The 274280-nt window shown below is 47.9% G+C and overlaps 9 protein-coding genes across 14 annotated transcripts; 6 read left to right on the top strand and 3 right to left on the bottom strand.

The window, feature by feature from the left end:
• Positions 1-8581: 8581 nt before the first annotated feature.
• Positions 8582-10510, top strand: LOC128910629 (homeobox protein not2-like). The gene is made up of 3 exons (XM_054204077.1): positions 8582-8816; positions 9615-9799; positions 10274-10510. The coding sequence occupies exons 1-3, from the start codon at positions 8582-8584 to the stop codon at positions 10508-10510; spliced, it is 657 nt and encodes a 218-aa protein (XP_054060052.1).
• A 10539-nt stretch (positions 10511-21049) lies between these two features.
• Positions 21050-25678, top strand: LOC128910183 (homeobox protein not2-like). Its single transcript, XM_054203133.1, has 3 exons — positions 21050-21296; positions 24422-24630; positions 25520-25678. Exons 1-3 carry the CDS (start codon positions 21050-21052, stop codon positions 25676-25678), a joined length of 615 nt encoding a protein of 204 aa, XP_054059108.1.
• Positions 25679-29174: 3496 nt separating this feature from the next.
• On the top strand, positions 29175-37390 carry SMYD5 (SMYD family member 5). Its single transcript, XM_054202887.1, has 13 exons — positions 29175-29292; positions 29463-29571; positions 30234-30373; positions 30606-30727; positions 31428-31497; positions 31923-32027; positions 32507-32569; positions 32758-32828; positions 33128-33234; positions 33798-33854; positions 34719-34813; positions 35096-35166; positions 35784-37390. The coding sequence occupies exons 1-13, from the start codon at positions 29191-29193 to the stop codon at positions 35920-35922; spliced, it is 1251 nt and encodes a 416-aa protein (XP_054058862.1). The 5' UTR covers positions 29175-29190; the 3' UTR covers positions 35923-37390.
• A 253-nt stretch (positions 37391-37643) lies between these two features.
• PRADC1 (protease associated domain containing 1) lies at positions 37644-41503 on the bottom strand. The gene is made up of 5 exons (XM_054202888.1): positions 41115-41503; positions 39930-40030; positions 39093-39202; positions 38508-38675; positions 37644-38236 (listed from the first exon to the last, which is right to left on the bottom strand). Exons 1-5 carry the CDS (start codon positions 41269-41271, stop codon positions 38116-38118), a joined length of 657 nt encoding a protein of 218 aa, XP_054058863.1. The 5' UTR covers positions 41272-41503; the 3' UTR covers positions 37644-38115.
• Positions 41504-41543: 40 nt separating this feature from the next.
• Positions 41544-54712, top strand: CCT7 (chaperonin containing TCP1 subunit 7). The gene is made up of 12 exons (XM_054202885.1): positions 41544-41698; positions 43080-43233; positions 44663-44769; positions 45221-45346; positions 46006-46058; positions 47087-47258; positions 48829-48993; positions 50118-50306; positions 50921-51018; positions 51733-51865; positions 52989-53195; positions 54066-54712. Exons 1-12 carry the CDS (start codon positions 41693-41695, stop codon positions 54288-54290), a joined length of 1635 nt encoding a protein of 544 aa, XP_054058860.1. The 5' UTR covers positions 41544-41692; the 3' UTR covers positions 54291-54712.
• A 6535-nt stretch (positions 54713-61247) lies between these two features.
• FBXO41 (F-box protein 41) lies at positions 61248-73122 on the bottom strand. Its single transcript, XM_054203585.1, has 12 exons — positions 72401-73122; positions 69093-69303; positions 68666-68745; positions 68234-68538; positions 67842-68083; positions 67295-67410; positions 66896-67048; positions 64753-64848; positions 63601-63719; positions 63215-63373; positions 62389-62504; positions 61248-61310 (listed from the first exon to the last, which is right to left on the bottom strand). The coding sequence occupies exons 1-12, from the start codon at positions 73120-73122 to the stop codon at positions 61248-61250; spliced, it is 2382 nt and encodes a 793-aa protein (XP_054059560.1).
• Positions 73123-79543: 6421 nt separating this feature from the next.
• EGR4 (early growth response 4) lies at positions 79544-81347 on the bottom strand. The gene is made up of 2 exons (XM_054204105.1): positions 81209-81347; positions 79544-80871 (listed from the first exon to the last, which is right to left on the bottom strand). Exons 1-2 carry the CDS (start codon positions 81345-81347, stop codon positions 79544-79546), a joined length of 1467 nt encoding a protein of 488 aa, XP_054060080.1.
• Positions 81348-109765: 28418 nt separating this feature from the next.
• Positions 109766-186995, top strand: ALMS1 (ALMS1 centrosome and basal body associated protein). Of its 6 annotated transcripts, none has more exons than XM_054202653.1 (20): positions 109766-109880; positions 126582-126716; positions 128282-128477; positions 139260-139377; positions 140710-142945; positions 146159-146318; positions 147171-147239; positions 147967-148572; positions 149989-150119; positions 158251-160000; positions 161128-161253; positions 163000-163170; positions 166959-168154; positions 170746-170860; positions 172086-172340; positions 173483-173727; positions 174852-175035; positions 175239-175302; positions 179537-179636; positions 186513-186995. In XM_054202653.1, exons 1-20 carry the CDS (start codon positions 109830-109832, stop codon positions 186555-186557), a joined length of 7953 nt encoding a protein of 2650 aa, XP_054058628.1. In that variant the 5' UTR covers positions 109766-109829; the 3' UTR covers positions 186558-186995. The 6 variants fall into 6 exon arrangements, with proteins under 6 accessions (XP_054058628.1, XP_054058624.1, XP_054058625.1 ...); XM_054202649.1 differs by having other exon boundaries at positions 147967-149364; positions 170749-170860; XM_054202650.1 differs by having other exon boundaries at positions 147967-149364; positions 170746-170848.
• A 6995-nt stretch (positions 186996-193990) lies between these two features.
• ADAM33 (ADAM metallopeptidase domain 33) lies at positions 193991-225292 on the top strand. Its single transcript, XM_054203511.1, has 24 exons — positions 193991-194212; positions 197112-197194; positions 204190-204266; positions 207745-207820; positions 208307-208383; positions 208933-209119; positions 209542-209607; positions 209725-209796; positions 210266-210432; positions 210546-210630; positions 211350-211492; positions 213807-213984; positions 214357-214446; positions 214799-214994; positions 216204-216312; positions 216848-217052; positions 217988-218065; positions 218883-218991; positions 219332-219482; positions 220116-220206; positions 221106-221351; positions 221643-221806; positions 222383-222400; positions 223711-225292. The coding sequence occupies exons 1-24, from the start codon at positions 194086-194088 to the stop codon at positions 223760-223762; spliced, it is 2847 nt and encodes a 948-aa protein (XP_054059486.1). The 5' UTR covers positions 193991-194085; the 3' UTR covers positions 223763-225292.
• The last annotated feature ends 48988 nt before the right edge of the window (positions 225293-274280 follow it).

Here is a 274280-nt window from a genome sequence, read left to right as displayed (position 1 = left end):
GACCTTGAAAACTTCCAAGGATGGGGCATTCACAGCTTCCCTGGGCAGCCTGTTCCAGTGCCTCACCTCCCTGAGAGTGAAGAATTTCTTCCCAATATCTAATCTAAATTGACCTTTTTCCAGTTTGAAGCTGTTAGCCCTCGTCCTATCACTACCTGCCCTTGTAAAAAGTCCCTCTCCAGCTTTCTTGGAGGTATCTTCAGGTATTGGTGCCAGCATGTGCATCCACATGCACGCATGTGCAAGCGTGAGCATGTACGTGTGCAAGCATGAGCATGAGCATCCACGTGTGTCCAAGCATGCTCCTGTGTCCATGCATGAGCCTGTGCATGCACTGTTTGCTGCCGGAGCGCCCCCTGCGCCCCGGGAGCACCCCCCTGCCAGGGGCTCTGAAGAGTCCCCACACCACCAGAAGGTTTGCAGGCTGCTTTGCCCTTGAACACGTGCATCCAGGAGCAGATTTCTGGATACCCCCCCACCAGGATTATTCCCAGGGATGATGGTGGCATGGAGCCATGCACAACTTTTCCCCTTCCTGAGCTTTGCTTCAAATATTCAGCAGCGTTTCCCACGCAGCAGCTGGGTGGGGGGACCGCAGCGTCCCCGATGGGGCCCCAGTCCTAATAAGCAATTAAAAACCTCTCCACTGACCCTAATAACTCAATTGCACGACCAAACCCAACGTTCCCCAGCCCCTCAAGCAAGGTCACGCCAAAAAGCCGTACCGGGGTGCGCAGTGCTCAGTACCAGCATTTTGGGTGCTCACGGCTGGGCTATGATGGGGTGACCTGGGCCCCAGGGCTTTGATGCCATCAAGATAAGGGGCGTTCAGGGCCACCTCGGTTAATAGGAGCTGAGCTGCTCTGCTCTATCGCTCCCATCTCCAGCATCAAATCAGTGGCAATTTTTTTTTTTTGCCTCCTTCTGCTTCATGTCCCCTCCCTGGGGGCTGGGGCCGTCCGTTCCGCTTGGCTGCGGGGACATAGGGTGCCCCGATGGGGATGCGGAGCGTTGCATGGGTGCAACAGCCCCTTTGGGATTTGCTATGCCCCCTTGGGGTTTCTGTGTCCTCTTTGGGTTTGATATGTCCCCTTTGGGGTTGCTGTGTCCCTCTTGGATGTGCAACATCCCTTTTAAGGTTCTATGGCCCCTTTGGGGTTTCTGTGTCCCCTTTGGGGTTTGCTGTGTCCCCTTTGGGGGTGCAACATCCCCTTTAGGATTTGCTGTGTCCACTTTGGGGTTGCTGCACCCCCTTTGGGATTTACTCCATCCCCTCTGGGGTTCTTGTGTCCCCTTTGAGATTGCTATCTCCCCTTTGTGGGTGCAACATTCCCTTTGGGATTGCTGCATCCCCTTTGGGGTTGCTGCGTCCCCTCTGGGATCCCTGTGTCCCCTTTGAGGTTGCTACATCTCCTGTGGTGGTGCAACATCCCCATTGGAATTGCTACATCCCCTTTGGAATTGCTGTGTCCTCTCTGGGATCCCTGCATCCCTTTTGGGGTTGCTGTGTTCCCTCTCCTTACTTTTGGGGGTTTGCACCACTCCTGTTCGTCCCAAACAGCTGCTAATGAGACCAAAGCTGCTGAGTGCAGGAATAGCCATGTTCTGCCCCAAAAAGCCTCCAAATGAGAGCATAAACTAGCGGAAATGGGGGAAAAACCCCTCAGCAACCCGTATTTTTTCCAGCAGGAGGCACTGCCCCAGCTTTATTCAAATCTCGCATTAAAATATGCTGCAAATAGGGGAAAAAAACTACACGGGGAATTTCTTATCGCCCCCGAGATGAACCGAAATCCAATTATCCCTCCAGTCCGGTGCCCAGCCCCGCTCTGCCGGGCGCCTCTTATCCCTCCTCAGCATCTGCTTTTTATTTTGCCTTCTTTTGATTGTTTTTCCCCTTTTTTTTGCCTTCTGATTATCTCTCTTCTCGCTGTATCTCCTCCTCTCCAACGCTTTCCATCCTTGCCCCCGTAATTGGGATTTTTTTTTTCTGTCTCCCTTCACCTTCCCTGCCCTGCTCTGCTTCCCACCTCTTATTTATTCATCTCTGATTTTTACCTCCACCTTTGCATTTGAGGCATAAAAAGTTTTTATAATTACCCCTGAAATCAATGATTTTTTTTTAATTCTTCTCTTGGATCACAGAGAAAACAGGGGTTACAGCAGTGCAATGGACATTTCACTGCCTTACAGGTACTCTTCACACCATTCTCAGTGAGCCCGAGCTGGGTTAAATTTTGCTTTAACTTTTGCTTTAACTTTAACTTTTGCTGTAACCTGAATTTCTGCTTTAATTTTTGCTTAACTTTAATTCTTGTGTAACTTTAATTTTTGCTTAATTTTTGCTTCCTCCTCCTCCATGGCAGCCGTGCATCTCCCCCAGCCCGCTCCTAAGTATCATAGCAATGGCATCCTCAATGGGGGTCTTGCCTAACCCAGCTACCTTGCTGACAAGGAGCTGGAAAACAGTGCCAATTACATAATTTTGCTTTTTTTCCCTATTTTTGGTGCAAAATGCCACTCTCCATTGGGGTGACCCCGGCAGCACTTGGTGCTGCGCACCCCCAGGAGCTCCCCAGCCTGGAGCTGACCCTTCCCTCCCTGGGTGATGGGAAATGCACCTCCTTGGGGTTGCAAATAAATGGCATTTCCACGAGAATGAAGAAAAATGCTGCTGGAAGGTTGCGGGGGCTGCACGATGGGATGCTGAGCTGGGTGGGATGCTGAGTTGGGCTTTGCTTTGGGGTGACAGCGGTTGCTGGGGTCATCTTCCACAGGGCTCATTTGCTGTTTGTGTTCATTTTACAATGGGTGCTGAGACCCAGGGTGGGAGCAACTGCACCATCACCTGCACAAACAGCCCTGGGATTAAAGGCAAGGGATGAAGGATGAGCCAGAGTTGAGGACGCATCACCCCAAATCTCTGTGCTGATGATGCACATCTCTGCAAAAATTCACGCCACCATCAAAACATCACCCAAACGAACATCCCCCAATTTGGGGGACACACACATGGACCAGGTCTGACAGCAGCACCAAAACGTCCCTGGGGCTCCTATTTTTTAGGGACAAGCTGCAAAATGCTCCCTGAAAATGGGTTGCAAACGGGATGGCGGGTCCATGACGGTGATTTCCCACTGCAAAATCCCGGCTGGCAGCGCAGGGATGCCCGGGAAGAGAGGGAGGGAGGGGGGGGCTGGAGCCAAGACAAATAAAGAGTTCAAATGGGAAACGATTAAAACTAAACTAAACTAAAATAAATCGAAAGCTGGGGAGATAAGACGCGGGCGCCCTCACTGCCTATTTAACATTCATTGGATTGAATAATCAGGCCTCATTATCTCAAATTGTCTGCATATTTGCCCTCAAAATGCTAATTTGAAAGTTGGCTGCGAGCACCGTCTGCCTATTTTGACTAAAATATTATTTTGCTTTATTGTGCGCTGTTTGTAGCTCCGGGGGCATTTCCCCTTGCAAACCGAACGGGAAATAGAAAAAAAAAAGGCAAAAAAGAGAAAAAAAACAACATTTATCAAAGGCTGGCTGGGGAGGAGAGCAGCACCCTGTTTTGCGTAGAAATGGCATTTTTAGGCCTTCCAGTAAAATTAGAGGCGTTATCAGTTTCTTTTCGTGGATGGACAGTTTATCGCTCATCTTGGGAAGGAAAATAGGAGAAATAATTTGCTTTTATTCTGATTGTTTGGTGGAGCAGGGAGGGACGGAGGCTGCCGCTCACTGCAGGTCTTTCTCCCCCTCCCCTTGCCCCATCTCCTTGCTCCCCATCACCCCTTCGCCCCCATCTCCGCTTCAGGGGCCAAAATAAAGCTCTGGGCTTTATCCCCTGGATCCCACATGGAAAATCAACCATTGGCTCCATTTGATCTCCGCATGGGATTCAGAGCATCAATCTATTTAGGTTATTACCCTTTCTAAAAGTCAATCAATAGATAATAAGGTGGGAATAATGGCCAGGAGTTAAAAACCCCCATTCACAGCCGAGGATTAGGGTTATTGAAGGGCAATTGCTTCAAAATCATTTCAATCCGGCGTTAGTGATGCCACGATTCACTTGCTGGCTTACCCACAAGGCTGCCGGCCGCCCCCAAATGACACATTTCTCATGCAAGCCCCACGCTGCCCCCACCCAAGCTGTTTGCACAGCAAACTGCAATTGTATCGGAGATTAACAGGGCTTTGCAGGGTTGGGGGGGAGGCCAGCAAGGCTTGTTGACAAATAAGGGTGGAAATCCGTCGCCATCAATTCTGCAGGTGCCTCTGGATTTGGCAATGACACTGCTTTTGACTTTCCCAGCCAGGCAGATGGACAGGGGGTTCGACTCATTCCCAGATTTTGGGGGTAAATGGTACTGCAAAAGTGGGGACGTGCAGAGATGCTGGTGGCCCTGGAGATGCTGTAAACCCCCTGCACCACATTCCAGCCTGGTGGAAATTGGAGGAGAGACACATGTTTGGCCCCGCTGCCCCATAACCAGCACATGGAGAAGCACAAACATCAACCTTCCCATAGTCCCTGGTTGATGCTGCCCCATGGGGGATGGGCATGGCCTTACAGTTCTGCCCCAGGATGTGCCCTTTTAGGGCTGATTAATGGGGTTTTGAGGCTGGTTGCAACTCACGTGTCTTCTCTAAGTTAGTGATGGGCTGAATTTGGCCAGCTTGCCATGGGGTCAGACAACAAGTGGGATGCAGCCACCCCCACAGAGTTCATGCAGCTCGGATGAAGTTACACAACTTGTATTGAGCTCCCGGGCAGATTTCAGTTCCTAGAAACACCCGTGGTCTGGGGCACAGAGGGCAGTGATGCTGTCCTTGTTCTGACCTTGGTTTGCATGCACACATGGTAGGACTGTGCTGGGCTTTCTCCTGGAGGTGGTCCTCATCATCTCTGTACCACTCGAAAGTTCAGCTAGAGCTTCCATGGCCAACGGTGGTCCCTTGGCATGGAGAGGAGACAGGCTGTCACCCTCCACTTGGAGCCCCTTTATCCACACAGCATTTCGGGAGAAACCTCCTCGCCCTGGAGTTTGCCAGCCTTCTGTGTCCCAGTCTCAGGATGTCCCACCCTGGCATGTCTCAGCTTGGTGTGTCCCATCCCTTTGTGTTCCATCGCATTGTGTCCCATCACAGTGTATCCCATCCCGGTGCGTCCCAGCTTTGGTGTTGCAGCCCTGGTGTGTCCCACCCCCGGTGTGTCCTAGCCTGGGGTGTCCCACCCGGTGTGTCCTTTCCCAGCGTGCCCCAGCCCCGGTGTCGCAGCCCTGTGTGTCCCATCCCGGAGTGTCCCATCCCGGGGCGTCCCAGCCTGCTGTGTCCCATCCCTGGTGTGTCCCAGCCTGCTGTGTCCTTCCCCGGTGTCCCCCAACCCGGTGTCCCCGCTCCCGCGGTCCCAGCTGGTGCCGCCGCCGGCGGGGCCGAGCGCGGTCGGGCAGTGGCCTCTGGCGGTCAACGGGGGAACGGCCCAGCCGGGAACCGCTCGCCGGGACCCTGCTGGGACCCTGCCCACCCGGGATCCTCGTTAACTGGAAGCCAGCTAAGTGGGATGCTTGCTAACTGGGACTCCCACTAACTAACACGCTTGCTAACCGGGACCCTGCTAACTGGGATCCCCGCTAACTGGGATATTCACTGCCTGTGATGCTCACTAACTGGGATGCCTGCAACTGGGGATACTCACTGACTCGCTTAGAGCCATGGCTCTAAAAAGCCATGAAACAGAAGCTAAGGAAGATTATGTAAAAAAAAAAGAAAAAAAAATCACCAGTTTTCCTTCAGGTGCATGGAAAGGTGCAAAACCTTTAAAGAAGACATAGACCTCCTGCTTCAATTTTATATCCCATGTGTCTGCTGGAGGGGGGACTCGTCCCAGCCCTGGTGGCACCTGTCCCAGCCCTGAGCCACCTAGCTCTGCTGCAGGATTCGCCTGGTTTGGGGCATGGTGTATTTTAGCCTGTATCATACAGCTACAGATGTTATTATTTCCTCTGTTGAAGCTCTCAACCTCCAAGAGCTCCTGGGCAAGGAGTTCCCCAGGTCAACCACCTGCAGGGTTTAAAAAAGATAATTTTTTTTTTCTTTGCATCCACAAACAGCCGCTGGTGGTGGTGGTGACCTGTGCATGTATGAGTCCTGCTTGAGAAAACCTCCCTAGAGCTGGGTCAAGTCTATCCAGAGAAGAAGCGGAGCTGCATATCTTATGATGCTTAAGGGAGGGCTTCGCTCTGCGTCCCAAATCCGGGTGGTGAAACCTTTAATGACACCAAAGGAAGAGTGGATATAATTGGGACGGAGATCTGAGATTGAGAAAAAATTATCGGGGCGAATGCAGGGTGACAGACAGGATGGGACATGACACCGAGGGTCAGGCCTGGATCCTCTGCAGCCACTTGATGGCAGTGGGTGTCCAAACACTTAGTTTTTTTCCAATAATTTCAGATGAGTTGGTAGAAAATACTCTTTTTCCTTGCAAACTGTGCATGTCTCCACGCCAGTGCCCAGCACAGGACTGGTATGGCATATCGGCAATCGGATGCAGGGGGATTTTGTGGGCAAAAAGCTCCAAGAGCTGGGCTGGACGGACAATGGCCAGACAGTGGGATGCTGCAGGACAGGGGATGGTCACAAGACCAAGGCAGGGGTGGCGGGGGTGGTGTTCCTGGGACAAGGGGGTGAACCTGGAAGCCCCACTCCTCAGACAGACAATCCACACCCTGCCCAGACAGCCCAGCCAAGGGCTAATGAGCAGCATTGTTATTAATTAGCTCAGGAGTCGGAGCCTTGGGGCAATTTTGCCTCAAAATTAGGCAGGAGCCACACCTGGGTTGACATCCCTGTTCTGGATCTGGACCTGGTGGGCAACGACCCCCCACATTCCAGCCTGCCCCTGCTCCTTGCTTGCACGGCATCACGCCCCCCCCTCCCCCAGATTACTAAACCCCTCCCTCCCCATCTCTACAGGGCAGGATTTTCCCACCTGGCTGTCCCAAAGAACCACTGGGTACTAGTATCCCCATTTTGGCCCCACATCACCTGGATCCCAACCCCACAGACGCCATTAGCGTCCCATCCAGCACAGGGGTGCTGGGCACCCTCTGGTCCTGGGGCCACCCTGCTGCATAGCGTGTGTGTGTGTGTGTGTGCGTGTTTGCTGAGCTCCATCAAACAGAGAGAGAGGAAAAAGGGAATAAAAAAAGGGAAAGCACCTCCTAACCAAACATGCCCAAGTCCACCAAGCCCCGGCAGGAGCCTCCTGCTTTTTTATCTTGGTCTTTTCAAGACTGTAATTAAGACCTAATAACACCAAATCTGCTGCCCTTTCATGTCTGTCCCCCCTGGGGTCTTTATTTGCCCCCACCGCAGTGGCTGTGGAGCAATGCCCCTGTGATGATGCCCCTGTGATGGGCCAGGCAGCATGGCATCGCCGCTGGCATGGTGCCCATCGTGGGCTTTTTATGGCTTTTTAATGTAGACACCCCTGGGGAGCCTTCACTTGCCAGTACAGGGCTCCGGTGTGCCCTGGTACCGTGGAGCCAGGAGGGTCCTTTTTCCCATCCCCATCACGGAGGTGGCCACGCAGCTGCAGAATGGAGGATCCTCACCACCAGGGCAGAGTTCCGTAATGACTTTCTCAGCGCTGGAGCAATCCTAGGGTTTTTTTTCCCCAGCTTGGGGTGCTGTGCACGCGTGTGCTGGGTCCCAGGGACCTTGTGAAAGCCGAGCGAGGGGGGCTGCTGCTGTGCAGATGTGGACCCTGGTCCCCCGACTCCCCCGTGCCCTATTTCCTCCCCAATAAACCCCCCAGACCTGGTGGAGTCCTTTGACCGGGGCTCGCTCCCCCACCGCGCCGGGCCCGAGGTGTGACTTTTCCCAGCTCATTAGGAAAAGCTGCATGATTTTAAGAATCTCAAACCCTAATGACCATCTGAATCCCATCAGCCGAGAGGGGTGAGCTGGGGGGGTGCAGGCACAGCCCCCCACTTCTGCCACTGCTTCTCAGAGCATCCCTGGTCCCGTCCCTTTGCCTTGCTGGCCTGGGGTACAGCTGTGCCCTCCAAAAAGCAGCTGTGCAGTGGGGTGCATGCCAGCATGATGGGCTGGGATGGACTCAAGGGGGACCCCCCCTTGGGAGTTTTGTTGGCCTTGGGGTGACACTGTCTGTCCTGTGGTGTCCCCTGGGTGCCTGGATCCTCCTGCCTGAGTATTTCAGGGCCAAAGCCACCCCGGGGGAGGACATGGGGGTCTCCACTCCAGGGGCAGGGGAAGCAGGGGGCTACCTCCATGGTCGAAGGCAGGGAAACATGGTGGGGGATACCCCTGTCGAGGGCAGTGGGACATGGGGAGACACATCCCCATCGAGGGCAGGGGGGACAGGGAGGGGACACAGGACCTCCGCCCCACCACCCCACCGGGCAGGGCCCAGGGCGATGCCATCGATCCCCGCCCGCCCCATCCCGCCCCATCCCCTCCGCCCCCCGCGATCTCCTGGGGACGGACAAGAGTCCCGCGGGGGCCGGTCGGGGCGGCCGTATAAAGGCGGGCGACACGGCTCCGAGCAGACCCCGCCATGCCGGCCCCGGCCCCGCTGCCCCCCGCCCGGCCCGGCCAGGCCTTCACCATCGCGGCGCTGCTGGGACGCGACTCCCCCCCGCCGCCGCCGCTCCGGGGTCCTCCCCCGGCTCCCGGCCCTGCCGCCGCCCGGGTCCTGCTGTCGCCGCTGCCGCCGCCCGCCGCCCCCCGGCCGCTCTGCACCGCCTGCTGCGGGGTCCCGCCCGCCTGGGCCGCCCGCCTGGGGACCACAGGTACCGACACCCCCCCGACACCCCGCAGGGGGACCCCCCCCCAAATGGGAACCTCCTTCCACCTCCCAAAGGGTGGGAGCCCTCTCAAGGAGACCTCTTCCAGGGGCACCCACATCCACCTCTCTCATAGAAACACCTCCAAATGGGGGACCTATTTCCATCACGCCAAGGGGGGGACCTTTCACTAGCTCTCTAAATGGAGGACCCCGCTCAAGGGGACCTCTTCTACAGTGGGCCTGTCCACCTCTCCCATGGGGACATCTCCAAATGGGGACCTCCTTTCATCTCTCCAAGGGGAGCCCTTGGCCACCTTTCCAAAGGGGACATATCTCACAAAGGGACCTTTTCCAGGGGCACGACCCCCATCCACATCTCCCATTCGGATGACTCCAAGTGGGGGGACCACCTCTGCCTACTCCCAAGCGGATTTCTCCAACAAGGACCCTCTTCTGCCCCTCCAAATGGGACCCTCTGGCCTCTCTCAGGGGGACATCTCCAAATGGTGGAGCTCCTTCTACCTCTTCATGGGGACCCCCTTCCAAAGGGATTTTCTACAAGAGGGACCTGTATTCACTTCTCCAAGGAGATCCTCTCTAAATGGAGGATCGTCTCCCACCTCTTCAAATAGGGGACCCCCACCTAAGAGACCCCTTCTGCCTCCCCAAAAGGGGCCCCTCCAAATGGGAAGGTCCTTTCTGCCTCTACAAGAAAGGATCTTTCAAGGGGGACCCTACTCTAAAGGGGACCCCTCCAAGGGCTTTTCTCCACCCTGACCTCCCCTCTTTTGTTTGCCTCCAGGCTTCCTGATCTCCAAGTGCTGCTTCCCCATCCTCAAAGCCAAGACTGGCAAAGCCAAGCGAGTCCGGACCATCTTCACCAGTGACCAGCTGGCCCGACTGGAGAAGGAGTTTGCACGGCAGCAGTACATGGTGGGCACAGAGAGGTGCCTGCTTGCCTCCTCCCTGCACCTCACTGAAGAGCAGGTAAGCCCCACTGTGCTCCATCTCCACCTGCCCCCACCAGCAGGTCCAGGGAGGCTCCCAAACCCGTGTGCCAATGGGTGGGACCTGGGCCATGTCCCTCAGCCTGGGGCAGGACCCGTGTGGGGTAGTAATTGCAGATGGTTTACATGAAAAGGGTGGAGGATCACAGATGGGGAAACTGAGTCGCAAAGCAGCTGTCCTAGGGCCACATGGAGGAGTTGAACTTATGTCCATCTGAGGGTTAGACCTACTCCACCACTGGCAGGTCCCAGCTCACCAATGTAGTCTCAGCTTCTGGGTTGCAGGAGACAGTTTTCCATCTTGCTAGGAACAGAGGTGTGGCAGGGGACCTGTGGGCACCTAAGGGTTTGTGGAGTGTCGTGGCACTGCCTGAACCACAGAAGTTTAGCGGACCATGGCCCCATGGTCCATGGAGAAACCGGGTTTGAAAACTAAGCTTTACCTCTTCCTAAGGTGAAAGTCTGGTTCCAAAACCGGAGGATCAAGTGGAGGAAACAAAGCCTGGAACAGCAACAAGCCAAACTGGCCAAAATGGGTTTGTCCACCCCACAGAGGAGCCCCGACTCGCAAAGCCACCATGGCGAAGAGGACAAGGACTTCCCAGCAGAGCCAGATGACGGCCAGGGGAACATAGCCTCCTCCCCGGGCTCAGGGACAGCACCTGCACAGACTGTGGCAAAGAGCTGCTGAATCGCCCCTTCGGGCTGCTTTTCCGTGTGTATTATATGAATGTATCATAGCTGGCAATAAGTGTATCTAATATATACAGGGCACCCATAATTTTTGCAGTGCGAAAATAAATTATTTATGCAACTCTTGGGCTCATCTTTGCAGGAGGAGGAAGAGGCACAACACATGCCTGCAGTGGCAGCAAGGGTTCAGTGGGTGCTTGTTCATGGGAGTAAGCCCTGGAGGACCATAGGAGTAGGGGCCACCTGCACATTCCACCCACAATCAGCCCCATAGCCAGGCTCATCCCAAAGGCACTGGGTGCTCAGAGACCTCCTCGTGCTCTAAAATAGCTCAGGACCTTCACAGAGCCCACGTCATTGCAGAATACCTCCATCTCATGGTCTATCCATTCCCACCTTCCTTCCTGCCAGCAGCATCTTCTCCATAACATCCTGCTCTTGCCCACAGCTCACACATTCCAACCCAGTGATGGCATCCTGCTTTCCAGGGCTTTTGGAGACAGGAAAATAGGGAAAATGCACCTGGAGAGCAGAGCTGGTGGTGGCTTAGTGAGCTGGGCACCTGGGGTGCCATCTCGGCTTGGACAGGATTAGCCAGGTTTTAATTTAAATTGTTTGGCCCTGCTTAGGCAGATGTAGAGGTTTCAAATCCAGCAGGTGGGACAGACACTGGCCTGGGGAATAGCCAGGGATGGCCTCTGTGCGGATCTCCTTGCAAGGACGCAAAGCAATCAAGTACCAGCGGCCCTGGACCTCCTAGATAAGAGCAGCAATGGGGACATCTGTGTGCTTGCCTGGGCAGCACCAGCTTTTACTAAACTTATTTTCTTGTTGACTGCCCTGGGCTTGGGGCTGACGGAAGATGGGAACCAGGTAGAGGGTTTGTTTGAGCAGGTGTGAAACATGATGCAAGAAGGAGGGAGAGGGGATGAGCCAAAGAGAAGGGGGACAAGGCAAGGAGAGGGGGGACAATTAAGGGGACAGTGCAAGGAAACAGTGCAAAGAGAGGGGGACAATGGAAGGAGAAGGAGATGATGCCAGGAGAGGGGTAGATGCCAGGAGATGGGGATGGTGCATGGAGAGTGGCGACAGTGCAAGGAGACGGGAATGATGCCAGGAGATGGGGATGGTGGAAGGAGAAGGGGACAATATAAGAAGGGGGCAATTCAAGGAGAAGGAGAATGTGCATGGAGAGGGGGGACAGTGCAATTAGAAGGGGATAGTGCAAGGAGAGGGGGAATGATGCCAGGAGAGGGGGACAGTACAAAGTGAAAGGGACAATATAAGAAGGGGATGATGCAGGGAGAAGGGGATGGTGCAAGGAGAGGGGGACAATGCAAGGAAGAGGGGACAATGCAAGGAGAACGGGATGGTGCAAGGAGAGGGGGGCAATGCAAGAAGGGGACAGTGCAAGAAGAAGGGGAAGGTGCCGGGAGAAGGACGATGTGACGGAAGCTGCCCTTTGTTCCAGCTGTTTTCAGAGCCAGGATTAGCCTGCGAGTCTCAAAGAGCCCAAACTGTGCTAATGTCTTCACATGTCTGCTGAGAGCCCAGGCTGCGCCAGCGGGTTTAACCCGCTAATCTCGCCTGCCGGTGGGTTTATTGCAATCATCCCCGAGACAACAGGGTTTATGGGGGATGTTTTAATATCGCCCAGCCAGGGGCCAAGCTGATTGCAAGAGTTAAGTTGTTCTCAGGACACCTTTAATCCCCCAGGAGCTGGCAGCGCTCAGCCTTGGGCAGGATTGAGGCTTTCGGCCGTGCCAGGCTCCTCGGGGCCAGGCAGCGGGGGACCCGTCCCCGCTCCAGGGGATGCTCCTGAAGAGGTCTGCCCAGCTCGGACCCCTCTGTGGGCAGTGTCTGGCCAGGGAAATGACTATTATTAAAACTGCTGGGCTTGATAGAGTTTTTTAAAAAGTGACTTTTATATGTGGTGAATTAAACCACGTCCATCCCTCTGGCACTTTGGGCTTTGACCAGGAGGCTTTTCTCATGGTGAGTGATAATCCTTGAGCGGGTTGGCTGTCCCCAGGGGGTGCAGGGGGCTCAGGATGGTCTGCGTCCCCTTTCCCACCTGCCAGGAGACAGCCGGGTGCCAGGGAAGGCCATCCCTTTTCTTCCTCTCACCCAGGGATTAACCTGTTTGCAGGTTCCTTAGGGTGGGGAAGGGACTGTATCTGCAGGGCAAAGCAGCCAATTACTGCTCCAGTGGGGATGAGAAGAGCCAAATTCCAGGTCTGACCCTGATAATGGGACAGAGTTGATGGTTTTCAGAAAAGTTGGATTCAGCTGGATCATTTTGTGCCCTGCCAAACCTCCACCAGCCCTGGCATCCCGGAAAGGGGGTGGAAATGCAGTTTTCTTCCCCTGTCGGAGACATCTCCTTCCCCAGTCCAGGGAGCAGGTCTTGCAGCTCAGCCCAACTCCTGGCAGCTTGACTGGGGCACATGGATTGGGATCAAACCCAGGCACAGCGATTTGGCACCTTGGGAAATAAGGGAGAGAGATGCTCTGAGAACTTGGCAAGGTCTTGTCTGGATCAGACCACCTGGGACAGAGCCTTGGCTCCTCTCACCCACCTTGAAAGCCTGCGCAGAATAAGAACATTTTGGCTGTGTGTCCTTACCTAAACCCCACATGAATCACAAAAACCTCGCTAGTCCCTTCCCAATCCTGCGTATCACATTGCTTTCTTAAAGACACTGTTTCTTTCACCTGTCTGCAGAAAAAACGAGTGGGCTTTCAGTGTCAGATAATTATAAGGAAGTGAGAATTAAGCAGCCTTATTAAGAGGATAAAGGTTATCTGCTAAAGATGCAGTGCTGAGCCTTCCCCAGCAAATCTCCGCTCTGTAGCTAAGTAGGCAGCTTGTAGGAGGACAGGTAGGTTGTGAGATAGGTGGATAGATGTATTAGGGTGGACTATTTGCCCAGAGGAACCGCCTGGTCTGCATGTGGGTGGGTGGGTGGGTGGATGGATGGATGGATGGATGGATGGATGGATGGATGGATGGATGGATGATTGAGGATGAATGCAAGACCCTGGTGAATAGGTGCAAATGGGTGGCTGGGTAAATGGGATGGGAGATGGAGGGAGAGATAGGAGAAGGGATAACGTGTGGAGCTGTAGCATGCAGCTCCTCCATGTCCCCCTCCCCGCTCTCCTTCCTGCCAGGATTATTCCTGCTGAGCACATGGCGACGGACACGATTTGTTTGCATGAGTCGCATTTACTCAGGATAGTAGAAGTTTGCATGGTGGGGTGTTTGGACGCTGGAGCAGCAGGACCCCTCCAGCCCCTGAATCCCCGTGACCCAGCTGCTTTCCCAGGTGCCTTTTGCATCCCCTCTCCGAGTTGGCAGCCCCATTCTCCTTGGCTGATTATCCCCTCATGCTCTCTTTTTGGGGGGGGTTTGCTAAAAGGGATTACTGTGTGCTGAGGACGGGCCAGGATGCCGGGGAGAGCAACCTGCTGGCGATGGAGGTTCAAGGCAATGTCCGACCTGAGCCAGGACATGGGGCGCCGAGGTCGGCTGTGCATGTTTCCAAGCTCCGTCTCATCGTGTAATCTCGTTAAATGGTCAGGGAGCATTTCCCCCTGCTTCTCCCTCCCCTTTAATTCCTGATTGAAACGTCAAGCAAAGCTTCCTGAGGCTGCTGGGCAGCTCTGCCAGCAATGTGCTGCCCAATTTCAGTGGAAATAAAAAGAGACATCACAAGCCATGGGAGGAAACATCATGGCATCCCATCTTTTGCAGTCTTTTTAGGATGAACTTGTGCAAAGCTGTCTTGCTCAGCCAAAGAGCAAAGGTGTCGATACTTTGCATTAAAATCTCAGCTGGAAGTAGCTCCTGGATGCATGAAAATAAAGGTTAAATGGGGTGACCTACCTGGAAATGCAGTGGGGAAACTGGGAGACTAAGGAGACCCTTCATATGGGGTGAGCATTGCAGCATCCAAAATCTCTGGGTTTAAAAGGTATTTATCCTGCAACAAAAAACACAGGGCTGTGGACCAGTCCTATGCACTGGGCGCTGTTGGAGCAAGAGCAAGCAGTGCCGTGCCTAAATCCTGTGTAGGGCTGTGCGGGGAGATTAGGGGTCTGGTAAGGCAACACCATCAGCCCTGGTCTGGGTTTGCCACAGGGCACATCACCTCCTAAATAGCTGCTACTGCTCACTCTACTGGCTCTCCTGCTCACATCCCAGTCTCAGAAATGGAAAGACTGGGAGGAAATCCCTTCCCCAGCTCTGGTCCCAGCCACACACATGTCAGGGCCTGTCAGAAACCAGTTTGCTTTGTTTCAGTGAGATCAACTGTTAGGAAAAAGAGAAAAAAAAATAATGATGAAAATTGCACCATTCCCCCTTTGCAAAAGATCTGTCGTGTAAAATCCTGGTGGCACTGCCACCCTGGCATGGTTGGTCTGGGCTTCTGCTGGGGATGTACTGGGGCCCTGGCACCAGACAACCTCTGCGATGGTGTGATTTTATTTTAAAAAGTTGATTAAATCATTAAATCAAGAAAGTCCTGATGGTGTAATGAATAAGGGGATCTTATCGGGTGGTACAGGACTGGCAGTCAGACAAAGTGCTCCCAGCTCTGCTAAAACCTCCTCCTGGGACTTAGGTTGCGATGCTTTTGTGCCTCAGTTTCCCCAGCTGTAGGAACTGGGTAAATACTGCCTTGGACAAGCATGGTATCAGCTCGACTCATGCTTATCTGTGCCAGGTCTGATCCCGCTCCCACTCAGGACCCCTGCCGAGAGCCGAGCCGGATCCAAACCTTGCTCTGCCCCATCCTTCCCCCACTCCATCTCTATTGATTTAATAAGATGGAGAGGAATTAACGGGGCCGGAGCATTGGAATAATGAAAGATGAACAAAGGGGCAGCGCTAGCAAAGATGCTGCCAGCTTTTAATGATGAGGCCGGGCAGATCCCCTGCTAGCTGTCTCTTTGGAGTGGCGATTAAGAACATACTGTTATTGTTAAGGCAGAGAGATAAATCCCTGCACCGTTTCTGATGTGATCAGCCGGGGCTTCTCCCTACAATTTGTGATCCTATTGTGGACGGTGTTTGCCCTGGGCAAGGAGAGTCTGGGAACCACTTATGAACCATCCTTTGGTCATTAGCCTCCTCATTAGGGGAGAACAATGTAGGAGAAAAAAAGATAATTGAAGGGAGCAGCAGGCTGATCGTGCACTCAGGACTGTATCAGGGCTGCCTCAATGCTTAGTTTGTTTATAATTCCCAATTAATTTTAAATGCGTGGTTTCGGGATGCTCCTAATACCCGCAATTGCAACCCCTGTGAACACGGTGTTCAGGTCTGTGCTTGACGGGAGGACCACGGAGCATCCTCCGAGGCCTTGCCGGAGGGTATTAGCTTTTCTGGGGGGGGGTCACCCAGACTTTGCTGTCAGCTGGGTGAGCCCCATCGCAGACTCAACCCGTGAATTCCACCCACGCACTATTTGGAGGGACCCCAGGCAGGCGGGACAGGCTCCCAACAGCCGGGGAGGGGGAGGGTGACGGCTTGAAGCAGGTCCCGCTCCCTCATTTCACATCTGGCTGAGATATGAGGACAGATGTGACACCGAGGCGTGCGACACCAAGGAACAGCCCCGCTTGGATCAGGGACAAGGTCTCCCCACCGAAAGGCCGGGGCAGGATCCAGCCCTGCGGAGCCACATTGCAGAGTGGGCTTAATTCAGATCTTGCTTGGAAATACCAGCCTGGGTGATGAATCGCAGGAAAGCCCTGAGGCTATGGGGGGAGAGGTGCGTTGCCCCACAAGCTTGGCGATGGAGTAAGAAAAGGAGCAGGTCCTGGGACGCCCTGCCCTGTCTGGGTGCAGGGCTCCGTGCCCTGGGGAGGAGGGGGAAGAGCCGCAATTCTTCAGGATGCTTGATATTATCAAGTGCTAATGAGACCTGTGTGGGGCTGAGGTGCTTTGCAGGCCATTATCCCAAATTAACCTGACAATGTAGCCGGGGCCGGTGTCTGAAGGGCGGCTGGGGTGTGTATTGGCTGTCTGGGGCTGGAGGGAGAGAAGGATGCTGCCCTCTGCCTTCCCCCCCTGCCCCAGCTTCCCTCTGCCCGCACCCCTGAGCAGAAAAGATGGGCCTGGCATTTTGCAGGGTTAGTCTTCCACTGCACGAACATGTTGACTAGGCTCCCCGAGAGCTTTGGCCAAGCAAGAGGTAGAATAAGGCGATAGGGATGGAGAGGACGGGGGCTGCCTCCGCTGCGGGCTGGTGTTTGGGCACATCATTCTTGGAGGAAACTCCTATGTTCCCGAGTCCTCATGTCCCTCCCATGCTGCTACTTGCACGGGGCTTTCACCAGTGCTTGGGCAGTGGATCAAGCTGGGGAGTGCTCTGCTGAAAAGTAACCATGATCTCAGATGAAGCATTTCCCTGGAGCCGGTGGCTGTCCCTCTTCTGGGCTCTCAGGGGGATGTATGGGGCTGGCCTCTTGCCACCTGCAACCCGGGCTCCCATTGCTGTGCAATGCCATCAAAGCGAAGTGTCTTGCCTGTCCTGCTGTCCTCACACCAGTTTGGGTCTGTTAATGGGACCTTGCAAGGTGCTTGAGGATCTAGAAGACAAAGCGAACCGTGGCTTTACCCTGCTGCAAGCAGGAGAGAGGCCGTTTGCCAAGAGCAATCGAGACCAGCACCTTGTTCTGGAGCTCTCTGCAGCTCCTCAGCACCTGGTTGAAGGTGGCAAAGCCAAGGCAGGGCAGCGGCCCAGCACCTGGCACTGTTAGGTGCTCCTGGAGCCAAGAACATGAACAGTAATGATCGTTAGCCTCAGTAATTTCTCTTTTCTTAGACTTTATGATGAAGGAACAAACACGCATCAGTTATTCTCTGGGGAGAAACACCATGCTCCTCTTTTCTCAGTGAAAATGAGGCCCTGTTCCCCTCTTCCCATGGGATTCAGTGGGATTTGGGTTAGGAAGAGAAAATCACCAGCTCCAGGAGCCACATGATTTGGGGATGTTCCCCATTTCCTTTTAATTATTGGATTATGGATTATTATTTATTATTATTATGGATTATCACAGGAGAAATGGCTGCAAAAATCTGACACAAAGCTAAAAGCTAAAGCTGGTGTTCAGCACCTCATTTTTAAGCCAATTTTGGAGTTTTTTTAAGAGTAAAAGGCATGAGCTCATGATTTCAGACTGCTTAGGTTGGTGGTGCTGGGCTAGTTATCCTAATGAGAGCAAGCACACGCCTGTCTAATCAGCGACAGGAGCCCTGGGATCCATCTTCTCCCTAATACAATGCGACTGAAAGGATGCCGTCGGTCGAGAAGACGTTTTCCCACTTGCAGGAGGACTCAGCCCCGGATTACAGATGCACAGAATCCCCATCACGTTTTCGCGTGTGCTTGCTGTGGGTTTGGGGAAATTTCCGCCACTTCTTTCGCCCGCTGAGATGGTTTTGCGGCTTGGAACGGGATGGAAAAGGAGCCAGGCTCTCCCCACCGATGGAGGCGAGGTGTGAAATTTCTCATGGGCAAACAAGTGAGAGCTGCGGGGTGCCCAGAAGAAGGGGGACAGAAAAGATGAAGGGGGGGGGGGGGGGGAGAGCGGAGGAGGAGAGAAAGCAGCAGCCAGAGAGACAAAAATCCCCAAAGCAGCAACCTGGTTTGAAGAGTGGGGCGTTTTCTATGAGGGGATTGTAAAATGCACTCTCTCTTTCCCCTTTGCAGGGGGGAATAAGGGCCCCCACTCTATCTGATAGTCATTAGCATCAATTAGCCCCGTTTGAAGTAGGCAACATCTTTGTCTCTTTGCAAAAAAAGAAATAAAAAAACCTTTCAGGGAGCCCATAATAACATCTGGAGCAAGGAGAGGCTGAGCTCAAGTTCCCCACTTTCATCTCTTGTCGAGGTACTTGGAATGTTAATGCAGCCTCATTCTTTAATGGAGTTATCAGGAAATGCTTTTCACCCCCTTCCCTTTGCTCAGGGGGGATGTTTACAAAGGGCTGGGGGCTTTTTTTTTGTTGTTTTGTTGTTGGGATTTTTTTTTTTTACCCCCCTAGGGAACTCCCCCTCCCCTTTTATTTTCTGCGCACTCGAAAAACAAAACTGGAATAAAATTTTTAAAAAGCCACCAAAACCTCACTACCAAAAAAAAAAAAAAGAGGATCAGGGTCCATCCTTTCATCTCCCCTGCCCAGCTCCTGCAAAAGCCCCCTTTGCTGGAGCACATGGGGTGGGGATGGAGCCGGTGATTCAACCTCATGTGGGCAGGGGAGAGGCGGGGGGGGGTGTTCCCGGAGCCCCCGCTCTGCCTGGCTGCTGGGTGCTATATTTCCCAAGTCATTACCAGCGAGTGAAAATTTCCAGCTTTCCGACCGAAATGCATTAGCTGAGCACACAGTACTAATGGGAAACAGGACGCGTCATTAGGCAGCGAATTCGGCCAAGTGGGAGAAGCCGAAGGGGAAAAGTCAGTCGGTGCTTTTGCTGGTTGCCCGGCCCTCCGTCCGTCTGTCTATCCTTCCTGCCAGCAGCATCCCACCGTCACCCCCTGCTCTGCTGACGGCTCACCCATCCCAACAACAGCAATGTAAAACCGCTCCCTTAATAACCAGAGCATCTCCAACACCTCTTTCATGGGAATTAGAGTGGCAGTCACAACTTATTATAAAGAAGAAAAATAATTAAGAGATTTATCAGGCTTTTAATAAAACAAATCAAAAACTTGTATAACGACACCCACATATATTTTAATCCACACAACCTCTGGGCAAGCAAAGCCAGAAGCTGAGAATCTCTGCGGCTTTATTTTGTCGGTGGCGGCTTTTTTTTTGCACGGGAGAGGCTTCGGCCACTTGCCCAGCTTTGAACGTGTGATTTCAATTAAGCACATAGTTACACGGCGGCAGGATTGGGGCTGGCTGTTTGGATAAGGAGCAATAAAGCAGCAGCTGTATTTATTCACTTATTTTGAAGCTGCTGTGGAAGACAGGATGCTAAATGGGAGAAAAAAAGTGTTTTAAAGGCAAACTTGAGGGACTCTTTTGTCTCCTGCGGGCATCCTCTTCCCCGAGGTTCCCGTAGCCATCACCAGGGTGCTTCCTTGCAAGCAGGATAATCCTGCCCATGCATTCCCATAATTTCCATTTGCTTTGAAATGCTCAAAAATAGAGAGGTGCTCGTTTATAACGAGGTCCATTTCTGCGGCTTGGGCAGTGAAATGAAACTTTAAATGGCACGAATACCTGATTTAGGGCAGGATTTACTGGATATGGACAGCTAGCCTGTGCACGCAGAGATGTTTAATGCTGGGTTATTAAACCATGGGGGATTTTTACTCCGTGTTTATTAACCCGGAGACTCCAGTCTTGGGATTTCTCTGTGTTTGCATACACTGGAGTGAATTTTCAGTGTGAATTTGGTGCTTGTGGAGATTTGAGCCTGAACATTTGTGCGCGCACAGGGCTGTGAATCCCCCAGCACTGTGTTTGCGGAGTACGCTCACATCTGGGTGAGGTGTCTGTGCCATCCGCAGCTCTCCACCAAACCCTGTCTCTGCACTTGGCTCCGGGGGGTGTCACAAGGGAATGGCACCCAAACCAGACGAACAGTTACATTTCCACTGCACAGTCACCTCTTAGCCTGTGCAAGCTCCTGATGTCTTTTTCCCATATTCCAGATATACATACATCCTCTGACACACCTGGGCAGGTACACATGGACATGTTCCTCTTGGCAGGGCAACAGGACAGGCTCGCACAGCTGGTCCAGGTGTATGTCCATGCCCTCGGGCAGAGGGTAGGGGTGGGCTGGCCTGAGTGTTGCCAGGGGGATGGTGAAGTGCGCCTGTGAGACCTGGGGGGAAATTGTGGGTGTCAGGGGGAGTTTGGGTGTCCGTGGGGAGTTTGGGTGTCAGTGGAGTCTGGGTGGGAGCTGTAGGTGTCCATGTGGATGTCTATGGGATGCCAGCAAGGCTGGTGGGGGGAAGGTGTAGTTGGCCATGAGGAAGGGAGGAGGTGTCTGTGTCAGAAGCAGCAAGTATCCACGTGGGTGTCTGTCTGGAGTGGGTGTTGGTGTGGGTGTCAATGGAGTAGGAGAAGGTGTCCACGGGGAAGGAGTGGGTGCCAGTGTGAGTGTCCGTGGGGAAGTAGTTTTTGAGTGTTGCTTTGAGTGTCCCTGGTGAAGGAGTGATTGTTGGTGTGAGTGTCTGTGGGGAACGAGTGGGTTTCAGCGTCTATGAGGAAGGAGCAAGTGTTGGCATGGGGGTCTGTGGGGAAGGAGAGCGGGTGCCTGTGGTGGGAAGACACAGGTGTGTGGGCGGGTGTCAGTGGAAGAGCTGGTGTGGAAGGAGAGATGTCCGTGGGCTTGTCGGTGGGAAAGAAGGGGTGTCCGTGGGGGTGTCGCTGCAGGCCAGCGGGCGTGGGGGCAGCCCCCCTTGGCCCCCCCGCCGCCGCTTTGCATAGGAGCGCGGCTCATCCCACCCCATCGCGTCCTCCATATAAGCCGGCGGGGCCGGCAGCCGGCACACTGTCCCGGCCATGCTGCACAGCCCGCCGCGACCCCGTCCCGACCCGCCGCCCCCCAAAACCCCCTTCCACATCGAAGCGCTCCTCGCCCGGGAGCCGCCGCGACGTGGTCCCGCCGCCGCTGCCTCCGCCCCGCCGCCCCCGCGCTGGCCCGCGGCGGCACCGGGCCCCGGAGCGGGGCTGGGACCGGGACCGGGACCGCTGCTGGGCGGCTGGGGCTGGGGCTGGGGCTGCGCCGTGGCCGGGAGGGGCGGTGCAGGTGAGCGGGGGTGTGTGTGCGGAGGGCTCCCGTCCGGCACGGGTCGGGGGGGGGTGCGTGGGAGCGTGTCCGGAGGATGGGCAGGGAACGGGGGTGTCGTGGACGGGGCTGGAGTGCAGGCGGGGGGAGCCGGGACCTTCCAGCCGGGCGCTTGGGTGGCATCACCCGCGCTGGAAAATAAGGGGGTTTGGGTTTTTTTCCCCCATCGGCTGTAGTTTCATTTCTCGCAGCCCCTCGACCAACCCCAAGGTAAAGAGTTGGGTTGGGGCTGTGGAAAACGAAGGAGGAAGAGCGAAGAATTTCTTACTAATTATTTTTCCCCACTGTAGTGATTGATAATTGATACTAGCCATTTACCCCAAACATGAAATGACTTCGTCAAGCGGCACCTTAATGACACGATTTACATCCTTCAGGCTTGACTGCAGCAGAAGGTTTCGGGTCAGGGACAGTCCCTCCCATGTCCACGCGTGCCCCCACCTGCATTTTAGGGGTCGCTTTGCACACACTGGCATTTATTTCTCTTTTCATGTACTGGAAAGACACCACAACGCCTGTGTTTTCATCACACCTGCAGAAACCTCCTGTAATTTCCCTCATCCCTGAAAGTAATTTCTGCCCTCTGCTGTCGTGTGGGGTCCCCTTTTCTCCCAAAGGTGCCCCTGTCTGTCTGTAATTTTGCTCTCATTGGGACCTCTCACAGAAATGTAAGTACTGAGTGTTTTGCAGCACCCGGCCCTAAAAACTGTTTGTATTTTTAGTGCAAAAGTCCCAAAGGAAAAAGGTTTTTGTTCTCGATCACTGGGTAAAATTTATACAGTTGGTGATGGACTACATTGGGTAGTCCATCAGGGTCTCCGTATTTTCACTGAGGGGTACTGTAACGTAACCTGAGCAAAAAGACTAATCTGTTTTAATGAAATACCTCTATTCAGAGTATTTTTCTTGAAATCAAGTATCTTCTTAGTATTCAGAGTCTGATCTCATTGCTGCCCAGACAAAACCTGCAGTCAAGCACATATTTTACTTGTAGAGAGAACACTTGATTTGATCCTGATAGCTACACTAGTCAGATACCAAAAGTATTTGCTACTCTTGTTCTTTTTTTTAACTACTTAGCATAACTATTTAATCTATTATTTCTTTTAAAAGACAGCATCTGCATAGTTGTGCGTTAATCTATGTATTATATCAAATATACAGGTATGAAAATATAGTTAAACAATTTGCAAAGCTATTCCCACAAAGTATTTCATGTTTGAAATTACGCTTGCTATTATCCCAGTATTAAAATAGAAAAAAAATGTGACAGGTGAAATTATTTTAATGATGAAAATAGTTTTAAGTGCAATTACGGTTGTTAAGCTGTCAGGTCTCCATCCCACAAATCCTTAAACACGCGCAGAACTTACACCCAATTAACGAAAATGAAGTAGGTCAAGGTGCCCATTTGTGCCTGGAGAGTATGACAACATCAGTCATTACAGGAGAGATAAGTAGCGGGTGTGAATCGGTGTCATTATGTGCAGTATTTCTATAAAAGTTAAAGAAACTTGGCTTTCCATGATCTAGATACATCACACTAGGCCAACGTCCCTCGTGGCTGCTGTTGCTGTACCCTGGTGTTACTGGGCAATGACTCTGGCTGAGGGGGACCTCTGCGAGCTGCTGCATCCAACCTCTGCTCAAAGCATCTCAGACAGATGGCATCGCCCCGGGGCTGAGATTTCAGAACAGCCATGGTGGAGAGCATTAATAGCCTCATCCTGCAAATCCATACTGCTTACAACACTTCCCACACAGAAAAGTCCCCTTGGCTGTACTAGCGTGTTCTTTCTCAAAGTTAAGCGTGTTCCTGGGTGTTGGCAGGACAGAAGCTGTGGTACCATCAAACATATCTTAGCGCTGGCCTTGTCTGATTCCTAATATCTTTACAACTGTACTTTGATTCTTGGCGGTGTTCTCATGGCACCCAGCGGTCTTGTCTGTGCAGGCAGGTCCTGCTGCCTGGAGTCTTTCTGGGTGTCGGGACAGGAGCCAAGTCCCCAGTCCAGCAGTTTTTGGCATTGAGCAAGATGGGCTCGACTGTCCCTCCAGCGCTTCACACTCAGATGTGTAAAGTCTATGCTAATGTTTCTGTGCATGTCATAACTCCAGAACCAGTATCTTGGATGTTGAGGGTTTTTGCCCCCTTTACTCAGCCCTTGACTGTGGTCTCCCTGCCTTGCAGTCCTCCTGGCAGTGAGATCTGGCTTCAGTGAAGGTCCTTCAGGAGGACAGAGCTGGATGGGGATGAGCCCTGTGGCTCCTGGGGGATGGTCGGGGGTAGCAATCACACGCTCCTTATGTACATAGAGATGGATGTGAATCAAAGTCTGTGCTGGCAGGATGAGGGCTTTAGAAAGCAGAGACAGCACTGCTTTTAGGCTGGTGCCGGCTAGTCCTGTGACAGTGCTGGTGTTGTATTGTATGTTAATTAGGTAATTATGGTTATCACCAGGCCACAACTAGATAGGAGACTGAGACCAGATCCACTTCTTAGTCCTGCTTATGCCTCTGCACACGAGGAACTTTATGGATCAGTTAAACCTACTGAGACCAAAGGACTGAGGGCTGGGATGAGGACCTGCAGAAGGGCTGGTGACTCTTGTCTTCATGAGGCCAATCTGCCAGCTTCAGTATCTTCTCCCGAACCCTGGCTGACCATGGGTGCCAAGGGAAGGGTAAAAGCAGGGGCCAGCATGGGGTAAACTGTTACAAAGATCCTGTATAGATGGAGGTCAAACCCTGCTCACCTCATCGAGACTTGACTTCTTTGGGTTTGGCTGCATGTCCAGGACTGTCCTAGGCTGTACCTGTGGGTAAAATCATAGAATATGTTGGAAGGAACCTCAAAAGATCATCTGGTCCAAGCTTTCACGGGAAAGGGAGCCTAGATGTGATGATCTAGGTAGGGACAGGGTAGTGACATCCCTGCTTTTCTTTTTGGTGCCCCCTTTAGCGCATAGAGCAGCTGCATTTGGATTTCAGCTACAGCTGAAGCAAGCTGGGCTTGGCACTTCAACAGGGCTGGAGGAATGGCCTCAAACATGCAGACCCTTTCAATTGCTACTTCTTTCTGGCAGGTCTGGAGTTGTCTCCCTGTGTAGGGGCCAACTCACTGGGCCCTGCTGTGCCTTGGAGGTCCGGGGGGCCCTGCAAGATAAAGAGGGTCCGCACTGTCTTCAAACCAGAGCAGCTGGAGCGGCTGGAGCAAGAGTTCCTCAAGCAGCAGTACATGGTGGGCACAGAGCGAGTTGACCTGGCTGCAACTCTGCATCTCACAGAGACTCAGGTAAGAAACGGGGGAGCTGGGGATGGCGGCATAGATCCTGGGTCTGAGTTTGGTCTGCGGTGATTCCCCTGCTGTGAAGTGCAGCGGGAGGAGGACATGATGCAAAGTGACCTGTGGGACTCCTTGCTGCAAGATGACATTGAAGCCACATGCCTGGAGGGATGTGAGCTAGGTTTAGATGGTTTGTGAATAAGAGCATCCTTTTCTTAATCCACGAAGTGGAACAAAAAGCATTTAGGAGCACAAACCCGCTTGCTTTAGAGTTCAAGCTGGGTTGGACTAATGTATCTACATTGTTATGATCCTCTGGAGACAGTTTATGCTTTAAGTGTCCTTTTATAATACTGGATCTAAATATTTTTTTTCTGCTCTTCCCAGTATGTTTCTGCCCTTCCCACTGCAAGCTGATTATTTAGTGTGGAAAGGAGGAGCCATGTGATCTTCCGTAGTGGGATCCAAATTCAGCTGGGAAAAGGGAGAGTAAAGCAAGGGAGGTTCTGGGGGGTCAGGGAGGGTGCGAACAGCACAGGGAGCAGGGGCAGGGGGTAGGTGGGTGCCTCATCATGCGCTCTGGCAGTCCTGCAGGGATAGGTTCAGTGGCTCATGGGAGCTAGGGGTGGTGCTTCCTTCATTCCCGTGGCCAGAGCCTCCTCTGTGCGGCTGCGTCCCCCTCTCCCCGGGTCCTTTCTCCCAGCACCAATCTGCCCATCGTAGTGTGACCTCCTCCTGCCCGCATGCACTGTGCCCCGAGCAGAGAAGGGGTATGTCCCCCTCTTTAAGGAACTCTGCTTTATGGGGACATTTGCCTCAGAAGCATGTAGCAACGGCCACCATTGGAAAGGGACTCCTGGAGACCTTGGATTAAACTGTTGTGCCATCTTCCTGCTAGGTGAAAGTCTGGTTCCAGAACCGGAGGATCAAATGGAGGAAGCAGAGCATGGAGCAGAAGGCAGCAAAGCTGTCACAGTTTGGGGTGACACAGCCTGCCACTGCAGACTCGACAGACATCAAGGACCACGAGGAGGACACCGTGGATGTTGAGCTTTGAATAGCTGATGATATTCAGCTGCCACTGTTGTTTTTTCAGCCTTGTCTGCTCGATGGAGATACTGGGGATGCAGGCACATTGGGGCTTCTTTGGTCCAAGTGAGATGTTACACTCTCAATCCGAGAGTTGGAGCTCCAGGACAAACTGCAGCTGGCTGGGAGGAACCCCCCAAATATTGTTTGGCTGCTGTTCAGTAGCCATGTGCCGTAATTCCTGGGGCTTCATCACCAGGCTGGTTGTCCTTGATGGTGCCATAGCTGTGGCAAGGCATGTGATCTCCTGTTTGCTCTTCAAGCACCAGGACACACAAAGAGTTCCCAGCAGAGAGGCTGGGGTGACAATCAGACGGTGCCTCTGACAGCTGGGAACATAAGGGCATTTGAACACGGGGTCACTTGCGTTGTGTGTGGCTGTGTGCTCCTAAGAGAGAGACCTGTGCTGGCAGGAGAATCAACCCTACTTGTTTTTCCTGGTCAACTTGACTCCCATGTTTGATGCTTAGATCACAACAACCCAAAAAAAAAAAAAAAGTGAAAATTGAGAAAATTGGCAAGCCCTTTGCTCCCACCCACAGACTATCATTACTCTTGCAATAAGATGAACAGGGTCTGATCCTGCCCCTGGAACATAAGTGCCTCCTCTTGTCTGGTGCCTTGGTGCATTTGTGCCTTTGTTTTGGCTTCCCAAACCTGGGGGGCAGAACCTGGTGTGTCTCTGACTTCTGGCATCACCTTACTTCGCCAAGGTGTGCGTGTGCTGCTGCAGCAGGGAATGAGGCACTTGGTCTGGCTGAGGTGTGGGGATCAGGGCTGTTATAAAAAGGCAGTTTTCCAACACCTCTGGTGCTTCAGACGACCCCCTGCCCCTCATCCAGATGTGCCGATTCTGGCCCAGACGGCAATTGCTCTGTTCTCTCCTCATTATACATCCAGGTGCCATGGGAAACAGCACCTGGAGTGTTCGGCGAGCACATCTGTAACCACCTGATGCAGTTAGCAGTTGCATTTCTGGTGGGTGGGAGGGCTTTGAGGGGTCAGGTCTAAGTACCTGACCCTCCCTGTCTGTGTGTTAGCAGCTAAGTGCTCTTAGGCCAGGCTGTCAGTGCTCAGGCTGTCACCTTGCCTTCCCAGGTCTGCCCAGGGTACCAGGCACCATGTCCTGTCAGCTCAGGATAATTTATTCCGTCTCTTTCTGACGCAGAACACTGTATATCACTTTACTCTTATATTGTTATTTATAGAAATAATCTTTTTTTTCCCCCTCTTAATAAGTGTAACTTATTTATTTGCTTTGCTTCTTAATAAAAACCTAGTGTATTTTAAAAAGAGAGATGGGACTGGCTGGTGGGAGGCAGGGTTGGGCAGCTCCTTGGTTTCTGAGTAGGCAGAGATGCCTTGATGGCATCTTGCCCCCACATCTGTCAGCGATGGTTTACTGATCCTTTTTGCCGTGTTTCTGAGGAAATGGAGAAAAAAAAAAATACAACAAACGCACCTTTTCCTCCTCCTAATAAGACCCCCATTGTCAAAAATAGCTGCTTTCTAACAGCAGAAGTCACAAAAGGATGATTTTTTTCTTGAAAGGGTGATTTCTTCTTGCACGTTTTCATTCCTGACATGGTAATAGAAATATGAAAGCGGGTTTTTTTCCCCACACCTGTGTGTTTGTTGGTAAACCTGTGCGCCCGTCTCAACATTTGGAACATTTGGAATGGAGTAAGAATAGCTTTTAAAGAGATCAGCTGAAAACCTGTAAGCATCAAAACAGAAAGGAAACATATTTCTGAGTACTCTCTTTAATTTTCAACTGAAATTATTAACAAAAAAAAAAACCAAAACCAAAAAACCCAACATATTTTCATCCTTCACACAAGTTTGAGGAGTTTTTCTTGATAACTGTTTTGGACAAAATAAATGCTAAAAAACCAGTTGTTTTTTTTTTAAAGTTGATTGATGGCCTCATATTATGTGTGAAAGTAGATAACATGAGTTATTATCTCAGGACCAGTTCCTGCAGAGATAGAACTACATTTATAGTAAGAAACATAATGCCTGGTAAGCGTGGGGTGCTGGGGGTCGGGCTGCTGCTCCTGGAGACCAAGGACCTCTGTCTGCAGGTGGATGTGGCCAAACCTTCTGTACCGCCGCGGCTCTGCCGGGCTGGTGCTTCAGCAAACTGAAGTCCAGGAGAAGGTTCCCACTGTGCTCTGCAAACACTTGACACAGAAGCAATCCTGGCCCAGCTTCACAAATACTTCAAATCAATGTTGTGAGCACCAGGGCTTGTGCGGTGACATGAAGGACACTTTGAAGTGTTGTTGGCCAGGTGTCCTGGCCAGCCGTGACACCAGGCCATGACTCAAGCTGGTGTTATACGTGTGAAATGCCCTGCCACTTAGCACTGAAACCTTAGACAAACAGGGCACACATAATGCTGTTATTACAATAATGGCTAGTCCTCCTCCTACATACGAAGATGTAATTGAAATAGGAGTCATAAGGTAGCATGGTCCATCAGCGTCTAGAACCTTGTAGGCCCCTGGGATGGGCATTGCGTGGCAAAACAGTGCCCTGCACAGCCTGCTGCTGGCTTCACTGGGGCCATCCCCCCAAAATAAAGATGGGGAAGGTGTCCCTGGCAGTCTGTCTGTCCCTTGTCGCCGGCCGGGTGGCTGGGGAGGCGTCCCGCTCTGCGGCCATGCTTCCCCATGGGCTGCTGGCCCGGGCATGGGGACGGCGGGATCCAGCCAGCCACACAGCGTTATCACTGCAGTAACATACCAAGTCCTGCTGTCCCTGCCACAAGCCGACAGTGACATCTAGTGACTCCAAAACACCCCAAGGCGCCCCGAATGCGAAATCGTCCCATATTCCCCATACCGCTGCAGCCGCCTGGCTGACGAAGAGCAGAACCAACTCCGAACGGGCGCTGGCAGCGCAGCTGTGAATTAGTAAATACAACTAAACCCGCATTTGCGTGGATTTTAGGCGTTTGCAGACAGCCTAGCAGGAGGTAGCGAGGGCGCAGGGAGCACGGTAGCGTGTTTTGAAGGTTTTTTGGGGTAAAGTCGGGCCAGTTTTGGGTGCGCAGGGGCAGCTGGTGATGCCTCCTCGCCCCGTGAAGGGGTACCTTGCGTTCCCGCCTGACAGGGACACGAAGGCTATCCCTCCCCCAGCTCTACGATTAAAAAATAATAACAATTAATAGGGGCAGCAAGCCTCTTATCTGATTTTGAAGTGGCTGTAGAAGCGACACAGACCCGTTTCGGGGCTTTTTGGCGCTGTTTTTGGAGAGTGGCGGTGGGCTGAAGGGAGGGGTAAGATGGCGACCAGCCCCCGTCCGCCCCGGGGCGTGAGGGGGGTGATGGCGGGCGCGTACCCCGCTGTGGGGGGAGCGTGATCGGCAGCCATCTTCGTGCGGGGCGGCTGGTGAGGGGGGCGGAGGAGGAGGAGGAAGAGGAAGAGGCGCCGCCCGCCCCCGGCGGGTCAGAGCGGGGAAGTCGCCGCCCGAAGATGGCCGCCGCGGCGGGGGACGTGTGCGGCGCTGCGCCGGGGAGCCGCGCCGGGGCCGGGGCCGCGGTGGCGGCGGAGGCGCGGTTCATCAGCAGCGCCAAGGTGAGCTCGGCCATCCCGGCCGGTCCCCTCGCCGCGGAGATCCGTCCCTTCCCTCACGCTGCGGCAATTGTTTTTGGGAAAAGAGGGATGAAAACGCGAGGGGATGCCCTCAGCTCCCGGGTGGGTTTCGCCTTCGGGTGCGTCCCTGACCCCCGCCTCTCCCTCGGCAGGGCAAAGGCTTGTTCGCCACCAAGAACATCCGCAAAGGGGAGATCGTCTTCGTGGAGAGGCCGGTGGTGTCGTCCCAGTTCCTCTGGAACGCCCTGTACAACTACCGAGGTGAGCAGCCGGCGGTGGTGGCACGTCCCTGTCGCCCGCCCCGGCGAGGTGACCGCAGGGTCCCGAGGGAGCTGCCCGGTTTTCAAGGAAAGGGTTTGGGTTTGTCTTGGCACCACCAGGAAGGTGGCCCTGCTGCCATTTCTGCTTCGGCACTAAATGAAGGGTTGACAAGTTGAAGGCGCTGGGGTCGTTTGAGGGCTGGTGACTTCCATCAACCATGTGCCACCATCGGGCACCATCTACGTGGGAACCCCCCTTTTTTTAGTCGTATGGATGCTAATCCAAATCACACCGCAGAGCAGCAGCACCCACAAAGGTGCCAGTGTTCTCCAGAGGTGCTAGAACAACAAAATGAGGGTTGTAAGGGCAGGATTTTAAACTTTTTTGTCCTACCTAGACCCTGCTGTCTGCCAAGCTCTGTTGTGGGTCAGCAACATGGAGACACTTGCCATTGTTCAGCCCTTAACCACTTCTCAGTATTACAGAGCAGTAGATGAGGGCTGGGGGTTTAAATTGCATCAGAAATGGTCTTTCCTATGGAGGGAGCAGCGAGAGACCAGTACCTCCAGCTCGGAGATGGTGTTGGTACCAGTCATGCTGTCTTGCCCTGGGTCTTGGCCTCTTTTCTCACTGTGGCGTCTGTCCGTCATGTCTCCCTGCAGCCTGTGATCACTGCCTGCGGGCTTTGGAGACGGCGGAGGAGAATGCCCAGCGGCTGCTGGGGAAGAGCTCACTGGTGCTGCCTCACCCAGAGCAGTGCAGTATCCGGAAAGACCTGCACCAGCAGTGTCCCCGGTGCCAGGTATGGGGCTACTGGGAGGGATTGTGGTCTTGTTGGGGTTTCTGACTCCTTTACAGCATCTAGCCAGGCACTTGCGCTGCCCCGAGGTGGGTGTCTGCCTTTACTTTCTGCATCGCCATCACGATAGATAAAGAGTTGGGGCTCAGATGGTCAGGGAGGGGGCACAGCTAGGCCTAGGACCCCCTTTTCCTGCTGCTGTAGCCAATGCTGGGTGCTGTGCCCCTTGCTCTAGGTGACGTACTGCAGTGCTGAATGCAAGCAGGCCGCTTTGGAGCAGTACCACCAGGTCCTCTGCCTTGGCCCATCCCGTGACGATCCCACGCATCCCCTCAACAAGCTACAGGAGGCATGGAGGTAGGGCACTGACCTGCCTGATGCTCAACGGGCAGAGGAGGTGGCTCTTCTGGCTGGATGACACTGCCTGGAACCAGGGCTGAAGACTGTCCTTGCTTTGCATCCCTGCATGGGGTGGCTGGAGGGTGGTGGTGGCCTTGGGATTCTGCCCAGCTCTACCTGCTGGTTGGGCAGGAGGTGAATTTGTGTCGGCAGCACAAGGGTTTGGACACACAGCTGAGGAGTTCCTATTTTTCTCCCAGTAAAGAGCTAGAAAGCACTGAGCTGCGCATCCCTCGCTCCTGCAATTTTATAGTGCTCCTGCAGATCTCCAGCCTCTAGGAGATTCTCCTTGTAGCACCCCTGTGGATACATAAGTTGCTGTCCCTGCTTGCAGATGGCAAAATGGGCACAGACAAGAGAAATGACATCCCTGACCCAAAGCTCATCACAAACCTTACCTCTCGCTGCAGTCCTGGGCTTTGTGTGGGACTCAGACTCTAGTTTAGCAGGATGGTAGTGATTATTTGTATGCTCAGAGCAGGCAGGTGGGTGCAGGCTTCTCGCCCTGAGTGGTGCTGGATCCCCACTGGCCATTTTTGTGTGACGGATGAGTGCAGGCCTGACCACATGGATGGCAGTTGCCTCTGCCTCCATCCAGCTTTTTATTTCCATACCAGCACTGACCTGCTCATCTCTCTTCTTCGTTCTTATCCCCCAGAAACATGCATTATCCACCGGAGACTTCCAGCATCATGTTGATGGCCCGGATGGTCGCCACCGTCAAACAGGTACATCTGCAGTTTGGAGCCATAGCTGCTGGTCTGTGGTTTCCTCGTTCCATTGTGGCTGTTATTCCCAAGGACTGATCTCTTCTCTGGCAACTGGCAGGGTCTTACTTGAACAGGTTTCAACGTCTAGTGGTCCCTGTTCATGGAGACAGCAGGTGGCAAAGGAGGGTCCTATGACCTGAGCCAAGCAGGTCTTTTTTTCCATATCAAAATAGTTAGTCAGAATGGAAGCTTTCCTTTGTGTCTGTTTCTTTGGCTTGGCTTTCTTGGCACTTAATTTGACAATAAACTGCCACCATGCAGCTGCTTCTGGTGGTTTTTAATAGCAGGGCGCATACCTTTGAGCTCAGTGAGGCTTGTCCTTTCATGGATGGGGAGGAAAGCAGTGTTGGTGCAACACCTCTCCTTGATTATTCCTTTTTCAGGCTAAAGACAAGGAGTGGTGGATCAAGGCCTTCTCCCAGTTCTGCAATAAGACAGCAAATGAAGAAGAGGAGATTGTGCACAAGCTGCTGGGAGACAAATTTAAGGTAAGACCCTGGCAGCTGTTGGATGTATTGAGTCCCCGAGGCTGCCCTCTCCCTGCCTGTGTCTGTGAGCCCACAGGTGCAGAGACCCCATTACAGCTGGGATGAGAGACACTGGAAATCACAAGCTCAAAGTGGGGACATAAAGCCCCCCATTAGGGGCTGACTGACCTGACAAAGAGGAAACAGGTTGCTTTAGAGGTCTTTGGGCTTGTGGTGCTTTAGTGGGACTTGCTGTTTGTTGTTGTGGTGGAGTTGCTTCTGCTGTGGGATGGGACAGGGTAATATTTAGCTGCTGAATAGGTGGCTTTTGCTGCTAAAATGAGTGGCTTTCACTGCTCTGAGGGCAGCAGCCTCCAGCCTTGCAGAGGATGAGGAGCCTGACTTCTGAGCCTTCTAGCCCATCCTGCGCTCGGCTGTCAGCCTGGGTCCGACTCCCAGCAGCATCTCCCTACCCTGATGGTGTTACCATGTCCTGACAGGGCCAGCTGGAGCTGCTGCGGTTGCTCTTCACTGAAGCCCTTTATGACGAATATCTCAGCAGGGTGAGTTTATCTGCCTCCCAAATAGCTCAGGAGTGTGGTGGGACCCTCTGGTTGGCCAGGGCTTCCCCTGGGCCTCCGCCCATTCCTTGCTTCCTCCAAAGCTCCCTGTGGGATTTGAGGTGCTTGTAGAGCCGGGTGCTGCTGCAGACTGGCCTGGGCTCAGCTGCTTTCTCATCTCCCTTCTGCAGTGGTTCACTCCAGAAGGCTTTCGATCCCTCTTTGCCCTCGTTGGGACCAATGGCCAAGGCATAGGAACAAGGTAATGGGGTTTTCTGGGTGCTCCTTGCAGAGCAGCAGAGATGTGGCATGGAGGGGATGTACAGTCTGTAAATCCATGCTGGCCTGTGTAATGGCTAGGTTCAAACGTAAGAGAGGGGGATGGAGAGGCAAACTTAAAGGCAGTCCTTCATCTTGACTGTTTCCAGCCCTTTTGTGTCCTTCTGCCAAACCTTGGCCACTCAGAGCCACTGAGTTTAACCCTTAGATCCCCCATGTGAGGTCCCACCATATGCTGACAGCACTGTGGGACTGTAACGGTGTTCCTCTGCTTTTTAACAGCTCTCTGAGCCAGTGGGTGCATGCTTGCGATGCATTGGATCTTCCCATGCTGCAGCGAGAGGAGCTGGACGCCTTCATTGACCAGCTCTACAAGGACATCGAGAAGGGTGAGGCTCTGGCGTGGCCGCGGTCAGCATCAAGCAGTGCCGTTTGCAGGAGACAGCTGGAGACTCTCGCCAGCATTCAGGGACTAGGAGGGGTTCCCACTGGGGACTGGGAGATCCCACTTCCCCTGGTCTGTACAAGCCATGCCTGCTGCCTTGGCTTGCTATGTGGGTAGGGTAGGTCAAGTTTGTGGGCAGCATGACCTGCGGCAGGTTGGGGTGGGTGGAGGGCTGATCTGGAGGGATCCTGTGCAGAAAAGTGCCATCTAAACTAAATGGTCAAAGACCTGTTTATCACCTTTTTGGCTGATGTAGCTGTGTGAGTACACGGACAGGCCAGGGAGCGCACACTTGACCCGGGGGTGCAATTCTTCATGTCCTCCATGCCCTCCCAGTGGGGAGGGAAGAGTGCTTTGGAAACCACCCTTCAACACCTGTCCCTCAAAGCAGCGTTGGCTGTGTGTGTTCAGCATTGCCAGACATTCCTTTGTGCTTGCACTGAGCTGTGCATGTGGAAGAGCCAGAATGGCCCATGCAAAGCTCTAACCCCTGTGTCTGTGCTGCAGAGTCAGGAGAATTCCTCAACTGCGAGGGATCAGGTCTCTACGTGCTCCAGAGCTGCTGTAAGTAACACAAGGACTAGGAGTAAAACCAATAGTGAGGAGGGGGATGTCCTGGGCTAGACTGGCTCACCTCTTTCTAAAAGCCTCTGGAGAAAGGGGTTAACGCTTCCCATCCATGGGATGTGATGGGACAGGATGTGATGGGTGCTGCCCTGGGCCCTCTCTGCTCTCTTGGGGTCTCCTGACACCTTACCTAGCTATGAAGTGGTCAGTCCTGGTGTGAATGGACTTGGATGTGATACGGGCTCCTGGAGCCATGTATGCAGTTAACAAAGAGACAGCTCCATCCTGTCTGAGTGAAATGGAGGTGAACAAACAATTAAGGGAAGGAGTCTTTCTTGTCTGGGCCATGGGGACATAGGAGAGGATGTCCCAGCACCTGGAGCTGTCTTCTTTCACTCCTAAGTGTTAATGGCAAAACGGGATGAGCAGAGTGGGGACTGGCTGCTGGGAGAGTGGGAACTGGGGCAGAAGTACAGCTCTGTGCATCTTTCCTTCAGCACCTGGAGGTAGGGGATGCTGCTGTTCATCCTGGGGGTTGATCCAGGACAGCTTGCTCTCTCAGTGGTTTCTGGGGTCTGATGGAGAGCCCTGGCCCTGCACCCTGCTCCACTGAAGCCCCTAGTCCCCAGTATGAGAGTGTCACGCTGGCATCCCCAAGGTAGATGGAGTGGGTGCAGCATTGGTGCTGCCTTATCCTTAGCCAGGCTATGGCCCTCCCAGTTGGAGACACTGGATCCCACATGCCTGGGCCACACAGAAGGGCAGGCACAAGCCCACGGGCTGTGTGGGGTCTCTGAGCCTGCCTCTGCCTTCCCGTTTCTCTGGAGACACCCTCACAGCTGCATCCTGGCTTCCCTGCAGGTAACCACAGCTGCATCCCCAATGCGGAGACGTCCTTCCCGGAAAACAACTTCCTACTGCATCTGACAGCTCTGGAGGACATCGAAGCAGGAGAGGTGAGACAGTGGGGCCTGGATGAACTTGGGGTGGCATCGCACCATGGGAGAGGGGCTTCTTGCTGCCAAAGTGCAGATTGCGTTCTGTACATCCCTCACGGACCCCAGCCCCATACCCCCTTCCTCTTGCATTGTCCTGGCAGAGGAATTCATGCCTTGTCCTGTGTTGGGGCTGCCAGACCCCTTGTTTCTGCCTGTCTCTTGGAGGGACCAGTACAAACCGTGCCCCTTTGGGTTCGTGGGAAGCAACTCTCAGCCCGGTTTGTTTCTCTTTGCTCGCAGGAAATCTGCATCAGTTATTTAGACTGCTGTCAGAGGGAGCGGAGCAGACACAGCCGCAACAAGATACTCAGGTAGGGGCTGCTTGGAGGAACCTGGGGGGACATGGCACCCCTTTGCACCCCCAGCCAGTCAGCCTGAGCTGCGTCCCCACCTTGGGGCCCGGTGTGTGGCTGTGCATGAGCTGGTGTGCAAACGGGTGTGCTCGTGGCAAGGTGTGCATGCAGCACATGGTGCTTTTTGGGCTTCGTCCATGCTGCCATCAGACCATGGAGGACTTGTCTCTGAGTGAGGCTGGAGCTCCCTGCTCTCCATTCTTGTGGGTTGTAGCCCCAAGGACCGAGGATTTGCATCCCCCCTGCCTTGCTCCGCTCTGCAGTTGGCTCCCACAAACCCTTGCTGTCCTCACCCACCTTCCTTTTCCTTCTCCACCCTTCAAGGGTAGGGGTTCCTGCTGATGGTCACCGTTGCCACGTCTTGTTACCCCTGCAGGACTGAGAAATCCCCCTGTCCACCCAGACTACCTCCACCTCACCTGAGCCCAGCATGACCGAACCCGCAAACTCCTGCGGGTTTAACATGTTCAGCCCCTTCCTGGCTGCTCTGTCCCCAACGCCCTGCCTCGCAGCAGTGTTGCGGTTGTGCCTGTCTCAATGCCATCACTCTCTCCTCCTTCCTTCCCTCCTTCCAGGGAGAACTACTTGTTTACCTGCTCGTGTCCCAAGTGCCTAGCGCAAGCTGACGATGCTGACGTGACGTCGGATGAAGAGGAGGAGGGCGAAGGGGAGACAGATGATGCTGAGCTGGAGGATGAGATGACTGACGTTTGATCCTGGCCCCGGGCGAGAGGGAAGGGACAGGGGGGTCCTCTGGGAGGCAGCAGCTTTAATACTAGAAACAGGGTTGTGTTGTGGGGTCGGGTGGGAGGCCACGTGCTGGTGGTGGGTGCGGAGGTCTGGTGGAGTGGGGCAGCGGGGGAGCCGGAGGCAGGCCCTGCTCCCACCTGTCCTGATTGTGCACTGTGCGTGTGTGTGTGTGTCAGGCCGTCCCCGTCCTCCCTGTGAGGACAGGCTGTGAGCTGGTGGCCCCCTGCCACATCCTGGTCCCTGGAGGGGCCAGCTGGTGCTTGCAGGGGAGGCTGGATCTGGCCAGCACCTGGGCTGGGGTAGGGGACATCATGGTGGTTGCCTTGTGGCCACCTCCGAGGCTGCTCCACTGTGTCTGTGCCGGCCGTGGGTATGGAGGAGCATGTCCTTTCCTACCCCACAGGGACGAGGGGAACGTGTGTGTGTGTGTACATGTGTGCGTGTGTGTGTACGTGTGTTTGTGCACGAGGGGTACTATTTAATGTCTATATTAGCACTATCTACACGCTAAGGAGCTGGGGTCCTTATATATACTCCATTCCACACCTTGGCTCGGCGCGCAGCAAGGGGCAAAACGATTTTGCAGGTGGGACAGAGACACCTTAGAGGGTGTCTCAGATGCCCGAGTCCAGCAGGGACAGTGGGGCTGACCCTGGCAGACACCTCCCTCCTGCTTCGGCCGCATCCTTTACGTGATGCAAAGCCCTGTGCGGCCATTGCTGGGCTGCTGGGGGAGGGGGGAATGGCCAGGCTGCTGCTGGCCTAGAGCTGACAGGGGCTGTGGTGTTGCGTAAGCAAAATCACCGTCCAAAACCCAAAAGGCGTTTGGGGTTTTGCAGAGAGCGAGCCGTCCCACCTGGCTGTCCAGCTGTGGGCTGCTTCAGGAGCCGCCGTGGCCAGGGATGCAGCATGGTGCTGCATCTTTCCCCGCACTGAGCTTAATGGGCCCACTGTGGAGATGTCACCGGCAGCTGAGCGTTGTCATCCATCCCATGCTGCCAGCCACCAATGAGACCACACCAGTCTGCGGTGTCCCTGTCTGTGGAGCACGCGGCCGGAAGGAGAAGAGGGCTCCAAGCAACTGGCAGGCAGCAGGCTGGGGACATGCCTGGGGTATTTTTCTCCCTTCTTGGATTTTGGGGAGGTGTTTTCCTGCTGCTGCTTCTCCGAGCCTGTGGCAGCTGGATTGCAGGACCGAGGGCAATGCTGTAGATGGGCACTGCTACACTACCACCACCACCAGCCCTGCACCCTGCTGCTCATCCCCAGCCGTCCTGGGGCCACGACCCCTTCAGTGTTTGTAATAAACCGAGACTGGTGAGAAGTCGGACCGTGTCATTTGTACTGGTAAACTGGAGGGTGCCGAGTGCAGAGATGAGGGCTACAATCCAGGGGCTGGTCCCAGTGGGGACATGAAGGTCTGCGGATGAGGGAACAGATGCCCACTGAAGTCTGGGCTTTGTGTCTGTGATCAGCTTGCCCTTGGGGGACAGATGCCAGAGGCAATGCTGTCCTGCGAGGCTGTTTGTGGCCCAGCGCATGGGTGATCCATGCTGCATCAGGGGTCTGATGTAAGCCCTGCCCTGGCTGCAGGAGGCACCTTGGGAAGTTTACTAGGAAAAACATCGTTAGAGGATGAGATTTGTTCCTTCATCCCCTTGCTGATGAAAAAAGAGAAACTCCCCTTTCTCTAAAACTTGTTCAGACTTCATTATCTCAGACAAAAATATACAGATGTCAGGCGAGCGCTGCTGGTACAGACCAAGCCTGTATCTCACTCTCCCTCCCATGCCTGTTGTACCGCGTCCACGTAATCCTGTATCCCTCTAAATCAGCAGCACAAATTACTGGTGCCATCTTTCCCATCGTTAAAACGTTTCCCAGGGAAGTGCTGACCTGTTCTGGACCATCATTTCCCCCCCAGAAAGTCACTACAAAGGGTGCTTGGTGCCAAGCTCAAGGTTCCCACCATGGGCGCTGGTGTTTGCCCTTCAGCCACACGCCGGCAGCAGCAGAAAGATCGCCCTGTTGCTGAATCCGGCAAGGCTGGATGGTGGGATCTCTGGAGCGCGTTGGCACCTTGTCCTCAAACCTGGTCCCTGGGGCAAGCTCCTGGGATCCACTGAGAAGTCCTTGATCTGCCGCAGCCTCTCACTGCTACCAGAAGGTCCAGGGGGGCTGCATCATTTCGTAGGTGGGGATGCTGGTGACGTTGACGGGAATGGAGATGACGGCCCAAGGGAGCCCATGCTGCTCCAAGGAGCGTCTGATCATGTACCTGGAAGGACAAAGAGGTGACAGGTGTGCCTGAGCTGCCCCAGTTGGGAGAGCAGAGCCCAGATGTGAGCATAAACCACAAACCAGCTCAAAGAGAAACCCTGCAGATTAATTATGACTGAATCCACTAAAAATGCGGCCCACCAAGCCCAGGCGGGACATGCTGATTACTGGGACCTCCCTGATTTGTGGGGGCAAGGCTGTTGCTTGGCCCTTCCCATGAGATGTTCCACACTTGGGAAGACGAGATGTCTCTTAGCCAAGGCACCTACCCGTCCCTGCCCAGCAGGAAGAGTGCGGGGATGTCGGCTGTCCGCCTGGTGCTGTCCTGGATCATCTCGATATAGAAGCTGTCGTTATCATAGGCATTATCTGCGATGATCACCGCCCGTCCACCATGCTCCTGGATCACACGCGTCTTTGACAGGAACGAGCAACCCCTGGGGCAGAGAGTGATGAACCTTTGGTGGCCACAGGCAGGTACAAAACCTGCAAGTGCCAGAGCTTGCCTGGAGATGCCAAAACGTCTCCCTAGCCCTGTGCCTCCCCCAAACCCTGCTCCATTTAGAGTCTGTATTTTAGGCACAGACTACCCACGCTCGGCCATTTTCTCCTAAGAAAAAATAAAACAGCTTTTTCCACCTTAGGGGAGGCTGTTTTCCAAGAGACACAATGTGAAACGCTCTGGGGTAGGAGCACCCTCACATTTTCCTCGTATACCCATGTGGGGTAAGTCACAGGAAGAAGCTGGTGGTGATGGTAAAATGCGGCCCTGGCACTGTCACCCTCTGTGCTGTGGGCAGCTCCCCTCCTGCCCGAGGGTCCCCCCCAGAGAGCTCCCGTGACGCCACACATACCCCCTCTCCACCAAGGCAATCTGGTCCTGGATGAAGACGCCATTATTCAGCTCTCCGCAGGCTTCGGGGGGATCTGCCGGGACCAGGTGGATCTGGTCGTACCTTGTGTTCTCCGAGAAGGAGACAGGCAGGGGTGAGCAAGGGGGCGTCGGGGCTGCTTCCCATCCCCTGCCCCACCGCGGCCATCCCTGCTATCCCGTGCCCTGCCCATCCCTGTGTGGGGTGTGCATTTGGGGAAATCTAGGGGTCCCAGGTGTGGGGATGCTGGTTGCCCCTTTCCAGCCCCTGCAGAGCCGTTCCAACCTCACCCAACAGCTTGCCTCGATCTTGCTGTCGCTGCGGGGAGGGGAAACTGAGGCACAGCACTGTTCATACATCCAAGTGATCCCAGGGAACATGTGCAGAGCCAGAAAGTGTTTTTTCCTCCAGTCCTCAATGTCCCATGTGCTTTCTATCAGATCTGCTCCTGCACCCCCATCCTGATTCTGGGTTTATTCAGGGAAAGGTCTTACGTTTGCAGACCAGTTGGTTTAACTCTGCCATTCCCTGTGGGAGCCCGATCAGCCCTCCTGGGACATGGCTGTGCCTGTCTCAGCCCTTGGAGGAGGAAAGAGTGGGGCATGTGCTCCCTGAACACACGTGGGGCCAAAGTCCCCCTCCAAAACCCTGCTGAGGCTGGAGGCAGGGACCAGCATATGCCTCCTCCCTAAGGGAAGGCTTAAGGCCTTTTTATATGGAAAAGCTCCATTTTTATAAAAGGCTTCAAATTACTGGGCCCTGCAATACAGAAATATTAGGATGGGGGGACCTAAACCAAATTAAGTTCTTAATACTTACAAACACACCACCAAAATCCTTGGCCGGAGTGGCGGTGAAGATGTAGCGGATGTCTCCAGGGCTCAGCACTTGGAAATACAAGTATTCATGGATGCGTAAACCTGGGTGTGCATGGAGAGAGGTGAGAGGCAGAGAAAATAAAAGGGAAAATTCCTGAAAAAAAAGGGGAAAATACCCAACTACCGCTCCTGAACACACCCTTTGGCAATGCCAGCTCCCAGCTGTGCCCTGGGGCTGAGGACATAAAATTCTGGGTCCAGCCTGGGGCGCTGCAAGGGGAGATGCACCAGCACCCAGGGGCATAGAGGAGATGGGGGAAAGGCACCGGAACTGGGATGCACGAGGGGAAGGGGAAAATGCGGCCAGACCATAGAGGGGATCGAGGTGACAGGCACCCAGATCGAGCTGTGCAGAGGGGAAGTGCACTTGGACTGAAGCACCCTGGAAAGAAATGTACCTGGGATGGGGTGCTGGGTGGGGAAATGCAATGGAGCTGGGGTGCATGGAGGGGAAATGCACCCAGATTGGGGTGCAGGAGGGAAGCGCAATGCAGCTGTGGTGCAGTGATGGTAAATGCACACAAATTGGGGTGCAGAAGGCAAAACGCACCCGAATCGCAGTGCATGGAGGGGAAATGCACCCAGATTGGGGTGCAGTAGACGAAATGCACCTGGAAGGAGGTGTTGGACGGAGAAATGCAATTGGGTCAGGGTGCACCGAGGGGAAAAGCCCCCGGACTGGGGTGTAGGAGGGGAAATGCACCGGGACTGGGGTACATGGAGGGGAAATGTACCCGGATTTGGGTGCTGGAGGGGGAAATGCAATGGGTCTGGGGTGCACGGAGGGGAAATGCACCCAGTTTGGGGGGCAAGAGGCAAAACACACCCGGATCACGGTGCGCGGAGGAGAAATGCACCCAGATTGAGGTGCAGGAGACTAAATGCACCTGAAACAACGTGCTGGATGGGGAAACGCAATTAGGTCGGAGTGCATCGAGGGGAAAAGCCCCCGGACTGGGGTGCAGGATGGGAAATGCAATGGGGCCCGGGGTGCGCGTAGGTGAAACGCACCCGGATCGCGGGGTGCACCACGGGGAAAGGCCGCCGTGCCGGGGTGCAGGGAAAGGAAAGGCCGGCGCGGGGTGCGGCGCGAGGGGCCGGGTCCGGTAGGGTCGCTCGCACTCACCGCGGGCCGGGCAGGAGCAGAGGCAGAGGCACAGCCACAGCGAGCGGCGGAGCATGGCTGCGCCCGGCGCCGCCAGCCGCTCCGCCCCGCCCGCCAACGGCCCACGCCCATTGGCGGCGCCCACGGGCTGCGCCTTCCTATTGGCCGGCGCCGCCATCAATCTCCTGAGAAACCGGGGGAGGGCAGGCGCGGAGGCCTGCGCAGCACCGGGTTGCGGCTGCGCCTTCCGTCCCGGTCAGCTCGGTGTCCGCTGCCGGGGTGGCGCGGCCTCGGTGTCCCCTCACCGTCCCTGCCAAATAAAGCTCCATCCATCAGACCTGCTCGCTCCAGGCCGTGTGCCTGCTCCCTTCCCTGGCAAACAGTGAGCCAGCCTCCCTGCTTCTCTATGGCTGTTGGGAAAGGAGGGGGCGCCTCACCGGGGCCGCTCTGCCCGCCCGTACCATAGAGCGCATACGGAAGAGGTCGCTTAGCAACGCGCGCTTCCCCCTCCCGCCCCGGGGAAGCTTCTCGGCGGGCGCGGTGCATTGTGGGGGCGGGGCCTGTCTGAGGCTGGGGCAGCGGCAGTGAGAAACGCCGAGATGATGGTGAGTCGCCGGTATCCTCCACCATCCTCCTCACGGTCGCGTCCCGCTGCCTGCCGAGCGGCCCGTTCGGCCTCCGCCGCCCTCCAGGAGCCGTGTGTGGCGGGACCGGTGCGCGTTCGGGCCGACGCGGGGCGGGGATGGCGGAGGCCGCCGTGAGGCCTGGCGTGAGGCGGCAAGTCGGGCCCCGGTTCCCGCCGGGCTCCCGCCGGGAGCGCTGCGTGCTGGGAGTTGCGTGGAGCTCCCGGTGTCCATGCCTGCGTTCTCCGCCCCGGCCCCTTGGCTGCGTCCCCCTCAGCCGCACGGCCCAGCTCCTCCACCCGCCTGCGGGTCCCCTTCGACTCCGGCGCTCCCCGGCTCTGGGGCCCGCTGCCGTTGCTCGGGAGCAGGCGGGATGCAGCAATAAGGGCTGTGTGTCTGCCTCTACCCTGTTTTTTGGGGGGATGCAAGGGTTTCTTTTCCGTTGAGATCTCTGCCCTGGTGGGTGTGGAAGAACTCGGTACACTTTCTTCCACAGGATCTTTCCAGGACTTAGGAAGGCCTGGCTGTGACACTCAGTCTTTCAGCCGCATATCAGAGTCTCAACCACAACCTCGTTCCTCTTTAGCGCAACAGTCATAGTATAATTGTATAATTTTACTCTCTGCCTGCAGGTGGCTGTTTAAAACAGGATGCCTTGGAAACTTTGGCTGTGTTTGGACTTTGTTTGAGCCTTGCCCGTAAGGCACATTTGCTTTCTGAAAAGGGCTGGTGCACACTCAGAGCAATGAGAAGCCCTTCTCTGCTGTGGCCTCTGGTATCCTCTAAGCTGTCTCCAACACAGTTTGCTGTCAGGGAGGTGCAATCAATTAAATTGTGTTCCTCTACCACGTCCTCTGTGTGAAAGCATATTTCAGCAGTTGCCATCCTTGGGGCAGCTTGGACTCCGATTTGAGGTGTGAGGGGCAAAAGGCCGTAGTGCCTGTTCTTCTGACCATCTTGTTGGCACTGTAATAACAAAAATAATCACTGATCCAGTTGCAGCACTTGTGCAGTTCCTTGCTGTCTCAGTAATTACAGCCAGTTTTCTCCAGTCTGGCATCAAAATCAGAACTTTGCTGAGCTCCACTGTACGGAGGAAGCCCACTTATTTTGGGGACAGTTAAAGTATGGTTCTAGAGCGCGTACTGGAGACAGTTGGGTGAATTCCAGTTACACTGGGAGCAGTGGGATGTGGAAAGCAGCTAGATTGTGTGAAGGCAGAGGAGTTTTAGGGAGGCTGTAGGTTTTGGTCTTGGTCTTTTTGTGTGATGGTCGCTTGCTGGGCTGCATGAGGAGTTAGCTCCAGGTTGTCCGCTGGCCGTTGGGATTGGAGTAACGGGTCTATTGTGGGTTCTCTCTTCAGCCAACACCAGTTATCCTGCTGAAGGAGGGGACAGACACCTCGCAGGGGATCCCCCAGCTTGTCAGCAACATCAATGCCTGCCAGGTTATCGCAGAAGCTGTGCGCACTACCCTGGGACCTCGGGGCATGGACAAGCTCATTGTGGATGACCGGGGTAAGCACTGGGCAGTGGCCTTCCACAGCCATGTAGAAAAGTCACTCAGAAATAATCTCCAAGCGCAGTACATGCTGGCAGTGTGTGTATTTACTTATGTCATCATATCAGTTTAAACCAGCATTTGCATATATGCAGACTTCAACTTCCTCACCCCATACTTACCTCAACTCTCACGGTAGAGGTTCATTTTCTGTCTCAGTGTTCAGTTTAACACCTTGACTCTGGCCTCCACTGTTAAAAGAAGGTAATTGTCAGACCTGCCTGAGGAACTACCTGTTTGTTGTCTGCTAGCCCGAGTTAAGGCAGCTGTGGTCTTTGTTGTGAGATTAGGTAGATCCAGGGTTAGTGGGACTAAATATGTGAAGGTCCATACCACAAAGGAGGAACAGTGTGTCTTGAACCGGGTCTTCAGGTATCCTTGACCATCTCTATTAATTTATTTTTTAAATGAGGCTTATAATGTGTGTGGAGCTACTCAACACTTGTTGTGGCTGACCGTGAGGTCAGTGGACATTACTGGGTTGATTTTTGTTTTTTCTGTGTGATTTAGGGACCCCTGTCTGAAAAGACTTGTATGACGTCACCAAACTAATGTACTGTTCGTGTGTGTTTTTTTTTTTAAATTTTATTTTTATTGGTGGTCCTGGGTCTTGGTGGTACTGTTGAAGGGTGGGCTGGAAGGTCTTAGAATTGTCTTTGTTTTTGCAAATGGGAATTATAATAATTTTTATTAAATTGGATTTAAATTTACCTAATAACTAATATGATTGATGTCTGGTCTTTTTCTTCACATGAGTTTCAGACTAGAATGTCTTTTAATCTGTCTGGGGAGGCTATTGAGAAGTAAGAGGAAAATGAATTTAAAGCTCCTGTTAATTGGTGTGAAGAATTGTTCTGCACTCAGACTAACTTCACTTAATCTGCTCCAAAATTGGACTAAAAATACGCTGTTATATGGAATGGAGGCATCTGCTGAGACACCCTCTGTGAAACAGCTGTTCTGGGCTCCCCCTCTCCATGGGGGTGACCCCTTCACTTTTCAGCTAATCTATAGTTGTGTATCTGCCTGTAAGAGTGTATTAATATAATGGTGATCGCATCTCAAATCGCATAGGAGAAGAAAAACAGTTTGGCTGAGGAAAAATGACTTTTAAGTGGAAATTTGGGATGAGAGCCTGCAGTTCTTTAGACATGACAGAATTCATAATGGTGCAGGACCAGGGCTTGATTGGGAAACACTGTAGCATAATACTGGGCTGAGGCCACATTCGACCTGAAAGGCAAGCTGGCTGGTCTGAAGTTGCTGTTGTATTAAAGTCTCTTTGAGGTCTGAAAAGCTCCCTTGGGTGTTGGGGTGCCCTTTCAGAGTGACCACGGCTTTACTCCTGGCAGTCAAGCTTGACTTCCTCTTCTACATCAATCCTAGGTAAAGCCACTATCTCTAATGATGGTGCCACCATTCTGAAGCTCCTCGATGTTGTCCATCCGGCTGCAAAGACCTTAGTGGACATTGCTAAATCTCAAGATGCAGAGGTAGGAGGATAGCCTGGCTGCACCCGGGAGCATAACATGCAGCAGCAGGCTTGTTCCTGTCCATGGTTGTGTGGACTTTGTGTTAACAGGTGGGAATTGCTCATGGAGTGCTGGCATTCACTCTTGTTTCGTTACTGATGCCTTCTTGTTTGTGATAACTTTCAAATCTCTTAACACTGTTTCAGGCAGATCTGATGGGGGGTTTGGAAGTTTCAAAGATATAAAGTTCACATTTCATGAACAAAGGTGACTGGGAAAGGAGACTTCACCCTCAAACGGGATGTAGTCTGAACCCAGCCCTTCTTAATCACTAAAGAATCCAGCTGCAAATCTGTGAGCAGAGAAAATTATGAAATCTGATTTCCTTTGGAAGCCCTTGCGTGGTTTTGAAGCTGCTATCACAGGGGCTCTGCAATGTGTGGATGATACAGAGCATTTCCTCTCTGTGCAGGTTGGTGATGGGACCACGTCTGTAACTCTGCTTGCTGCTGAGTTCCTGAAACAAGTGAAGCCCTATGTGGAGGAAGGCCTCCATCCTCAAATCATCATCCGTGCATTCCGCACAGCAACGCAGCTGGTAAGGGAGTGCCGCTTGTAGCTGAGGGAGCGCTTGGCTGCTGCAGACCTGAGGGGTGTGTTGTATCGATGCTTCACCAGAGCGTCTGGGGAGAGGATTTCTGTGCCAAAGAGGAAAAATAGCACACTTCCAGGCAAAAGTCAGTAATGAATGGGTGTGGGGGTGACAGTAGTGATCTCATGATGTCTTACTGCAAACATCAGCTGCCTTTTCTGGTGTCAGTGAGCTGTTATTACCAGCTAGTACCTCTTGAGCATTAGTGCTTCCTTTGCTTTTGCTCCAAGGAAAAATAAGTGGGAAAATTCATTTCCCATTCTCCTGATCTCTGGTACTCCTTGACAAATATTACGTCTCATGAAGCACATCAGTCCCATTAACCTGAACCTTCTCTGGAGGTTGACTCCCTCAATAGCCTTTTGATTCCCCAGATCTCTGTTGAAAGCAGGGGAGTATCTCCGAGCTTTTTCCTGATCCTCTTACGTTGGTGTGTTTCTTAGAATTACTGTGCTGGAAGGGGTGGAATAGTTTAAATGCTTGAAACTGCAGTGATGCTGAAGTAGGGAATAAAAGGTAACATAAAATACAAAGAGAAATGTTGGAGATCTGATCAGCTTGCGAGCATGAATCATTAATCCAGCTGTTCGGTTGTGTTTTGACAGGCTGTAAACAAGATCAAAGACATTGCTGTTGCAGTGAAGAAAGAAGATAAAGAGTAAGTTTGCCTTACAGATGACCTGGTTGTGTAGCTGGGCTTCAGTTAGCTGGTGTGAGGATGTTTCTGACTTCTGCCGTGGCTCTGGCTGAGTCTCAAGGTCAGGCAGAACAGCTGTGGCCCCACATGGGGGTTATTCTTGAGCTTTTGGAGTTTCCTGCTCCTCTGGGGGAGATGCCATGCTCTCACTTGGGCTGCAGCAAAGTATGTAGGCCAGTGTCTTTCTTCCAGTGCACATGGAGGAAGCTAGATACCAAAATAAGTGGCCTGATTTCTTTTTTTCCAGTGGTGGTGGAGACTTGCAGCTTTTCCTGTAATCAGTGGCAGTGTTAAATGCTCAGTGCTTCTCTGAAAATCAGGTGATCACTTTTTAGCTGTTGAATATATGAAGTTAGATAGCTAACAGCAGAAGGGAAATGATCCCTTCAACTGAGATGAGAACACTAGAGTTCATTTTCTCCATGCATTTTAATCTCTTGTCTGGCTGATCTGACATTACTAATACCTGCAGTAAAAGTTCCAGTTGAACTGTGTAACCATCTTAAATAAAACAGAATGAGTTGTAGCCTTTCTACTGTCCTGTGATGCAAAATACAGTAGTTCTCATAGTCAGCAGTAACTTGGGTGATAGAGCCTGTGAGTTGAATCCATATTTCCCTGGTGTTCATTGTATCATCCACTCTGTTATGGCATACGTTACCTGAGTTAATACTTTAGAGAACATGCCACCTTTAGACGGTTTCAGAAACTTCTTACTGCCTTTGGGTGAAGGAGAAGATGCTCAGCCCTGTGGTGTCTAAAAGACAGCTGACCTGGTCAGTGCTAGTCTGATGCTCGGGCTCTAAAAGGCAGAATCATACTTTGACAGTCTGGGCTTTGGCATGTGTGCCTTGCTTTCCCTATCGACAGAAGGGAACTGATCTTTGCCTCTGTCAGAGTGGATTAATCATACCATGCACAATGTTTAGTGAGCTTGTGAAAAGAATTGGCAAGTGAACAATACTTTGTTTTTTCTTTCTGTCTTGCAGTGAGCAGAGAAGCCTGCTAGAGAAGTGTGCAGCCACAGCCCTGAGCTCTAAGCTCATCTCCCAGAGCAAGGAGTTTTTTTCCAAGATGGTCGTAGATGCTGTCATGATGTTAGATGACTTGTTACAACTGAAAATGATTGGAATAAAGAAGGTGCAAGGAGGTGCTTTGGAAGTAAGTTCTGCCGGAGTCTGTCCTGAAAGGATAGGAGACAGCGATTGCAGCCCCTTTGATGGGTTGACTGTAGGAGAAATACAGCCCAGCTTGATAATGCCTGTTCAAGAATTATCAAAGCTAAGCTGTTGATGTGAGGAAAAAAACTTAGTGAGTAGGGCTGGATTTCTTTTCTGTATGTAGAGGATGGGGTTTTTGAGCCAAATATACTCTTATCTCACTGCCTTCTGCAGCGAATATTGTTACTGATTCAAATTCCATTTATATCTCTGCAAATAGTGAAATGTTCTTTTGTGGGAAGTCTTTGTTACTTCTGGAACCAAAGGCCCTGCAGTCCCGGTTGTATGTGTGAATATTGGTCTGGGAAAAATGCAAAGAAAACATTGCGAAGGAGCTGATCTAGTGGTGGGCAGAGCAGATGGGCTGTGTGATTTATACCACAGTGCTGGAATACCTGTCGTGTATGGGGCTGCACGTGTGTGTGTGGTAGAGGCTGTGGGACAGCTGGTGGTGTCCATGCTCTCTCCTGCCTGTATCCTGTGTAGGTTTGGCCTGTTGCTTGGGACCCTTCTGCTGAAAAGTAAGGCCTGCCACACTCTCTGTGAATTGTTATTCTGTGACTGTTACTATCTGTAAACACTCTGCAGGAGCATTTTCATTGAGAAGAGACGTTATAATTACGCCATTATCTTGCCCAGACAACTAATTTAGCGAATTAGGAACGTTTCAGCATCTGTTTTTGTGGTGTCTGGGCCTGCTAATATTCTGAGGTTTGTAGAAATTGGTCCCCTGGGGAGGATGGTGTCTCCCGTTCTGGTTAAAAGCGTCTCTCCTTACTCTGTATTGTTTGGCCATTGTATTTCGCTGTCAGATCCCTTGGAGACGTGTATGAAGATGGGGCAAATAATTTAGCACGCTGCTTTCCAGGGTTGGCTTGTGAGAGATTCTGGGTCATTTCACCCTGTCAGCTAGAGCACAGAAAACCTGGGCTTGTCCTAGCTTAGGAGGGACAGGGACCCTCTGGGCTGCAGTGGCTGAGCAGAGCCAAGTGTGCAGTGTGTGGTTAGATACTCATGGCAGGAAATTTAGATGCCGATTTCTCTCCCAGCCATGAAGTCAGGAAGTTACCTTCAGGGGGCAGTGTTGGGCAGAGCAGTCCTGCTGCCAAACAGTCCTGGAGGTGGTGGTGGGGCTGGGAAAACCAAACCAGGGCAAAAAAACCCCTGAGTGGGGCTGTGGATGAGAAGTATCTGTCTTCAAAGGGTGGGAATGGGAAAGACATCAGAGAGAGAACAGATTGCTCCATCCCTTGATCTTCAGATTGTGTATAGCATCTTTTGCTGTGGTGTCTTGAGGGGTAGAAAGGAAGTGATAGAAGCTGGTTTTGTGAACAGAGAGAAGAAAATATTTGCTGATTGTTTTCTCTAAAAGTGGGTTAATCAAAGGAGACAGCTGTTGGTGAGTGCTTTGTAAATGAGGACTCTGAAAGCAGGGAGTCTCCTGTGGGAGTTATTAACCCTGTTGAGAGAACCTTAGGAGGCTGAGCCTAACACAAATCCCTGTCTTCAAGGACTCTCAGCTGGTGGCCGGAGTTGCCTTTAAGAAGACATTCTCTTATGCTGGGTTTGAAATGCAGCCCAAGAAGTATCAGTCTCCCAAGATTGCCTTGCTGAATGTGGAGCTGGAGCTCAAAGCCGAGAAGGACAATGCTGAAGTCAGAGTAAACACTGTGGAGGTAAGAGCGAAAAGAGGCGCTTGTCCCACTTCCTCATGCCTGCAAGATGTGGTGGCTGCTTGAGAGCCAGTGGGATAAATGGGATTGCCTTCTGCACATCCTTCACCTGCTGAAAATAGCTGGTGGGTTATGCTGCCTCGTTTGGGAGAAGGGTATGGCAGACTCTGAATTACAGCAGGTTTAGGGCATGTTTCTGCTTGGTCATCATGCCTCAGCTGTGCCATGATAAGTTGTCAGCTGTGTGGTGACTTCTTTATGCCTAACAAGTGTCCTTCCAGGGAAAGGCCACTTATTAAACAATTTATTAAGCAGTGGTCTAAATGCTGGAAAAGCCTCTGCATATTTAAGCAAACAAGATAGCTGTTTGGACAGTAGTTCTCAGTAGTTCTCTTTTCTGTCTTGTTAAAATACCTTTATGAAACATGGTTGTTCTCTGACACCTTCTTGAAAAGTACCGCAATGTTGCATACATTTTGTTCCTGCATAATTGTGGTATCTAAAGATCTCTGGGTGCTTTGTTTTTGGGGTCTTGGCCCCAATGATCTCACTAATTGTTTCCCTAAAGTCACAGTGAACATGATGGTCTTTTCTGTCGTAGTCGGCTGCTATGTGTGGTGTTGCTGTGTGCTGTTGTAACCTTTCCCAGCTGTCTGTGGCTGTATTTCACCGACAGCTAGAGCACAACAGGCTCGTGAAACCTGGGCACCCTGGTAAAGCATGAGGTTTCTCAGGAGCTGTGTTTTTCCTCTGTGATAATCCTGTAAGTCTCTCTACCCCAACATCCATGCACAGTTCTGTAAACACCTCTGACATCAGTATGATCCCTTCTCCTTCTGATATCCCTCTTTTGAGCTGTTGCTGCCTCTCTGTCAGTTCATCCAGCTTCTTTGTCAACTCAGTTCTGCTGCTGGAAGTATTTTAACAGACATGGCTCTTTGTCGTAAAATGGAGTGACCCTAAAATCACCTATGGGTCTTGGAAAGCAGTTGTCTGCTGGGGTTGCACAGAGCAGCGTCACTGCTGCCGTTGTTTTAGATGAGCTCTCCCTTTGCAGGCGCTGTGGGATGGCATTTGCAACCTTTTGTAATGTGAGCGCTTGTCCCTTTCTCTCTCGTCCCTACTAGGATTACCAGGCCATCGTGGATGCTGAGTGGAACATCTTGTATGACAAACTAGACAAAATCCACAAGTCAGGAGCCAAAGTCGTCCTGTCCAAACTTCCTATCGGTGATGTGGCTACTCAATACTTTGCAGATAGAGACATGTTTTGTGCTGGCCGTGTCCCAGAAGAAGATCTCAAGCGAACTATGATGGTGAGCTGCCTTGTTTCAGAATAAAGACTTTTAGTTTTAACAGTGACAGGCTGGTCATTCCCAAAACAGGGCAGCAATCAGTGACTGAACACACTATTCCTGACAAAGATTTAAAGTGAAAATCACGTAATTTTTGCCAATGTGGCTGTTATGTAAAGTTGCCATACACTGACAAAGCTGTTCCTTGATGGAATGAATAATTGCACGCTAATTACATCTGCGCTGCTTTTTTGTTTCTCTGATGTTGTTCTATATTAGGGTCTATAGGGTAGAAGTTTATTTTCCCTATTTTTTGCCTGTTCCATCGTGACTCTTCCCCGCCCCCCCCCCTCCCCAAGCTTCCTTTGTGTGGCTGCTGGACTCTAGAGCCTGTGAGTCAGCACTTAAAAGAAGCATAATCTTATTTTGCTGTCGAGGATTATTTCTGATGTTGGTAGCCTGCCTAGATGTATGAGATGGGAGGAAAGTAGAAGTTTTTTTCCTGAATCTGGCCTGCAGGGTGGTTTTGCATCAGCTAAAAGGTTGAACTATCTCTGAAGAGCAGGAACCTGCTGGGTAAATTTGTCTTGTTTGTCAGTGTTGGTAATGCCGCGCTTTATCTCCTTTCTGTGCAGGCCTGCGGCGGTTCCATTCAGACTAGTGTCAATGCCCTATCGGATGATGTTCTGGGCCGATGCGAGCTCTTTGAGGAGACTCAGATTGGAGGAGAGAGGTAAATACACCAGCTGTGAACCTGTAGTCCTGTGTAAGCACTCTAATGCTAATTTGAAAAGTTAGGGTCTAAGCCTTGGTAGGTTTGAGCATCTCTCAAGGTGATGGTGTGAAACAAGGTAGTGTTATTGCTGCTTTTTCAGAGGCTGAGGGGAAGAGGGCAGGAGTAAGCTGTCATCTAAATCTTACCTCTTTTATATGCTTTTAAAAATATATATTTATTCCCTGATGCCTTGTAGAAAGTATAGTGGTACTCTTTCATTCACAACTTAAAAGCAATGCTTTTTGGTGTTGGTTGTGGCACTCATCTGATATCCCACAGTGCCACTTCACTATCAGTGACAATGAAGCTGTGACCTATATAATGGGGTTCTTCCCATTGCTAGAAGAAAAATCCTCCTTGGGGCTGCCTGCTAACGTCTGCAGTGTTGCTGCCAAGTGAAAATGAGAGCACTGGTTTAGCGCAAAGCCCTAGCAACAGGAAGAGAGTGGATTTTCCTGGGTCAGCTTGAATTTCACTTGTATGTTGCCTGACTCTGCTCCTTCTTAGCCCAAGATCTGATAGGGGCACTGTGTAGGGTAAAACAGCTTCAGTCATGCATCTGGCTTGTAAAGAACTTCTCCGTTCCCATACTGTTGTATCTGTGCAAAGCCTGTTCAGCAGCAGCACTCCTTCGCCATCACCTTAACCATTCTTGCGTTGTGCCATTGGCAGGTATAACTTCTTCACAGGCTGCCCGAAGGCAAAGACTTGCACGATAATCCTTCGAGGGGGTGCAGAGCAGTTCATGGAAGAGACGGAACGGTCCCTGCACGATGCCATCATGATAGTCAGGAGAGCCATCAAGGTAAGGACCAGCGGAGATATCTCCCTGCTGGATTGGCATTGGGGTTGTTGATCAGACCTAGGACAGCTGTAACTCCTCCTAGAAACCTTTTCACACACCAGTATTTGGCTGAGGTCTCTCGGGAGAGACCTGGAGCTCTCAGCCAGTTGAGTGGAGTGTGCAGACAGACAGCATCTGATAGATTAACTCAAGTGCTGTTCCTTGGCCAAAGCAGCGCTGTCTCTACAGTGTTGCCAACTGCTTTTCAGGCGCACCTGGTTTTTGCCTTCTCTTTAATACAGTTGTAACTCGTGCTTGCGGTGTTCTGTAAACACCTCCATCCTAAAGGGAACACAGTCTTCTGGGTGCGTTAGGTAGATCTTCCGTAGATTTGAATAGCAGGATTGATTTCACATGCATGCCAGCGCCTGTTAAAGCCACTTGTTCCCTCTCGGTGACCAGACTGAGGGGGGTGACTGTCCCTTGGCTGTGAAGGTAGGCTGAGAACACCAAGAAGGAAGTGTGAGGCATGTGTGGATCTGTGCTCTGCTTGTGGATTTGTGGTCCTGTGTGGTAGATGCTGCCTAACTGTGGGTGTTTCTGGGTTATGCATAATAAAGTGTTAATGTGGTGTTTTCTGGTTAAAAACAGCTTTGAGGCTGAGTGCCCTGCGGGGATGGGAAGAAGCATGTCAAGATTTTTGGAACTGTTTTGCTTCTAGAAAGAACATCCTGATCTCCCTACTGAAGCATATAGGGAGGGGGAAAAATAGCAGAACTTGGCTGCAAAGTGCTGCTGCAAATATCTTTAATTTTGAATGCTTTACAGAAGTGAGGGAAACTTGCCCAGCAGAAGGGGGCTGTGGTCTGCTATCCCTCCCCTGGTGCAGTGTCGCCAAACCACTCCTTGATCTTGTGCACAGCAGGAAAAAACTGCTGGTATCTGCTACTGGAGGTTCTTGGCCTGTATCTGAAGCTTCCAGCAAAGCTGGCAGGTGCTTCCAGGGGTGGCAGCAGCCTGGGCTGTAGATTCCCCTGGGCCTGGCGTGTCTGCATCACCCTGATGTGCAACACTTGCAGGAAAGGAGGCTTTCCTGCTCTCCGCCTTCCTGGAACAAGAGTGAGAGTTTCCCCTCTTCTTTCAGAACGACTCGGTTGTTGCCGGTGGTGGTGCGATAGAGATGGAGCTTTCCAAATACCTCCGGGACTATTCCAGGACCATTCCAGGCAAGCAGCAGCTGCTGATAGGAGCTTATGCTAAAGCCCTTGAGATCATTCCCCGCCAGCTCTGCGACAACGCTGGCTTTGATGCCACCAACATACTGAACAAGCTCCGGGCCAAGCACGCGCAGGTAGGTGCCCACCTTTGAACCAAGGGCTGTTAGGGAGAACCAGTACTGCGTGTGATTTCTTCCATTTTATTTTTTCTTGAGCCAGACAGATCCGGTGTAATTCAGCTAAGCCCATGTTAGGCTTGCATCCTCTTTGATTAAATGCGGTGTTTTGTTTTCAGATCAAGTGTGGGCTTCATGCAGGTTTCTATAAAAGGAAATAATCTGTTTTCCCTTTGATCACAGCTGTTGAGTGACTTCTAGAGCTGGGAGTTCTGATTTGCTTTTTAAAAATACCTCATTTGTCAGGAGGGAGGCTTCTGTATTAAATATTAAAGTAATTGGAGTATAGAAGTTGGACAAGCTGTTTGTTTTCCGGAGGAGCTGCAGACTGCAGGTCCTGATTGCATGCAATCATTTCAGATCTTGTGGAGCGCATGCACACGACGTCCTTATTCAGGCAACTAGAGGTTGCCCCATGGCTTCTCTTGGAAGCGGCCCCCGCTTTGTGGGGTCACTCCCACCACATTTCATCCTGACGGCGGTTGTGGGGTTAGGAGGAATGCCCCAAAATGAGCGGCTGTATCTTGGATTGCAAAAACTAGGGCTGAGACAGCAGCGGAGTCGAAGTCAGTCCTGTAAGGCTTCTACGGCTTCTTTCTGAAATGGAACGCACTTTCTGTTTTCTGAGGCTTTGTTGGTGCTGTTTGCTGACAACAAAGGATTCCCCTCCCTCCTCGCCTTTGTTTCCCTCAAATATTCTTCCTTCATACAGCAAGATCAGTCGCTGCCTCTCCCTGAACATTTGCATGTGTCCGCTTCCCAGTGTGCTGGCCCTGAAGTCCTGACTAGCCCAATAATGAGTCTCTTCCCTCCTATCTCTCCCACCAGGGAGGTATGTGGTATGGTGTGGATGTGAACAACGAGGACATCGCTGATAACTTTGAGGCCTGCGTGTGGGAGCCAGCCATTGTGCGCATCAACGCGCTGACGGCAGCCTCTGAGGCTGCCTGCCTCATCGTCTCCGTGGACGAAACCATCAAGAACCCCCGTTCCACCGTGGATGCTGCGCCCAGTGGACGAGGCCGGGGGCGAGGCAGACCCCACAACCACTGAGACCCCATTCCCCATGGCCATTGTGACGGGGGCTGGCGCTCTCCTCCAGTGTGCAAAGTGAAGAAGAATTGATTTCTAGCTTAATTAACGGGGTGTTTACCAGATGGTCATTTCGAGGGCTTGCAGGGAACCACTGGCCTTGTTTAATTAGAGTCAAATCTTGGCCTCGGTAGTGGCAGCCTCCTGCGAGATGCCCTGCCCCAACATTTCCTGCACAGCACTGATCCCCTTAGGCTCGCCTCCTCCTTCTGCTTGGAAGCCGCACTGAGCGGAGCCTTCTTCAGTGCTGGCAGGTAGTGCAGCGAGTGTGGGGTTTGTTTGTATTTATACTCTGTCTTTTTTTTTTTTTTTTCGCCCCCCTGCTGGGTCTTTTGAACCCAGGCTCAAACACAATAAAAAGATGACTTTGTTTCAGTGGCAAATTGGGGTGTTACTCTGTTTTCCGCTGCTTGTTTTGTTCCACAGGGTGGTAGCTCCTGGGTAGAGTTAAAAGGTGTAGCTGTTCAGACTGTGTTGTTTGTTTTTTTTGTTTGTTTTTTTTTTTTTTTTTTTTGTTGTTTGTTTTTTTTTTTGTTTTTTTTTTTTTTTTGCCAAGACACTGCTGGGAAGCAGGACCTGCTCTGAGTGCACCCCAGGTCCCTGTGCTTCCAAGAGAGATCGCCTCCATGCGTGTTGCCTGTCTTGGAGCTCTTTGCTATTGCTCAGTGACATTTCGACTTGCTTTTGCTTAGTGGCCCATTTACATCTTGCTTCATGGAAGGTGGCTCAGGGCAGCAGCTGTGTCTGATATCTCTGGCCCTGGCTATGGGGAGGGGATGTGTGGGACTGGTGGCGCTTCAGGGATGGATCCTAGCGCTTGGGGCGTCACTGGCAGGAAATTTGAGGATCGTGGGGAGACTTGGGTTTGGTAGGTTGAACGTGTTAATGGAAGGCAGTGGCAGAAAGTTGGTATCTATCTGGTATAAACCCTTTGAGATGTAATTTATTTAGGCAAGTTGATGCTCCGTTACACCACAAAGTGCATTACTTCTGCCCTGTTCACAAAGCGCTGCCATGCAGTAGCCAGTACGAGCCCTTTTAGAGGTGTAGAGGTATCTGGCGCATCCCTTAATGTGACCCTTGTGGCTGTTCATCTCTGCTGAAGTGTGATGGGCACTGTGTGAGTGATGGTACTGAAAAGTGAGCACAGCTGCAGCTTCCATGTGAAAACCCTCTCAGCATTTGTTAGTGGAAGCATTTAAAGATGAACACGCCCAAGAGACAGCACGCCAGCTCTGCAGCCTGGGAGGGCTAAAAGTGGGCTGATCGTCTGTCCCTTTGCAGGTGCCTGGTGCGTTGCCCATTGCAGATGGCAGATCCTTGGGGCTAAGGGCATTGCCCCTCCAGTGGCAGGGACCTGGAGGCGCGTGTTTCCTCCTGCCTGTGTCATAGCAGCGTGGTACCCTGGCCTGCCTCAGCCTGGCGAGGCTCAGGGAAGATAGGTTTCCAGTTCTTCCTGTGATACTCTCCAACCTGCAAAACTGATTCCGGACTCTGGGGTTGTGATCTGGGAACTGGGAATCTTCCAGCCATCTGGGCTGTCTTCACCAAAAATTAATCCCCCTTTTCCTCCCTCCCCTCCCTGCCTCCAGAATGTTCATAAATCAATTTTTTTTCAGCAGAGGACAGGCACAAAAAGATTCAAACTCTTCCCTCCGCAGTGGTTTAAGATCAGCCCCCTCCCTTACCCAAGGAGATGGGGATGGGTGTCACATCTCTCGGCGAAAACCCCACCTCAATCTGAAGAGTATTTATTCAACACTGAATCATAAAATAGCTCTTTACACACCCTTTTTTTTTTTCTTGTAATTCTTTAAATACACATTGTTTACACTCGGCAAAGTTTCAAAGCAACAACATCAAAGTGCGTCTACAGGTGATAGTACCAACCAAAGTGCTAAAACCAGGGTCTGCTGCGGCTGATGGGCAACAGCTGCCGCTTTGCCCGCTCTCCCCAGCCGCCATTGGACCCTGCTCCCCCCAAAACCACCCGGAGCCACCCCCCACGACCCCCCCATCCCAGGCTGTACCCCCATCCCCGTCTCTCCCCCCTCCTCCAGGGCAGGTTTAGCATCGAGGACCCGGTTTAGCATCAAGGGACCGCAGGGAATGGGGAAGAAGGGACGTTTGGTTCTCCAGACACTGGCACATCGCTGCGAAAAGACTAAAATAGACCTAAATTTATATAGATTTAAAAAAATAACTTAGGAGGCAAACTCGCTACCTTTCGGGGAGGGGGAGGAGGTCACTGTACAGAGCCCCTTGGAAATCGCTCACCAGGGCTCAACTTGCGCTGGAGCAAACGTTGTCATGAAGTGCTTTAGGGAAATAATTGTGATTCCTGTATATATATATATATAAAATTTTTTTTTCCTTCTCTCCCTGTGGGGAGCTCGTCCTCTGATTATCTCTAAGCAAGTGTGCGTTACCGCACTCGCTTCCCAAAAAAGTCCTCCCGCACCATTGCACCCACTTGTCCCCGGCCCCAGCCCGCCTCATCTTCCCCCTCCACGGGGGCTCAATCCCGAGGCTGGATCAGAAAATCCCATTTTTCCTGCTTTCGGGCAGTTTTCCCTCCTCTCCTTGCTGCTGCACAATGGGAAAGGATTTGCAGCAGCTTTTCCTCGAGGCAGGAGGGACAGTTTCACCCACCGTGGGGATTATTTTCCGTCCCACGGATCGGGAAGGTCGTGCACTGCCACCGCTCACCTTGCAACAACACCCTGCAGTGCTTCGGTGGCAACAAACCATCTCCGGTTGCTTAAAAATCTCCCCGTTCCCTGGGTTTGTTTTTTTTTTTTCCAATTTTCTCTCTTTTTTTTTTTTTTTTTTTTTTTTAAAGCGTTTTGTCATTTGGCACTGATTCCCAAATGCTTTCGCTCCACCCGAACCTCCAGGTTTTCAACCCAAAATGATCAGCTGAAGTGATGTGCCAGTTCCTGGGTCAGGCTCCTCTAAGAGCCGAGAGAAGATATTGTCCAACTGCTTTAAGAGCCTTTACCAAAACTTTTCATGGGATTTTTTTTGTTCTGTTTTAGCCAAATTCAGAGCCTTTGGAGGATCCAAACAAGCTCTCCAAGACCTGGCCGTGGCTGTGCCTTAGGTGGCAGCAGGGACTGTGACACACAGCGAGGGGTGGAATATTTTTTTCTTGCTGCCTTTGCTTGATAAAGAGATTTAAAAACCTCCTTGGACAGAGCCAACCTGGGGGGTTTCCCCCTTTTCCTGGAGACCTTACACCCCTGGACCCCCCCAAGCCGGGGGCACAGGGATGAAGGCAGGAGGCAGCCAGTCCCTGGGGCATCCCTGTCTCCTGGGGACTCGCAGTGATGGATGACGAACAAAATCCGACACACCAGGGAAACAGAAAAACATGGATTTGGGATAAATTTGGCCCCCAAGCTAGCTTTGCTGGTGTTGTTCCTCTTGAGATCCCTGACCGGCACCTGAATTTAAGAGAAGAGGAATGTCGGGAGTGTTGGCCACAGGGAAACTTTGGGCAAACTCACTAGAAAAGGAAGAAATTCCCCCCCAGAACTGGTACTGTGGGAACCAAGCCTGGCAGGAACCTTCAGCACTGTCCATCCAGCCCCCACCAGATATGGCCATGACCACGACCCCGGGCGAAAGCCGCTTGCCGCTGATGCTCGACCTGGGTCAGGTAGCTGTGCCCTGGCTTTTGCTGGGGATTGTCATCGCAGAGCCCTTCTGGGGCTTCTCTAGGGTCTAGTATGGGGTTGAGCTCACACTGCAGCTGTTCCTTCCCTATCGGCACCCGAAGACACTGCGTGATTTCAAGGCTTTCCCAGGGGATTTGGTATTTCTGTGCATCTCCACCATTTCCAGAGGAAATGGGGTTGAAAATCCATTGCCAATGCGGTGAATCCTACGGCCACAGGCAGTGCTGCCTGAGCATCCTGTAGGGATAGGGGTGGGCGATGGGGGTTTGTGGAGGAGCCAACGGGGCCACACACCGGTGGGATGGAGAGGGAAAGCAGCAGGGAAAACATCAATATGACATTTCAGCGGAAGAAATACGGAGCCCTTAATGAGCTCATTGCCATTAACAACCTGGGCAATTAGGAGCTACCAGGAGGGCCAGAGAGAGGCAGGGCTCTCATTGCCATTAAGCCTGTGCCAGCCACCTTCATCCTCAGCCCAGGAGGAGGAGGAGGAGGAAGGGACCCATCCAAGCCCAGGCATCAAGCGAAACGGGGAAAAACCCCCACTTTCCATCTTCCAATCCTTGAACCTTTTCAAGGTCTTGTGTCATTGCAGGATTTTGGTAAAAACGTGGCTTTGCTGAGCTGGAAGTTGGACTTTCTGGGAATGCCCCAAGGGGAAGCGGATGGTTTGGTCTGGTCTCGGTGATATTCCGAAGCACCAAATTTGGGTGAGGTTGTCTTGCTGCGACTTACAAAGCCCTCATGGCAGCAGGGGGACAGGGATATCACACACCTACCCACGTTCCACGCCACCACGGCCACCAGCAGACACAGCCACCGATGGCACCAGCAGCTGCATCGGCCTCTCTGGTGAGCACAGAAGGTTTCTCCAAGAGTCCTCAACATCTCCCCCAGCTTTCCATCACCCCATCTTCGCCTTCCCCACGACCTGGATGAACTGGGTGAGGGGCTGGGCATGGGCTAGCAGCAAACCCAGAGCAGCCACCTTCAGTCTTCGGACATGACTCTTCAACACGATAGTCTTTAAGCATAGAGTGTATAAACATGCTGAGTATATAATTTTCCTTTAAAATCTTTTTTTTTTTCTCCTTCTTTTCTTTATAGAAATAAATACTTACTTTGTTTTATTTTTAAGGGAATTTTGCAAGTCTCTGAGCTGTTTCGAATGGTGACATCTCCGCTGGGACCATGCGTGTGGGATGGTGGCCGGGTGGTCCCCGGCGGGTTTTAGCTTTGCTGGGTGTTATTTTTTTTGCTGGTTGGCTCACCACTTGCTCCTCTTGCCCCTGGATTACGTGTGTGTCAGCCTTCCCAGGATGGAGGTAAACCCACGTCAGGGAGCTCATCCCCGGTGCCAGGGAGCTCATCCAATGCTGCTCATGGGGGCATAGTGGGACACGGTGGTTTCTCGCAGGTGTTTTTTTTGGGCTCCCACAATTTGTGCATACAGGGAACAGCCTTCTCCTGGAAAGCTGCAGTCAGTGGGGGAATGGAGATGCTTCAAATGGGGGGCTATGGCCAAAACCCCCTACCCTGTTTTGGAGGAGATGGGACGAGAGGTGGATGAAACGGTCTCCTGAGGTGCTTTCTGGGGTTGGAGACCCAGGAGCTGCCTCTAGCCCACCACCAGCTTCAGTGATTTGGAGTGGATTTTATTCTCTATCGGGGTCCCCTGGGCTGTCGGCATGCTGGGAGCCGCCGGCTGAGGTCTGCAGCTCTCATGATGTGGATGAGGAAGGTGGTACCAGGATGGGTCTGCAGCCTTCTCCCTCCTGGGGGGGATACTCCATGGCAGTCCATCACCCCAGGAGGGCTGGAGGAAGGGGAGATGCCCGAGCAAGGGCTGTCTCCTCACAGCCATGCCAGCCAACAGACAGTGAAACCTCCAATGATGGCCCAGAGGAGAGGACAAACTCACAAAATCTGCCTTTCCCAGTTGGCTTCTCTCAGCTCAGCACACCTAGTTGGGTCTCAGGGTGGCAGGGGGCTGTGGTTAAGGCCCGTGTGTCCCTGCTGCTGGCAGTGCTGTGATGGGTGTCCCCCATGGCATGGGCACCTCCTGGAACCTTCTCAGGGTGGAGGATGGAGGCTCCTGACCCTGCGGATGCCTTTCAAAAGCCTTTTCCTTTGGAAAAAGAAGCGTATTCTGGGGGCAATGGTGTCCTTGTAGGCAGAAAACAGTCAGAAGAAAAAAGCAGAATTAAAAAAACAGCCATGGCCATAGATAAGGGACCCACCAGCACAGTTCGGTTGGTGCTTTCACCAGCAGCTTTGGATTTCAGGACAATTTGGCCAGGGTTTCTCCTTCAGGCCGCTTGGGAAGGTGATGAAATGGCAAACGTGGGTGTCCCGTGCCAATCCCTCTCTCCACATGGGACAACTCACTCCGGAGGGAGTCTGAGTGGGTGGTGGATGTTGGTGGGGACAGAGGTGCGACCTATGTTTCCTGGTGGGCGAGGATTTGGAGATGGTTTATTGCCTTGGCAAGAGGGTCTGGCTGGACAGGAGGTGAGGCTGGAGACCTCTGGAAGAGCAATCATCTCTTCTGGTGTCCTCTGGCTCCTACAGCCCCCAAGATGCAGCTCTGCCATCTGGGCTTGTGCTGTTGTGGCTGCTGATTTCTGGGCAGTATTTACCGGGTTTGGGTGTCCCTCTGTTAAACAAAAGAAATGAAAACGAGCAGAAACTCTGCAGGAATGCTGGGCACTATTTCCTCTGGAGGAACAGCCCCTTCCCACCCCACCGCCACCAGCCCACGGAGGGGATGGGGACAGTCCAGCCGCGATGCAGTGATGCCAAGCCCAGCGCTCTGCAAAGAGCTTGCAGGGATGGACTGAGCCATCCTCAGTTCCCTCACTATCAAACGGCCAAAAAAAAAACCCCAGAAAGAGACTTCAAAGAAAAAGACATTCCCCAAACAAGGATCCTTGGCAATGAGCAGCCACAGGGGGTTTGAAGCCGTCTTCCCTCCTGGGAAAGTGTAGCTGTGCCTCTTTGGGCGGCCAAAAAAATTTCCTTAAGTAGCACCTTCTTGCCCGTGAGCTGGCCTCGGGGACGAGCACCGGCTGCCAGTCACTAAGGCCTGCAAGAGTTTGGGTTTTTTGTGCATGGGCCGGCATCTCCGTGCTCCAGGTCCGGCAATGGATGAGCGGCAGACAGTGGGTTTGGTTTTCACGAGGCCTCTAGCTGCGCCGGGCTGAAGAGGGAATGTGCTTTGTGGTTCCCTGAAGGTCTAACAGCCTCCTTCCACTTTGATGTGTAAAATCTTGGAGAAGCCGGGTCTCTTCCTCAGGGCCTGAAAGAGGGGCAGAGAGCATGGTCGGTGCAGGACCTGGCAGTCATGCAGCCCCACAGTTTGAGCAAGAGAGAGTAGAGGACATCTTGAATCCCCACCATGGGAAGGGGTCTACCCTGGTCCTATCCCCACCACTGCTTCCCATGGGGAATTGGCTTCCTTTCAGGAATGACTCAATGTCTCTTAATCCCATGCCCTTGAAACTAGCTCTGGATTTGGTTTCTGCTTGGTTAAAAACACTGTTTCCAGAGGACAGTAGTAGTTTGGGACTATCAACGTATATCAAGACGGGATATATCAAGGGGCAGGTGGGATTTGTGAAGCATGATGGTCAGTGGCCATGCAAGGAGAGACCTTCTGAAATGTCTCTTCTCTGAAAGTGACCCCCAGCCTCGGGATGGACATGCCCACTGTTGTTTCCATGCCATGGCTTGGTGGTGGAGCAGGAACTGCATGAGCCATCTGACTCCATCCAACTGCACTGGTGGGCCTCCGTCCCCAAGTCCTGCTTTCCCGCATCTCGTGGGAGTTTCACCTTATGCCTCCAATGGGAGCCCAACCCGCTGCAGGATGAAGTCTATCGGAGGATGAAGTGAAACGGAGGCAGCTACTTTTCCCCTTCGACATGGGTCTCTCCCCTTGGAGACGTCTGCCTCGGAGGCCCTGAACAGACCAAGGACAGCCCAAGCCCTGCTGAGCATCACAAGCTAAGCAAGGTCTGCAACTCAGCCTAACTAAAATTGTCCCTATTTCTGCTTTCATGGGTAGATTTTAAATCACTTCACAGTGTTGGGCAAGTAAGTGGCCCTGCAAAGGAGGCAACATCTCTTGTCTGTCCCCTGGAAAGAGACCCGCAGAGAAGCATTACTGGTTAAAGCAATGGGAAGGAATCACAGCATGTTAGATCTTGTTCCAGCCTTTGGTGTACATGCATCTGAAGGACAGCCTTCAGGACATCCCTAGTGAGCTAAAATGTTCTCTACTGAGGAACTTTAGCAGTGGGCAAGTATTTGTCCTCAGACCCCATGAGGACACAAGACTGGTGATAGACAGGTGACCTGGGAATGGCATCCTTTACCTGGAGTTTGTTCACCATTTCTTCAAACATCTTCTTGGCTTCAGGGCTGTGGGGCTCCTTGAAGTAGTCCACAATGCCCACCTGCACGACGATGGACTTTAGGTTCCGGCACACACCTAGGGGCAGAGATACCACCTGGCTTTTCCATACCTGGTGGGGAGATAGCCTCCCCACAGCCGGGTTGGACCCTAAAACCCACCCAGTGCTCCTCAAATCCTTATGTGTTTGGGGCAGCCTCGCCCTGAAGATGGAGAGGACCTGCGCTTGGTGACCAAGACCTATGTAGGTCTACGAGATGTTTCCTGGTTGTCCCATCCCAATTCAGCAGTCCTACCTCTTACTTGGAAAATCCTTACTCTTCTACCCAGATAGGTGGGTTCCCAGCAAGTCACATGTGCCATGACCACCAGGAACGGCACCTCAAACAGTCCCTCCTTCCAGCTGCAGGCCTCTCTGTCCCCAGAGCTCCTATCCTGGCAAACGGCTTTAGTAAATGACATGACTCCAAACTCAGATACATGCGGGTGAACCTCAGATGTGCCACAGACATTGAGGCCCTGATTACACTGAGGGCGGCATGGAGGGAGTGTCTCCCTCCTCCCTAGGTCCCGAGGGAAGATCAGCTCTTCTTAACCCATCCTTGGCAGGGAACTGTTGGATCCCCTCTTAGAAACCTTCCACCATGGAGCTCCAGCACCTTCCAGTGTTGGCAATGGGTTCCTGTGGGTGGGACTGGAAAGTAGGGTCTGGTTCATGGATCTGGATATCTGGTGGCCTTTTGGTCAATGTACGATGCTATGCACTCCCCCTTGGCATTGCTACTCACTGTTGAAGTGCAGCAGGGCTTTGGGGGTGACCGGTGTGGAGGTCAGCACTAGCATCTCCAGCCCCTTCAGCCCCTCTCGACACATCTCTGCTGCAACCTCCTGGTTGATCTCCGCCACGTGATCGAGCTCCAAGACCTGAAGCCGCATGCAGTTTCGGGCTGGAAGGACAGAGCACCCACTGTCAGCACCCCACGGGGAAGGGATGAGGACAGCTGATGGCAACGGGGTGGTAGGAGGGATGGGTGACAGCAAGGAGGGGCAGGGTGCACCCATGGTCCTTGGGTTGGGCTTGTCCGTTGAGATCCCCATGGGGCATCTCCTAAGGGTATACCCTGCGTCCAGCAAGGTCCCCTTCTCCTTGTCCCATCAGAGGAGAGCTGCCTACCTAAGGACGCCAGTCCCTGGACACCGCAGCCTGCCCCTCCAATGCCCAGCGCCCGCAGGTGCGGCCAGCACCGGCCGATCATCTGAAGGCAGCGGTTGCTGAAACGTGTCGGCTGCTGGCTGAGGAGATGAAGAAGAAAGAGGTGGGGAGGGCTGGCAGAAAAGCTTGCCCCCCGCACCCCACCAAGTGCTCCTGCAAGTGGTGTGGAACTGGGACCTCTCCCACTCCACCAACCTGGGTGTCGCCACACTGTAAGGACGTGTCTCCAGAGAAGATGTCTCTGTCTGAGCAACCACCCTGGTCTGTGTTGCAACCAGGACCCAGCAGGTCCATGCACTCAGTGGAGTCCCTCTGCCCCAAATTATCCACCCTTGGAGATCTGCGTCAGGCCCTGAACTCTGTTGCTTGAGGCAATCAAACCAGTAGCAGGAGCCTGGATCCCTAGCTCAGGTGGAGAAGCCTACATGCCATGTGATGTTTCCCCCCGGGAAGAAACAAGCCATCAGGGACTTGTCATCCAGCTTCTCCTGCTAAAAGACATGCCCCTCTGTACACCTCGATCCAGGTTGACGGGGGGCATGACATTGCAACAAACCTCCCAGGACAAGAAGAAATGCCCAGGACGCAGCCCCATGGCATGGAGGTGAGGAGCCAAGTGACCTGCTCTGTGACACATGCAATCCTGAGCACCCAGATGTTGCGGTGAGGAGACCCACTGGCATCTTCATGCCCCCAGAATGCTTTTCCAAAGCAAGAGCGACTGCAGTCATCTCCCTAACCAGTAACTTGACACTGTTTGAAAAACATCTGGGCCCTTCAGGGCTGCTGTTACATGAGCACTGAGGAGCTCAGACAAACGTTTGATGTTCAGCATCACCTACCAGAACCATCATGGCTCCCCTTTCATCTCCGGTGTTAGCAACCTCCCCGGAAACTTTCCTGGCTTGGCAGGGAGGCGCCTACACCCAACAGCTCCCAGTCTTTGCAGGGAGGGATGGGGCTGAGTTCCTGGTCGCCCAAACTGGCCTGCAGGATTGCTGCTCATCTCACAAGGAACCCCCTCCAAGCAAATCTGGATCTGACACCCAATTTCTTTCCAGCCCAGTGGTGCCGCTCACACTCAGTCTGGCCTCCTCCTAGCATAACTCTTACCATGGATGCAGAGGTGCGACCTGGAGGGAGATGATGTCCCTGCAACCTGCTCCAAGGGCCCAGATGACTTCATGACCCACAGGGTCTGTAGAGCTCCTGGAACAACACAGAGGACATGTGGTGGCCCCCACTGGCAGTGATGCCGCCCCTGGGGGCTGGGTCTGCAACCTCCTTGCTGCCACATCTCTCTGCACCTGGAGGTACAAATCTGGTCATTACTGATTACCCACAATCTGCCCATGAGCCACAGTCCCAACACCAACCCATGCAAGAAGGCCGAAGGCATTTCTATCTGGAACTGTGCCTACGGATGTGCAATGTCAAGAAAAATGGAAGAAGGTGAGGTTGAAGGTGAGACTGAAAATGAGGTAAGGCTGAAGGTAAAGGCTGAAGGTGAGGTTGATGGTTGAAGGTGAGGTTGAAGGTGAAGGCAGAAGTCTTCCAGATGCAAAGGTGGCAAGTGATTGAACAGAGACTGCCAGACCGTGTACTCTTGCAGAACAAATATAACATCCCCGCAGATCCCATTGGGTTGGTTTCACTTGCCACCTGCCCAGCCTGGATGGGGAAGGTGCCAGGAGGTGCTGAGGATGTTTCAGCTGATGGGCGGTAACTTCCAGCCAGGGGCAGTGGCTGCTCCATGGCCTTTGTATCAGCTCTGCAGTGCAGTTGTGCTACCACATCTGTAGGTGGCTGTTGGCCAAATGTCACTGCAGAGGTTTGCTGTGGGCTTCTCCTTGGTGTTTTTGGAAGTATCAAAACAGACTCCGTGGGATGCTGCTGGATTCGTGCAGGGGAATAGTGCATCTGTAGGTTTATCAGGAGTCACGGCACTGGTTGGGCATAGCCATGCTGCCTGCCCACCCAGCATTTGAGCCACTGGCTCAGAAGAGCTTTCGCTGGTGCCATTGGCTCTCTGCAGCAAGTCAATGGAGGAGAGATGTCAGAGAGCATCGTCCCGATGCTGCCAGCCCAGATAGAGGCCCCTGGCTGCTTCATTGCACTGGGTTCTCTCCCAAAGACTGAGGCCACACTTCCTAACTCTAAATGACCTACTTCAAAACTTCAGGCAAGCCTAAAAATAAGTGATTGGTGTTATCTTGAGCATTTCACACATCTCCACTGAAGATGCCTGCCAAGAGCCCATTGGGAGTGTGGCGGGTTAATTAGAGCATGAGTCAGAGTCACAGGTTATCAGTGTGCCAGGAGCACTTTGGGCTTGCTCTAATGCCCTTGGAAGGGCTGACAAAGGAGTCTTTGGGTTAAATCTGGTGGTGCTGGGCTGGCTCGCAGCATGGCGTCCCCGGATCAAAGCCACTGCAGACCTCACTTGGTCCAAAACAGAGGAGCCAGCTGGGTGTGCTTTCCCACCTGAATGACTCTCCATCCTGGGCTGGATGAGGGCACCCATCGGCTGCAGGCGAAATGGATACCAAGGCTGAAGCGGTCATCTGCAGGGTGCAGCGGAGCAAGGATCATCCTCCTTGAGTGTGTAGGAAAGTTAAATCCTGACTCCATGGAAAGCAGAGACTTTTTGGAAGGTAGCCAAGACCAAGGAGCAGGCAGTGATCTCCTGCAGGATGTGTGACCTCTTCCAGGACCTACAGCATTGTGGTCTTGTGTCTTTGCTTTTGGGCGAGGTCTCCAAGTTGGTTCATACCAATCCCATGGCAGAGGCAGAGCCATTCCTCCCTCCCAGGACAGAGGGATGCCAAGGTCTCTTCTCCCCTTTGTCAGGGGGTGACAGTCAGGTGGGACCTCACCGGGCTCTAGTGTTGGTGCACCTCTTCTTCACCCTTCTCTAACATAAAGCATACCAAGACCCTGGTCATGCCTCCAGCTGGTGTGAGATTGGTAACAGGATGGTGGGAATGGAGCTGTAAGGGAAACATCTGCATGGGAACACGCCAGAAGAGGATGAGAGTTGCAATGACAGCTTGCACTGGGGACACCGGACACGGGGGCTGCTGCTGGACTGGGGACATGGAAAAGTGTCCCTAGCCAGACGGGCTGCATTCTGACAGGGAACAGGGATGGGCATCAGAGGAGTCCCAGCACATCCCATGGATGTTCCCAGCCTGCTCCCAGCCAGGGAACAACATGGTCCCCATGGACAAGGGGGAATGCTGATGGCCATCCTTACCGGTATGTGACAGCCTGCAGGGCTCGGCAGTGGCAGCTGGCCAGCCAGAGTGAGCGGTCCGTCAGCACGTTGGGGCAGTGTGAGATGCGGAGGATGAGCAGATTGCTGCCCGTTGCCTGCAGCAGGGACTCCAGCCCAGCTTCCAGACAGCCCCTGCCAGGGATGGAGGCAGGGTCAGGCACGGGCACATGCGCTCACGCTCCCCATGGCCACCCCAGGGAGGGTGATGTGTCCGATGGGGATCTGCAGCTCCAGGACACCCAAAACCCACAGCAGGAGCCAGGGTGTGATGAACGTCCGCCAGCGGAAATGGGATGTTGATGCTCATGGAGCATTGTCAGCCCTGCGGACCGGCAGCTCTGGCTGCAGGAGGAGGATGCCTGGGATGCAGGGACTCACCGCGTGCTCTTCATGTAGTCCTCCTTGCTCTCCTTCTTCCCCCGCTGGCGTGGCTTGAGGTTTTGGAGGGTGAGGGAGTGCATCTGGGTGCACCACTGCGACAGCATGGCCAGGAACTGGGGGGGACAGGGATGGCCATCACCGAGGGGGCACCCTCAGCATGCCCCACGCCACCCATCCTTGGCTGTCTTGGGTAGACCTGTGCACACACATGCACACACACACAGAGGCATTTCTGCCTGCACACACGCACACGCCATAAATGTGTGAAAATGCACATACAAAGTCATGCAACAGAAATGCAACAAAATCATGAGTGTGACCACAAAAGCATGTGAGAATGCATGCACAGGTAAGCTCATGCCCACAAGCACGCACGTGTGAATGTGCGATGCATCCAGCTGCTGGTGCAAGCACACAGCTGTGTGCACCCACGTTCCCACGACCATCGCAGCGTGACAATCAACACAATCGAGATGATTGCATGGCTTCATCTTTCTGGAAGAAAGGTCTTGCCAGGGGGCAATGCCATCCCCATCCCCGGTACCTTGGAGGACACCCTGGCATTCTCCAGCAGCACCCGCGTCCACACGGCCGGGTGTCGGGCCACAAACTTCCAGTCCTTGCACACCTCGGCCGCCCGCAGCAGGGTCTTGGTGTCCAGGTAGGTGAAGATGCAGAAAAGAGCCGCCCGCATCTTGAGGATCTCGGGGCTGATCACCTCGCTGGAGTGGCCCGGGCTGCCCCTCTCCAGCCGGCCCGCCTTGCCCCCAGGCCCCTCGGTCCTGGCTGTGGGACACCCACTGTCAGTTGCCACCAGCGGCCGGGGAGGGCAGCAGGGATGGGATGCTCTTCGTGGAGCCGAGGAGCCATCCCTGTCCCTGACCTTCCAGCCTCCCAGTCCTCCCACCCCACCAGAAGAGCCTGGCGCGGTCTCACCCGTCAGCCGGCAGCTGGGTCGGGATGCGGCAGATCCGGGTGCCTCCGGCTCCCAGCCCTCAGCCTCCGACTCGGTGGTGCGGGAGCCCACATCGGAGACGTCGCCCTCCTCGCCCTCGGTGCTGTTGCGGTAGGGCCGGCGGTGCCAGTTTTGGATAGCTTGCCGGCGCAGCCCCGAGCCCCGGGCGCCGTCCCGCGCCGGGTAGGGATGCCCGTCGGCGGTGTCATCGGTGGGGCATGGCTCCGCGCTGTCGCTGTCGTAGCAGCCTGAGCTCTGCGACACGGCTTTCGCCCGGCTGGAGGCACTGGAGGACAGGGATGCCCAGGCTCAGCGCTTACTGGGGTGCGTGTCCCCTTCCTGTCAGCTCCCTGCCCGCTAAAAACGAGCATCTCATTAAAATCCCAAACTGGCATTGCGGATAGGGGACTCACCCAGTGCTGGAGGAGGAGCGCTGGTTGGACACGCCATAAGGACCATGCATAGCCGCCCCTGGCCCCGGGTGCCGGTCTCTCTGTGGAGAGAGAAGTCAACGTGACAAAACCCAAAATGTGGGTGGTACAGCCGAGGGAGACGACCCAGATAACCCACCAAGCGCCAGTCGCATTTTCGTGCGAGGCCATCCCCAAATGGGATGCAGAAGAGCATGCCCAGCGTCGCCCCAGCACCTTGCTCGTGCTTGCCATGGGAATACAGACCCACTGAGAAGCAACTTCTCTTTGTGATCCCCCTCCAGGATTATCCATTTCCCCATGGGAACAAAATGGGGGTCCCTACACATCCCTTTGCAGCCATTAGAGAAGCCACACGGGTGCACGCCCGAAGCCGCTGGGGTGCCCGTGCCTGTGCCCGCGGAGGTACCGGTCGGCTGGCGGCCTTGGCCCCCGGCGTGCCGCAGCGTCCCAGGCTGCCGTTCGGGGTGGTGCCACAGCTGCTGCTGATGATCTGGAGCTGCTTCTCTGCCCGGTCCGCCCGGTCCAGCAGCTCCTCGATGAAGTGCTGGAGACGGACCTTGGCGTTGGCCTCGCGGGCGGCCGTCTCCTTCAGGAACTGGTCGATCTGCAGCACCTCCCTGCATGGATGGATTAGTGGGTGGCACCCCAGTCCTTCCCCACCTGTCCCTGTGAAGGACCTCCATCCCTGTCCTCGAGCTGGGGTGGGGGGGATGGTCAAGGATGCTCATGCGCATCCGGACCATTCCATCATCAGCCTGGTTTGGGTCTGTGCCAACCCAGACGGCTCCTAGGCATGGTTTGGGGCAGAGTGTGGACCAAGGGATGCTCCTGGCATGCAGGGCAGATGTTGCCACCTTATTTTGTGGGGGATGACATCCCCAGCACCTTCATTTGGATGTACAACCCAGCCTGAGCCTTTGCTGCCAGGACAGGGGTCAGGCCCATGAGCACAATGGGGCAGAGGGAGGAGGATGATGATGGTGTGGCAGGATGATGCAGGAGGATGGCAGTGGTACCCTGCCTCATTCGGAGCAGACTTAAAGAAAGACCTTAAGGGCAACCTGAAGTCCTTAATCCCCGCTCAGCCCCATACACCGTCAAGCCCAATGGTTGTAGGACCCCAGCTCTCTCGTTAACTAAGTAATTAGCAGGCGTTTAGGAACTTTGCGCCTGTGGATGGGCAGGGTTCGCCCTGCTGAGACACTGAGATGGCATTCCCAAAATGTGCTGGCAGCTCAGCGACCCAAGGTGGCCCTGTCCCACGCCGCACACAAGTGCGCCCCGTCACACACGCACCCCCCGACCTCAACCTCTTCCCAAAAACTTGGGCATGGACAGGCAGGCACACACAGCCATCATACCCCCTCACAAGCACACGTGTCCCAAAAACTCATGCAGCCAGACCCACCTGACTGTCACACCCTTGCAAGTGCAGGTGCCCTGTGAACACACACGTGTAGACCCCGGCACACACACACGTGTAGCCCTCATGCACACCCCAAAGCACACCCTGCGCACGTGCGGAGCCGCCCTGACATGCACAAACACCATGAAAACACACATACAGATGTACGCCCCGACACACACGCAGGTGGCATCATGAGCAGGCACATGCACACGCACCCCACCCTGCCCCGGGCACAAGAACAGCCGGTGGCACACGCACACCCAGCACTGATCACACCCGCACGGTCGATGGTGCACAGACTCTCTCTCTCTCTCACACACACACACACACACACACGTGCACAACCGCTCCCACACCCTTGCTCAGCACCAGCAATCCCTGTAGATGCCCAAACACAGCTCTGCACGCCTGTCCTGTGCACACCCGACCGCGCACACCCGACCGCGCACACCCAGCCACGCCGTTTTGCACCCAAGCGCAAAGGAAAAGGAGGGGGCAGCCTTTCATGACGTAATTCCTGTTGCTGGTTATTAATTGCCATATAATTACCAATTCATTGCCCCCCAACATGCCATTTGCTGGGTGAGGCAGGGAGCTCCCTGGTAACGCTTTGGGAAGGCTCCTGACGAGGGGACACAAAAGATTTGGAAGGCAAATGGGGCACCGGCACAGTGGGTGTAAGGTGATGCTGATGGTTATCACCGGCACCTCTCTCATTCCCACGGACAGGGTGGAAAAACACCACCGGCAAAGCAAACGGAGCCCAGGAGCAAAAAGCCTCCCATGGGGACAACGGCTTCATGGTGTTTTGGAGATGACAGGGCTGGGAAATGTCCTGAGCAATGTTTTGTTCTTGGGGAAGGGTGAAAAAAGCTCTTTGCTGATGAAAATGATTTCAGATGAATTCCCCACATCTAGGAAAAAAACATCTCTTTTCATCAGCTCCTCACGTGCTTCCTCTGCAACCTGGCAAGTGATTTTGTCGCTCTGGCTGGAGGAGTTTGAGGACTGATGGAGACAGGCAAGGGGCAGGATGGTTTCTTTAAGGAAAGGGGGGTTCTGGAGGTAGTTTTGGGGTATAAAACCAGGTTCTCATGTGGCAACAGTGCCCAAGCTCTGCCACGGACCGAACAAGATACATTTCATCCATTGCTTATCCTCCGTCTGCCCTCTCTCACATCTCTTCAGGCCCTGCTCCAGACTTGTCCACCCCATTGTCACTCATCCTGCCACCATGCGCCCCCAAGATGTCCCTAGACAACACCCATGAGGCAGCTGATGGCAGCCCCCAAACCTCCCCATTGCCTGTCCCATACACCTGCATCCAAACCAACACAGCCCCAGCATCATCCTGCTCCTCACCCCATCTCCACCACCAGCAAATCCTGTGAACTTTGTTTCTGAGCTGCAGTCATTATTTTGGAGTCAAAGTCACTAATGAATGTGCTAAGGATGGTGGGGATCCAGACAGGTCCTTGAGGAATCCCACCAGTGCTCCCAACCCAGCACAACCGTGACCGTTCCCCATTATCCTGGTCCTTAATGACTTTCTGGACCCCATGGTGGCCTCCAGCTTTGCTAAGAAACTCCTGAGGAACGCGGTCTACTTTGCTTGAGTGACATCGATTGGCAAAATGACACAATGCTTGACCGGATGGAAACTTAGGAGCAGTGCTGGGGTAGGAAGGGGATGTTCAATGGGGAACATGGGATGAAAATGAGGATGACAGTGCCGTGGTTCTAACAGCAGATGGAGGTCATACTGCTCGGGCTATACCACCCTCCTTCTGGGAGAAAACCCCTGAATTAGGCATCGCCAAGCTGGGTCCTCTCATGTTTATGACCATGGGACAGGTCGATGGGATTGCTCAGGTTGTACAGGGCTGGACGGTTCAGCTGTGGAGCCAGAGGGGATGATCCAGCCCTGATTTTGGGGGACACCTTTTGGCACTAGAGGTGGGCTGCAGCAACATGTCCACCACCACGTTCCTTGGCAGGACAGCAGGATGGCCATGTGCATCCCCAGCCTGGCAATGTTCTGGGAGCACCAGTGGCTCTGGGACAAGGTTTGGCATGACGTGACCCAGCTTTGTCGTGGACATGGAGAGGCTCAGGGCTACGTGGACGCTGCCTGCATGGGAGAAGATGCAAAACCTGATGAGCAATGATGCTAATGGGTATTGCCAAGAGGATTGTGCTCTAGCACTTGGTCTGAGGGTTTGGTGATGGTGTTGGGCTCTTAGGGCTTGCCATCAGGGACTGATTTCCCCCCACCCTGCAGCCAGGAGAGGGGGAAAAGGACTCACTGTTGCTTGCGGGTGAGCTCCTGCTCCTTCTGCACCAGGTCCTGCTTGAGGGAGGCCAGCATTTCCACGCTGACGTCCACCTGGCGAGACAGTTCAGATGCCCGGTCCTCCAGCTCCTGCTTCTCCCGACTGAGCCGCAGGCTCTCCTGCTTGGCCTTCTCCAGCTCCGAGCTCTTGCGGTCCAGCTCCACCTGGAGCCGGCCCACCTGCGAGGCGATCTTCTGCTCCACCTCCTCCGTCAGCTTCTCCAGACGCTTGTCCACCTCTAGCTTCTCAAAGGCGCGGATCTTCAGGCGGGCCAAGCCTTCCTCGTAGGCAGCGTCCATAGTGGCTGGTGGTGTGGGGGCCGGTGCCACGGCTTTGCCCCGTGTGAAGATCTCCGTCAGAGGGATCTCGATCTCGTGGACATAGCGGGGCGAGGGGGAGGAGGACGGGGCAGGCTCCAGCTCCTCAGCAGGGACGAGGTCACAGGAGAAACGCTGGTCCTTGCCTTGGAAGGAAGTGCTCTCAAAGTAGTCCCGCCGGGCAGCTGGCGTCAGCAGGGCCCCGTCGGCGGCCAGGGGGAACACGGCAGCATCGCAGATGCTGTTGGTCTTGGAGAGGACGTAGAGGGTCTCATAGGTGTGGTTGTACTCCAGATGCGCCCGCAGCGAGGAGAGGCTGCGGAAGCGCTTGTGCTCCCCGCACCGCGGACACCGGTAGGGCAGGTCCAGTGAGGCCATCCCTCAGCTACGCGCCCTGATGCAGGGGAACTGCACGGCCCTGCTCATGGCACGGGATGGATGGACTGGTGGCACGTGGGATGGGTTGGGGAGCCCCAGGCGGTGGGGCTGCAGCTCTGCTGGGGCATGGTGGGGTGGAAGCCCTGGGATGGGAGTGGAGGGTCCGATGAGTCTGGGGGGGGATGTCAGCATCGGCCAGTGCCAGGTGCTAGAAGAGATAGGGGGGGCAGTTAGTGATACAGGGATGGCAGGTCCCCAGAAGTCCCTCCTTGGCCCTTCTTTTTGGTCCCCTGTCTGCTTCCATCCTCCCCTCCCATGTTGCTCCCACTCATACACAATCCTTGGGAGGGTGGGAGGGTGCACAATGCTCAAGAAGGTGAGCAACCCTTGGGACAGTCCGCAACCCTTGGGAAGATCCACAACCCTTAGAAAGGTGCATAACTCTTGGAAAGGTGTGCAACCCCTGGGAAGATCTGTAACTGTTGAGAATGTCCTACTCCTTGGGAGTATGGGCACAACCATTGGGAAACTTCACAACCATTTGGGAGGAGCACAGCCGTCAGGAAGGTGGACAACTCATGGGAAATCTCTCTTCACACACCTTGAGCTTCCCACAGAGGGGTGGCCCATGTGCTTTCCTACCCAACCACCGTGCAATGAGCCCCTGCAGGCCAGGGGTCTCCAGGCCCTGGGAGCATTCCTGTGTCTGACACTGGAGCCTGGGTGCTGGGAGCCACCTCCTCCAAGCAACGGGTGACCCAGTCCTGCTAGATCAGCCCGTGCAGCCTCACAGTTGGATTAGTTACTTCTCCAGTCCCCTCACTGCAGCCATCGGGTCTCATTGCTGATCCCCTATGGCGTTGTGGTGATACAGAGGACCTGGTGGCTTCCCACGCCCGGGCAAGTGAGGGTCCCTGTGGGAACCTGGTTTATCCCCCACTCACAAAACCCTCCAAGACACCGGGGGCGGGGGGGAACCTCCCTCACCCTTGTGAAATGGGATAAGCCAGCAAAAATCCAGCCTAGGAGGTCACCGTGGTCTCCTCCAGCCTGGGAGGTACAAGCACCCATTGGGATGCATTTTTGCAGTGCTTTCATTCCAAAGGACCCAGGGCACCCATGGGTGGGAGCATCCTTTGCTTGTCCCTCTGCAATATCCCACAAAGGCCTCTTCCCACCACCCTAAAACCCCTCCAAGCCTCTCCGAACCCCCACATGCCAGCCTTGGTGACCACTAAACCACCTCCAAACCCTCCATCCAGGGCAACATCCCCTGAGGTTCAGCACCCCCATCGGAGTGCACAACCGGGCCATCAGGTTTGAGAAACCATTTTTTAGGGAAAAAACAATAAAGGCAAGAAATCCATGCAAAAAATAAAAATGAGATGTGCTGGGAGGATTTCTGGAGCTGCCTGGCTGCGTTTTGGGGTCGTTACAAAATGCACCCTTGCACGTTAACCCTGCCTGGGTGGTCACCAGTGCCAACCTGGCCAAAACCCAGAGAACACAAAGCACCACCAGCAACTTCAGTTTCATCAGGCGCCTTTGCTGCCGATGGGATAAGAAAGCCCTTTTCCACCATGGGGATGGGGCCACAGCATCGTGCCACTGATATGTCAGGCCTGGATCCCTGCCCACGTCTCCCGGGGTACCCGATCAGCCTTGTTCCGTATTTCCCAGCCTTTCAGACGAGGCAGGATCTGGCCCAGGCGAGTCTGAATGCACACGCAGCTCGGTCCCTCTCCTGGGCAGGTCCCACCCTGGCCACAAAACCTCTCCTCCCTCCCACCCCCCCCGCCATAATAACGACCAGGATTTAAGGAAATTATTAGCAGAGTCATTACTACGGTGGCCACGCTAATAAAACCCGCCTGCATCCTGAGCCGGGAAATGGTCCCGGCCACCGGGAGATTGCAGCAGCAGGCGAAACCCATCCCCGGGACTGCTTCAGCGCCGCTACCTGCGATTCATCATGGATCCTTTCTTCGCATTGTTTAACATTTTTCCTTCCCCCCACACCAAAAAAAAAAAAAAATATCCAAATTACCAGCAGGCAGCTCCACTGCCTGGTTGAAGAGGGAAGGGGGGGATGGAGAAGAGGGGTGGCGGATGCTGCTGGGGTGTCGGATGCTGCCGGTGCTGTGTGTCCACTGATCCCCATCCTTCCCTGGCTGGGGCTGCAATGGCAGCGGGGTGGGAAGGAGCGGGGTGGGGGCACCACGGTGGGTGAGGGTGGCCGGGGACCAGGCGCCGGGTGCTCGCTGGAGGTGGCCATGAAAAGCCGGGGTACGCTTAGCCCCCCCCAGCACCTGCAGCAAGGAGCGGCGGGTCCCTCCTCACCTCCTGGCAGCGGCTTTGTCCCCGCTGCGTCCCCCTGCTCCGCGGAGGCCCGGGGTGAGGAGCAGCCCGGGGACAAGCCGCCGCCTCCCAGCGCAGCATCCCCCTTCGCCCCATACCTGCTTCTCGCCGCCGACCTCCCGCGCTTGGCTCCTCCGGCGAGGGCAGCATCTCTCCCGCTTCCCCGCCGGCCGCCACCGTCCCCGCCGAGCGGAGCGAGCCGTGGGGCTGCGGAGGGTGGAAGTGGGGGGGACGGAGCACGCACACCCGCCCCGGTGCACAAAGGAGGCGGTTGCTGAGCGGCTCAGGGCTTTGTCGGGGAGGAGGGATGCCGGGCAGGAGGGATGCAGCCCGGGCAGGAGGCAGGAGCGGCGGGAAGCATCCAGCTCCCTGCGGCCAACACCTCCATGCCAGCCAGGCCCTGGGGAAGGAAGGAGGGTGGTGGCTGCGGGAGGAGGAGGAGGAGGAGGAGGAGGGGGAGGAGGAGGAGGAGGAAGGGAGCAGAGGCTGAAGGCCCCGGTGGGGTGGCGGGAGGGCGAGGGCTGCTGGGCACCCTGGGGATGGCAGGTCCCCGGGGCGCTGCGGGGCTCAGGGGGGGGTATGCATGGCGAAGGCAGGGGCGAGGGAAGGAGGGAGGGAGGGAGGGATGGAGGGAAGGAGGGAGGGCGAGCTCAAGCAGCCGCCTCCTCCTCCTTTGCAGCCTGAGCCCGGACTGTTTCTCTCTGCCGCTTTCCTCCTTCACAGCTCCCTCTGCCTGTCTCCCCACGAACACCGCGGGCCCTCCGCCGGGCCTTGCTGCCATGCGGCAGCCCGCCGGCCTCATCCTGCGCCTCCCCTGCCCCCCAATCCCAGCATCCCTCCCCTCCCCCCCAGTGAAGCTCCTGGCCCTGGCAGGCTCCTGCTTGGGATCACCCTGGAGCATCCCCCCAGGGGGGGCCAGCTGGCGTGGGGTGCGTGGCCAAGCATGGGCACCTGCATTCATCCTTCCCAATCCCGGGTTGGACTCGTGGTTGCAAGAACCCTGGCTTGGTCCTAAAACTGTCCTCTATACCCTGTCTTTGTCCTGTTCTGGTCCCCAAGCACCCTGGCTTGGTCCCCAGCTGGTCCCCAAGCACCCTGGCTTTGTCCCTGGCTTTGTCCTAAAACAGTCCCTGAATACCCCGTCGTAGTCCTGTCCTGGTCCCTGATCACCCTGACTTAATCCCTGCCTTGGTCCTCATTGAGTTCCCAAGCACCCTGGCTTGGTCCCCAGTTTGCTCCTGATGCACTCTCTGGGTGCCCTGGCTTGGTCGCTGGCTTGGTCCTGATCTGGTCCCCAATCACCCTGGCATGGTCCATGGCTTGGCCCTGATTCAGTCCCCGAATACCTCAGCGTGGTCCCCAGCGCTGAAGGCATCCGGCACTGACATGTTTTCTAGTCTCTGATGCGGACACGGGGAAAGATGGCAGTACTGGGACCAGGATGCTGCCAGCCTGGGGTTGAATGGTTGTCCCCATCCCTGAGTAGCCCCAGGTTTCAGGGTGCAACCACTCCTCCTCTCCTAAAAACACAAGCACACATGCTCGGTCCCATCCCACCCCAGAAGCAGCTGCACCCAGCTGCTGTCATGGATGCCCCCCTCCTTCCCGCCCTCCCTCGGCTTCGCTGGCCTGGGGCGCAGAGGGTGAAGGCTCCAGCCTGGGTGCCTTCGCAGAGCTTTCAGACTCAGCATCAATAATAGATGCACTTTCGGAGGAGTATTAATAAAGGCCTCATGCATCATGCATGGCCAGTGGCACGAGGGAAAGCAGGGCTGTTTACTGCCCGGCAAGAGCTGACATCCCCTGGAGAGGTGCCCAAAAGATGGCCTCTTCCCAAAGGAAACCTGGGTGCTGACGTCCTTATTAATGATATCTGGGGTGTCCTCCCAGAAAAAGATTTTTTTCTGGTGCCTGGGGCCACCTGCATTCCATGGAGTGGTCCTTGCCCAGGATCAGGCTCCCACGCACATGGGGTGGTTCAGCTGCTGGTGCCAGCAGTGCTGGGGGCTGGTGGGTGCTCACCTGAGGGGCACGAGTACCCTTGGATGCCATCAGAGGTGTGAGCTCTTAGGGACAGGTCTAAGGGGACATTTAGGATTTCCCCCTCAACAAAGTGTCCTTCTGGTCCCTTCCCCCATCCCATCCCTGCTAGCAGCCCTTGGGGACCCCGCATCCCCTGTCCAGCTTCCCACCCCAACTCCACGGGGTCCTTGCACTTCATGGACACGCCATGGCAAGTTCAGTGCCTGGTAGTGGATTTTGCCAGGATAATGGTATAACTGGGGTTTAGTCCTGGGATGCTCCAACCCACATGTCGGCAAAGGGCTGGGGGGACACAAGGGGATGAAGCAGGGAGATCCCCGTCGCCTCCATAACATGGTTGGGGGGCAGACCCCTCTCTCCAGGGCTGGTGGAAGGGACAAAATCTGTTGGAGAGAGCAGGTTTGTAGCTGTGACCCTTCCCTGCCTCAGTTTCCCCCTCTGCAAGAAAAGGCTGATCATTCCCAAAACGCCTGAGCATCGATGATGACTGCCACGGACACACTGCCCCATCCCTGCTGCCCAGCTCCCTCCATCCCCACAGGCACCTTCTCCTGCCCGTTAATTGAAATCAAAGACCGGCTTGCCCCATCCCCATGAGCACCTCCTGTTAGAAGGACAAAATTTTGGACTTGCATGGTTTTAGCTGATTTTTAACCACCGGAGGAAGGAGGCTCTGCTATCGGTGGCACCTTCCAGGCTGCAACATTTTCTCCTGTGCCATCCAGCCACTGGACATTCTCAGGAGAAGGGAAGCAGCATCTCTCTGCCATTTAAAATGCCAAAAGAGAGGGAGAAAACAGCTCCCCCGGCTTCGCATCCTGCCTGCCTGCCTCTGCCTGATGGTGCCTGGATCTTCTCCAGCCCTGGGGATGTGCCAGGTTCAAAATGGGGAGCGGGGCTGTGTTTCACACTATTTCTCGTGGGTGAAGCCTGCCAAGGGCACGCGGGGCATCCACACCCCACGGGGGACCAGAACCCCAGGGTGGGGGGTCTGGGCTGGGCTTTGGGGTCCCTGCAGTGAATCCCACGGCTCTGGATCCAAGTAGGGCAGATCCCTCCAGGGCTCGGCTTCATCGGAATAAACCTGGAGCCACATCCCCCTTTTCAGAGGGTGACCCACCAGCGGGGAGTTGGGATCCCTTCCCCTCTCTGTCCTGGGAGAAGACCCTTCTCCTGGGATGATTTGCCCACCCTGGGGATTTGGGGATGCTCGGGAGGAGGGTCGCCAACCCACCTGCTGCACAGATTGGTTTTTCTCTCCCTGCTGATTATTTAAGCACCTTTTTACCCATATGCAGTAGCTAGAGGTCAAAAACGCAACAGAAATACCACTGGCGTCGACGGCTACGCGGGATTGAAAAGCAGAGAACAACGCCAGCAAGGTCTTAGATTAGCTCAAATCTTTAATTAGAAAAATAGACACAATTTGCTAATATTCTTTTTACAAACAGGAAAAAAAATTAATAATAATAGTAATGACATCACCTTTCCAAAGGGACCGTTACGCACCAGTTGCTGGAGCCCGGTGGCATCTCTGTCCTTTGGGAGAAAGGACCGGTGCAGCCGCAGCCCCCGGCCGTGCTGACCAGTAAATAACCAGTCGGGAGCATCATGTAAAGTGCTGGCGGGGGAAATCTCAGTCAGGTCGCTACAAACGCAGGATGTCCATGGGTTTGGGTATATAAAAAAAGACATCTCGGTGGTGATTTCTTTCTGTACATGTTTTTTCTTTTTTTTTTCTTTCCCTTCCTTGGAATAGGAGCTATAAAAATGACTCAGTCCCTGCAGTTTGGAGATGGCTCCGGGTGGCCGGAGCTGCCATAATCCCTCCTCTGCAGCCAGCGGTCCAGCGTCACGGCATCGCCTCTGCCTCCTGCGTGCCCCTCTCCTCCCTCCAGACGGCCCCATCTGCCATCATCTTCTCCGGGGCCACCCCAGGAGGATATTCCCACCCCGGCTCTCCCATGAGATACTCGGGGGACCTCGGGAAACGCCATCTCCCAGCACTCAGGTTGTGGCTTCACAGTGTCCCGAAGGAGAGACCCACTGAGAAGAAACCCAAACCTTTGAGCTTCTCCTCCGTCCGGGCTTTCTGCTTCAGGTGGACCTTGCTGTGGCGCTTCTTCTCGTCACTCCTGGCGAAGCGGCGGCCGCAGGTGTCGCAGGAGAAGGGCTTCTCGCCGGTGTGGGTACGGATGTGGGTGGTGAGGTGGTCGCTGCGGCTGAAGTTCCTCAGGCAGATGCGGCACTGGAAGGGTTTGTGGCCCGTATGGATGCGGAGGTGCCTGTTGAGCTCATCCGAGCGGGCGAAGCTCCGGATGCAGTTCTCTACCGGGCATGCGAAAGCCTTCTCATGGGGTTTTGGGCAGAAGCATTTGGAAGAGCATTTGGTCCGGCGGGTCTTTTTCTTGGGCTCGGCCAAGGCAGGAGGGTTGGTGGGCAGCAGGGAAGGGATGGAGGAAGAGGTGGGGTGGCTCAAAAAGTCCGTGGGGGGGATGGAGGGTGAGGGGTGAGGATGGAGGAGCTCAGCAGAGCTCATCAGACCCGGCAGGACTTCAGGCTGGGCCAAGGAGGTGTCGAACTCCGGCATTAATGGAGGAGGGAGGTTGTGGATCTTGGTGTCTGCAAAGTCCCCACGGGCCGGGAAGTTTTCTGGCTCGCAGCCGAAGCCCAGATGGGTGCTGAAGCAGGCAGCATCCTCCGCCAGGCTGCCGAGCTCCGACTGGCAGCTGACGGACAAGACGTTCTCCATCTTGGAGCCCAGCGGGTGGAACAGCCCCTGGCTGCCCTCCCCAGCCGGGAAGGCTTCAGGAGAATGGTAGCTGGTGGGCAAGTAGGCCTGATGCTGGGTGACGGGCTCCCACTGGGCGCAGGAGGCTTTAAACTTGTCCAGGGGTGGGGAACCGGAGGGCAGCTTGATGTCCTGCTTGTTGTCCAGGAGCTTGGGCTGGAAGAAGCACTGCGAGGTGTTTCCTAAGGTGGGTTGTGCCTGGAGGGATTGAGCACCCTCCGCCGTGGGGAAGCCACTGTAGCCCTGCTCCGGGAAGGAGGCTTGGGTGGATCCGTTCATTTCAGACTGGCAGGCAGTGTAAAGGTCCAGCTGGCTCTGAGCCACTTCGGGACAGGGGTAAAGAGCATCCAGGTGCCTTTGGTGGCCCTCGGAGGAGGCGAAGGGGGAGATGCCCAGGATCCCCGACATCAGGTTGAAGAGGGATTCCTGGTCCTGGGGATGCTCCGGTACCGCCTTGATGAAGAAGCTGCCAGTGTAGCTGAGCGAAGGGGAGGGCTGGCTGCCCAGGAGGGAGTAATCCACCGCTCCGCCGCTCATTGGGGCACCCAGCAGCTCACCTGGGGATGCAGAGGGGACGGTGGTTAGAGGGATGGAGGGATGGGGCGGGGTGGGGGGGGCGGGATACTGGGAAACAGCGGGAGGCTGATATTGCGTCACTGTGAGGTCCCCGTCCTAGCCGGGTCCTCGGAATTGCACAGGGAGCCCTGGGTTTCACACCCCTTCCCCAGCAGGACCCCCAGGACCCCCACCCTGGGCTAGCGGGGGGCTGTCGAACCCACAGCCAGGGGCTGGGAGCAGGCTGGGGGCTGAGGAGGGGAAGATGCCCGATTCCTGGCTGCAGCTATCACTCCCAGTGGGGCCCCTCATCCCTGCCCGGCTCCCCCCTGCCCTTACCTCCCAGGAAATCGGCCTCTGCCAGAAGTTGCTGCTCAGGCTGCCCCAAACCCTGCAGGTCTCCGGTTTTCATCTCGCAGCTCTCCTCGTATTTGGAATAAAGCGGGTCCGGGCAGGAGAAATCCATAACGTTGAGCATCTCCCCTGGAGGTACGGCCGGAGCGGCGGGGCCGGGCTGGGGCGAGCCGAGGGATGCTCCGAGGTACCCGGGCTGACGCGGGGGATGCTGGGGTTAGGTGTCGGGGACCGTCTGGGGGATGCTCCGGGGTGCTTGGGGCAATCCGAGGGATGCTCGGGCTGGGTGTCGGGAGCGATCCGGGGCGGGGGGGGGTGGGTGGTGTTGCTGTGCCCCGCGGGAGGGGGGTGAGGTCCCGGGGGGAGGGGGTGCAGGCAGGGGCCGGCAGCAGCGGCAGCCCGTGCGGACACCCGGCTCTCCCTCCCCGCCGCCCCCTTTATAGCTGCAGCGGGGCTGCTCCGACCTTCCGCCGCAGCCATTTCTGGAGTCCCCAGTGAGGCTGCCGTGACGTAAATGCCCATATATGGACTCAGGATGTAGGCAAGGGAGTCCCAATAAGGAAATCTCTCCCGTGACGCGCTGCCCCCTCCCTCCCCCTCCCCCCCCCCCTTCCCCTCCCCCTTTTCTCTCGATGTGGTTGTTTTTTTTTTTTTTTTTTTTTTTTAATCCCCCTCCATCTCTCTCTTTTTAACTAATAATCGCGATATTTTTAACAAATCGCTGCAGGGCCCGCAGCACCTGCTGCTCTTGCGTGCGTGTGTGTGTGCACAGCATCCCCCCCCCCCCGCGCCGCTGGCACCCCCTGCCCGCATCCCCTCTCCCCCCCACCCCGCCCCTCTTCTGCAGCATCCCCACGCACGTGCACGTGCGCACACGCGTGTGCAAGCACACACGCGTGTGCCCACAGCCTTTGCTTCCCCCCCTCGCCCCCCACCCCGGGTTCAGCTTTGTCCCCGCAGTTCCCACGGCTGAGCTTGGAGTGGTGGTGGTGGGGGGGATGCTGGGCACCTCTCCGGATCCAGCCCTTGGGCCGCAGCAACGCAGTGGGGCTCTGGCTCCCCTCCCAACGTGGGCTGCTGTTCTTCCAGATTTACATCTCCCCAGGCTCTTATTCGCCTTATGCTATTTTTTCCCTGTGAATGCCTTTTGTTGCTCTTGTTCCTTCTAGAAGCGTGAAAGGTGCTGGGTTTGCTATTCCCGCCCCCCCCCACCTCTCCTCTCCGCGCCTGATTTTGCAATACTTTCTGCTGGCATTTCGTATTTGCTTTGATTTGGAGCCGTGAAGTGGATGCCTGCTCCTCCTGCGATGGAGCAAGCGGCCAAAAAGAGAAGGCAAACGCTGCAGCCAGCTCCCTCGCCGCGTTTCAGTCATCCGAGTTCATGGCTCCCACCCAGGCCAGCATGCGATAGGCATGGATTCGAGCTGGGAGAGGGCAGATCCACGCTGCAAATCCCACTGGCTCATCGAACGGTGATGTTTTAAGAGCAGACTCAACACGAGCAGTGATTCGGAAGGATCCTGGCAGTGCTTCCACCCCCACCACGGTGCCCTGAGCATCCTCCCGACCCCCCAAGCCCCTGTGGTGGGGTGAAGCCTCCAGTGAAGCAAGGCTGGAGGCTGTTGCTTTCTCTGCTTGGTTGTCTGGAGTTTTCCAAATTTCCAGCATCGATTTGGAGCTGATCGTGGACAAGCGGCGATGCTTTGGGGAGCGGATTGCCACAAGTATCCAGCACTGGCAGTTTGAACGGGGAGGGGAAGGTTTTCTCTGGGCAGTCTGGCCCTTGGGTTCAGAGCCCACTATAAAACACATCTATAAAAATATTTACAGGTACAAACCTGCCGCTTCTGAGTGCAAGGTGGCTGATGAGAAGGTTACCTCCGCAACGGCATCCGCAGGAGGAAGCTGTAGGATGCAAAGGAGTTAGAAATGAGGAGGGGACCTCTCCCTGGCCTCTCCACCTGCATGTTTTCCCTGCCTCCATGTGCTTACAGACCTTGCTGGTGGGTTGGGTCCATTGGGGATGTGCAGCAGTGACTGCATCCATGTCCACAGGGCCAAGAAACACTTGAGCCAGGGCACAGTGGCTGAAGCGGGGCCCTGCTCCGGTGCTATTCCTGGCTCCAGCAATGACTCATTGCCTTACCTCGGGCAAATCACTTGCAAATGTGTCTAGCAGTGCTTCCCCACGTTGGGGGCAGGCTGTTCACCATGTCCTCTGCAAAATGCACCGAAATCGCTGGCAAAGAGGTGCAAAGAAGCATTAAGCCCGGCTGGTGATTCAGGGAGTGTCAGGGAATGAGCTGTAAGGTTCAGGTGGGAAATAAAAGAGGGGATGGAGAGAGATCCGCAAAATTATCAGAGTGTGGAAATGGTGAGTGGGATCCAATTATTCATCATTTCTCATCTCACAGGAGCTGGGGGGAGCCCAGTGCAATGGCCAGAAAGTGAGTTTCAGGCAAACCAAAGGCAATACTTAGCCCTAATCAGTGAAACTGGAACTCAGCGCTTCAGGACATCGTGGGCACCAAGATGATAAACAGGTTCAAAATAGTCCATCTGTGGCTTACTAAATATAACCACGACCCGATGCTTAAGGGATCTGCTGGATGTCCATGGGACTTGACCATGGGATGGACCTCGAGGCCCTTGCTCTCTTCTTCACCTCTCCTTGGCTGCATTAGATGGACACATGACACCTTGGTTGCTCTTACTTTATTTGGCTGTGCCACATTTTAGCTGGGTTGACAGGCTTTAGGATGTGTAGAGCCTCCAGTCTCTGAGCTGGAGTCCAGATCTTTGCTCTTGCCTGCTGCCGTGTACACCCCTGGCACAACTGCTGCCAGGACAAGCAGCTCTCCTTTTCTCCTGGAGATGGAAAAAAACAGCCCACCTTTCATATGACGCCAGCCTAATGTGCCATAGGAAGGTCACCCGCTATCGCCGCGGGGCAGAGGCAGCTCTCATAAACCTCTTTCCATCCTCAGAGGTGATCTTAAAATACTGGCAACATTTCAGTTCCCCAGACAAGAAAATAAACAATACCGTGTGGTTTATATGTGCCTCATCTGCCTGGGAGAGTGCTGCTGACATACAGGGGTGGCTGTATAGGAACTGTCTAATGTCCCCCCTTCCTCTGGATGCCTGCTTTTTTCTTTTAAGCTTGAGATAAATAGAAACCCACTTATATTAAAAAAAACAGTCTGAAGTGACCCTCTTGGATGGCAGTTTCCACGGGAGGAGCATGGCTGTGTTAGCTCCAACTGTGGAGGTGACACGACGCATGAGGTAATGGGAAAACGTGACCACGGCCAAAGCCAAGCTCCGGGATCAGGTGCTGGCATAGCGTTTCCCTTCCCAGAAGGGGCACTTGGCTGGCGAGGAGGCGGGATAGCCTTCCTGGGGTGAAATGTGTCGTCATAAAAATAAGGGGAGGAAATCCGTGCAGCAGCCAGGTCCCCCCTGCCACACGCAGGCACCCCGGGAAGCTACTGTATCTTGGGCTCTGCCCCATTTTTGGGGTTTTCTCTTTCCTTCTCTGATCCCTGAGATGCTGCAGGAAGCTTTGCTTAAGGTCTTTAAGAGCTGAAGGAGTTTTTAAAGCCGCTGTGGCAGCCCTGTGTATGTCCGCGGGGCATGTCGCAGCAAAATTTCACCCAAGCAGAAGGGCTTCGGGCTCCTGCTCCCTCCCTGCACCCTGGTGGGAGCATCCTTGGGGCTGCAAATGATGTCCCCAAAGGAAGGAGTGGTTTTGCTCCAGTGACACTGGGACCCCAAAAGCCGTCTCTGAGCTTTCTGGCAGGGTACGGGTTGCTCAGCCCCAAGTTTGTCCAGGACTGCAGCCCTCCAAGCGTGCCGCAGTGCGCAGGCTGCCAGCCCGGGACTCCCCCAGTCACCTGCCATCTGGAACCTGCTGGCACAAGTCACCATCCCCAGGAGCCTGCCTGCCTCCACCAGCCAGGGCGAGCACTTTCTTGGCGAGCTCCTTGCTAGCTCCTGCTGATCCACCCAGATATTTCCTTCGCAGAGCTGGAGGGTCAGCTTGGTCCCAGGGGTCACCTTTCCTTGACCGTCCCACCACGATGCATGCAATCCATTGCAATGGCACATCAGCCTTCCTCTCCCTCCAGTTTCCCAGTCTGCACTCTCACTTGGGGTTATAGCATGGAAATCAAGCCTTAATTCCTGGCTTTGTCCTGTTTCTCCCCCAGCTTTCACCTTTGGAGGCTTGGTCTGGGGTCTTCCCTACAGCCTGGGGAGATTTTGTCAGGGGGTTGGATGTTCCTGGGACTCCCAGCCCTATTTAAGGGAGAAGCTGCTGTCAAAAGCAGGCAAAATATCTTCATCCTCCTGCCTTGCCTAGCCATGAGCCAGCAAGGAGATGGGGGAAGGTCTAAGGAGCACCTTCCCCACCACAGCATGCAAGCTGGACAAGAGGAGACAGCCCTGGAGCCTCTGGCAAGGGCAGAGATGGGAATCACTGATCTGAGGTTGGAATTCATTTTTCCAAAGGGATGGGCTGAGTACTGGTTCATAGCAATACTACTTTGCCAGCCAAACTTGAGCCCATGTGCTCAAAGCCAACAGATATCTAGCGAAAAGTGGAATTTCCATGCGTCTTCTCCAAGTCCCAAGGATTCATGGCTCATATATCTTCTGTATTCGAACTGATGCCTTATGTTTAATAGTCCTCAGTGAATTTTTCCACTGTCTGATTCCTTTTTGGACCTTTAGAATCCTCTGTGCTGTGAGATGAGCTAAGTTTTACGTGAAGAAATCTCTCTTTCTGTTTCTTTGGAGCGTGCCCACCGCCTCTGCTCTTGCAGCTTCAGAAGACCCTCTGAGCAAAGGGGCGTGTGTGCAATAAATCTGCTGGCTGCTCACATGAGGCGACGAATTCCCTCTTCCTGGTGATCAAAACCTCTCTGTGGTGATGAGTGAAGATAGGAAATGCCCTGCTGGTGATGCTAACCTCTTCCAAGGGCTTCTCTCACAGGCAAGAAAGTGTCTCTGTTGACACTGGGCCACTGGTCCTCAATATTCAAGAAGATGCTTCTGCGATTCAGAAGTGGTTTTTTTTTCCCCAGAAAGCCAGGAAAAAGAAAACAATCTCACAGCACTTCCCATCTCTCCGTGCTCCCCAGCGTTTCCATCTCTTACGGCCAACGGCGTCCCTTGGATGTCTCCTTGTGTCCCTGGTTTGCTCTGAAGATGGGGCTGAGCAGCAGATGGAGTTTGCGTATTTCAAAGAAATCCCCCTGGGAAGTGCTGCTGCTTCCCCCCATAGCTGTTAGGGGCAGGGACAGAGGTGGGCACCCACAGGGTCACCTGCCCTATGAGCTCCCATGGTTTGCAAGCTGCTGGTACCATCCTGTGCTTGATGCAAATCCCTGAATTACCTTTCGTGACTCCCATCTTCCAGATGTAGAGCATCTCCTTTAAACCGCCCCCACCAAAAAACACATCAAAAGCCAACCACAAAGCCCGTATTCTTTATAAACCACCCCGAAACTCCCTCTGCCAGGCCTCTGAGATGGAGAAGGGAGTGGCATCCCAAAATCTTGAAGGTGGCAATGGACTTCACAGCGGGTGGATGGCACGATGTGATGGAGCAGTGATTTCTCCTGGGACGCCACTGGAGATGGCATGTTGATGGGTCACTGCCCAGCCACTGGATCTCATCTCTTTGCCCTGCATCTCTTCCTCCGATTGCTGCAACCACCTCCCCTTCCAGGAAAACTTCTAGAATACATCTCTCTGTGTTTCCATGGCAACTGGCACGCGACCAGCGGTGCCGTCTCCACCGTGTACCTATTCCTGGTGCCATGGAGAGGATGCTCGTGTGACAGAGGAGACAACCCGGAGAGGTCGAGAAGATCACCACCACCTCCCAGCTATGCTGCTGGCCCCGGGGCGGCAGCAAAGGGATGCTCCGAGGACCTTTGCCGAAGACCATCTTTCCTCAGGCATGCCCAGGCCACCTCAGCAAATTTAAGCAGCACGTGAGGCTCTATGAAACGCCTGTTGAAAGGTTTTTTTTTTTTTTAATTACTGGTCAGGAGGGAGGAATCGCTGGCTGGAATTTCAGAGCCTGGGCACAGCGGGAGGTCGGAGTGGATGGCTATCTCGCTCCAGGTTTTATGTTGCTGCGCATCACCATATTCTCCGGGCGCTTAGCTAGCGCTAACAGCTCTTCCTGCCCTTAACGCATCTCTTCTCCTGTATCCTTGCTTTTTTATCACAAGCAGCTGAGCTTTGGGGTAAAATCCCTCAAATTTGGCTGCTACCTGCAGTTTAGCCGAAGGGGATTACAGCCTGGGGGCGACTGCATATGGGGACAGCAGAGCAGCTTGCCAAAGCGGAGAGGTCGCTGCAGTGCCTGCGATCCCATCGCCTCCTAAAAATACGCTATAGTCATAAATAATCTCATCTCCTGCTCCCCCCTGCCCCCGAATAATATAGTCAAACTCAATACTAAAGGCAAAGTGCTAATGCTGTGAGCTCTCAGAGAAGCCGGCGGAGAGCAGAAGTGGTATTTCTATTCTCTCCTTCATCACGCGTCCTAATCACAATATTTTTAGCATGTGCTTCTGCATGCGTTGGTCAGGGGCAGGAAGATTAATTTGGCTCAGAGTAAGCACAGGGCTGAGGCCGAGGCTGTCAGGAACACAATCATTTGGCTGTAATAAAGTAATAAAGCAGGAGGGGACAAATTTCTCAACTTCTTTCCAAATTCACATTTTTTTCTACGAGTCTGACTGCCTTCATGTATTGACTGGGAAGCCGTGAACAGTTCCAGTTTGAATGAAATGATTCACTGGGCCCAAATAAGTCTTTCTCCACTCATTCTCACACTGGTTTTAATCACCTCTAAAAAAATTATTTTTAAATAAAGCATTCTTTAAAACAAATTACTGGACTGTTTTATTTAGAAAAAGCCTGAAGCAAAACATTTGGACTTTTATTTTTTAGTTTCCTGGGGGCTTTGAACAGGAGCTCAAGCTCCGAAATGAGCCCTGGGCATCATTAGGCTCTATCTTCATTAGGCTGCAGGACATCTCAATCCCCACCGCAGATAAAAACCTTCTCTAGGCCCCTTCTGCTCATCTCGCCGTGGTCCCGCAGCCTGGGCAGGTTTTATTAGGGCAAGCAGAGGCTCGCACTGCACCCAGCAGCCTCAGGGCTCCGGCTTCGCAAGCGATATGGCAAAGGTGTGCTGGGGATACGTCTCGAATGAGATGCAAAGAAATGTTGGCCCCTTTACTGCCAGTGTCGTCAACCCGAAACAGAGCCTGCTTGCCATCAGATAAAGGCGTTCATTAACAAACCATTAGAATAAAATCCCTTTTGAGAAGGACAGGTAAGGAAAGCTAAGCTGGCTGGAGAGGGAGGAGCACGTTTCTGTGCCCAGGGAAAGGAAGAAAGCCTCGAGGTTGCTTCGCCTCCGCCCACTCCTCCCTCCCTGGGCACCCGGCCAGTTTCGAGACCCAGTTTCCCAATGCCCACAGGGATTACTGGGAACTGGGGTCGACCCTGGGAATGGGCAGGCGGCTTCCTTGAGAGATTCAGAGTTAAAAGGGCTGGTTTTGTACCCACTGTTCCAAACTAAGTGAATTGGCCAGGGATGTTGCAGAGAGCCCATTGCAGAGACTGGAGCTAAATCCATGCTCCCCGAGGCCCATGTTACTTTTCTAACAACCTACTGCAAATCTTGCCCATGAACCACGCTCAATTACTTACCCCTCTTGGTTGCCAAGAGAGGGGCACGCACACCTGGCCTGGTGCCTGCTCGGAGATGAATTTATCGGACAGCTTTCCATTTGTGAGTGTTATTTGCTTCCTTGACCAGCTCACTGCTCCTTTTCAGGAAAGTTTCCAAGTATGCGGAGAAACACTCTCCAGAATCATTAATCAGAGCAGCACGAAGATTTATTAACTCTCCTCTCCATGAAATAAAACCATCCCAGCTTTCTATGCCACCAATTCTTCCTCCCAAGTAAATTTAAAGGCTGTCACCGTCAGCTGCTAATGAAGGCAAATCCATCTATCAAGTTCTGATTTGTTGCTTGTGGTTACAGTATCGTGATCTCGACTCATACCCAAAATACAAGAGTGAAATGATAGCAGTCCTTTTTTTTGCTATTAGTATTAATTACATTAATAAAACTTAATGATATTCATGCCAAAGGTTGGAAGTGCGTGGAAATTCATGGAACTCTTCAAATTAACTGCTCTTTTCTCCCGGCATATAATTAGGAAAACTATTAAATATAGTATGGTATGGAAATTAATACAAGTCATATCTATTACATAGTTCAGCTACGAGAGAAGCAGAATTTGCCATCTCACTTGCAGGAATCTCACTGCCCAACACAGGCATAAATGGGAAAACTGTCACTCTAAAATGTATATGCAAGAATGCATTTTTTCCCCCAAAATAGCATGGGAGAATGCTGATTTTACCTACTCTTGAAAATGTCTTAAGCTGCATTGTGCAGCCAGTCGCTACAGATTGCCAGAACCTGGAAGGACATACCAAAGCAATATGAGTGCAGATGGATGCCCCCTTGTACCTTCCTCTAGGCACCCATCAGTGACCACTGTCAAGGGATGAAGTACATGACCAGATTGGTCTTCAGCTTGCCTGAGAGCGACCGACCCTACGTTCCTGCTCTTGCTCCAGGACATCATCCCATCGCTAGGGGGCAGGAGGAAGGATACCTCCTTGGGTTGTTTTGTGACGGTTCAGCATCTCCTGCTGAGGTCACACACTCGGCAGCATCTGGACTTTGGTGTATCATCCTGTTTGGCAACGTGTTTGAGTCCTATTTGTTCCTGCAAAGAGGATAAATCTCCAACCCAAGGTTTGTCCTTCAGGGAACAATGTGGACTTCTTTGGCTAAGGTGTACCAGAGTGTGCTGAGGAGAGTAAATTGTCTGCATCATGTCTGGGTTTATTTGCAATCAAACACACAGCTGGGTCAACACTTTCTGCATGAGCCCAGCGTGGGAAAGAGTCAATGCATCCCCTCTCCATCAGGCTCAGAGCAGAGCCTTGGAGAGAGGGTACAAGCCAGAGCAGCTCCTCCTAGAGGAACCTGGAAATTTACAGGTGCAGAGCACAGATGAGAACACCATGCCAGTGGCTGGCCCATGCTTTCTGGGCCATACATCACCTTTTTATGAGGATCAGCTCGAGCTAGGGACAGATCATTAAACAACATGGTGAGGAAGACACATACGGGCATTAGTCTGATCCGGAAAGTGAGGGACAAGGGTTGAAACTTTCCTATAAACATACGAATCATCATGATGCCACACATCAGCGAGAGTATTTACTCGTGTAGCCTGAGAGTCAGAAATAGAAAGCATCTCGAGATGGTTACACAGGGGTCCTCCGAGGGTGTTTATGCCTTTGATTTCAGCTCCTCTCTGAAGCTAACAGAAGGGCCTTTTCATTCCCTTGGATCTGCTGGAAGAGGGATTCGAGCAATGCTGAATGTCCCACCTTGATGCAGGAGGCTGCAGGATGAGGACACCATGGAGAGCTTCTTGCAAGGCGACTCACACACTGGACTCCGAATATTGTAGATGCCCACTGGTTGTGCTCCTGATGGATCTCCCCCAACTCCTTGGCTCAAATTTTGCCTCTCTTCCCAGCTCATTCCCCTCACCTGGAAGAAGGGGTTTGCATTTGTCAGCAGCAGGGTGGGGAGACAGACAGATGGAAAAAGACAGCAGCTGTCAGTCCTGTGCACTCATAATTTTACATCAGTAAATACTCCTGCGGTCTCTGTCAAGCAGCTGCAGGGAACAGAGTGGTTCATTTAATGGCGGCCCCAGGACACTCCTTACTCTGCAGGTTCAGACAATGAATAAGGTCTCCTCTTGTCTTAACCCTCTACTATAGCCATCAGCCAGCACCTTTCAGCTCCCTCTTGGTCCCCAAGCCTTCCCTGGCACTTGTCCTGTTCCCATCATACTCTGAAGCTGCTGATGCCAGCTGGGACTAGTTGATGGCAGCTCATTTACTTGTAAATCCACCTCAGTTAACGACTACAGCCGTTAGCATCAGTTACGCAGTTTACATCCAGCTATAAATAAGCACAGTAGTTGAGAAATTACTAGTGATCTAAAATTGGGAAGTAACAGGGTGGTTTGCAGGCAGTCACTAACAGAGTGTGCCATTCACAAAACACACAGGTTGTCTTGGAGCAGGGACATCCCACTTGCAGTCTATGGGATGTGTCCAACCATCCCAAACAACCCATCCAATGCTGTGGGCTCCATGGCACCATTTATTCCCACAGCCCCAGTGCACCCAGCACGGGACTAAACGTAACTCTGCTACGGGACAGCTTTACAGCCAGCTGTGCTTCCAGGACTCTTCTCTCTTTGCAGAAGACTTGGCCAAGAGCTGCAAAGAATTAAATATACCCTACAAGAAAGTGTTAGTAGAGAACAAGGGCATGGCTCTTTGCTCTGTGCCCAGAGCTCTGCCGGAGGGAGCCAGTGGGAATCCTGCATTACTCCAAATGGACAGAGCAGGGCTTGGCCCACTCTGGCTCACTGACAAATACAAATAAATATAACTGGCATGAAGCATAAACTGCCTGCCAGGACAGTGCAATGTCTCCATAGAAACCCCTGACAAGAGAACCTGATGCTAATTTAACGACGGCAAGAATAGTGCTGTAGCCTGTTGATGTTGTAAACTTCCTCGTTTGAGCTCTCTTTTTTTTTTTTTTTAAAAGGAAAGTGGGATGTAATTGCTGGAGACGACGCCGGATGCAAGGCAAAGGACGGACACGGCGTCTCTGGTGCTGTGACAGCTAGTGATGACAGATGCACGCTCAGCTCGCACTGATTTCTCCTTCACTGCTCCAGTTCACAACTAAAAATAAGCAGAAGAAGGAGCTGAGTCTGCTTCAAGGAATTGTGGGGCAATAGATAAATAAAAATAAAAAGTGAAGTTCCTGAGTGGAGACATTTCTAAAGCTAGATCACCTCCTCCAGTGCTGGCCCTTAAACCTCTGCCCAGGAAAAATCACCAAATCAATGAGTTTCTGTGAAAAATAAACATTCCCTTCCCATACAACCAGGAAAAATACCCAGAGATGAGCGTGCAGTCTGAACTGCAGATCCAAAGTGTTCAGGAAACACAAAAGTGTCTCCCCAGATTGCTAGATCTGCATAGAGAGAAGGATATGTATAGAGAAGTTTTGATTTCTTCTTTTTCTTTAAATTGGCTTTCTGCTTTCAGGTCTTGAGGCAGCGCTCACAGTTGTCTCTGACCGCTGTGATTGCAAGAATCTAGGTTAGACCGTACCTATACACCTAACCGAGGTTATATTTTAACTGGGAAATCCTCTGGAAGTCCTGAGTCTGGTCTTTCCCACTCTCTGGGTCAATCCCAGCTCCATATCAAGGTGAATCCTGGGCTTGCACCGACCTACCCCTCTTCTCCTCTTCATCCACTGAGCCTGGGGACACCAGAAAGGATACTGAGCTGCAGTGAGCTCTGACTACTCAGTTTAGGTGTTGGGGAGGATCAGGATCCCATGATAAAAAAAAGATCCATGGAGTTCAGCTGCAAATTTGAGCACTTTGAATTGCCACTTGGAATTAGCAGCTTTTTCTACCAGTGAGATTTGAGCCCCTACTCAAACATTTAATTGCCCAAAGTTAGCTGGGGTGCATCCCTCTCCCAGCAGCTCAGGACCCCACTCCCTCTGCAACTTTTCAGTCTCTGCTAATTAGACTAGCTTTATTTTGTGCCTTGATCATGCCTCGTCTCCCTGACGTGAAAAGACGTGGTTATACTTCATCCCTCCACCCCTCCCCTCCACCTATAGAGAGGAAAGGCATGTAGGTGCACCACAGCCACGAGGTTACCCTGACACACAGTAGTGAATTAAACATGCATGGGAACTTGGGCACCGAGGCCAGCTGGTGAATAAACTCCTTACCCTTCAAAACAGCGGGGCTTCCTGCAGGCTGCCTCCTGGGAACGATCCCTGGCCCAGCTCCCAACCTGTGCTAAGTCACAGAGGAGCCAAAACCAGGAAGATTTATTTGATTGTTGTTTCCTGTGTTAATAAAACCAAGCAGGAGGAAAGAGCAGAGCTACAGCCCCGCACGCCCTTCGAGACTGGGCTGGGAAACGTTACTGCTTACTGTAACGTAGAGAGGATGAAGTGATTCCCAGGTGGCCCCAGAGGCTGGGTGTGGATTTGCCATCATAACAATGATGACCTGATGGAGAGGAACGTTGCGAGATTTAATTCATTAATGCTTGAGAAGTGTTTTAGAAGGGACTATGAGGTGAAAAGCATGCACGCCACCAGTCACCGGCAGAGCTGTAACTAAAAGAACTTGAGGAGTTAGACCTGGCTTCTGTAGGACCCTGCCAATGGGAATTTTGTTGTTGACTTCAAGGGTACCAACATTTCTGGTAGCTTTCTGCCCTACCTCGGACTTTACACCCACAGAGACATTTGGTGCTATGTATGGTTTTGTTTGTTTCATGACTGTTTGGTCTAAATTCCCCTCTCCCCCTCTCCCAATGAAATAAATAAAGCTGATTTCTCAGGAAATACATGTTTCCTAATTTGTCCTAGGGATAATCCAGCTGTCCGCAGGGTCTGAATATGATCACTAGTATTTACTCTTAGCTCTGAAATGCAACCAGTTTTGGTATAGAACATGCCAATATTTTCTATTTTAACTTCCACATGGCATTTTCTTCTTTTTTCTCCCCTCTTTTTAGACTTCAGATTCAAATAGTGAAAGTAAAAGGTCTAAAAACCACAAAGCGCTTGGAAGCTCAAAGGTTTCAGAGGAAGAAACATGTCTGTTGTTTCCAGGAGATTAAATGAGGCCACGTTTCATTGGCACTGCTGTGACTTTCCCGCAGTGACACGCTTTGAAGGTGTATTACATCAGAGACAGTGGTTCGGCACTTTCTCCTCATTCTCTTCAGTGATTATAACCTCTCATTGCTCCAGCTTCCTCTGCAGTCATGGAATAAAATGATTAATAATATTTGATACTTCTCTGATGTGTTAAATAAAATACAGTGCTGTTTGGCAAATGTCAGGCTCTTGCCTGAACTGAGCCTGGAATGTTTCCTTCTGACTGTCAGGTTTCACTTCCCCTTTGTCATGTTTAAGTTCATGAAAAACAGGCATTACATTTCGATTTCCATTGAATCACAGGGCCAAGCCAGTCACTGGAGCCAACCAATTGACACTAAGCGAGGAGCTGACTCATGAAATTGGCTGGTGTTGAATTACTCTTCCAGAGAAAACTGAAAGCCGAGGCTTTAACTCCCCAGCGATGTTCAAAATCCTATCGTGCTCTTTGCCAAAATGTCTGTATTCACTTTTCATTATTACCCCCAGCACTTGTTATATCAGGATAATTTGGAACGAAAATTGGGCAATACGTACATTAAGTGCTTCCAATCCTGTTATTCCACCATTCACAGAGATACTTCCTCCAGCAATGCAAACACTATCTGCCTAGAGCATGCACAGCACATGACCTTGGAGAACAGACTGTCCCAAATTGGGAACACCAGGAGCAAGGTTGCCTGTGCCGTCCTTTGCAGAACGGCAACCAGACTATGTCAAAACAGGTACAGCATGCCTTGAGGTCCAGGTCCCAAAATGATCTGCATCAAGGGTGTGGCTACAGTGAGGTGTACCTCCTTTCTACGTCATCCACTTGCGCTGTCTGCTTCTAGAGAAGGACTGAGCTGCCCATCTGGAGTCATTTGAGGTGTCCCCTGACATCTCCAGAAATGATGGACTGTCTGCTGAAGACCTGTGCCCTGTGAGGTGGAGCTTAAGCAGGGCACCCTGTCCTGACACCAAATTCCTGCCCCACTTTCTTCTGTTAACTATTCCATTTCTGCCCAGCTCATCTTCCCTCTCTCTTTCCTTCCTCCCCATCTCCCTACCCCTTTGGTCCTCCTATCTGAGAGACACGTGCCTCACCCCTCTGTGTTGCCTTGGGAAGAGGCAGACAGACTCCTGCCATTCATGTCAGCTCTTGCCCGTATCATACTTGGCACTGGCCAAGAAAGTTGTCTTGAGCTCCAATATTCCTAACGTATGTCCCATGTGCCAGGAGCAGGCAGCAGAACACATGCTGTACACATTTAGGAGCTGTGGAGGGCTGAGATAAACTCATCCAGGTTCACAGACATGTCTGCAAATTTGCCACAGATATCATTGAACGCAAGAAAAAAGCCAGATTTTTCAAAGGTGTTTACCTAAGCATGTTCAGGTGCAATTTCCTGGGATAGGTATTTCCGTGACCATTTTATAACACATTTTATAACACATTTTATAACACTCCAAAACATTTTCTAATCTGGCAAAACAACATCTTTTTCTCCTCCCCTCAAACCGCAGAACTGTTTCATCTGAACTTTACACAAAATCTCAGCTGGAGAGAGACATTTGTCCCAGAAAATTCTTGTCCAAACAATTACAGTTTGGCAAAAGTTCTGAGCAACTGAAAGCAGGCACTGGAAATGGGAAAAGCCAGGCTGCCTTAATGAACAGAGCAGCTGGAGCAAGAGGAACCAGCAATGGACTGTATATACTATCTACAGCGACAGCTTTAGCTTTGCATCCTTGGAACAAACTTAATTCTCAACATTTGGCTTCTGTACTGGCAAGACTGTCCTTGGGAGAATGTTATAACACAACTGCACTTACTGCTTCTCTGCACTGTGTGGAGTCTTGCCTCTTGCTTCCTGATGATTGCCCTGCCCCAAGGTCAAAAACATGGATACTGTGGCCTTTATGATTGAACTCCATTTCAGCAGTGAATGGATCTCAAAAGCTGATGTCTTCTCTTTCTGAGGAGGTGGGATTCCAGGGTCTTCTAGAGATCTGCCGTTAGCCACGGCAGGCTTTGTTTTGCAACAGAAAATCTTGAACTTGGGTTGCACAGATTTTCAAAGGAGCTTCTAAAATCTCAGTAGAGTGGATGACAAATATATAAGCCAAGGGCATCTTGCTTCACAGATGGAAAGATGCAAAAATCATGCTGATAAAATTACTGAAAACTGTAACACACCCACAGCACATAGGCTACCATAACTTTTTTGCATGCAAATTCCGAGTGATCCTGTAGCCAAAAATGGCAACTAGAAAAGCAACCTGAGGGGATGCAATTCCTTCATATAACTTTGCGTCCAAGAATAATGATGTGTGTCAGTTCTGTGGATATGTGCTGAACCAGCCAGAATGATTCAGAACGGTTGGCAAAACGGAAGCGTTAGTCACTGTGAAAGATCCAGAAGTTAGTGTTGGCATATCGTGGGCATGGCAAGGAGAAACCAAAACCAAATAGGGAAAAGGGTAATGTAATGGAAGAGAAGCTGCGAAGGGGATGGAGGTGGAAGGGGTAACTTCTCAAATAAAGAAGACTCTGGAAAATGAGACTAGTGCCAGTAGAGGCAGGTGATGGATGGGACAGAGTGGTTGGGCTCAGAGGAAGAGTATCTCTAACAAAGGCAAGTTGGCAAAGAGGAATGTGTCTTGCTCAACACATCAGTGCCCTTAGATGGGTTGCCCTGCATCCTCAGCCCAGCATTTCTGAATCTAAATCCATGAGCAGGCACTGCCCTCTTAGATCTGACAGTTCTGCAGGCAACTGTAGGTCATCAAACCTTCTGCACCAGCTGCTGAAGCACGCTCAAAACTAGTCTAATGTCTTCCATCTGATCTCTTCTTTCCCACTGCAGGCTGTAGTTTGGGCTGAATGCTTGTTCCAGCTTGAGATGAGCCCTGTCTGGGATATCTGCTGAGGAGGCTGGTGGCTGTCTATTCGGCCTCATACTCTGCTTGGAGAGCACGAACTGGAGCATGGTCCTTCCCAAAGGTGCAGAGGCGGTTTGACCAATGCCTAACACTAAGCGTAGACAAACATGTGCTCGCTGCAGATGGGAGAGAGCAAGAGCAACAGCATGGCCGGGAGTATCACTTGATTTCTTTGCCTGACAGGTAACTCAAGTTAACTCAGGTTCAACTTGAGTACAATACTGGGAAAGCGAGGCCTCCACATGGTGAGCTTTGCCCACAAAGTGTGATGAACCACGTAAGCCAACAAGGTAGGCAGTGAAGCCTGATGTCCTACAGAGCTGTAGCTCTTAATTGTGTCTCCTGGTGTCTTGCAAGCCTCTAATTAACAGACTCTATAAAAATCCTTCCGTGCTTGGGAGATTCACAACATTTGATTGAAGCTGCCCAATGGCTATCAGCCAGTTATTACTTTATTCCTTTAAAATTAGGAAAATGAACAGACAGAAGGATGCATGCATAGTCACCTAAGCCTTGTTTCCAAGGAAGCCAGGCTCATAGTTGTCTTGAGACAGCTCAAGGAATTAGGATGGACATCTTACACCTCTCAAGTGTTGATTCATAAACCCCCACACTAGGAGTGACCTGCCAGACAAAAGCCAACATCATGCTTTTCTCGGTAACAGGCTCTGACAATGCGTGTGTGTGTGAAATACCAGTCTGGCAACATCTGAAGAGGCATGAAAGGGGATAAAATGCACTTTTTAAATCAATCACCATTTTAGATTTGTTTCTATATTGAAAGGAGCGGGGGAGAACATGAAAAGGTTGAAGTAGCATAGACAAAGTGATTCACCATGAAAGCGAGGGTCAGTAGGTGGGGATGGGCTATACATTTACTCTTAACCTTTGTGCTGGGATTTCAGGGATAAAAATGAGGGGCTGATGACCCTCTGCAGCATAAGTAGATGCGTGACACCTCCTAGGCTGCTTTGGGGGTTTTCATTTTGTCTTTGCAACAAAAAATTACAGCTTAAAACCTGAGAAAGAACACACTGTAGATATATGGTTCAGCAAACAGAATCTGCAGAGGGCAATTACAAACTTGTTTTTTTAAATAAGTAGATGAAGTTCTATGCTGATGTAAACAGGCTCTACGTCTGTGGTCGTACATACACCTGATCTGCTCAGATGGTACAAAGAAGAGCACAGCAAATATAAGCACTGGTTTAGGGCATGTGAATTACTCCCTAGGCTCTGCTGCCTGATCTCCACTGACTACATGGGAGCTTGGACGCCTGTCGTAGAAGTGGCAACCCACGTGTAGACAAGTAAAATGGGGTCACCTTGCACAGAAACAGTTGTGTTTCTGTAGCTTGAAGCCCAAGGGGAACGATTTCTTACTTGGACTAGCCAGGACTCAAATAACAATATCAATGATAACTGCTAACAATAACAATAATAAAGGACTGATGCAGATAACACTACATATTGCGATTTCTAAGTCATCACAGAGAGTCCAGAGACTGAAAGTGAGAATTTACAGGACTTGGCTTCAAATGCACGGCAGTTGTCTAAGCACCCACCTCAGGGCCAGTTACGTTTTGTTGTCCACTCTGGAGGACTGCAGTGGGGAGGAAGATTATCTATAACTAAGGGATGTGTATGAAGGACCTCACTCTTTTTCTGGGTTGATGACAGATTTATTACCCAGCGCTTCTTCCCAGTTGCCAGCACTGTCTTTAGACACAAAGTAGGTGGTTACCTAGAGCAGCAGAAGCTGAGCTTCGAGCAAGATGAAGACAATTCTGAACAACACAGCAGCAACCACGACAGCAGGGACTCCCTGCAGGGACTGCTGGATCTGAAGTCTGAACAAAGATGAGCTGGCAAGAGGTGGCCCAAACCCTTCTGCCTGCTCCTCTGACCTTGCTCCACGTCTGCATCTCTGCATCCCATGGAGGGGAACTAGTTTGTTCAGAGCAAACTGAATTTTGCCTGCAGCGCTGCAAAGCCCGTAGCCAGCTCTGCCAACTTCTCTGCCTGTGGAATGAGGGAGTGATGATAGTGATATTCGATGTGAATTCCCACCTGCCTCACACGGCTGGTTTGGGCTTTAATTAATACTCACAAACTGCTTAAAAAGCCACATATAGAAGCTGTTATGTAAGCACAAGTTATTATTATTAAAAAAACATTACAAGCGAGTTATTAGACTGACAGATGGAATTATCAGTGGAATTATAATTTTATCAATCATCTTTCATTTTGTTTCATCTCGTCTTTCGTTTATCACCCTCCAGTTCTAGGCTGGCAGCCCTAACACTGTCTAAACGGACAGCCTATTGAATGTTGCATCACCGGATGGCTCTCAATGGCACAGATGAGTAAGCGAGCTCTTCCCAGACAGCAAAGAGACCATGTTGTGAAACTAACCAGAATCCATCTGTGGGTTGAAACGGGCGCAAAATGATTTAGAACCGACAATAGCTGGGACCTGAAATATCATTTCCCTCCCCAAGGCTGGCTCTCAGCTTAGGCAAAGCAAGTGGCTGCCACCCTCACGGGGAGCTGTGGGCTGCGAGAAGGAAACCTGCCAATGGGAAACATTTACTATTCCCCAGCAGTAATTGTTCTTCATTAGAACTGGCAAACTGCTGTGATGGCGGAGGCTAATTTTCTCTCTGATCTCAAGATGTTGGAAAGCTAATGGCGCTATCTCATAAGCTCTCTTTCCAGAGAGCTACTGATTGGTGCCTGCCTTCAAGGCAGGCTTATGTACAACGGGAAGCAGCACAGATGAGGCTCCAAGTCCTCATGTTCTGCTCTATCCTCTACGAGAACCTGTTGTCTCCAATGCATGGGTGACCCATCACAAAGAGGAGCTGGGGGCAGAATTTGGGAGGATGATTAGGAAGAGCTCCCAACTGCTCTCATGATGGGAACTCCAGAGGAAGCTCCTTCCAGTAGGTTAGTGGTGAAGCAAAGGTTCACGGGACTTTTCAACAGCCCCCAAAGAGATGACTGTCCCCATCACACTGCAGTTTTGGTAATTACTTCTTGTCTCAGTTTTTGGTGGGTAACTCTGTATAGTAAAGATCTCCTTCTTCCACTTGGGAGCCTAGCACTTTGTTTCTGGCTGGGGCTTTTACAATGACAAGACATAAATATTTCTTTTTATTATTTGATTTTCCCAGTATCATGTACTGGGATACAGTATCCCTGTATCCAGAATCTGAAAAGTTTCTGGGGTATATATCAAGACTAAAAAAAGGAGGCCCAAGTAGAAAACATCTACTGTTAACATAATTCTAAATTCCGTTAAAGGAAATCCTGTTTCCTTCTTGACTGTCCTTGGAATAAGCAACGGGGAAAACTGGATCCTATAAAACATATACTAGGTTGACTTCATGCTATTCTCTCCCTGCCCAACCATCCCATCTGTCAAAACTTTCATATATCTGTTATTTGCTACACGTTTTCTTTTAATTGCTACATTTAATTTATGATGCTATTACATTCTAAAATAGATAACCTGCTTGGCAGCAAATATTCCTAAAATAATCAAGTTCATTAATATGATTAAGAGCAAAATCTTTTACTGCTTCTGCTGCTCAATATTAAATTGAAGAATGAACATTTAAATAGACAGTTTCTTATGTAGGTCTCTTATTTTTACAAAGTATAAAACTCAGTTAATTTTAAAGGTTTCTATCTAAAAATAGTACTGTACCGTACTTTAATAGTAAAGTAATAAAAAAAAATATTCTATGAAGTAAGAAAGAAACAAAATGTTACGCGTTGTAAGTTCCCAGACATTCATTGCATGACTAATACTGTAACGATGATTTTAGACCGGTCAGAACCCAAGAAATAAGGATGCTATATAATATCAAACTATGAGAAGAAGACGATCGTGCAGTTAACATGGGGTGACGGTTTATGATTCGTAGGATTTTAGTTACTGTGCTAAATTTATATCCTTAATTTGCTTAAATTAAAATTGCTCAGTCTGGTTACAGCCTTTTCTTAGCCAAGTCTGAAAATGAACTACAGTTGCATGTTATTAGTCTTACTTTGGAGGTCTATAATTATAACATAAGTAATTTAAGGACGATAAAACTGAGGAAGTCTTCCATTATCCCTGAAGAGGATTTCGGGAACGGAGGTCAAGTCTCATACAAATTCAAGGCCTCTCTTCTTTCTCATGAGAATTGAAGGCTAGGCACCCAGTGCTGAGGGTTCAATTAAATAAACTATTATTTTATTGAACATTTATCATTAAAGTGTCTTTCAGCCCTACTCACAGGCAAGGGCCACGCTGTACCATGCGCTGCACAGACACAGAAATTAAAAGGACAGTCTCTGTCTCGCAAAGGCTACGGCCGAAGGATAAGGCAAGATATAACAGATGGAAACAGACAGATGGAGGAAAGCAAGAAAACAATGATACAATGTCAGCCAGCATGACGGGAAGTCAGCTCAGCACCCCAGTAGTCTGTTAGGCAGCTTTTTGCAGGAATCGCAGCAAAATGCGGGGAGTGGCATGGGAAAGAGCATGAAGGTGCTTGTCCGCACGCTAGCACGGAGGTAACGAAGGCTGGCACCACTGGCAGAGAGGGCTGGCTTCCTGATGCTGCTGAAAGGTGAGGAATGCACTAAGAGTAAGTTAAAAAGGCCTTGAAAATGAAGAACAAGCCTTCGAGTTGGAGGCAATGGAAAGAAGGGAGCCAGAGGATGCAGAGGATCAGAAGCAAAATGTTAGGTTTGGCAGCTGCCCCTTGGGTAAGTACAGGTGGGGCTGGGCTGTGAAGTCCAGAGAAGGGGACATCTCAGCACTTGGGATGGGAGATGGCTGGGCGTGGGTGGCTGCATCTCAGAGCCTTCAGGTGGAGAGGGTCCGAGACATGGAGACAGCTTGAGTGAAGGGACCAAGATGAAGACCCAAGTCAAAGGTGGGGCCCACATGAAAGGTCCGAGTGAAAGTCTGCTAAGAAAAGCAGAGGAGGGCTGGTGGAAGCCATTCAGAGCTTGACTTCACATCCGTAAAATACGAGGATACCAAAGACAGGCTGGGCTTCTGCTCCAGGCTGAGGAGGGCTGGTGGAGTAAAGGGCTGCACCTGTAAGTTGCTATCACAGAGGCAGTACCTGGGTTTGTGTCTATGAGATTCTCCCAGAGGAGACACAGCAAGGAGACCATACAGCACACAGCATATAGAGCCCAGTGAGTCCTACACATAGAACCTGGGAGCAAGAAGAGAAATATTCTCCAAAGTCCATCCAGAAGGATCCACTGGAGATATAGGAAGATGACAGAGGACAAGGCTTCAGGAAGAGATCAGTCTAACTTGTGGAATTGATTGACAGGTCAGGGAAGGCAAGAGTGAAGTATTGGTTTTGAGATTTAACTTTAAAGAAGTCATGAGAGACTCTGGAATGAACATTTCTTAGGTATTGAAAGAGATTGGAAGAATTCAAGATAGGTTTGGTATGTCCATCCTTAGAGATGTTCAGAACTTGATTGGACAAAGTCCCGAGCAACCTGATTTAGTTGTATCTTCTAAATGACTTCCAAAAGTCCCTTCGAGCCCTAAACTATTCTATGAATCTGTGGCAGCAATTGTTCAGTGTGTTCAATATGCTTAGAGGTGGAGAGAGAAGGTAAGATGGGGAAGATATGGAGGTGACAAATGGCTTTCAGAATGGAGGTTTTTGGAGATGATAGAACCTAAAGCATGATTATACTGTGGGGAGAAATTAGCAGTCAAGAATGAGGGTGTGAGGAGAGAGCAGGGGATGGGATGAAAGCAAGCACAAAGGAGACAGCGTGAGATATTTGAAGCAATTGTGGTGACAATCAAGAGGCTCCTGCATTGATGACCACGGAGGAGAATGAAAGGCAGATTGAGAGCAGGGAAGCACGGAGGTATGGAAGGGTGACGATATGTCTTGTCCATAAACTCTTGGAAATATTTGGCAGGATCCTGTCTTGGGAGAAAAGCAGAGCAAAGAGAAAGGGAACCTCAAGGACTGAACAGTGCAAGAGTCTGGCAGTGTATTAGCCAGGTAACAGAACTCAAGATTGAGTGAAGCCACTGAAAAGAATGAATATATAATGGATGAAGTCACCTTTGCTCTTCATTGTTGCGATTCATCAGACCAAAGATAGACTTTCATAGCACAGATATCTCCATTTGAGCAAGTCACCCTAGGTTCCCTTTAAAGTCAACACAGAAGAATAGAAACTTTGAGGGCATGCTTCATCTCATCCTAAAATAGAGATCTAAAACAGATCAGCTGACTCATGCCCTAAGAGAGCATGATTTTTCCCCACAGATTATAAAGGGAGTTTACACACCTGACTTCAGATTAGAAGTCTGTACTGTAGGAATATAAATTTAGATAACTGCCATGCTGCCTATCCACCCCAAACACTCTGCATTCTGAACACGGGAGCAGAGAACTGGGATCAGGGATGAGCTAAGACTGGGCAAGCTTGCAGCGGGAAAGAAAGGCAGAAGAGTCAAAGTTAGAAGAGACTGAAGAATGGCAAGATGGAGATGAGAGATGGCTGAGCACAGACGACATCACTAACACTGGTCACCTGGACATCATGGAAAAACTGACTATGGTTTTATGGTCAATGATGAAAAAGAGCAGGTTGCTTCAGAAATTGCCATCCAAGAAATCATGTCTTGACAGTATCGAGTCCTCTCGAGAGTGCAAAAGTTGACCAAGAGTTGTAACTACAAGACTGGGACTCCTGAAACAGGAGTATTTGACTGTGTGAACACCTGCATCTGGATGATGTGTCTAAGCTCCCTTTACAGTCAACTAAAATATGAGGATCAATTCTGTTGCCCAAACATAGGCATCGAGTGCTACTTGAGATGCCCAGCAGTACCGCATCTCCATTTCCTTAAGGGCACAGGTCTCCCATAGGTCTGATGTCGGATTTACCAGCTCTGCACAGATGTCTTGGGCACTCTCCTACACCTCAGGTGGCACTAGATGTCTGTGGGTAGGTAACAAGAGTTGAGCCCAATGAAGCGCAGAAGTGATTCAACTGACCCTAGGGTAGATACCCACATTTCAGCAGTTGAGTACCTCAGGAATCACTGAAAGCTGCTATTGCAGAAAGATGAGGGACTTCCCCCCACCAGCTCCAGGCAGATGTGGAAGTACCTTGGACTGAACTAAGTCCTATTTTTAGGCAACTGGATCCCGTCCTGCATTACCACCAACTGTAGAGGAGTTTAAATACACAATCCACATGTAGAAACATCTGTGTAGAGACTTAAATTCAGGTTTAAGTCTTCTCTCAGCTGAACTTCACCCTTGGTGTGTAATTCAGATTGCCAAGGTATGAGGGCATTAGTGTGGTGGATGGACTTGGGAGTCTCCTACTGAAGAAGACAGATTGAAAACTTAAATAGACTCCTCAACAGTTCAAGCATAAAACAGATGTCTTAGCTTCCACAGGCAGAGCTTCAGAGCCCTGATGCTACTGCAGATTTTATCAGGGGGATCAGGCTGAAGAACTAGGTAGCCCTGGCACAACTGGTTCCAAAGTGCTTAAAAGCCACAGGTACAATTAGGAGAGACGAATCTATTTCTGGCAGCCCCCTGCAGCACAGAAAGCAAGGTCTGAAAGGGTGATGGAGTGCAAACGATTCCACTGTCAGAGCAGAAGCATGCTGATGGGATGGCATGGACAGAAAGTGCACTGCAGGAGCTATTCTGAACCTGTGGGTAAAAGAAAGACTCATTTCCAGCACTGCCAGTTTGTCATTTTTCTTCACCACTAAATTCACTTATTTATTTTCCTGTTTAAACTTAGCACATAACTCAAAGAACGTAACGTTTTAGCTTGACAAGTGGTTTATTCAGGCAGCTGATTTACCAATTCAAAGGCTACTCCCTACAGACTCCTACCAGAAATGTAAGCGTTCAGTCGTAAACCTCTGATTTAATTAAAGAAAGACTTAGACCCACAAACATTATCGCAGCTGGAAAATCCATAATTAGCTGTACATTTTTTTACGAAGGAACTTTCCCCTGATTTGCCTGAAACCAGGGGAAGGGCTCCATACCTCTATCATAATTTCCTACCACTTTCAGCTCAGGCATTAGAGACGCTGTGTGGGCAGATTTAATAGGTTCTTTCTCGCTTCCTGGTGAGGAGAAGGATTGCATAAGATGTGAGTCAAGACACTGGTCCTGAATCTGTGACTGCGATACTGGCAGGAGCTGCACTGTCTGCTTGTCGGCTGGGATCTCAGTAAACAGCACACTTTGCAGCAGCAGTATCAGCCTGCTTTGGGTCACTGGAGAAAAGCTGACTAAAATGTTCTCTTTTTGCTTGAAATCGGGGGCTCAGCGTCACTCACTCTTTGGGAGGAAGGTATTGGGGTTCCTCCTCTTATCCCAGCTCACCCTTTCACACTCCTAAGCTTTCTTATTCCTAAAATAAAGCTTTCTTTGGTGGTGAGTGCTCTTGATCACGCTCTTAGGGTGATTTATTCCCTCTTTGAGGTTTTTTTTCACCCAGGTCCAGAGCCTTTAGATGCAGGGTTTTCCCCCCTTTGTATGGACTAAAATTTTAAACAACTCATGCACCATTGACAGAAAGAAATGTCAAGCTTTCTCCATGCTCAGGCCTCCAAAACTTGGGTCTATTTAACCTAGTTTTGGGCATCTTACCAGAGTAAGACTTAGGTATTTAGTTACCCCAGGCACCTTCTGTGTGTACTGAAAGGAACCATGTACCTTCAGAGAGTGGATCCTAGGCATGCTCAATCATTTTTTTACAGTAAGGGTGGTGGGACACTGGGCCAGGTTGGCAGAGAAGTTATGGATGCCCCATCATTGGAAGTGTTCGAGGTCATGCTGGAGGAGGCTTTGAGCAACCTGATCTCATGAAGGAAGTCCCTGTCCCTGGCAAGGGGATTGGACTAGATGATCTTTGAAGGTCCCTTCCAACCCAAACCATTCTTGTTAAGGACTGCAAGGCAACCATCATCCCAAACTTAGATACCCCAGCTAGGGGCCTGAGGTTTGGTGGAGTGATGCTGCACCCAAGTTCCTCAGATCATTTTATCTCATTAAACAGTTTTCTCGGTTTGATCCTGATTTGCTCTTTTGAGATCAGGAACAGCAGTTAAGCCCAGATTCTGTTTATCCCTCAATCTAATTTAGACAGAATCAGCTAATAAACCCTCCTACTTCCTCCGACAGTATTTCAGTAATTATGGCAGGCTGTTAGCACTACCGCAGGCAGCAAGGAGGAAAATCTTTTTCCAGCTTTCCTCAAAGTCATGTTTACCTATGCCGGTTCTCTTCCGCCCATCCCAGTTCCTATTTCTCCTATTTCTCCAGCCTAGTAAGCCACGGCATGTAGCACAGCCTCCCCATTCATACATCTATTTCCATGTTCCCCGAGCAGCGCCGACTCTTTGGTGCCGGTGCTCTAGTCATGCGCTCTAACTCGTTATTATCATCGTTATCCTAATACCTGGTTTCATGTCCTGCATTGGCAGTTTGAACTCCTTCGCTTGCACTAATACATACACATTTCAGCTCTCCTTTTAACGGAGCACTCCCACTGTCCTTTCACTAATTGAATCACCTACCTAATCAGTCTTCTCGCACACGAACACTTTCTTTCTCCTTGCTGCCCACCCTTCTGCCCACCGACATGCTTTATCTTCACTGACTTGCTTTTTCCCCTCTTTTTTTTTTAACCAAGACTAGATGGAGAGATTACCTGTGTCTCTCCCACTAAACCATGTGAATTTTTTCAATCACAAACCAGGAGAAGATAGAGTGGAGCTGGCTCCGTCAGGTGTAAACGTTCCTGAGATGCCTGATATTGAAATACACAGACACTAAAATAGCTGAGATTTTCCAGAACAGCTGAAGAATCCTGTTGACGTGATCCCAATAATTACAAGTTTCCAACTACCTCAGTGCATCCAAATACGACAGCTCAAAAACTCAATTAGATCTTCAGAAAAATACTTGTAAAACAGTTTAGTATTTCATCGATGCGCCAAGAGGTTGGTTAAAAAGCTGAGGATATCACAACCATTTGTAGATCCCTTTATCCTCTCAGGCTGCCTGGGATCGTCAGTTGTGGTATGGGACAGAGACCCTTAATTAACAGGTCATAATATTTGCAGTACCGTGTATCTGCTTTTACTAAACACTTCCACTGAGGTCACATCCAGTCCTCTGCCGCCTGGGTGCTATTGCGCCAGATAGAACAAATCCCTACGTCAAAAGCTTTGCAATTAACATGTCATTGGCACAAGCCAGGGCCTGATTTTTAAATATTCCTTTTCCAAAGATATTTGCAGCCATGAGGGACACCTGCATTTTAGATTCTCCTCTGGAATTAACACGTTAATCAATTGCTTTGATTAATCAATCGTTTTGGGGGAAGCGAAAGCAGGCACGGCTGGTCAGGCCCGGCTCTCTCTGAAAATCTTCCGCAGCAATGGCCTTTTTTAAAATTCCTCTCCAATTTTCATTTCAAGTGACATTTTATTGGAAAGGATTTTAGCATATTACATCTCAGACTGAGTAAGTCTCTGGATATTGTTAGAAAATTAATAAAGAATGTGAACAGCTTCCTGTATGATGTGTAAGCGATAAACATTCAGAAAACCCTTCCTCCTCCCCTCTCTGCCTGTGAATTGCTCTTCTAAAAATAAAGGGTATGACAGAATTTCTGTATTGTATGACAAGAGGAGCCCTTCAGTCATTTGCAGCAGAGAAAAGCAAATGGCAAGCTTTCTCACAGATGACATTTGGAACTGTTATTAGCGCTACAACGTACGGGCTAAATTCTGCTCTCCCTCGTACCACTGCAATTAGGGGAAAATGGCACTGAAATTAAACGGGCTCTTCCTCGTACTTCCCAGGGAAAGCAAGCAAGGAACCTCGGCTTCTTGCAGCAGTATTTACTTTTTTATTGCTGCCTCTTCTCTTCCTCACCCAGTCACCCCAGTCACGCACCCCGATACATGATATTTTCTTAAGTCTCACTTGTAAATTATTAGGTGATGATTTTGGGGATGTGCATAAACAAGGACCTAGGATAGGCGGAGACGAGCAAATTTAATTGCATTTGTAATAGGAGATGGGTTCAGATATAAAGCAGCATTTTCTTGTCAGCATTGTAATTATTTTAAGGAATGTTTGCCTTGACGTACTTTAGTGTTCTGATTTATCTAGGGCTGAAAAATAACACCCAATTCACTGCAGAATCAACGCAGACAAAAATGAACATACACTGCCTTTTGGGAGATGTTACATTGGATACATGGCAGATAATGGCTATGAGGAGAACAAATAACACAGGAGGCAAAAATTGTTATGGAGGTGCCTTTATTTTTCAGTCTAATTCAGCTTCCCTCTACTTAATAGAGAATGAAAACTGGTGCAGTTATTTATTGTCTCACATGCAGAGAGGTGGACAGTCTGGAGCTATATTCATATGCACAGCTGGATATATTGCTTATATCAACACCAGAAAAGCTTAATTGCTTTTGAGAAGGAGCTCAGTAACTTTATGAAAGATTAAATGATGTTTTGCCTCTGAAAAACGGATCGTGAAGCTGCAGTCAATGACCCTGGAGGCTCCTCTCACTCCTCCATGCCTCTCGAGCTGTGGGGGAAAGACTGTCAGTACCGTGCCAGATCAATGATCTGCATCTTCTGCTGCTCCACCTTCAACTGTCACCTGCTCTTGCTGCTTTAGAGGAAGGGTAAGTAAATAAAATACAGCCAGACCACTGTGTTTTCAGGGGGAAACTCCTTCCTTGCCCTTGCCAACTAGCTGAAACATAAAATATCATTACAGTCAGTACTTCTACTGAATGCCTCAGGGAGACCATTACGGCTGTGACAGGGAAAATGTGGAGCTCCTCCTTCCTTCATAGCACCCAAAGGGAAGCAAGGAATGATTGCGGGGGGCCTACCAACACCCAGGCCTTTGCAGGGGTTCACCTCAACTTTTCTGCCTGCCCAGGTGGCAGAGGATCTCCCCCAAACTTGAGGCCTGTCCTTTTGCCAACCAGACTGGGAAAATGGTCCCTGACAGACCACCACAGACAGACCGCCTCTCCTGGTGGAGAGTTTTGAGTGAGCTGAACAGACTTCCCCACCCCCGCCCCGAAAATCACATCTCGTTCCCCAACACTATCTCAAAATGTCTGCCACCAGATTTTACTGTACGCTCCTCACCAAGCCCCAAAGCTCTCCATGATCAGGCATCACCTCTCTGCAAGCGGGCTGGCAGAGAAGAGCAGGGGCAACGGTTCCCTGTCACGGCAAAAGCACACAGCCACCGCGCTCATTTGGAAAAAAAAAACAAAAACCCTCTCACGGACAGAAATTTCCCCTCGGTGTCCACCTAATTACAGCTCACTCGGACCCGGCGGGCGGCTGCGAGAGCCGGGAAGGAAACGTTTGGGGCTGGAAGTCGGTTTGTGTCAGACTTCCCATCCGGGCACTCGCCGCCGCTCCGCCCGCCAAAACGCCAGCGCGCGCCCCCTCAGCCGCCGCTCTGCGGCGCCCGCCCCGCCCCTCCACGCCCTCCAACGGCCGCTGGCACCGCGCGCAGGGGACGGTGCCTCCCCTCCCGACCCCCGCGCATGCGCGGGGCTGGAGCGAGTCCCTAGCGACGGGGCGGGTTGGCAGGGCGGCGGCGCGTGCGCGGCAGGGCGGGGCGGGCTCGCGCTGGCCCGCGGCAGGCGCTGTGAGGAGAAAGGGGCGCGCGCTATGGAGCCCCCAGAAGAGGAGGTGGGGGAAGAGGAAGAGGAGCGGGTTTCTGTGAGTATGGGGTCTGCGGAGGCGCTCGGGCAGGCGGCCTGTGGGGGTAACGTGTCAGGGAGGCGGTGGCAGCTCTGAGCAGCCCCTCAGCCCGCCTCCGGCCTTGGGGAGGGGGGTGTGGCAGGCTGGTCCAGTTGCGTTTCGTGTTCCCCTCACGGTGTGTGTGTGGAAACTGGCCTGATCTCGCCTTCTGCCCCGCGAAGGGGCTATCACTGGCTGGCTCTTCTCCCCCAGAAGGGGGGATGCAAGTGTCCTGAGCCCTCCCTGCCCATCTTCTCCTGCCCTGGAGAAAAAGGGGCCTGTAACTGGTCTGATTGCTCCTCCCCTCCTGAGATAAGTGTGTGTGTGTAATTGTCCTATTTCCTTTGTGCTTTAGTCTACCTTAGAGAGGGGTGGGTACAGTTGGCTTGACCGGTGCAGTTGGCTTGGTCACTAGCCCTCCTAAGAATTCATAGCCAGTGGGGCTGGAGTGGTCTCATGGACCCATTCATGCCCTGGAAAGGGCTCATACGTGGCTCTGTGTGCTTTGCTGTGTTTATATCAATGCTGGAGGTGGGAAGAGGAGATCTCTGGAGATCATGGGTATCACATCACATCCTAACACCCCCATATTCTGGAATCAATGTCTTCCTGAACTTGCCCCTTGTGAGAACATTGGTAAGCTTCCTTCCTGTAGTATTGCACTGTTCTGGCACCCAGTCTTAGCTGTCCTGGTCTTTTCGTGGTGTTTTCCAGAAGTGTAAAGAGCTTGCAGCACCTGCACAAGTTTGGACTCTTGCAAACTGTTTGTGCAGGGTAATTGAACAGCTGATGTTGGACACTTGGGTCTGGAGATGTTTATGGATGTCATGTTCACAGTTGTCTATTAGGAAAGGTATAAGAGGGCAATCCAAAATGAAAAGTTATAAGATGGTGATCACTCCAGAGCTCTGAAGGAACTCAGAGGCACAACAGCCAAACGGCAACCAGTGGTGGATGCCATATAAATTTTTGTAAACATTCCCTGGGAAGAATAATGGTTTGGTATATGTTTCAGTCTTATCAGGAAAAACAACAGAAACTAAAAAAAAGAATGGAAACAGCCATGTGAATAAATATGACATGTTAAAGGCAAGTCTAGCCTTAAGAACATGTGAAGATAAGAACTTAGATAGTGTAGTCTTCATTTTCCAAAAGCCTTCAGCAGAGGAACCTTAACCGTGTATTTTCAGGAAGGCTAATTTGACACAGAATAGAAGGGGAGGTTCTTGCGTTACTGTGTATTCTTGTATATATTTCAGTAGAAATGAAGTTCATTTGAATGCTGATTTACAGGCAAATTTCACAGGTTAACTTTATGATTCTAAGTTGTATGTGATATTATAGACCAGTGAACTCGCCTCCTACTTTTTGTTATACCTTCATGGTGTTCATCACAGGTCAGTTTATTTTGATCCTTTTTGTGTGTCAAATTTTGTTGTTTTATGGCGGCCATTGCTTCCTTCTCTGCATTTGTTTTGCACTGTGGTTTAATTGCTGCTCTGACAACCGGAGCTCAGCTCTGGGAGTACCAGATGGAGCTGAGCCAAGCTTGTTGCTAGTGTACTGCTGCTCTTCTGGATCAAGGGGATGCAGGTGCAGATAGACAGTAGGCCAGGCAAATCTTCTGTCTCTTGTAGTGTGGCTGCTCTTACACCTTTATTGTATGTTTCTGTTGCAAGAGATTATTTTAGCTATGACCTCAGTTGACAGAGAATAACTCTGAAAACCTATATTTGTAACTTGTAAACACGCAAGGCTGTGGTTTCATGAGTTCCATATAAATCAGAAAGCCCCACCTCACCTGTCAAAAGAAGTGACCTGTCCTGCTGTGCCCTGATTACTTCTTGTTGCCTCTGTTGTTTTGTCACATACTCCAACAGACAACAAACCAGTGCAGCTAGGCAGTGGACTGTTAACTGCAGTTAAAAATGGCTTAAGAAACATCTACTCAACTTTTATCTCAAGTTTTTTTTACTGAAGAGAGACTAGGACTGTATTTTCCATGCGAAGTGCCAGTTTATGATAATTTAAAGGCATTATGGAACTTTTGGCCTTAGTCTGTAAGAGTGAGAAGAAATTATGTAAGCAACATAGTGATACATTTTACTGTTTATGTTATTTTTTGTTTCATCAGTGAAAACACTTTGTCTGTTTCCTCTTTTAGTTTACTTTTGATTATGAGGATGACTTAGCACTGTCCTGCAAAATTTTTGATTCTACATTTAGCTAAGCATAGCTATTACGAACAGGATCCAGTAGGATCGAGTCTTTGGTTCTCATTCTTAAATGCTGCAAATTGATAGCTACATTCCCAAAATTCCATCATTAATAAATTTTTTTTCTTTCTCCCCCCCTTTTTTTAAAGCTAAGTCGAAACATCAAACTAAGGTACTTCTGACAGAGGTACCTTCTATTTCAATGGTAACAGTGTGGAAAAGATAAAGGAATGAGTGTTTTTGTAAAAGTCGAAGGACAGTACAATACAAATTATAGCTCCTGTAACTACGATCTGAAAAAAGCAAACAAAAATCTTAAAATCAGGTGATACTCATTGCTTTTTCAGTGTTTCAAAGCTAAGAATGTAAAGAAGTGTCTGACCTTCTCATTACATAAAAGCGTTCAGAAATGCTATTAAACGTTCATATTGCAGTTTTGATTTGGACAGCAAGCTGTTATGGGATTTTTTTGTCACAGGAATGAAAACAAGATGTCTAAGCTACTTTGTGTGAAACTAAATTTTGTCTTAATTTGCAATAAGTAGAGCAGTGGTTGATGCTTGGGGGAAAGTTAATAGTTTTGATTATTAGCTGTTAGATTGCTGAAGTGGCTGTAGCAGTGTTAACATATTGTGAATTTAGTATGTTCTTCCAATTAGAAAGTTGGCTCTCATCTAGGCTCCCTCTCCCACAAGAAGTTGGCCCAGGTGATCTTTTGAGGTCCCTTCCAACTGAGCTAATCTATAATTCTATGAAACCCAAAATAATTACTTCTGAATTAATAGAACAGGAATCCAGCTTCAGTTCCAAAGAAATGTGATAGACCTGTGGTTTCATTTAAATCTTTCTTCTCACTCTGTGTGCTTAGTAGAAGAGCTTGTGGGTGATAGGTAGTGCCTGGGGTAGTGGGGGCTTAAGAAAGTGACTACTTAGGTAAACTGGACATACCCAAGTCCATAGGGCTGGACAGGGTGTATCTGAGGATGGTGCTGGAGCTGGCTGGTGTCGCAAACGGCCTCCCTATATCAAGGCTGAGATATTTTTGATAACTAGAAAAAGATTAATGTTATGCCCTTTTTTTTCAAGAAGGGCAGGAAAGAGGACCTGAAGAACTACTAACTAGTTAGCCTAGTCATCTGTTCAAAATCTAACTTGTGGTGTTCCTCAGGGGTCAGTCCTTGGGCTAATGCTGTGTAATGTCATCAGTGGTTACCTATGTGGATGGGATGAGTGCACTCACATCGAGTTTGTGGATGACAGCGGGTTGGAGGGAGTGGGTGATATGCTGGAGGACAGGGCTGCCATTCAGAGGGACCTTGGCAAGCTGTGTTAAATGGCCCAAAAGGAATCTCATGAGCTTTAGCTATGAAAAATGTGGAGTCTTTCTTGCTGAGAAAGAAAATCCCTGTACATCAGTACTGACTGGTGGCTCTTCAGAGAAGAGCCTGCGGACCTGGTGGACAGCAAGTTGAATGGGACTTGACAGCTTGCTCTTTGCAGCAATGAAGGCCTGCCATGCGTTGGGCTGCATTAATGCTCCCAGAGCATAACTGATAGCTGAAGGGAACTGAATATTACCTCTTCTTGGCCACAGCTGTATCCTGTCTCCTGTTGGTAGAATCATGGGGGTTGGAAGGAACCTCTAGAGATCATCTAGTCCAACCTCCCTGCGAAAGCAGGTTCACCTACAGCAGGTTGTGCAAGATTGCATTCAGGTGGGTTTTTAATATCTCCAGAGAAGATGACTCCATAACCTCTCTGGGCAGCCTGTTCCAGTACTCTGTCACCCTCAAATAAGTTTTTTTTTCCCATGGTCAGATGGAACTTCCTGTATTCCAGTTTGTGCCCATTGCACTTTGTCCTGTCAGTGGGCACCACTGAAAAGACTCAGGCCTCATCCTCTTGACATGCACCCTTTAGATATGTATAAGCATTGATAAGATCCCCTCTCAGTCTTCTCTTCTTCAGGCTAAATGGATCCAGGTCTCAGCCTTACTTCCTAATGCTCCATTTCCCAGATCATCTTTGTAGCCTTCTGGTGGACTCTCTCCAGTAGTTCTTTGTCTTTCTTGAACTGGACACAGATGTGTCCTCATCAGGGCAGAGTAGAGGGGGGATGATGACCTCCCACAACCTGCTGGCCACACTCTTTTTAATGCAGGATATCATTTGCCTTCTTGGCCACAAGGGCACATTGCTAGCCTATGATCAACTTCTTGTCTACCAGATCTCCCAGGTCCTTTTCTGCAGAGCTGCTTTCCAGCAGGTCAGCCCCTAACCTGTACTGGTGCATGGGGTTATTCCTCCCTAGGGGTAGGACCCTATGCTTGCCTTTGTCAGGTTGCTCTCCACCCAGCCCTCTAGCCTGTCCAGGTCTCACTGAATGGCAGCACAGCCTTTGGGTGTATCAGCCTCCCAGTTTTGTGTCATCAGCAAAGTTGCTGAGGGTACACTCTGTCCCCTCATCCAGGTCATTGATGAATATGTTGAACAGGACTGGACCCAGTACTGACCCCTGAGGAACACTGCTAGTTACAGGCCTCCAAATGGACCCTGTGCCACTGATCACAACCCTCTGAGCTCTGCCATTCAGCCGGTTCTCAGTCCACCTCGCTGTCCACTCATCTAACCCACACTTCCTACACTTACCTATGAGGATGTTACGGGAGACAGCATTCTGGGCTGCCAGGACAAGAGAGAGGTCAACAAAGTGGCCTGCATCAGGTGGAGGCCACCAAGACACTCAGGAGACTGGAGCATGTGCTGCATGAGGAGAAGCTGCAGAGGCTGGGTTTGTTTGGCCTGAGGAGAAGGAGGTTGAAGGTGAGGATCTGGCAGTGGTGCTTCCCTGCCAGAAGGAGGGCTTAGAGAAAGAAAGAGGAAGACTCTTCTTGGAGGTGCACAGTGACAGGACAAGCAGCAGTGGTGATGTTACAGTAAGGAGAAATTCTAACTGGAGACAAGGAAATCACTTTTTTTATGAAGAGGATGGTGAAGGGCAGACCAGGACCCGCAAAGGTGGTTGAATCTCCATCGTTGGAAATAGTCACAAGTTGACAGGATGAAGCCTGCGCAACCTGATCTAGCCTTGAAGTGAGCCCTGCTTCAAGCAAAAGGTTGGACTAGGTGACCTTCAGAGGTTCTGCCAACGTAAGTTACACTGTGATTACATGAATAAAACTTCTGCTTCAGGCATTAAGGTGTATTACACTAATCAGCTTTCAGATTGCCTTACAGTGCCCATGGCTGAGGTCTGACTGTGAACAGGGAGTGTGCTGTCAGCCTTGGAAGCCTTATTTTCATAGGAAACTGAGCAAAAAATAGGCAGACTTGTTGCAGATCAGCAATGATTAATTTTCCACTTGCCGTTTTAGGACACTCCATAAAGCTATTGATGTTATGAACTTGACAGTGGAAACTATTATTTTTGAAAGATTCAAAACGATGCATTAGCAATCTTTGCAATGTCAGTGTATACTGTGTAAATATACAGGTTGCCTTTCTGTAATGCTTTTAGCGCATCCCCAACAGTTTACTGTGTCATGAATCTTCCCTTGTTGTACTTGAGATCTGCTGGGCTGGTTCTGATCTCTTGTGGCCATTTGAGAGTCCAACATGGGTTGCATGAAAGTAATAAAACTGTTCTGCATTTACACAGCGCCTGATGGTACTGGTTGGTTGTGCCTTCATGCCAGGAGGGAATGGTGTGGGTCTGAAAAGTACTGCTAGCTAGCATGCCAGTCCTTATTGAAAAAACAAGGTACAGCTTAAATACTTTGTGTTTCTCACACCTGACAGCACCAAATCATTGTTACATTTTTCTGAATAATATTTTTGAAGTCAATATTATTTACTGGTATGTTCATAGATGAACTTCTAGTGCTGAACTATTTGCAGACAATGTGAATTTTGTTACTCATTTCAGTAGCTGGATTTAACTGCTAACCATTTTCATACAACTTCTGGTACTGGGCTTCTGACCAAAAAATTGTTTTTGATGTAAAAACTTATTCTGCATTTGAATGAGACTTTTTTTTTTTAAAACTTTGTGTTCTGACGCACAAAGTAAGGTTGGTACGGACTATAAAGCCATGATAAATGAAATTGTTGGGTTATTGTGAAATGGAGTTGCATTTTATGTAGCATTAAGGGAATTCTGAATTTGCATGTAGCCTTTGAAGTGCTTTTGCATGGTGATTGCTTTGCTTTTCCTTGACTGTTCATTACAAGCTGGTAATTGTGCCATGAAAGGAACAAGTAGGTATGAGACGGTGTGACCTACATTCTTTGTGTTCTAGCAAAATTGGTTCTTTAATCATCAGGGACACAGTGGTCAATTGCATGTTTTAGCAGGTAAATATGCGTCTGTTTCGCCATGTTCCTTTGTTCCTTCCTCACAGCTGGGGAAGACCTTGCCCTGCAGCAGTGGGTTGCTGACTCCAAGTGGCGTGAGGCTTGCACTGCACTGTCGTTACAGGTGATGGGAGGGAACTCGCACCTTAGCTTTCTTTGTAAGGCTTCACAGACCGGAGATAAAGTCATGCTACAGGCTAGGAAGCTTGATTTAAGTATTCTTTGTGACAACCTTTTATAGCTTTTTAAAAGTTATTACCGCATAAAATTTGAATATAAACTAGTGGACAAATAAGAACAATAACTTTTTAGTATGTAGTACAAGCTGTGCAGCTATGAAGAAACCTCCAGTGAAGGGATTTCCATCATACATCCTTTGGGTCCAGTTATTCAGCAAATGTGCCTGGGGTTTGTAGTATGGGGACGTTTCTGCATCTGTATTCAAAACTAATTGTGTATATAGACAGACAAATTCATGATTGTCTGAAATATAAAATGTTGTTTATTTAATTATTCATTAATTGTGGGTTTTATATTGTATGCTTGTTTATCCACTAGGAGTAGGCAATAAAGGCACAGAAATGCAAGAATTTAGAACAAAGTAATTGAAACCACTTGAAATAAATTGTTAAGAAAATACCCAGTGTGACTTTGTTAAGGACAATTGATTTCAAACACATTTATGATCATCTTTGAGAGGCTAAGTGATCTAGTAAAAAAAAAATAAAATATGCAGCAAGTTTGGAAGGCATTTCAGGTACAGCTTTTGATTATTTTTCCTGGCTCATTCCTGTTAAGTGTTTTCATTGATAAATTGCATTATTAGTAGATCGTGTAGTCATTGCATGATTAGTAGAATCTAGTGAGACCTAGAAAATAAGTAGATATGGTTATGCTGGGGAAAGTGATTAATACTTTAGAAAATGGTATCGGAATCAGGAATGTTCTTGACAAAATGGGGAAAAATAAGTCCTGAAGTTTGCAGAACGAAATCCAGCAAAAGCAAGTTCAGAGTGGGATCACTTCTAGCACTATTACGTAATCACCTTACTTTGGTGTAAATGCTTGCTTATGTTGGAAGAGTTGGTCCTGAACTCCACTGCCTGTTTTTGCAGGGTTGATGATTTTCCAGCAGCATGTTCAGACAGATAAGGAAACTGAAACACAGATTTGTACTGAATTAAGCTGGCCATGTACCTCTGACTTTTAGGAGAGAGAAATGAGATGAAGTGTTTGGAAGAAATGATAGTGTATTTCTGATGTTTTGGGAAGATCAGATTGTTAGAATTACTCATCTAGGGAGTCCTTTCCCATATCTCTCTAGGTCTTTTACTTTGTTATGCTGTGTTCTATTGTATGATATTTTTATTAAGACCCACTGAAAATATCCCAGTAAAGTAAGAAGAGCTAAGCCTGGATATTCAAACTTTCAATGGTTCAAAACTGAGAAATGTTCGTATTTCTTTCTATGAAATGTAACATCAATTAAGAATGCCGAATGAATGTTGCTGTTCCTCCCATTTAAGTTAATGGCACTATGTTGTGTGGGGGTGGTTGTAGTTGTTCAGCTTTATTTTTGTCTTTTCCTCTCATTATGTATTTAGCAGCAAAAGCTAACTTTTGATCTATTAGATTTCAGGAAGAAAAACCTTGTTAAATTTTCTTCATCCGAGTTTAATTATATGGAAACCCTCAGAGATGATTATACTCGTTTAGTAAATCCTAATTTATTTCTTGCTTGCAACTGCTTTGTTATGTACCCTGGTACACACAGTGCTAATATGTGGCAGATCTCTTCCGTTGCGCTGTTTCTTTAATATTGCTTTTTGGTATAAGGATTAAAAATGAAATAATGAAACAGAATGTTCTGTTGCCTGTTTCCTTTGCTTCCTTCCAGCTGCTAACCTACAAGGTCCTAGTGACTTGGCTCCCTTTTGAAAAGGAGAGATTACTTCCCTCATGGTATTTTGTTAATGCAGTGTCAGGTTCCTTTAAAGAGCAATTCTAAATGCACAGGCACAGCCTTATGTATGCACCATGAGAAGCTACAGCTGATGAGTATGTGGGCCTTAAGTCCTTCGAGCCATGGTATTTGTTATTTGAAAACACAAATCAGGCTTGGGTGCTAGCAGGAGAATCCTACTTGTATGGGAAGTATTTGACTTCAGGAAGTGATCATCTTTCCTTAAGGTCCTTCTGTTACTTCAGTACCTCAAGCATGCTTGGCTTTTGATTCCATTTGGTTTCAGAGCATAAAATTTGGATATAAGCAGTTGTGGATTTATGCAGTTGTGTAAAGCTTGCCTTTTTTTTGTTTGTTTTCTTTGAAGGAAACTTTGAAAGAGCAAATTCCAAAGAAGTCTTAGGCTTTTGTGGGAAGATTTTATGAAATGCATTGGTATAACTAATACAATTTGTAAGAATCATGGGCATGGCTCTTGTGATGTACGAGAGTTGAACGATTTAAGTAGTGGTATTGGAATGGGTAAATGTATTGGTTTCACTGAGCATTTGCTAGGTGGGCTGCTCTGAAGCTGGGGAGGTATTGCTTCTTGATTTATAGAGCTTTTTATTTATTGAGTGGCTGTTTTCTCAGGATGGTTGCCTTCCTGGCAGAATCAGTCATTGGTGGTAATTTTTTCTTTCACATGAGGTTTCTTGGGTTGAACACTACTGGTGTTTCTGAGGGGCGTGTTTCAGTGGAGAATTCCTGACTAATTGTATCGCTTTTTCGGGGGTCCTGTTTCATCTCCCTTCCATCCCATCCCACACCCCAAATCAAATCTGCTTCCACTCCCACCCCCCAATAGCACTGCAGACAGATCAATAGCTTATGGGCATTTTGATAAGAAATGTTGACAAACAGTGAGCTGGAAATCAGAACTGATAAACCTGGATGGAATTGGAAGACTAACAATGAGTGTTTCTTGCTTTTCCGTCATTGTATTTTTGCCTGCTTGCTTAAACAAAAAAGAATCACAGAATCTTCAGAGTTGGAAGGGACCTCTAGAGATCATCTAGTCCAACTCCCCTGCTAGAGCAGGATTGCCTAAAGCACATCCCTCAGGGCTGCATCCAGGCAGGTCTTGAAAGTCTCCAGAGAAGGGGACTCCACAACCTCCCTGGGCAGCCTGTTCCAGTGCTCTGTCACCCTCACCGTAAAGAAGTTTTTCCGTGTATTTGAACGGAACTTCCTATGTTCCAACTTGTGCCCATTGCCCCTCGTCCTGTCACTGGGAACCATTGAAAAGCGTCTGGCACCATCCTCCTTCAACCCACCCTTTAGATACTTGTATGCCATAATAAGGTCTCCCCCCAGCCTTCTCTTCTCCAGGCTAGAGAGTCCCAGCTCTTTCAGCCTTTCCTCATAAGGGAGATGCTCTAGTCCCTCAATCATCTTAGTTGCCCTACGCTGGACTCTCTCCAGCAGTTCCCTGTCCCTCTTGAACTGGGGAGCCCAAAACTGGACGCGGTATTCCAGTTGTGGCCTCACCAGTGCAGGGTAGAGAGGGAGAATGACCTCCTCTGACCTACTGGCCACACTCTTCCCTATGCAGCCCAGGATTCCATTGGCCTTTTTGGCAACAAGGGCACATTGTTGGCTCATGGATAATTTACTGTCCCCCAGGACCCCCAGATCTTTCTCCTCAGAACTACTTCCCAGCAGGTCCACCACTAACCTATACTGGTGCTTAGCATTCTTCCTCCCCAGGTGCGGGACCCTACACTTGCTTTTGTTGAACCTCATCAGGTTCTTCTCTGCCCAGCTCTCCAGCCTGTCCAGGTCACGCTGGATAGCAGCACGACCCTCTGGAGTGTCAGCCACCCCTCCCAGTTTGGTATCATCAGCGAACTTGCTGAGGATACGCTGTCCCATCATCCGGGTCATTAATGAATATACTGAACAAAATTGGACCAAGTATTGACTCGTTTCTTTTTTATATGAGGGAGGTGCATGCTGCAAAATCATTTGAATTATGTTTTAACAGGAATTGACTCTCTAAATATCTTTTCTCTACAGTTCTGCCACTTTATTCTAGTCTGCCACTTTGCAGATCACTTCCTGTGTTCATGATACTATAGCATCACTGTGACAATGACAGCAGCTATTTACATGAAATATTAATATAGGTAAAGGATATCATATTATCTATTTGTGATACTAACATTTATTTCATATCATATTTCATGTTTTCATTCATGCTTTAATCTCTTTGGCTTGTGATGCTGTAGGTGTTGTTCTTTTTGACTTTCTCTCATAATCTACAGGCAGACAGATGAAATTTTAGACCATCAAATAAGAGATGTGCGTTACAGTCAGACTACTTGGGGAATGAGCTGTGCCGCTGACTTGCCATATTGTTGTACACTAAGTTCTCTGTGCCTAGTAAAAGGAGGATAAATATTTATCATGCATATTCTAAAGTAGTTCTATGAATCAGTGTGTTGAAACATTTTTGGGTCTTTGCATGGAAGGCACTGTGTAAGTAGTCTTAGCAATAGTAATACCGCTTTGATTCCTTCCTCTTCTCAGTGACTGAGTATTTGAGCCTTTGGTTGCTCTGGATATAATTGTACTCCGAATCTTCTAGAATATTGCTATTTGTAGTAATTGCATCATAACTCATTAGCATTTCTCCACCAATTTCTTCTTGAGAAATCTCCATATGATACATCTCTGGCTCTGTTTTCCCAAAATAAGACTGGTCGAACCTATTCCAAATTCTGATGTGAAATGAATGGGTTTTGAAAACTGTTAAGTGCCAAGGGAGCATTTGTGAGGAGGAAGTACTTGTGGGAAAGAAATTTCCACAAAGTGGAAGCTCATCTGTACTTTGTTCTTCTATATTTTTATTTTATACCCGTTTGCCCAAGACTTGCTCAAGTTAAATTTTCTGAGGAAGATTCTTGCTGACTTCATTTGATAGTGAATTGTGGTGCGTCTCTTTTTTTTGTTTCATTCTGTAATAAAATATTTTGGTAAAAGATTAAGATATGAAGCTACAGGTAAGAGGAACCAGTTCAGATCATGTTTTTCGTGCCTTTTTTTTTTTTAGTGTTGTGACAATGAATATGTCACTCCAGGTGCATTGAAACTATGGAAAAATTCAAAGTTTGGCTATAAGATTTAGTGAAATTATTATCTTGGTCGTATTTTCTTTAGGTTGCCAGTCAACTTTTTATTTATTTATTCTGAAAGTAAGTTAATCAGTAGGTTTTGGGAACTGAAGAGTTCTCTTCATGAAAAGTGGTTCCTCTGGCATGCTGGTGGGTAGAGGGAAGTCTGTGATACAGCTCCTGTAGCATAGAAAAAAGATTTTAATTTAAGTGGATGACAGATATACAAGTAATTAAATGATTTTGAGAGGAATTGCTCACCATAGGCTAAAGAAGGTCATTTTAAAGGGAAGAATGAAGAATAACATGCACAGTTCAGTTGTTTAGTCTTTTGTTCATTGTGTGCATCTTGTCATTACTCATCCATTTTAGTATGTTCTGGAATACCCACTTAATTAGCTATGCTCAACATATCTAAATAAAATCAGTACCCTTTTTTTTTAATTAGTTTTCTAATCACGGTATGGGTCCCTTACCTAATGCTATTAATTTCCAGTACCATACACTATTAATTTCCATTTGGATTAATAAAATTACCCTTTTCTGAAGATGTGTATTGTAAAACCAAAATTTCAATAATAGGCCTTAATTAAATTACCAAATGGCTACTGGAATGCTTTGCCTTCGGAGCTATTGTCACGTACACTTCAGTGCTGCTTCTTTTAGTGACTTGATTAGTGTGAACAATAGGAACTAGGGGAATGTGATAGGGATTGTGTATATGCATAGAGGCTACAATTATTATCTTTAGTGCGGATACAAAGCCCAAACAAACTTATTTTGTGCAGTGAATTAATTTGGAAGAGTAGTTTCTGCCTGGCTGAGTCCTAGTTTCATAGGTGTGATCTATGCATGATCCGTAATTAACATTTTCCTTTTGAGTGCTCTAGGTTTTTTAAACTTAGGCAAAAATATTCTTGCCATTGCAATTAATTTACTTTACAGTGCTGGCCTGCATAGAAAGCTGTATCGTGTTTTTATTTCAGTGACGCTATTTTGTGGAAGGATTTAAGATGACATATGGCCCTGAAATTCTGGAATTTTATGAGATAACTATGTAGAATTGAGGTTTTTGTAACTGTGCCTGAAAAATGCAGAGGTGTTGCCCCAATGATGTTCTTTAGTTTGCAGTTGGACATTTGAGTAAGTGGCTTATTTTAAAGGGGAAAAACTGGACATTTAAGGGGTAAAAGGAAAAGTCCTGAACTGGAACCTCATCTTACAAATGAAGTGGGCTGTATTTTCCAGGCAGGAAGAGTTTAAGAGTTACATGGGCATAATTGGGGCTGAAACTAACTGGAGTCCGTGTGGTGCTTTGCCAGTGGGTCTTGGCAGTCCCCTGACCAAATGCTCTTTAAAGGCAAGAGAAGTTCAGCCTGTCTTCAGCTCTGCATGTTCTCAGGCTTCTTAAGGGTGAAAATAAGCTATTTACAGGAAGCTTGGATGCCTGGTAATTGGGAATTAGAGGGGAAGGCCCAAGGTCTCTCTCTGTAGATGACAACCAAGCCACTGGATGGTGATTATTACAGGTTAGTCAAAATTGAAGGGGTTTTCCTCAGTTTATCTTGGAAATTTGTAAATCCACTGTCTCTGTGGCAGAATTAATGGCTTCTTAGGAACATAAGAGATGGAGAAAGATTCATTTGTGATGGCTGTAATTTATTTTTTGTAGATGGATTGAAGATGTTGGTATGCTTTGTATAAGAATCGCAATCAACTGAGGTGCCATAAATAGTCAAGAGTGAACTCACCTTTCCTAAGTTCCAATATGGACTAGCAGTCCTGTAACAAATTAAAAAAAAACAAAAAAAAAAAAAACAAAAACAACTTAAACTTTCATTCACATCCTTTCCAGCGTTTTGGTGCGTTAAGAAGAATGAAACAGAATTTAGGTTTCAGTTTAGCTAATCTAGTAGGTGGTATTCACATTTAAAGAAAGCAATCTCAAATGCTGAATTTTGTGTGTTTCTTTTACATTGAAACAGGTTTATGTTCTGGACTTTTCTCTAAGTTTGTGTCTGATCTCTTCTCTTAGAATGTAATTAATGTCTTTATGCAAGCTCTTATGGCTGGCTTTTTTAATGATAAAAGCTGTATTGTAGTTTCAGCTGGGATGAAGTTGACTTTCTCACTAGTGGCTGGTATAGTGCTATGTTTTAGATTTGGGATGAAAATAGTCAAGGCCTTTTCTGCTCCTCATATCGCCCTGCCAGCGAGCAGGCTGGGGTAGCACAAAAAGCTGGGAGGAGACACAGCCAGGACAGCTGACTCCAACTGACCAAAGGGATATCCCATACCATGTGACGTCATGCTTAGTGTATAAAGCTGGGGGAAGAAGAAGGAAGCGGGGGGGGGGGGGGGGGGCGCGTGTTTGGAGTTATGACGTTTGTCTTACCAGGTAACTGTTATACATGATGGAGCCCTGCTTTCCTGGAGATGGCTGAACACCTGCCTGCCCATGGGAAGTAGTGAATGAATTTCTTGTTTTGCTTTGCTCGCATATGTGTGGCTTTTGTTTCACTTATTAAACTATCTTTATTTCAACCCACGAGTTTGTTTTTTTTTCACTTTTACTCTTCCTGTTCTCTCCCCATTCAAACTGTGGGAGTGAGTGAGTGGCTGCATGGTTCAAGCTGATGACTGGCGTTAAACCGTGACAGGTTGCAAATGGTATGCTCAGTCCATAGAATCGTAGAATCATTGAGGTTGAAAAAGACCTTTAAGATCATAAAGTCCAACCGCTAAACTAGCACTGCCAAGTCCTAAACCATGTACCTAAGTACCACATCTACATGTCTTAAATACCGCCAGGGACGGTCACTCACCCACTTCCTTGGGCAGCCTGCTCCAATGCTTGACAAGCCTTTTGTGAAGAACCTTTTCCTAATATCCAATCTGAAACCTCCCCTGGCACAACGTGAGGCCATTTCCTCTTGTCCTATTGCTTGCTACTTGGGAAAAGAGACCAGCACTCACTTTGCTACAGCCTCCTTTCAGGTAGTTGTAAAGAGTCATAATGTCTTCTCCCCTCAGCCTCCTTTTCTCCAGACTAAAACACCCCAGTTCCCTCAGCTGCTCCTTATAACACTTGTGCTCTAGACCCTTCACCAGCTTCGTTGCCCTTCTCTGGACCCGCTCCAGCACCTCAATGTCTTTCTTGTAGTGACAGACCCAAAGCTGAACACAGTACTCGAGGTGTGGCCTCACCAGTGCCGAGTACAGGGGGATAATCATTTCCCTAGTCCTTGTTGCCACACAATTTCTCATACAGGCCAGGATGCTATTGGTCTTCTTGGCCACCTGGGCACACTGCTGGCTCATATTCAGCCAGCTGTCGACCAACACCCCCAGGCCCTTTTTCACTGGGCAGCTTTCCAGCCACTCTTCCTCAAGCCTGTAGTGTTGTGTGGGGTTGTTGTGACCCAAGTGAAGGACCCATCGCTTTTTGAACCTCATACAATTGGCCTTGTCCTATCAATCCAGCCTGTTGAGATCACTCTGTAGAGCTTTCCTAATCTCAAGGAGATTGACACTCATGCCCAACTTGGTGTTGTCTGCAAACTTACTGTGGGTGCACTTGATCCCCTTGAACAGATTGTTGATGAAGATATTAAAGAAAATGGACCCCAGTACTGAGCCCTGGGGAACACCACTTGTGACCAGCTGCTGACTGGAGTTAACTCCATTCACCACAACTCTTTGGGCCCAGTCATCCAGCCAGTTTTTCAACCAGTGAAGAGTATGCTTGTCCAAGCCATAAGCAGCCAGTTTCTCCAGGAGAATGCAGTGGGAAACAGTGTCAAAGACTTTACTAAAGTCTAGATAGACAACATCCAAGTCTTTCCCTCGTCCACTAAGCGGCTCACCTTGTGATAGAATAAGATCAGTTTAGTCAAGCAGGACCTGCCTTTCATAAACCTCTGCCATTTGCTGTCTTGGACAATAAAAATACCTCCAAGCGTAGCTTGGCTTTTAAAAAATATTATTATTAGTGAGTTAAACTGGAACTAGAGTCAACATGAGGAAGAGGATGAGGGCAAGGAGGGGTATTAAAGAGATGGGGGAGCTACAAGTTCTTTTTCTGGTTGAGGCCTCATGTTATATTGCTGCGTTAATATTACCTGATGTTCTCCAGTGGTAGTCCCCACTTTTTTTTTTTTAAGCTGGTAACTACTTTCCTGGAACATTTTTGTTTGGGCTGAATCTTGGTGTTCCAGAAATGTCTCTTTTCGCCATTATATACCATTGTGTTTGAACCTGGCTGTCTGTATTGTCTGGGGAAAGCTGTTACAGTCGTGACCTCCAGCATGAGATATTATAGAAGAGAAATTTTGTTCTGACTGCAGAACAGCTTTCTCTCTTACCTTGTGGGGGAAAAAAATGTTACATCTGCTTTTCCAGGCTGAAGTCTAATTTAACTTCAGTTCATGCCCTCAAAGCCTGTCAGGTATTGCTAAATTATAATTTAGAAATCAACCTAGACTTGCTTTAAGATATTTACATAAGAAGCCTTTTAAAATTTAGGTTACAACATTGATACAAGTAAAAACCTTCTTTGTTAATATAATTACTTTTTAAAAAAACCCAACAACCACTGTTAATAAACCAGACAGGACAAATGCTAAACCTGACTTTGATCAAGGTGATGAGTCTTTTTGGTATTTTGTGATTTATTTAGAACTGCATGTACGTGGATTGGAAATGAGAAATAAATTTCTGGCCCTCAGAAATGATTGGCTAATGTGCAGAAGCTCATGTTCACTGTTTCTTGCGATCTGAAGTGGCAAATGAACCTACCCCTTCTTGTTAAGTTTTGGAAGTCTGGATTGAATTTAGGTCACTGCCTAAGTATGTTGAGGCACGTGCCTCACTTCGGGTGTTGGGGATGGCTTGAATATTTTATATATTTTGTTGTCCATTACTTAAATATATACACATGTTGAAATACCAAGAAATTATTTTGTATTTTAAAAACACATATCGTTTCTTTTAGCCTATTGCAACAACTCCACCACATTGTGGCCGGAAGGAGGAATCCTTAAGCCGCAGCAGTAGCGAAACCCAGGCATCCGTTACCAGTGGGATCTCCCTAGGAGAAGCAATACGTCAGAAAACTGCCATTAATTGGGTATTTGTACTGTGCTTTGTTTTGTTTGTGGTTGAAGGATAATTACAAGGATGAAAATAATATAAAGTGCTTTATCTGTATAATTTAGACCTCCACCTTCCCGCCCTGTAAAGATCTGTGTTTCTTGGACCTGCACAAAAATAGGACTGTTGTGAACTTTGTCAAGTCATCTAGTCTAGTCTTGATTCAAGTGCTACAAACCTTTTTTGACGCGTTCAAAACTGAATCCCTAGTAGTTCAGGGATCTTTTTTTTTTTTTTTTTAACACCCCCCCCCTTCTGTTTTCTGGTTATAAACCTAGTATATTTTCCAGTGTAATGTTTTCTTCTTTGCAACACTATCTTTGATATATATGCAGTTTGTAATTAGCTGTAATCCTGGTCCTGCTACTGCCTTTAAATTACCAGATCTGTCTACTTCAAAATAGATGATTTACACGTTACCACGTGAACTAAAGCATGTCTCTGTGCTATCTAACTACTTTTAGACTTAGTTTTAATTATGTGTTCCATATGTGATGAAGGAAAACCGTACTCACATCGTGATACAGTCATAGTAGTTCTAGCTGATGGATATGCTTCCAAATATTTAATTACTCTGAGAATTGCATAAGATCACAGGTGTTTTGAAAAGACGGATTGTATCAAAAATTTTATTTCCAAATGGTTATAAGAATCTTGTGCAAAAATTATAGTTTATATAGCAAAATGCTAAAGTGAAAAGTAGCTTTTAATATGTTAGTAGTGTTTCAAAAGGCAGAAGAGCTTGCAGCTATTAAGTAGGGATAGTACTGTACCTCTGCCAATTCACTGGAACACTTAACGTATATGTAATTATAAGTTACATATGCTGATGATGGTTTCCCTTATAAGTGATAGATAGTCTTAATTCTCTACGCTGAAGACTGGTCTGTGCCTTTTCCAAAATTAAAATGTATCTGTTTAATTATTTCCCAAGTAATCCCAATGCAAATTCGTTAATGAGGTATCTGAACTAAAGATGCTCTTCCCCATTTGAACATGAACTGAAAGTCTTTTTCTTAAAATATACCAAAGAGTTGACTGGGATTCTCAAGGCATTATCTGTGTGACCTCAGATTTCTGTAACTAGAGACTTCCTTTAAAGACAAACCAGAAGCTGTTCTGCTTGTTACTCCCCCGATTGTACGATGCAAACCATGTTTACTACACAGTGTCAGGAACTGAATTGGCCCAGCATCCTACTGAAGGATTTTTCTTTCTAAGTGAGAGATTTCATTCTGGTTTGTAAAAAGCCTTCTGTGGTGGCAGGATTTGGAGATGAAGCTCAGTTTCGGACAAGTGATGGAAGAGTGGGGATCAGATAATAAGCAATAACAACTTAAGCAGTAGTGAGAACTGACTGTGGACTTCATCAGTTCATAGTGCATCATAATTCTTTTACATTAAAAACTGAGTATTCGTATAGGAAATACAATTCAGAAGCAATGATTCCATTGTTTCATAACTTAGTCTTTATTTCCTTTGGAAATATGCCTTATAAAACTTTCTTGAGTTTGAGCACTTTTTTTGCCCACCTGTTCTTAGGGTATCGAGTCATGGTATCAACTTCCAGCAGAAGTGGATGCCAGCCATTTAACTGCTGCCTCGGAGACAAAGCTTGGCCTGACTTGTGGTAGAAATGACCTGACAGAGTTCCCTACTCTGGAGGAAGGAGTGTTGCCTTCAGCAGAAGCATCTAGAAAGCAGTCTCCTGGAGATACAGCACACGGCTTACTGCTGGGTATGTTCAAAGTTGCCTTTTGTTCAACTGCTAAACAATTAGGATTTTACTTTTAAATTAATTCCTAACCTGGGTTTGACTTCTTTTAGTGAAAACTGGTGTTTAAAAATGCATTCTGTGTAATTTTATTGTCAACGCCCATCTTCAAAATGAGATAGAAGGCTTGTGTACCTTTCTTGGGTCCTTTAACAGGTGAATTGATTATCTTTGGTCTCAGGTAAAACTGTAGTCTTGTTTTCCTTTAGAATTAATAGTAAACCTGAGTAAAGTTAGAAATTTTTGGTGTTGCATCTAGGTGAGGTGATAGTTCTCTGTGTCCTCAAAATCTGTATTAATTTGTTAGTCAAAAATCTTTGTTAATTTCAAAACAGTGGATAGAATAGTAGATGTAATCGTATTGATAACACGAAAAACTGTGTGGCAAGAGTGTGTGCATGCTTGCACTCCTTTTTCATGAATTCAAACTACTGTGTACTGTTCCTGTGTTTCACTGCTTCTTATAGGATTTCTTTATACACAAAGTAATCTCCGAATACAGTTTTAAAAGGTTTTCAATAGCCCTTTACAAAGGTATCTTATAAGTGTTACTGCTCTTTAATTAATTGGTATATGTATTCCTTTTCAGATAAGAGGAAAAACTGAGGCATTATAGCTAGAAGTACTGTACTACTGCAAGATTTAACCCATATAAAGGGATTTCCTTATGTAGGAAGTTAGCATAACAAAGACTACATGGAAGAGAAAGGTGGTAATTATTTACAGAATGTCTCAGTAAGTTCATGTTTACACACTTACACGGTTGTACTCACAAGCACCAGCTCTTGTTTTTATTTCCCAAGTGGTCTAGCTTGCCTGTAACATGGCAGCCTGGGATGGTGCTTTGCTGTACTCCGCTGTACTTAACAACTCACTGTTGAGCTAACAGGAAAAGGAGCTGTGTATATGAAATGCAGCAACCTTGTTGTTAATGTCCCATTGTCAGAGCACAGGACCTTCTGCTAACGAGTCCTCTCTACTGGCGCTTAACCACAAGTTTATGCACACATTCTTACTTCATTCATATCAATAGTAATGTATTTGTTACAAGTCCTTACATTTCTCTCTGGGTTTGGACAATGGCTATATTGTAATGTACCACATTAATGTGGATATTGATTCGTTCCAATATATTGGTCATCTTGGCCTCAGAATGCGTTTGCAATTGGTATGCTATCTTCAGTATTGATCATAGCGCTAAGATGTGAAAACCTGTGTGCAGTGTATTGGTATATTACAAGTGTTATCATTAACAACACAATTTGAAATACAAAAAAGCCTGCAGAGTGTTAAAAAACTAATTGTAATACAGCTGTGAGCATCCTTTAAGAATAGTATACCAGTGGTGAATAGTTAGGGTTTCTGCATCGCTTAATTGTAACTTCTCATCCTTTAGCTGCTGCTTCTATTTATTGTGATTCACCAATAAGTTTGTTCCAGCCATACTAATCCCAGTGTAGCACTCTTCCACATTATATAATTCTGATTAGCAAATGCACGATATGGATGGACACTGTATATGTTTCATCCTCGATATATACAAGAAGGTTGTTACTGTTTTTTCTATGTGGGGTTCAGTTTTATGATGTGATCCCCACCAGACCAGGTACAGGGAAAGAACATGCATGCAGCTGTTTCCAGAATCATAGCCGAGAGAAATGTTAACTGATAATTGGTACTTGCGTGCAAGTAGTTGTTGCTGCATTGAAGTACAGCGTTCTTCAGGTTGCTTTCATGTAGAACAGATGAATTTGTTACACCTCCATTTTTCATAAGGCGTTTTTAGCTCCATTAATACACCATTAGTGATGCATCAAGTTCTTAACTTTAGATATCCAAAGTGATTGATGGATTATTTTCGGTAATGCTAGTGGGGTTTGTGCATCTATTATTTGGCAGTCATCTTTATTTTTGACATAAAATATCCTGGGTTTTATTTCTCCTAATGACATGGTTGTATTTGTTCCATGCCTAGTACTTACACCAGTCTAGACACTGTTGTTTTGGTCTTCCCTCCTCCCCCCAACTGTTCAGATTATTTACATTTTTGTGGCAAAACCCCCCTACTTATAGTGTTTAATATTCTATTAGTAGTCCTTATTGCTAGTGCTTGTGTTTGGGTGCCATTTATATTACTGCCAGTAATATTTTCCAGTTCTAACACCACTTCAGAAAAGCTAAGCATTTCTATTGCTTCCTTTCACATCTAATCATCGCAGTTTAGTTGAAGATTGGTTTGAGAAGTTCCAAGATTTAATATTTCACCTTTATCCATCCTTGGTTACATTCACTTTCATCCATGTGGAGTCAGAGTATTCTGTTCTGGTGATATAATTTTTTTAGTCCACTGGTAGTAGTACATCTTTGAAAAAGAAAACTTCTTTTTATAATGCAGCATTATTCTCTGCGTCTTAAGACACAAACCATGTTACTGATTCATTGTAATAATGTCTAATAATCCTCAAAATAATGGAAACAGAGACGCTCACTTTCTTCACTCATTGCTCTTAATGATAAGAAATATATCTGTCCCCAACAAGATAAACTTGTTTCTCTTGGAAATAAAGCCAACTTTTGTCAGATCCACTTTTCTTTTACCTTTATTTGCTCATATTTTCTTTTTGTTTTTTAACTTCAGGCTTCAGCTGTGACAATTAATCTGTAAGGAATATCTTTCACTTCTTGTAAGTGTGCATTTAACGAAACCAAAAACAGCAAAAGCAGAGCTAAGCAATGTATAGTTAACAATACTTATATGGCTGAAGTGGTTTGCTTTCTCTTCTGTGCTATCTATGGAAGATAAACCTAGACAAGACTGTTATTGATAGCTGTTTTAATTACCCAAGCTGGAATATTGTCCTTGCTTGCCTTACTTTAGTTGTGTTCTTTACATTTATTGCATTTCTGCTTCCTTATGCGTCCACGTTACTACGCTAAACAACTGTTCACCAGACCCCCAGACATGACTGTTATCCATTGATTCCACTCTTAAATTAGCAGTTGTTGCATTTAGGTATAGATTTCTATTTTTTTTTTTTTTTCAACTCTTAAATGCTAGTTCTGACAACAAATTTGATCATGCACTGTGCGTTAACTTTTGGCTTTCAAAGTGTTGTGGTTTAACCCCATCTGGCAACTAAGCACCAGGTAGCTGCTCGCTCACTCTCCCCATGGTGGGACTGGGGTGAGAATCAGAAGAGTAGAATTGAGAAAACTTGTGGGTTGAGATAAAGACAGTTTAATCAGTAAAGCAAAAGCTGCGCACATGCAAGCAAAACAGAACAAGGAATTCATTAACTACTTCCCGTTGGCAGGCAGGTGTTCAGCCATCTCCAGGAAAGCAGGGTTCCATCATGCATAATGATGGTTCCTTGGTAAGACAAATGTCATCGCTCTGAACGTCCCCCCCTTCCTCCTTCTTCCCCCAGCTTTATAAACTGCTCATGACATCACATGGTATGGGATATCCCTTTGGTCAGTTGGGGTCAGCTGTCCTGGCTGTGTCTCCTCCCAGCTTTGTGAGTGCCCTCCACCTCCATGTTGGCCCGTATGAGAAGATGAAAAGTCCTGGATGCCGTAGCAACAACTAAAATATTAGTCTGTTATCAACATTATTCTCATGCTAAATCCAAACCACAGCAGTATACCATCTGCTAGTAAGAACATTAACTCTATCCCAGCCGAAACCGGGATGCAAAGTTATCTCTGTCTTGATTTCAATTGAATTGTTAATTTTTCCTGTGCAAACATTTGTGTATGTATATTGTAACTTACTGTTATGTCATTTGTTAACTGCTTCTTACCTGATGATAAAGCCTGTTTTTCTTTACTTTTATGACACTCCACCTAGACTCCTTTTATGCATATACTTTCATACACTTCCTTGGAAACGCATAACTTAACAATGCTGTTACTAAGCCCAAAGTATTTCTTTTTGTATTGATATCCCTTAGAGGATCACTCTGGAAAATCAAATATTACCCCCTCCCATTAGATTATTATATTTGTGACTCACTTTTCCAGGATGTTACTGAAATTGCTGAATAAAGATGCTTCTAAGGCTGGTTTCACTACGTCATTGTGCTAGGTTTTTCCACAAACAAAATTATTATGGGGAAATAACATGATTGCTTGTGATATTTTAAAATAAACCTGTGTTGCATCCAGTTAACTGCAAGTTCAACTTGCAATTTGCTATTCCTATAACAACTGGTGTAATCTTACTTGTTGGTTTTTGTTTGTTCTGAAGTTAAACAACTGCTTAAGGGGATGGAGTTGAAATTGCCTTGGGAATAGCCTGGTAAACATTCATGGCAGCTCCTGAGGGTTTTATGAGTTTAGCTATTATTACCATTTGCTCATTTTCATCAGTTTGTGGTTATTTTGATAATGCTTTGATCCATCCTTTGTGAAGGAGCCTGTAAGAAGAGAGAGAACATCTGTCTGGTGGATCTGTATCCAGAGGTTCTGAACCCCTCTGAGGCTCAAGGTTCCATGCCTTCCACTGTAGGTCTCGCACTGATGGCTGCAACTATTCTTTGTGTTTCGTGGTATGCTTTCTTCGGAGATTGAACTCGGTTTTGGTAACTTGGATTATCTGGTTCAAAAAATTGCTGTTTCTCTGCTTGAACCTTTTGTTTACTTGTTCAGGGGTTCTCTGCTACACGGTTCTCTGTCAGCTTTATGGTGGTGAATATACATGGATTTCTATGAGGGAAAACAAGACAGAAGATGACTTCTATCTGTAAAGGCAGAATCTGGGATTAGGTTAGTTTTTGTAGAGGTAATACATCTGCTGAAGGAACTTTTAAAATCCTGTGTATGATACAAAAGCATTAAAGGAAAGACCAGTGCTTTTTTTGGTTTCTTAGAAACTTCAGGTACTTTACTGGAAATCCCAAATGTTTGCCAATACAGACTTAATATGTTGCTTTAGTCTACACTGAACACTAAGCACTGTCCCTTGCTGCCATGAGGCTTTTTTTTTTTTTTTCTTAAGACAATGTGTTAGGAAGATGAAGTGAGATTCTATTCCGGCATAACAACACAGGCAGACAAAGCTTGGTACGCCTGAATCAATTGCTGGTTGCTGTGGATTTGGAGCTACTTCTGAGATGTTTTTGCAGAAGTTTTCTCCTTTATGAAATAAAAAGCACTCTTGACTGCCTCATCTTTGGGCCTATGGACAGCTTTGTAATTAAAAGCCATGTGTACATCACGGTGAGTTGCTGTCTGGCTGCATTTGGTTAATACTGAATATTTTGTTTTACCATATAGGAAATTCTGGTTTAAGACAGATATTAAAAAGTGGAAGGACATGGCAGGTTAGGCATGCTTTGTTTTTGCTTACATCTTCTATATAGAATTGTTGTATTTAGTATATTTTATAGCATTTTGTCAACATTATTGTGGTTTGCAGAACTGGAATCCATTTTGTCAAGAAAAATTTCCTGATATTTGTCAAGGTTTGTGTTTTAAATACAACTGGAATTAAAGAGAAAGCATAAGGTTTTTTAATAAGATGCAAAGCTATAAGAATTCTGTATACTGCTGGTATTTTATTTGTTGTTCTCTAGTGAGTGTGCCAGTAGCTACCGCCTTTTTTTGTATGCACTTAAATTTCCAGATATGGGAGGAAAGGTGAGAGGGAAGCGAGAAACATAAGCTGTAATACTAATCTATTCCTTCTTCTCTTCAAAAAGTGTTTTGAATTTCATTTGGGGAGAAGGGGGGGGGAACTCACAATGACAGTTGTATTGCAATTGCTCCTGCTACATTGTGGAACAGATTGATAAAGCCAAGAAGGTTTTGTTTTTGTTTTGCCTTCCTTTTTTTATCTTCCACAAATGGCAATTTGACTCTGGCATTCAGAATTGTCAGCAGGCTGTAAGATAAAGTAGCACACCCAGCTTTGCTTGTTCAGTGAATTCAACTGTGAGGAAGCTTTTGACCTTCAGAGAGACAGCGGGAAGAATTACTGTTTTGACACAAGATGCTCGAAGAGTGTTGTACTGACGTCACTTGCTGCTTTAAGCATCGAGCACCTGCTTCTCTGCCTGAAAACCTACGTTATGTCTGAGTGTAATGAGCCCCTAAATCACTGTAAGCATCCAAAATATGATAGTGATGATCTTTCTGCCTCCTGCAGAAAATAAGTTACTGAAAACATTAGAGTTCATGTGCTGTAAGATTAGAAAATGTTCAAAAAGGCCAGATGAGGGGGAACATGTGACATGACTGGAGTTACATTTTATATATATGAAAAAATTAGTTTTGTAGCCCAGTTAAATGTTATCTATTGAACTCCATAAGAATGCTTTTACAGGTCATCTCTGCAGGCTGCTGCAGGGGGAAGCTGGAAGAGAGGATTTCTTCTGAGGATGTGGCTGCAGTGAATGTCAAGTATTCTCATTCCTCCTTTTTTTTTTTTCTCTTTTTCTGTTCCCTTTTTTCCTCACTCTTCTTTCGTGGCCTTGTCAGTCATCTGCTGCTTCAAGTCAGTGATCACCACCACAGTTCCTCTGACTGGAAACCTCTGGGGAAGGCAGGGTACTGTCAGCCTAAGGCAGATTTCTGCTACATGGCAGAACCAGAACGTTCTTTGGAGAACTCAGGGGAGCAAGACTGCCTGAAATGGAAGCTAGTCTAAGGATGTAGATTTGCAATATATTTAGTCAGCTAAAGACTGCTACTGAAAAGGAAGGGTCTGGCTTTTCCTCGTCCTGCATACTTGTTCCTGCTGCATCCTCTCTGCTAAACCCACTATGTGAATTGGTGCAATCAGATGAGCTCGCTGTTCAGACTGAAATGTAATGATAGGGTTGGAAAATGGAAATGGTTACATTTCAGCTGGATCAGAGTTCTCTTGCCTGTGCAAAAAAAGGAGGGGGAAACACATCTCTGGTCTGGAGTGGAGAGATTAGGGCTATCCCTTCTCCTGAGATGTAGTCATACAGCTTCAAGTGGAGATGGAGAACTCAGGGGCTCTTGTTCAGGACTACATCTACGAGGCTGAGGAGGGAGGGAAGAGAGAACTGAAGTAAGACTTGTGTGTGCTGTTCACATAACTGTTGAAGCCATTAATGATCTATCTAAACTGCCTTACACATTCTGTAGAGAGACAGACATTTTGTAGAGAGACAGTTAAGTTGTCATATTGTGTCAATGCACTTGGAAGTGTCTTATTTGTCACCTAGGTTTGCATAGCTTCAGTGTTTTACATTGGATTCTTGTTATATAGTATCTGAACTGAAATGCTGTTAATGACCACATTTCTGTTGCATACGTACATACAAATGTAATCAAGTCACTCTTTTCTTTGATTACACTAAACAGATTTAGTTGTAGGAGGCTCTTGTGATGAGGCATGTTGCTTCATCTTTTAGACGTTTTCTCTGATCCTGTGATAGTTATGTCATCAGATGTTATGGTCATCAGAAAACTGCGAATTCTGTTTCAACAGTAGTTTCAGTACAAGATTGGAAAGAATAGTCCCTGTTAGTACTTATTCATTATTCTTGCTTTTACATATATATGAAAAATTTGCTTGCCATTTTGGATACAGTATTTCACTGGCCTCCTGTCAGTGGTTTGTTCGCCATGACCCTAAGTCCTCCTCCAAGTTGTTGCTTTCTGAGGTAGTCCTTGACTCTGTTAGATTTGCTTAGGTGCTTCGTTCCCACCCCTACCCAACGTATTGCTGGACTTCAGTTATACCAAAACTTGTATCCTTTGCCATGCTGTGATGACAGGTGACCCAGACTGCCCCGTATCAATGGTCTGTGCAGTGAGATATATATTATTGGCAAATATCTTCCTCATCTGTGTGCCTTCTCTGTAAGAACTTAGGGGTTTCTGAAGTTTCAAATAGGGCAGGGACAAGAACAGCTCTTGAAGGGGTTCACTAGGTGCAGTGAGGATTTCCTGTTTATAATTCTTGGAGAATGCTAAGTCATTCTTCATCTGTTTGTGTGCTGGGTTGACTTTCTTGGTACAAATGTTGAGTGGTACTTAAATTTTTGTTGATATAATTTATCTTTAAAGCATTGATTTATCAGCCAAATGTTGTGACTTATGTTGTGTGAGTGTGTGTATGTATGTGTGTGTACACATTTATTTTATCAATACATGTGTAGATGCATTAAAAAAAAAAAATGTATGGCAAGATCTATTTTTGACAGCATTTGACAGCTTTTTTACCCAATTATTTTTGGTTCCCTCCCTCAGTCTTTTGTTTCTTCATTTACAAAGACAGCACACCCAGTCTTCATTGTTCAGGAAAGCTCTATCTTTAATTACTCCTGATTTTCAATTTAACATTTAGCTTGAAAACACGTTTTCACTCAAAGTGAAGAAGTTAGGCTGAAAATCAGGAAAACTTATTTTCCTCTTGTATGAATAAAAATGAGCTGCCAGTTCTGAAAACATGAAGTGTATCATGATGTGAGATGACAAGTCTAATTCAATAACTGCAATTACTATTGCCTTTCTTCACTAATATAATTTTAAATGTAAAACAAGACTTGGGAGGAAAAAAAGTGCATCTAACATAGTTTAGATTCCAACTTGCTTAATGTTTCTTAAAATACATATTTTTGCATCTTTAATGCAATTCTGTATCCAAGCTAACTATGGTCAATCTAGTCAGTATTTTCAAGTATAATAACAAAAAATTGAGTACACTAAACAGAATAAATGTTTGAGCAAATGCATTGTAAATACTGTCTACTCCCATATAATGGTTGTGAATAGGGCATCTAATGTGCAAGCTGTGTTCCGTTTTGTCAGTATCTGCCACTGAAAGCAAACCTCTTTGTTTTCTGTAAGTACATTTTAAATAAGTGCTAAGGAGATTAGAGTGAATTAGATCAGTCCCCTGTTCTGTGATTTTTAATCATGATTCAAATTGTGATTAAAATCAGATAAATACCGATCAGTCTGGTACATTACACCACAATTTTGGCTGTGCCCTATAATGTAATAGAGCCCTGAGGCACTGTTATATTATAAATGAGACATCCCTGACCTTGTTCCTTATTTTCTTAGCTGATGCTCCCTCTATGCTGATGCTGCCAGTCTTGAGTTTTCTCCTTTACTTTTTTTTACACTTCCATGTGTGTTGTAATTTTTTTCATCCAGCTTTGCACAGATGCTCACTAGTCTACATTGGAGCCTCTTCTGAATGCCCTCTTTTGTCAAGTTGCTTAGGAGTTGCTTAGCTATTCATACCTATTTTATTAAGATGCATATCATCTCCTTTCCTATAAACTTCCAAGAAAGCAGATGGCTTTTTTTACTTTTCATTCATGTTTGGTATTGCAGATAGTTAAGACAAGAGTGAAATGGAGTGGTGACCAGTGCAATGCATTTATGTAACAAAGGTAGAGAGTGTAGCTTTAAAGAGGTACTGGCTGCTAGAAAAACAAAGATTCCACTTAAGTTGATGTAGCATGTTTGTGCCATCTGTCCTACAGATGCTAAAGTATAAATTTGGCTTCCTCTAGGAGACATTAGGCTGGCCATGTGGTGGAGACAGCTGCTGAGATAGAAGGGAATCTTTGAAACTGTATAGCAATCATATTATTATTTTTCTAGCTGCTGATGGGGTGGGACTAGGGGGCGTCCAAATTTTGAGCCAGTTTTGCTGTGTGCTGTAGAATTACTTCTATCCATATAATTATCCTCTCACTACACAGTGTTCTAAAGTAATTAAAAAAATGATAATTGGAAGCATTAAATTAAAAATGAATCAGAAAGGTCATCTTGTGGTTCAATACCACTCATCAGCTGATGTAATACAGGCTGTAGAAAGCCTCAGGATAAAGCTGACGTAATGTAAACTTGATTCTTTGTATGTAATGGCCATCTCATCTGATGATTATGCTTCTGTATAGAATATAGCTTGTCTGAGGTGGTTGAAAACTAATGAATCTAAATTAAATGAATGTGAATTCTGGTTCTGAAAGCCACACTCTTGATGACAAATAGCTTTTTTGCTTTAAAAAACCCCAACTTATTAAAGTATAGGGATTTTTTTTTTTTGCATCAAAATGTGTATGTAGTGATTTACACTTATCAGATACCAGCTTATAGTTGTTTTTATTCTTGTGTTATAAAACATTTCTGTTTGATTTTGTAAGCAGTGAACTGAAAAAAGAAGTGACAACTACCTCAGAGAACAAAGAAATACATGACAGAAACTAAAATTTATTGATACAGTAGTAGACAGTGGTACTAGTATAATTGTGATCACTGTTTTATTATTACTTGCAGAAAAAAGTCTGCATCTTTTGCTATAATAAAAATTTATGGAAAAATGGAGACTGGGGAAGACATCAGTGGGGATTCTTGTTTTTAAAGAAGTAAATGGTGATCTGGATAGAAGCCGTGTGGATGTTTTCTGACATGTATAGGCTGTGTGGAAATCACGAGGAGAGATGCTGACTAGTGAATGGAAAAGGACAGGGATGTGTGCAAAAAGAATTTTAAGAGGCTAAGTTAGAGATGTCAGTGTCAAGTAGCATTTTGACATTGGCGAGAAGAAACCTGAATTTCATAAGCGATAAGAAAGTTGAATTTAATACATGAAGGAACATGCTTCAGCAGAGGATTTAAATGATGGGATTACATAATTTTCACTGCAGTTGGCATGTTTTTTAATTTTGAAGGCTGTATTAGTTGGCAGGGCAGTTTAAAGAGGGATTGCCTGGCATGCTTTTATTACTGTGTTATTGTTATTTTTAACAGATATTCAGGACAGTCAGTTCTCTCCCTGTCTTCCACTGCTGATGTATTCAACACAAGGTCAAAGATTTTCAGATGAGACGCTTCTCCAGCAGTCAGAAATGGATTTTATTCCCTTAAGGTAGGATAAAGTTACCTGGTGTCATGACAGAACACAAGTCTGAGTGTTGCTTTTCCTGAGTGGCCATGAGTTGTCCTATATTTGATAACTAAATAATTACAGTTTTATGCTCACAGAAATAAGACAAAGGTGTAGTTTACTCTTTGTTTTGTATAGAGAGAAGGCATTGTCAGAGTTCTACTCATCTTCTTATGTTGCCTTCAAAAGAGTTTGAACAAGGGAAAACTGGAACAAGCCTCTTCTGAATTTATCATCCTTAATGTACCTGAAGAAAATGGGAAAATGAGGAACTCTACCCTCTCAGACATCTTTTTAGTTTTCTTAGACTCTGAAATAAACTTCATGAAATTTTGGGGACAAAAATCACATACAACTTGTAGTTACAGTAGTAAATGCATGCATATACATGTAATAATATTGTGGTTTGTATATACTGGAATAATATATGTGTAATTTAAAATACATATTTTTATATAAAGTTTGAATACATAAAGGAATAACTATTTCAGTAGAAGTCTTTGTCCAAGCCTTCATTTCGAGGTGTGACAGATGATTCCTTTTGTGCAACGAAGGCAAGAAATCCTCTGCCCTTCATTAAAAAGAGAAAAAAGGAAGTGTACATATAAACACACATACTTACGGTTTCGTTGTTGTTTAGGCTTCCTTGTACTTTTTTTGGTGTGTGACGGGAGACAGATTTGTTTCCTAATGTGATACACTGTGACTTCATTTTGTGGATCAAAACTTAGTTCCACCAGAGCTGGTGATCTACTTTCATAAAGTAATATTAATTGGTGTTTGATCGTTTTCATATAAAATAACTATTAATTCAAAATCCACAATAAAAATATTAGAAGTTTATAGGAATTTATTGCTTGTGTTCCTCTGAGACCCTGGCTTATTTTATATCCTTTAAAGAAATAATTGATGTAATGAAACTGAAATAGGTGATTTATATTAAAAAAAGAAAAACCACATGGAAATTTATATGTGTGTAAGCAGCTCCTATATTTTATTTAATTAATAAACATCCTGTTAGTAAAAAATACTTCAGTCCTAATTTGATTGAAAAATATTGACCTACTAAGTAGGAACTAATATTATTTTAAAACCTTTATTTTATAGGGCAGTGGGGCTTTTTGATGTTGTTTGAACTTTCTACACTTCTTCACATTTTGGCCTGTTTAGAGGGTGTATTTATGTCTGTGTTGCTAAACCCCAGTTAGTTTTTGAGTGAGGTTCTACTTCTGCCTCTTATATTAAAGCAGAGAATATGGATGTTGAAATAAAAAATACAATCAGAAATTTACTTACTTTTCTCGTCTCTTGTAGAGGAGTCCCTGATGTTTCTGGTGCATCTGAGGAGCACACAAAGCCTTTGCACATCCACGAAGCTATGTCACTGACAGATGCAGAATCTCCCTCCAATGCACCCGGTGACTGCTTGACTTTGTCCCAGCATCCTCTTTCATTCAGACATGTGGAACCTTGTGATGCCGGCTGTAGTGGGTGGTTGTCTCAGCAAACTTCTTTTTCTGGACAACTACTGGTGAACAAGGGGGCAAATGAAGACTGTAAGAATTATACCAATGAGAAGGCATTTATTCCCCAAACAAGTGACGATTTAGCAAACTCTGCTTCAAAGGTGATGCTAACCAAGGCAGATAGACTGAACCAAATGGAAACTTCTCTTGCAAAGCAGACCTGTAGTACGTCTATAAAAGACGAACGTTTCTCCCGCAACGGCAACATACCAGCTACTGTTTTTGAGCTTTCAGAGGAAGACAAAGGGTTACTGAGGCATGATGAGCTCTCATCTTCAGAAAACTCCTCTTGTAAAACAGCACTGACTAAGAATTCAGAAAAAAGGGAAAGAGAGATGCCAAAGGAAAAGGTAAAAATGTCTGAGAGTGAGTCAGAAGGGTGCTTGAGGCAGCTGGAGAAGCTGGAAAAAGAAAAGAAGGTTCATGAGCTTGATTTGTCTCATAACTTACCTGATGATTTGAGGAAAGACTTTTTACAAAAGAATTGTAAAAATTCAGATGCACAAGATGTTTTTTCTGCAAAGGCTTCTGAAATAGCTGAACTGTTGAAGGAACAGGGAGAGGATTTAAATGGCTCTGAAAGCTTGAAGTTGGTTCAAGCTGTTGCTGAGGAAATCCAGGGAGCTTTCCTGGATCATCAGCAGAAACAACTGTCTCCTGCAGTGAGATTTGAGAAAGAGGAGTTTATCCCTATTGTGACAAGCACCAGTGATTGTGCACCTAAACAACTGGTTGTGACTGACATGGAAGCTCCTTCTTCATGCCGTGAGGATGCCGCAGTGGAAGTAGAACCTGGAGTAAGCAGGAGTGAATTAACTAGTTCAGATTTTTCCATAGAAAGGGGACATAAAATTACAGGCATTTCCCCTTCCTTTAATCTTGTAGGTGATGGCTCATTCTCTGTACACTTCACTCATCCAAACTATCAGTCTACTCCAGGGATACTACTAAAGAAAAATGTTAAGGCAGAAGAACTTGGTGTCCTTGTCATCAAATCAGATATTCAGGCCTCTCCTTCATGCTTAAATGAAGAAACTTCAGGGAAGTCATCTGCAAGTACACCTGTATCTCCTGAGAAACAACATTCACTCCAATGTGCTCAGAAAGAAAACAATGAATGTTTTGAGTCCTTGCAATTCAAATTTCCCCACACTGGAAGAATTCAGTCACTCCCATCGCTTAGTTTCACGGAGAAGGTAGGGGCTTGGAATATGAGCCAGCCAGAGGAGATATCTGATGCATTGACTTCATGTGCCCCAGGTGGAGTTTCTCCTGAAAGGAAAGCCTACAGTGCTCTTGCCAGTTCTTCAAACAATATTTTGTCAATACAAAAAAGTGGTAGAGACCCCAAAGATTATGTTGCTGCTTCCTCTAGAGCGACAGGTTCCCTGGGAAGTTTGCATTTTCATAATAAAAACATACTGCTTATGCACCTTCTTAATAGATCTCAGTCTGACAACACAGTTAATGTTTCCAGTAGGAACACGTCCTTGGTTGAAGTTATTCTGCCAGCAAACTCAACAGAGGCAGTGCAGCCTCTAGAAGAAAAAAGTAATGTTTTAGGAGTGTCTGAAAATAGTTTACGAGGCTCCATGATACAAAAATTTACAGCTGAGATTGTTTCTGGTTCTAGTGCTGAAGATGCCGAAAGTAATAGTACAGGACAAAGTTCAGACCCAAATATTTTTGTTTCTGTTGAAGGAGTGACTCAGCTCCTTCCAGAGGATGCAAACTCTCCAACTGATGACCAGAAGTATTGTGATGCTCTTGAAAATCACTCTTACAACCTAAATGTTCCTACTGGCCATGTTAGCATGGGCAATTTTAATGATATTTCCCCAGATAGTTTGAATCTTCCTGTTAGTTCTGGGGAAAGTATCCAGGGGGACTTGGGCTCTTCTGGGTGCTCTTCAGTGGTTTCCAGGCACTTCTTCACCAGTGCAAAAGATAACTTCAGCACCGTTGGAGCAACTTGTTTAGAAACTCCAGAGAAAGAAGAGCTTAATATTGAAGAAAGGATCCCAGTAAGTTAGTTTCTAACAAAAATTTGTAACCCTTTTTTACCTTCTGATTACGAAGAGATCAGAGTACACTTGGCTGTCATAGAGTGAGTAGGACAGAAGTGCAGAAAGTATCACAGGAACGAGACACTAGCATACTTATAGTTAGTTTGTGATATCCAGTAATGTCCAGAACCTGACACGCCATAGTTCATCTTCTAGAAATACTAGCAAATAAGTGTTTTATGTAAGCCTAAAAAAAAATAAATCTTAAAGGATCTTTTATAAATTATTCTAAGTTAAACTCTGATTTCAGAGTTTTCCTATTTTATTTAATCCTCTGTTCTTCTAGGAGACTCTGGTAGGGTCTAAATCACTACAGACTAAATGAAATGGTTTTACGCTGATCCATGCTACTGGTGAATTTCATCCATGGTATTACTTCAGCTTACCTTAAATACAGAGGTGGAAGAAATAACTTTTAGGTAATATTTAGCATGGGCAAAGAAAAGGTTGGATATGAGGAAGATTTTTTTTTTGTTGTTTTTTCCATGTATAGATGATAGTGTCATGGTAACAGAATGCAAGAGAAATGTAAAGATTGGTGGCTAATGGTTGTGGAACATAAAGGACATAAGAACAGGACATAGTGGGTGATAAAAAGTGAAATCTGTTTAAGAGACTTGTAAATAAATTGATTGTAGCTCTTTTAGCAGAGCACTGATAAGCCATTTCTGATCTTCCAGATTCTTTCAAAAGATCAGGTTATAATTATCCAAACATGAGGTTGAGACTCAACTGCTGACTAAGGAAATGCTAGGCTGCAGAAGAGAAAGATGAACTTCACACACCCACGGATCTGCAATAATAGCAAAACCAACACAGAACTCCTTGGCAAATCAAATTGCTTTTTTTCCTATAAATACTCTTACAGCTTGTTCACTTTATTTCAGTATCTAAGGCATACATTCTTGATTCTTTGTATATTGCCCATAAAGGATGTTCGAAGCCTCGGCATACCTTTACTCCTTTATATCTTATTTGGCTAATGCAGATTTCTTTCCTCCCTTCCCCATTTCAGGATGGTTGGTGAGAGTGGAGGGCAGATTGTGGCAGCCATGTTAACTATACTAATAGCTGTTGAGTGTTAGAGAAAATTAAATGCAGATTTATGTTAATGATAAACATGTAATTATCTTCTGAGTAAGTGGCTGTTCCTCTCACAAGATGACTCCTATAATCATTAGGTCTTTGGAACTGTGTTTTAGAAGCACTCTTCTCTGAGTTGTCTCTGCAAATACGTGTTGAAACAAATATAAATATTGTAGGGAGGATATTTTAAATTCAATTCATGAGAAATAAAGGTTGTCTGTTACCTCCTTTTATTACTATAATTAGGTGTGTTCTCCAGCCCTAGTTCTGAGGAATTCTGCTCTCATAAATCACTGACAAGGTAAAGGAAATTAGACCACATATATGTGTATTAATATGTAGGTTTATAATAAAATCATAGGAAATAGAATTGGCTAAGATCCATAAGGTAACTTATTTCATTTTGTTGGCTAGTTTAGGACGTAGTACAGATGAATTTAAATTAACTTGCCCCTACAGGTGACTAAGTCAAGGCAGATTTGTTGGTGGTTTTTTTTTTTTCTGGCATATAATGTCTGGATGTAAACTTAGATGCTCTGATAAAAGGGAAGAAATTACTTTCTCAGGAGATCCTAGATGGCCTTTGGTAGGCTCTTACCTCCACAAGACTCTTCCAGCTTTCAAAATGTATTAATATAGGGAATGACATTGTTTGTGTCTGAATTGACAATCTCCTGGATGTTGCACAGAGAGAGTTGGTCTCGTCCTCATAACATTTTTCTCTGGTATATTGCAGACTTCTAGGGTTTGGGTATGATTTTTGTTTGGCTTCTCTAAACTAACTGCTTTGTTTAATGTTAATGAAGTTATACTTGAATAGCAACTTATGTATATGGCATACAAAGAGTGCTTGTGTGTATTTGTTCCATACTTATGGAAAAGGGGAAAAGACATGCATTTTATGCCATCTTTACTAAGAAGGGGTTATTGCTTTAGCTGCGCTAGTAAAACTAAGTCTTTGTTCTACATAGAATTTGTATACTTGAGTATCCTGTATTTTATAGACTTAAACCAGTGCAGTAGGTTGTATCCAGACGTGGTTTCATAGCCAGAGAGCTTTTGAGGTACTGCTGAAATTTGTTCATTGCACGCTAGGCCACTGGGTATATAGGCAATTATATATTAGACTACCTGTGTTTCTTCATAAAACTATCACCAGCAGAAGGCGATTCTACCCCTTGGCCAGTGCAAGTTTATTTCTTACAGCAATGTCACTAAAACTGTTTCATGACGTTTTTTAACCAGCTCTAACAAAAGGATTCCCAACTATTTGCCTTGAAGACTAGCCCATAATGAACTTGTCCTTAAGAGTGAGAAACTTTCCTGCTGCCTAGCTTGAAATTCAAAGTCTGATAATGTTCTCCGTGCAGCAATCATTTAGGGAGGAAAAAGGTTTTTAAACCAAACCTTTTTGTTCTCCTTCCAGCTGGCAAATGTCATTTTAAACAGGTGAGGCTGAAGCCTACTAATCTCCTCTGAAGTATCAGACGTCTTGTTTATACAGTGTAGAGAGCATGCATTTGAGTAAAAAGACTGTAAGCAGTCGGCTTCCATTGTTTCTGGATCCTGTGGAAAGGGCTGGGCACTGGTTTAGTGGTAGCGGGCTACTGCCAGTTGCAGTCTTTGGTACGTGATGAAGGAAAGGTCAGAAAAGCACTGGAGGAAAAAACTGTTGGTGAGTGCAAGCACAAGTGCTATCACTGCCAGAACAGTCCTTGCAACTTATTTCTGAATTGCTGCCAAAGATAAATTAATGAGGAATAGATGGCAGGATATGTCAGTTGTTCTGCTGGGCTGCATGTGGTTTGTGAAGTGCCCATTGCGTAGGCCTAATCATACTAGCAAGAAAAAAGGCTTGTCACTCATGGCCCAAAGAACAGAATAAGCTGGAGATGTTGTCTTATGTGACTGCTTTAGTGCTTTGGGTGAACTGTTAGTGTGAGTTGAACATGAATGAGACTCAAGATGGTTTAAAACAAGTTGTTTGTGTTTAAGGTGACATGGAAACCATGTGCAGCTTCATAATCCATTGACATTCTGTAAGACTGCCATATGTGTTATGTTACTTTTTTCTTGTTTTGCCAGATATATCTTCGCAACCTTGGCATTGATCAGTCACCTGGAACTATACTGACACCGTTTATACCCCGAGGACCGATCAGGGAAGTTGAATTTTCCCCTTCAGAGCTTAGAACGCTGAAGGACTCCACTGACACGCTAACGAGGACTGCTCCACAGCCACAAGGTATGGGAAAGGATGACCTTGTGTTGTGCAAGCCTTAGAGAGCACAGAACTGCGGACTCACCTGTGAAGTTGCTCTTGGCCTGGTAGTGCTAAGTGTGTTTCTTCTCATGTATCTCTTATTTCATTCATATGAGTTGATCTCCTCCCATCTCAAATGTGAGATACTTGACCTTGGAAAAGTCAGCATTAAAATGTTTGAAAACATGGCTTCTCAGTAAGGAGTCAGGGCTACATGGCACCTTCTAGCCAGTGCAGTGGCATTTTGTCTTTTGTTTTTCTTTATTTCTCTTGTCACAAGAGTTCTTAAGAAGGAAATGTTTTGTATCTGAAGATTAAAGAAATGTTACCAGATTTTTTTCTTCCTGTGAGAGAAATAACTCTTGGTTTCTATTTCTTTCTGAGACTTCTTGGTGTGTTCAGTGTGACAGAAACTCAAATGCATTTTATAACTGACACAATCAGTTCATAAATCCATCCATCTCAATATATAAAAGAAAATAATCAATATGACCTTAACAAGTTTGAGTCATTTCTATGTGAAGAACAGAGTGTGCTCAGTTAGGGTTAAGATCCTTTTGTGACATGCCCATGTAGCGTGTCATTAAAATGTGAAAATGTGCATTGCAACTACTTTTCCTTAGCATATTCTCTTTTGGCATTTGCTTCTTGTACCCAGTGGGGAAGAGCAGATCTGAAGGCTCTTCACAAGAAGTACCTGTCTAACCCTTTGAATATCTGTGACTTTGAGAATCCTGCACTGACCTGTCTTTCTAAACAGAAGTGATTAAGTACCTCTCTTCTTATGCCAGTTGAGCTTGCTTATTTTCTTTTATTATTTTTTCCTCCTTTAAGCATTGTGGGAGACTTGGCAACTGAAACAACTTTGCAATTGGTACAGGGGTGGAGTTCTTCTCAGCAGAGGTATTATTCAGCTGGGCTCTGGACAGCTTAATGTACTTGAAAATATCAATGGTTGTGCCATGAAACGAAATTGCGTTTTGAAACAAACAGAATTGCTGTTGGCAGGCATGCTTGGGAGCTGGCTTTTCACTTTTGTGTGTACCTGCCAGCATGGATTTAAGAACAGCATTTGCACTTAAGTTTGGCCTCTTTTTTTTTTTTTTTTTTTTTAAAGTAATAATTTGTTATATATCCAAATGCTAAAAGTCCATCTTGTCTGCTTTTGGAGCTTTCTAACCAGTAGTGGGAAACAAGCTTATCCATAGAGTGTACTTTGCATTTTTCCAAAAGGATATTTTGGAAATACTGTCCCGCAGCCCTCCTGTTTTTTGCAGTGATACTTTTATAATCCACGTGTTCATTTGGACACTCAAGTACCACTATGTCATTTATCTAAGAATATTGATTTAAAATCTAGTTTAAGCATTTATTTAAAAGGAAGTTATTTAAGTCAAGTTCTGTAGTTTCCTTGATATTTATGCAAAATTGTCCAAGGGATTTCTTTCAGTAGACAATTGTCATGGAAGTCTTAGTTCAAGTCTCATTCTAAAAACAGTTTCCTAAATGTTTTCTAATATTTGGATTCTTCACTCCCTTTACACACCCTCCAGTACAAGAAAAAGTAGTCTTTACTGATGCAGCTGTTTTCTGGAGCCTCAAGCTTAATGAATCTTCTGTTTCTTTGTAGGTGAATTGCCACCAGCAGTTGAAATTACACAAACAAGTTTTAATTCGGACACTTCCACTCTCAGTATATCTATATCAATGAATTCAGAAGTTGGCGCTGATATTCTGTCACCCTGTGAACTCTCTCCCCGCTTTTCAAGATCTTTTGGAGACAAATCATTGAGTCAGTGCAAAACGTCATGCCACCAACTGGAGATAACTGCTCCACTTCCCACACAACGGGAGGCAAAGTGTTCAGCTGTCTCCAGACTAGCTGAACCAAACCAGCAGCAGCAGACTGCTGGTTCACCTGGCTGCTGTTCTGACAGAGAGAGTCCCATGCTTGTTGCAAAACGTGTTCAGGATCTGCTAGCTCAAAATGAGTCAAAAGATGTAATTAGCAGCCTGCAGAGATGGACTGCTGGCTCTTTGGCTGGAGTTAAAAATGAAATGGAAGTTTACAGAGGATCACGAACTTCAAGTGTAGGTAGTAAGAGAAATAAGGGTCAAGAAAGTGATTCTTTGATTGGATCTGGTGCATTGCGAGAAATACATAAGCTTTTGGCAGAGGATATAGCTGTCACTCGGTGTGATCCTGTCCTTTCCACTGCTTCTTCTAGAGAAACTGGTAAGTCTTCCCCAGCGCCGATAAGAAAGGAGGATGGCCCCGAAGGTTCCACGTTAGTGAAAGACAGTGTCCCCCACTTTCAGAAGATATGTTCATGGGATGAGACTATGACTCAAAGAAGTAAGCAAGAAGAGGGGGTGGTAATAAAGCCTCTGAAGTACAGCACATGCGATTTAAGATGGGAAAATTCTTATGAAGTCGATTTGCGTAATAGTGAAGAGATGATGAAGGAAATGACCAAAGAGTTTAGGACAGGAAAATCTGTAGGAAGGTCTGAGCCAGAAGGGTGTAGCAGCGTAACTACAGACAGAAATCAACCTGGTTTTGTGGGTCTTGCACAAAGCAATGGAAGTAGTGAAGTCAGCACTGGAAGAACTTCAGAGTTGAGAAATTCTTCTTCATCAGAGCATCTAGGCAGTGTCACCAATGTCCCAGCAGGCTTCCAGGGCATGTTGTCTAAAGCTAGTGTAGCTGGAAGCAAGGCAGGAGGTTTGCAAGAGAGTGATGACAGTAGCAGTGGAGATTCACTAGCTGCCCGTATCAGAAACCTTCTGGGGCATCCATTTTCCTCAGAGCCTCTAGGCAGTGTCACCGATGTCGCAGGAGGCTTCCAGAGCATATTGTCTAAAGCTGGTGCAGCCAGAGGCAAGGCAGGAGGTATGCAAGAGAGCGATGGCAGTAGCAGTGGAGGTTCACTAGCTGCCAGTGTCAAAAAACAGAAAAATGGCTCGCCTGTGATACATGCAACACAAATTCTGAAGAGTGCAGATGAAGAGGAGACGAAAGCACGAGGTAATAAAATGTCTCAGTTGTGTTTTATCAGGTGTTATGTTAGAATGGCAAATATTTATGTTTAAGGGATTGCTTTGAAATGACTTTGAAATGATGAGGTATGGATGTTAAGAGAACCCAAATCTGTTCCCCTGATTTTGAAGGTGGTTTATATTATATTATTAATGATAAATTTTAATGGGACAGGGCTTAAATGATCAATGTTTTTTAGTCATCTTATGTAGTATGATAGAATGGGGTAGAATTGGACTTTCCCAGTTTGAATACCTTCTTTAGCCTAACATTGACATGAGAAAGTGTTTTGTCCACATAGCTATTAGGCATGTGCCAGGTTAAGAATTTGGGAAAGGATTGTGTGAAAGAGCGTTGACTTGAGTCTGAGACTGTAAAGGTGCCAGAACCGGCTAATGGGTCCTGGATCCATCTTTCCAAAGAAATGTTCAGAAGGTCCATTTTAAATTGTATTTCTGGTCAGTCTGTCAGCTCTGCTATTTGATAATGCTCTTTATCATGGTAGCTAGAAATGGGTAGCAAAGTTTTGATTTATAAGTTATAAAACTGTTACCATACATGATGTGAGAAAATGGAAAGGAAACTGCTTTCTGTTTTATGTTCTTTGTATAGCATGGGTGAAGCTAAAACTGGCCAGCCGATCTCAGGAATCTCTGTCAGACTGGAATGAAGAGGACCAACAAAGACTAGAGGAAATAAAGGCAGAACTGCTTCTGAGTGCCAAGAAATCTGCACTAGCCAAGGTACAAAACAGACAAGACAAACCAGCTGCTCTGGAGAAAATTTTTGAAGCGGGGGATGAATGCTGCTGTCTTACCTGTGATCTTCAAAAATATTTCAGGAATGTAATTCATTTTAAGATTGGTGGCTAGACAGGGAGAGGGGGATGCAAACTAATGAGAGCTGTGTTTAGTGGAGACACTTGTTTCAGTTTAGTCAGTTCCTACATATGTTTTAGAACCAGCCACAGCACATGCTGTTGTGTTGTGGTTTTTTTTTTTTTTTGGTTTTGTTTTGTTTTTCCTCAGACTGTAGTTAGATATCTTGGGTGAGGGGGGGTGGTTTGGGGATGTAAGGGGCTGGCACACAACTGAAGATAATCTGAAGGAAAGTAGGAAGGACAGAGATGTGGTCAGTGATGATGTGATGAAAGAATTGGTGTTAATTGTGGTGAGAAAGTGCATGCAGCTCATGATTCTTACCAAGCCAATTAACTTCTGCTTTTCACAAAATATTTATGTAAGTGCTGATTGTGCCTTAAAGCTCCTCCTTCTTCCGTGGAAGGAGTTTACTGTACAATGCAATATTGTCTAGGTGATAGGAGTGTGTGTTGTGTTACTTCCCATGTGTTCTGAAATGTTTACAAAGGAGTGTGATGCTTATCTTTGAAAGGATGCCTCAGGGAAGAAGGGAGTAAATTGTTCCTTCTTTATGTTGACTTTATCAAAGGTAATGGCTTCAAGCGTGAGGAAGTGTCTTATTAGAAAAGAAACTCCTTAACGGTAAGGATGATGAGAGGAAGATTATGGAGTGTTAATCATGGTATGTTTTTAAGAAGAGCTTGGGCATATGTTGGTAAAGAATCATCTAAGCGTAGTTAATGCTGATTTGGGGCAGGGATATAGGCTAGATGAGCTTTCAGTCTCTTACAGCTCTATTTTTCTGCGAAAACTTGTCATCGAATTGTTGGGATGTTTTGCATATCTCCTTTGGAACATTTCTAGTTCATATATTAACATATAGTTTATCTGAATTGGAATTTGTCTAAACAAGAGTGTGTTACCTTCAGTTTGACTTTAAATATCCATTTTCAGCATTCGTCTAATTATGTCATGATTCCTAGGGGCTGTCTGTGTGTCCTAAGGTAGGGCATTATTCATAGAGAGTATTTTGAACAAAAAAAACAGACTGGAAGAACATGGAGATGTTTGTATAACATGAGTAGTGGATGGATGATGTATTCATGTGTGCAGGTTAGAGATCCAGAATCGGTGGGAGAGAGGCTGGATAATTAGGCAGAGCTAAGGACTGGGGCAGTTTCTGAGGAGAATGTAGAAAATTTGCAGTTGAAAGTAGAGTCATAATCCATCCTAAATTTGGTGTTTCAGATAAATGCCCTTAGCTTTAGTAATATATCTTCCTTTTTTTTTTCTTTTCTCTTTGTAGACTGTCTGCCTCCCAGGAAAAGCAGTGGTTTTGTTTGTTTGCTTGCTTGTTTTAATTGAAAGACTTGCATCAGCAAGAATGAAGAATAGTGTTTTAAGAGTAGTCTGTGTTTGTGTTTATAGTTTCTTGGGCATGAACAGTGTTGGTAGTATAGTCATCAGCTTCCAAAACACATCAGACTAAGCTTCTCGATTATTCACATATTGATGTAATCTTTGACCGAGGAGCCTAAAAAAAACCCCCAACATGTTAAGTTTTATTTATTTTTAGAAATTCAGACAATTCTTAAAAAGTAAAATAACCCCAAAAGACGAATACATATTTTGCTTCAGTCTGTTCGATCAAGACTAGAGGCCCTGAAGCCATTTTTTTCCCAGCTTTTAGATTTTGTTGCATCTCAGCTTTGTCCCTAACATTAACTTGTTACAGACTGTAACCAAGTACTTTACCTTTATATAACTCAGTGTCAGCTATAAATTTTATCCCAATTTAGAGTAAGAAAAAATTAGTCACTTTTGCAAACCAAGACTCCAAGAACTTGCTTTAAGTCAACCACAGCACTTTCTGCTTTGATCTTGAAACAATTTTTGCTCTACAGTGGCTTTAGTTTGAGATTAAAAATAGTTTTGAATTTGCAGAATGAAGGCGGCTGGGTTTTTTTGGTTATACTTAAGGTAAATGTATTTTTTTTCTCCAAGAAAAACAATATGTCCCAGAAAAATACAGGATGTTGAAAACTATTTAACTGAAAAAAATGCAGCCAGTTCTATTGCTGACAAAATAATCTACTCTGAATTAAATGGAAACTGTTCTGTAAGATACCTGTTGAATTTATAGAGCAAAGCTGGCAATACACTGACTTAAAAAGAACAGAACAAAGATTATGAAAAGATATTTTCCTTCTCCTAAACTTTAAAGACTGAGAAAGACAAACTGTTCCTAGCACTCATGCAAACAATTCTTTCGTCAGACCGTCATCTTTATTTTAGTGCTTCTGATGCAGACTTATGATGAGTGTTCTTTTGAGAAACTTTAGACTCTGCATCTCATTTTTATAGGTGACAGCTCAAGAAATATAATTTACCACTGTGATATTTTATAGTTTCTCACAGGAAGCATGTGAACCTTCTCCTTAAAAAAAAAAAAAGACAATGCAACGAAGGAGCGGGACAGCTCGGGAGAGTTCTTGTCAGTGATATTTTAATTCTAAAGATTGTTCCATTTTTTGAGATAGTCAAGTATCTGTTTGATAGCTGTTTGTCAGTGGTGATGTGTTAACAGACGCTCTAAAAAAGAAGCATCATAATGATTTCTCAAGTTCTAGCTGAGCAGAGTGTTTAAGGAGGTGATTGGGACATATGCACATAAATGGGCTCCAAACATGTACTCAAGTGCTAAGCTGAATAGTGGCCCAAAAATGGGAACATTCAAGATGAAAAGTTAATGTTGAAGAGGTATCTCTAATAGCAAGCTGTGCTCATGAGTGTAACTCCGAATTTTATTTTCTTTGTTTTATCTTCTGTAAAATTGACAAACCTTGCGTAGTGAATCTGTTTTCTGTACCCTCAATTCATGGAGTCTTCTTGGTGATTTTATAGCTCTTCCATTACACAAGGAGAGAAACACTCTATTCACACTATTATGTTTTATAATAAACACTAAATCTTGGCAGAAATGCGTAGGAGTAGATGGCAAACACGGAACTTTTGACATTAAGGGTTTTTAGTTTAAATTTCATACTAACTCCACTTGATACTGGCTCTTCCTAAAGGTCTTAACTGGGAGGAGAAAGTGCAAGTCATTGGGCTTCTTTAGCAGGAAAAGGTGACAAAGGCTGCAGATTTATTAACTGCACGCGCATAAGAAAAGTCACGTTTCAGATCATCCAGAGTTGGGTCTTGTGAAACTTATGATAAGATGATGGCACTCTTGTATAAACTTTTTTGTGATGAAGGGAGGCAGAGAGTTGCCAAGACATTCCTAAAGATGGGCTACTGTTTGATGAGTAATTCCTACGTCTGTGGCCATACTAGAGTGGCTGTAGAGATCTGTTTTTTGCCTGAGCAGGTAAGTTGGTGGTAGAGTACGTATTCTTTTGATAGACTTGAGGAGTTTAATCCTAGGATGTGTGATGCTCCTCAGTTATAAAGAGCCACAGAATGACATGAAAGTTGTTGGGATTTTTAAGAAAAGCATATAAAAAGTCAATCCTAGGCTCCAGAAATCATCCCTGTTACTGTTGTTCGGCTGAAATCATTAGGGTCTTTCAAGAATAATTGATAATTTCAAGAATAACAAAAGCCAGTAGGCGGACTTCTGTTCTAGGAGCACTGCCTTTCAAATGGAACCACCTTCTTGTGCCATTTGTACATGTACATTTGTTTTGGTCCCCCAGTTGAGATTGAGGGTTATTGAATTGCTGTTAGATAAAAGTACAGTTTCAGCATATTAAACCTAAGAATTTCAAATTGAGGACCCCACCTGTATTTTTATGGGTGCCAAATAGCTATCTCTTGACTTATCTAAGAGCATTCCCTCTCTGTATACTGTATTCTTCCACTATATGCTGTATTTTTCCACTCCTTGTACTTTCTCACTTTTTCAGGAAGTTCACTGAGTTGTAGCTATAAATTTGCACTGCAATCTCTTGTGGATCATATGCCATACAGATCTTTTTTGGAAGGATGACACATAACAAGCACAATAAGACATGTGAAAGGCTTGGGAAGATGAGTTTATAGCAACTTCTGTGCTTGCTTTCAGTTGTAGGAGTTGCTGTGTATTACTTCAGGCCATTGAACTGGTACGTGGTTTAGGGAAAAGATCGTCTTGGGAGCATCCCTACCCTGGCACAGGACTGCTTTATGTTCTTGCATTCTTCTACGGTCCCTTGTTGTCCCTCATGGCTTTAGGAAATACAGGAAGCCAAATAAACTAATTTATTTGCTTAGAATAGATAAGGCCATGGAAAAATACTGCTTTGGAGTAATAATCCAGACCTTGCTGAAATAGTTTCCCGCTAATGACATCTGGGATGTAGAAAGGATTGAAAATCTGTTGTGGAATACATGTTTATACTTTGTGACTTACACCAAAAATGTTTTTGACTGATTTTTATTTCCAAATTCCAGCTAGCTGCTGAGGATGTCACCATCCAGGGACCTGTGTTACACTTTATTAATGAAATATACTCTGCTGTTTCCACAGTTGTTCCAATCAGTAGGAAAAAATAAATACAACTTAGATTTTTAGTTTTATTTTTTAAATAAGCTTATCTGGCCCATCTCCATGACAGTACATTATCTCAGATTTGCTCTTTGCACCTCAATGAAAGTACTGTAATTTTAATGACACATTAAAGAAGTGCAGATACTGATAAATTAATAAAATTATGTCCATGCTTAAGAAATTCTCTCTAAAGAAGGCTGGTGGCCTATAGTTTCACATATATTAACATGAGCTCTAATGATTCGGATGCTGATGAAATTGTCTTTTGTTTTGTCCATTTCCGGTGTTCACTAACCATGATGCTGCCTCTGATGCTAAACTGACCTGTGAAAAAGAATTGGGGTGAAATAATGTAAGAGGGAGCTGCTGTCTAGCATATTGTGTGAAGTGTGGTGTGGTATTTTGTGTCAGGAGTGGGACTAACTGTATGATACCTGTTCTAGTTAGTGTGCATCTAAGTGAGGGGAATCTCAGTTTATAGATAAATGTTCATTTCTCTAGAATCAATACAGCTACTTCCAAAGGTTAGTGTTTTAGTTCTTTTGTTATTGCCCCTCGTTGGAGGTGCAGTGTTAACACATCAGGTGAGTAGTTGCCTTAATTTGCTTCAGGGCAAAATCTGTTGCATTTTTCTGAGCAACGCTCACAGTAATAAGCGGTAACTTAAGGTTTTCCCAGTTGCACTTGCAAGGGTTTCTCTTTGTACTCTTAGAGTAACAGGCTTTCTGCATGCATCTGGGAGTGTGATGTTTTATTCACTTGTTTGTAGTGTGATCTTTAATCTAGAGGTATTTGTAATTCTCTTCTTCCAAACTACCTTCTCCTTGCACCAGTCAGGTAAGTTGCTGCAAAAATCAACAATCAGTGTTTGGGAGCTTCCCAATGAGAAAAGTCTTGGAAGCAAAGGTCCTACCCATACCTACCTCCAGCTCAGCCTAAACCACGACACATGTGCACGAGGAGCTGCAGAAAGTAAGGAAATGAGGATGGTGAGCCAGTCAGAGACAGAGGATCATATTTTGTTTGTCTGTCTTACTGATCTCGGTACATCTCTGCAGACCACGTATTGAACGTCCCCTGATAGTATCGGTTGTGTGTAATGAGTTGAAAGAGAGTTTGGAATATCCAGACTTTGTTGAGTATTTAAACACATTTATTTCTACGTTGTTTGGCAAGTAACTAGAGCCATTTGCTGAACCTTTCATACCTTTTATCTCTGTGTAGTATATTTAGTGTGTATATGCATATGTATATATGCATAGCAAGTATATATGCTTTGTGTACAAAAGATGCGTCAAGAAATCAGGTTACATTTTGAAATGCCAGAAGAAGGTGTAGGTTCTGTAGTGAACAGGGACTGTAACCCTGGGAGTTTTCCAGTTAACTGCAGCGTGAGTAATCTGTCTCATTAATGGGCAGCTGAAGGGCAACACCATCTGATGAATATGCTTAGAGAGCAGGGTGTGGATTTATTTTGTCTGATTCTGCTGGGGGACTATAGCATGTGTTGCTTTAATTTTATTTTCCTGGTATGATAAAGTGCTGTTGATTGTTGCTGTTGGGACTTTTTTTTTTTTTGATGGAATGAGGCTTGAGGTACAGGAGAAGATGAAGCGATGAGGACTGGAGGGCATGCTGAAAATGGGAATGGTTAGTAAAGTCAGGCAAAGAAACCAGGACAGAAGTTTAATATTAAAGTAAATTATTAGTTTCAGTTTCCTAAATGACCACGACCACAGACAGGTAATTTAAGGCACAACACTTTATACTGTTGTGTAAAATACATGCCAGAGATCCCTGAATATGTGTAGTCAAATAGCAGAGTCCTACATAGAGTGGCTCTGTTACTGGGAGGTGGTACAGATGTGGGACAATTTGCATGGTCAGACAAAGATGTAAATGTAACTTAGTTTTAAGAAGATTTTATGAGCAAAGACAACTGACAGTGAACTTCCTTGGTTTTGGTGGGATTAGTGTCTTATCTGTTGGTAGGAATACCTTCTCTTTTTTTGCAGAAGGAGTACCTTCTCTTTTTTGTCACCAGCTTTCCAAACAAAAAAATAGTTTTTGTGGCAAACATATCCATTTTGATGGGAGAATGAAAATGATCTGCACATGACAATTGGCAAGTTTTTACAAGTTATCACTTACCTGAAAGAGAAAATTAAAGCTCTGATTGTTTTACGTCACTTTTTAATTATTGTCAGCAGTGGGTGGTGGCCATAAAAATAAAAACACTTATTACAGCTCTTGTCTGAGAGGAAAACTGGCATACTTGTTTTGGGGGAAAAGAGAAATGTCAATTATGGAAAATTAAAGCTTTTCTAATTAAATATTTTCTCATGCTTTGTAAAGAACAGCTTTCTTTGCTTCCCACTTGTTCCCATGTAGCTGTGTTCCTTTCATTTTAGTTCTGCTTCATAAACACTAGAGTTGACTCAAGTGCAAGGGAAAACCTTTTACATCAAGTTCTGTTTTATATAGTGATATTTATGGCATAGCAAAATGTCAGATGCAGAAGTATCCCTGTAACCCTAAAAATGTCACATAATGTAGCGCTTTAATAGTGTGGAGTTTGTTTGGACTCTGATCCAAGCCAGAATAATTTTAGTGTGTGTCTGCTAACTGATTTCTTGGAAGTCGCCAGAACTTAACATTACATACTTGGTTAAGGTTTGAGTACTTACAACTGGAAGTAAATGTGGATTTCTGTGTTGTTTTGTTTTTCCATGGAGCTATGAAGGGATCCTTTTCATCAGTAATTTACAGATGACAAGTAGTTAAGTTGTATACAAGATCTCCTTCCTTGGAGATTTTCGAAACCTGATGGGACAAGGCCCTGAGCAGCCTGGCCCAATGTTGAAATTAGCCCTACTTTGAATGAGAGGTCATACTAGAGACTTCCAGTGGTCTCTTGCAACCTAAATATTTCTGTGATTTTGTGTGGCTAATTGGCTGGCTTTTAAATTAAAAAAATTATCACTGAAGTCACAAAGCTTTAGCAGGGTGTGTTTGTCTCTCCCTACATCCTTTTGAACTTAGGTAGCGAATAAATATTCAAAAGATAGTCATTATTCCTAGTACATGATGAACTGGGTTTATGATAAATGTTCATCTGTCTGTGAAGCCAACCAATAAAAGGGAACAAGGTTTTATTCTTGTTTTCTAGTGAGTGGAGTGATGTTGAGAGGTATTTACAACTTTATAGTTCAAAAAACTAAAGGCTTCTATTATAGATGTCATTGCTGCTGTTTGTTGTAGCATCAAAACCATGTTAGCTAATTTGCTGGCACTTAAAATATGACAAATTTTTAATTAGTTCTGTTAACAGATGAGTTCCAGAGAAAGCGTGTGCTCATTCATGATGACAGACTCTTGATTATCGACAGCACTAGTCTTTCTTTGAATTCTGCAATCCAGGTTTTGGCAAGGGCTGGAAGTTATCCACATAACCTTTGTGAATTCTTCGGTATTTTTCAGGATTTGTGGGGATGCAGTTTGGAAGCTGCTTCTCAATATAGCCATAATCAGGAAGAGGACATGGAGCATTTCAAATCTTCAAGTGACAAAAGATTTCAAACTGACAGACAAACACAAGCAGTCAAGACTAAGGCACTTTTAGAGTCAAGTTTACGACAATTCGTGCCATTATGTAGAGATGGTCCATCTGATTGTTGCCTGCTGAAGGATACACAGTTTAAATCTTTGAGTACGATTCAAACACCTATTTGCAGCAAGCATCAGACAGTTGCAACTAGTCATTCTGATGCACTTGTTGAACTTCATCCACCATTGCAGATGGAGAGAGACACATATGCAATGAGGTCTGCAGCAAGAGAAGTAGTCCGTTTACCAGCTCAGAAGAAGCTGTCTATGGAAATGGATTCTGAGGAAATGGCTAAGCAAATTACTTCTATCACTTTTTCATCCCGAAAACGTTTGCAGTCACCTTTGACTTCCACGGTACTCAGCAGCAGTCTCACTAGAGACGGTCTTCATGGGATAATGCCTTTGGAGGTTGACTCTGCTAGCACTGAGGAACAGAGCCATGACAAACAACAATCGGAAAGATGTAAGACCTGTCCTCCTTCAAGTCCAGTGCTTTCTGGCTCAGCATCTAATGAGATTGCTTTTACTGCTGAGAAAGACAGGTTTCATCATGTCTCTGCTGACAGTAACAGAGTTGGAGCTTATCAAGAAACAGACGGTTTGTCAGATGAGTATTCTGTAAGCATCCATGCTGATAAAAGACAGACCCTTAGTGCAAAAAATTCTCATGTTCTGCCTCAAGATGTGACTGAATTGGGCAGGCATAGTGCCAGACTTGTGGGGCTTGACTGCAATAAAACATTCAGTCAAGAAACGAATAGATTTAATGAAGCCCATTCTATAAGCTGTTACCAGCAGGACAAAAGTAGCCCACCTGGCCACATCCAGTTGTATGAGAGCTTAGAACGTTCAGATCCAGCCGTACAAACTGATTTGCTGAAGGGCCGTATTAAGTTATTTGAAGAAGAGAAGAAAAGTCTTTCTGATGAAGTACCTCTTGTTCAGAAAGAGGATGTGGGAGAGCAAATCAGTATGTCTCATCATTCATCTGCGGACGAGATTTTATCCACCACGTCTGTATCTCCTTTGTCACCAACTAAGAAAGTACTGTCTTGTGTCCACATAACTCTTTCCTCAAAGTGTAACAACTCAGACCTGCATGGTGACTTGAATACTGAAAATGAGATGAGATCATGGGATAAACCTGAAGTTAATACTCAACCAGTGTCTTTAAAAACTCCAGAAACTTTAATAGAAGCTGTTTCCACATTATCACCTGCTAACCTTATTCCAGAAGATCAAAGACCTTCATCTTTCCCAAGGCCAGTGTCTTCAGCAGATCCCTGTCTAGTGCTTTCCACTGTTACAAGCACAGCAGGGCAAGAGCTACCTCTGCAAAGCAGTGAGAGATCAGAAGTCACTGTTCTGGGTTCAGGGGGGTGTAGTCTGAAGAATATCTTCAACTCTGTAGTTCCTGCAAAGACTGAGAAAAGTACTTCTGATGCTACCACTCAGATAACAACAGAAGGTCCTGAAAAAATAACCTTTTCAGCAGAAATTTATGTTAATTCACAAGACAGTGAAAATGCTGTCCACCAATCATCTCTCCAGAAAGCACATGAACTTCCCAACAATACAACTTCATCTCGGAACAAGATTTCCTCTTTCCCAAGGCAGAATGGTGAGCAAATTAGTGTCCTATATGTTTATGTAGACTTTCCTCTATTCAAGTTTGAGATATTTATAGGTATTGAAAAAACAAAAACAAATCCAGCTTTTTTTTTTTTTGTGAAAGCAACATTCTTGAGATAATTTTGATATTTGAAGTTGCTCATATGGGGAAAAAACCCAACCCTTAAACTTGGACTCTGCAGTCTTATGGGTAGGGCGTTGTATAAATACAGTTGTAGTTCAATTCAGGTTTATCTGGAAGTGAATTTGTTGGTACAAGTCTGGTTCAAGAAAACTTTCTGACATTTGTTTCTAGATAATTTCATTTGGTTTACCGCTTAGAGTTTGTCAAGAGATATATCTAGGTACTGATTTAATCTCTAGTCAAGGTAGTACAAAAGCTAAGAAGAGAATATGCACATCAGTATTTTCTGCAGAATAAAACAGAAAATGTGGAGGCCTTTTAAATCTGTTGATGAAGGAATGTAGATGTTTTGCAGTGGTTTCCCACGGTAGCGTTTTATAGCACTGGTATGTCTACACTTGTGTAGTTTTCATGATTTTTTCCTGGACTCCTCCAGGCTTTGTATCTCTATTTTCAAGGTGTTTAGAATGGTACGGGTTGAGAGAGCAAATTCTTTCACTATATCAGAGTGCAAAAAATATTTCATCTATCTGATTACCTCTTCTCTTTGCTATTAGAAGTCAGATAATGTTCTGGTCCAAAAGTTTGCTGGAAGTCTGTTGTGACACCACTGTTTTTATTGACTTGAGAGACATATCCTTGCTTAGTTAAAATTATTTCATTAAACATGGATCAACTGTGAGCTATGTGGGTATGTGAGGAGGTTTTTTTAAGTCAGTGGTTGTCACCCAACTCACAAATTTAGTATTGAATAGGTAAGTAAGCTATTTTTTCTAGCTGAGTGACAATCAACCTTCCAACCATTGAGCGCGTATTAATTAAATAATTCACACTTGCAATTTATTTTCCTAAAGAATATGCTATTTCTCCAGATTTACCACACTGAACATCTTCAGCAGTCTCCTTCGGTCCTGATTTTTGCTTTTATCTTCAGTTGCATTAAAGGATTAAAGCCTGACTTCTGTTAATTGCTTTGCCTTCCATCCTCACAGATCAGCCCTTATTGTTGCCATACAAACCTTCTGGAAGTACTGGGATGTATTATGTTCCGTATCTAAAAGCAGGATCCAAAATTTCTCCAGTTGTGTCAGAAGCTAGCGTTGAGAGCTCTCACTCAGGTATTTGTTTATCTTAGGTCTTCCAAATGCAAAATGATGGTTGTAATTCATGGATCAAAATACACATATTTCATATGCAGAATTGTCTCAGTTGAGCTTAGGACTCTTCTGTTCTACAAGTTTAGAGAAAGCGCATTGATTTTTAATAGAAAAATGTCTTTGTTCATGTTCACACTGCTTTATAACACAAAGATGTATGAGCCCTGACTGAAGACTATGGTTTCAATTTCTTTGATGAAGGGGATGTTAGTACTCCATTCTGGCAGTGAAAAGAAGCAAGGCTCAATGTCTTACAGCTTGATAATTATTTCTTTTCCTCTGGGAATTACTGTTTGGTTTGGATTCTTTCATATCTCTGCCAGTTCTCATTCTTTTTAGTTCCCATATTGATGTACATTCTTTATTAATTTGGTATGTGTGCATTCTGAAATACCTGCATAATACAACACACATTTCAGATAATAGCTTTCTCAATACTGAATTTCTTTCCTCCATATTAAGGGATTCCAGTGTAGAAAGCTTTTCTATAAACAATGTAATTCATAATCATAGCTTAAAATATATATTCACCTCTTCCCCACATCCTCCCATCTCCCAGGAAAAAGCTCTCCTCATTTACTGGAGGAAAGGATGCTCTGTGATTCATCAACTTCTTTTGCTTTGCCTGCTGTTATTTTTCAGTTCTCTTCTATACATAAAGAAAGCATCACATAAGCATTATAGGTCTTATTTGCAGATTGTTTTCAGTCAGAGCTTTTTGACATCCACAGTTACTTGTAGACAAAACTAATATTACAGAGATGTCCAATTCCTGAGAGAAATGCCCCAGGGAAGTAGATTGATAGAACAGTGACAGTAAGTGACAGGTTAGTCATCATAGCCACAAATTGTGCTTGTAATTGCTTATGTATGTCTGATCATTACCTTTTTCCGGTCTGTCTGTTGTAATATGGTCAAAATGAGAGAAACAAATGTGATGCGAGTCTGTTGTTTTGTAGAAGCTATGATGCTAGGTATAAAAATGCATATGAGGCGGTGCAAGGTTCTAGAAAACGTCCAGCAGAATTAAAAAATAAATTTTGTTTTGTAAACTCCCTGCTGCAGCTAGGATTCTTAGCTCACGAGTAGTAGCAGAAGAAAATTGAGTTGAATTAAGTCTGCTGAATGTAACCAGCTGGTGTTGACGAAGATGATAAATCAGTTAGGGGCCATTTTAGGTTTCTAACATTAGGAGACAGTGGTGTGATAGTAAGAGAGCTCTGCTGCTGTTGTCCTGCATTCTTGTTTAGAGGTTATACAGACCTACTCTAGTCATCCAGTTTTTATCCATTGCTATTCTGAGCTCGGAAAGTAGGTATTTACATCAGTCAGTGAAAATGTCTGGAATTGTAATGTGAGCAGGAGGGAGTCTGGGCACTCCCAGGTCCTGTGTCTGGCTTCCTAGCAGACTTGTCTAATGCTTGTATTCTTCTCTGCTTGTTAGTAGAATAGGTGAAATTTATCTACCTCTCAGGGAAGAATCTTGTCACTAAAGATCATGAAAAACAATGTGGTGCAATACCTACTGCTGCTGTGTTAGTCACTAGAACTGCTCGCTAGGGATCATGATTGTTGGTTGGTGAATATACTGGTACTAATACTTGGATAATAGGCTTTCTTTCAGGCATTGTCTTTGTTGCGAAATTTCTGTATCTATTTTTTGTGCTTCCTCTTTTTACTCATGATTATTGCTCTCTTTCTCTGCAGGGTCAAATGATGCTCTTCCTCCAAGGTTTTCAACAAGCGTGCTTGGTTTAGAGGATGATAATGCTCCAGGCAGTACAGCTATCGAGCATAAAGAAGGAATCTACAGTAAGAGGGCCAAGCCCAAGGTAGCCTGGGCTGAGGAGCAAATGGTACCACTGGAAGCTTCCTCAGGTAGTTAAAGTGTGTGTTTCATTTTACATGTGTTCTCATACACACGAAAGAAAGTAGAGAAAAATAATTATGTTTCAGGATCCACAATTTTTGGTCTCATGGTATTGCTGATGGGCTGCTGAAGATGCTGGGTTTGACTCATTTTTCTCTTCCCCATCTTTCTGCCCAAACACTTGGATATTAGTATTTGCTAGAATTCCAGTGGCCCCAGTGCCTATTGGAGCCTTTGTAAGATTTTTATTTTTTTTTTTTTTTTTTTTTTTTTTTGGGTTTGATGGGGTTTGGGGTTTTTCTTGTTTGTTTTTCTAAAGCATTCTTTGGGAAGTGCAAAGTCTCCTTTACGTGTTCAAGGGATGCCTGTGTAGAAAATGACAGAAATCCCTTGGTAAATAAAAGCAGGTGGGATGACTCTGTATATTGGGTTGGCGTTGTGTTCCTGCCCACAAATACACTGGTGTCTTGTGGTGTCATGTAAAGTATCTCTGTAATGTTGGTATGTAACTGAATTTTAATTTGATTTGACTGATGACTCTCTCTTCCTCCCCTCCATTAACCTTCTTGGATGGTACTCCTGAGGGATGAAGGTCAGGATTTTATACTATAATAGCCTACTTTAAGGGTTTATTTGCTGAGAATGATGACAAAATGAAATTACGCTATGCTTGCTGATGATTTTGACACTGTTTCTCATGACAGTAGCTAAAATTAGTCCTGATGGACACTCCTTTCGTACAAAACCTCATTTTGTGAGGTTAATAAACTTCCTCGAGACTGAGTAGGCATGAGGATTTTTGTTGTGTTTGAGAAATGCATCTTGTTCCTGGACAGAAGTAACTGTAAGCAGAAAATCGCTGAGTGGTTGCCATCTCTCATAAATGCAGCTATTAATTCCTCAGAAAAGTTGTTTATTGCACGGTACAGTATTTTGCAATATGTGCTATATTACACAAAGAGTGAGCAAGTTGCAAGGAGGTAGTATCATTATGTCTGTTAATGAGGGATGGGACATGAAACATATGAAAACAGCCTAATGGATTTTGAATTAGAGTGTTCCTGCTCTCTTCTAGGTATTCGCATACATAGGGTTTTGGGGAGCCTATTTATTTTTCTTAGTATCACATAAACTTGTTACATGGAGACTAACGAAATGGATTTTTATGGACTATCTCAGTGTGATGATTGTTGTCCTTTTTAAGCAGGCAGCTCAATATGCCCAGGGTCAGGTCACCCCACAGAGCTGTGCTGATGTATTGCTGGGGATTCCTTCTGATGATTTTAATTCTTCACTCTAGAAGCGGCTTTCTGTGAAGCTTTTCTCTTCAGAATGGAGAGGTTTTGGTATTTCCGTTAGGTAACTTTTATTTCCAGGAGATAATTTAAGATGATTGCATAAGACGCACTGGACTTCATTATTTTATCTTCATGTTACTTTTTCAATAAGTGTACATAGGACCAATAGTTGAATTAGTGCAACAATGAAGACAATGTTGTCTTAACCTAGTTTTTCTAATGGAAGAAATAATTCGCTGTGAGCATTTATAAAATGCAAGAATATGGAAACACGTAAGTGGAGTAAGACAGAAAAATGTTTCCTTCATTCACTGTGGGTAAATTGAAAGAAGAATGCTGGGTCGTGGTGGTAGAGCTACAGAAAGAGCGTGTGTATAGAAGTGAGGTCTCTGAACAAGAATCTACAGTAACAAAATATGTTGGAGCAGAAATCAGCGGATACCTTGTTTTTCCAAATAGCCTGGATAAAATGGAAGGGGAACATAAGTGCTACTGTAAAATTATCTAATAGTATTTTTCTGTAGCTGTGATGGTCTAAAGACACAGGCAAGAAAAGAACCGTAAGTAGAAATAATCTTTTATGAGACCAGCCAGTACAGTTGGAAATTTAAGCAAGCTTTCTGAAGAAAGACTTGCATGTCTAAAATCTTCTCTGACTTCTTCAACTGTATTTTTAGATGGTCCAATAAAAGATTACCTCTACCCACAGAGCTTGTCTAGAGCTTAAAATTATGCAAGTTATGTATTTTTTTAAAAAAGTTTCTCTATATAAACTTATTTTTATTTTTTGCCTGTTTGCATTCCTTCCATTTTGTTGGTAACTTTTTAAAAACACAGAAATAGCAAAAATTCTGCATAGTATTCCCAAGCCTGATCTCATTTGTCAGGAGGATGTGGAGGAATCCTCTTGCATGACTATATAAACACTGACCTTGTATGGAAAGACAAATTCCTCCAGTTTCAGAGTTAGTGAGACTGAGTCTGCTCATGCTGTTCATGATCTTGACATCACACTGAACGTGTCTCTGTGTTGGGAAGGGAAGAGATGTATAAAATCTAAGGAAAACAAGTGACTAAATAAAAGTAAAGTTGATGAGGCAGTATTGACAGTATGAATTCATGCAATTGTAACCCTTCCTGAGCTTATCTTGCATTACTTGTTCCCACGTGGAATTGAGGTTTTATAAAAACATAGCTTGTGATTCTTGATGAGGTGGGAAGGTATTTTCCTCCTTGGTTGTGGGACTTGACACCCTTTTGCTGAATCAGTGGCAAAGTGTGCTCAAATGAATAAAGGGAGACCTTATTTCCAGTTCTGTCTTCATCAGTAGATCACAATCATGGAAACAAGACTGTTTGAAACAAAACAAAAATACAAACAAAAAACCAAACTTGGCAGGAATGTTGGAGAGCTAGAGAAGAGCTGGTATGAGTGTGATTCCTGCTATTAATGGAGCTTGATAGGCATTTGCTGACAGCTCTCCATTCCTAGTCACTGATGTTACCATTAGTAAGTGGACCATTCTTTTTTTGTATTAACTATTTATATTAAAGCTATTACTATTCTATAAGGCATCTTTAAATGATACGCTTGGCTAAAATGGCATAGAACATCTTGGAGTAAGAATAGGGACCTGGGAAATCCTTCTGGCACTAGTATCTATAATCTCTCCTTTCTGCGTTCATGGTTCATTATATAATTCAGTCCATTATACAAAGAACATAACAAGAAACACATTTTTACTTTCTAAAATTTGATTATTTTTTTAACAGTATATTGCAAAGGACTTTAAAATTATTTTGAAGTATATTCCTGCTAGTGCATGCTGCATGCATACTTGACGTATGTCTATTACAAATGAGTTTATAATTGGATTTCTGCATATAGTCCTTTGTAATTTCAGATAGTAGCATGTTCTGGGGGGGTTTCACTGCCGCTTTGAATTAAAATCTGTCATCTAAGCTTGAAAGCAAAGCAGGACTAAATCTTGATATGCTATCGGAGATGGTTCTAGGAGCTGTACGGAAAGTGGTATTGGTTGTCTTATATATAGCGCTGTTCTGAGTTAGTTAGGAGAAGATGTTAAGGCATAGCGTCAGGGGACATTTGTACTCCCTGGGCATTTGTCTGAGAAGAGGCAAAATGAGTTGTGGCTTCTATCATGAGTTTCCATAAATATAAATAAAGGTTCAGTCCAAATTTTGGTCTGGAGCCTACTTACCTGTGGTGTATCTAGATTCCTCCTTCAGATTCAGTTGGATATAATATTCCCTTGGATTCTGTGTTGCAAACAATAGAAAATATTATTTGTATACTTTTAATAATGCCAAAACTTCATTTCTAAGTTTGCTGCATTTTGGGTACAATGATTCCTGCTTTTAATCCCTTGAAGTGATTGGAAAGTGTTAAGATGAAAATCATCCTGGTAAAGATTTGCGGTTTGCTACTTGCTTCCCTGTAAAGAAACAAAAATTTAAAGTTTTTTCGTCTCTTCTAGAACACACACATCATTCGAAGTCTGTAAAAACCACTCATTCGGTCTTCAAATCTGCACAGTTCTACCTTCATCATCCAATGCCCATGTGTGAGAGCTACTTCCTGTCTAACAGCGAGCTGTCAGAAGACAGTTCTGGTATTGGACATGCTAGACCTTCCTCAAGGGCTATCTTGCAGAATCGGAAGAAAGTACATTGTCATCGACGTGTTTTCTCTGTTTGTCATAAAAAAGATAGTGAAAATGAATTCTTTCCACTCACTGCAGAAGCAGATTACAGCAAGAATGAGGATCTAAATGTTAGCACATCTTTGGGGAATGAAACGTCAGGGAAGGACCTACTTCAACATGGCAGAAGAGAAGCAGAACAAAAGGCAGCTAGAAATTATCCTTTGCCGTGTAGCCAAACAACTTGCCTCAATGAGACTGTGGAGAAAGACCTGTCACCGAGAAACAGAACCCACTCCAGTGGTAGCTTAGATGAACTCTGGGTTAAGTTTTTGGAATGCCAGAAGAGACACCAGCACCATGATTTTAGGAGTAATGGTGAGCTGTCCCTTGTTGAACGCCTCGATAGATTGGCCAGGGTCCTCCAGAATCCCATTAAGCATACACTAATAACAACAAAATCTGAAAAGAACATTTCTGAAAGGGAAATTAAGGGAAGAGGGCAGAAGAAAATAAGACTGCCAGAAAAGAGCATGTCTGAAAGTACATTAGAGCCTAATGCAACACATGTTGAAGAAAGACCACGTATCACCCATGATAAAAATAGCCTTGTTGAGCTCAGGAAAAATAGGCCAGGAGAGAAAATTGTCTGCCACATGAATAAAATTTTGGAGCACCAGCAGTACTTGGAAACTCCTAGTGACACTTCCTCAGAGACAAGGCTTAGTGGAGATCATGGTACCACGATCAGTTCTACCACCTCAGAATCAGATGCTGTGACCCAAACAGAGATGGAAACTGCTACTCAGACTGAGGTGAGCAGTTCCATTTCCACCATTGACACAGCCAGGCTGATCAGGGCTTTTGGGCATGAAAGAGTGCGGGTGTCACCAAGACTCTCCCAGCTTTATTGTACCATCAACCACCAGAAAATTCGCTCTGAAAAGTGGAACAAGGGAAGTGGCAAAGCAGTGGGTGTAGAATATCCAAAGGTTACTTCTGAGAGACACAGGAAAAGGAAAGAGATCCAGGTATGTGGCCAGTTAGACCAAAAGACAAGTTTAACTAATATTTATAGGAGCTCTTAAACTGCTGTACAATAGTAGAGTTTGTTATTTGGAGAATCATCTAAAATTTCACAGTGTGTTGTTTACAAGGTATTCTTCTGTCTTTGATTTAAGTAGCTCAAACAAGTCCTCTGCCTTTCCAGGAATAAGGATGGCTTAAAAAAGATTTTTATTAATATTTTTATTTATAATACTTATTTAAAGGTAAAATGAAATTGTCATAAACTTTGCAACATTAGGACCGTTAATATTAATTAATATTAATTCTGACCATCTAACAATGAAATTAGGATCCAACATTTCTTGCATGGTTGCAGTATTTAGAAGATTATTTTATTCCATATTCCACTCATAAGACTAATCTTTCAATATCTGGACCGTAAAAACATTATCAGGTCTTTTGCCTGTTAAAATCACCCACGAGATAACTGATTGCAGTAATACTTATATGAGAATAAAGACTCACTATTCCCGGTGCTTGATGTTGCATTGAACGCTTATGGCTTTAGAAAGTAGTGTCTTTTATCTGCTGATGTAGTGTTCTTTTTTAAAAATACATATAGACACATGACCCATCTCAAATAAGGAGTGAGAGAGTGAGAGAAAATTGATGGCAAAATGGCAAACTTAATTTTAAAATCCAAAGTTTGGTAATTTCTGTGATGCTTGGCAGAACAGAATTCAAGAAGTGTTTTGTTTTGTTTTGTTTTTATTTTAGTTGCAAATATCTGGTTTAGAGACAGATATTTGCTTTATAGCATAAGCCCTACTCCTAGAGAGACTACTGTACAAATCTTTCAGGCGAGTGCTGGATTTTGTAGCTCAGTTTTTTATGGGAGCCTATTGTCAGCTCTGCTTCCAGAAAACTTGGTTACAGCTTTTTTTTATTTATAGATGCTGAACGCATCCCAGAAGGCTTTTATCTATTCCAGTTTCTGTTATTTCTAAAGCACTCTTCAAGCTGCCATCTGGTAGCAGGTACAAAGCTAAAGGTTGCGCTGTTCAGCTGCTGAAGGGCTTTGAAAGCACTGAACTGAATATTCTAGTCCAAATAGGAATATGCATGTCAATATTCAGTATTGAATGGCTGCTTAAACTTATTTCTGTGGGCTGATATGCATGTGCATGTAAATGGGTTATCTTGTTTTTTTTTCCTTACTTTATACTGTCTTCCTTTTTGCTGAGCACATATTCAAATTTGCTTCTGTTCTCTGAAAGAAGATACATATCTACTACATCTGTCTAGTGCAGTCTACTAGAGTTGAAATAGTTTTATGAAACTAAAAACCAGTTCTTGCCACTATGCATGAGAGTAAAAATTGCCTCCTTTTAATGTTGAAATGAAATTGCTTTGCATTGAAGTAGTGATAGCAGAGGTTCAATAAAAAGGTAATAAAAAAGCCTCTGTTCATTTCCATCGTGGCTGGCATTATGAGTTACTAATAGGATACTAATTGCTATGATCCAGGAAAAAAAATAATCTGTTTCATAATTAAAAATTAAATTCAGCAGAGTTGCAGAGATTGGTCTGTGCCGCACTGTTGGATTTGAAGCCTGGGGAAACACTGTCAGTTAATTGCTGTTAATAAAGCACTAACCTTCTCTCTGTTGTATATAACCAAAAAGCTTGTGGACTAGATGCATTACACTTACAGAGTATATTCCTTTTTAAATGGCTGTAAAGTTATAACATATCATAAATTTAGATTAGTTTATTATAACAAAGTTGTGCTGCTTACATTCCTGCAGCTGGAACTTCTATTTGCGTAAATGGTGAAGAGGTGAAATTAGTGTTTTGCCTAAGCCATGATCTTACCACGTGTCTCCTTTTTCTTGTTTTTATTGAGTTTAGTTTTCTCCACCTGGAGAACTTTGTGTAATGAGGATCACAGGGTGAGAGAATTTCCCATGTTTTGAAAGGACTTTGCTCTTCCATGCCAGTGGTACAGAACTGGAGTTCAATGTGAATTTATAAAGCAACCTGTTAATCTTTCAAGACAGTTTGTCCCTCCAGCAAATGCAGCAACCTTTTAAAGGCTTTTGGGTAGGAATGTAGGATTCGGTTTAGATGTTTATTCTTCCTCTTTCCAAAGCAGAAATATTTCACAGACTTTGCGGTCTTTCGTGAAAGTACAGCTAACAGATGATCTTGCCCCACAGCAAAGGGTTATTATAAGCCTGTCTTGGCAGGCCACATCGTCTCAGGAACTTTGGACAAACGAATTGGAGGATGCTCATCACTGTACAGAATCTGATCACAGACAGGCTCTTGCCTCCAAAAACCGCACACTCTTCTCACTAGAACAGGGTGCAGAAAGTGCATTGGGGCATGAGGATAAAGTCAAGGCTGACTGTTGTGTGGCACAGCAATAAGAGACACTGATCAGCCTGTGATAAATATCTAAATAATAATAGAATCAAGGTACAAGTAAAGAGTGATGGCTATAACTTTTTTTGCTGTTTAAAACCTACTTTCTGTTCATTTTGCTTAGTATTTCAGGAGTTTCTGTTGCCTTTCTTGTTTTTTTTTTTTTTTTTTTTTTTTTTTTTCCTAGAAGGCAATCTCCCTTTCATTGGATTCAGCTTCTGCAAGCAGCAGTTCTTGGGGACCAAGCTCTGCTCTTAGTAACAAGCGACGGACACGTATGCTAAACAAAGGTATCCAAGCAGGTGAGCTGTTGAATTCCAGACTTGTCTGTGTTTGCTTCTGCCTTTCATCTCTTTGGAAACTGTTCTCCAAAGTCTGTTGTGTGTTTCTGGTGATGGGTATGTACACGCAACGTTCTTCAAATTCACTTTGAATGCTTTTAGAGAAAGATGTTATGTTCTAATTAAAATGAGCCATTTCATTTCCTTTCTTGGTCTGCTTGAGTAGTACCCAGTTTTATCACTTACTTACAAGTTTATTAACCTAAGCTTCTGATCCATTTCAATAATAAAGGTGGACTAATGATATTTTTTATATATTTTTTTCTCCGCAAGACATGTTACTTGCAGAATACATTTTGTAGGCATATGCTGTTTCAGAAGGCAACTGCAGTGTTTCATATTCTTCTTGGTAATATTTAGGATGTTATATTCTATTTAAAACATAAGCTGATCCTGGACTAGTGCAGTTCTGCATTTGGGTTTTTCTGGTGGCAATTATCAGTTTCTTCATTGCTGTCATTTACACGCCAAGTTGCCATTATAAGATTAAGTAATGGCTTTGTTTTATTCATCAGACATATCAATTATTTATTTATTCCTGTTTTTTTTTTTTTCCGTGTGCAAGTGGATTGAATCACAAAAGTATTTTCATGGCTTGTTTTCAAGATCATGTTATGACTTTTTGAATGTTAGTTGACATCTTCCACTTTATATGTTTCTGTTAAATATTTGTAGTGCTGTGAGCAAACCAATCCTCTATAGCTAAAACATTATTTTGTATGGGATGCACTGCGTAAGCTAACAGGTCTAGAAAAACGTGCAGTTCCATTGTCCAAAAGGTAAAGCTGTATGCTGACCTGCCGTTGTGTCTTTCAGCAGCAGATTTGAAGTTGACTCTTTACACAGTCAACTCAGGTCCCCATCAAGGGGCATAGCTGGTTCAAGTTTAGTTCCCATCCCCATATGTATATATGCTTGCTTTGCTTGGGGTGCTTGCTTTACACCACTTGAATTTTACTCAGATTATTGTATAGTAACAATTTTGAGTCACTGTAAACCCTCCTTGAATTGGAAGTGGGAATATAAAAGATTTTCCTTTTGGAAGATGGGAGTAAAGAAAGTGATCCTTCACCCTTGAAGTTAAAATTGAGGGTTACCCCCTGAACTACGCATGTCACACGTGCTGATGTTGAAGTACTTCCAGCTGCTCTGGAATAAGATGTTACTGCTTTGTTTTCAACTACAGGAGACTTGGAGATTGTGAACAGCGCAACTAAGAAAAACACTCGAGATGTTGGTGTGACTTTTCCTACCCCAAGATCTAGTCAGCCAAATCAGTGGCCCCAGGAACCCTGGCATTGTGTTGATGGTATTTTTGGAGAGTCAGATGGCACGGTCACAGATCATCAGGCAGCAGGAAGCAAGGATAAGCAGAAGGGACAGCCAGGCAATTTTTCTGTGGAGAAAAGGGTGAAAAGGAACAGGCTGCATTTACCACAAGGTCAGTCCAAAATACACTTTCTCTGTAGACCAGAAAAGCTCTATGTCTCAACAGCAACTAGCAAAATATGTGAGGAGGATTTGCTAGGACGCAGAGTAATACACTAGTACAGTCAGTTCTTATTCTGTTTTTAATCAATGAATTTTAAACAAAAACACTATGTCAAGTGAGCTTTCTAGCGTTCTATTATGATGGCATTTTCAACCAAGCAACCTAGACAGCAAAGGTAGTAAGTAGAAAGCAAGGAATAATACAAGAAAAGATGAATGAGATGGGAATCACGTAGACACTTAATTTTGATTTTTCAAGGTATAAAAGGTTCTGTTAAGCTCTGTGTAACTGGTCACCGTAAACTGTATTTACTGTTTCATGTACTGAGGCTTCAAAGAACAAGTATTTCTTTGGGAATGCTTGAGGGAAGATTGTGGTACCAGAAGAACTAGACTTGTCTCCCTCTTTTAGCTAAAGTTGCATTTTTGGGCTGATGGTGTAGCCTCTTGACTGATGGTTTATTTTGAGTTGTGCTTTGTTTTGTTTTGTTTTTTTTCCAAATTTCCTGTCAGTCTTCATAATATCGTGATCAAATGTTTAAAAATGTTTTCCTTAGGCATCATTGTTGTTGTAGGGACAAATCATTCTCTCTCATACTGGTTTAATTTAGAAAATTTAGAATATCTGTTCGCAGTACTAGGTGATGTATTCGAATCCCTTTATGTATGTAAACTGTGACTAATCTAATTCTTGTATACATATTTAAAATTTAGAAGATGTAAATCATTTGATCTTCAAAAACATCTATTAAAAAATATAGGGCTTAGAACAGCACAGAGGTTCCTTAAAAATGTGTAATTGCTGATAAGTATTCTTTCTATAGAGAGAGAAACTTGCAAACTAAGCTATTTTGTGCCTTTTTAAAAGTGTGGTTTGATAAAGATTTGCTGTTTTTTTGACACTTGGCAAAGGAATTATTTTGAAACTGCCAAAGGTGTCTGCTATGGAGTCCCATCTTATTAAACTGAAGTGAGTATTTATTGCAGTGTTAGGCCACTGATTGTGTTTAGGTAAGGCTGTGAGACATAGATGAAAAATAGGCACGTGTGTTGTCTACATATCTTAATTATCTTTTGTGGCCGTTTTAACAGGAATGTCATGGTTTGTCCAAGCAGAAGACTTGAAATCTGAATCTAGGAAGGAAAACCATTCCAATTCCTTTTCTGGTCCTGGTCCCTCTTGGTTTGAACCATTGACCAGCACAAAGCCTTGGAGAGAGCCTCTCCGAGAGAAGAACTGGCAAGAGCAGCAGCACATCAACGTGATTCAGCCAGCAGTTCTGGAAAGAGATGCTGAGAACAGGTCCTTACGACCGTTTGTGAAGCTTACGCTACAGGTAAAGGCACTCTGTGCTATAAGGCTGCTGGGATCTCAGTAGGATTTCAGGAGTAATGCTGAATCTTGTGGGAACACATTTTCTTCCTTTTTTTGTTTTATTTTTTTCTTTTGTTATTTCACCTTTATAATCAGTGGAAGTCAACATGTTACAGACCACTCCTACTTAACAAAAAAGTTAAAAAATAAATAAATAGCAAAACCAAGAAAACCAATGAATTTCTTAATCCTGTTTGGTTATGTTAATCTGGCTTTCTACAATATGCTAATCTGTTTGAATTGACCTAATATTTTAGGGCTTAAATAATTTTTCTTTAGGAACTAGAGAGAAAGTAGCTGACATAATGTCAAGTCATACTTGCTTCCATGTAAAAATAATACTCTGTGATGTACATAGTAAGTGATTAAATGAGCTTTAATTCATATAGTGCTAACACTGTATGTGTGTGTATATACATACACATGCGTACATGGTGTACACTTCAGATCAAGTGTGATCACTCAATATCTGTGGAAAAATACAGATGGTAGTGTACAGAAATATTTTTGAAAAAGTTTGTCCACAGCAAGTGAAATCCAAATTAGGAGGTGCTAATTTAGGTGCACTTCAGAAGTTTCATTTAGTTCAGTTGCATCTGCTCATGTTCTCAGAGACTGCTCTGTGATGGAAATTGAAGTGTGGCAAACCACAGGTAGTAGGAGATCGCTTTTAAAATTCCACTTCTGATCCAAAATGAATTGCTAATGTTGATGTGCCCCCCGATTTATACCACAGGAGGCTGTAATAAGTTACAGAATCTTCTATGGGCTCAACTTTGTGGACTTTGCTATGCTTTTTTTGAGAAAAGATTTGTGTCCCTTTTGCTAATTATTTTAGCTTTTTTTTTTTTCTTTCATTTTGGCCAGTTAGTCTTCTATTTGTTGACATATAGCTTGTTAAACAAGATCTCTGAGTATCTACCCAGCATTAAGGCTACAACATTTTGTGTGTGATACCAAATACTACTTTGGGATTTTTTTTTTCCCATGCTTCGGTAATGGTGTTAGATATCTTGATTATTCCTTTCCAGCCCTCGGGAGACAGTCTGGCCACTTCACACTTTGCTTTGTGTCATCCCATTTCAGGAGGCTCTTGCGGTGCATCGCCCTGATTTCATCTCCCGCTCTAGAGAGCGTGTGAAGCATCTGAAGCTTGTAATGGAGGAAAGGAGGGTACAGAGCGTACTGCAGTCCGAACGAGAAGAGCTATTTAATCCTCCGGAGAAGAGAAAGGGCTACAGGAATGCAAGTCACATGCTGTCTGACAGAGGTACCTTCATGGTTCTGCTTTTTATGTTCTATAGGAATTAATGATTTTCCACATTATACTTAAGGGTGTATTTTCAATAAAAACATTACAATTATTTAACGTTATTGTGTATAAGAATCCATAACTTAAAAAGGACTCACTGCAGTAATATTCTTTGTGAGAAGTAGACTTTTCATTCTCTTATCTCAAAATTTTCCATTTAGGTTTTCTGATTAGAGAAAAGAGAAGAACAATTCCAAAGAGTGAAATGGTTCAAAGATCTAAACGGTAAGGTTAAGAAAATCTTGTTTCAGGTAGATAAGTGACCTGAGTAAATGGGTAGGAAAAATGAATGAATTGTATCTGCAGTCAAAGAATTCAGCTTTTTCAGTGCAAGATGCAGGCACCTTATCAGAGGGAGAAAGCACCTATATAAGAAATCCAAGAAACAAGATCATTTTTAAAAAATTATTTCTGTAACTAAATCTGAGTGTTCTGCTGCAGTATCTGCCGTCCAGGCACTACATCAGACTGTGCAAGTACTGGATCCCAAAAGAAGCAGAAATGTAGGGTGTGGGCCACTGGAGTGTCTGTATCGTTTTAAACATTAACAAACTAGGTAACTGGTGTGGGAAGTAAGGCATTGTTTCACCAAATGAAAGTAGCTTAATATAAGAAATAACTACTCTCAAAGGAATATGGAAGCTTTTACCCTTGATGAAAACCACCTTATGATAGATTTTGCCTTATTTTTGATTCAAGTAATTCATATATAAAGTGCACACTAGCAGTGTAGTAAACATTTTGAATGCCTGTGCTACAGAGAGAGCATGTGAAGATGTAATAAAAAAATGGAGCCTATTGCAGCTGTATTCTGAAATGGTAGTGGGGTCAAGGGGAGGTGGTTTGGAAGAGTACTAGTTGAGAAACAGCATAAATATTTAAATAAGACTCATGAAGTCATCTCTGATAACCTGTAAAATTACATAAAGATACAATGATACTGTAAGTTATTTCAGAGTCAGAACAAAGATCAAGAGTATACTCTGAGGCAAAGGATATTTAAGTAGTTGGGATTTCAGCATATATGTAAGTGCTTTGTTGCATTGAAGTTTTGGAATGTACATGCTATATTGAGGGAAGGGTTTGTGCTATGTGAAAGGGGCAATGCTGTGGGCTGGGACTGTTTCACAGCATCTTAATGGGTAGTCGCAATGGGATGGAGAGCATCTCAATGGATTTACAGGTGACACCAAACTGGGAGGACCAGTCAGTATGCTGGAGAGTAGGTCTGCAGTTTCTAGAGATCTCTGCAGGCTGGGGGAAAGGGCCAAGAGCAATCTCATGAAGTTCAACAATGACAAATACAAAGTCTCTCCTTGGGACAAACACACCCCCCTCCTGCCAAGGACACCCCACTTGGCAGTGTCTGAGGACAGATTGTCCAGGGAGTGGCCCTTCTGGAAATGGTCTTGGGGGCCTGACAGCTGGTGAACAGCAGATTGAACACGAGTTGTCAGTATGCTCTTGCAGGGATGAAGGCCAGCTACTCACTGCAGGGAAGTGGGTATTACCTCTGCTTGGCACTGATGGGGCCACAGCTGGAACCTCTTTCCTGTTCTGAACTGTCACTACAAGAGAGAGGCCTGCCTCTGGTGGAGGCCACCAAGACACTCAGGAGACTGGAGCATGTGCTGCATGAGGAGAAGCTGCAGAGGCTGGGTTTGTTTGGCCTGAGGAGGAGGAGACTGAAGGTGAGGATCTGGCAGTGGTGCTTCCCTGCCAGAAGGAGGGCTTAGAGAAAGAAAGAGGAAGACTCGTCTTGGAGGTGCACAGTGACAGGACAAGCAGCAGTGGTGATGTTACAGTAAGGAGAAATTCTAACTGGAGACAAGGAAATCACTTTTTTTATGAAGAGGATGGTGAAGGGCTGGACCGGGACCCGCAAAGGTGGTTGAATCTCCATCGTTGGAAATAGTCACAAGTTGACAGGATGAAGCCTGCGCAACCTGATCTAGCCTTGAAGTGAGCCCTGCTTCAAGCAAAAGGTTGGACTAGGTGACCTCTGGAGGTCCTTGCCAGCCTAAGTCACACTGTGATTCCACAAAATATCTACTGGAATATGCAATATACAGAAGAAACCCCTTGATATATGTGCTGGGAGAGTTCAAAAAGAATGTTTTATTTCAATAGCCTTTGGCATTTGGGAGTATTTTTAGAGCATTAATAGAGAGGTGGCAGAAGTGGTACGTAGGGTAAATACGTCAGTTCCCCAAGGAAAGCATCTCCACGTGTTTTAGCTGGAGTAGAGGGTTCGGGTCACTTGGATGGTGAGGTTGATGTATCTGAACTCATGTATTTTCAGAAACTCTGATTTCCTAGTAACCAAAGTCAACACTCTTCTGTGGAGACTGATCTGGGCAGTCACACTTGGTGACTTTTTTTTATTCTTGCTGCTTTCATACTGCAGCTCTCAGTTGGAGCTGAGAAGTAATTTATTCTGTACCATTCTTTTGAAATCCACACCTATAATGAGTGCAGAAGCTTTTTCTTTTTCTCCGAGGATATAAATGGAATTTCTCATGGTGAGTTAGCTAGAGGTAATGAAAACAATTTTCAAGGAATTTACCCTGCAATTCTGCATTGCTCACTTCATGTTCTAAACATCTTTAGGGTGGGATGATTTGTGAAGGGTAAATCTTGATCTTTTGTTGAGGGGAGCCCTAGAATGTCAAAAGGCTTTAAAGAGTGGTGAGATGGTATCAAAGGAAAACCCCAAATCTTGGTGGTATCCCTGCCCCCATCCAGTGGCACATGCATGGACCTAGCATCCTCTGCTGCCTTCCAGCAAAGCATGAGAGGAATAAAATAAACATCAAGAGGTGAATTATTTCCTCTTTTCTGTAGTGGTAATATGTGTAGTGACATTTTTAGAAAAGATGATCTCCTAAGAGCAGCTGCAGAGTAGAAAAATAGGGATACACAGGAAGGTAGGTTACTGAAAGAAGTGCAGTTGCCAATTTTTTTTTTTACTACTTTTTTTGGTGTTGGATGTGTATTTGCTTGCTCATCAGTTCCACTGTGACGTCTGATGGACTGGTAAACACATTTGCTTGGGGGACAGTAGAAGCTACAAATGTATATGGCTCTCCCTAGCTGATGCTGGTGAATTAGACAGGAGATAATATTCAGTACAGAGATTTGTATTTGGTCCCTGCTTTCTTGGTTCTGCCTACTTACTTACTCATTATCGTACAGCTTCCTATTACTTTGTTTTCCAGCTAACTTCTCATCTTTCTCTCCTTTGAAATATGCAAGTGACACCTAACTTGCACTGACTAAATAGCAAATGGGTGCAAACTGATAGACATTTGCCTCCATCACTTCTCTTGCCAATCTGAAGTATTACTTGTTTTCCTGCTGGAATTAGTACCAAGAGAACTGTCAAAGATGCCCCCCCCCGGCTGGTGGGCTGCATTGATTTGCAATGTTCAAAATGGAGTGTGTTGTAGTACTTTCAGATAACATGAGTTGAAGGCATAGATGTCTTTAAAAATATTGAAAGTGCCAACAGTAATTATGCAAAGATATGATATTGACTTAAGAATGAAACAGTCTCTAAAAGAGTGTATTGTATCTGTAATGAGTTTGTTTGTTTGCTTTCTCTTTGCTGATTATCAAATCAGCATGTTAAGAAAGGAGTTATAGCAAGATCTCTTTTGCTTTAAGTATTACATATGACTGAAATTTTTGAACATCATTAATTTCCACCTCCCATAAACCTCAGTGTTTTTGAAGCTGCATATTTCTTCCTTAATGATCTCAAAGGAAGATGTGGGGAAGGCGGTGTGAGTAATACACTGCCATCCTAGATGTCAGGCCCCTCCTTTAGATGGTGGCGTGTAAGACAGACTAGAATAGTGCACTGAGTCTGTACTGAGCACCAGTCACCTTCTATTCGGTTGAAAGTATCCCTTGCTGTTTGGTTCTGGTATGGGAGGAGTTCAGCACTGGAGAAGACAAAGCATTTGCCTAAACAGGGTGACACTGTTGAATGCGGAAAATATTGAAATTTTGAAAAGATGCCTAAATAGCTTAAATCAGGTTATTCTTGTGATAAAGGTATTGCTATCAATGGATAAACGTGTTACTCGGAATCAGCATAACCAGCACAGAGAAGCAGTGGGGCTATTCTGTGCTGAAGATATTGAAGCTCTACCTTTTGCAGCTGGGTAATCATAGCAGCTCTATGGTCATTTTAATGTTATAAATATTGCTTTTAGAAGGTGCTGCTTGTAAGAGAAAGACATTATGGCATGTGGGAATTTCCGGTATCACAACTGCTATGTATTCCACATTTTCCGTGTGTGACACTAGTAAACCCCCAAATAAATTTTTCTATGATGTGGTTGGCTAGTAGCCTTTAACAGAATGTGAACATAAAACAGAGGATGTGGGTTTTTTTAATATCAATAACTTCCTTCCAAGTCACTATTTTTGACTTTTTGTATTTACACTTAAGGATCTATGAGCAGCTTCCAGAAGTGCAGAAGAAGCGAGAGGAAGAGAAGAGAAAAATGGAATACAACTCATATCGCCTGAAAGCACAGCTTTACAAAACAGTATGTGTTCTGGTCAAGTATTTATACTGGAACATTTTAGAATTTTTTTTCTTGAGATCAAAAGCATTATGGTAATATTTACTAAATTTTTTATTCTCTGGTATTATTTTGCAACTTCTAGGATATATCAGCATTTAATCAGGGTCAAAGCAGTCAAACTTAAAATTTGAAACAAAAAATCCTCTTACCTAACTTAAAATTCTTCCAGTACCTACACATGACCTATGGAAAAAAGACAAGGAAGCATGGTCCTCATTAAAATACACCCAAAAGGTCTTGTGCAGAGTCTTGAGGGCAGAATAGAGGGATCACGGAGCTTAGTTAAAGATGGTATTTCATGGACAGGCTCTTTGAACTGGAGGCTGCTGGTTTTGCTTTCAAGTACCCTTGCTGTAGATGTATTTGGCTTACACAATTCACAGCTATCTTTGCAACCATGGTTAACAAAGCCTGGAGTCGTCATTCTTAATTTTGCTTAGTGGAGAACTGTCAGTACTGGTGGTAACTTGTTAACTTTGGGGGCTGTGGATTTCATTGTTACGTGTTTGTTCAGCTGATAGTGTGGTCTTACCGCACTGGCACTGATCAGCCTAGGATCTCCTCTGTCTGGCAAGCTGTAGAATAAACCAGTATCCCTAAGCATGGGTATGACTAACTTTGAACCACAAACACTTGTCCAGCAGTTCAAGACCAGTTTCTGTGCTGGGACCTCACCACAAAACCAGCAGGAGAGCAAACGTGGGGTGAGGACTCCAGGATTTTGGTGAGCAGAAAAAGGAAGCAGTGGGGCCCATTTTGCTGGGCTACTCTAAGACTGTGCTGAATCCTGGCTCATTCTGCCATGAAGCAGTGAGATACCTGCAGGGAGCTGCTTCTGTCCCAGCTGAGAACTGCTGCTTGTACTCTTCTCCCTGGCAGTCCCAAGTTGTGCAACATGTGTTTAACAGACACACACAAAGCACGGGTTTAATTCATGATAGAAAGATTGAAGAACCCTGTGCTAGAGACTCGCCTGGGTTAAGCACGATATGTAACAAAGAAGAGAATCTTCTGTCCTTATGCCTTCCTGTGTGCACACATCTAATTATCTAGTATTTCTGTGTAACAAGCAGTATCACAATGATGTGACAAATGTCCTGATAAAACAGAGGAGGCCCATTTGTCCCCCCTGAAAAGTGCATCTCCAAAACTGACCAGTGAAGCATTTTTTGAGCTGTTCTAGGCATCCATATGCTTAAGCTTTCTCTTAAGACTTAATAAGAACTGAAAGATGAGAAACAGCAGTTTGTAATGCAAACACTGAGGTTCTAACCTGACTTACCTTCTCCCACTTTAACTAACCTGCATGCCATAACACGTAGCCTTCCAGAGAACTCTGGCAGCAGGCAATAAACTGCATTATAAGCCTCAGTGATTTAAGGACATGCATTAAAAATTAAAACTCTCTTTTTTTTTTTTTTTTTTTTTTTTTTTTTTTTTTTTCCCCCTCTGGATCTTAAGGTTGCACTTCAGTTTTAGCATTGCAACTCTTTCCTGGCTAAGTTGTCCTACCAGAGCTGGAATAATGAGTTTAGCTATTTGTTGGGAACAGCAGTAATTGGATTTTAAAAGTCAGGGTTCATAACGCAATGCATTATTCAGAATACCTTCCTAATCTGATTGTAGGTACTTAACACTAGAATTACTTGAATTTGATTATATGCTTTTGCAGGGTATATTCAGGACATATTTTTTTCACTGGTCTGACAATCTCAGATGCCGGTACAGTAAGGTCTTAAGAGTTAACGAATGCTGGCAGTTGTTGACTTGAAGTAGGATTGTCAGCTGGAAGCAGAGAGAAGATCAGATCAGAAGTTTTGTATATAAATGTGGTTTTGATTGGAAGAGGGATGATGATTCATTGCAGTCAATATTGTAATCTTTTTGTCTTCCTTGATGATGCAGAATAGCTGTAGTGAGTAGCTGTAAATACAGTGAATGGTTTGTTTAGAATTTGGTTAATATGTTGCTGAGAGCATCAGTTTCTAAGGGGATCTGATTATGCATGAAAAAAAGAGCCACAGATTTTGTGGAATGACTCCAAAGATGACATAGAGTATTAGGAGAAGATGGCTGGTACAAAAGCTAGACGAAAAACGTATGTAATGTAGGGTTATATAATTTAAATGATCCGTAGCACTGTATCTCTCATAGTGAAAAGTTTGTGAACTGCTGATGTAGAACAGCAGATCAGTACTCTGGAATAGATCTGACTCTTGTTTTAATTGCAGTCACCTAGAGGAGTCTTGTTGTGCCTTACACAAACCTAGCAGGGGACAGTTCCTTCCAAGACTGTTTGGCATGTATCCAGACAAAGCTTGGGAAAGGAGAGGGAGGCAAACAGTCAAGTGCCCTGCTCGAGTTTGTGTGGGTTAATGGTGGAGCCAGGCATAGTACTCGTATTCTCTGACTCCCAGGTCAGTGCTTAGTGGCATGACCTGTCCCTAATGAAACTTCTTTGTCCTTCATTTTTTGTACTTTGACTGGCTGCCACTGGACATCTTGATGCGGAAAGCACGTACTCATGCCCCAACCACTCCAGAGTGCAGCTTAGTAGGTTAAACTGTTGGTGAAAGCGTCTGCTGAGGCATCCTGTTCTGGAATGTCTGAGGCTTATGCTTATATTTTCTTGTCTGACTTTCTGCTGTGCAAATGTTAATACCTGGCAGAGGAGCACTAAGGAAACAGCTGGGCAAGTGGGGATGTCTGAAACTGCCAGGCCAGTTTGCTTAGTGAAGGAGAGTCTGAGCACTTACTTTCTCCCAGCACCTGTGCCTGAACACTTTATTGTAATAGTGAAGTGTGCTTATAGCCTAAGTTTATTACATTTCAGCCATGAGGTAATATGGTGCTGGGACACTGGTTGCTTCTATTTCTGTCACTGACGCCAAAGGAGTAGACATGTAAAACTAGGCAAACACCTCACTAAAAGCAGTACAGCTGGCTCTGAGGATGGGATTATCTGGCAGTACAGTGTGCATACCACTTCTACAGGGCGTTGAGGGCTCACAGGTTAAGGGTGATTAAAATTTGGGAAAGGAAGCAATGAATTAAACATGTATACACACTCATATCTGTATGTACATGAACATGGACAAGTGTTGTTTGATGAAGCATCCTCACATCAGAATTTAAAGGTATGTTAGCTATAGCTGCCTATTGATGTAATTTCTGGGACAATGCTTCTGAATTAAAATGAACACCAGCTTCTTAGTAATGTATTGTGAGTAGAAAACAAACAAAATTGTATGTTCCAGTATGAGCAATGACAGCTACTATGTGGGACACACTGCTCTCTGCAGGCAGTGTGTGTCTCCTCATTAGCTGTAGGGAACCAAGAATAATGATCTTAGTGTCCAGGTTGAGCGATGAGATGAAACTGAGTTTATTTGGCTCAAAATAAGTCTCCAAATTAGTGAATATATATAGACAAAATTTGCTTACATTTTGTAAAGTACAAGTGAAAATATTAATACAGGACACCTGGGAAGTAAGGGCTGTCAGTGCTTGTTTTAAGGCATTTATGTGCTGCAGTGGAAGGTGAGGAGAGAATGAAATAACAGTTTTGTTAGCATCGAGTGAGGATGGGATCCTCGTGAGGAAACAGTATGGACTCATATATAACTGGAAACTTATCAAAATTCCAGTGCTTGAAATCAACTGAGGGTTTCCAGGCATTCTTAATTTTTTGAATTGTTAAATACTTATCTTTATTAAGATAGCAAAGTTATTTTTATCACAGATGCGCATGAGTCTGGGCTGATGTTCTGTCCCAGTATCCCTTTGCTTTTGTACTTTTAATTTCAAATAGAGCATAAAATTATACCAGTCAGATAAGGGAATGGTGTGTGCCCTTTAATTTTGAAAACTGTTTAATCGAGACAGATTTCTGGTCTGATGACAGTATAAATCAGAATTCTTTGAACCCCAGTGAAGTGAAAATTAATTTTATGAGTTTATCGGATACAAATTTGTCCTATTACCAAGGCTTTTCCATTAGACATAGTGAGTTGGTAATTTTTGTAAATAGGGAGCATGGGAGACACCTTAAAGCTTAAAAGGCTAAAGCGGGTAGCAAAGTTATTAATTTATGTTCTTCCCTCTACCCCTTAAAATTAAAAACGATAGTAGCATTCAGGAACACTAAACACCATTTCATTTATAGATGGGACATGTCCTTTAGAGCCTGTGGAAGATAGGGGCCACCAGGTGTCACTACCCCATAGGAAAAAGCACATGCTTCTAGAGGTGTGAAACTGCATTGCACTTTGCTTGCTGCTTTACAGTAATTTTTGCTTAATGTTTGTTTTTCATCCCCTTGGCTACATTTTCCCTCCTGTCAGCAACGTGTTAGGGTTTTTTTTTTGTTTTGTAGTCACTTCTGGAAGTGGAGCAAAGAGGGGAGATAGCATCTAATTGCTAACTGGGTTTGCTTATTAGATTGCAAAAGGGCCTGTGAGCTGTAGGGACTCTTCATAGGTTTTGTGGTATGAGGCATTTTGAGCCCTTCTGAGGCTTCATAAAGTACTGGGGACAGATTCCATGCTGAGATTCACATCAGCAGCTTTGCTGCTTTTTATATTTATGTATGTAAGCAGAGTATATTCTGCGTTGGTATATACACTATATATAGTATGTGTATATACTGTATACACATATAGTGCATACTCTGTGCTGAGCTGAGCTGTGTGTAGCATTCATCTGTGTGGTACAAAAGGTCACATCAGGTAACGGCTGTATCATTCCCGCTGCTGTTAGTAATCTATGAGGTATCCAAAGCTCTTACTTTATTGTATACTTCTATAAAGCTATGTAGTATGTATCATAGAATCACAGAATAGTTTAGGTTGGAAGAGGCCTTCAAAGGTCATCTAATCCAGCCCTGCAGCAATGAGCAGGGACAGCTTCAACTAGATCAGATTGCTGAGAGCCCCATCCAACCTGACCTTGGATGTTTCCAGGGATGGGGCATCTACCACCTCTCTGGGCAGCCTGGTCCAGTGATTTGCCACACTCATTGTAAAACACTTCTTCCTTGTATCTAGTCTAAATCTACCCTCTTTTAGTTTAAAACCATTACCCCTTGTCCTATTGCAACAGTCCCCATTTTTCTTATAAGCCCCCGTTAAGTACTGAAAGCCTGCAATAAGGTTTCCCTTGAGCTTTCTCTTCTCCAGGCTGAACAACCCCAACTCTCTCAGCCTGTCCTCATAGGAGAGGTGTTCCAGCCCTCAGATCGTTTTTGTGGCCCTCCTCTGGACCACCTCCAACAGGTCCATGTCTTTCCTGTGCTGGGGGCTCCAGAGCTGGATGCAGTACTCCAGGTGGGGTCTCATCAGAGCAGAGTAGAGGGGCAGAATCATCTCCCTTGACCTGCTAGCCATGCTTGTTTTGATACAGCCCACTACTCGAGCTTGTCCAGGTCCCTCTGGATGGTATCCTGTCCCTCAGGCATGCCAGCTGCACCACTCAGCTTGGTGTCATCTGCAAACTTGCTGAGGGTGCACTCGATCCCACTGTCTATGTCATTAATGAAGATATTGAACAGTACTGGTCCCAATACGGACTCCTGAGGGACACCAGTTTTTACCGTTCTCCATCTGGACATTGAACCATTCACTGCTACCCTCTGTATGTGACCATCCAACCAATTCCTCATCATCCAGACAGTCTGCTTATCAAATCCCTATCTCCAATTTAGAGATAAGGATGTTGTGGGGGATTGTGTCAAAGGCCTTACAGAAGTCCAGATACATGACATCTATAGCTCTTCCCTTGTCCACTGATGTAGTCACTTCATCATAGAAGGCCCCTAGGTTGGTCAGGGAGGACTTGTCCTTGGTGAAGTATGTATTCCATGCTTCAAAACACGAGTGATCTGCCAGCTGAGCTAGCAGAACGTGGTGTTTAATTATCTGGATTGCCCATTGCCATAAGAATGGGTCACATTAGCAGGTGCCTGGAGAAGAATACCATAACAGAGCCAGCATTAGCAGTACTTCTCAAAGATGCTCTACCAGTCTGGTGTAATTTATGTCCAAAGGGCTTTCAATCCATCTTTGGATTGGTGGCATTTTTTCTTTCATGAATTTGTCCACTTTCTTTGTGAAGTGTAAACGTCTGGTGTTTGCAGCACCGTGGGGAGGAGTTCCACAGTTTAACTGTGCAAGACCATGACTTTTCACACAAAGTATTCTGTGGGGGGTTTTGTTTTGTTTCTTTAAAATCTATTTCCAGCTATTTTATATGATGCCTCCCCAGATTAGTTTTGGAAGAGTCTGCCAATAACATTCCTTTTTCACCTGCTTCAGGTTGCTTTCATCTCTTCCCCTTCGGTCATGGCTTATCCCTCCCACTGTAGCGAAGAGCCCTAATTTATTGAGTTGTTTATTGTAGAAAAAACTTCCACTATGCTTGTTACTCTTCTCCGTAGCTCTTCTAGTTTTCCTGTGTCCTTTCATAAATGTATCGCAAACTGGAGAACACAGGACGCCCAGAAGTTTGTATTCAGCAGGTGAAGAGCGAGACATGCATCATGGTGGTTACTTGATGGAAACTGTCTGTCAGCTCATGTCAAGGTGTATTCTGACTCCTTAGACTTGTTTCTGACCATTTCCACAGCAGCCAACACAGGGACATCCTGGTGGTTTTTATACCAATGAGTGAGAAACAACTAGTCTGCTGTAGCTGTTCTAAAATACGTAAACAGCTATTTCTTAGTGTTGTATTACCCCTTGATATTCTGTTCAGAAAACTTATTAACAATATCTTCATGCTTAGCACTTTTAATTTTTAGAGGAATAATAATCATTCTCTCGCTTTGTTTTTATCTTTCAGAAAATCACCAACCGTGTCTTAGGGAGGAAAGTGCCTTGGAACTGATAAAGATCTGTTCAAACGAAGGTGTATTGTGCTTACTAAATGTGCAGCATAAAGGAGATTGTGAAGTGAAAAAACTAATGCAGTAAATACTCGTGCAGTGTATGTTTTGTGGTATTCACTTGTGTAATTTTTGTACTTATATAATCTTGCTGTATTTAAGAATCAATAATTTGATATGAATGACAGGTTTTTAAATAAATGGATGGGTTTTGTAGTGGTGTTAACACGCTTCCAAAGTAAACATAGTTTGGAAGTACTTGGTTCATAATATATTTATAACTACCTGATTGGAACAGTAGTTTTATATATTTATTTTAAATTGTTTTTAACAATTACTTTTTATTTTTTTATTTCCTATCTGAATGTAGAAAACTCACTTGTAATGTTTTGTAATGCAAAACCCCCTTAAATAAATAACATCAGATCAGTTTGTAGTAACTGTTGCAGCAATCATGAAATGTATCTTCGCTGTCAGTATGGACAACATCTGAAGAAATTGGGCCGTCATCACCTCTTACTTTACCCAACACAGAACTTAAGCTCTTACAGGGTAACTGTAGTGGCTGTTTAAACTGGACGTTATTAGTGCCTGAAAGAGTGGAGGAGTCACAACTTCACCAAGCTTTCGCTTGGTTTGCTTTCTTTCTGTATAAACCAGGAGAGTCGCATCCGAAATTTTTCATGATGTTGGGGATTTTTAAGCTTTGCCTGGGAGAGTCCCTTTCACTTCATTAGATGCTTGCATGCTGACAGGGTACTTGCTTATACATTTAACAAGCACCACAGTGGCAAAAGATGAAATACGAAGATTGTGGTTCTTTTGTGATAGAAGCCTGAAGTGTCAGTTTCGTTTGCTTATCACAATAGAGTTCATATGATGTATAAACAGGAAAAGACACCTGAGGAAAACGTAAGGGGGTGTGAAGAGTGGTTTCCTATTTTCTGTACTTAAGATGTTCATAGCAGTTAAGTTCAAGGAGTGGCTGTAACGGTACACACAGTTCTATGGAGGGTGAGGCACAACTCAGAGATTGTGAGCTGTTGTGTTCACTAAGGGTTTCACAGAACTTCTTGTTTCACCCCTTGGCTTGAGCCATGCAGTGGAGGCTACAGTCCAGCTCTGCCAGTTACCCCTGGAGTTCACACTAGGGTATAACGAATCAAGTCTTCAGATGATGGGAAATAATGTAATTCCCTTGAAGGTCAGTAGACCTACACTAAATTACACTGGACAGAGATTTAGCATAGTATTTTTCAAACTGTGTCCTGTGCTGCTGGTACCGCACGCTGTTAAAGCGGCCATTATATCTTACCCCAGAGTCAAGTGTGAAAATATATGCGGGTGTAAGATTTATATTTTATCTGGATGTACTCTTCTTACCAGAATAGCATGAAAAAAAACCCAGCCACCAGAAAACCATGATCTAATATGTTGGAAGGCCATATCTTGTTTGGTCTCAGAAATCTGAAGTTAAGACTGCAGGTTAAAAATAATACAGTATCACATGGCTGTGATAAATCAGCTCAGAGAATGGCTTTATCTCTTTAGACCTTTCCATGTTTCAAAATCTGTTTTTACCTATTTGCGCCTTCCACTGTCTTGTCCTTGGGATCAGTTTGGATGCAAGTTACTGCTTTGCTTTTGCTCTTCTGGGGCTAGAAAGCAGCTCTGTACGTTGCTGAAGCAGAAGGTGCTAAACCTTGCTGGTACTGGGATTTCTCATGCGATTCCCTGATATACGTATGAATAGACTTTTTCTTTGCGACAAGAAATTCAGCGGTGTTGGAGTCCTGACAAGATGTTACCTCATTGAGTGCTCACTTAAAGCCAGTTAGCTTCTTAAATATGCTTTTAAGCTTTCAACCAATGAAAAAACAAGAGTGCTTAAGGGCCCTGCTGATGCCTCAGGGGATACTTGGAAGTCTTCCTACAGCCAGATAACACAGCTGATGGTTGTTTTTATTTAAATGCCCATAGTGTTCCTATGTGTTGCTCCCTAACAAAAGCATAGAGGCCAATAATCAAGCACATTGCGAACAGGCAGTCCATTTCAACTGGTTGGAGTACCTATCTTCCCGTAAGTAGAGTAGTACACGTTGTAAAACCTTTCAAAACAAAGGAAGAGGTGCTGCAAATTTTTTTTTTTAATGTTTTACCTCACTTAAAAATGTTCACTAACTACCGAAGTAATCTAACAGTCGCTGTCATTCTGTGAGTTGTTAGAGTTGCAGCTTGTGAGCTTTAGCGACAAGTAGCTGTAATTCCTCATTTGGTGGAAATATTGTAGGATTTTGCCTTTGCAAAGGAAGAAGTATTTGCTTCTGTTAAAAAAAACTTCTGTTTGGGCACACTTTAATATATCAGAATGTGTGATCTGAAGATTGTGCGTGGATGTTTTACCCTGGTCTCGAGCTGCACAAAGAGTTTGCCCTCTGGTTTATGAAGTATTGTAAAGCAAACATTCTCTTTGCTTTGCGCATAGGGGGAAGAAAAAAAAGTTTGTCAAGGAACAATATGAGATTGTTTGACTTTTCTCCCCAGAGGATTGAGCACCTGCAATTCCAGATGAAATCGGGAGGAGCTGCAGCTTCTCAGAACCTCTGAAAATTAGGTCCCGTGTGGCCAGGTTTAAAGGAGGCAGGTCTCCTCCTCAGCCCTGTACTCTAACAGCGTTATGGTCCATCCTTCTCGATTTCTTCACAAGGGATGTATCGTCCATCCTTCTCTTGATTTCTTCACGAGGGATACTAGTGAAGCTGACTTACAGCCATTCCACTACTATTCCTTGTTGTCATCAGGTCAGATAAAGCTTGTGCTGGGTGCAAAACATCCAGTGTTTATAGTTTGATGGAAGAAGGCTGTTGACATTTGGAGTCATTGCTTCCAACACGCAAAACTTTTTTGAAAAACTCAGGAAATTGTGCTTGTCTTGTGTTGATTCTGGAGTGGAGTCATCTCTCCTTAATCCACTGCTATACAAAGACTTTTAGGGTAAATTCTGCAAGTCTTTGGAAGTTTAAAGAGGGCAGAACTATTTTTTTTTTTTTTTAACCCTACAGGAGCAGGCTTTTGTTATCAGCTAATTAGAAATGGGCTTTGATCAGACTTTGCCATGCCCACCCTGCACAATGATTATTGCGTAGATGCCAAATGCATGTTTGAGTCTCACCAAAAGGCCAGTTATCATAGCTGGTATCTCAAAAACTGGGAAGGGGCAGCATGGTTGTCTGTTGAGCTGTCTCCAGAAACTGAAAGCAGCTTTGATCTAGTACTGTTGTTCATTTGTACCTTGTTCATCACCAAGTAAATAAAATGGCTGGTCTTTTGCTTCGGACTGGCTGTAGATGTGCCGTCTACAAACTGAACTTGAAGTGGGAAGAGTGAAGGATGTGGGGGTGCGGTGGACAAGGCAAGGAAACCTCAGAGAAAAGGGGTGTAAAAAAGCCACCGTATGCTTTGAAAGGTTCCTTAGTTCAAAAAAAGAGGCTTGTTTGCCCTTCAGAAACACCTTCCATTTCCTCTTTCGTGATAGTATTCCCTAGTTGTACCTTTTGTATTCCATCCTGGTGAACCTTTTATAATAACATGGTAAGTCCTTTGGTTCTTGATGGATGTTTTTGGAGTCCCTTCTATGGAGAACCAGTCTCAAGTTAGAGCTTTGCCGCATCAGGCAGTGATGGGGGAATGTGTGAGGAGCTTGAGCAGATGCTGTTTGGCACATGTTCTCTCATCACTGGTAACTGGAAAGATCACCGTGGAAACCAATTGCAAGGATCATGTGGAAAAAAAAAAAAAAAAATAGTCGAAGTGTGGAACTTCCTTGGAAAAGAAAAGGTCCCAACAGAACATAGTTGTGTTACTGTGCGTGTGTCTTGATATGCCTGGTCCAGAGTGGTTGACTCCTGGAGGACTACTTCCCTGAAGGACTTCTGCCTTTGTCGGTGGTAAATTTGTTAGTGGATGTGCCTGCAGGAGAATGCAACTGAGCGACTTTGAAGAGGAGGACGCTGAAAAGGAGATTTGCCCTGTGCAAAAGCAGGTAAGCTACTGGCTTCCGCTTATTTGTGAGAGCATCCTGGTTTATAATTCACTATAATTCACTCTTCCTGAAACAATACCCTAATAAAGAAAATACTTCCTGACTGGCTGTTCGTTAGTCCAGATCAAACTTTAATCCAGTAAAGAAGATCTTAATATATTGCTTCCTTTATGCTGCGTTTATTAGTTGGCCAGCTGGGCAACTGTACTTCTGTAAAGTGTAAAAGTGTAGCATGAAGTCATTGGACATGTTCGTCGTAGGCTTGGGGAAGGAATTCAGCTGAACTGCTGTAAATGGAAAAGACACAATTCTTTCACACAAGCAAGGTTTGAAAGTCAAACTTTTATTAATATTTTTCTCCCTACATCAGCAGATAAACTGAATTCTCCAGGCCAAATTAGACCCTGCGGGAGGGTGAATGACCGCCGCATGACAAATGAAAGCCATGTTGATTAATATTCTTCTGGAAGGCACTCAAATTCCATGGTGATGAGGACAGTTGTGAGAGGTCTTGATAGGGGAGAAGGACGTGGTTTTGTTTTTTTTTTTTTTTTAATACAATCTAATTTTATTCATGTACCCATGTGCTGCAGCCCTGTCTCTGTCTAGCTTTATCAGAAGCTACTTCAAACTCGTCTTCATGATGCAAAACAAAGGAGAAACTCCAGATCACTTTCCCCAAGTTGCGTTGGCTCCTTTACCCAAGTTCAATTCAGTACGTCCCATGAATCACTCTGCTCTAGGGGGCTTGCTGCTGGCTGCTGCCAAGTCTCCTTGAGTCATCTGCTGAGTAGCCAGCCCTGGCCTTCCCCTGGAGAAGAGTAAGTCTTTTGGACTGTGAGACTTGCTGGTTGTATCTGGAGCACGTAAAAAGCCAGCTACGCTCTGTGGTCTCTGGAATGCCTGTGCATGAGAAGCTGAGTTCCTGTGGCATTGTGTGCAGGTTGAATAGTCATTTTAGTGGGAGATTATGTGAAACTGGGTCTAAGGAGACTTTTTTTTGGTCTATCAAGGCACAGGTTTTTATGAATGGCATAGAGTTGTTTTACTACATCACAGTTGTCCTTGTCCTTTGCAGAAGGACCCATAACGGACAAAGACTTTGTGTGGACAATGCAGTGGTGGAAGACTCAAAGTGTAGGTTCCTGGGATATCTCTGAGCACACCTCCTGTGCTTGTGCAACTCGATGTGCTGGTTGTCTTCTTCATGACTATGAAGAACGAGTGCCTGGGAGGACAGGAGCATGCTGAAAATAGACACCAAGGGGCTCTCCCTGTCTTTAATTCCATGTTTGTGAGTGATTCCCCCGCCCCTGCTTCACATATGCTGCTCTTGGCTTACACTGGGATGCAGAAATCCCGGATCTCAGCCTCAGCTGCCACGCTGCGTGACCCAGCTGCAGATCATGGTCGGGTGCCACAGCTTCTGTAGGCTTTTGTCAGCAGAGATATCAAGTGATCGAGGCTGTAGACGGGGGAAAGAACGCCTGTTCCTCTGCACAAAACGACCTTTTATAAGCTGCTCTGGATAACCACCAGCCATTGTGATCCCCAGCCCCATGCAGGTCCATGTACTTCTCCATGGCCAATGGCTACAGTCACATTCCCTGTGCTGGTGGAAAGCAGAGAGGCTTTTGCCTTCACATAAGCTGAGACTGTGCTACTTTCAGTAGTTTGCATTGGTTGAGAAAGAGGAGGAATGAGGAAAAATATCACGTAACGTAGTAGCGGTGAAGCTATGCCACGGTGACGGGCTGCTGGGGGAAGACTGGAGCCTGTCGGCTGCCCAGGGTTTCCTTGGCTTACGGTCCCTACGCTATCCCAGCCCCTGGCTCACCCCTCTGCAGAATCCTGGCCACCAACTGCCCTTTCTTGGAAAGACGTTTGCAGCGTTCAGCAGCTCTGCACAGCCTCGTTCCTCTGGACCTAGCTGCTGATGGTTTCCTGAGGGCTGAAAGCCATCATTTGAATCTCTCCTAGTTATGTGCCAGGCTGCTGATTTACAGCTGCTCTGATGAACTTCCACTGAGCTGTGTGGATCCAAGAAAGGACTGCAATGCCCTTTGTTTTTCACCGCACTTCCACAGGTTTATTCTTTGGAGTGACTTTATATTTTCCAGCGTTTGTCCTCTTGTGGAAGTGGTGGGACCTGCGCAGCCTTTCCATGGTGAGCTGAAGCAGGAGACCATCTTCAAGCTTCAGTGAGTCCTTTCTTGTGCTCTGCAGAGCTTGACCCAGAAAGGGGGGAAGATGCTTGGGAGATTTTGTGGTGAGTGTGAGGTGCTGCTAAATGGCATTAACCCACCTGAAAAAAGGCTGTATCTGAGGCTAATGGGCGCTTGAAGGTGTTGCCGAGCTGGCTGGGGAAGACTTGCTAAGACTTGCTAATGCTGTCCAGATGTTTGCATCTGCTGGTTGCATCCCAGGGCCCTGTTAACAGGACCTCAACACGTGTTTGAGTGCCAGGAGGGCTCCGACTGTGCTGCTGCCTGGGCTGTGCTATTTGGATTTGCCCTTTGTGTTGGGAAACCCCAGCAAAGTCTCCTCTCCCTTCCTCTGCTGAAATGTCACCTTGGGCAGGCTCACCCAGAGCTCCCTAGAGCACTTCGGGTAAGGGTGTCTTGCAGCTGCCTCTATTTTTAAAGTAAAATCATTTCACAAAGCTTTAATTACTGGTGTTAATCAATATTATTATTGGGGCTTCAGTAGCTATTGGTGAATCCTTGCCCTGGACTCAGGAGGAGAAGTTAGGTAATGCCAGGAGAGGACCCAAACAGGCTGAAGCAGAGCAGGGACCGTGCTCTGTGTGTGTGCAGGAAGGAAAGTGAGCCGCACCCCAGCCCCAGGCTGCCCGGGTGGGGCGGTGAGCTGTGCCACCCCCCCCAACTTTGATGGAGCTGGATGCTGGCACCCATCTCCCGTTAGAAAAAAAAATAAATTAATCATAATCACAACTGTGGCGTGTATTGAGGGCCATAGACTTGTCTCTCCTCTGTCTCACCCTGGTGGGATGGATGGAGTTATTCAATTGCCTTCCCCCCACATCCCTCTCCCTGTGCCCCCTCGCTTCTCCCCCCGCAGGAAGGGGGTGAAGCGGCGGCGGGGAGCCCGGGAAGGGGTGTGGGGGGGTCGGCGGCTGCCGTCCCGGCTGCGGCGGGATGCCCCGGCGGGGGGAGCCTGGGAGCAGCCTTCTCCTCCGGTCTGGTTTTCATTAAGCGGCCCGGCTGGGCCAAGAAACACAGCAATAAATAAAAGCGAACAATGCCGGCCCCCTCCCTCCCGCCGCCCCCTCCAGCCGCCCAGCCCAGGACGCAGCCGGGCGCCTGGGAAAGGGGGCTCCGGCCGCCGGCGAGCGGGGCCGGCCGGGGCGAGTGAATGGGGCTGGCGGGGGGAAGCCGGGCGGAGGGGAGGGGACCCGAGAGCATAAGAGGGGAAGGCAGGGCCGGCGGCGGCGAGCAGAGGCGGTGACAGCCCCGGGGAGCGCCGGCATGGCCGGGCGGGCCCCCCGCAAGCCCTGCGGCCGAGGGGGCTTGGCCGCTTTTTGGGGGAGCCGCGTCTTCTTCCTGGGGTGGCTGCTGCTGCTCCCCGCGCGGGGGGATGCTTCTGGACCGCGAGGTAAGGGGAGGGGGGCGAGCGGGAGGCGCACCCCGGGTTCCTCCCGCGGGGAAGGGGGTGCGGGTGGGGGGTACCCCGGAGCTTGCAGGGGAAGAATGGATGTGGATCTAGGGGGGGTGGTTGTGCTGGTGGGGGTGTCGCGTCCCTGGGCTCGGAGCGGGGGAGGCTGTGGGCAGCGTTCCCTCCCTCCTGCCCCATCGCCCTGCTGGGGATGTGCCCCCCAAATTCCCCCTCTCAGCGGGTCCTCCAAGCCCCATCCCAGCGCTGCCCGGGCCAGGGCGGCCGGACTCTGCACTATGACTCTATATGGTCTGGTTGGGATGGGAGGGCTGGGACCGGCCAGCCCCCCCCCGGGAGAGAGGATGGATTCAGGTCCTCACCCCACTCCGCTCCTCCAGCACCCCCAGAACGGCAGAGACCTCCCTCGTCTCCCCATCCCGAGCCTCCCTTGGGTCCCTGGGGCTGTCCCAGCTCCGGGTGGTGGCACCTTGAAAGGGAGCTGGCAGAGGCTTGTGTTTTGGGGTGAAACTTGGCTTTTACTACAATTGAGGAAATACATGATTTTCTACAGTGGTTCCTATTGCTTTTCAAATGTGTGCGGGGGGGGGGGGGGGGGGGGGTGCCAGGTTGGGTTCAGCCTCCTGTAGTCTCTCTTCTCCATCCCTAATTCCTTCCACAACCCCACCATGAAGCTGGTGTTGATGCCTCTCCATGCAAAGCACAACTTTTATTATTTCTTTTTTTTACTTTCGAGCTTTGCTGGGTTCTCTCCTGCTGCTGCAAATAAGTTTTCCAGCAACTCCAAGAGAGACCCGGGCGATCTGCGCAGCTGGGAGAGGGTGGTGGGAGCCAGAAACCTCTGTTTGGGTTAAAGAAGAAAGAAGCAGCAGACGCTGCCCGCTTCGGCTGGAGCCTGGGCGCTGCGGGGCTCGGCTTCAGGCTCGGGCATCCCCCAAACGCGGGGCTGTCCGGCTGCAGCGCTGCAAACATCCTAAACGCCAAAGCAATGCTGTTCCCGACAGAGCGTTCCCAGAAAGGGCTGGGAATGAGTGTGTTTAAGGGAAAAAAAGAGAAGGGGGGGAGGGGGCAGTGAGAAACCGTCTCTACGCTACATTTGGATTTATTTGACTTAAATTTTTAAGGCCGTATCTCATGTTCTGATTCTCTCCGATTCCCAGCAAAAGCTATAGTCAAAACAGCGAGAAGCTTAATATAATAACCAAGAGGTTTTTACGATGTGGCCTGAAGCCCAGCCCCATAATCCCTGCAGAACGGCTGCCCCTCGTGTCCCATCCCCTCCCCAGACAGCGTGGGAGAAAGACGGGCTTTGCAGCAAGCGGGGAGAGGCAGCGTTTCCCTGTCCGTCTCCCTCCGTAGCAGTCAGCGAATTAGAAATAGGGATATTTTTTGACCCCTTTTATCTGTAATGGGAAGGCAGCAAACCCCGCTGGAGCTGCCCACCCTTCGTGGCTGGACGCAAGTCGCATCGCAGCCGTGTCTCATTTTCCCCACCAGAAAACAAGGCTTATACATGGCTGCGGGGTTGGTGGGCCTCGCTAACGCTTTTGGAGGAGGTGAGGAGAAGGAAACTGGGATCGTGCCACCACCTTATCTACAGTTATTCCTGGAATCTGATTAAATGCTATATATAATGAAAGCTGATTAAATGCCATTGCGCGATAGTGCCGGGTGCGTCCCAGGGCCTCGTGGGACAGACGTGGCCGGGCTGGGGAGCTCGATCACGTTAAAACACTCGATCTGCAGTTCCCAACCAATAACTCCATCTTTTTTTTTCTTTTTACTTTTGAATAACTTCATCTTTCCTCAAGCCAAAACCCCCTAGATAGATGCAAGGAGGGAACCAAAACAAGCATATAAAATTATAAAGCCATAAGCCCTGTTATTACACTCCCTTCGTAAATAACTTCGCCCTTTGCCAGGGAAGGTTACTAGGGCCAGGCTTTCACTGACAACATTTGGCTTGGCAAGGGGGTCCACCCCTTGACATTTTTGCTAGACCTCATCCACCCTCCGTAGCATCTTCAGATTTTATTTTTTTTTCTGTTGCTGTCCTGGCTTAAGTCACCAGTAGCTGCTCACTCTGCTGCAATCAAATATGGCCGCATTGTTTAGGAAAAAAAAAAAATCTTAGAAAGTCTGCCTGTCTCTGGTTGAGCCAAGGAATTGCTTGTACTGCTCTGCCCAGGGGAGCTGGGATGGCTCAGAGAAACCCATAATGTGCTGCAGCTATTTTAGCTCCTCTGCTCCCTGCTCGAGTCCAGCTCTGGCGGGGAAGATGATGGCTCGATTTCTGGGTGATGGAACCACGCTTCCCTGTCCCATAAATGATGACGATCAATGGTGTTAAAAGCATAAAGCCAAAAAAAAAAAACCACCAACCCAAAAGAAAGCTGTTTGTGTGATTCAGGAGAGATGGAGCAGGTGTGTGGATGCGCTGCTGCCTGCGCAGCCCCTACCCTCACCCCGGGCTGGGGTGCTCTGGGGGTGCTCCATGGGGTTTGCCTGAGCTGGTTGGTGGTGGCCAGGATGAAAGCGGGGCCGGGGAGGGGACGCCCATGTGGCAGTGGCTTCTCCAGGTGGGGTTTGAGAGGATTTAGGCTACCACTTTGGGATCTGGGTGGGCAGCAATGCTCTGGGGAGGCTTCCAGCAGCAAGGCTGGGCCAGCGATGAGGGTGCTGGCCTGGGGAGGGGGCAGTGCTTTGGCTTCATGCCATGTTCATCCCCCAGAAACTCCTAAGAGGTGCCCTGGATGTTGCCCAGAGACCCCAGCTCTCTCTCTTCCCCTCCATTTCTCTCTTGAGGTGGCTGCGGAGGAGCTGCCGCTCTCAGGGGCTTGCAAGGTCTGTTCATGCGCTCACCAGGTCTTCTTTTTCCCAGGGTCACTGTCTCATGGAGAACGGGTCACCCCACACTGGCTCCTTGGGGGCCGTACCAGACGAGCCGTCAGCCTGGATGAAAAGGTAAGGGCAGAGATGGTTCCCCTCCCCTGCACTGCGCAGCCGGGTCCTGCACCAGAGGTCCTCATGGTGGGACTTGGATGGACATGTTGACTTTGTGGGTCCCATGAGCAGAGTGTGGAGTTTATAGGACCCATCACCCTGTTCAGGTGATGAACAAGGAAAGCAGAGGAGGCAACAGTGAGTTAATTAAATGTGATCTTAACTATTGGGTAGTAAGAAGGATGGCCAAGAGCTATAGAGTGAGTGGAGATGAGCTGGGCAGTTTGGAGACAGAGAGGGAGGTAATTCATCAGACTGAAGGTTTGGCCAGAACAGACAGACCAGCAGTATTAGCTAAAGGGAAAGTGCTGCAAGACTTAAGAGCAATATCCTTGGGATGACTGCGAAGAAGCCAGGCATGGGCTGCGGGGAGGAGAGGACATCTCTTCCCAGGGCTGCTCTGCTGGCCGTTGCACCCTCTCCACCACCCCCACTGTCTCCAGCTCTGCTTTATGAGGTGCTTGTGGTGACCCTTGCCTGGGTTTGGCACCTTGCCGGGCTCTGGGGTCAACTGGCTCCGCAGCTGCCCATCGGCTGCAGCAGCTGGTCCTCGTACTCAGCAGCTGGGAGCTATGGTCTCCTACGGGGCAGATCAAATCGCTTCCCAGCAGAACAAGCACCAATGTGGATGGTTGTGGGAAACCGTTGTGTTTTGGGGACTGAGCAGATTCGCTGCTGAGAAGACCTTCTCTGGTGGCATCTCATTGGAGCGGGGGCTGAGGACGCAGCTTTGAGGTGCCTCCAAGTGAGATCTCCTTCATCCAGGCAGGAGATACTGCGGGGGGGAGGCAGCCCAGCTTCCCAGCAGCGAAAGCAAAGAGGGGATTTGTGCTGCCCTGCCTCCTCGGAGCAGCATCACTCCCATCGGCACTGGCTGCTGGGAATCATGTTTCTCCGGTAGCTGAAATAACCCATCATGTTGGGGACGCTGTGGTCAGCCTGTAGAAATGTCCCCTCCCTTCCTAGCAGCCCCGTATCGGTCTATATTTAAGTTGGATGGCAGTCGAGACGGGGAATGCGTGGCAGTGGGAGGATTATTTATACTCTCACTAATACCCCGCTGCCCGAAATTGTGCTGGGTGGGTGCAAATCGTGGACACGCGTCGGGTTTCGATATTCACCAGGGGACCCTGGGGGCAGTAGGACTGGGATGGCCATCGGCTGGGGACAGGGTGGCTGGGTAGGTCCCAGTGTGTTTCCTGGCATCTGCTCTGCGTCCGCTGGCTCCAGCCAGCCCGAAACAAGGAGGCTCCTGTTCCTTGGAGTGGGGGGAAGGCAGGGAGAGGGAGGGTGGTCGCAGCCAGGAGTGGGGAGGCTTTGTGGGGGAAGGATGGTGGTAACCAGACAAAGGATGGGGTAGGAGAGAGCGGGCTCCCCGCTTGCAGACAGAGCCCCGAACCGGCCCTTTTTGCCCTGGTACTGCTGACTTGTGTATTTTTAGGATCGATTTAGCCCGTCCCATCCCCGCCCTGCCTCCTTCTGCCCTCCAGCAGAGATCCTGGAAATAAATACGGCTGTGTGGTTGCTGCCAGCCCACTCTGTCCAGGCATGGCTGGCTTTTGGGGTGGGTGTCTGCAAGGACACAACATCCGAGTGTGTGAAATGATGGGTTCAAGCGTGGTGACCGTCCCGAGGCTCCTCCGTCCCTTCTCCTCCGGGTGCTACTCCTCTGCGCAGTGGGTGGGATGCTGAGGGGTGGCCCGTGCCACAGTCCCGGGGGACATCACTGCGTCTCCTTTCCCTCTTCCCAGAGGAGCTAGATGGAGCCGGTGGGAAGAGGAGGAGGATGGTGGTGGTGGCCCTGTGGTCCCATCGTGTGCGGGCTGGCACGGCGCTGGGCGGGCTGGACCCTGCCTCCCCCCTCTACACCCTCCTCTCTCCTATTGTTTGGGGCTGAACTCCCCGCGGGCTCGACGGCTCCCTGCACACATGGAAGCGATTTTGGAGAGGCCGAGGAGGAGGTCGTGGGGACCCTGATTGCAAACAGCTCCCTCGTCACCGCTGGCTTGGGGTGGGATCCTGCCCCACTGCTGCCGGCATCTTCCTCCTCCCACTCCTTCCTCCCGGCTCGGGTCACGGAGCAAAGGCTGCCAGAGCTGACTGTGGGCTTTTCCAGTCCTTTGGGGCTGGAAATGGAGGTTGTGCCCAGCATGCTGGCCCAGGTGTCTCACCAGTATCCAGCTACGAAGCATGGGAGTCCCCCGTCCCCACCCTGGGGACCAACAGAGCCTGTTGTGCTGCCTGTGGTGTTCCCTGCCTTATTTCTTTCCCTTTGGAATTGCCTTTTCCCAAGCATGGTTTCTTGCTGCAGTGGTTTGAAACTGAAAGAGCGTAGGTTTAGATTGGACGTAAGGAAGAAATATTTAAACTGAGAGTGGTGAGATACTGGACCAGGTTGCCCAGAGAAGTTGTGGATGCCCCATCCCTGGAAGTTTTCAAGGCCAGGCTGGATGGGGCTTGGAGCAACCTGGTCTAGTGGCAGCTGCCCTGCCCTTGGCTTTGAAGGTCTCTTCTGAGCCAAACCATTCTGCGATTCTGTGATTCTATTAATCACAAGGTCTGAGGAACATCGAGGCAGAAGAGCCCCTCAATCTTCCTCTGGGTCTCTTCTGGCACCCTGTCCCTGTATGGGAACGCATCTTGGCACTGATGAAGCATCCTTCCACTCACTGCTACCGTGACACTGCGGAATCATCTGCTGGGTCCCTGGAGCAACCAGTGTCTCCCTGTCCTGGGGGTGGGACGTGGCTGTCCCCTCACCCTTGCTGATGAACACTTGGAGCATTCCCTCTGGCCGTGGTCGGGGCTGTCCCTCCCCTGGCCCTGCAGCATGGGCCCCTCCCCTGAGAGCATCACATCCATGAGGGGTCACAGCCCTGCTCCCGGAGGAGGAAGGGAGGAGAAGGACCACCAGGTGTCGAGGACACGCACTCCTGCAATCTGTTTCCTGCAGGGAAGCCCTTTTCCCTTGGCAACGTGTGGCAGGACTAAGCAAAGTCCCTGAGCCAAGTTTGCTTCAAAACAACCAAAATCCTGCCTCTGTCTCCAGGGCCTGTACTACCCTGGTTCCTTCAACTGCCCTGGAGCTGGCTGCCCCCAGGATGCTTTTCCAGTGAGCGGCTGGAGCAAGAGGCTTGTCCTTGACATCTCGGATCGCGGTCCCGATGTGTGTTTAGGACAAGGCAAGGCAGTCCCCAAGCTGTGCTCTTCCAATCCTAACTGTGCTGCTGGGATCCAGCTGCCTGGGGAGGACCTGGCTCAGCCGTGATGCTCCAGCTGCAAAACCCATCACCAAATCCTCTAGGGAGCATCTCCTGGTAACTCTGAGCCCCGTCTTCCTTGTTACGTCCAGGCTTGTATGCGCTTACTTAGGCAATTGGGGCTTGTGGGACCTGCCCGAGCAGATGGCTGGGCTGTGATTTGGATGTGGCTTTTGGATTTGGGCTTAACTAGTGATTTCCCAAGGAGCTCAGTGCTCTCTGAGCCCGCTCCCGGGTGAGCCGCTCTCCTGCAGGGCAGCGGGGGATTCTCAGCAAGGGCGGAGGAGGGAGCCTGGGCGAGGAGGATGGCCAGGAGCCGTGGGGAAACAAAGATCGTCTTTCCCCTCGAAGAGCAACGCAAACCCCTTGGCCTCAGCTCCTCTGCAAACATCGCTGTGGTTTTTCTGATCAGCAGATTGAAAAAGGAAAATAGACTCGGACTCGGCCCAGCAGGTCATCTGGGTTGTTCGCAGGCTTGGTCCTGGCCAGGGCAGATTTCATCCCAGCTGCTCTTGGCCTCTCCCAGCCCAGCCCCTGGTGGGACTGGCTTTGCTGGGATGTCCTGGAGAGGGGTCACCACCTCCACATCCAGCCAGGGTCAAGGGAAGGTGGTTCCTGCAGCCTGTGGCGGAGACTTACGCATGCTTTTCGTGGCCACTGGAGAAACAAGGTGGTAGCGTTTGGATGAGGGAGGAAGATGCTGGAGCCCAGGATGATGCTGGTGCCTGGGAAGGTGCCGGAGCCCAAGAAGATGCTGGAGCCTGGGGGTGATGCTGGAGTCCAGGAAGGTGCTCATCCCTGCTCATTCATGGTGCACAATATCTTGACTGGCAGCTCTTGGGGACCCAACTGCCTGCCAGTTAGACTCAGGGCAAAATTATCAGTGTTTAATTAATGCAATAACCTTTCCTGGCCTTAGAGTTGGGTTTTTTGACTCCTACCTGTCGTGAGTGGTGCTCGCACCCTCTTTCTCCCTCATCTTACTCCTTGCTATTTATTTCTCCAGGGGCTGAGCTGGTTTCAGCCCATCACAGCTGAAACCAGGATCCGTCCCCGGCTCCCCACTGCCTCTACATGTGCTCTCCGGGGAAACTGAGGCATGGGGAAGGGGACAGCTTGCTATGTACCACCTCGCGGGGGTTGGATGCAGACCCCATTAGCAGTGGTTTGTTTTCCAGCCTTTGGCAGCCTGGGAGACAGGACGGTGCGTGAACGGGGAGCTGTGAATGCAGGGATAACCCTGCACACACACACATGTCCCTTTAAGACGGCAGCTGGGAAAGAGCATTTTGCCGGTAAAGGCCCTTAAGTCGAGGCAGGGAGTAATTGCTGGGGAATTCAAAACCGGGAAGGAGCGGCAGGGACTTGGGGAGGGGGAGGAGGAGATGGGCTGTGGGGAGAGGGTGTTAGGGAGATCAGAGACGGGGAGAAACAGGCTTGAAAAAAGGGAGGGCGAAGAGGGGGGAAAGAAGGGAAATGGCAAGAAAAATGTACAGACCATGTTTGGCCAGGGAGTGATGTTTGTATAAGATCATGTTCTAAAAATACAGCCCGTTCCCACCATCGCCGAAGGAGGGGAGCCCTCTGCCCCGGCTTCCTCCTCCCGGCATCACACAGGGCCCCTCGCTGGGAGCGGGGACCGTGGCCGTGCCGTGCTCGTGCCAAAGGGGCTCACTGGGAAGTGGCAGGGCCTTGTAACCGGCTTGCTTTGCTGTTTGGTTTGGGGTATTTTTTGGTTTATTTTATTTTATTTTTTTAAGTGCTGTGTCTGGTCTCCTTTTTTGGAGCTGGGAAGATGGTGTTGGAGGCAGAGGGGGGGCTCGGCTGGCCCCACTCCATCACCGTGTCCCCATGCTCTTATGGGCTGGGGTGTCTGGCACCTCCCTGTCCTTGGGAAATGGGGCCATAAGGGCTCAGACCCATGTGTCTCCTTGGAGCCGGAAGCATCCATGTGGCCAATTTGAGCAGCTTAATGGGGTCCCTCCATCCCTGGAGCTCAATTTGGGGTGGCCTGTAAGGAACACCCATCTTGGGAGCACAAACCCCGTGTCCTGGGGTGCAGCAGCGGTGGTACTCGGCTGTCCTGCACCAAAACGCTTTGTCCTGTGATGCTGCCCCTTAAAAGCAGGATGGTCGCCAGGAGGGTGGCCCTGGGGCTGCCAGGCTGGAGGTCCCCCAGTGTCCCCGGTGCCCAGGATGTGGGGTAGGGATCAGGGTGCAAAGCCTTGCTGGCCATCTTTATAGGATGAGAGGGGACAGCGGGATTTGGCTTCTGTTTTAGCCCAAGCTGTGAATCGCCCAACTTTACCCCCGCCCCTCTGCATTCCTAGTGACCGGCTGCAAAACCCTGTGATGCTAAGAGCAGCCGAAGCCAGAGCCTTGCGGGGATGGCTCCTTCCTCTCCCCTTTCCCTCCAGAGCTGGAAGAACCTTGCCAGCTCATGGCCAGGGTGCCGGAGCCCTGCGGCGGATCCCGAGCACGGGGCTGAGGGCTGTCAGCCTGCTGGGCTCCATGCATCCGTCATGGATGGGGAGGGACTGAGCGAGGGAGACAGAGCCAGACACGCCGGCTGGGCCGTAAACAGTGCCGTGCTTTTAGTGTCTCCAGTGCTGGAGCTGGGGAAGGGATGTGGGGACATCGGAGGAGGGCTGCACGTGTGGGCTCCAGCCCATCCTGTCACGTGCAAACGAGCCGTGCTGGTGTGGATCCCTGCGTAGGGTTCCCATTTAATGCCCTCCAAAGTGAGGGAGTGTGTAAAACCGCCAGCATCCTGGGGAAGCTGAGTCAATCATTTCCTCTTACTGCCCTACGGTATTTTTAACGGTGCAGTTATCCGGTGCCTGGGCGGTTGCTATTTATTTCCGTACCCTGCAGGGGTGCATGCAGGTGCCGACCCACCCAAGAACCAGCCTCTGCAAGATCCAGCTCAGGATCTCTGGTGGGGTGAAGCTGCAGTGGGACAGAGCACCCAGAGACTCCATTTGGGATGCTCAGGGCACTGCTCCCGATCCTGTATCCCATATCGGTTCTCTCTTGCTGCCTTTTTTTGGGGGAGCTGCCAGCAGATTTGGGATTTGCTTTCTCACCCCCTCTCTTGCGGGGTGAATCCCAGTGTGAATCCTCTTTTATCTGCTGCTATTCATGGGAAACCAAGAGGAGGGTTTATTTCTCACCTTCCATGGGCTTGTGGCAGGGGATGGAGTAGGTGGAACAGATCCATGGAGGAGAGGCTGGGATGTGCCGTGAGCTGGGGAGCAAAGGAAGGTGCTGGGGACAGGGATGGACAGAGGAGATGGTGATGGTGCTCGGTGGGAACAGCACAGGGTGCCTCGTGGTCCACTGCCATGGCTGAGCTTTTGGGAGGTGAGAGGTGGTGTAGGATGTCCCCAGCAGAGTGGCTGGGGATGTTCAGGGACCTCCTGGCCCCCATGTCCCCACTCACACCCACCCCTGCCCTGCGGCACACATTCTCTCTTTGCTCCCTCTGCATTTCTGCAGTTGGAGAAGCAGCTCCTGCTTTTACAAACAGGGGCGGTGCTCAAAATCCATTGCATCTGCTGCCTGTGTTGTTGTGTTGCTAACGCAGCAGTAGGTCCTACCATAATACAGGTAGGCAGTAGGATGGACAGGCACCCATCTGGCAGCATCCTGGACTCCGTTTTTTCTAATTCCATTCCTCCTTTGCTTCCTCCGCAGGTGCCGGCGCCTGCCCGAGCAAAGGTGGCGGTGATGGCTGAGGGCAGAGAGCTCGTCCTGGTGCTGGAGAGGAACCAGTAAGTGTCGGGGCTGGGGCTGGGGAAAGGGAGTTGGGTATCCCTGGCATGGTCCCACCTAGAGCAGTAGTATCCTGGCTGTCCTGTCCTGCCCACAGTGGAAGGGACGGCCCAGTGTGGCTTCCTGCCAGCTGCAGCCAATGCATCAGTTTGGGCTGAAATGCTCCTTTTTCCACTGCCCACACCCATGTTGTGCAGGAAGCAGCCTTGGCTCGATGCCACGGTGCAGGACCCAGTATGGGTGAAGGTGGTGTGGGGTGCTTAGGGGATTGAGAGAGATATGCCAGGTAGAGCGTCAGCTGGATGGGGGACTCTTGGGCTGCCATCCCGCTGGTAGGGCTAATCCTGTGAGGTCTTTGGAGGTATCTTATGGTGGGAAATGCTGACTGCTGGCAGTGATTTGGAAACCTCTGCTGCTTTTCTGGTGGACTGATTTTGGGGTTGGAAGCCTGGCACCATTCCTGGGTGACCTTGCCATGTAGCCTCACTTGACCCTTTCCGGGAGAGAACAATCATCTCCATCTTCTGCCCTGCTCTCCTTACCCCTCTCCCTGAGACTTTGTCCTGTTTTGGATTCAGGTCCCTCCTGGTGCCAGGTGGCCCCATGGTGGAGCAGGGCAAAAAGCTGATCTTTGCAGGACGGGCTTCTGCTTCCACTTCTGCTTCTCACCAGCAGCTGTGGGAGGCTTGTGCCTGGCAGAGCTCTCTTCCTGATGCTGTTTGGGTACAAAAGCAGCCACCACGGTGTCTCCCAAACAACCCTGCCAGGCAGCAGGTCCCAGCGACCTGCAGAGTGGCTTTTGGTGTGCAGGAAGGAGAACTGGGGAGTTGCCATGCATGTTGTGGTTTAGGACTGTGGGCAATGGGGGGGTTGGCAGGATGGGTTGAGAGCTCAAGTGCAAAATTTAGCCTTGTTTCTAGCTGGTGCATCAGGCCTGGAGATTTTTGTATGTCTTGTCATGACCCTAATTCTGGCTTGGTACCACTTTGCCATGCTGAAGGGATGAGTGTGGCCAGGAGGGGTGAAGAGCATCTCTGGTGGCTGTGGTGCTTCTGTCAGGGCTGGAGGAGTGTGAGGCATTGCAGGATGCTGAACTCCGGATGAGGGCGCGGGGAAACAGATGGGGGGATCGGTGGCAGCAAAAGGGAGCTGAGCACTCAGGGCAGTCCATGGCACCCAGGACCATCCATGGCACCCAAAAGCATTCATGGCACATAGGACTGTCTGTGACACTCAGGACTGTCTGAGGCACCCAGGACCATCTGTGGCGCCAAGAACTGTCTTGGCACCTAGGACTTTCCATGGCATCAAAGAGCATCCATAGCACACAGGACCATCCATGGCACCCAAGACAGTTCATGGCACTCATGATAGTCTGTGGCACTCAAGATCATCTATGGCACCTGGGATAGTATGTGGCATCCAAGACATGGCACCCAAGAACTTCCATGGCACTCAGGGCCATCCATGGCATCCATAGCACCCAAGACCATCCATGGCACCAAAGGCAGTCCACATGGCACCCAGGATAGTCCATAGCACCCAAGACTGGCTGTGCCTAGTGGTCGTGTCTACTGGGAAGACCAGTGCAGCCCAGGCCATCTACACAGCTGTCTTGTGCCAGCTAACAGGGCTCCTTAGCCTTGTTAGCTCGTGGGCCAGTGAGGCCATGCTAGACCTCAAATCTTCTTTCTTCTGGTACTTGGAGATGTGGTTAGCCTCCAAAACCATCCTTTGTGGTGTTTTCCAACAAGGCCTTCCTGTGTGTTGGAGGAGAATACACATCTCCTTGCCTTTCCCTTCCAGGGGGTCCTGGTGCTTGGCCTTCCCTGGAGAGGACATCCCAGTGGTCTGAGCCATGCTGGGACTCGCTGTGCCCCTGGATGGGACTCACTGTGCCCCCGGATGGGACTCACTGTGCCCCCAGTTGGGGGATCAGTTCAATCCTCCCTGTTCCCTCTATTCCCCAGGCATGGCATGGAGGCTTTCGCCTCTCCACTGTCTTCAGCCAACCCATCCCCATCCCTGTCCCCATCCTGCACAGGTGGTTGCCCATCTGCCCCCACACTAGCTGGACACTTGTCTTGCCAGGCTGCCTACAAGCCCCTATCCAGGATCCAGGCTGAGCTCCTGTCTCCTTTCTCTGCTATAACTGGAGTTACTGGTGCCAGGCACCCACTCACAGGCGGGCTGGGAAGGCGGGAACGTGCCCACAGCGACATTTTTGAGGCCAAGCTCGTTGCAAAATAGAAACCAAGAGGCGGGAGGGCTATTCTGGAGCCGTCTGTTTGGTTTATTTTCTTCTGCTGCAGGATAAAGCCCCTGGGATGGGGCCAAACCCCACAAATCGAGGGCCAAGCTGTCAGCAGTGGTAAACCAGCCCTGCTTTGTCCTTCTTTGGGTGGCCAAGACCCCTGCATGCACACGGTCCTTCAGGGGACCTGCTGTCCCCATGGTGGCTGCAAGCTCATGGTGGGGCACCCCTCACCCTGGTATCTGGGCAGAGTCATGCAGCCTTCTGCAGCGTGGGAAACCCCCATCCCTTTCTCTTCTCTCCCACCACCCATGGGTTCGTTTCAGTCTAAATCCCCCTTGTCTGCTCCCCAGGACCCCCAGGCCCACACGCTTGCTGGTTACAAGCTCAGCTCTGGCTCTTCCCTGCGGCAGGAAGCAATTTGTCAGCGTGGGACGGGGCTGCGTCAGGGGTGGCCCCGGGACCAGCTTTGGTGGGAGATGGCTGGCAGCTGGGGGGGAAGCTGAGGCATGCGGGGTGCAGGCAGGGGGGTGCAGGCTTTGCTAAAAGCAGTTTGAGCTTTCTCATGATCAGCTCTGTTTTTTCGGGGACCCCCCGCCCTGTTGCTGGGGTGTTGCATCAGGTGCATCACCCTTGCTGTGCCGTGAGTGGGGCAAAGTGACATACTCAGGAGAGGAGGCGGTGGCCGTGTCGGAGACCCCAAACTTCCTGCGTCCTCGGATGGACCTTGAGATTGATCCCTTCTTCTCCCAGCAGGATGCTTCCCTCTGGGGACTTTGGTAGTCCCAAGGGAGGTTTGGTCCCTATGGAGAAGCTGTCACCCTGCCTGACTGCTCATCCTCGGTGGTGGCGAGGTGGTCCCTGAGCCAGGGGGTGGGTGGGCAGCCAGGCTTCTCCTGTGCAGGTCCCCTGTCCCAGACCAGCAGGACCTTCAAGCAATATGGGCAGCCCCTTCCTTTCTGAGATGCAAAGTGGCACGCTGGACTGCTATTCATGTCCCTGCTGGCCGTGGGCAACCGCTGGTCGGGGGCCAGCCCTGACGCACCGATGATGGCCGCACTGTCCAAAGCTTTGCAAAGGGAGGCTGTGAAGGGGAACCATCCAGACGGCTCAGCCCTGTATAGCTGCCCAGGGCTGGGCATAAAGGCTCGGTGTCTCCCTATGCCGGGACACCCAGAGCAGCTCGAGGGTCCTCACCCCTCTTCCCTCTCCTCTCTCTGCAGGCTGCTGGCGCCGGGCTACACCGAGACACACTACGCTGCGGACGGGCAGCCCGTGACAGTGGCCCCCAACCACACGGTGGGTGCCGGGGGACGGCCGTAGCTCACCGCCTTTTTTGAGGGTGCCTTGGCACTTGGGATGAAGCCAAAGCCCCACCGGGACGAGGCACGGTGTTTTCGCTGGCAGCATCCCCGGCGCCTGTCGTGGCAGGAATGCAGCAACACGTGGCTCCTGTATCTCTTGGCCGCGATACAGCACCTCGGGAAATAAACACAGGCAGCGCCGGGCTCGAGCAGTCCTCGCTTTCCCCGACGTCCCCCCACCGGCCATTTGTCACCCTTCCAGCGAGCCGAGCCGGGCGTGGGGCTGTCTGTGTCCCTGGCTGAACCGCCGGAGCCAGCAGCCTCCTGGCTCCATCCCTCCCGTTCCCCGGTGCAGAGGGACACCACTCGCCTGGCTGGGAAATGCAAAATGAGTGTTATTTTGGGCCGTGCATGGGGGGTTTGTTGCTGCCCAGCCCTGTGCGGTGGTTTCTAACGGAGGTCTCCATCGCCTCTCTCCCAGGACCACTGCTACTACCACGGACACGTCCGGGGCTATGGCGGCTCCTGGGTCGTCCTCAGCACCTGCTCCGGAATACGGTATGGAGACGTGTGGGGCAGGGAGGGGCTTGTTGGGCTGACGAAGAGGGGGATGGATCCAGCTGCCCCCTTCCTCCCTGCAGGGACCCCCTCTGGGGACCCCCCGGAGCAGCGTCGAAGGTCCTGCAAGCCCAGTTCTAGATGTTTCGTGGGGCTGATTTTCCATCGCTCCCCTTCTCCTACCCTTCACCCGACCCCTGGGGCAGGCAGGGCAGGGAGAGGCTGTTTTTCTGGCAGCGTGAGCAGCCTTCAAGGAAATTTGTCTGTGGAGGAGGCAAGATCCCGCACCCTGCAGCGGGGACCCCAGAACTGAGCTTTGTCCTCCTGCAACCACCAGCTGCCATCCTGTGTTCGCGTGGTCTGACTGGCACGGAGGCTTTAACGCTACGGATATATTAGCTCATAGGGGTGTATAGACAAAGACATCCATCCCTTGTCTCTGCCCCCACTCTGGGTATGGACCAAGCTGAGGTGCAGCGAGTTTGTGGGGCCTCAGCAGGGGCTGTGAAAGTACCACAGGAGTCATCTGGGGCTGCTCTCCATTGCCAGGGGCCTGATAGTCCTGAGCAGCAACACCAGCTACTACTTGAAACCCCTGGGGAGCCTTGAGCCAGGCCATCATGTCATCCATCGAGCAGAGCACTTGCCCATCCGAAGTGGGACCTGTGGACACGGTGATGATTTCGGGAGCACTATTGCTGACGTTGCTTGGCTCTTCCAGACAGTCCATCAGCGGGTAAATCCATCCTGGGGTCCTTCGCTTGTGGAGGGGCAGAGGGCTGAGAGCGGGGCCATCTGTGCTCCTCCTAAATGCCTGCAGCTTGTGGTGGGGTGCCTCTCATCCTGGCATCTGGGCAGGGTTGCGCAGGCAGAGGGGACGTAAGGGGTGTTCATGGGCAGCTCACCTGGTTTGGAAGTGGGCAGGAGACCTCAAAGGGAGGATGTGTGGGTATGCTGTGCCATACAATGTGGGATGTGATGTAAGGTGACACTGGGAGTTGCACTAAAGCTGCACAAATTTTCCTGGTCTCCTCGTACCTCAGTTTCCCCTCTTGGCCGTCCTTCCTGGGCAGCTCTGTACTGTCTGGGGAACCTGTGATGCTGTTCCGCTGGCTGTCCGCTCTTTCAATCCTTCAAGTCTTGCTGTCTGTCTCGCAGGTGAAGAGAGATGCCTGGAGGACCATGAAGTACATGGAGCTGTTCATTGTTGCTGATCACACACTGGTGAGCACCACAGGGGGCAGAAACCTGTTCCCCTGCCGAAAAGCCGGGACCCTTCTCTGTCTCCCCTCCTCCCTGCTCTTCCTCTGGTGACCCTTCCCCATCCCCATCTCTCTGCAGTACAGGAACCAGAACCTCAACCTCGGCATGACCAAGCAGCGCATTGTGGAGATCGCAAACTACGTGGACAAGGTAACGGCCGGTGAGGGGGACCAGCCGCCACCTCCGTGATTCCCGGTGCATGTGAAAGACCTGAGCTGGGTGCTAGCCTGGTGGTGGCCCTCAGGGACTGTCCCCATGTCACTGGGGCTAGGAGTTTAGATAGCAGATGTGAGCATGCGGTGGAAAATGCTTTGCCACCCATCGGCTCAGCTGCAGCTGTGAAGAGGGTGCTGGTTTTTCACCCTGCTGTGGCAATGGGGATCAGTGCTGGCATCCTTGACACAAGCAGGGACATGCTTAGGTGCTGTCAGCTGATGGATGGCATCATGCCACCCTGACTGGCTCCTGTGACGACACCTGTGCCTATAGAGTTCATGCTTGCAGGTGGATTTGGGACAAGTGTGTCCCCAGGTCACCCATCTGAAACACCATGGCAGTGATAGAGGATGTACAGCGAATGCCAGTCCCCATCCCCTCCATCCCTGTCCCTTCCCTGCAGTTTTACAGGTCACTGAATATCAAGGTGGCCCTGATCGGCCTGGAGGTGTGGACGGAGCGGGACCAGTGCGCCGTCACCAGCGATGCCAACGCCACGCTCTGGTCCTTCCTGCAGTGGAAGAAGGCGCTGAGGTCACGCAAGAAGCACGACAATGCCCAGCTGCTGACGTGAGCACCCCTATGGACCTGGAGATGTCGGGGCAGGGGGCTCCCAGCTCAGACCGGGGTCTCCAAGCCACCCCTGGGGTGCTAACTGCTCCTCTGTTCTCCTTTCTGGGCAGAGGGAAGACGTTCAGGGGGACAACCATCGGCATGGCCCCACTGGAGGGGATGTGCAGCGCAGATAACTCCGGAGGTGTCAGCGTGGTAAGAGGGGCATGAGGGTCCCTGCTGCTCCTCTCAGGCTGGGGGACCCCACTGCGACCCCATCTTGCTGGGGTTCTTCATGCGCCTGTAGGACCAGCCATCCCGGGTTGGTCCTGGGATGCAGCCCGAGAGTGAACAATGGTGCTGGTAGCCCCTTACACCTCTGAGATGTTGGCCAAATGCTTAGGAGGGTGGGAAGGGCTGGTTTAAAGTTCTTCTGCCCCATGTACACCCCCAGCTTCCAGATAGCAGCAGTGTTGGGATCGCCTGTGTTGCTTCTGCCCTTCATGTTGAATAGCCCCTGCTTGTTCCCTGCTTCTGCTTTCTGGTTTTGTAGGTCATCTCCAGCCCAGATAACTCTTATCCTCCTCCTGATGGGGTGATGGTGGCCCTGGTGACCTGTGGTCCCTAGACAGGGTGGTGGTGTGGGGCACTGAGGTTTTTGGTTTTTGGGATGCACCTTGCAAGGCCCCATGTTTTCAACAGTTGGCTCCTGCAAAAGAGTTTCCCAACAGTCCCATGCAGGACTTTTAGGAGACCAAACCCCACTTCTGCCATGAATCTTCCTCTATCCCTTTCTCTGTCCCTCCCACGGGATCCAGTTGCAATCCCAGGGATGTTGCAGTCCCTCCATCATCCCAACCTCATTCCCTGTTGCGGGATCACCCCTCTCCATCGCTCCCGGCTGCTGTGCTGATGCATGCCCCATCCCTCTGCAGGACCATTCGGAGCAGCCCATTGGAGCAGCCGCCACTATGGCCCACGAAATCGGCCACAATTTTGGCATGAGCCACGACAGCACGGGCTGCTGTGTGGAGGCCACCCCGGAGCAAGGTGGCTGTGTCATGGCAGCGGCCACCGGGTAAGTGTCGGTGGGGACGGGATGTGGACCCTAAGCCCCCCAGCAGGTTGTGGATGCTGTTTGGATCTGGGTGGGCTGGGGAGTGGGGATGGGGTCCTGTCCTGCAAGGCGCCGCTGTGGGTGCAGTGCCCCATTGCAAAGGAGAACCTGGCTGGTTGCCCTCCTCCCTGTTTGCCCTGCACATCCCAATACCCTGGAGCGAGCACACCCCAGGGCCCAGGAGCCGGCAGGGCTGGTGGTCTCCGAGGGGTAGCAGAAGATAGCAGAGGGGTAGCAGCCCCATCCCAAATGAGCCAAGGATGGAAGCAAATGGATGTTATCTGCTAGACACATTACAGGAATCCAAGGCATTTCCCTGGGCTAACCCACACCTCAGCACGATGAAATTATTCTTTATTGTAAGACTGGAGGGCCAAGGGGTGCCCAGTCCCCGGCCATGCTAGCAAGTGGTGCTACTCACAGTGCTAGCACCGCACTCATATTGCGGCGCTGTGGTGGGGTGAGCTCACATCCCTCACCCCAGCCCCACTAAATCTGGTGTTGGGATGCTCCGTGGCGGCAGCCATTAACTTTCATGCCCTCTGGCATCTCTCCAGGGTTTGTTTTCCTGTGCTTTTACCCTTTGATTCAGTCCAGAGCGGTATGAAATTCAGCCGGTTGGTGACAGACACTTTCCCTTCCAAAATCCTTCTGTTGGGTTTTCCAGCTCCTGACGATACAGTCATCCCAGATTTCCCTGCACTGCAGGAAAGCAGCTGTTCATTCCCCATTATTTGAACGCACCCGCTCTTCCAGTTGATAAATAACAGTCGAACGCCACGATGTGGTGTCAGAGAGTCCCCGGGCTTTTCCCGGCGGCACTCAGGGCTGTCAGACTGTCCTGCTGACCCCATGGTGTTTAGTCTCTGCCTGGGTGGATTGTGGTGGGGAAAAACAGGGGCTTTCCAGGGTGAGGCAGCCCCGCACTTGTTTGTTTAGTTATCCTACTAATTAAATGTCCTGCCCGCACCCTCCACAGCTGGATGCGCTGGTGCAAAACAGTAGCAGATGCTGTAGCTCAGCTGTGCCCCTGCTCAGCCCTGCAGGCAAAGCTCTCCGAGCTGACATCTCCCTGTCGTATTTCTTCCGTCTTATTTTGGCTGAAATATTTTTTCTTCACGTGGGCAGAAAACACATTTTTGACTGTGTTCAGCCTGTCCCTATTTGCACGTTCATGTACCAGCTCATGGGTATATTTATTTGCTCACCCTCCGCTTGCACAGGACTTGCAGCTTTCCCTCCAGCTCAAGAGATTTCCCCCAGGCTTCAAAATTACTTTTAGAAAAAGCCCTGTGTGTCATCTCGGAAATGAGAGGTCCTAATATGAAATAAAATGCTTTTTCACCGAGAGGAGGAAATGAAACCAGCACTGAAGGGGAGAGCTGTGCACAGCTCTTACTCTCTGCTTCCTTCTTCTTCATACATCACACAAAAACCCCCACAAACTTGTGCAAAATTACGGAAGAACCACACGCAGAGCTTTGGTAGAAAAATCACCGTTTCCTTCCAGCTCCTTACAGGAAAGGCCAGTTGGGTTGTTAGAGAAATGAACTTACACGTTGTAGGCTCTGATTTATTTTTTTTTTCTGCTCAAGCCTTATGAATGATTTAATATAGTTTTGGGGTTTGTTTTTTTTTTTTTTGTGTTTCTTTTCCATTTTTCTTTAACTTTTTAGAGGATTTTTCTCCATCTCAGCCTCAGAGGTATTTAAACAGCCCCAAAAGGGTATTTCCCATCAGCACTTCAGTGATAGCAGGCACATATATAGCAGACATCCTGGGCAGATAGTCACTGCAGATGTGGAGACCTGCCTTGCGGTTAGGACGGAGGCATTTGCGGTGTCCCAGTTGCAGAGGACTGAGGCACAAAGGTGACACCTGCAGCAGCAATAAGCTGGCAGAGCCTGCAGGCATGGGCGCTCCCTGGGCTGCGAGGTTTAGCCGATGGGGGTCTCCAGTCTCCAAGAGGTTTCTTGCTGGAGGGCTGATGCTCTGGGGGTGGGGTATAGCAGGTCTGCTTGTCCACCCCATCCCATTCTGGAAGATATTTGGGCTTAGTGAGCTGTCCCCTGGTTGTTAGTCTGGTGTTCAGCCGTGCAAGTTAGGCTGGGAGATGTTAGCAGTCGATGCATCTGGATGAAGGTGGCTTCTGCTCTTGGAAGGGTTTGTGCCAGTTTGCTCATGTCCTTATTTCCCAGCTCTGACTGTGGTTTTCCACCTTCTCCTGGTCCCGATCGCCCTGGTTCCCATCCCTCCCCATCTGTCCCCTGCGCAGACACCCCTTCCCTCGCGTGTTCAGCTCCTGCAGCAAGAGACAGCTGGAGAACTACTTCCAGAAGGGAGGTGGCATGTGCCTATTCAACCTGCCCGACACCAAGGACCTGGTGGTGGGACGGAAATGTGGCAACGGCTTTCTGGAGGAAGGAGAAGACTGTGATTGCGGGGAGGTGGAGGTATGGTGCTGGGTGCTGCATTGCTTTCCCGCAGAGGCTTTGGCAGCTCAGCTCAGCTGCTGGGTGGCAGGACGTGGCCCATGTGGAGAGGGGTATTTCCAAAAGAAAGGTGTTTGCTCGTCACCACAGGGGCTCCATCCCAAGGGCTCTTCCCAGTCCCACCTTCCTAAAGCCATTTAACCAGTGCCTGGCTTTCTTCTTGACTTTGCCCTAGAGTGCTCAGGTCTTCCTCATCCCTCCCTGTGACTCAGTTTTCCCGTTGCCAAAAAGAGAAAAGCAGTGCTGTGATGGGTGGAGAAGGGGCTGGGGGCAGCACTGGGGAAGGGATGGACTCACTGATTGAGGTGGTGTCTTCTTCTTCTCTCTACGCAGGAGTGCACCAACCCATGCTGCAATGCACACAACTGCACGCTGAAGGCGGGGGCCCAATGTGCCCACGGTGACTGCTGTCAGAACTGCAAGGTAAGCTCCCTCCCACCATGTCCACTCACCTGCTCAGGGGCTGAGCAGGGAGATATGGCCCCCACCATTCCCTTGGGACTTGTGTGCTGCATGTCCATAAGGTCAAACCCCCCGGCTGCCAAATGAGGAGGGTTACGCGTAAACTTGTATCTGCAGGACACTCTCTGCTGGCTGCTTTGTGGCTGGGTTCCAGCCCAGAAATTTGGCTTTATACCTTGACAGCCCCATATAGTCCCACAGGAGACATTATAGATGGTTTATGGCCCCAAGCTGTACTGGGGGGCAGCAGCAATGCCAGCTTGACCCCTTTCCTGCCACTCAGGGCTGATGTTTCTGTCTCCTCCTGCGGCAGCTAAAGGTGGCTGGAACGATCTGCAGGGAAGCAGCGGGATCCTGTGATCTCCCCGAATACTGCACGGGTGCCTCACCCTACTGCCCAGCCAATGTGTACCTGCTGGATGGCTCGTCCTGTGCCTACGGCGAGGCTTACTGCAACAACGGCATGTGCATGACCCACCACCAACAGTGCGTCCAGCTCTGGGGACCAGGTGAGTCCCACCAGCCCCAGCCCTGCCTCCTTGCCACCCCTCTCCAGAGCAGGAGCCACACTGGGGCTCAGCGCTGTGTCTGCACGTGGGGTCCCTGTGGCCCCTGCCCGTGGGACTGGAGGGTGGTGGATGGAGGGGTTGTGGTGTCCCCATCCAGGGTTGGGGTCTGCATCTGTGGGGTTGGTGTGGAGGGCTGGGGGTGCTGTGCCCACACACTCACAGGTGCCTGGTCCTCTGCTGTGTCCGTCCACCGGCTGCCTATGGCTCCCGTGCTGCATACAGCCCATGCATTACATACAGCCCCCGTGCTGCATATGTCCCCCATGCTGCGTATGATCCCCGTGCTGCACGTGACTCCATAGGCTGCAGGCGACCTCCACGCTGTAGTGCAGCCCATACCCTACATATGGCTGCAGCGCTGCATACAGTGTGTACGCTGCATAGACTGTATATGGCCTTCTCCCTCTAGTTTTAGCCCGTATTTTGCGTATGGCCCTCGCACTGCCTACAGACTCCATTTTGCATATGGCCCATAGATGATGTGGCTCCGATGGTGTACATAGCCTCCATAGTGTGTATGGCCAGATCCTGTGTACGGTTCCACACTTCATATGGCTACATGCTGTATACTGCCGAAGGCTGTATACAGCCCCGACACTGCATATGGTCCCCACTCTGCATACGGCCCATAGCTCATATGCTCCATGTGGCCGTCTGCTGTGTATGGCCCCCAGCTGCGTATGACCCCATGCTGCGTAGGGCCTCCACACTACATATGGCCACCCACAGCCGCATGCTGCACCCTGCCCGTGTGCGCACTACAGTGCCCATACCCACACTGCCAACACCCCGCTCGCACCCCTGTGCACCCCTCTACTGCTCCCACCCCGTACAGGGCACACAGGTCCCCGTTTGCATAGTGGTGCTGTCACCCCCCAGGGCGAGCACCTGTGGGTGCCCCCAGAAAAGCTGCAGCAGGCACAGTGGGGAATCCTCCCCCAGGGCCAAAATCTTCTGCAAGACCCCAGAGCAAAGGGGTTTTCACCCCTCTTGTGCTGTTCGTGTCCTGGCACCTGCATCAGCCGCTCTCTGGGAGACTTTTACATGGTATTTTCTCCATGAGCATCCAGCCCTTCCTCCTGATTTTGATATTTCTCCCTGCTGGCTGCTTTCCCCATCCCATGCAGGATCTTTCCTTCCTCCCTGCAGGCGCCTGGCCAGCTCCGGACGCCTGTTTCCAGGATGTGAACATGGCCGGCAACACCTACGGCAACTGCGGCAAAGACAGCCAAGGGCGCTATGTGAAGTGTGACAAGAGGTGGGTGCAGCACTGGCACCCCTGGGTGCCCCATCTGGTCCTCCTGCACCCGCAGCCCCCCGCTGTAAAGGGACTGTCAGGGTCCTACCTCAGGCTGCTGGCATCACCCCTTGGGCCAGCTCCGTTTTGGACCTGAGGAAGCCACCAGGTCCTTCCTGGGCTCAGTCCCTGTCACTGCTGGGAGGTTGTCCCACCATGCATCATCTCCCAGCCCAGCCTGAAGAGAAGGAAAATCAAAGCAGCATCAGCAGAAGATCCTATTTAGGGAGTGTGTGCTCTTCAGTGTTCCCATTTAGACCATGGATGTTAGAGGGATCCCCGCCGGCCTGTTCCCTCCAACATTTCTCTGTGCTGTCCGTGATTTATCTAAGTCCTTTCTGAACCTGCTGAGCTTCTCCCATCACAAGCTAACATGTCTGTAAATTCAGAGGGAGATGAGCCAGCAGGCAGTGGGGCAGGGGGTGATGGGGCAGGGAGGGTGAGGTGGCCGGTACCCACATCTCCTGCACTCACCTTGGCCATGCCCTCCTCCTAGGGATGCTATGTGTGGCAAGATCCAGTGTCAGAGCTCAGCTAAGAAGCCCCAGGGGACCAATACTGTCTCCATCGACACCACCATCCGCTTCAATGGGCGGGAGGTGAAGTGCCGAGGCACCTACATGTACACTGCGCAGGATGATGAGGAAGACCTCTCCGACCCTGGGCTGGTGATGACAGGGACAAAATGTGGAGATGGGATGGTGAGTACCTCTTCCCAAGGGTGGAGTCTCCTACAGGAGATCGTCTCCTTGGCTCTTATCCCAGCTCCAGTGTGGACATAAGCCCTTCTCTGTGTTACAGCCAGGACATGATTTCCTCCACACTTGCAGATGTTGTCCTGGTGACATCTCAACCAGAGCATGTCTAGACATCACTAGATGCTTGTGTGTGGGCCACCAAATTCTTCTCTCTGGGCTCCATGCTTCTTTACTGATTTAACACATAGTGGAGCAACCCCAACGAGAATTGCCTGCCCAGGATGAGGCTTCCTCCTATGAATAAATTGTTTCCCTGGGGAAGGCTGTGTTAGGAATCAAGACAAGAGATCAAAACAGATGCTGCTAATTGAGCATTAGTTTTTTTTACAGCCCCTGCATCTCAAAGTACTTTACAGAGGGTCAGCTCAGCTGAGGAAGGGCAGAAGCCTGGTAGACAGCACAGTAGCAGGGATGCATGCCAGACAGAGCTGTATGGGGAGAGATGGTCTTTGCTATTTGGCATTTTAATTGTGAGATTTTCATCCCACTTTGGGAGGGAAGGCCAAATGTTGATATTTCATGAGAAAGGATGACTGGTTTTGAAATCCAGTGTTGGGTTTTTTGGCTGGTGCCTGCCTTTTAGGGCCAGATGGAAAATGCCTTCTCCAGGAGCTGCCAGGTGGGTTGTTGAGGGGGAGAGTGGGAGTGGTGGTGGCTGGTCTTTGCTGAACCATCCTGGATTGAGGAATGGCAGAGGTTTCCTGGGCTGTGCTGAAAATTGGAGTGAAATGCATTGACCTGGCACAATACGATTTCACCAACCTGTGTTTTCCAATGGACAGCATCCTTCCAGAGGACTCTCATCTGTGAAGCCAGAAGATCGCTGTCCCCCCTCTCTTGGGTCTTTCTATAACCTTGGCTTCTTGGCTCTCTCTCAGGTTTGCAAAGATCGCCGATGCCAGAATGCCTCCCTTTTTGAGCTGGAAAAGTGTGTTTCCCAGTGCAACGGTCATGGGGTGAGTTATTGCTGGAGACCTATAGCGGGTTCCTGAGAAGAGCGCAGATTCTTAAGCAAAATCAAGTGTCTCCCACAGGGATGAGCCTTGCAACACAGTGGGCATCTGCTTGTCATAACTCTCACGTGCATGAGCTATGGGTGAGACTGCTCTGAGGTCTTTGCTTAACCGTGTCCAAGTTAGAGGAAGAAGATCATTCATGATGCAAGGACCATCTGCAAAATTTGGATCAGGGTCCAATTTGAACTGGAGAGCGTTAAGAGCTCAGAGCAGGTGCCTGTTCCCTCTGAGAGTAAAGCAAGAGTTAGAAACACAACTGGGACTGCAAAAAGGCAGGGAATTCGTTCAGTGAATAGAATGAGACACTATTGTCCAAAGCTTAAAGGCTACAAAGATTTGACCTCTGCGGAATGCAGGGCTTTGTCAGATAAGGCAACAACAATACTATGGTTTAATGGGGAAATCCCAAGGAGAAGATGTTTAACAGACTTCTGGCCTAATGCAAAGTATTAAGGGCATCAGACTTGTCTATGACAAGTGGTGTGAAAACTGGGGCTATAACATACCTGTCTTCAGTGTTTCTGCAAAGAGCAGGGCAATAAAAGTATCATCAAGAAAATATCTCTGAACATTGCAATCCCAGATTTGAAGGGCAACACAGGCACGATCCAAGTGATGTTTAAAGGGTGAATATTGGCAGCGGGTAAGCTCCTTTAGCCCAGACTCCTGCCATTGGGCATCTGGTCTCATCCCCACTGTACAGACCGTCGTTTCCATATGTTCCTCATGATCTCCAACCCTCCTTCTCTCTCTGCAGGTCTGCAACAGCAACAAGAACTGCCACTGCGATGCTGGCTGGGCTCCCCCCTACTGCGAGAAGCCGGGCTTGGGCGGCAGCGTGGACAGTGGCCCTGTGCAGCGTGACAGTGAGTCCCGACTCTTCGACCCGTGCCTTGTGATGCTGGTGGGGCTGGAGCAATGCCACAAAATGGGGAGATGGTGCGATAAAGCTGCTGACAGTTCTGCTCCCAAATGTGCTGGGTTAGGTCTGTTCAGGCCTGTGCCCAGCTTTCATTGCTTGGTGGCCACCCATTTTAATCAGAAGCCACCAGATGGTACTGCTCCCTTTTTAGAGATGTGATCAGCAAAGATGTCCCTAGCCTGGGTGGCCAGGAATGGGCAGACGGGACTGACGTTTCCATTGAGTGAAGCTGGAGGCTGCTGGCTTTCCCAGCACCGCACTCACCTTTGTGCTTTCCCTGCCAGATCACGAAGCCATCTTAGTAACTCTTCTGCTCGTCTTCCTGCTCTTCCTCCCGGCCCTGATGATGAGCATCTACTTTTGGTACCGACGGGAGAACTCGCTCCTGAATAAATGGATAATGGAGATGAGAAGGAGGAGCCAGGAGACATATAGGTGGGTGATGTTTCCTAAATCCCATCTCTTTTGAGGACCTAGTGAGACCCTGAAGTGTTTTCTTGCCACTGGCGGTATCCGGCCTGGTTGGAATGGTTGTGGGGGAGCTGGTGGTGCACAGGGCCTGTTTCAAACTGGTATGAGACCTGGTTGAGGTATGAAGAGTTCTCTCCTGGGACAATCTGAGGCACTCAGTTCTCCCCTGAGCAGAGGACAGGAATGGTCTGTTGGACAGGACAACCCCAGAGAGTGGTGATGAAGTTGGCCTGGTACCAAGGAGCTTTCTTGCCAACTGCTCCTAGCAGGTTGCAAAAACTGGAAGAGCTCTAAAGTAGCGCTGAATTTAGATATTCCCATTATTTCCCCTCCCAGTACAGGTACAGACACACACATACCTCAGCGCCCTTGCAATAATTTGAGAAAAAAACCCCAGAACTAAACAACCTACTTCATTACCCTCATTATCTCAAGACAGACTTGTCATCCCCGCTCACCCAGCACTACAAGACTGTCTGTTAACAATCTGTTAATGGAGACAGGATCTCGCTGACGTGCAGCATTTCAGGAGACAGCTGTTGCAAAAATATTTGCTTTATTTTGCCATCTGTGATTTATGTTTGTGATCCTGGGCAGGAGCAAAACCATCAGTCGGAAGTCAACTGCTGGTCATCCCAAAGCTGCTTTTACCTTGCGGAGCATTTCCACCTCCAGCCACGCTAATAAAGTAAGTAATAACTTGCATTCCAAGTTTGCTTTCCCTCCCTGGGACTTGATGCTTGTGGGTGATCATGTCTCCCTCCAGCAACTGGTCAAGCAACTGGTACTCCATGCTGTTTTTGCGTTGTGTCTACACTGCGAGCCCTTCATCAGTAGTACACACACCTCCTAAAAGTGAGTCTGTTGAGTTCTGCCTGCTCAAAAACACCCCAGTGATTGCCAGGAGCCTTGGCCGGGAAATTGCCCATCACCATGGCAAAGCTTAGCAGGGACTCTGAAATCCCACTGATGACTTTGTGCTGGGTCTATGGGGAGGCAGATGCTTCTGCTGCTGGTTGTGTCAGCTCAGGTGACCTTGGGATGAGTAGGCCCGGGGCTGAATTTAGGTAGAAAGCAGTGGTCTTTTTGAGCATGGCCACAATGGCTGGGATCAAGGCAGAAGGGATGATGTCTCCCGTCTCTGTAATTCAGTCTGGTGAAAATCTGGTAATGGATTCACCAGAGCTGGTCCTGGTCCAGATCTTCTGAGCCCAACACCTTTCTCATCCCTGTGTGCTGTCATAGGATTAGCGAGGAGCAAATTTTTTCAGCTTTTGGGTGCGATGGTGAAAGTGGTGGTCCCAGAAAGTGGAATAAATACCCAATGTTCCTTCTGCGACTCCCTACCACACAGACCTTGAGGGGACATCTGCTTTTTAGCATCCAAGAAAATGCACCTAAGGATTTGGAAGTGTTCAAGACCAGGCTGGATGGGGCTTTGAGCAACCTGGCCTAGTGCGAGGTGTCCCTGCTGATGGCAGGGGCATTGGAACTAGATGATCTTTAAGGTCCCTTCCAACCTAAACCATTCTATGGTTCCATGATTCTATGATTTTCTCCATACTTCTGCTTTTCTCGTCCCTGCAGGCAACACGGGCTGCATGCCCCCCCAAACCCAGTGCTCACCAGCCTGGTTCCCAGCCCGTCAACATTGTTCACCCTCTTCGCCCGACTCCCCACTCCATCCCTCCACGCCCAAGAGACCCCAAGCCTGCCAGGCCACCTCCACCAGTCAGCAAATCACCCATGGTCCCCATCAAAACGGTCGTCTCCCAGGCTAAGATGCCACCTCCGAAGAAACCTCTTCCCTGCAGCCCCGTGAGGACTCCACTGGTGAGCTTTACTGGCTGGCTGTACTTTCCCACCAGACTCATAGAAATTCCCTGGTTTTTGGCTGCCTGTGGCTCTTTTGGGTTGGACACTATTGAGAAACTGTCACGTCACCCTAAGAGATTAATCTGTTGCAATGGTGAAGAAAGCTCAGTAGATAATGATTGAGGTGGTTTGGGTGTTGTTATATGTTTTGAAGCATCTCAGCTCTGCAGCAGGGGAGAGAGGTTTGTAGGAGGTCACTGAATGCTTCTTTGAGGATGTTGTCTCTCACCATACACTTTGTGATCCCAGGTTGTCCCAAAGCACCAGCCCCCGCGCCGGCCACTGCCTGGAAGTCCTCTTCTGGCCAAAGAACTGCCTCCTGCACATGGACAGACCCTGCTGGTCATGGTCCCTCCTACCAACTTCAAGGCATCGGGTATAAGTGCCATGAGCCACCCCACGAGGCCATTAAAGTAAGTTGAGAGAAGAGTCGAGCTACTTCTCACAACTGCTGGGGTCCTGTGGGTCACGTCTGGGCGGGACATTCCAAATGTCACTGTGGTGTGCTCTGGTCTGCCCCTTATGGTGTCTTCAATGTGACCTGGATTTCTCCTGCTCCTCCCCAATGTGGCTGATGTTTACAGGCCAGAGTGCTGAGGATGAGGAGAAATGCTCTGTGCTCTGGGGTATGTGGGTCTGCGCACGCTGGTGGAGTTACAGAGGTGTTCAAAGCCCACCAGCTGTGGGGGTAACTGGCCTGCAGGGCATTGAGGATCTTTGGTAAGGGGCATCTGGGGACAGCACCAACAGGTAGGAAGGAAATCAGAAGACGTCCCAAGTTCTTATACCTGGGGAGCAACCGCAACCAAAGTGACCAAGGTTGGGACTTTGGGTCTTGTCGGGTCCTGATGGGTTAAGGGAGATGCCATCTTTTGGGGGTGCATATGGGCCCCCATCCCAGACCATGGAGCGGGCTGTTGGTGAGCCTCTGGGGAAAGTGGACTGAAGGGACATACGTTGATGCTGTATTTCGTCTTTCCTCCCTACAGACCGATGCCACCTCAAAGGTGAGTCACTGACAACGTGTAGGACCGTTGGGGGATGGTCTTCGCTGCTTGTGGGGCATGGTCTTTGGTTAAGCACTGGGCTAGGACCCAAGAGTCTGGGGATTAAATGTCCGCCTTTCCCAGGGGCTCTTAGATGAGCAGGACATAGGCCCTTTGGATACCCAAACAATAGCAGGGCTTGGACACCTGTATCCAAGGGAATGGAGGACATGGGCTTTCCAGTTTGGAGCTGTGAGATTCAGTCCAAGTCCTTTACAATATCACTGCTACTTTCAACTCTCGCTGTATTGCTAAATCCCCTGGAAATAGGTCAGTGGAGCCTCAGGGGATCACGCTTGCATTCACTCCTGCTAGCCAGGTTTGTGGGCCATATCCAACCATGGAGAGAAGGCACATGCTGGACTGAAGTTGGCTTTCATCCCCAGATGGTTTGCCTTGCTAATTACTGTTTTGACCCTCTTGGACCATTTTAGGTTCCTATGTCTTTGTAGTTGCCACCACAAGGAGGCTGAATGTGCCCCAGAATTTCTCAGTGTAATTCAATCCCTGTAGCTCATCTCTTCTAGTAGATAAACCAGGCCTGTTCTGTGGTCCTGAAAGAAAATATTTGTCACATCCCAGCAGAAAAACTCAACTCCCTCTCCAGATGGTGTAGTTTTGTCCTTGCTGCCCGCTGAGAGCATTCCCTGGCCGTCCTCTCTTGAAATGGAGCCCATGTAAAAAAGTGTTGACTGGTGGGGCCAAACTTGCGCCAGGGAGCAGGAGGTACCCGTGTCCTGGTCTGAATTTGTTACTTGACACGACCAACGTGGTAAGAGAGGGTCAAGGAACTGTTTTCTTTCCTAGATGGATGAGGTGAGATATTTTATGAATTCCCAGGATGGACTATAGGGTCCATATCGTGTTGGTCGATTTGGTGACGTCTCTTGGTAGCGCACAAACCACGTTTTGGCTGTTTTGGGGAATCTGAGAGCAGTAACCCCTTTGGGGACATTGTTCCTGCAGTTGGTGGGCTCACAGTTCTCACTGCTGGTTTCTACCCAGTGCCACCACCTGCTTTTGTGGGCTCTGTGTCCTATAGGGTTTTGAGGGTACGCCAAAGGAAAACACCCCAAAGGGATACAATTTGGGGTTGTATCTTTGAGAGAGGACATGGCATGGGTGACCATGACAGTCCCAGGTCCCCTCTGGTCCCGGGTTCAGCAGCTGGTCTGTCTTCCCTGGGCTTTGAAAGGGTGGTTGTGGTGGAGATGGATGCTTGGTCTCTGCACTCAAATGAATTGTCTTCTTTCTCTTTCTTCTTGCTCTAGGCCAGTCCCGCCCATCAAAGTCCAATCAACCTCCTTCCCCTTGAAGAAGTGACAAACCAAGGACACCTTAAGCGCATCCTTCCTGAGCTGGCTCTCCTGATTTGCACTGCTGCTGGCGACAGGGGTCTTTTATTCCTCTCTTGTTTTATTTGTCTTTTGATACCAGAGGACTATTTTTATAAGACAGAATATGTATTCAGCACAAAAACTGTAGTGGTGGGGGGAGGAGAGGGGAAATCGGTACCATGACAAAACTAAGGGTTGGGGTAGGCTGGTGGTGGGTTTGCCATGATGGAGACTCCACCACAGCTTCTGGCATCGCTTCCTGGCCAATTTACCCCCCAGCTTTAGTTTCTTATTGACATTGCACGTGGGCTGGGATAGGGTGACTTTGGGTCAAGTGAACATCCAACACTGACGAAAGATGCTGACAACAGTGGCAGCGAAAGCCGTGTAATATCCTTCTAGCTACCTCCTCCTTCTCCTCCAGGCCCCACCATCACCCACTGCCACCAGAGTTCAATGCTGGGTATTGTCTCCGGGGAGACATTTGCCATGAGAGAAAAGTGGTTTCCAGTTTGGACTCTGCCATACAGTGCCGGGACATTTCCATGAAGGATCCAAGTTCTCAGGCTTCTCCTGGCCTCCTGCCTGATTGCACAAGAAAAACCAGTGACAATGCTGGGGCCATACCTGGAAGGAGAAGCTGTCTGGGAAACGGTTTAAGGTCTGAAGTGCTGGTGGCAGCTGGTTACCAGGGTGCTTTCTAGGGGCTCAGGAGCCCTCCATGAACATTGCATGTTCCCTGCTTATGGGGCAAGCCCAACAGTGGCTCTGTGAGCTGCTAACACTCTGCTGTCCAAAGGGGGAAGTAGCCACAAGCCGGGAACAGGAGCAGGAAGACCTCCTGCCTGTGTCAATGGCTTGCCCAAAGGCCTTGGCCAAGCCATTGCATTTCTCTGTGCCTCAGTTCCCCCTGTCTGTAAAACAGGGGGTAATACCTACCTCACAGGGGTGTTGTGAGGTTTAACAAACTGATGTCTTGAAAGGGCTTTACAATCCTCAGATGAAAGGTGCTGTTGACCTGCACAGTACTATACCGTGCCACTTTCGTATGACTTGACATGCGGCTCTGTCAGGGTCTGAAATGAGAACAAAGGCTTTGTACTGTCTGCTGGCTCCTCCGTCTCTTTTCTTGTTCAGATGTTCCTTGAGCCTTTAGACACCGAGGACTCTGGCTCTCCCACCACATCAGTGCAAACAGACAGCCCTGGAACCCCTTCTCTTACCCCTGAAACCTGGGATCATTTGGTCCAACTGGGTGTGAAATGTCAGCTACCCTGGCGTAGTTCCCATCTGTCCTAGGAAAAATTTTTTGAGATACGTTGAACCAATGTAAAGGTTGTTCATGATGTAGGCTCAGGGACAACCCTCAGGAAACTTCTCTGGTGTTTCATTACCCCCAGGGTTATAAAATGGGCTGCTAATCGTAGGTTGTGGTTAAGGCCGCCTTAACCTAAGCTGTCCTTACTCTCTTAACATCAGACTTTGTTTCGAAGCCTTTGGTCACACACGTGGGTCTTCCCTGAAGCATCTCTGGTACCTCTGTATTTGTCTTGGTTGGTGAATATCCCAGTGGGATGTGGGATCCAGCAGCTCCTCTTACTCTGATAGCAAGTCACAAAATCACAGAGACATTTAGGTTGAAAGGGACCTCTTGAGATCATCCACAGATGACCTCCAGGGGACAGGATACCTGAACTGATCCCTAAACCTTCCCAAGGTGCCATTCTTTTTAGTGATCTTCCAAGGACTTCTGACATGGTCAGACTTGAGGAAGAGCCTATGGAGCTCCTGGAGAGGGTAAACCTGGCTGCCTGCCTGCCTGTGAATGCCCTTGCTTCTACTGTCCAGTATACGTGTTAGCAGAGGGTTAAACAGTTGGAGAGGGTTTGGAGAAGTCGCTGCAATGATGGAGTGGCTGGAAAAAACTTTTCTCAATGAGTCGAGCCATTTAACTTAATGACAAAGTGACAGCTCTGCAGTCAAAAAAACACCTTACTGTGAGACCAGCAAGCGAATGATCACATCAAGCTGATGCAATGTCCTGGGGCTTGGATTCTTGCCCATTAATGCCACCTACCTGGCTATTACACTCCCTTTTGTCTCCTCGTGTTGCCAGTGGGGAGAGATGAGGAGTTCATCCTCTACAGCTATCCAAACTTCACCAGCAGTGCAGAGCTAGGACACGCACATTCGGGGGCTAAATTTGAGCTATTCGGGGTAGAAAGGAATGGACAGAAACCCCCATTTCTGATCTCAGCGATCCTGCAAAGATGTACTGGTCTAGGTGCTCTGCTCAGCAGCACAAGTACAATGAAGTTTTACACCTGTCTCAAAGACACTGTCTCTGCCTGTGAGATGTCCTTGCATGCACCAGCAGATTTTTCTTGAGGCAGACTGGCTGTGCTGTGGTGCAGAATGATCCATCACATCCGTTTTTCCCAGGCAAGAGCAGCATTGCTAAGAACAGTCCTCCCAGTCCACGTACCCCCACCATCCCAGCTCCTCTGCCCTTGAGCTGCAAGCTGGCTCCTCACTGGGACCAGTGGTATATGGGGAGGTTGTAATTTAGGGATGGTGCACAATGGTCTGTTTGGTAGCTCCGTCTAACCTGAAATGGTCACAGGGAGTGCAGATGGATGATGTCCATCCTGATGCACCCACAAATGTAAGACATGGCCTATGGTCCATGGGATGGGCGGGACTTGAAGCCTGCTTAGAGAAATTCATGAATCCAGGGAGGGCTTTTGGGTGTTCAAATGACACTAGATGGCAGCAGATGACCACCAAATCCTCTGCTCAGCCTTACCTCTAAATTTCTGCTGGGAGTTCCAGGGACCAGATCCTCAAGTGCAGGTTTTCTTCTTGCTCTTTTTTCCCTGCCCCATCATTTGCAAACCCATTAAAAGTGTGACCTGGGCACAAAAGCTGCCAGGTGCCTCTGATGACTTGTTGAGCTTGAAGTCTGTCCAAATAGAGCTTTCCTCTTTATAAAGGGGTCCACAGCCAGTTTGGGTACCTTTGGAAAATGACAATAGGGGAGCTGAAAAACCACAGCCCTTCTCCGTACTGTGTCTTCAGCATCGAAGGCACCTTCTTGGCTAATGGAGCCTTGCTCAGCCAGCATGTGCTTGGCGAAGGGGAAAGGGGAAAGCTCCCATGGTGGCAGTCTTGTCTCAGTCATTTCACTGAAACCTGAGGACACTGAGATGTGCATCATGGTCCCATCTACTGCATAAAAGTCTTCCAGTCTCCCTAAGGCTTGGAGCGGTGAGTGTGGGATAGAGGATCTACCTTCAGCACCTCAACATTTCTGGGTGCTTGTCCCAGCTTTGCTGCTGTATAGGCAAACTCATACATCACATCTGTCCCTGTAGGTACTTTGAGCACCAGAGTACACTGAGTGCTGTAACCTGCTTTAGCCCATCTGCATTTTTGGCATTGGTCTCACTGTCTCTTAGGGTAAAAGATTCCACTGTTTTATGCTGCATCTCCTGAGAGGCTGGGCCTCACTGTTTCTCCTCCTGTCAGGTACGGTAGAACCCAAAGCAATGATTATGGAGATGTGTGCTGAAACGTTCCACCTCCAGTGAGGTCTTGAGCAAGAGCTGAGGCTGCGAGTCTCAGGCTAATGCTTCACTGGTGGTTTGAGCAGTCATTTCTCATTTCTCCAGTGGTACTTGTACTTACCATGTGACAGAGTTTGTGAGATTGAAACGAGGAAGACAAACAACTCCTGGCTAGCTCAGGAGAAAGCTCTTCTATCAAATTCAACAGCCTTACATTGTACACGCTGGACGGAGCAACCATGCTCTTAATTCCCAGCAACATCTTGGAAGACAGGATGGGCCTATTGTCTTGGTCCATCTAGTCCAATATCCAATTTCCAACAGCAAACAGATCCGGACATTTCAGAAAGCAGGTGGAGCAAAGCACCCAGCTCTTTTCAGATTTTAACGTGAAAGACACCTGATCCCTGATGGCACCTGCTCTTTGCTCTTTCCCCAAATAATTCCCCTTATGTTCTTCAGCCCTCCAGCAATGGAGAACCCACGCTGCTCCAGGGAGCATTTTCCTGTGCCTTTCTCCACATAGTACAAACATTTTCTCCAGCTTTGGTCTGATTTAACAGTCTCTGTCTTCCTGCTGCACTGAGATGCTCCAAGGCCTGTGCAAAAGAAATGGGGAAGAAGTTAATCTGGGATAACTTGGGTGAGTCATCTCCAGTGGTGTATCATTCTCTACGCAGCTGCTCTTCTCTTGCTGTGTCTCATCACCATCAGCATTCTTGCAAAGACTTCCGAGGTCCCTGCACACCAGGCACTTGTCAAACAGCAAAACTGAGAGATTGTGATCCAATCTACTATGAAATTAGTAGGGACCTCTGGGCTTTTTGGACGCTTTCATTCTTACTGGAGTTGATTAGGGGTGTGCGTGGGGGTGTTTTAACATCTCCCAGGCTTTCTTTTAACACAGTGGCCTCCTTGGATCTAAACATCTAGGTGATATGACCAGCACAGCCTCAACCCTGGAGAAAGGTCATGCCGAGCTGGTAGGGCTCATGTGGGCCTATTCTGGTCCTGGAGGTGGCCAAGGATACGTGACACCCTATGGAAACAGCTTGAATGGCAGTAGAGGGGAGGCTACAGTTGTCTTCATCTCAATGCTGGCAACTCCAGGCAGAGCTGGCCAGGACACTAGGCCTGGGTTAGGTCCTGAATTTGAGGCGGGACTGATGTAGCTCACTGGGAGGAGGATACCATGCACTGTGGATGCCCGGCCCCAGAATATATGCTCCAGTATGTTAATGGCCTCACTGGGACTGGCTGCTTTTTCCTATGGAGCAGAAGCAAGCCCAGGTTGCAAAGGGACTCAGGACTGTACCTCCCTGGCCATTGCAGGGGGTTGCTGTCATCACCCATTGCACTTATGAAGAAGTTTGACCCATTGGTCTTTCATCTGTCCCACCTGTGTCCCATCCTGCCCAGTCACCCTGGAGTTCAAGAGACACAGCAAGGGGCCAGTTCCTGACCCACAGCAGTTCCACTGGCTTCTGCTTGGGCATTCCAGGGTTTTCTAAGGGATGAAGGCAGATGTGGAGGAAGGACCAAGCAACACAGGGGACAGGGGAGAGTCCCCAGGGATGGAATGGCTTCCAGTGAGCTTCAGAAATAGAGGGGGTGTTTCTGGAGCATACTGGGGAAGTCAGCTTGGGACAAGAAGTGTCCTGCTTGGCTCCCTGGAGCCTGAATTTCAAAGTGCATTGAGTTTGCACCAAGGTCATTGTGGGTGTCCTGGCACCAGGCAGGCTCTGTCCTCTGGGATGTAGCACAAGGTGATTTGCTAGTGGCAAATGTAAAACCATCTTCCTCTTCCTTTTATTTTTCTCATTTAATGCTGCATCCTGGGTTGGGAGAGATGAGAGGGGTGGACACCTGAACTGGGACCAGCTGCAGGCAGGCAAAACACTCATGGGGATACAGAACTGCAGGCAGACAGATACATGCAAGAGCCAAAGGAAAAAAAAAAAAGCAAAAAAAGAAAGAAAATTGGAAAAAAAAAGCAGTGAAGCAGTTAATGAAGAGGCTCCTGCAGCCAGGGTAGTTGAACCATTCATCATCTTCCAGTACCTTTTCTTTCTTTTTACTTTATTTGTCTTTGGCAGAAGGTGATTGCTCTCTCCACCCATTCCTGCCGTTCAGGGGCTGATAGCTCTCTCCTTGGAGCCAAGAATGGTCCCATTAAAAATGAAAGTATAAAGCACAGCTTGATTTTAATTCACTGTGTCAACATTTCTTTATATAGGGAGAGAATGGGAGAAATAAATTTATAGTATTATACACACACATGCTGAAGACTGGGGTCCTGTTGAGTGCTGTCACTGAAGTGTTGCTTAAAGCTGATGTCTTATCTCTCTAATTTCCAAAGATTTCTTAAAGAAGTGAGTGTCTTTCAAGTCCCAGTGCTATGAAGTACAAAGTGAGCTTGGAGAGGGAGCACTTTTGTGTCAGCGGTGTCAAAGCAGGATGCAAATCTCCCTCTCCAACTTTCCTTTCTATTTTAAATCCTTGTTCGGAGAAACAAATGAAGGAATCAGTGCAAGTTTGGGCAATGTTTGGAGCAGAGAAGACCTGCCCTGTGGCTTCATGGCATCATGGCACTTCAATGCAAAGACCCTGCTTCTGCTGTCCACTGTAGTTTGAAGAGCATCGGTGAGTGGAGACAGGGCTGAACCTGGATGTCAGAGAGCACATGCAATGTGCCTGTTTTGGTCCCAGATGCTTGGCTGAGATAATCAAACCAAACTGCTCCAGAGTAGTAAAATCAGGAAGTTGGAGAATGTAGAAATGGGGGTGGAAACACCACAGTGTGGCTTCAGATGTGCTGCTTGAGACCCAGGTGTCCAGCCCTTGTCAACAGATGAGATATATACATGAAGGAGGAGCTGTTCTGGCCTAATTAGCAAAGATGTACCAAATTACTGCCTTGAGAAACACATTTAAGAGGGCTTTTGTAGGACAGGCTACGAGGCGCTTGCAGGGGACAATCATGACTAGTCAGGGACTGAACGGGGCTGATGGTGCCCAGGAGAAAGGCTGAGTTTGCTATCTCCTCCCCAGCCCACACCTCCACTGTACTTGCCTGCAGCAAAGTACTGAAGGTCAGGATGTTGCTCACCAGCTTCCCTACTTGGACAAGGAAAGCCGGTGGGATGCTCGCCGAGGGACAGAGGGCTGTTTATTGCTATTTACTGCCGCTTCTTTGGTACCCAAAGGTGCTTTAAAGAAATAAGTATAAGATGAAATTTTGGTCATAAAGAGATAATTTTATCTTTATTGGGTTTGCATAAAAATAAAGAAGCTGTTTCAGTCCAAAGTAGCCTCCCGTGACTGAGGCACGTCATGCATTTTGCGATCCCTAGGCTTGCAGAGCAAAGAGCTTTGGTCATGTCTGTGCTTGTGGATTAAAATGTGCTTGGGAATATTTTGGGGGTCTTGAGGCCAATGGCACAGAGCAGTCTTCATCTGTGTTATTAAATTCTCCTACCTTCAAAACAAAGTGGCCATCAGCAAACTGTCTGCTGGGATGATTCATGGGCCACGTAAGTGGCTGACCCATGCAAGAATCATATAGTGCTTTGTGCTAAGGCCAAATGTGTGACAGGAAGGACTAATTCAGCAGCTTGAGTTCAGTTCACTGTTCAGTTCAGAAGTACAGACACAGTTTTTGGGACTAGGCGAAGAAGGAACATATATCATCTCCGTGGCTCTCCTCAACCAAGAACAGTCCATTTTTGGCCCTCCTGCCTCTGGCTGTGGTTGATAGAGAATGGGTGAAGACAAAAGAAGAAAGTCCTTAAGTTGTCTTAGACAGCTTTAGTGCAAAAGGACTGATCTAAGAAGTACCTCTAAATGTCTAGATGAGGAGTCTCTGGTGCCAGCATCCACTTTTATTGTGAGAAGCCAGTTATTCCTGTCATCAGTGGTGTATATGAGGAAAAAGAAAATGTCAACACCCTTGCAAAGCCCCTTTCATTTATGAATAGTCACCTTACTATTCCCAGCTGGATCAACTTGAAACAGCTTTTGGACTAATTTTCTAGCAAGGTGTGAATTTACCCTTTTGGATTCACAGCAAGATTCTGCTAACATCAAGAAGGGCAGAAAGCACAAGGGGAAGGGCAAGGCAGATCTTACAGCTGCGGGACAGGACCTACCATGGTAGGACTCCAGAGCCTGAGACCTGCTCTCACATGGTGGTCCCATCAAACTGCTCCTGCTGTGCAGAGGTCTCTAGCCATGGATATATGTGTTGGAACAGTACCTGAGCTGAGTACATACATCATGTCAAACATGCAGGACGGAGGTACAAATGTCATCCAGGGAACATGTGACAGGAGGTACCTGGACTCCATTGGACTTGAGGTGACTTGGCCAGAGTCCAACCTGATGAGCCATTCTGCTGGGCTTTGCTTAGTGAATCCAAAATGAGCCAGGGTTTGGATAAACGGCCTAATTTTCTCCTGCCCATAAAAATAACAGGTGGCTTTGTCAACTATTTTTTCTTCTGTTGCATTTTGTTGGGTTTCCTCCCACTGCTTGCCCTTTCCACAGAGAAAAGCCATGACTGCAAGACAAAGTTTAGTCATTCTTTGAGTTTCAAATCATTCCTGACATGATTTTTTCACCACACAGTCTCCTCAACAGTGTCTTTCCCAGGAGGGTTTTACACATGTGAAGTGAAGCTTTTGTATTGCAAGCCACTAAGGACTGAGTCGAGGTATTATTGTCCTTGTGCCTCGTCTCTGCAGGGCTCTGTTCTCGGGCACTTTATTAGCATCAGTCATGAAGTTTGGGCTTTGCATGTTTTTCGTTTTTAAACTAGCAGTGAAAATAGCTCAGTTCGCTTTGATGTTTCCTTGGATGGAGCTCTTCTTTTTTTTTTTTTTTCTTCTCTTTTTTTTTTTCTCTTCCCCTTTTAGAGCAGAAGCAGAAAAAAATCAATTTAAACAAGATGCAGAAAGGTTTCAAAACAAAGTCTTAATCAAGTCAGCTTTGCCTCCGATCTTCCTCCGGCTCAGCTCTGAACCACCCCCCAAACCTGGCAGTTAATGACAAAAGAAAATCAGGAATGATACACTTTGAAATCCTTGGCACTGAGTGACATGCACAATACTTTAAAAAAACCCACCAGACAATTGGCTGGAGAACTTTCTCCATTGAACTTCAAAAAACACATTGTTTTCTGGGATGGGAAATGGCTGCTCTTCTTTTCTGCTCTGTTTTGTTAGCCAACAGGCCCTGGAGTATAGCTAAATTGAACTCTGCTGTATTTTCAGCAGGAGGTCGGGATCTTCTCCAGGACTTCCAGAGCTGAGACTGGTCCATTCCAAACATCCAGATGATTCTGTCTCTTTCAGATGCCCTCCAGCACACTGGGAATGTCCTGTGGCAGGGTTTGATGATGGAGACGCACAGGTAAAAGTAGCATGACTGCCTTTTGGATGCCCATGTGCTGGATCTCCAACGCTATTCAGACAGCAGCTTGGCATAATAAGAGCTTTCAGTCCTGCTGGCCTTTTTTTCTGTGAAATGGTCTTGCTAGTTTCACACCTGGTCTGAACTCTGCTACCTGGACCTTGCTAACCTGCAGAGATCAGAGGTCCTTGGAGGTTTTTCAAGTAGAGCTTGCAATGCTGGTGTCTCCTTGAGAGCCAAAGAATGACCATGAGGTTGCTGGTAACCACCCCAGGGCATGTCCTGCCCCTGGTGGGGATCCTCTGGTGCTGCAAAGCTCGGTGACCCTCTGGATGAGAGAAGGCACTCTCTTGGTTTGCAGAATGTGAATTTCACCCATGCCCAAGAATTGCAGAGGTACTGGTTGGAAAGTACCTCTGTCAGGTGTCTGGAATGTCTGCTCAGAACCTTTCCTCTTTTTTCTTTCCAAGAAAAGGCTGGTGTTGATGGCTTTTAGTGTCTGATCAATCCCTGCCAGCTTCAACAAGGGAGTCTTATAAAACCTGGTCTATGCTGGAGAGACAAGTCCCACGCTGAGTAAGAGCCAGTTGCTTCTTGTAAGACTCTTAGAGGTCCATTTCAGCCCCTGTCCCCTAAGTGACAGCTATGTGCATGTGTACCATCTGCTGTGGTCGGATTGTACTGGCTCTGTTGGTAGTAATTCACTTTTTTACCATCACAGGTCTGCAAACAACACAAGGACTCTGCTAAACTCTGACCTAGCCCCAAGACCTTGAAGATCTAGCATGTTACTAGCTTTGCTACCATCCACCTCCAAAATAACATCACATTTGAAGTCTCCATGACTCCTCCTTACAAGCACACAAAGGGGGTTATTGCATTTAGGACCCTGCTTGCTTGCTCTGCTGAAGGAAGAGGGACAAGCAGACTTTGTGCAAGACCTGATGCGAAGTGGACTCTGTACTTTCTCCTTGGTCCCTAATGACCAGCAAAACTCAGCCCGTAGTGAAAGCAGGAGATGGATGGTTTGCAGCAGAATACCAATTTTGATGATTATATGCTGCACCGACACACCATCAGAATAACGGGGGCAGCTGATGGATTTGGTAGCGCCGGGCGCTTAACGTTCTGCCTTGTTTTGTCTCCTGTCATTTCATGGTGCTAATGGCTTCTCCGTGATTTGTTAGATTACATGACCTCAAGGACACCCAGCTCCCTCCTTCTTTTCTCTTCCCTCCTTCTCTTTCCGCATGTGTGAACGTGCACTTTTGTTTTAATAGAATCTAAATGACATGTCTCTGCTTTGGACAGAGTTCAGGAAAGCCATCGCAAGGACGGCAAAACCACAAGTGTCCTATGAATGATTTCAGCTCTCCCTTGATAAGCGGGTGACCTGTTCCAGTGATGAAGCTGGGGGGCTATTGATTCAGCTCAGGGCAATTGTGCAGGTTTTTGCTGAATTGGCTTGACGTGTTGGCTGGAGATTACACCTATTTTCATGACAAGAATGAATAGCTGCTGAGCTGTTCCACCTGCCTGCTGCCCAGCAGGACTGGGAATGGAGGAATTGCTCTGGGAAGAGCCAGGGTGTCAGATAAATACTTGATGCATTTCCAGTCATAGACCTTAATTCCCCATCGCCAGCTCATGGGACTAGAGATGGTGCTTGGGTTGGGGAAGCCAAGGTCTTCCTAGTTTCCAGAACCAGAAATATGTCCTAGCTAAATCCTATTGTCCATGTAGGAAAAAAACCTGGGCATGCATTGTGCCACCTCACAGCCCTACCTTGCTTTTCAAGCACAGAAAAGCCTCTTGCATGGTTCAGGGGGAACCCTGCATGAGTATAGCCTGCAGGAATGGCAGAGGAGGACCTCAGTAAGGGACAGGGTCAGCCAGACACCTCGACTGTGTAGGTGCAGCAGAATGGACCCTCCGGACACACGGCACCCCTTGTGCTTGTGCCTGCCTTCAGGTCATCTCCTGCAAAGGAATCTATTAAGGGGACGGGAAATTGAGACAGGGTCTGTGATACTCTGGAGGCTGCTATGGAATTGTCAGTCTTTGGGTCTCATTGACTGCTCTGATGAAATCACTGCACCACGTTCTCTACTAGGATGACTGTGACAGCAAATGGTTTTGCTCTAGGACCAGTCTAAATGGGTGGGTTTATGAACCAGTGCAGAGCCGCCTCCATGTGAGACTCAAGGGCTTTTGTGCAAACCTCGGAGCTGGACCATGGTACGGACAGCTGTTCAGGGAAATCTGGCTCTTGTCCCATCCCTGCTAAGGCGTCTGTCCTAGCCTCACCACACTCTTACCCAGCCCCCAAGGCTGGGAGGAATCCAGCAAACAGCTGTGCCTTTTCACTCCATTTGGGTTGACCATGAGAAGGGGTGGCTCCTTTTCTCCGGCTGCTCTGGCCAAATTCTGCCTCTTCGTCTTAAACCAAGCTGGGCCTGTCTCTTTTGGAGGAAACTGGGTAACTCAGAGTGCACATATTTGTTGGCATGGAGAGGAATCACTGTTTAGAACACATTAAAAAGACTAATGGGGACAGCCGTTATCTATTGAGGAGCTGGTGTCTCTTGAGACCAGTCATCTAGGTCTTACTTTGATGCCCTGGTGCAACTCATACGTCCTCTATGTGCTACTCCAGAAGCATGCAGGTGTCTTGCACACCTTTGGGCATCATTACCTTCAGGTAACTGAACTGAGCCTTTGGTCTCTACTGGCTGTGACAGGAGTGTAGACACCTACACTTAGATGCTGAAATTTATGTGTTCCCATCTATCAGTTAATCCCGCCTAGGGATTCAATGTGGTTATTAATAATAAGTGTCTAGCAGGGCAGGAGGGAAGTGTCTCAATTATTAGGCTTAATCAGCCTTGAAAAAAGTCATTGCTGTACTGTTGGGCACTTGTGGTGCTGGAGCTGCTTGCAGCATGTCCCAGGAGATGATGGTCCCTGTAGGTTAGCTGTGGGGGGCATTGCCTTGAGCATCTTGGCTGTGGGGAAACACAGATGAGACCTTACAGCTGGCACGGAGGCAGCAAGGGAAGGAGATGGAAAGCCCACAGCTGGGCTTTGTCTTGTCCAAGTGGGGCAGCGCATGTGCTTGAGGGGCTGGCTGGGAAGTTGCTGCCGCTGCAGCAAACAGCAGTGGTCCCACAGTGCAGACCTGCCCCGGGTGGGGAAAGCAAAAGGGTTTATGCAGAAAGCTGTGGACCAGCCGAGCCCAGCCCAGCCCCTGGGTCCCTCTCTTCCCTACAAGGTATAATCCCATTGCCTTTCCAGCAGGACTCACTTTGCTCCTGCTCCCATTTTACCCCTCACTTTGCCCCCACCCTTGCAACAGGAATTATTCCGTGGTGAATAGTTGCAGGTTGGTCTTCCCCAGCTTTGGCAGCTCAGTCACTAACAACAGCCCCCTGTGTTGGTCCCTCCTACTGCTCCTTTCTCTTTTGTCTTCAACTTCCAGATTCCTCTTAAGCTTCAAAATGGGAAGATTCTCTGTCTTTATCTGCAAGGTGAAAGGAGAGAGAAATTGTCTTCTGCCTTTGGGAAGATAAGTCACGTTGGAGTCTTCCTCTTTAGAAAACTCTTTAATGCCATTTATCAATTAATTACTAGGTTGCATTTATGCCCATTAATTCCCCCTGCTGTCTTTCATTTTTGGAAAGGTCTGTGTTGCTCAGGATCTAATTGTCTTGGTCTTTACACTGCCTTCTTTCTCATTTTTAAGTTAAGTGGATACCAGAGCCTTCTATGGCTGTTCTTTTATTTCCCCTGCAGATTTCTCTGCCCCCTCCCCAGCCCCGCTTCTCCTCCACCCTGGTCGTGTTCAAAGAGGATTTGACTGGGTTTGGGGGGAGTGGATTAAGTTGTGTGGCCCAAGCTTTAAATCCTAATTCCACTCATGAATCAATTGTTGCTGGAGCCAGGAAAACATTTTCACCTGGAACTTTTTACACTGAAAGAGACGCTTCCAGGTCACCTGCAACATGCTGGGGTTTTATATCAATCTTGGTTCGTTGTTTGGGTTGAAATAACCAAAGCAGGCAGTCCTGAAAAAGAAAAGCTTCAATTTACATTTTTTCCCCTCAAACAGTTTGATGTCTCCGTTTGAAACAATATTTCACTTGCTTCACTTCAACTTAAAACACAGAAGTATTTATTTTAAATGGAAAGAAGTTCCCAAGTAAACAAAATGGGCTTATTTTGTTCAAATGATTTGCTAGTGAAAAATTGAAAAGCATAGCTTTCAGATAGGTCCAAAAGAATGTTTTTCTTCAGTTCAATCATTTAATCATAGAGCTTTTCTCACCACCTCCCCCTGCCCTACAGTCACCATTCCTGATGTCACTTGAGAAGTGCAGAAATGCTGCCATTTAAGCCCTGTTTCTGCAGGGAAGGATTTTCTAATCCTTCTGGTGTTAACTAAGCCAGCTTTTTAGAGACCTGGGCAGGGTCCGTCCCCAGGGGAAGGTGCTCAATACTGCAATTCAGCAAGAGCTCGGTGTTTCAGGATCCTTTTCCCAGGGTACCCCATGGATTTTGGAGGACATAATATTGAAAGCCAGTTAGAAGAAAATTTTTTTCTAAAATCCCCAGCTTTGGTTAGAAAGAAAAGGGATGTGATTTTGCTAATGACCCTAAATCCCTTTTTTTCTTACTGAGATACAGATATGCCTGGTGGGCACAGAGGTGTTTTTGCCACAAGCTGGTCGGGTTAAAGCCATGTGAGTTCTCCTATTGCCATGTCTCTCTGGAGATCAGGAGGAGATGAGATGTGATGCAAGGAGAGGGTTTTCTTCTAGGATGTCCTCACCCAAGACCATGGGTGAGTTGTTGCTTTTGCTGTTGCCAGCAGGTCATGAACCGATTAATCATAAATGGGGAGAAACAGACATGTCTGTTGTTACTTTCCTTCATTTTAGCCCAAAGCATGAGCTAAACCATGCTGAGTGCTCTCCAGTAATGACCCCAGGAGCCCAGACAACTCGGAGGAGGTATCGGTACCTGAAGCAGAGCAAGTTGTCCTGGCTGTCAAGTAGGTGCAGCAGTGACTGTCAAACCAGTAGCCTAAAACACAGGACATTGCAAGGCTGTAATCCCCCTGGCAGGTGGGTGGTCAGGCAGACATCTGTGCTGTGTCCCGTAGGATCTGTCACACCAGCCAAAGTGTGGAGATGGCTTGGGGTCTGGCCATGCTGGATTGCTGGGATCACAGGGCAGATGTCCCTGGTCTCCTTGCTGTTGTTGCTGCTGATAAGAAATGCTTCAAAAAGGGGAGGATCCAAACTCACAAGGCATGAATACAAGTGCATCTCTCAAATCAAGTGTCTGGAGCTGGGAAGCCATTGTAAGCCCTCATATCAGAGGTAGATAAGCACATCTGACCCAATTCCAGCTTTGGTTTTGCTGCTGGCATGTCTCCCTGAGGAAAACAGAGCTGGAGGGACGGGTGGGCACCACCCTGGAGTTGTGGAGAGAACCAGCCAGGCAAGCAGATGGGCTAAGAGGTCTCCCCATGCTGGTGCCTGCATGGGGAATGCATGGGGTGCCTCTCCAGGAGGCTCAGAGCGGGGAAATCGTAAACAGAGATGCTGAAAACCCAGTGAAATCTGAAAGCTAAGTATTAGTAGGATTAAGATTTACAAGTACAAAACTCCTACTTCAGAGAAGGGGAACTTTATGCCTGGGTTTTGCATACTCAAAAACATTCATGAGTGGCAGCACGTTGTTGTCCCTTGCGTTGAATAGGACAGATATTTAAGAATTCACTGTTGGATGGGGTGCAACGGTTGAGCAGAGGTGAGTGATCCGGCTTAGATGGGAAGGGGTTACTAAACTGGGAGATAAGGAGATCTGTGCTAGCGTGGGGCTGGTGCCCTCATTATGTCTTCAAATTCAGGTTGAAATTGTACACAGGCCTGATGCAGACTCTTATGCCAGGGATGAGATTCATCTGAGAAGAGCAAGAAAAGCATCCTGGTGAAGCAGGATTGTGGAAGGGCTTTAAGTTACCTGTCTGTCTAATTAGTGAGTCTCATTCTCCATTTTCCGCTGAGCTTTGGTGGTACTTGAAAGCAGCTGCCGTTAATGGTGGCTTTGTGCCTGCTGCCCTCGTGCACGGCCTTCAAGCAGTGGCAACCCAGGGAGAGAAGCAACTAACCTTTCTTTCTTGGTGGCTAATGACAAAAATGGGCTGTTTGAAAGCCTTCACAATTTCTGGGAGGAGGTGGTGGTGGTGGGAGCAGAAAACGCAACACTCATTGCTTAGTGCTGATATCACATCTATAAAAGACAGCGGTCGGTCATTCTCCAGGGACTGAACTGTGGGGAAAAAAACTTCCAGGAACCATTAACTCCAGAGGTGCTGCATCCCATGGCCAAAGCCAGCACCCCAGGGCCATCTCTGCAGCAATTCCCATTTGCTCCCTGCTCAAAAAAATTTGGTTTCTCACCACTCATCTGTTCTTCAAATCCTTCCATCCTGCAGGGTGAGTTATTACAGGGCAGAATATCTGTCTCCTATATTTGTGCCTCTGCTGTGGGAGGATTTATCCTCACTCATCCCAACTGGACTGTATCAAGCGATCACCACTGCACTTCCAGGTTCCTCACCAGCTTCACATTTGGTAATGGGTTCGTCCCCTACATGGGAACATGGTGCTTGGTGAATGAAGACACTTGGAGGACTCAAAGCTAAAGCCATCCCATAAACATCACCCTAGTGTTCTTTTTTTATTTTCAAGGAGATGATACGATGGGGAACTGAAGCTGCTCCTTGCTTCTGCGTCTCCTTGCTTAGCTCTTGTTGCACTTCCATCTCTCTGTTGCATTTGTGGAAAATTAGATCAATTTGCTAAGCTGTGGATATGGCTGCAATTGGGAGAGTTTAGCAGTCTCTCGCTTCATTTGAACTGGAAAAAAACCCCAACAGTGTCTGTTCCTGCTCTTACTGAAACTGGGGGGAAGTGTGAGAAAAGGAGTGTTAATTGGTGACAGCTCGGTTCCTCCAGAGCGAAGAATAAAAAGTGAAGTAACCCTGGCAGCGTGTGGCCAGAGCGCCATTAACTACCCTTAATTGTCTTTGGCTTCTCATGTCAGGATGGAGAAAATGGGGTTTCTTGTTGTTTTGCAGGATGACTGAAAAATGGTGGGATGTGGTGACTCAGATAGGACCAAGTTCTGGAGGAAGTATCATGGGGAATATACATGAATTTCCTTTTATTTCCTGCTTCCACGGTGGCAGAAGAAGGGAGAGAGGCCAAGCTGATACCTGAGGGATGAGAATAAGGTGAACCTGTCTGTGGACAAGTGGGTGCAACTGGACCCTGCGATAGGTTTAGGAAGCTTCACTGAAAACCTGGACTTTTTGTGGTATGTGAAAGACAAGAAGGGATCACCTACCCCTGCAGTTTTCAACACTTTTCTTTGTGAATCCCCAATATGCTACAATAAAAAGGCAAACCCATAAGGCCCTCCCAGCTGAATCTACTTTGCTTGGTCATCTTGATCAGTTCCCTAGAAAACCACAGGTCTCTGGGGAATCTGTAGGTTGGAAACCTCTGGAGAACACAGAGAGATGGAGAGAAACTTGCGGGGCAAATTGTGGAGGAGAAGACTAGGTGTGGAAAAAGGAGCCGCTGTTGCCATGCATTAAGCCTTAGCAAATCCCCTTTCCTAGTGGGATGACAGGAGCTTAAATAAATCACCTGGAAGGCTAGAAAGAAGTGGGACTGTGTTCTGCCTTGCTCGGAGCAAGAGAGATTCATGATGCGCAGGTGGGCAAATGCTATTTACACAGCGGGTCAAGTAATCTCCATCCACCGAGGTTGGGGAGCTGCAGCTGGCAGAGGGGAAGCTTGCAGGGACTGTGGAAAAGGTCCTTTGGGGAGGGCATCAGCACAGAGATGGAGGAGAAAGTTAGCGAGGGAGGTCCTCTGCACTGGCAGAGCTCAGCCTCTGCAGAGGTGGGATGAGGAGTCAACATCCCAGCTTGCACCATCTCTTAGTGTTGTTCTCTGTGTGCATGCGAGGGTTGCGCTCTTAAGCAGTGCTAGCTGGGGGCATGACCTGCTTGTGCACAAATGCCTGACCTGGAGGGTATGAGAAGGGTGGAGAGGTACCATGTGGGGTGGTAATCAGTTTCCTGAGCCCGGGATGGTCCTACTAAGTTCATTCATCCCGCCCTATTGCAACTCCAGCTTTAGGCTGCATGTAGATCCCGACTTCACTGCCCAGAAACCCCAAAACTAGATTTAAGGGTGGCAAAGGATGGTTAGTTTCCTTAGGAAGCTGGGAAAGACCAGGTGGCGCCTTTTCCTGGTTAATGTGAGCTGCCTTCAGTCAGCCTCACCACCTGGACTTTAATTTTCTCTTCCAGACCCTCAACCAATGCTTCCTTCTTCCCTCCAGGTGGGAAGGCCAGAGAGCAAAATCCGTCCTTTGTGCTGGCCCTTTGCCATTCATATTTTGCAGCAGCAGCTGTTGCCCACTTTACTGCACAAACCTTTGCTTGCTTTCCTCTCTCCCCCTTCACCCTCCCCTCACTGCTCCCCCTGCGCTTCCTCCTTCTCCTCCTCCTCCTCTGGCCATTTGCCAACGCCAAGCCAGAAGCCTGACAGCCAAAGTGACATCGTAATTTTCTCCTTGGCAAGAGAACTGCAGAGGTCTGGGTTGTCTGAGGACATGCACAGCAAAAAAGGAGGGAAGGAAGTGTGGGACCTGCATTGTAAAGCTCACAGCAATTTTGGAGGGAGGGGTCTGCCAAGGGAATGTGCTGGATTGTGGTTCCCTCTGGACTGGAAGGCAGCAGATTTGGTGATGGATGCTCATCTTTCACTGGATGATCAGTACTGCCCCTGTTTATGCTATGTCCTCCCTGGAGATGCTGCAGATGTAGCTGTGCTGGAGCCCCATGTGTGATCTCCATGGGGAGGTAGTTCATGGAGTCCTGAGGGCCCTGCTTGGATACTTCTGCAGCTTGGGGATGAGAGGCTGTCCTCTCTTCTCCAACAGTGCAAACGGGGATACAACGAGGCATGCAAGCTTCTTTTACCAGACTGCCCGCAGGCTGGGTGTGCTAACGCTGCCACGATGAACTTGTTTGGGGCTGGGACTGGGACCGTGGGGCCTCCTGGGATGGCAAGAACCTCCCGTGCCACCACTCTCAGCCCATCTAGAAAAAATCATTATAATCCTCCTTGTGGGGTGGCATTCCTCTCCATTTCATGCAGATGATACTCACTCTCCGTTAATGTCCACCTTAAATAACTCGCGGGGCGGTTCTGCAATGTCGGCAAAGGCAGAATGTGTATGTGTGAACGGGGGTAGATGGAGCGAATGTGTAATTTGGCTTAATCTTTCCACACTCAAGGACGCAACAAAAAATCTCTCTTTGTCTATTTAGTCAAAACACGGCAACATCATTGCTCTACTGCTCAGGAACAATAAAGATGCAAATAATGTCAACATTTCCCGGGCTTTTGCCAGGCCGGTTATTGGGGAGAATATTATTGCGTCCTGATTACTTTGTATGAAATCAGCTATCAGTGCCTGTGCGTGGCTTTGCTTCTTGAGGATGCTGAACTGAACCGGAATGAAAATGAGAACCACCATCTCTGCTGCTTGGCCTCCACGCTCTGACTTATGTTTTAGCGCTGGGGGCAGGGCTGGGGTCTTTAGCAGTGCTGGGGGCAGAGAGCAGGAGCGCATGCGTGGTTTGTGTTGCGTGGCTTGTGCACGCGTGTCTGGGGGTGGAAGGGAGTCCAGTGCCTGTGCTGGTACGTGGTGCAGAGTGAAGGGAATGCAGTTAATAAATTTCCAGCCTCCTTGGCTGCACTGTGACTGAGTTAATACGCATTGTTTGTCGGGTGACCCAGAAATGCCACTTCATCCCCTTCCCCTCAGTTTCCTTCCTGGGGACGGAGAGTATCACGTGCTTCGAGATCAAAAGTAGATGGAGGCTCTCCACCTCCTTACCATGACCTGGGGACATACCTAAGGCAGGTCTATGCTGCAGACAGCAGTAGCATAGGGATGAGGATACCATCTACCCATTCCTGAGCGCTGGAGGAGCTTAGCTGCAGCAGGAGGAGGAGAGGATGGGATCTTAGTCTGAGAAACAGCGATGGAGCAAGCTGTAAGCATTTCTGCAAGCAGGTTTTCGTTTCACTGAAAGGGTGTGAATTTTTGGGGCCTAATTTTCCTTTTGGCAGTCCCTGGTACATGGTGTTTTTGGGACTTGAAGGAAAACAGTGGGCTGAGCTGTGATGAAATGGCTGTGTGTCACAGCCACCTCTTTTGCATGAGTATATAAGGCAATATAAGCTTAGTTGTATCTGTCCAATAAATATACATATGGACAGACAAGTATTTCTATCTGAGCAATACAGAGCCAGAGTGATGGGATAGGCAACCCGGGCAGGGGAACGTGGGTAGGGTTGGATGGGGATGCATGAGGTGGCTGGTGTGAGAGGTCAGTGAGACAGAGCTGGAAGGTCAGAAGACCTTTGAGCAAGAAAAAACAGAGCTTTTTCTGAACTCAGTGCTGACAGAAGGAGCTTGGGGCTGGGGAAAGACGACCCTGAGGGACAGGGTAACCTTAGTAAGCCAGGTTGCATTGCCAGCTCCAGCGTCAATGTCTCCTGCTGAAGCGAATGAGTTGCTGCATCCCAGGAGCAGTGTGACGGTGGATTCCAGTGGCCTCTCTGTCCTGGGAGGATCCAGTGTTTTGTGTCAGTACAGTGACCATCAGCTCCTTCCCTCAAAAGAATTTGTTACCCACCAACAACAGCCATGAACTGCTCATCACCTGTGACGCTGAGAGCTGCATCATATGACTTTAATTACTGCTGATAGGAGGCAGTGACAGATATTTATCCAAAAAAAGAATCCATTGCTCCTGAATTAAATATTTAGCTGAAAAGTGAATGGCATCTCTGATAGAGGAGTTGAAAAAAAATTCAAGAAAAGAGGTAAAACCATGCATGGTAACCAGATATCTTGTACACGCGTGAGGTTCATATTCTAATATCTAATGTAGGAGGTTTTCTCACTGTCAGCGTGCTGCACTAGCTGCGCAGAAGGAATAATTTCCCAGTAGCATGGGCTGGTTGACAGAACTCTGGTTTCCAAACACTCTCTCCCCAGAATAGTACTGATACAAAAGTAGAATTAAACTTTCAATGGAAAGACTTGATTTTTTTGCCAAGAAATTTAGAAACCGAGTAAGATGTGCTTTTCAGTTTTACTTGGATTGAATTCTTCTCATTTTTAATTGTTGAAAAGTTGTTTTTAGGCTTGGATCTTTAAAGGTCATTTAGTCCAACCCCCCTGCAATGAGCAGGATCCTGTGTCTGCTCTTTTCCCCTTTGCTTCAGTTCATATTTCTCTCTTCCCCTTTTGGAGGAGGAATTGTATGGTAAATATTTTACCCAGTTATATCCCAAATCAATGAGTTTCAAAGGGACTCTTCAATTTGTTTGGTTTGTTTTCCTTCAGCACTGCAGGAGCTAAAGGTTGTGCTGTGGCATGTGCCTGCACCCTTGAAAGCCAGTGAAAAAGGTCTTTAAAATCTGAATGAAAAATCAACATAGGTGCCTACATCTACTTCAAATTGAAATTTAAGCTCCTTAGGTCATTTCTGTGCCTTGGACATTATTTGCCGAGTCCTGTTAAAAACACGAAGTCTGTAGCTATCTACTTGTTATAAATCACAACTGCCCAGATGGCCCTGTTGGTGCAGCCTGTTCCATGGTGTGTTTCCAAGCTAAGATAGTTTCTACCTCCAGCATTGCTTTCTTGCCCATTCTCTAACTGCTCCAGTTTGTGCTCCAGACTCTGTTTTTCCTTCCTTCCTCTCACTCCCCAGTCCTTCACTTCAACCATTTATCTCACAGATGAAAACTTCTGAGATGCCCCTTGAAAAAAATTACAGGCTCCGAGAGTAATTTTCTTTCAGTACTGCAGTAGTGATGTCTTCAAAGACATTTAACGAATCACCTAAATGAGACCTCTTGTCCCTGCGCTCGCAATGCTCTCTTTAGTCAGCCAGGGTTTTATCTGGCTTTTCCAGGTTTTGTGTGACTTTCAGTGATGTTTAACTCGCTGAATGCAACAGAGAAGTGTGAATGGAAAAGTGAGGGAGGTGGTTTATTTGTTTCGCTCTAAGACTGATGTCCACCCCAGAGAGGACAGCAGCTCTGGCAGAAGCATAGAAAGGGTTTGACCTTTTGTACTCGCTCCAGAGTTACCAAACTTTTCAGGATCTGGCCCCTGTCTATCCTCTCACCCATCCCTTAAATCCCTGTCCCTCTCTGAGCCTCAGGACACCTCTTCAGCCATCAATGCCTGCCACTTCCTTCACTGTCGTCAGGTGCAACTCTCATACTGCCAACCTTACCTGTTCATTTATTGCATCTCCTCTTCCTCCTCCATGCCTCCCACTACCCTATCCCTGTCATCCCCATTTCTCAAGATGTGGGCGCTTCCCACCATTCAGCCTCTCTAAGATTTCCAAGGCATCTGCTCAAGGGTGGCAGATGTGATGTGGGACAAGGGGTGACTCATTGTACAGGAGATGCTGGAGATCAGATAGGACACCCAAGACCATTTCCAATGGCATTGGATGCCTTGGGTGGGGAGTGAGGTCACATAATGCTCAGTTCAGTTGCCTAAACATTTCTACTGCTATAGAATACCCTATGGCATCTTGCCTGGCCTCCAGCTGCCCTAGGTAGGTGCCCAAATGTGCAACAAGTATTTAAGCTCCTATTTAACCACTGGAGATCTACAGAGACACTCAGCTCCCCAAAATTAGACCTCTCTGGTCAACGGAATGGTTCTCCAGGATCCCTTGACTGTGTTGACTGGGTCTCCAAAGTCTGCAGTGGGTACTCAGACCCTTGGATACCTACATGGAGACGTCTAAATCTGGGCATTGAGATCAGTGAACTAAATCCCACCTGCAGCGAGTGGAGAGTGAGCTGTACTTGACCATCAACACTCAGATCCTGAGCTGTAACTTGGCAATCCCTTTGCTGGGCAGGAAGTGAAGAAACACCCTCCCCATCATCTCCACCTTTCATTGCAGGCCACGATGACTAACGGAGCTGGGAGTCTTCCAGAAAACTTGGACAGCAGCAAGCTCTTGCAACATACTCAAAAACAATTGAGCTATTGTGCTTTAAAGAGGTACCACCCAGCAGTAACTGATCTTGCATGTGTTAATTTAGGATGCACTGGTTTCAGCTGGTGGGGAGCATTGGTAGTTTGCTCATGCTGAGTCATGGACCTGGACAGATCTCTGTATCTATGAAAAGTACCGTGGATTGCTTCAAGAGCCATTGGGGTGGAGAACTGGTTCCTTCAATGTCTGTAGAGCTTTCCAGCACAAAGCAGTTAAGTTATTTAAGGAGTCACTTGAGTCCAGAGGAAATATGGGTAGCTAACTCTGCATCATTCCAGGCAATGAGGGTCACTGCTGTAGAAGTCAAGACAGGTTTAGGGATACCTAGCATCAGCTCTAAGTGCAGTCCCCATTGAGGAAGAAGGTGCCTGATGTTACTGGGTCTGAAATACATACTTCAGCTTATTCAGAGTGTTATCAAACTGGAATACTTTCCTTAAATCCTTTGCCACCACATATTTGCAATCTCTTTGTGTTCCCCTCCACCCAGCCAGCTGTTCCCTCTCATGACAAATCTTTCCTCCCTTTGCACAGGCAGTGCTGGCACAAATGCCCGCAATGGTATGGCTACTTGCCCTCCAGCAATACTTGAGCAAAACATCCTGAAATGGATGTTCTTATCTGGCGTCTATTGTGTGCAGAAGGGAATGGATTCCTTGCCGCTAATTGCCAATGCTCTCTGCAATTTGTTGCACATTATTTCTTTTTCCTCCTCTAATTAATGATTGCTTTGTGTTCCCTCTGCTTGTTTTGTGGCTCTCACTCTTTCCCCAGCTCAGTCTTTTTGCTATTTTTTTTTCTCTGATGCTACTTCTTCCCCTCTCCTTCCCCCCAACATCATCTGTTTTGTCTCTTGGGGGGGTCTCTTTCCAGCTAAACCGCTGCTGTTTCCGGCACACCAAGTTATTTTTTCAGATCTACTTCTCTTTTTTTTTGGTTGTTGTCCTCTTGATTGCTTTCTCCCCAACTGTTTCTTAAATGCGCCTTGCATTCTGCTTCCAGAGTGTGCAGAAATTGTCCAATCTACTCCAATTTGGACTTGGGTTTGCATTGCTAGAAATTGCCCTGGGTTTTCTGGGTTGTTTTATTTTTACAGAGACTTCTAGCTGATGGTGTTTCAGATCAGGGAAGGGGCTGGCAAGTCCTGAGGGACCTTGGACAGGTAACAAAAGAGTATTCAGAGGATTGAATGTGCCATCCTTCTCCAAAACTGTTGACACGAGTAGTTGAATACGGAGTCCTTGATACGAAAAGCACATTGACCATTTGGAAAGCATTCAGAAAAGTGCCACTAGAAAGATCCAAGTTGTGGCAAACTTGCTGTCCAGGGAAAGATATGGGTTACATGTCAGCATGGATTTCACTCTGCTCATCGTTGGAGCCAATTGCAAGACAGCTCTGAGGCAGAAATGAAGTAGACTTGGCAAGCACAATGGCTTTCACAGTTTATTAAAGCTCAGCAGTGCTCAAACTAAGCTATGATTTGGGTCAGACCTTGCTTGGGCAGCTGTGCTGAGTATGGACACAGTGAGCTCAGCTATGCCTCAAGAAAACAATCTGCAGATCTTTCAGTGGTGGCAGAAAGCCCTGGGCAAAGGACTTCCACCTCCTGACCTACTTGCCTTCCCCAGGCTGTGGTTCTGCCAGGACCTGCGGATCCCCCTCCATCTGCTGTGGCTGGGTGTTTTCTTGACAGAGCCTGCTGCTGGGTGAAGAAGATTTCTCACACTTTTTTCCTGGCCTTCCTTCATCTTTCCCGGGGACACTGCCTCTCTGCTACCTCCTATTTGAGAAATGTGGGCACATGTGCTTCACCCCACAGGACCAGCAGTCCTGCCTCCCTCCCCTCTTTAGCCCCACTGAAGTGCCTGCGCAGTGCTGGCAGTTGCAGGTTTGCAATGCACTGTGGGGACTGTGGGCTGCTTTGATGGCCCCATCCAGCAGTTGGAAGTTTTTTCGGTCCAACAGCAGCAAGACAACAACTGGTGAGATCTTTGCACAACAGCCTGCTTTCCTCGTGGGAGCAAAGACGCTTTGGGGAAGCTTGGACCTCTCTTTAATCAGTGCTGGCTCTGCTGATGTTCCTCAACTCAGGATAAACCAGTCCTCCTTTCTTTGCACCTTGGCATGTTCAACAGAAGAGAAGGCTGTCTACACCAGACACCCATATATCCTGCCTCTGAGTGTGGTTGGTAGCAGATATTGAAGGTAAAAGAAGACGACAAGTGCAAGCACACAGTGACGCTTTCCCAGAAAGGCTCTAGTAAGTCTCCAGTCACCATCAGGCAGTAGCTCAAGAAATTTCTGAGCAAAAATGTGGCTTTGATGTTTACTTCATGGAGTTTTCTTCCATGCATATGCCCTCAAATCTGTCATCAAGGACAAGGGGAGCTGCACACTCTTCAGAAACACTGCAGGAAACAGGAGCTATGGTGTACAGCCCTGACATTAGCAGATAACCAGCCTGGACTGACCTGCATCTTCCCTTCCTTCACTCATTGAGAGTCCAAAGATGTGAGAGATGAAACAGTGAGTTGCTCCTTCACACATATGGAGTTTTGGTTGGTTTGCTGACCAGCTGGGAGCTAAAATGTGAGATGTAAATGCCCTATGCATAAAGCTTGATTTGCTTTTTGGGTGTATGGCTTTTTCTGTGACTTGTTCATGCTGCTACAGATGGAGCCCAGGACATGTGGTCACACTACAAACATGTGGCTAAGCCAAGACTGGCATCTCCAGATTCCCAATCTAATGCCTTCTTGCTGTGACAGTTTGTTAGTTTGCAGGGGTACAACTCAGCCCGTGTTGATGGGTTCTAAGTCAGAAAAGGGCAACTCTAAAGGCTGCCCGTGCAAAAGTCAATGCCATGTTTTAAGTAAACAGCTGTTCTGAGCTGAAGGTCCTAGGTGCTCAGCCAGCCTCCAGAAGGTATCTCCCTTCCATCTAGATGCAGTAGGCATCACTGTCATCCTTAGAAAGTCAGGTATGTCCTCCAGGTTTTATTTAATCAGTCAGAGATGATAGGACAGGGAAGCCAAGAATCCCAATTTCTCACCTGCCAATCTAAGCACCCCAATATTCAGTCCTTCTCTAGACAAAAGTTTCTTTGCACCTATATAGCTTCCAAATCTATGTGTCAATCCTGCTGTTTGGAGATGGAGAAGATAAGGTCAAGGGTGAGGAATTGCTACTGACATCTGGGACAAGGACACAGGCATGACTCCTGGCTTGCCTGGCCACATACAGCTTGGAAAGGCAGTAACGATTGTTCCTGGGGTCTGTGCTGGGGTCACAGCTTGAACTCACCTCCAGCTTGAACAAAAGCTGCAAACACTGTGTGGGTCAGGAGTCCTATTGCTGCAGTCTTCTACTTGAACTGCACAGGGAGGATTCACTTGTGAAGGGTTCAGTCAGTGGTAAGTGGGAGATTTCTGAAGATGTAGGTGGCCAAGCAGTCATCTCTGACACTTTATGCTGCAGGACTGGTGTGGATGGGAAGGAGAGGTACCCCCTGGGTAACCCTTTAAACCCTTATCCTCTTATCTTCACAACCTCAGTATAAACCTGACCTTCTACCCCAGCATCTCCAGGCCTTCTATGTTTGGGGAGGAGCAAAGCTATTTCTTGTGAAGGAACACGACCACTCAGGGATGGACTTTCACCTGTGGCTTCTGCTCTGCACCCGCTAATGGAGGCCATTAGGTACCCTGCCGTACCATGGCAGTAATGGACTGTGCGAATCCAAGTGTTTCCCTGGGTAAATGTTTAGCATTCCCATCTGCTCCTTTAAAATAATGCAATTTAGCCTAATTTTTGGTGTCAAGGCATTTGGTTAGGGAAATTATATTCTGTCACCAGGGTGTCAGGCTTGTCTGGGTTTTAATAAAATTATGACACCCTGTGCAAGACGGTAAATGAGTAGTTCCCGTGTTCAAGCCCTGCCTCAGACCAGCGATTTTTCCTGCGGTCCCGGAATAAACACTAGTTGACAGTCCTGCAGGAGCAAAGCAGATTCATTGTGACTAAGAATCACCTGCCACATGGCTGGGAACAGTGGGATACAAATATGTTCCGGCATTGGCAGCAGGTCCCACTTGAACGGGTTTCTGGGAGTAAGTGGCTGGGCTACTCGGAGTGATTTATTCTTAACCCTTGCAAGGGAAGAAGAAAAAAAAAGCTTTAGGGGATGTCTGAGCTAGGAGTGGTTTCCCAAATCTCCAGTGTGAGGCAGGAAAAGAAGTGGGGAGACCTGGAAATGGCTAAAATCTTGTTTTCTAGTGGCCATAAGGACAGAAAGAAATGCCTTTGGAAACCTAAGTGGAGCATTTAAGAACTCTTCTTTGGGCCTTAAAATTCAGGTTAAAAACAGGGAGCTGGAAATCAGTCCCTGTCTGTTGTAAAGATATCCTGAACCTGCAAAGGTGGAGCACGTGGGCGTTCCATCCCTAGCTTTCAGCCGTGGGGAGGAAAGATCCTGCAAAGCCCCTGTTCAAATGAGGGGAGAATAATAATTTTTTTTTTTTTTTTTTTTGTGAAAAGGGAAGGAATGAGCTGCACTAACACCGGCAGTGGAAGTCACACCTGACTCATATTTTGTCTGGCAAGTCAGTCCCAAACCTGGAGGAGAAAGCAAGCCCCGTCTGCAAAATACGGAGATATATTCAGCCCAGGGGCTTAAGCAGTGTTGTCCCCTCCAGCACAGGGGGCAGACCCGTTGCTGAGTGTGCTGTTTACATACATCTGCTGCTCTTGCCAATGCTGATTTTTCACATAAAACAAACTCTGTCAATGAGGAACATATGTTAAATAAAATCCTGTCGCCCAAATGGAGATTTAATGCATGTTTTGATACAGGGCCAGCTCCCTGCTGGCTGTAAATTGGCATTGCCCCACCAGCTTTCTGGTGCTGGGTGTTGGTGGAGCCACAATGCTTTATACCAGTGAAGGGCCTGGCCCTCAGTTACACTTTGCCTTACAAAGCTGATGGGTTTTTTATTGCAGAGCCGATAGACTGCCTTTCTCTGCTGGAAAACCCCCAGCCATCAGCTCTGAAACGCTCCTTGGGATGGGGTTGGCTTTGTGGTAGGTTGATTGTGCTGGAGAGAGGTTTTCTAGGTTACCCCATTTCAGATCTGAGCTCTGAGCTTGCCCCTTCTATAGCTGAGGCTACCAGTATTACACGTTAACTCCTAAACCTGACAGAGGACTTCCAGATATCCAGGAAAGGCTGAAATTTCCATCCCCCGAATGGCCATTTGCTGTATTTGCTGCTGAATGAGGGTCCCATTTCCAACAACCTGTGCTCCTCCCAGTGCTATTTGAGCCCTTTTCCCCTCAAACCTATCACTCATAGAAGCATCACTGCTTCTGGAGTATCCTGAGATAACTCCCAAGATGCAGAGAAAATAAGCTGGAAAGGATTTCAGACACCCCTGGGAAATGACACTCAAGTTACAGCAAGTGTCTTCTTTTTTTTTTTTTTTTTCCTTTTCTTTTCCCTACGGCTATTCAAATACAGACCCCTCAAGGAAAAGCGGAATAAAGCATATGTACCTTACCAGGGGCCTGTTGCATTGCCAATGCTTAGCTTGCTCAATTAACTGGAAAATTCAGAATTCACATGTAATTTCACCATCGAGGGGGAACAAACATCCCTGCCAAACCAGCATTACTGGTTAATATTAATAACCAGCATTACTGGTTAATACTAGTTCTAAAGTAAGATTGGTAAACAAATAGAGCGTCTACAAGGGGCAGGGGGGTACTTCCCAGAGAGGGGAAATAATCCATTACAAATGTTTCTGTTTCCAGAAAGGAAAGGTGACCAGATTCAGAAGGATTTCACCTGAACTTGCATATGTAAAAATCTCAATATTCAGATGAGATCTTTATTGCAGTTTTGTAACTAACCCCAGATTTTCAGCATCCAGAGTCCAGCTATCTTGAATACTGGCTCTGCAAAGTCTAGCCCACCTCCTTACTGCTTCTGAGTTAAAAACGCAAACCTTCTGAATACCCAAGGTGAAGGATTTGTTTTACAGCTACTGGGGGATCATAGGATTCACGGGCCCTAATAAAGCCCTGTGTTGGATGCTTAGCTTTTACCCCATCACCCAGCTCCAAGAGTCGACGGTGTGAGCTCCCGCACGCCTGTGAGTCATTGACCTCTCCCAAACCACTGTGTTTCAGCAAAACATTTCAGTTGCAGTGAATCAGTATCTTTTTGATGAGGGCGATAATCCTGCAGTCCTGTTGAGTCACAGAGTTCTTTGCAAACCTCTGGACATCGCAGTGGGTAGGTATGAAATCACGGCCACTGGCATCAAGGGAGTGATGTGACGGTTAAGGAGATCAGAGCTACACTTTCTGTGGGCTTTCTCCCTGCACAATGTCTCCCCAGCTTCCCAGAGCATTACAGAAAAGGCTGTTTCCGCTGCTATATCATAAAAGGTATTTTTTTAAATGAATAATCTTTCTTTTTAATGCCAAATGCACCCCAGGAGAGATTCAGCTCCAAATTCAAACCCTGACTTTAGCTCTGTACTTGAAGGTGTCTCCCGGGAGCAAGGCATGGGAGCTCATGTTATAATTTGGTGGCAGTCCTAAGTATAGTCCCAGGATTCTGGAGAGAAGTCCCACTCCCTCTGGGGCAAACACAGGCTCAGCTGAATTGCTCTCCGAGCTCAAGTGTGTATTTATTAGGGACTTGACTTATTTTTTAGAGACAGCTGTCTAGTGGCATTGGAGATGTCCAAGGGTGTCTGAGATTCCTGCATGGGGTTTGCAGACCCTGGGATACTTGCACCTTTGTAACATGGTGATGCTATGGATAATCTACAGCATCTTTCATGTCATATGCCACATTTAGGCAACTCAATCAAGCACCCAGATCGCACAAAAATGCTTATGTATGGGTGTCTGAATCTGCATGCAGAGCGTCCCCCTCCAATGCAGTGTGGTGTGTTAGCAGGTGCAGCAGCGCTGGGATCACAAATTGATAGGAGAACTCCGCAGGGAAATCTCGCTGCTCTCTGGCATTTCCACACAGCGCTTTTACTCAGATGAATGGGGGAAGACACCAAAGGACTGCAGGGCCCCAACGTGTAACAACCGTACGGGACCTTTTTGCATCAAGGAGCAGCTGTGTGCACCAGCTGTGTGGTGACAAAAGGCCATTTGAGTTCATAACTGTTCCCATCTAAATGCAAACACTGTCATGTTCATGGGCTAGCGAGGGGAGGGTGCATCCCCCGGCACAGTGCTTGGGGTATCCTGGATCCCTGGTCCTTCCAGACAGCTGGCCCAGGTAGATAGAGAATGGGATTATACAGCTATTCCCCACATCATATTCTCTATTATTTGTCCTCCTGCTTTGGGGAACCTTCTCTAACTCCAGAGCTGAGACATTCAGCTGGGGGAAAATGCCAAGGGGGAATTTGGCACTCAGACACACACAAGGCCATAGGTGATTTGAGCCATTGAGTCTGGCCCCACAACTGTCCCGTGTAAATGCTTGGTTGAGGATAGCTGGCACGGCACATGGCACATGGCACAGCTCATTTAAGCATTGCAAAACAAACGCCACAATTGAGATTGAGAGGAATACAGCCTGAAATGCTTTTAACATGCTTTGGAAAGATAAGAAAAGAGACTGAATGGCTTCGGCATTGATTTAGAACACAAGGGCAGGGAATTTGTTGAGTGGGAAAAAAACCCTCTGTAAAATATCACTTCAGTAGCTCACCCGCAACATCCATTAAGCAGTTCCAGTATAGGGAGCTCAGAGACAGACATGGCTCAGAAAAAGGGTCTTTCCAATGAAAAGTGTTTGAATTTCCCTGGGGGGAGAGCAAGGGGTGGCCAGTCCTGGGGCAGAAACTCCATTTCGAGCCTGCGTGGGAGCAAGAACTTGGTAGCTGTGGGCTGTGCCGTGTTGTTTTCTGTGACTCTGCAAGGATATCATACATTACCAAAGTAATCTTCAGTTCCTTCCCTACCAGGCCTGTCCTCCTCATAGTTCTGGTCCTGTCCACTCATGGCTGGTTGTCTGTGATCCACCAATCTCATTGTCCTTGAAGAACTAGACCAGAGGAATATAGTTGTACTAGATTACTGTTCTCAGAAGAGAATGTTACTTGCTTTGGTCCCGAAGGCTCATCTACATACAAATCTTGCTCTTGGTTCCCTTAGTTGTGTTGTGGGACTCCCAACAGCCTTGGCACCTGAGTAAACTACCCTTTTGTGTTATGCTTCGTTGCCAGCATATCAAATGCCCAGATGACATCTCTGACCTACGTGTTCAAGGTCTCCTTGGTAAACAGAAGAGCCAAAGATGGCACTTGAGCTTCATGGGAGCCGGTTTGTCTATCTTTATTGGTTTATCTTATAGGTGTCTTGTGTTTGAGCTGAGATACAGTTCTTTACACAACCTCTTTTCCCAGTATGTCAAACCAGTTCAGCCTTTCAATCATTCCCCTATCCATGACCACAGTTTGGTGAGGAAGCATCGAATTACTTTCTTGCAAACAAGGAGACAAAGATAAGACAGTCGAATATTTGGCTTGGTAAACACACGTTACCTCAGCAGGAAAATTAGCCCTGCAGACAGGACACAGGACTACTCTAATAATCCATTGCTAATTCATCAGCATGGTTTCGCCTCCATAGGAATAATCAGCAGACTCTAGAAAGGAGTTTATTAGTCAATCAGTCCCAGTGATTATATTTATCTTCTGAGCACACACACATGCACAGAGTTGCTTTTTAATAGGACGTTTTCAACCCCTGCTGATAATGGATGAAAATGAGGTAAGATTATGTTGGCACAAGGATGTGACCAAGTTTAGTGAGATGGGGTCAGGCAGATTTAGAGATGTGTCAGATGTTTTTTCACAGGGCAGTGTTTGACCCTGGGGTCTGCAGGTCTGAGAGAGTGGGGCAGTGTGGGGACCGCTTGGGTCCATCATTGTCCTGACAACAACCTTCCCAGACCACTCCTCTGCCAAGTTTTGTGTTGGTTTATCATTGGTCACCAGGAAGAAGTTTGTATGTCACCAAGACAGTCATGACCTCGTGGGTTCCTGCAACTGAGCACCTGCTCTGTGTGATTAAGGAGCCCCAGCATCAATCCTCCTCAGGGATATTGTGGGCCAAGTTTTCTTCAGCTGAGTCACTTAATGGGACTAAAAGGCTTTTTCCAATTGTCTCCCACAGTGATTCAGTCATCAAATCCCAACTGGTTGGTCAGTCTACCAAACAGTCCAACGTTGGTCTTGCAGGGTAGGGTGTCTGAGGTTACAAAATGTGCGCAAGAACAGAGAAGCAACCATCTAATGAAATAACAGCTATAGATGAGAAGTATCTCAGAGGAAAAAAATATGTTGAAAGTCTCAGCTGATACAAATAATTGTAACTCTATCCATGCTCCAAGAGTAACATCTATTGACAGAGCTGAGGAACTGGCCCAATCTTGTCAATATCTATGTGATTATTATTAAAAAATTGCCTCTAACATGCAACATCCTTTGGAGATGGCTGACAATGAAAGGGGTGGACCACCTGGTGAACAGGAGAATGTGATGTGTGTGCTTGTGGGAAATGCTTTCTCCCTAGGCATTGCATCTGGCTTATGGTCAAGGCACCAGATGATGCTAGATGGACTTATGTGGTGGCTGAGATATTCTGAATGGTGGGTTTGGGCTCTTCAAGCCTGTTTCCAGCTCAGAGCATGGAATGATTAGGTTGTCACTGTCTACACCCAGACTTGCGGGCATATCCACAACCGGAGAGGGAATTAGCTGGGATGCAGGCTCTTCTGCAGTTCAGCCCACTGTGTAACTGATGGTTCTTGGAGATACCACAGCTTGAAAAATGCAGGCCCCAATCTCTAATTTTGTCACTATTCCCAGCAATCATGGTTTGTACAGGTGATGATACAGTCAAGGGACTTCCCAGCAAAGTCAAGCGTAGATATGATAATTTTGGGTGAGATTCTTGCCTCCTCTAAACCTTTGTTAACCTAAAAGACTTAATGGATTTACTCTGCCCTGACACTAGGTCAACAGAAGAGAGACACGGTTCTTGAAACTGAAATGTCCCATCCTTGCCCAAGTATGATACAGAGAGCCTTGCTCTAAATTTAACTCGTTGATGCTTTTTAATGCAAAAAGCCTTATGGATCCTCTTTACAAGCAGCATCAGCACAAAAAAACCCCAACCCAACACACAGCAACATTAAAAAAACCAACAAAATAAAGCAAAACATAACTGTGCAAATAAATACCCTTTGCAATCTGGATGTTTTACGGTTTGGGAAACATTCTGAATATATAATCCAAGCAGTTATATTGCCAAGGAAACGTCACATAAAACAAGAAGAATCATAGCTTAGATCAGAGAGATAAAAAAGGACAACACAATCTAATCAGATGTGACAGATGCAGCCCAATTCAACATAACAACCAGAGCCAATGGGGATTTGCTTGTAGAATACACCCCTTGCTCCCTCCCAACCTCCTCCTCTTGTTCCAATATTCAGACCTGTGTTCATTTGAAGGGAAAATAAATTGCATTTTAAAAGCTCTCTGGAGGTGTCCAAACTGTTAATAAGAAGGCAGACTGCTGTGAGCTGGTGGGGACTGGGGATGGTCTTCCAAAAATGGGCACCTGGATTTTGCTTTTTATTGGACTAAAAAGCAAGCAGGATTGGAGGAGCACCAAACTGCTAGGGATGGCTCCTGAGGTCATGGCAAGGAGGCAGGACATAACTACAGTGCTGTCAAAATTCATCTTGGCCATGTCCAAACCACTGAAGGCCAGTATGAGGACAACTAACCCTTCTTGAATGTCTGGTTGGGGACAGGTCTGAGTTGAGCAGTGGCTCACACCATCTGTGGGATGATGTAAAAAACATTTTCAGACCTCAGGGTTCAGTTTGTCTTATCAAACCTTAACTGTCTACACATGGATCTGATGTAGCATGGCCCTCTAGACTCCAGGGTTGGGCAATAGAGAGTGATTGGCAGCTCTGGTAGGTGCTTTATCTGTCCTTAGTCAAGTCCTGGACAACCTCTTAGAGCAGCTCAGTGAAAACTATTTTGGACGGGAACTCTACCCACTGCAACCAGTTCCTTTGCCCCTTGCAGATAGTTTACTGGAGGCCCCCAGTTCTTAATTACTTTAGAAATTGTGTCCGCACCTTGTTCTTAGTAATGATGGGCTTCACCAGCAAGAAAGGAATATCCTCATAAGTGGGATGGGACCAGACAGGACACTCCCATCCACTAGGCCAAGGAGGTGGAAGGCAGGTGAGCAGCATGGTTTTGGTAGACTAGTTGGAGTGGAGTTGAACTTGGACCAAGGAGCAATGCAAAAAGCTGGATGGGCAAAGCCAGACACTGTCCTTTGCTCATCCCATAGGCTGGGTACCATTCTGGATACGCTGGGAGAGATGAAAAAGGCAACAGAACCAGGATAAGGATGGCCAAAAGGCTCTAATGCTTCAGTGGATCAATTATGTGAAGAAGAACAAGGCCAGTCCCCTGTTGTCGTGTTACCCAGTGCCCTTGCAGAGGGCAGAAAGCAGTTCTGGTCTCACTGGCTTAGTCCTGACCCAAGCAGTTCACATCATCATTTGCTGGAAACCCTCTCCAGGGTTTTGGGTGGAAAGGTGTTATTTTTGTCCCTGATGATGAACAGCAACAGCAATGGGGGCTGCTCTGGAGGCCAGGCAGGTGTTTTATTTTTATAATTTCTTCCTCCCCGCCCCTACCCCCACCCTCCCATGTTTGTTCTAATTAAATATTTTAAAATTCTCTGGAAATTATCATCACCTATTTAATGATTTTAGGGATTGCTATGTTTTCTTTCTGTCTTTTTTTTTTTTTTAAACTGTGCATTTGCATCACTATTGTTACTATTATATCTAATCATAGACAGAGGACAACATACTCTTTCATGGGAAAGCACCTGACAGCACAGGACTGTGACTGGGTTATTCCTGGGCATCTGCTCCCTGCACACACCGGCTTCCCTTTGATGCGTTGAGCCCTGTGTAGTCTCCTGGGCTGTTCCACTTGCTGTTAGAGAGAGGAGAGGGTGCTGGTGAACTCCTCCATCCTCAGGAAAGCAGAAGGGGATTTGGGAACGGCCCTGAAAGGACAGCATTTCCTCCACCTGATGTTTCTCAAAGGGACTGCAAGGTGAGAAGAGCTACTTGCCTTCTCCTCTCTGGATTCCCAATGTGACACTGCCTGCTACTGAATTTGCCAACGCCTCATGTGGACCGGTGAAGGGTTACAAGCGCTTGCCCAGAAGGTAGAAAGAGAATGAACATGTGCACAGCTAACCAGCAGCCCAGGAACATAGGCAGTGTGCTCAGTGCGTCTCCATCCTGCAAAAGAAACAAAGGGACCCGAAAGAACTGTTGCAACTTCTTGCCTAGACGGTGCTTCCGAAGCTCTCTCCCTCTCTGGGTTTTTCAGTGGATGTGGAAACCGGCCTGCTGCTCACATGCAGCCTTTGGAGATTTCTTGTTAGGTCAGGAAGACATTGTCCCCCTCCTATTTAATGGGATGAGGGCAGATTTTCCGGAAAAGAGCAAAATCCACCTAGGATTGTTTTAAAAGTCTTTTCCAGCAATGGACAGTCCAGCACAGCCGTTGATAAGTTGTTCCACTTTTATTTACCCTTCCTAGTAAAAGAGCAACCAGATGTAATTTCTTGTTTGATTTTGTCCTGCTTTCACATCTAGCCTCAGGATCTTGTTATCTCTTTGTCTGACAGACTGACAAGTGATACGAGATTTCTGCACTTAATGAGGGGTCTTGCAGACTGTGCTCCAGCCACCCCTTGGCCTTCCTCTTTCATAACAAAAAAACTTGAACTCGGGGGTCCTCTCCGGTTAACTCAGCCTTTCCAATCATTCATCTCAGTCTGCTCTTGCTTTCAATGTAAATACCAGAACAAAATGCAGTGTCCCAGTCCCAGTGGCCCTACTCCTACATACAGACATGATACTTGGACCTCTCTTTGCAAAATCCCTGGTTTATGCATCCAAAACCCACACCACCTTCATCATCACACCGTCAGCCTCTGTACTCATTATATTTTGAACAGTGTTATCATGCTCACCAACTGCTCATGTCCTTCTCACCATATCCTCTAGGCTTCCTTGTATCAGCAATATATTCTGTCAGGGTCTTGTTTCTTCTGTAGACTTCATTGGTGAGGCCTTGGAGTGTCTGTGGGTACGATGAGAGTGCATGGATCCCTTGGGCACCACACCTTCCTTGCAAATGTTTCCCTTCTGTTGGCACAAGCTGAGGTCAGTCAAGGGCTTTTAATCCCTTTAATGGGTGCCACGTTAATTTTAGATCATCCTACCTGTCCATCAAAGGGCTGTGAGGTAGAAAATCTGATACCTTGCAGGAGTACGTTAAATAAGACTGTGCCACCATACAGAGAGACCTAGACAGGTTGGAGATATGGGCAGAGAGGAACCTTATGAAATTCAATAAGGGCAAGTGTAGGGTGCTAAACCTGGGGAGGAATAACCCCATGCACCAGTACAGGTTGGGGGCTGACCTGCTGGAGAGCAGCTCTGTGGAAAGAGACCTGGGAGTCCTGGTGGACAACAGGATGACCATGAGCCAGCAATGTGCCCTTGTGGCCAAGAAGGCCAATGGCATCCTGGGATACATCAAGAAGAGTGTGGCCAACAGGTCGAGGGAGGTCATCCTCCCCCTCTACTCTGCCTTGGTGAGGCCGCACCTGGAGTACTGTGTCCAGTTCTGGGCTCCCCGGTTCAAGAGGGACAGGGAACTGCTGGAGAGGGTGCAGCAAAGGGCTACCAAGATGATTAGGGGACTGGAACACCTCTCTTATGAAGAAAAGGCTGAGGGATTTGGGTCTCTTCAGTCTGGAAAAAAGACGGCTGAGGGGGGTTCTTATCAACACTTATAAATACTTAAAGGGTGGGTGTTGGGGGGATGAGGCCAGGTTCTTTTCAGTGGTGCCCGGGGACAGGACAAGAGGTAATGGGCACAAACTTGAGCATAGGAAGTTCCATCTGAACATGAGGAGGAACTTCTTTACTTGGAGGGTGGCAGAGCACTGGAACAGGCTGCCCAGAGAGGTGGTGGAGTCTCCGTCTCTGGAGACATTCAAAACCTGCCTGGACGCGTTCCTGTGCAACCTGCTGTAGGTGACCCTGCTCTGGCAGGGGGGTTGAGCTAGATGATCTCCAGAGGTCCCTTCCAAGCCTATGGTTCTATGATTCTATGATTCTATAAACAGCATTGCTTTTAATAACCACAGTGCAAACCAAGTCTTCCCAAGCCCTGTCCTACCTTTCCTGTACATACGCAGAAAGCTACCAAACAAGATGCGTCTCCATCAGCTGGTTTTAATTTGGTTGCAGATTGCCTTAACACCCAGACTTTTGCATGCAATTACCAAACCAGCATAATCTGGAGCAAAGCATTTCTCATGAGTAAGACTGCCTCTCTAATTCCCCCCCCGCTCCTTCTATCTCGTGTGTCAGTCTGGCTGAGAGCTCTGCCAGCCCATCACTAAGTGTTTGACATGTCATGCCGTGAGCGTGCACAGCTTTCCCTGCCTTGAGTTGTTCCCTCTTGCCCTCTGAAGGGTGGCAAACCCCCCTGATAAGCAATCTGCCGCACCTAGCATCCCCTGCTGCGCAGCAGTATGTGTGCACCTCTCAAGCAGTATGTGTGCGTGGAGATGAGATGGGAAGACATGGAGATATGTCTTATCTGATCTGATGCTATGAACTGCAGTCCCCTGCCATGGCATGTCTGCTATGTCAGCTTTCTGCTAGCAGAATTATGGTAAAGTCCCCGGCACAGGGGAGCTCGGAGTGGTGCAAAGAGCATCAACCTCCAAGGAAGTGCCAGGGTCCCTCTGCTTTTCTGCAGCCCTACGCCCATCCATCCCTGGCAGGTGAGACAAGCAGCCCACCCAACCATCTGGACACCACAATACTCCTAATTTCATTTAGAAGTGTAATTAAAAGTTATATAAAAATACAAATGCATGAGTAAAACATGGCCTCTGGGAGAGAAAGCACTGAGTGTGTGTGTCCCACTAGACCAGGTACTAACCAAAGGGCAGGTATGGATGCTCTAAGGCACATGAAATGAGGGAAGGTAGTGGAGCAATGTACTAAGGTTGTGTGTTTTAACTGGAACAATTGGTTTTCCAAATTCAAGGGCTTGTGTCAAACCTATTTACACACAGCCATGAGATGGAGATCACCCATAGAAAAATGGGTGGTCTGGAAGTTGTGTTGGACTTAAGTTTGTGTTTGGACATAAGTTCCTTATGTCTGAAGTTTTGTTAGAGTCCCTCAGCTGGCAATATTCTTTATCACAAATATTGCAGCAGCTCATGCACTTTTTAAATCCCAGTGCCAAGAGTTACGTGCTTATGCTATTTTTTTCTTCTCACTGAAACTAATTTGTAAAAAATCTTATAATTATAGAGGAAAGCCAAAAGTGAGACCTCAAGCACCTTAAACGTGAGCAGGGTGATAAGAAACACACATTCTGGGTCTTGTTAAAAAAAGTTTAACATAAAGCTGGTGATTTGGGAGGGAAGGGTGGGTCAGACTTGTGCTTTTTCTACTACTGATGGCACTGTCTTCTCCAGCGCACAATTTGCTTGGGTCTTTTTTATTGAGAAGTCCTTTTCAGGACCTGAGTGCACCTCTTCTTCACTTCATATATATTGGTTTAGAAACACAGGAGTTGAAGCAGTATCACATCTCATTTATGCAGTTTGAAGAGGACATGTGCGATAGTAGCTTGTTTCTACAATTAGAGAAACACTTCAATGATAGCAGAAACAGTGCGCAGGGAAGAGGCAGAAAGCCATTGCCATAAAATCCTGAAAAGCAATAACGCCTGTGTCCTGCACAGCATCCACCATCAATGATTTTAGGGAGCAATTCAGAGAAAAAAGAAAATGAACCTGGAAAAGTTTTCTGAGCTCGCTATGATGCAAAGCCAGATGTTGCCCCTTGCTACAGTAATGGGGTAGTGAGCACTAAGCTCTTAAGTACCCTTTGCAAAGCTCACTGTGCCCCCCACAAAGCCTTTTGAAGCACAGCGTGAAGACAGTTTAGGCTTTTTATATAAAACTTGCCCACCAACACAATTAAATCTATGCTGGTCACTTTTCAGTTTTCGTAGGCAGGAAAATGCCTGGAAATGTCACAGCAAAAAACCATCAATCGTTTTATGTCCTGAAAAGGAGGAGGGCTGGGAGGCAGAGTGTGGGACAGCCGCAAAATTAAGCCGTTAATCTTTCAACAGAGGACAAAACAGAGTGGAAATATTTGCCACCAAAGGTCTTTTTAAGAGGGTGAGGGGAATAATGCTGCATCTTTCCTCAACGTTTTGCCAGTCCTGCACAGAGGCGAGAAGCAACAAGGTATGAAAGGAGCTTTGTAGTCTGGTTACCTGTCATCTTGGGAAAGGTCCACGGGAGCTTTTGACTCAAAAATCAGCACCCCTCTCGAGCAGGATGGGAGAAAAATCATTCACCTCTTGTGTTTAGTGTCCCTCAGGACAGCCTGCCACTAAGAGCTGTGAAGAAGGGGCAGGACAGGTTGCATAGTCACTCCATTTGCTGGGTTCTGCTCACAGCCTCCCGAATTTCTGCCTTCCTGCCACCTCCAGCAGGGATTTAAGGGGGGGGGACGGTAAAAGGCCTGTGTGAAGCTCGATAAATGCCTATAGGGCTTCCAGGTCAGAATTAGTAAGACCAAACAGGTCTAGGTCTTCTGAGCTGTCATTGGCACACCTGATCTCCTACCAGCCAGGAGATAGATACAGCCAGGACTGTGCAGAGCAGTGGTCTCCAGATGGACTGTGGAGCTTAGCAGACCCTCTAAGTCTTTTGAAAACCACCCTCAGGCTTGTCATCAAGCTTTCAGTTTGGCTGAAAATACTGTAGAAGTAGGATGTTTTTGTAGTCTATCTACTAAGGCCCATGGACATCACACACTTTTCTGGTGCATCACCCTGTCTATAACATCTGTAGTGACAGCCAAAAAAAAACCCAACAAAACAAACCAAAAAATTAAACCATTCCTACAGAATAACACTGTCTGCTGGATACACACACTTACTCTGTTTGAGGCAAAAAGGGGAGAAGGTTGAATTGCAGATGACAGAAGTTGTCACTTAGGGTAGGCTTCATTTGTCCACATTTAGATTAGCATGACCTACTTTCAGGTGTCTACCTGCAATAAGAGGAACTGCAGTCTAGAAAGAGAGCTGAGACAAATGGATATGTGTGTTGTAAATATCTGAAGTTATCGGAGCAGTGAGACAGAAACAGGAGTGATAGGAGAACATGAACAAATCAGTGTTTCACATCGTTATACCCAGAGAGGTTCATCTGCAGATCAGGAGCCGTCCTGTTGCCCTGCGTGTTCTTTTTGCCCCCGTGGCCCCATGGATGCACCTGCATCCACCACTCTACTGCATAGATTTGGCTTTCTCTCAGGCCTTCCCTGTCCCTGATGAAAGGTACTTTGGTGTCAAACTGGTACCAGAAGACTCCTGGAGAGTTTTCCTGGCTTTGCGCAGCCTTGTCCCCATGATCAAGATTTGCACCAGCCCTGGAGCCTTGCTGCTGCCTGCACAGGCAGTTGCACCAGGATGAGGTGAGCTTGGCGAGGTCTCACCTGCAGCCTCTGTCATTCTGCCAGGGGCTCCACAAAAGCAAGACGCTGGAGAAACAGAGAGATGAACTGGGCTCTCGGTCTCTATTTTGTACATACTTCCAACACAGTAAAAAAAACCTCCAGAAGCTGCAGCTTAGTCCTTTCAGCAGGTCTTCGGCTGCAGCTCAGAGCTGTTAACTCATGATGACAACAATTGTCAGCTCCTATTAAGATTAGGATAAAGGCTTTATCAGGCAAATTGGTGTGGATGCTGCTGCCCTAATGTTATTTTAAGTGACTCCTTCTCCATTACTGGGAGATTTGTGAAAGACAGGGGCTACTGGTCCAAAGCCGAGCCGCTGGGATTCAGATTCCGGCTGCTAATCCTCTTCTCACAAAGAAACCTCCCCTCTGTAGGAATCACGTCCTGCTTCTCAACAGCCTGCGTGATTATTCCATTTCCTTCAGTGGACAGCATGTTTCAACACTTATTAAATTGCTGTTTCTCTCAGCAGGGTCTGGGAGCCTGTTCTATTGCATCCCAAGAAGCACAAATCTCCCCCTGTGTTGGTGATAGCTGGTATCTGATCAATAGCAATGCAATCTTCTCTGCTGAGTTTTAAAGGCGCTTGGTTGGGCTAAAAATCAGTAAGAGTCATTTGATTCCCTTGGAGGGATGCTCTCTTACACCACCTGAAGATCTGGTCTCCATATTCTCTTTACTTTATACAATTCAGACCTTTCAGACACTCATTTAATAGCAGCAAGAGCACAGGATTTTGAAACGGCTGGGTCGGGATATCTTTTGTCATTGCTGTTTTTGTAAGTGCTTCATAGGTAAAAGAGCCACTGAATTAGCTGTAATGTGTGATGCCAGGAAAAAAGCTTTCTTTTGAATAGCATCCAAAATCCTCAGCTATCTATCCAAGCCTGTAGAGCTGCCCTGTAACAATGGTTCCTCTGTAGGTGGGTTGCTTGGGTGTTTTTGGCACAAGAGGTGCTCAGCGTTAGCCTCTCTGATGAGAGCATGCGTCCTGGGTCAGATCAAATAGCTTGCCTATCCGCTGTCCCACAGGATGTCTAAGACTGATGCCCTGAAAAGGCTTGCAGGACAGAGCTAGCATGGAGGTATGGCCTCATAAGGTATTTTGAGGTATGCTCTCAAAAGCTGTCTCGGCCTCCAGAAATTTGGAGTTCAGGGAGCTAGTTGAGTTTGGTGACATTCAACGCGAAGATAGTTCAGTGTCGTGGGCACTGCGTGCTGGAGGTGTCTCTGACGTCTGGTTTTATTACCCAAGTAGTTCTCTGTGAGCTTGTCTCTCAAACAAGGAAGAAGGGATGGCGGATGTTGAGATGTCTGCAGCAGCCTTCCTATGGCTGCTTCAGTAGCCTGTTAGGATATTTGGTGCTCACACAGAGGGCACAGAGTAGGGATGATCCACAGAAACTAATGAGACCCTTTCAGTAGTTGCAGGTACTCATGACAGCCTTTGGACAACCGACTGGCTCAGACCCGTGGAGCCATCTCCCTTCACCCACAGCAAAGCTGTGCCAACTCCAAGCTGATCTGCTGGGCACCTCTGAGGAGAGACAGGGTGTGACGGGAGGCCTCTTGAGAGGCTGAATGCGTAATGGATTGGGGTTTTGGGACCTGCGTCATTAGGGACACTGGGTGGGTAGCCTGTGGATCCTTCTGGACCAAATGATTCCAGGCATTCACAGCCGAAAATCCACCTCATGCACCACCAGCGTCTCTGTTCCCTGGTACACCGAGGTAGCAGCAGCCCCTTGTCCTGCCTCCACCCCAGGGAGGATGAGTTGCTCCAGAGCCACTGGGGATTAACCCACAGCTGCTTCCACTGGGCTGTCTTCTGCTGTGCTTTGCTGAGAGCTTTATCACTGCTGAGTAATACAGAGAATTACTTGTGGCAAGGCATCACTGGCGACTTCATTCTAGGCATCTACCTTCATTTTGCTGTTGAAGCCCTTGCTCTGCTGAAGATGGGAAGGGCAGCTGGATTGTTTCTGACAGAAGCAGTTCTTCCTCTCTGTTGCCATTACAAATGCCCTATTTCTTGGCATTTGGCCAGCTGGGAGAGTTGTTCTGGCTTTCAGCCAGCGCGGGAGGTGCTGCGTATTGGGCTGCCCGTGGTAGGGAGAGCTAGGCTGCTGAATAATACAGGGCTGGAAATCCTCATGCAGATGGATTAGAGGCTGTTTCCATTAAAATCCTGCCTGCCTCTCCACTTCACAGCATAAATATTGGTGGTGTGAGTGGCAGGATATTGAGGGTTTAGGAGAAATGCTCAGTAAACCTAGGCAAAACTTGTATCCCTGTTTAGCAGACTGGGCAACGGCTGCTTATGTGCAAAACTGAAAGCTGAAGTGCTGCAGAAAGTTAGATGAGGCAAAAAGCAGGGACCAGGGGCCGAAAACCAGCAGCAGGCTTTCAGACCCACACTTTTGTGGGCAGAGAGCACAGAAGACCCAAAACCAGGCTGGTGTGTTTAGGACCTGGCAGACAGGGAAGGCAAAACACCATCCAAACAGCACTATGACAGTTTGACACAAGGATTGGAGGTGGGCAGCCACCAGGATAAAAATTGGCTCCCGGGCATGAGCTGCTGGCAGGCTTTTTGGGCAGAGAGGGGCAAGCAGTACTGCCAGCGTGGGCACCCACATCCTGCTCGGCTCAGGTTGCTAATGCACATCCCGGATTGCCACGAAAACTCGAGCACGTGGTCGGTACCTGGCCCCCCCGCCGTGCCGGATAACTTTCTGACCCCCAGCACGCTGCACAGAAGCTAAAGCCAGCAAGCAATTTTAGACTTGCCAAAACAAAGGCCTAAGATTTTGCTTTAAACTCCTTTAGAGGTCAGGAATAGAGCGGTCCCTGTAGGCCGTGACACCAACATCAGCAGGAGGGCTTGTAAGTGTTACACAGGACTCCTGCTTTCCCCTTCCACCTCTCTCCCAACAAAAATAAAACCTGACATAAACACCAGATGAAATAGTGTTAAGGTCGCAAAGCACGAACCTGGGAAATGCTGCCTGCGAGGCTGGCTGTGTAATCTGCATCCCCTCCTCTACCGTACGTACGATGCAAACTTTAACTGCTGATCACACACTGCTTTTTCCATCTACTTCCTATTGCAGAGTACCACAGCAAGACAATTTCCAGAACAAAAGCCTTACCACAAATTGATAAATACAGGCAAAGCAGGAGATATTCCCTTAACCTTATTCTTGGAAATAGCTGAACAATTTCTGTAGATGAGGTCAATCTGAGGTAAAGCGTCCTGCGTAGAAAATGTTAGACTATCTGGTTTCAGCTTTGCAAAGTTATAAGTTACTGCAAATAAGTTCTTGTAGTGGAAAGTGTCAGGCAGCCTGAACTATTGGTATTTGTGCTTGCTCTATGTATGAAATCCACGTTTACATGGCACAGCTCAACTTCTTGGGCTCCTCAACAGTTGCCTAAGAATTTATTAAAGCAGCTTTTCACTGGTGAAATCAGAATCCATAATCAGATCCTTGAAAAGGAGTAATTTTTGATTGTCTTCCATCAACCCCAACCCTCGCTTAATTGGAGCATTACAAGCCAATTTTTTTGTTTCCTGAGACAGGTCCTTTCCTCTTCCCACACTGTTCAGTGAGAGAAATTGCCTTGACATGCTGTGGGACGTCCTCTTGGTGGTCAAGGGATGGTTTATCATGCTCTGGAATCAGCTAGCCCATGACAGGCTCGCAACAAGAAAGAGCCAAAGGTCTTCATGCTACAGGTCCTAACGCAACAGACCTCCTTCACTGTACTTTCAGCATGGTGCACGACAAAAGGTAACAGGGAAGGGAAGCTGTAAATGTTCCTTGAGAAGAGATGCACTGAGAGTTGTTAAATGCATAGGAAGTCTGTCTGGTTTGCAAAGTCACAAGGGGCCGGACACTGGGATTGCACACAGGAGAGGTCCTGTCATGGTATTGCCAAGTTCTCACAGACTTTGAAAGGAAAGATGCTGCAAGGAATATTTCTTGCTCAGAGCAAAATCCTTTTGCCCCTTCTACAAGGACTGTAACGGAGAAGTGGAAAATCACTCCATCTGACCAGCTAAATATCTTATCTGCCTTTCCTTCCTCCACTGAAATGCTGCCCATGGATGTTAGCGGGTCTGGCCTCAAAACACCTTGATGATCGGAGGCAGCATTGTCCTTTTGGATGAAGAAAGAGAAGACCCAGGGTGAATAAGTGCTGGAATTCAACCAGCCCTTTTGAAGATCTGGCTCTTCATGTCACAGTGGGAGTTGCCAGATGCCTCATAGTCAGGAGAAAACCTGACTCTTTTTTTTGGAGGGGGTGTTTCTAACAGGAGCTGAGCTCTTTGAAATCTCTGGCCTGATCTAACTTGTTAAAAAAATCACATGCAGCCTGAGACAGAGCAACGTTTTGTAACTCTTTCCCAAGTCTAGCGACTGAAGGCGATGAGAAGTTCTCTCCTTGGGAAAATTGCCCCTTTCCAAGGGCCTGCAATAGATGGGGAAACGGCTCCCATCCCAGCGGTGGCTTGGGAAGTGGAAAGTGTAAGAGATTTAGTCTGCTGTCGAAGGCACCTTTTACCCACCAGCTGGTGAGGAACATTTGCCTGGAAGAGATTTAAAGGCGCTGGGCAGGATGCTTCCCAGACCTGACCTCACCTCACCCAGCCTTGACCATCTCTCCTGAAGGTGCTGATCTCCCTCCAGTGACTAGAAAGGGAGTTTACATTAGTTTGAACTGAACTCCTAAATTTCAGTTGGCAAAAAAAATGATCAAGTGAGCCTTCACTTCTGAACTCTTTTTTCTTAAGTCTTGAAGCTTCTTGAAAGCAAAAGTACCAATACTTTAAGGTGGTAAATGGATGGATTCTGGTAATGATATGTTTGATGGCTTGCCGTTGATTCTGGACTGAGAAATAAAGAAAGAAGGATAACAGAGTGGAAACCTGTGAACCACCTCTGTACGTGATGATGTGCAAATGTAGGCTGAGTGCTCTTTCTGCTCTCAAGTGGGCTTGACTCACCATTTTATGAACCGTAGACTAATGTCCAATCTTCTTGTTAAGCTAGTCCAGACAAGAAGTGATATTTCTGCATCAAAAATTCACTGCTCCACTCTTCCCCCATGGTAAATCTTTGACCCACATTTCTGATGGTCTTTTAAAATATGAAGATACCAAACGTCTACCAAGGATTTTAAACACTCGAGCCCTTAGGGAACAAAGATCTCTGGCAATGTTGCAAAAGAGGGACTCATCTGTCATGTGAGAACTGAATGGGAGCACTGTCACTCACTGCCTGGTTGATCTGGGCTTGCCAAGAGAGGGAAGTTTTGCAATCACTATAGCGGTACCAGGGCTGGGGTGGTGGTGGTGAGGATGAAGCGTGGAGAAGGATCTTTTGCAACCGGTTTAAGTTACTGGCTAAGGGGAATTTAACGGTGGCTACTTTTCACTTGACTTTTACATGGACTTTAATGAGAAGCTTCCACACAGGACTCAGCTGGGCCTAGTGCGCATCTGCACAACACCAGGTCGTTCATCAGGACTGTGATCTTTGCAGCCAGTTTAGTATTCATGGAGAAGTAGAATCCAAACTTGGGACTCCAGTTTAGAGACATGGGCACATGGAGAGCTTAAAACACTTCTGGATCTGGAGAGCCAGCTAAACAGCTCAGCAGACATAGCCCACAAAACATGTATAGAGACACCAGACCCAATACAACCACTCAACGTGAATTGACACACCAGGTGTCAGACCTACTGAGGAACTGTCCAGGATCTGAGCTTCAGATCCTGGGATCTATCCACACTTACAGGATGCAAGACTGTTTTCCGAGAAGCAGAGGTTGCAAAAGACCTAAAAGGCACAATAGATAATTAACTGAAAAGGAGCTCTGCCTGGGGCTAAGTGGGCTTATGCCATCCTTGGCCTTATAAACAATGGATGCTTTAGTGAAAAAAAGGAGGCTGTAGCACTGCAAAACACACAGGAAGACTGGACTGTGTCCAGACTGGGATCAACAGTTGACTGGAGAGGGTTCAGAGAAGAGCCAAGAAAATGCTTAAAGGATTGGGAACCTGCTTGTTGTGAGAATCGCCAGGATCTCACCGTGTTTAGCTTAACAAAGAGAGGATTAAGGAGTGTCTTTATGTCAGCTCATGAATGTCTGCATGGACAACAGAAATTGATGACAGAGGCTTTATGGTCCTGCAGACAAAAGCATGTTAGACTCTTGTTAGAGTGAGTGGCTGGAAGTTCGAACTAGACAAATCAGACCAGAAAAAGATGCAATTTTTTTAACAGTGAGGATAATTGATCATAGGAGCAGCAGACAAAGGCTGTGCTGAGCTCTCCATCACTAGCAATATTTGTACTGAGGCGGGCTGCGTTTCAAAAGGAGGGGTTCTTGTCTGATCGGTTTGATCACAATTATTGGATCTGAGGTGGGAATTAGCGTACAAAGCTCATGGGCGAGACTGACCAGTAGGTCAGAGAAAATTATCGCAATGGATTTTTGCATGCTTTTCTGAAAAATCTATGAAGTCCCAAATGCAGCTGAGTTTTTTTGGAGGGGAGGTAATAGGGAATTGAGTCAGTTATAAGCTGTTACGGATAGTGCAGCAGAGCAGAATAAATCACCATAATCAAAACAGAGCTGCCTTATGACACTGAAATCTGAACAATGAGCCTTCACATAAATCCACTCCACTTATTAGGCAGAAAAGCCCAGATAGTCAATATTCACATTAAACATCCATCAAAAAGTGCTTCACAGATTGCACTCCCATTTGGGAATTTCTCCATTTCATAGTCAATTGAAGCTGTATAGCTGATGATTGCTATTGGATAACACCACATTCATGGGATGTAAAATCACCTGGGGAAGGGATGCTTAGATAAAAAGGGGCAGCTTGGAGCAGCTCTGCTGATACACAGCAGTTGGGGGTCTCATTTCATAGCCAAAGGCGTTACTCCTCTGTAGGACTTTTCTTACCTGTGAGTGTGGCAGATGGTACGTACAAACAGGCAGACATAAACAGGTTCATTCTTGTATTCTTGGCAGTTATCGGGAGATGGCATCGCTGTCTCTCAGACTGCTTTTCCTAAGGTAGCAAGAGCTCTCCGTGAAGTCTGCAAGGAGGCAAATTTTCACTTCCAGCAACCAGCCTGCTGAGGAGACACATCAGGGATAGCTGTGAGGAACAGTGGGAAGATCTGGAGCTGGTGGAGGTGATTATATCATACCATGTCAGACCAATGGTTGGAGCCATCCCACCCCAGCAGCACTATGGGGAGCGGGTGGCCACAGGCTGCCCTGAGCTGGCATCCACCCTTCTGGTTGCTGTGCATGGAGGCAGACTGCAAACTTCTCTTCTGTTCTCTCTGCCACATCAGGGAGTGGTTTTAAATGCCGATGGTTTTAAATGACTAATGGAGATGTCTGACCCAGGGCTAAGGCAAGTCTTCAATGTGAAGAGAGTCAAGCACCTTAGCAGGAGTGAGGGCTGAGCATGTCGCAAATCACAGCTACGACCACCAGTGGACCTGCATCAACCAGGATCTGCCACATCCCATGTTTCAACACAAGCCCAAAAGAGAGAAATGTCATGAAGATGTGGGATGCAGGGGATGTTTTTCTAAGAGACCTAATGCAGGTGAAGAGGTGGATGGAAAAAGGGGTCAGAAAAAAAAAAGGAAAAGTGGAGAAATGGGAAATACAATAATTGGTACCACAAGGAGTGGAAGAAGGCACCACCTCTGTTGTGCATCGCTCAGCACTCTGCCAATGCTGGCAAGTGCTCCAGACCATGTGTGATACAGAGCAATAAGAATTCCTGGAAACTTTTGGTTTTAAGCTCTTTGAACCTCTATTCTCCATTTGTAAGTAGTGATAATGTACTCAAAGGATGCAAAGATTGGTTAATTAATGGGTTGTGACATACTCTGATGCTGTGATAATGAGCACTGCTAGGAAATCTGTGATTAAGGCTCTGGTTCAGTGTATTTTATTTAGATAGCTAACGTGGGGGACTGGATCAGTCCCTGAGGCCATCTGAGCTTTCCACCCCTTTCTGTCACCTGTACCGGGATTTCAGTACTGTGCTTCGGAAATGGATTAGAGCCTCCCCTGAAACCTAAAATGTTGGCATGTCTGTGTATGAGACGGATTACTAATTTACAGTGAATATCCTATAATTGTCCTGCTGTGTCTGGGACTCAGTGTCCTCAGCATGGTCTGAACAGTTTACAGTAGAGAAATCCTGGTGCTATACCCTGCACAAAGAGAGACAAACCCATCGGGTGCCTGGGGAGCACCTGGGAAGCTTAACTACTCCAAGTGATGCACAGCTCTCAGGAAAGGGTGGAAATGTCGCATCATCCTATACCTGTTTCACAACATGCACAGTTATATACATAGAAGGAAGAATCCAGCGGCAAAGACATGCTGAACCCTATGAGACCACAAGCTTGCAGGGCTGACCATTGGGTCTGGGAAAGCCAAGGACAGCTGACAAGGAGCCAAAGCCCAGCCACCAGTGGTACAGCAGGAGGTAGGTGTTTTTGGGCAAGAACCGATCGTGTCTAGCACTTTGCTTTGGGCAGCTGTCGAGGGAGATGAGATGAGACTCATGAGGAATTGGCAACAGGATGGTGCAAAGTAGCCGTGAGTCCTGAGTGCACTGGGAAAGGACAGCAACTAAGGTCAATGGGCAATACATGGACCGGTGCGGCGTGAGGGATGCAGGCTGAGGGCAACATCCTTCCCTTGCCCTTCCCAAGGGGCAGAGCAGGGGCAGAGCGTGACAGGGAGTCAGCATGCCCAAGGGCCCCCATGAGTCACCAGAGCCCTCAAAGGGGTCTCACAGGGAAAACGCCTCCTTGAAGCCGCCTGTGAGTCAGGCCTGCCACCAAGCTGATGATTGGGAGGCTTTGAAGTGATGGAGGATGAAAGCAAAGGCAGAAAATGTCCTTTCTATGTCCTCTCTGCTGACGGCCTCTTCCGCAGGCTCTCTGCCCTGGAAATCATTGTAAGCTTCTCTTGTTATGTGAAAAGACCTAAAAATTTCTCAGTCACCTCCCTTCCATTTTAATCCTGCCATGAGGACACACAGCACGCAGCGCACGGGGCTCTTGCCACCTTGCAGGGGATGCCCAGGCTGGGGTGGCTGCTGCTTCCCCATCGTGAAGCTTCTGTCTGCATTTTTCATTTACAGCTGGTGTAGAAAATACCTGTGCCCTGCTCAGGAGGGGATGAACTGTGTGGGGCTTTAATTCAAGCCCCATCCCTTCAGGCTGCAGAAATACAAGATTAAGAGTGTTAAGGGCATGCCTCACCCCACCAGGCTCACCCAGGGCTAGAGCAGGAGTCTGGGGCAGAACCAGGTTTTAAAATACTTCTGCTCACATAACTCCTTACCTCCCCTTCTTGCTCCCATTAACAGACCTTCCTTGGTTAATTCCTCCTTTGCACTGGGTTGGTGGATCTTCCAGTTTTCACTTTGTGGAGCTGTTTTTCTTTCATTGATTCTGGTTTTCACTTTGCTGAGGCTTTTCTTTCATTGACTTTTTAAAGTCAAGTCACAGGGGCTTGAGAGAAGATGACTCATCCCCTTTTAGAAGTCCTGGCAGCTCTTATCTCCTCTTTGGCACCAGCTGGGAGGTAGGAAAGAGGGAAGAGGAACAAAAAAAAAAGAAATCAATACATCTTTTGTATGATTTTCCACAGCTCACCTGTTCTCTGTGCTCTCTTTACACTGCCTCTCAGCTGGGGAAGATAAGGTAATTTACTTGGTGGCAATACTTCTGCCCTTTTAGTCTATAAAAGCCTTAATTCATTAGCAGAGGTAAAACACGAACAAACCAGTAGGATGGGAGTAGCTATTTTTTTGGAGCATTTTAGGCTATAAGGAAGGAATCTTTCCTCCCCTTTTCATGTATAAATATATATACAAACACAGACAGTACCGACAAGTATGAGGGTGGTCTAGAAAATCATTATGCCCTCAGAGAAGATGGATAAGATTGACCTTTCAGTGTCTGCTTCAGATGAAAACCAGGATGTAACAGGTGATCGCCTCCAAATAGAGCATGTGGCCTTATGCAACAGGTGGTTAAGTTGATGACTCTTTTCTGCAGGATGTTGCAGGTGCCAAGGGGTTACTTGGGAGCATCCGAGAAAAGAATCAAGGAAGAAAAGATATCAGATGTAGCAAATTAAAGGAAAGCACCACTTCTGTGGAAAACCTGAGATGTGAAGAGCAGGGAGAATAATCTGGAAATGATCACTATGTGCTGGCTGGTTTTCATGCTGTTCCTTTGGCAGCTGCTATTGGTCACTGGGCCAGGTGAGCCTGTGGTCTGGTTCAATTTTGCTGCTGTTGTATATCCTTCCTCATCCCCAGTGAGACCGCATCTCACTTTTATCATTTCCCATTGTATAGGACTTGGTACTGTCACCTAACCAATGCAGTCCTTTTCAGAGGGACACAAGTCCCCAGGCGGTGGCCACCAACTGCTTCCATGGTTGCTGGAAGCAGCAGTGACCTTGATAAGGGGCTGTGCCACACCGCAGGAACTCAGCCTGGACACCCCTGAAATTCAGAAA

Source organism: Rissa tridactyla, chromosome 5 (genome assembly GCF_028500815.1).
Source record: "Rissa tridactyla isolate bRisTri1 chromosome 5, bRisTri1.patW.cur.20221130, whole genome shotgun sequence".
Lineage (NCBI taxonomy): Eukaryota > Metazoa > Chordata > Aves > Charadriiformes > Laridae > Rissa > Rissa tridactyla.
The sequence above is the reverse complement of the archived record's forward strand: the minus strand, read 5'-3'. Positions and strand labels throughout refer to the sequence as shown.

What these genes read in the sequence shown, in the direction of transcription:
- LOC128910629 (XM_054204077.1), top strand. Translation starts at nt 8,582, where the DNA reads ATGCCGGCCCCGGCCCCGCTGCCCCCCGCCCGGCCCGGCCAGGCCTTC. An exon ending in CGCCCGCCTGGGGACCACAG is followed by an intron (nt 8,817 to 9,614) that starts GTACCGACACCC and finishes GTTTGCCTCCAG; the next exon opens with GCTTCCTGATCTCCAAGTGC. An exon ending in TGCACCTCACTGAAGAGCAG is followed by an intron (nt 9,800 to 10,273) that starts GTAAGCCCCACT and finishes CCTCTTCCTAAG; the next exon opens with GTGAAAGTCTGGTTCCAAAA.
- LOC128910183 (XM_054203133.1), top strand. Translation starts at nt 21,050, where the DNA reads ATGCTGCACAGCCCGCCGCGACCCCGTCCCGACCCGCCGCCCCCCAAA. An exon ending in GGCCGGGAGGGGCGGTGCAG is followed by an intron (nt 21,297 to 24,421) that starts GTGAGCGGGGGT and finishes TCTTTCTGGCAG; the next exon opens with GTCTGGAGTTGTCTCCCTGT. An exon ending in TGCATCTCACAGAGACTCAG is followed by an intron (nt 24,631 to 25,519) that starts GTAAGAAACGGG and finishes TCTTCCTGCTAG; the next exon opens with GTGAAAGTCTGGTTCCAGAA.
- SMYD5 (XM_054202887.1), top strand. Translation starts at nt 29,191, where the DNA reads ATGGCCGCCGCGGCGGGGGACGTGTGCGGCGCTGCGCCGGGGAGCCGC. An exon ending in TGCTGGGAGACAAATTTAAG is followed by an intron (nt 32,028 to 32,506) that starts GTAAGACCCTGG and finishes ATGTCCTGACAG; the next exon opens with GGCCAGCTGGAGCTGCTGCG. An exon ending in GGCCAAGGCATAGGAACAAG is followed by an intron (nt 32,829 to 33,127) that starts GTAATGGGGTTT and finishes GCTTTTTAACAG; the next exon opens with CTCTCTGAGCCAGTGGGTGC.
- PRADC1 (XM_054202888.1), bottom strand. Translation starts at nt 41,271, where the DNA reads ATGGCGGCGCCGGCCAATAGGAAGGCGCAGCCCGTGGGCGCCGCCAAT. An exon ending in CTGCTCCTGCCCGGCCCGCG is followed by an intron (nt 40,031 to 41,114) that starts GTGAGTGCGAGC and finishes ATGCACACCCAG; the next exon opens with GTTTACGCATCCATGAATAC. An exon ending in AGGATTTTGGTGGTGTGTTT is followed by an intron (nt 39,203 to 39,929) that starts GTAAGTATTAAG and finishes TCCTTCTCGGAG; the next exon opens with AACACAAGGTACGACCAGAT.
- CCT7 (XM_054202885.1), top strand. An exon ending in TCCGCACAGCAACGCAGCTG is followed by an intron (nt 45,347 to 46,005) that starts GTAAGGGAGTGC and finishes GTGTTTTGACAG; the next exon opens with GCTGTAAACAAGATCAAAGA. An exon ending in TAGTCAGGAGAGCCATCAAG is followed by an intron (nt 51,866 to 52,988) that starts GTAAGGACCAGC and finishes CTCTTCTTTCAG; the next exon opens with AACGACTCGGTTGTTGCCGG.
- FBXO41 (XM_054203585.1), bottom strand. Translation starts at nt 73,122, where the DNA reads ATGGCCTCACTGGACCTGCCCTACCGGTGTCCGCGGTGCGGGGAGCAC. An exon ending in CCAAGGCCGCCAGCCGACCG is followed by an intron (nt 68,746 to 69,092) that starts GTACCTCCGCGG and finishes CTCTCTCCACAG; the next exon opens with AGAGACCGGCACCCGGGGCC. An exon ending in GACTACATGAAGAGCACGCG is followed by an intron (nt 67,049 to 67,294) that starts GTGAGTCCCTGC and finishes CATCCCTGGCAG; the next exon opens with GGGCTGTCTGGAAGCTGGGC.
- EGR4 (XM_054204105.1), bottom strand. Translation starts at nt 81,347, where the DNA reads ATGCTCAACGTTATGGATTTCTCCTGCCCGGACCCGCTTTATTCCAAA. An exon ending in AGAGGCCGATTTCCTGGGAG is followed by an intron (nt 80,872 to 81,208) that starts GTAAGGGCAGGG and finishes CTGCATCCCCAG; the next exon opens with GTGAGCTGCTGGGTGCCCCA.
- ALMS1 (XM_054202647.1), top strand. Translation starts at nt 109,830, where the DNA reads ATGGAGCCCCCAGAAGAGGAGGTGGGGGAAGAGGAAGAGGAGCGGGTT. An exon ending in CTCTTTCCCAAGGCAGAATG is followed by an intron (nt 160,001 to 161,127) that starts GTGAGCAAATTA and finishes CCATCCTCACAG; the next exon opens with ATCAGCCCTTATTGTTGCCA. An exon ending in AAGCACAGCTTTACAAAACA is followed by an intron (nt 179,637 to 186,512) that starts GTATGTGTTCTG and finishes TTTATCTTTCAG; the next exon opens with AAAATCACCAACCGTGTCTT.
- ADAM33 (XM_054203511.1), top strand. Translation starts at nt 194,086, where the DNA reads ATGGCCGGGCGGGCCCCCCGCAAGCCCTGCGGCCGAGGGGGCTTGGCC. An exon ending in TTGTTGCTGATCACACACTG is followed by an intron (nt 209,608 to 209,724) that starts GTGAGCACCACA and finishes ATCTCTCTGCAG; the next exon opens with TACAGGAACCAGAACCTCAA. An exon ending in TGGCCCTGTGCAGCGTGACA is followed by an intron (nt 218,992 to 219,331) that starts GTGAGTCCCGAC and finishes TTTCCCTGCCAG; the next exon opens with ATCACGAAGCCATCTTAGTA.